Source organism: Podarcis tiliguerta, assembly GCF_965153285.1.
Source record: "Podarcis tiliguerta genome assembly, chromosome: 16".
In the NCBI taxonomy this organism is placed as follows: Eukaryota; Metazoa; Chordata; class Lepidosauria; order Squamata; family Lacertidae; genus Podarcis; species Podarcis tiliguerta.
In genome coordinates this window covers 13,726,668-14,011,424 of record NC_139549.1, presented here as the reverse complement: position 1 = coordinate 14,011,424, position 284,757 = coordinate 13,726,668, and the positions used below count along the sequence as shown (strand labels likewise).

Genomic DNA, 284,757 nt, shown 5'->3' with positions numbered 1-284,757 from the left:
ATAGATGAGAGATGAGCAAGCAAGCACACACACACAGAAACTAACCTTCTGCCCAAAGGTAAAATTGACATTTGTGGCTTTGTCCATTTTTTGCATCTGGTGCTGCCCCTGCCGCGCCCCCCCCCCCCCCGCCATGTAGTGCCTGAAAAGTTATCCAGAACGGATTGGAGCCATCGGGCTGAAGAAGGTTCCTCACCTCTGGGACAGACCCATGTAGAGAGAAGTAAGTAAGTGGACTCATGCAATAGGCTGAGAAAAACGTGCCACCTTGTCTCAGAACTCCCAAGGACAGCACAGTGAAAACTGGCTGGCGGCAGGTTCTGGATATTATCCAATGACAAAGTATGTCTGTATGAAAAGCGGAATTAACCTCCGCAACTCATTGCCCTGAGGCAGAAAACTTTGGAGAAAGAATTTTAGATTCATTCTTGGAAGAGGAAGAGGTCTTTTGATGGCTTTCAGATGTGAAGTGTACATGGACCCTCCATGTTTGGAGGTAAGAAGATGACAAATATCAGACACTGGGGGCGAACAACTGGGGAGTGCTTTTGCAGCCACGTCCCACTTGGGGACTTCCAGGACGCTTCCAGCTGATTTGGGGAGGTGCAGAATGCAACTGGTGTAGCTCAGACCTGGGCCTGCTTCCTTCGATCACTTCACTCCGATCTTGTGCCTTTCTCATCGGCAACCAGTTTGTGTCCAAGCCCAATTAGAAATGCTGTGTTTGGCCTTTGCAGTCTGATGGTGGGAACCTATGGCCCTCCAGACGTTGTAGACTACAACTCCCATGATCCCTGACAATTGGCAGTGCTGGCTGGGGCTGATGGGAGTTGGAGTACAGTTGGAAGGGACAGAGATTGCTCAGCTGTGCCTCAAAAGGTTTTTGGATGCAGGCTATCACCTCCCATGGAAAGCTACCTATGCACAGGTCCTCAGTGGTGGCCCTGTAGAATATCTCATCACCCTCTAAGCTGCAGCAACTTAGCACACAAGACTTTTTGGTGGTGGCACCCCGGCTTTGGAGCTTTTTGCCCATGGAGGTCCTTCTGGCCATCTCTCTGCCTTCAAGTGTTAGCTTCAAGTTCCCCTCATGAGCTTTTGACCTAGGATATGACTCTTAGCTCTACAGTAAGCTTTTGGTGGACCATTGTTGTGGTTGTTTCCATCTGCAGCTTAAAAAAATAAAATCCATTGTATTCTTGTTTCTTATTGGTTGTGTGTATTTTTATATTAAAAAACCCCATATTGCTAATGATTGCATACGATTGCTAACTGCTTTGGGGGTCCCATGTGCAAACATAAAAAGTTGGGAGAGAAGAAAAAAATATTTTGATAAATAAATGTTTAAAAGCTAGATCAGGTGAATTCCACCTCCAAGGTAATGAAAAAGAAGCTGAAGGAGGCCCTTAGCAACTGCTCTCAGGTGGGACAGGAAGGGGAGCTTGAATTGATTCTGTCTGGGATCTTGCTTAGCCTGCTTTTGCTGCTACGTCTTGTAACAAGGGCTGCCAACATGGCACTCATGGGTGCAGTGGTGCCCTTGAGGTCTTTCCCAGCTGCCTACACAGCTTCTGAACCCCTCCTGCTCACTGACAACCTTGGTCATGAAGTGATGAGGATGCTAGGGTTCCCCCCGCTTTGAAAAGTATGCTTTGTCTCTTTCTGTTTTGGGAGCTGATCTGGGAAAAATTGCAGAGAGCTGCAGCAGAGAGTTGGAAGAGTGGCGCTCTGCCCCACTTGCTATTTCGGCTCTATGCGCTTTTATTTGGAAAAGCACAACCTGCATGAATGTGCTTTCTCTTTTTCTGTCTCTCAAGGGTGTGCCAATCTGGGGAAGGGGGAGAGAAGTGAATGGAAGGGCATGCACTCAAAAATCCAAATGTGCCCACAATGTTAAAAAAAAGGGTGGCGACCTCTATACTCTGAGTTGCTTTCCAGGCTTTAAAATAAATAAACGGAGAGATATTATTTTATGCCACACTTTAAATAAATAATATTTTTTTAAAAAAGAAAATTCCTGGTAGATAGCAAACCAGGGTATCCACAATGAAAACTGCTAGAAGCAAACGCAAATGTGCCAAAACATAGCAGCTCTTAAAAAAATTAAGCCAGATGCTGTTGCCTGAATGGATTGTGCTAATCTGTGCACACTTTCTTATTCTGCATATTCAAAGTGTATCCTATAAATGCAATGGTGGGATCCTCAGAAGGCTGGATTCTGCACCAGACACCATTTTCTGCAACCACAGGGTCTTGACTGTTTGCCTCACAAAATCATCGGGTGGTATTCAATGCTAGTCCTACTCAGAGTAGACCCACTGAAGCTAATGGCCATGACTAACTTAGGCCTGTTCATTTCAGTGGTCTACTTTGAGTAGAACTTAGTTGAATGCAGCCTATAGAGTTGGGACAGTGGAGGTTGTGTAGACCAACCTTGTCCAGCTCAGTGCAGAATCTGCAGAGCAGGATGCAATGACAGCATCCCTGACAAATGGCTGCTTGGCCTGCTCTCACCACCTGAGGCAGCCTGGCCCACCATCGAGTTTTATTGTAATGTCCAGTTAAAATCTGTGCCCTGCAATTTCTACCCACTAGCTCAGGGGTGGGGAATCTTTTCTGGCCAGCGGGCCCAATCCTTACCTCCCCACCCCTGCAGAGATGCAGCTGACCTGCCAATCACTTAGCATTGCTATGACAGCAGATGTGCTTTGAAGCCCCGATTATCAGGACTTCAAAGCGCAGTGTGGAACTGTTTAAAAGCCCTTTTGCAAACAGCCCCACATTGCCCTTTAAAACTTCAGAAAACAGGTTTTCAAAGGTTCAAGGAGCAGCACTGGGTGGGAGAAGTGGTTTCAATGGGACCAGCACAGAAATGATCAAAAGCTCACTTTAAGCTCCCAATTGTTCCTCTGACATCAGGTGCAAAATGGGCGGATGTAACTTGCTGCAAATGGTGCGGGAGACCAAGTTTGGCTCGCGGGCTGGAAGTACCTTATCTCTGTTATTAGGTCCGGTCTCGCCCTCTGGGGCGACAGGAGAACATGTCTGCTCAAACTTTCTGCGCAACAGCTCCTTACCTTGCCTGCGTTTGCGGAGACGGGCAGCTCGCCTCTGGTTCATGATGCAAGCCGCCATTGTGCTGAAGATGACAGCCGTGCTGAGAAAGCAGACCCCGCCAATCACTCCTGCCAACACTGGCTGGGGCAGGAGCTCAGGGAGCTGGGTGCGGGAGGGATACACCTCCATGCCTGGTGGGAAGACGGGGAAGGTCACACTATCACAACGGCAAGGGTAGGAAGAAACCTCGACATGGAGGAAGAATCACTGTAGGAGCCCTGTTGCATCAGAACATAAGCACTTTTCTTTTTTAATTGCAAATTGACATGGAAATACTGGGAAAATGAGAAACCGAGAGATTCGCTCATCCCTTCTATTAATAAGAGTGACATTTTAAAGGAGCTTTGAACAGCTCCAGTGGCCTCCCGCAAAGTGAGCTAATCCTGAGGCTGCTGCAGGTTTTGCTGCCCCCTTTCTGGCCCTTACCTATTGTGGAGACATTGACCGTGTTGCTGGGGTCACTGATGTAGCTGCCAGCAAAGGCCACCAGGCGGAACTCATAGAAGGCGTCCTACAATGCGGCGGGGGGTGGGTAGGAGAGAAAGCAGGAGCACACTGTGAAAACCCTCTTATGGTCACTGTGGTCGTATTGTAAACCCTTCTCCCACTTAACAGCATCCGAAGGGGCATCATTTTGCTTAACTAGTTCCACTTTTTGACAGTCCCAAGGAAGGCAGGGAGCTATGCAGTGCCCTGAAGTCAATGGAAATCCTGCCCAACCTGATCCCAGCTTTTGGTATTTTGACACACTTTCAAGCAGCACACGTTCTACGCATGCAAAAACACCAGGCAGGCCCCACAAATAGCCCAGAGATGCATTTTAAACAAAAGGACACATTCTACTCATGTAAAAACATGCAGATTCCCGGACCGTCTGCGGGCCGGATTTAGTAGGCCATTGGGCTGGATCCGGCCCCCGAGCCTTAGTTTGCTTAAAGGTAAAGGGACCCCTGACCATTAGGTCCAGTCGCGGACGACTCTGGGGTTGTGGCGCTCATCTCGCTTTATTGGCAGAGGGAGCTTCCAAGTCATGTGGCCAGCATGACTAAGCCACTTCTGGCGAAACAGAGCAGCACATGGAAACACTGTTTGCCTTCTCGCCGGAGTGGTACCTATTTATCTACTTGCACTTTGACGTGCTTTTGAACTGCTAGGTTGGCAGGAGCAGGGACCGAGCAACGGGAGCTCACCCCATCGCGGGGATTCGAACCGCCGACCTTCTGATCGGCAAGTCCTAGGCTCTATGGTTTAACCCACAGTGCCACCCGCTGCACCCATGCACTAACCTTTCAAAACTGTATCTCTGACACCCTTCTGAACCCACCTTGATTAGCCCAGGCACCAGGAGCTGCGTCTCAGAGCTGGAAATGGATCCATCGAGAACCTCCCAGCCGCCCTGGTCTTGTCGCAGCTCCAGGGTGTAGCCTGTTAGAGCCACAGAGAATTGGAATGGGGGCTCCCACAGGAGGAGGACCCCCCGCGTGGTCTCGTTGGCCATCAGGGATTGAGGTGGGGATAGAAAAATCTGTGAGGTCGTAGATGAGGGGTTGGGCGGCATGGTGTTTGTTGGGAAACCTGAGAAGGAGGAGAAGAAAGAGAACGGGTGTTGAAACTGTGCATTGTTCCTTTAAGGGAATCGCTGATCAGAAGGAAAAGAGTCCTGTGCCTCTCACCTAGTGGCACGGTGGTGACGATCTCACTGAAGGGACCGCTACCCAGCTTGTTCTGGGCCAAAACGCTGAACTGGTAGCCGGTATCTGGCTGCAGATTCTCCACCAGGATGTGGGAGGCCCCAACAGGCACAGGCAGTGAAACCCAGTCATGGTGAGGGCGATTGAAGCGTTTCAACCTGTGTGGGGCACAGAAATGGAGGAGAGGCTGCAGTCATTGAGAAGAATCCAAACCAGAGACAGAAAAGCCCCTGTGGTTTCGAGCAGAAGGAACTTGTGAGCTCCTGAAAGAAGCATTCCAGCAATGTTTACATTTAATAAATCTATTCACCCAGTTTATCAGGCACCCGACAGATTACAAGAGTTGTCTGGGCAACGTATAAAAGCAAAAGCAACCCAGAAACCCATTGCAATAAAAGAAAATGGGAAAGCAGCAATTGAGACAACCATCACGGCATTGACAAAACTGATCTGTTGGAAGAGAGAGTAAATAAATGTTCCGTGGAGCTATAACAACTATATTAATTCCACATCATAAATGTAACTTAAAAGGCTTGTTTTTGTTTAAAAGTCTTTGGTACGCAAAAGACATTCAAACAGGGATCACTGCCCAATACTGTCAGCGTGCCTGGAATGACCTCCTATGGTAACCATGGAAGGTTTCAGTAAAAATTCCCTGAAAAACTACATAGTATATGAGAGGCAGTTTGCTGCTCCTGTTCCTGCACTGGCTTAGCCTCTCCTACGCTGGACACAAACAAACTAAACTTGCTCACATTTCTTTGGGTGCCAGGACAAGATGCCCTCCTTTCGGCTCTGAACAGAGGGGAGGTGGAAAGAGCATATATTTGTGAGGAAGTGTGTTTGATATAGGTGCCTTTCCCCCCACTGAGAAAGCAGCTGATGGAGAGGGGGCGTCCTTGCCCCCACCCTCTCTCCCCCCCCCAGCACTTTTGGGCACAGCAGCCATTTGGGGCCTAGCGCCCAAAGCCTCCATTCCAAAATCCTAACCGAGGACTCACAGCGGCGTATACCAGATGCTGAACCTCTGGAAGTAGCCCCCGTCAAAGCCTGGCTCCCAGGTGATGTTGACAGCCTGTTGCAGAGGCAGCACCGAGACGTTGGCCACTGTGTGGGGGCTGGTGCCTAGAGTTCACGAGAGGGAACGGAAAGCAGAACTGAATTAGCTTGACAGGATTAGGATGGGGCTCAACGGGGTTTTGTGGGTGGTAAAATTCACAGCAGCAACAGTTTTATCAACTAGCGCCCCCCCCCCACAGCCCCTCCAACATTTGTTTTGAGGATTAAACCAGGTGCACGGAAAGCTTCCTTATGGTATTCCATCCGTCAAGCCCGGTAGTGTCTGCTCCAGCAGGTGGAGAAGGGTTTTTTTCTATCACTTCTGACCCAATTCCTTTTTAACTCGAGATGTCCAGGATTGAATCTGGACTCTTCTACATGCTCTGCCATTAAGTTATAGTCCCTCCAGTGTAGGAAGCTGCCGATTACACTACATCTTGCCGAGTACTAGCTGCTCCGAGTGGCAGAAGCTCTCAAAGTTCTTGAGACATAGAATCATAGAATCATAGAGTTGGAAGAGACCACAAGGGCCATTGAGTCCAACCCCCTGCCAAGCAGGAAACACCATCAGAGCACTCCTGACATATGGTTGTCAAGCCTCTGCTTAAAGACCTCCAAAGAAGGAGACTCCACCACACTCCTTGGCAGCAAATTCCACTGTCGAACAGCTCTTACTGTCAGGAAGTTCTTCCTAATGTTTAGGTGGAATCTTCTTTCTTGAAGTTTGGATCCATTGTTCTGTGTCCGCTTCTCTGGAGCAGCAGAAAACAACCTTTCTCCCTCCTCTATGTGACATCCTTTTATATATTTGAACATGGCTATCATATCACCCCTTAACCTCCATCTTTACTCATTGCCTGCTACCCGATCTACCCGAGACACCACAGATTTAACCGAGGACCGGCTTGTGATCTATCACAGAGTTATGGCAGTTTTCCCACCCTGCTCCAGATGCTTGCCGAGCAAACCATAGTTAGAACAAGACAAGCTTTGTAAGGCAAGAACAAACTATGGGTTATGACCATTGTTTGTTGGAACAAACCACGGTTAAGCTGCTGGTCAAAGAAACCATGGTTAAGCCATACAAACCTTAGTGCCAGCAGGCAAACCAGGCCAATATGTGTATGCATACACACTGCCCTCCCATGAAAGTTGCAGCACACATCCCTTTTCGCTCAAAATAGTTCTTCAATGCATTTCTGTACAGTTTGCTTAATTCTGTTGTGCTCTGAATGAAGTACTCACCCAATACGTAGACAGTGGTGGCAGTGCTGATGCGGGCCACGCCGTTGTTGGCGGAGCATTCCCATAAGCCGTGCTGCTCCTTGGTCAGTGGGCGCAAGACCAAGCTGTTGTTCTTGTCTACCTGGGCATTGGCTAAGCCCTTGCTGCCCATCTGTGGGGGGGGGGGGGGGGGGGATACCAGAGAGATGTTGGTAAGCTCTTCAAGACCCCAGGGGAAATTGGGGCCCTGCTAACTATACTATGGCTGAAGCCAGTTTAAATTGAAATGTTGCCAGTTACTTTTAAATTTCCTTCAAGTTCTCAAATATATTGCAAATATATAGAAGATCCTTTGGGTCCCCTTACAACTCTATGATTCTACATACTAGGAGGTATAAACCAGGGGTCAGCAACCTTTTTCAGCAGGGGGCCGATCCACCATTCCCCAGACCATGTGGTGGGCCAAACTATTTTTTTTTTTTTGGGGGGGGGAGAAATGAACAAATTCCTATGCCCCACAAATAACCCAGAGATGCATTTTAAACAAAAGGACACATTCTAACTCATGTAAAGATTCCTGGACCGCCCACGGGCCGGATTGAGAAGGCGATTGGGCTGCACGTGGCCCCCAGGCCTTAGGTTGCCTACCCCTGGTATAAACTGAGAAGGAATTTGAGCCTAGCTAAAAGGTGGAGCTCTGAGTAAACCAGCCAGACTTAACAGGGAAGCCTCTCAGCCTGCCTGTCGGCTCCTTCAGTCTCAGTGTTACCTCAGCAGAGAGGAGGAGGGGGACAAAACTAGAATAAAGTTGTCTCCGCCTCTCACTGGCTCTGGCTCTGCCTCCTGTTGGCCTCCCACTTGGCCAGTCCCAATGGGCAGCAGCCACCACCTGCTGGACAGCCTATCTAGGATCTACCTCGTTTATGCAGAGAGCCGCCTCACCTTTGTCCAAGAGATGATGGGCAGGGGGTCACCTCTGGCAGCGCAGGGGATGAGCAGTTCCCGCCCCACCTCCTGAAAATACTCCTCCTTGGGGCGCAGGCTGAACATGGGAGGGTCCTAGGCCGTAAAACACAACACATATTTGACATCCGAAACAGGCAAGGGTCGGCCACAGTGAACACAGGACGCTTGACTTGATGACCCAGCAGTCAAATCTCTTCTTATGCTCTAACACACGCACACACGGCCGTCTCTGCTACTCACCTTCAGGAGAACGCGCGTAGGTGACGAGGAGCCAGCACTGCCGTAACTGTTGTATGGGGTGCAGGTGTAAACACCCACGGCATTGTCGTTGCTTGTGGCGATGACAATGGCACCATCAGGAGTTGTGGACCAACCTGGGAGCTAGGAGAGGGAGAGAGTTCTGTTCAGAAGAGAGTTATCCCCAAAGGCCTATGAGCCCCAAAAGGTGTGGTGGACGCTTCTGCCAAGTACCTTGCCTAACTCCAGCGGCTGCCCGTCTTTGGTCCAGTTGATGAAGAGCAGCGGAGGATTGGCCTTGTTGGGGCACCTGATGGTGCCTTGCATCCCTATTGGCAGGAGAGTCTCAGGGGGCATGTCGATGACTTGTGCTGGATCTGCAAAAGGCAGGGAGGACATGGCTTCAGACGGTGGGATGGCTAGTGGGGGAAAGCTAGAGGAGAGATGGGGCACAGCCAAGGCTGGGTTGCCTCTCCAATCAACTGCTGGGATGTCCCACTAGGACAGCAACCTGCACCTTGCACCAGCAGCCCTGCAAAATAACAGGATGTGGATAATGCTGCAAGACGATTCTTTCTATGGAGGCTGATCCGAGCCGAGGGGCAGGCGGAGCTGACAATTCTGGTTTCTTTCGGTTTCTCATTTTTCCGATCTTGTGATCGGTTCTCTACATTTCCATATCAGAGCATGATTATTGTTTTTTAAATTGTCAGAATTTTAGCACACATTCCCCCCCTAACATATGCACTTTTGCCTTTCACACACACTTTCACCAAAGCAATTTCCCCAAATATAATGCATGCTTGTATGTTGATTTCACTAATGTATGCATTTATGCACACTTAACATGCACTTCTGTACGAATTACTTAGCTGGAGAACCGCGCTGCAAAATTTGAGGGAGTGCAGATTTTGAAGGATGGCTGCATTTCAATCCACATATTGTTTCAGAAAGTGCAAGGTCAGTAGGTTTGCCTTTAAATGCCATCAGAATTCAATTTCTGCCCCATCCCTGTCTGAGCCCACCCAGCAGGTTGAACACCGAAGGTGCCTGTCTTCATACTGTCTTTTTCCACCACCCTTAGACTGTGTCTACCAGTTGGAGGTCTGGAATGATGGGCAGGTGCCATGCTTACACAGAACTGTGAGGAACGCTGAGGCAGAAGGTGATCTCCTTAGCCCATTGCTAGGAACACAGGTATATTGCCCCGAATCCTCTGGGACAGTTTTCTGTACCAAGAGGCTCCCGTCCACCAAGACGCGAATCCGGGACTGGAGATGGCTAAAGGAGGGGAAGGAAAGAGAACGTGAAGAGAGCAGGAACAAAAAAAGTGCAACAGAATTGTATTTAAGCACCTGCCTGGCTAACGTGGGCAACTGGGAGTTCTATGTATCTTATACATAGTTAAGGATATATCTATATCTATGAATGAGAGAGAATGGAGTCAAATACACACTATCTGAGAAGAAGACCAAGTCTAATCAAGTGTACAAACAAATGTAACTGCAGCAATTATTACATATTTTTCCAAACAAATTCACATTGAGAGAATATAAATGAGTCTGAAAATGTCGATTCACATGTAACGAAACTTTCCACCATGCTGCTGCCTAGTCTTCTGGGTTCTGCTTGTTCTTTTTAGGTGCATAAATGATGAGTGAGTTTCTCACAAATTGCCATAAATAATGCTTTTTTTGTACCAGTTCTCTGAAGTAACTGATGAAACATCCTTGTGAAATAACTAGGCGTACTGCCAACTGTCAAACAAATAATTAGGGATTTCCAAACAAAACCAGCATTTTATCCATCATATAACAAGCATAACTTGCAACGCAAGACCACTCTGTCTACCGGGGGGGCGTTCATCTCTACTTGCTCCCAAAGAAGACAAGCTTTAATTTAAGCCCTATGTTGTGCTCCCTTTCACTTTGCTGCCTGGAGCATCCTTGGGGAGGGAAATATTACATAAATAAAGGAAAGAATAGACCATCATTTGTGGAAGAGCCCAGTGAGCCATTCTGCTCCCCGCTCATGCAAAACACTCACATCTGGAGTTTCCTACCTGAGGTGAAAAACATTTGTGTCCCCCTGGAACCAGCTATACGTGAGGTTGGCAGGGTAGGCCTCGGCTTGGCAGGCCAAGAAGGCATCTTGGGTGATGTTGACAGTGACGTTCTGTGGGGGCACCACAATTACCGGAGGCCCTGGGAGGAAGAAAGTGCCCGGAATGAGTGGATAAGGCAGGGGCAAGGAACCTTTCCCATTTCCTTCTGCAAAACCTTGCTGGGGGGGTGGCGGGGGAGACACATGCCAGTTGTGGGTACCACCAGAGGTAAGCATGGAGAGGTAATCAAATTTACATTTTGCCTTTGTACAGTAGACTAGTTTCTACACCAAACACACACACAAAAAAACACACACCAGAGGTTCAAGGACACATCCCAAACATTCAAAAACATCCAAGGTTGGTGAGGGAATGTGGCTGGGGAAAGTGCCAAGGGCCAGAAAGAGAAGTCAAGGGAGCTACATTGAGCCCCTCTCCCCGAGTCTGAGTTTCCCCAAATCTAAGAACAGAAAGGCACTCCTCTCCCCCAAACCCTGCCAGTGATAAAATGTGGAACTATTGACTCCAAAGTTATGCCAAGATTCCCTTTGGAAATCAGAGACATGCTTGACTCCCATAGCTGTGCACTTGTATCCGCCAGAAAGTCTGGATGGTAAACTGGGGGAGTGATCGTAAAGCACATGCTTAGCACACAGAAAGTTTCTGGTTCAATCCCTGGCATATCCAGTTAAATGAAGGATCAGATAGCAGGGTTGTAGGAAAGGCTTCTGCCAGAATTTTGGAATGGGGAGGGGTGGGGAGACAGCAGTCCTGGGCTAGCGCAGCAAATTTTGGCAAGGCACAAACTTCCTGTGCTCCAGGGAGGGAGAACCCAGCTCATTGGCAGAGCGCAGGACTGTGCACATGCAGAGGTTCCAGGTTTCATCCCTGGCACCTCCAATTTAAAGGATACAGTTGAAGGGGATGCGAAAGGTTCTTTTTCTGCATGGCACGCTAGGGAGTTGCTGCCAGCGAGAGCAGGTCAGGCATACACCCCATCTCCATCCTGGCAAGCAAGTAGCATGCATACACTCCAGCCAGGTAAAGATCACTGGAGGAGGCTGCAGAGGAGGGCCAGCCAGGGGTGTGGCCTGGGAATGGGAGGAGCTTGGGAAGTGTCTCCGGAGGGCTGCATTTGGCTCCCAGGACTGAGGTTCCCCTCCCCACCCCACCCCACATGGGCTCTATGGACAGATAAGCTTGTACAGCAGCATCCTGTGTTAAAATGCTGCTTAACCCAGTTTGGGAAAGATGCTGCCCCTTCTCCTGTTTACCTTGCACCAACAGGCGGGTTGTGTGGGTGATGGAGCCCTCTTCGCTGGTGGCGTGGCAGGTGTAGGCCCCAGCGCTGGCCCGCTCCACACCAGCAAAGACAAGGCTTCCATTCTTCACCTGGTGGGAAGCACATCGTTTAGGAAAGGCTTGGAGCAAGCAAGAAAAAACCCCTCCAGCATCTCCTCACCAAGAAATTGTACGGCCAATGAGGTGGTCAAGAAGACCAGGAAAATCAATTCCTCAATGAGTTTCTGTCAATTCCATTAACAAGAGATGGGCAAATGTCTTCTCTCTGTTTTCCAGTCTTCGGTTCTCTAGATTTCCAGTATAGTTCATGATTTTTTAAAAAAGTCCTCATAAAAATTCATCACCATTTCAGCATGAATTTCTCTAAATATATCACCATCATTATTAATTTGACTTCCTACCCACAGCAGGTTACAGCAATTTAAACTTCCATACTGAAAACGGTTTAAAGCAAACTGCACTCACAGAAATAGGTATGCCCTGAAAATATATACCGTAGGTCTCAAAGGCCAAGATAAAGAGCAGTGTCTTTGGTATACGCATTCATATACACATTTTTACCTAATATACATGTTTTGCAAAGCTTATTTTCCCTAACATTTATATTTCCTCAACATAATGCAGTTTTGTATGTTATCTTCATGGATATATGAATTTCCACACATACTTTACTCAAGTCTATGCATTGTTTTTTTCACAATACTTGCCTGGAGAACTGGATTCAAAGGATGGCTGTGCTTCAGAAAGTGTGACTTAAGCAGGTATGTCTTTAAATGAGAACAAATCAAATTTCTCCCCATCCCTCTTATTACCGGTAACTTAAGAACAGCAACGACTAAGTATGTGAGCTTGTTCAGATCTCACCTGAGTTCACAGTGTGACTCTAGGAAAAAACACTGTCCTCTTGGCCTCAGCATTCTCACCTGAAATACGGGCTTTATACAGGGGTGCAAAGCTTTTTTGCATGAGGGTCCAATTCCCATTTGGCTAATCCTCCAAGGCTGCATGTCAGTGGGGGGCATGGGTCAGTCTAAGTGGGCTTTCCCATCCCCACCCCCCGAAAAAACACTGGGATATATTGGAAAAGGTCAGGGCTCGCTAGCACTCCAAACAGTAGCATACCACACTGCAAGGCTTTCTTGAAGAGAGCAAGTCAAATGCTTGTTTCCTTTGAGTGGCCAGCAGGGGTCAGCCAGACCTTAGGTATATTTGTTAGAGAAAGGTCCTAAAATGAGCTTGACAATTAATTCAGTGCCTATGCGCCCACTAGGAAATCCATCCCTTAGGGTTTCTGAAACTAATTATTGGTTTTTTATTTCTCTGGGTGGGGAAGGCATGAAATTCCTCTTCAGAATAAACAGCACTACAGGGAAGTCCTCAACCAGCCACAAAGGCTCACTAGTCGCCCCTAAACAAATCACATGAAACAGCTTCCCATTCCCAGGCGGTGAAACCTGGGGTGGGGTAGCTCAACCATTTTCAGGAGGGGAAAGATTAAAGGGGGTTGGCAAGCAGGTTTAACTGGCCTGCACTTCCTCAATGAGAAGGAACAAACAAAGGCAGGAGAATAAACTTGGGTGTTAATTACACCAGTGGTGGACCATAAACTAAGTAAGCAAAGAAGTATAATAGCAAAGGTGTCCCATGATGAAAAAGAACCTCTAGCACAAGGAAGCTTGCGCCCTCCGGGTGTTGCTGACCTACAGTTCCCATCAGTCCCAGCAGGCTGATGGCCAAGACCCAGGGATGATGGGAGTTGCAGTTCAAAGGTCCTTCACACCTGCTCTAGAGGCAGGCTCTGAAAGCTTCACCAGGCACCCCAATGTAAGGGAGATGCTGGGTTTCAGGAGGCACATGGGACTCACAGAGGAAGATGCTTCACGGATGGGCAGTAACACGAATACTACTACAGTGGTACCTTGGTTTGCAAACCATACGTTTTAGATTACAAACACGTCAATTTGCAAACTTTTTTGGGATTACAACCCGGGGGTGGGGGGGATTATGAACAAATTTTTTTTTGAGGCCCCATTGACGAAAACGCGTCTTGGGTTACAATCTGTTTTGGTTTACAAACGGACCTCCAGAACGGATTATGGTTGTAAACCAAGGTACCCCTGTAATTGTCATGGACTGGCTGGATGCAGAGGAATGGCGGGAGGTACCAGCTGGGGAACCCCCAAGGGAACCTCCAGGGTAAGAAGGCTCAGAGCCAGGGGGTGGTGGGACAATGCTGAGTGGTCAGAAGGAGCAGACTTGGAGGAGAAGGTGTCAGAAGCTGAAGAGGCAACAGGGTTTAGTGAGCAGGAAGAGGCTGCGGCAGAGGGCAGTCCTGATTCAGAGGCAGAAGCAGAGGGGAGGTCAAGAAGCAGAGTGGAGGCAGGCTGCTGAAGAAGCCAGGGAATCTCCCCCTCCTGCAGCCAGCTCCCCTTCTTGGTGGTCTCCCAGAAAGCACAGAAAAAGGAAGAGGGCGGGTCCTTGGAGAGCAGTGGGAAGGTGGGGGCCTTCAGTCCCTGAAACTCCCTCATTGGTGCAAGCACTGCTGGGAAGAGGTGCTGTGCTCACCAGGCCTGTGCTGGGTTTCTGGAATAAAGTGTTAACATCACTGACACCAGTGTTGTTGTTTTTAATTGTTGACCTACTCCTGACTCTGGCTCCTGACAATAATGTTCTCTTAAATACCTGGATTTGTTAAAACCCTAAGTTGTGAACCATAGAAACTGCTCATGTAGGGGAGAGAATCTGCCACCATTTTCAGCTCTCTGTAAGACCAGAAAACACTGGAGGTATTCTGAAAATGCATTTATTTAAACACCTTTTTAATTTTGTGCGTATGGAGCAGGGGGAAATCTCACCAAATCCAATAAATGTGAACACATTCATTTATTGCTGACATGTTATATCCTGCCCTTCAATGTCAATGGCATTTCCAGGGAGGCTAACTGAGAATGAATACACTATTAAACAACCATAAAACGAAAATGAAAACAGCATATTCTCATTTGAGATTTGTAATCTGCACATTTTGAGGAGGGTTTTAAAGCAGAGTATTGGCTAAAATGGCTTAGGATGATGGGAGTGGAAGCCCAACAACACCTGAAGAGCTAGGTGTGAAGGAAGGGAGAAGGCACTATGCAGGGCATCTAAAAGTATGTTCCAGGCAAACAGGGGAGGAAAGAGAGAATTGAAAGTCATTTAAAACAGGAGTCAAGAATGGGGCACTTCCAGAATATGCTTGATTACCATGAGGTCTAGAAACATACTCACGCCCCCTTTAAAAATAAAACAATCACACTATTTCCAGTTCAAAGGCCAGGTTCCCAGCTTGTAAGATGATTGTGTCTACACACATTTCTAGACCAGGAGTTGGAGACTTATGGTCCTCCAGATGTTGTTTGACGGTCACTCTCATTCTCCCTGACCACTGGGCCATGCCAGCTGGGACTCTTGCAGGCCAACAACTTTTGGGGGGACCACAGGCTCCCCACTCCTTTTCTTGACCAGAGTTCTTCAACTTCGGGTCTCCAGTTGTTGGCTTACAACTCACATCATCGCTAAACAATGGTTCAACCAGGCTGGGGGTTGTGGGAATTGTAGTCTAGACCAGGCATACCCAACCTGTGGCCCTCCAGATGGTTTGGCCTGTAACTCCCATGATCCCTAGCTAACGGGACCAGTGGTCAGGGATTATGGGAATTGTAGTCCAAAACATCTGGAGGGCCGAAGGTTGGGGATGCCTGGTCTAGACCCTTGGTTCCTGGGCTACATGCACACGCCTTACCTGAACCTTGTCTCCACTTTCTATGGCTTGGTTGTCCCTCTTCCAAGTGACTACTGGTTGGGGGTTTCCCGCTGCAGAGCAGGTCAGCGTGAGAGACTTTTGGTCTTGCACTTCTATGAAAGCTGGCGGGGTCTCCTGGAAGGTGGGGGGAACTGCAAGACAGACCTTATGAGAACAGCACCCGAATAATCAGAAATGTTATTCTAAGATCACCAGATGAGCCCTGGCTAGATCAGGCTGGAGGCCTATCTAGTCCAGCATACTGTTCTCACTGTAGCTGACCAAATGCCGATGGCAGTGGTTTTCAACCAGTGTGCTGTGGCACCCTGGGGTGCCCTGAATGATGGTCAGGGCAACACTGGCCCCCGTCCCTCTTTCCTTCCCTCCCTTCCCCTGATGCCCTCTCGCATCTCTGCCTCCCATAGGCTTGCACAGCTGTTTGTTGCAACAGTCCTGGCTACAAGTTCCCCAGGGGAATGGTACCTTTGGGGCTGGCCAGGGGGTGCTTCTCAGGCCCCTGTGGGGCAGTGGGAGGAGGCACCTCTCTTTGGGGCAGAGGGAGCAGTTCAGAGACCAGGGGCGGCAGCCCAGAAACTCCCAAGGAGAGAAGAGGAGGTTGAGGGAACACTCCACAAGGGAGGGTGTTTGAAATGGGGTGAGGGGCTGTTGGCTCTGCAGGCAAGGGGTGATGTAACTGGGCTCCTGAGCCCCACAGGGGTGCTGCAGAAGGAATGTAGTTGGTCAAGGGAGCCGTGGACCCAAAAAGGTTGAAAACCTCTGGCCTATCGGATCCCCACAAGCAGCACCTGAGTACAACAGCAACCTACTGTTGTGCGGATTAAATGAAAGAACCATGTACACCACTTTGACCTCTTTGGATGAAAGATCAAATGTCAAAATATGTTTAAAAGCTGCAGATTTTGGTATAAAAAAACACTTGCTACCACATTTAAAAAAGAAATATATATCCTCACTTAGGGATGGGCAAAACAAGTCAATTCTGGTTTCTCTCTGTTTCTTACTTTTCCAGTCGTAATTTCAGTTCTCCACATTTCCACAACAGTTTGAGATTTTTTTAAAGAGACATTTTATCAGCATTCTAGTGTGATTTTCTCCTAATATACACTTTTCTTTTTTACACAATTTTGCCTAACATACATGGGTTTTTTGCAAATAAATCTCACCTAATGTTGTATTTTGGTGCACATTGCTTGGTTGGAAACCTGCATTTTAGAATTTGGGTAAGTGTGAATTGGGGATAGCTCAGCTGGTACAGCATGAGGCTCTTAATTTCAGAGTTGTGGGTTTGAGCCCCCCATAGTGCAAAAGAATCCCGCATTGCAGGGGCCTGGACTAAATGACTCTTGTGATCTCCCTTCCAACTCTACGATTCTAAGGATGCCCTCCAGCCAAGGATTACAGGGCAGTTTATAGTATAAAAACACAAAAATATGTAACGTAATGACAAACAAAACAATACCTCTGCCAGCCCCAACAATTTAAAATGTGATAAATTGTTTAATTGGCTAAAGGCCTGGGACAAAAGGGATGTTTCATAAATCTTTGTGAAAATTAATCAGCATTTTCGTGCAAAACTCTCCCAATATATGCACTTTTGTGTGGAATTTTGCCTAACATACACATTCTTGCAAGCAATTTACCTGAATGTAATATATGTTTGAATTTTATTTTCACGATTATATGCATATTTATGCACTTTTTAATGCACTTTTGTACACGTTACTTGGCTGGCAAACCACCTTGGAAAATTGCACATTTCAAAATGCATTTCTGTTTGCATATTGGTTCTGGAAGTGCAAATTATATAGGTTTGCCTTTAAATGTCAGATGAATCAAATTCCTCCCCCATGCCTATCCTCCCCTGGTACCCCAGGTCTTATCCCCTTAACAAATGCCCACCCCCTCCCTTTTTAATGTCTCAGCTGCAAGTAGGGGCTGGTCATCTGTTCAAGGATAATAGCAATTGATTAGGCAGCAGAGCAGGGATGAGTAGCTGGGGAGACAGAAGCTGGGAGAGGGCAGGATTACAGACTGGGATGAGGGTCTAGAAGAAGAGCTAAGCAGATGGGAGACAAAAGGGGATCTGATGCTGAGACAACCAGCATGCGAAGGATAGGGGATGGGCCCAAACGAGGACATCTAGGTCACATCCACACCATGCATCCTGGGAACTGTAGTCTGTTAAGGCTGATTGGAAGGGTCTCCTAACAGCTCTCAGCACCCTTAACAAACTACAGTTCCCAGGATTCTTTGGAGGATGCCCTGACTGTTAAACCGGCATTAGAGTGCTTTAAATGCACGGTGTGCAACCCTCCTTATATCATTGTGCATACTGCTTTAAAAAAATACAAGTGGATAGGCTCCTGCACCAAGGGGTACCCAATTTCCATAATCCACACTGGCTGGGGCAGATGAGAGTCCAGCAATATCTGTTGTTCCACAGGGTTCCCCATTCCACACGTCAGTGCATTTCCAAACAATATGCAACAATTTCAAACATCCTTTGAAACTGGCAGTTTCCTGAGCTTGCAAAGCAGTTCTCCAGCCAAGAAATGTGTGGGGAAAAGCACATTCTGAGGTAAAGCCTGCATAAAAATGTGTATATTAGTGACAACAATATACAAAAATGCTTCATAGTATGGGAAATTCCTCTGCAAAAGTGTGCACATTAGGAGAAATCCACACTAGACACTGATTAATTTTCATTAAGACTTTTTCAAAAATAAATAAATAAATAAATTGCACACCGATGTGGAAATATGGAGTCCGGAGTTTAAGGTTGGAAAAATGATAAACAAAGAGAAACCGAAATTGCCAAAGTTGCCCAACCCTATGTCATCTCAATTGTTGTTATAAGCAAGGGGGGAAATATCGTTCTTTTCCTCCATCATGCACCGTTAATAACTGTATAAGCCTCTTTTATCCCAGCTTCCTGAATCCTTAAAAAAAAAAAAGTTTTTGCTCTATGGAAAGAGAAAAGATAGAAATTGAAATCACTCAATCAATCAATCAATCAATCAATCTAATGTGGAGCCCTTCAGATCTTGTTGAATCCAACACCCACCATTGCTGGGAGGGGGTTGGATTAGATGACCCTTTGGGTCCCTTCCAAGTCTGTTCTTTGATTCCTTGATTCTATGGCCACTGGCCAGGTAGGTTGGGGCTGATGGGAGTTGTAGTCCCAAACATGTAGAAGGAACGGCATTGAGCAACCCTGAAGTAAATTTAAAAAGCTGGAGACGTGGGAGCAAAAATGGGAACTTAGTACATATGTTGATTAACTGCCCAATGATAAGATCATTTTGGTGCGAGGTGAGGATATGTACAGCAAGAGAAATAAAACGAAATTGTTACTTAGGGGAACTGAATTTAATTCTAAATTATAGTCCGGAAACGTGGGAGATTTCAAGGGGTCAAAAAAATGGATGTACCGTGCTATATTAGAAGCAAAAAAACTTGTTTTGATGAATTGGAAGAGCCGCAAAAAGATTCCATTGAGCACATGGATTGATAATACGGACAGATTAGCTACATACAAACAAATTGCATGTCGACACAAAATAAGAATGGATAAATATGAAGAAATCTGGAATGAATGTTTAAGCGATAAGGCGGATAGTGATGGGAAGCAGGGGGAGAAGAGAGAGATGGGAAAATATTGTTTAAAAAGGTGTAGTCATAGGTATATCAGTGTATTCAAATCTGAATTGTCAAATTGTGTTGTTATTGTGGTTTTTGTTGTATGTGTCTTTCACGGTTGACGTTTGTATCGAAAAAATGATTAAACAACAACAACATAAATTAAAAAATAAACACCCAGAGCATACAATTGACAGTGAGGTGGATCCAGGTGCCGTTTTGGAACTCGTCGTCACTGTTGGGTCGGTCGAGAAAGAGCACCCGGCACTCGTACCAGCCCTGGTCCTCGGCACGCAGCTGCTCAATCCAGAGAGAGGCGCCCTCTTGGATCCGCACACGACCTGCATTGCAGACAAGAAACCACAGAAGAACATGCAGGGGGTTATGGAAGCAGCAACACCATCACAGGAAGCTGTGATTCCTGCATTGCAGGGGGTCAGACTGGGGGTACTTTCTAACCCTATGATTATATGATTATACGATTCTAACACCTCAACCCAGCCCACCAAATTTTCTTTCCCTGAAATGGAACCAGTACTCTTGTCTTTTGTCCTGCCCAAGTATCCTATTGATAAAGGGGGGAGGTGCAGTAAACTGAAATAAATAGTTGAGAACTCATTATCAGAGTATTGCATGGAGGCAAAAATGGCATTGTGCAAAAGCAAGAGGGAAGCATCAACAAGCATTCCCAAAAGGGGAGGTGGCAGGAGTATAAAAAATATTTGGGGGAACCTCCTAACCCCAAAGTACAGGCCACTGAGGATTGGGCATGCTCAGCAGGTGCAGAATGCTGAATGACTGTGGAGGGGGAATGGAGTGTCCTGGAAAAGGGCATGGCTCTCTGCCTTGAACTCTGAACAGGAGCATTTTATGCTGCAAAGGTTTTGTTAAAGGTCCTACTTGCATTTGGAAGTCCCAAGAACCGGTAAAGGAACAGAGCGCTTTACAAAAATTCAGAATAAGGACTCACCAAATACAAATAAAGCAGATGTGGCAGCATACCCACTGGCTGCAACAAGAGCAATTCAGAAGAATGTAAAAATATGGAAGGGTTTGTTTCTTTTTAAACCCACAACAACAACTTTGGGTTTGTTTTGCATTTAGAAGGTCCCAGGTTCAATCCCTGACATCTTTAGGCAGGGCTGGGAAAGACTCCTTGTATGAAACCATGGAGAGCCACTGCCAATCAGTATAGACAATATTGAACTAGATGGACCAATGGACTGTATAAGGCAACTTCCTAAGATAAAAGAGCTGCAGCTAAGAGCATCTGCTTTGCATGTAGAAGGTCCCAGGTTTGATTCTTGGCATCTCTAGGCAAGACAGAGTGAGACTCACTGTCTGAAAACCTGTAGAGGCTGCTACCAGTCAGTGTTGACAATACTGAACTTGATAGACCAATGACTCGACTCTGCTGCCTTGTATTGTTTCAGTACATACTGCCTTATGTTCCTACCTAAAGCAGTCCTTTATTTACAACCATGAGGACTGGAACCCTACTTTATTTTAGAAGAAGAACCATAGCTCAGTGGTTGAGCATTTGCCTCATGCATGGGTTCCCTGTTGTCCCCCAGGTAAGGCTGGGAAAAGCTGCCTGAAATCCCGCAGAGCTGCTGCCAGTCAGAGCAGGAGACACTGAGTTAGATGCACCAACGTTCTGAATCCGTTCCCTGCTTCTAAGTTACTTTAAATGTGCTTTGGACATCCACTCGCAGACACAAGTCAAAAGCAGCCATGGGGAATAGCCAGCGGTGACGCTAACCTCCTTTATCATGCTGTTTTCCTGAGGAAATCACCCCCCCCACCCAGTTACAGCTTCCAGGGAGGGAGTGCAGTGGGAATACCAGTTGCTGGGAATCACAAGTGCGGAGAATTGTATACTGGACTAGATGGGCCACATTGGGCTATTCTTATTTTCTAATAAAGGGTAAAGGGGACCCCTGACCATTAGGTCCAGTCGTGGACGATTCTGGGGTTGCGGCGCTCATCTCGCTTTATTGGCCGAGGGAGCCGGCGTACAGCTTCCGGGTCATGTGGCCAGCATGACGAAGCCGCTTCTGGCGAACCAGAGCAGTGCACGGAAATGCCGTTTACCTTCCCGCTGGAGCGGTACCTATTGATCTACTTGCACTTTGAGGTGCTTTCAAACTGCTAGGTTGGCAGGAGCAGGGACTGAGCAACAGGAGCTCACCCCGTTGCGGGGATTTGAACCATCGACCTTCTGAGTGGCAAGCTCTAGGCTCTGTGGTTTAACCCACAGTGCCACCCGCGTCCCCTTATTTTCTTGTAGGATTAGACAAATTCAGAAAGGTAAAAGTTGCTGGGCTGACAATGGCTATAAGCCACAGTGGCTATGTTCTCCCTCCACTGTTGGAAGTCTGTAGGCCCCTGAATACCACAGTTGGTAGGAATCGCAAGTGGGCTCTTGCACCCAGGTCCTGCTTGTGGGGCTTCCTATAGTCAGCTGGTTGGCCTCTCCGAAGACAGGATGCTGGACTATGATTAGGCCAATCCAGCAACCGGTCCAATCAGCTTCCGCATGTGGCCCTTCACATCCTTTGCCTCAGGCAGCAAAATGTCTTGGGCCAGCACGGGCTTGAGAGCCTACTTCCCGCTCTCTCAGGGAGTCCTGAGAAGACCACCCTTGCTGATGCCCCCTTCCCCTCTCTCTCTCCCTGCCCAGCTGGAACCATGACGCTGGGAAGGAACCGTTTGCTTTTGTGGGAACCGCCACGGAAAACAAAAGCTGGAGTCCAGGCCCGGGCAGCGACGCTGGGTCAGGGGTCAATTCAACAGACATTAAGTGTTACACAGTGTCTCCTCTCCCCCCCCCCCCCCACGGGCAGGAGGGATGGAGAGCTGGAAAAAGGAGGCCAGCGAGAGTGGCATGCTGAGGGGAGGGGGTTGGATATGTGCCCCACGGACTCCCCACCCCCTACACTTCAAAAGGGCTTTGTTCCTTAAGGAGAAACCAAGTGGGTCTCTTTTTTCCATGCCGTTGCCCCGTCTCCTCCAAACTGTGCTTCCCTCCTTTGAGCCTCAAAGAGGCAATGGTAGGCTGTATGCAACATCAGTCGTCCTCAGAACAGATCCATTGGAATTAAAGGACATAACTAATTTAGGCTTATTAATTTCATCCACCGTTAGTCCAAGTAGATCCATTGCAAAAGAATGGACATAGGCTCATTAATTTCAAAGAGTCAGCTCTGAGTAGCACGTAGTTGGATGCAACTGAATGTGTTGTCTGCTCAGAGGAAAACTTCCTGATGCTAGGAGATGCTAGGCATTGAAACAGATGAACTCCCCATTATTAGAAGTTTTCAGGAAGAAATTGGAGGGGCACAACGTTAGGGGTGCTGGAGCAGCAGATCACCTATGAGGCAGTGTGGTGGAGTGGTTAGAGAGTTGGACTAGGACCTGGGAGACTAGGGTTGAAATCTCCACTCGGCCATTAAGCTCTCAGTGTGACTTTGGGCTACCCAACAGCTCTCAGGCTAACCTACCCCACAGGGTTGTTGTGCAGATAATACAGGGGAGGGAGAACCATGCACTGTGCCTTGAGCTCCTTGGAGCAATGGTGGGAATGTCTATGTGGCCAGTTCAGTGCCCATTGCAGCCAAGACCAGCTGGAACCGGATGGTTCCAACCATACTGATTTACATTGAGACAGAGTAAGTTTTAAAGAGCTAATTTTGCCACTAGGAAACTGGCCTTCAATTAAGAAAAAAAATCAATTAACGTACTGAAATTGGGAGAGGGCAGAGAAGCCAATGCAAAGCAAAACATATCAAAGCCACTCACCCAGAGAGTCTGTTTTTGCAACAATGCGTTGCGACCAACTAAATTATGCTTAGATTAGAGCCACAGAAATTAATGGACCTAAATTAGGCATGTCCATTGTTTTCAATGGGTCTGCACTGTGTAGGACTAACAATGGATACAGCCAACGCCTTCCACTGCAGGGCTGGCCACAGGGAGGCCTGTGGAACAGCGAGGGGGATGCTGATCAGCAGAGAGTCAAGAGCCACTGGGCTTTTAGTTTGATGCTTGTTCTGAACCAATGATGCTAATTTTTAATTCTGCACACATACAAACCCTGATTGGAAGGAAAAGAAATCAGAGTGCAGCGTAGCAGCTAAAATGTGAGGGCATTTGCCCCCAAAAGTCCTTCCTTGAAAAGGTGATGGTGAATAACGAAATTTCCAGCCCCCCAATTCTCCCCCTCCCAACCTGTTCTTTATTTTTCCTGACCAAAGGTGGCATCTCAGCGGCTACGAACTTGTTCCTTTTACAACAACGCCCCCCCCCCCGAAGAAAAAAGGCTAAAAACAAACCCACCCCAGTGTTTTATTTTTAATATAATAAAACAAAAGCAGATATGAAGGTAAATATTGTCCTAGTGCTTGCTATTCCTAAACATATTGTAGCTGCTGATTAATTGCCTATCGATGCAATTAATCAGCAGCTACAATAAATTAGCTTAGATAATAATGCGATTACCATAATAATAATTTCATCACATCCATGGCACCTTATAGAATGGCATTAACAAAAGAGACGGGTCTCTGCCCCAAGGACTGTACTATTCAAGATACAAAGTGGGAAGAAAACTTAGGGAGATGCGCAAATTATTGGGGGGTGGGGAGGTTAGTTTTAGATTGCAGCTTTTAGAAGGTAAAGTTTATTACTTCACTAGCTTCAAATTGTGGTAAGCAATCCACTCTAATGCCTTTGGGGTCCCTTATTCTACTCAAAGGGGCGCCTACCCTGAGACACCCTGAAAAATGATCGCTGGAGCTGAGGGAGGAAAAAACACATAGTTTAGGTGGTTACTGTCAAGAACAGGATTAAGGGCTCTGGAGTCAAAGGCCAGAAAGAAAGAAAAAGCAGGCCTCAAGGAGGGATAAAAGGTAGGCCTTTAGAAAAGAGTGGCAGGCAAAGCCTTTGAGGGAACCGTCAACAATTTTTAAAACATGTTTTAAATCTTTGGCTTCTTATATTTTTCTGTCATGGCCTTCTGCAATTTGTGGTTTTATAAAGACCCCCCCCCCAACAGTAATATTTAATATACGTTGACTTATTTTCAGGATTAGGAAAAAGAAAAGCAGCTGCAGACTGTTGTTGTGCTTTGGATCATTGTAAGCCGCTTGGCCTGAAAAAGAGACAGAGATGCTTTCAAAGCTAAACTAATCAGAAACTTGCAGATATGAGTAATGAGGAGAAAATCACCCTGCTGTTACCCCAAATGGGTTTGACAGTAGTAGCTCATCAGGCCACCCTTGTATATCAGCAGTGGTTCTGGATGACAAACTTTGCAGGGGAAAGTTGGCTTAGGAGACAGTCCAAAGTAGATGATGGAACATGACTGGGCATTTGGGAACTTTGTAGGAATTGCAATTTGACCTCCCTATTCCACCAGTAAGTGGTACAGCCACAAGGGACAGGGCGAGAGGGGTTTCCTGGCTAAGAACCGGGCATAGCTTGTTTTGACGATGGAGCGGGGAGGATAAGAAACTTAAGGAAGCAGTGACCACAACCGGCCTAATCCTGCCCCAGGGCTATTATCAGACCTGTAATCGGCTCAGCAACCCTGCAGGCATTTGGCACAGACCCAACACACACAATGACAGTGCAGGCATCATGCACTATGCCCCTAGGAGCCCCCAAGAGTTGGCCAGCCTGACCCCCTGCCACAGACTTGATAACCTGGATGTAAAGGGTCTGCAATGGATGAACACCCAAATGCTGAAAGAAATCATTCCAAGGACATCATCCCATGTCCTCTTATTAAAGCATACCAGGCCAATCACAGCCCCCCTGATTTTGGACACCATTCCAATCCAGGGCATTGTGTATGTACATGCATGAACAGCAGTCCTAATTGGCAGCTGCCACCTTCTTTTCCCACAGTGCTCCAGACTTGCACGACATACAGGTAAAAGCAAAATGGCAGCCGTTATGACAATGGCTAGAGCCTAAGGTAAGGTTACTAGGTATTTTTCAATGAATCCGGGCACACTTTTCAACTTCAATGGATTTTGTATGGGGACTGATTTGTAAATCCGGGGACATCTGGTAACCTTAGCCTAAGGGCCCTTCCAGGCTGGTAGATTTTTCCATAGGTGAGTTCTGCAACATGTCATTGACACAACAGCAATGCATTCCTGGTGGATTTGTACTGGACATCATTCTGCCTTCTAAGTTGCTCTGTGGTGCTTCCCCAACAAGCCCAGAACATTTGCATTGCAGGATTTTAGCAGGAAGTTACAGGGCATGCAAATTGGAAACAAAGCCGTATGTCTGCCTCAGAGATTTTGCAGGCACAAACAACACTGAAAGTGGGATTGCATATACCACAATGAGCACAAATTGTTATGAATACACAATCTGGAGGAGCTCTAACTCTTCTACAGGAGACTGGAGGCAGGCATCAGAGCTAGGTGGGCACTTCTGGGGTACCAGGATCTGTCCAAGGGGACTGTGAGCAGATGCTGGGCCTGACTCTCTCCTAGAGTGAAGTGTGCCTCAATTCCAATTCCGGAAAAACAGGGCACCCTAGTGTTCAAAGTGTAAGGTAAAGGTAAAGGGACCCCTGACCATTAGGTCCAGTCGTGACCGACTCTGGGGTTGCAGCGCTCATCTCGCTTTATTGGCCGAGGGAGCCGGTGTACAGCTTCCGAGTCATATGGCCAGCATGACTAAGCTGCTTCTGGCGAACCAGAGCAGCGCACAGAAATGCTGTTTACCTTCCTTCCAGAGCGGTACCTATTTATCTACTTGCACTTTGACGTGCCTTCGAACTGCTAGGTTGGCAGGAGCTGGGACCGAGCAACGGGAGCTCACCCCGTCACGGGGATTCAACCCCCGACCTTCTGATCGGCAAGTCCTAGACTCTGTGGTTTACCCACAGCGCCACCCGCGTCCCTGTAGGAAACACCAAAATGGGTGGTGGTGGTGGTGGTGGTTGGGACAGAGACTGGCTGACTAACTGCTGATGGATCTCAGCTCTGATCCAGAATGGAAATCCTTATTTTTTAATTCCTTCCTGGAAGCAATACCACATGGTTGACTTTGCACAGGTTAAGGCATTAGTTAAAGGCAGCTGCTCCAAGCTTCCCAATGCCTGGGAATGGGGAGGACCCAGGTGGAAGGATGCCCGAGGAGGTGTCTTGCTTCCAGGCTTCCCATAGGTTTTTGGCTCTCCCCTGTGAGAATGGGATATTGGGCTAGATGGGCCCTTGGCCTGATCCAGCAGGACTTCCCTTAGGTTCTCACTGCTTGGATTCCCAGATCCAGATCCTACTCCACCCAAGGGAATGGCCTTCTCCCCTCTGAACAAAGATGCCTTTGGAACAATAGATTAAACCCAGTTGATGGAGTTTAATTAGGAGGACGCCATCCCAGCCCCCTCCGCCCCTCTCTCTGAAGCCAGCCAGCCAGGCTGCCTGCCTTGCCCAGCTCCCCTCCCTTCAATCACCAGAGGGTCTTTGGCAGTTAACGAAAACCCATCAAGTGGCCTTAGCAACCGGCAACCTCCCATTGCTTAGCAACGGCCCTTTCAAAAGGCATACAAAGGTAGAATGGCCTGCCCTCCACCCCACTATGCTTAGCCACTGCCGGGTTGCACAGGAGGTGTGGAAGGCGCTGGGAAGAAGGGTGGTGGGCAGAGAAATGAGTGGTTGGGGAAAGGCGGGGGGGGGGGGGGAGAAGTTTTGGGAAAGACTGCACCTGCAAGGTAACAGATGCTCTTCAGCAATGGTGAGGCCATGGTAGCATTTCTCCAATCAACTAATCACTGTGCCTAACTGAGCGGCTGGGGAAATATTTGGCATTTGCAGGTTGCACCCAAACTTGGGGGTGCAGGGGGCAGGAAACGCTTCCACTTTCACTGAATAGCGGAGTCTACGGGCCCATAGTTTTCACTGTAGCAAGTTAGAATCATAGAATTGTAGAGCTGGAAGAGTGCTCAGCTAAAAGCTCTCCTATTCCAGCAGTGGCTTCCGTGAGAGCTATCTATCTATCTATCTATCTATCTATCTATCTATCTATCTATCTATCATCTATTTATTTATTTTTAACACTATCATCATATTTCATTTATGAATCATTTCCCATGAGGCATCCTGAAACAATTTACAACAATATAATAAAAAACATGTATAAAACAATGGCATATATAAAAACAAAACAATTATATGCATGCCAAAACAGTTTAAAACGACAACAGCACATACATAAAATCAATTCAAATCCAGTTTAGATGCCCACCCAGTGACATGGCTCCTGCTTTTTGTACAGAAGGTCCCAGGGTTCAATCCCTGGCAGTATCCCTGGAAAGCTGACGCCTGTCAGTGCAGAGAGCACTGAGTCAGATGGAACAAGGGTCTGACTTGGTTTAAGGCAGCTTCCTATTTTCCTGACTCATAGGGCTATGCCCATTTCCATACGCAGTACAGGTAACTTGCATCTTACATGGAGGTTGGCCATTGTGTGCAGAAGCCAACTGCAGCTGTTTCTCCTCAAGGTCACACCTCACCTCTGGAATGAAGCAGTTGTAGAACCATTCCAGATATTATGAAGAAGTCACCCAGCAGATTCTTTTTGTTGCCTTTTAGGGCACGGGCGTATTGGGACCTGTACAACAAGCCAGGCTTTATTAAGTGTCCAGCCGCAATGCTACAGAGCAGCACAGTCACTTAAACCTTTGCACCGTTGAAGCCAAGGGCTTGGCTTTTCAGCTCTGGCAATGTAAGTCTGCTTGGACATTTTCTCCAGAAAAGCCTCACCTGCACTGAAGACTTGCTCTGGAAGCTATACTTTGTCGTCCAACAGCCGCTTTAGTGGTGCACTTTAACAGCCTCTTTGTTTGCAGATGCAGCCTCCCCTCCACATTCTTCAGGTGGAAGCGGATCTTAAAACTGTTAAGCCAACCTGGGCCAGCTTTAAATTCCTTGGCAGGCTGGTCCCCATCTGTGGTGAAAGGTCTGACGTGGTCATAGGGGTTCAGAGCCTTTTGGTGTAAGCTGCTGCCATCCATAGGAACACATTTCTGGTCCGTGACTTCCAGCCACAAGTTTAGTGCCTTCTCCATCTTCTCCAAAGCCTTACCCCACACCTGACTGGTCATCTTTGCAGTCAGTGGTACGCTTGCTGCCATAGCCCCGCGAATCTCCTTGTGCAACCTGATAGCACAGATGTTGGACTCGTTCTGGACGAATTTGTGCGCCACAGCACATGCAGACATGCCATCCCTCAAGCAGTCTAGAACGGCTAACCTCTTCCAGCATGGGAACCAAACTCCTCCTCTTCAGTTTCTCAGCAGCTGATGATGACGATGCCTTGCATTTTGGGGCTGTTATGAAAACTAAACCTCCTCCTCTGCATTCCAAAACCCTCCATTGTCTCCCCAAGCTTCTGTGGCCTCCTCCTCCTCCGACCACTCTCTCCAGCTGCCACTTCTGCTCACAAAGACTGCTGAGATTCCTAGCTGTTTCCCCCAGCGATCCTGCCCAATTTTCCTCCACACGCACCATTTTCTTGTCATTTCCTTCCACTGTGTGCACAATTTCATTTATTTATTTTTGGATTATTTTCTGGCAACATGTGTAAAGCTGTGAACACGTATGCTAAATAAGTGTACGATCAGAGTTACCTGTACCAGATGCTCCAACTATCCATGTTGACAGGGATGCTGCTGACTGTCACCTTGTAGGGAGGTATTGAAGGAGCACCTTTTAAACAGTTTTATAAACTGAGATAGAAAAGCTAGGAGCTAAATGACATCTTAAACCTGGGTTTCAGTCACTACAACTAAATGCCTAGGTGCCCCGCAGATCAGCTGATTTTTGCAGTGACACAGCATCAAAAGAGAAGCTTTCCCTGTTCAGAAAAGACAGGGGAGGAATCAGTTGATCCCAACAAAAAGTGCTTTGAACACAGGAGTCTCTAGGGTCAACATTGGCTCAAGGGGGACCCCCCCCCTCCAAGCAATGCACCCACTCCTTCATTTCGAACTTGGGACAGGAGAACAAACAAACAAATAATACCAATCAAACGAAGAAAAGAATCAGCTAAACTCCCTCAAAAGAAGAATGTGCAGCGCATTCCAGCAAGCTCCTTGGCTCAAACTAGTCAGATTCCCACAAGTGGCTGTTAAACAAGGGTGGCCAGACAGTCAGGCTGAGAAGCCTCTCTTAAAAGCCGGTGACCCGGAAAAAAGGAAGAAGAAAGAGGAGGAGGAAGAAAAGGGGAAAGAGACAGGCAGATATTTGTCACAGTAACCACCCCACAAGAGGTTCAGCTCAGGCCTCAGACTGCAAAGCAAGCGTCTCCCATCAGCTCCACATTCATACCACACAGCGTCGCTGAGCTCAGATCAGGACAGCTCTGACCCCATCACAGCCAAGTCCAGAGTTCAGGTGCCTCTAGACTGCCAGCATTTTGTGCAAAGGATTTGAGTGCACACTGAGAAATGTAGCTTTGTGCAATTAAAGTGGATCGAAGCCTTCTGTTGCCTTGGTGCAACAAATCCACTTCCAACAAAGAAACTGACTTTTTTATTTACTTGCATTTATGTAGATATCAAATATCACAATACAGTACAGAACAGAAAAGCACAGTAAAAACAATTAAGAGAACAACGCTGGTTGGCAAAGGATCTCAGGTTCTGCCTAAAAGCAAACAAGGTTCCTGCTGAACCACTACTGCCAAGGTTTTCCACAGGGGGCGGGGATGGGGGTCTACCACACTAATGGCCCGGCCCCTGGTAAATCACACCTGAAATTCAGGGGTGTGGGGGACCACAAAAAGTACCCCATCAAAAGACCTCGGCAACGGAGATGGTCAGTCCATAAGGAATCAGGGATTTTGGGGCCAAGTTGTTTTAAGGCTTTGAAAATTAACACAATAACCCTGAACTTCACCCAGCAGCAAACTGACAACCAGTGCTGACTTCCTGCAGTTTAGAAAGTGATGGGGAAATGCACTGAAAAGTGTAGGACGACTAACAACTAACAGGAAGACATATGGGTAAATGCAGGATAATGCTCATTGGCATATAACCTCCCTGCAAACACATCAGAGTGAATGCTCAATAAAGGCAGCATACAGCCTAACCACAGCATAAGCTTTGTGCAAGCAAACCAGGTTGTCTGGAGGAGCACCCATGTCCCAAGGCCTCATTCAACACCCTGAATCATCTCCAAAACACATGAATGTGATAAGAAGCTGCAAACCACTTTTTGGCTCAATAGCATCTTTACCTGTTCCACAACTGGCGTTCACAGGTCAGAAACTCCCCATTGCTGTGATGGGAAAGACATGTTGCTGCCAGAGACCCTGGAGAACTGCTGTCAGTCAAAGCAGACAGTAATGAGCTAGACGGACAAATATTCTGACCTTGGTATTAAGACAGTTGCCTAGGTTTTCTTACTTTTAAGGAGATTAAGTACTGCCCAATGAAGAAGTCAGTTCTGACAATGAATAAGTCAACCCCCAAGTTTATTTCAGTACCAGCTAGAAAGCATGTTGAACTGGTCTTGGGAATGATGATTTGAATGTGGTGGGTTTGGTACAGCATTGAGCACTCCCATCCCCTTTGAGGGAAGGCAATCAAGTTCAGGGGTGGAAGACATGCTCTGAATGCAGAAGGACCCAGACTGAAACTCCAGTTACTAAGCCGGGAGGTTGGGGAAGGTCCTTCTCTCCTTAAGAATTTGCAGAGCTGCTACCCTCTATGGATGAATGATTTGGCTCAGTGTAAAGGTGGCTTCAGGGACGCGGGTGGCGCTGTGGGTTAAAGCCTCAGCGCCTAGGGCTTGCCGATCGAAAGGTTGGCGGTTCGAATCCCCGCAGCGGGGTGCGCTCCCGCTGTTCGGTCCCAGCGCCTGCCAACCTAGCAGTTTGAAAGCACCCCTGGGTGCAAGTAGATAAATAGGGACCGCTTACTAGCGGGAAGGTAAACGGCGTTTCCGTGTGCGGCTCTGGCTCGCCAGAGCAGCGATGTCACGCTGGCCACGTGACCCGGAAGTGTCTTCGGACAGCGCTGGCCCTTGGCCTCTTTGAGTGAGATGGGCGCACAACCCTAGAGTCTGTCAAGACTGGCCCGTACGGGCAGGGGTACCTTTACCTTTAAAGGTGGCTTCATATCTCTGCATCTTTCCTTTTCTTTTAACAAGCATTATGCATGTTTATGAAAGGACTATCCAAGACATCTAGCTGCTGGAGATATAATAGGGGCAATGCAGCTTAAAAACATACAATGTTTTCTTACAATGTCCTATATGGGCAAATTTTTAGTAGAGGGATCAACACAACTGTATGGGGGGAAATCTTAAATTTGCAGAGAAAAATATCCTTCTGAATTATACACCGAACAAAGGAACAATATGAAGGGAATCTCCATGCCCTTAACTATAGCAAAAAGACTGGTATTGATGATCTGGAAGAATAAAAATGGGGCTCCTTTTAACGAATGGATAGAAGATATGTAGAATATGGCACCACATGAACAAGTTGTGTACAAACGTAGACTTGCCATGGACAAATTTAGTGATATTTGGATGGGCAAACCTGTCAATAGCAGGCCCTCTCTAGCTTTTATTTTTCGTCCTAAGTTCAGTTCTCACATTTACACACCAGTTTGTGATTTTTTTTAAGTCCTCATGAAAATCCAGCAGCATTTATAGTGTGGCTGTCTCCTCATATGCACAACTTTGTATACATTAATGTGCACATTTTTGCAAAGCTGCTTCCTCTTATATAATGCACCTTTGTATGCCATTTTCACTCACATATGCATTACCCTAACAGTTCACCCTAGCATATGCATTTTCCCACATGTCACTTGGCTGGAGAATTGCACTGCAAAGTTCAGAGAAGGGCAGATTTCAAAAGGATGGCTATGTTTTGGTTCACAATTGTTTTGGGAACTGCGAATTAGGTAAAGTTTGCCTTTCGATGAGAACTGAATCAAATTTTTCCATTGCCCCTACTGAGCAGCAGGGGCAGACTGAAGTTCTCAATAAAGCAGTCTGAGAAAAGGCAGAGAGAAGCTCAGATCTTTGCATGGCCAATGCTTTGCTGTCTCCAATGTCAGCAGCCAGGTGCGTCCACTGGGGGCCCCTTACCCAAAACCTGGAGCCTGCAGGGAAGAGGGTGGGGGATGGAGATCTCTAGCTTGCTTCACATGGCATAAACAAATAGGCCAGCCAGCCTCACTGCCATAAAGCCATGACTGTCAATATTACCATCCATAAAAAGAAGACCATGGACCCAACCCCACCCGTAATTACAACCTCCAACAGGAAGAAAGTAAACAGAGAGAAACTCTGGTTTTCAACAGCTCTCCATTTGCTCACTGAAAATAAACACAGTGTGAAAGAAATGCAGTAACCTTGACTGCGCTATCTGCATGTGTGTGCATGCGTCTATGTTAAACGGTGCTCCTAGGACTGTGGAAAAGGCCTGTATGAAGCTGGAAGATTCAGGACAGACAACAGGAGGTACTTCTTCACATGGCACTTAGTGAAACTTGCTCCCACAAGATGCATTGACAGTCACCAAGCTCAGGGAGGATGAGGCCTTTAGCCACAGTGGCTATGTTCTTCCACTGTTGGAGGCAGCTTGCCACTGCACTCAGGTCTTGCTTATGGGCTTCCCATAGACATCTAGTTTGGCTGCTTTGAAGAAAAGATGCTAGACAAGATGGGTCCTTGGCCTGATCCACAGGGCTCCTTTTCTTATGCTCTTGCATTTCAGTCAGGGTGAATTACACCCTGGATTGCAACAGCTTGGAGTCAAAGGCAGCAGAGTAGGCTGTAATGTTTCTCACTACAGGTATGCAATTGATGTTCACAAATATTCCCAAGATTCTAGCCCTGCCTGCTCCTTTTCTACCTGCAAGGACGTCTTTTAACCAGGGGAGTGAGCTTCCTCACACCTGTGGTTCAGAGTGAGGACAGACCATTCTACCACAGCGAGCGTCTGCCACTGGGGGGGGGGGGGATGGCTGTTCCAAACCAGGATGTGAGCTTGTGAACAGTTTGCTGTGTTCAGAATTGCAGCCCATCCCAACCAAAACTAATTTTCTGCCCTTCAAATGAACTTATTAAACGAGTTTTACAATCTAGGGTAGGGCCAATCCCAAGCAGTAGCAAACATATTCCTGGAATGGAAATCAGAGGGTGGAACTCAACGCTGAGCTAAGGAAACAAAGATTTCTGCTTGCCAGGCAGAATGATTTTCTCTCCCCTCAACCACCCTGTTCTGGGGGTTCTTCCACTACCCCCAGAGCCGATTTGGGGGATGGCACAAGAGGGTGAGAAGCCCTCATTGTGTTAGCTTGACTCATTCTGACTAGTCCCACTAGCACAGCTATTTACTTGAATCCAGCTCAGGGTATCCCCTAGGACAGACACGTCCAACTCCCAAGAGGTAAAAAAACTGGCAGCGATCTACCCATTGTCATTGGAGGGAGGAGGAGTGTGCATGGGGTGGGTGGGTGGAAGCGGGGGGAGATTGACCAGAGTTGTTGAACTTTTCTTGTAAAGGGTTGCCCAGAGTTGTTGAGCTTATTTGGGGGGGGGGCAGGGTTCTTAAGGTATTTTTTTTGGGCGGGGGGATGTCAAACATTGATCACCAGCCTGCCCTACGCTGCCCCTCGCATGAGTCACGCTTACTTGCAATTGCTGCCTCGCCAAGCTCCCCTTGCTGCTGCTGCTGCGGCAGTGGAGGGACCTGGCACCGGGGGACAGGGGGCAGTGACATTCCTTGCCCACTTTATTTCATCCCTTGATCGACCACAATCACCCACGATCTACCAGGATCACCCTGGGGATCTACCTGTCGATCGCGGTCGACCGGTTGGATATGTCTGCCCTAGGAGACTGAGAGTTTTGTAGAGTTGGAAGGGACCCAAGGGTCATCTAGTCCAACCCTCTGCAATGCAGGCATAGCAGCTCAAGAAACTTCTTTTTAAAAACCTCCAATGAAGGAGAGCCCACCACCATCTCCAACTCCTCCTGCCATCTGCCTAATCCACTTATAAAGCCATCTAAGCCAGCAGCCATCACCCCATCTTGTGGCCTAGAGTTCCGTAAGTTAAATTTATGGAACTCTCTCCCCCCCCCCCCCCCGGTTCTGCATTTGTTACCAATCAACTTTACTGTGGCCACTGCAAGTTCTAGTATTATGAGAGAGGGCAGAGGAAAAATTATCCACATTCTTCATCTCACTTCACCACTGTTTTAATGATTGCTTTCTTTCAACACTGCTGTACACCACATTGATATTTTATGAGGGCTCTTTCTCTCTGTGTATGTATGAGATACACACACACACACACACACACACACCACATGGACACTTATAAACAATAATAAACTTTTTTAAAAATGCGGCAGCCACTCATGTTCAATGCTGGCTCAAGGCCTCCTAGGGCCTCTCTTGCCAACAGACTCCTCAGGCTTTTGCAAAGGGCCACCTGGGAACCATGGCAACACAGTTTGAAATCCTTTCGGCTGACCTTGACAGTTCAAAAGGAAAAAGAAAACAGAGAGAGAGAGAGAGATAAAGGGGCTGCTGTTCCACTCAGCAGACCCACCCACCTCTTTCACTCTCGCAGGCCCCAGCCGTGGGCCTCTCCTTCACCTCCAAGCCCACCCACCCCAAACCACGAGGGAGTGCTGGAGACGGACAGCCCGCTGTCATGGGAACCGTCCAGAACACCATCCCGCCCCCTCAGCTTCCCACACCACAGGCCCTGCCAGCTTTTGGAAGAAGGGTGTTTGGGAGAGATTGAAGGATCGCCCCCACACTCCACACACAGGGTGAACCCTCCCTACTCCCACTGGCCACAGTGGGCATCGGTCAATGCTGGGAGTTGCAGGGCAACATCCGGAGGGCCACAGGTTGGCTACCCCGATCGCACGTGAGGTGCCAGGGCTTGGCTGGCCTCCCTGCTCTGGAGGATTAAAGCAGCATTTCTCAAGTTGGGTGCGGGCGTGTCTGCACGTCAACAGTTTTACGTGTCTTTTGACCAATAGAGCAGGGGTTTAGGAACCCCCTGGCATTGCAGAAAGGAAGGAATGGAGATTCCGACGGGTGCTATAGCTGTGCCAGGCCCACAAGGCCATCTTGAAATGGTGGAAAGATGTTAAGGGTGTGAAAGCAGCCCTGCTGCCTCAGGCCAGTGGCCCACCTAGTTCGGCATCCTGTTCTTACAGTGGCCAATAAAACGTCTCTGGGAAGCCCACAAATGGAACCTAAGCACAAACTCCTTTTTTTCGATTCCCAGCAACTGGCATTCAGGGACATACTGTCTCCAACACTGGAGCAGAACACAGCCCTTGTGGCAGTCTTATCCCCTATCAGTCTCCAGTCAGATGGGTGGGGTATAAGTAATAATTTTATGATGTTGATGATGTCTGCTTCTTATGCAGTTTCCTCATTTCCAGTCCTTCTCTACGTTCTTCTTTAAAAGCAAAGGACTTATCTGTTGAGATCGCATAAGCACCAGGAAAATGCACTGTGTAGAAAAGCTAACTACAGCAATTGTTGTAATTTGGAGGCATCTGTTAGGCAAATGTTTTAAACTTGGCCACTGGCTTGCAAACCAGGAGGAGGCCAGGCCTTTTCACCCTCAAGCCCCAGGGGTCAGCCCAGCCTTGGACTATATGTCATTAGTTTTGCAGCTGGCTTCTTTTGCCTAAAGTGTTTTTAATGAAGGTATTTTGTGGGGCAAGGATGACAGGAACACAAAAGAATTCTCCTCACTTCACTCCCCACCAGGAGGAGTCTTTACATATGCAATCCAAGGTGCTCACTTATTGGTGTTCAAAAGCGCTAAATCACATGTTAATCAGTGGAGATGGGTCCATTAGTTCCCATATGGGAATCTGCCCCACTGACCTCATTCTGCTCCTAGGCAGTCTCCACCTGCCTGCCTCTTCCTCCTTAGTCTCAGAGTTGCTACTACAGGACTCAGTAAGGGGGAAAACTAGGACCAGTTGGCTCTGCTTGCCATTGGCTCTGGCTCCAACTACTGTGGGGATCCAGCCCTGCCTGCCTCAGTAGGCACCAGCCACCACTTGTGTAAATAAATAAATAAATAAATAAATAAAAACAGCAGCAACAACAACATTGTTATTTATATGCCGCCCATCTGACTGGGTTGCCCCAGCCACTCTGGGCAGCTCGCAAGAAAGTGTTAAAAGCACAATAAAACATCAACAGTTAAAAACTTCTCTAAGCAGGGCTGCTTAATCGTTTATCTCCTCAACATCTGATGGGAGGTATTCCACAGGGCAGGCGCCAAGAAGGCCCTCTGCCTGGTTCCCTGTAGCTTCACATCTTGCAGTGAGGGAACCCCCAGAAGGCCTTTGGAGCTGGACCTCGATGTCCAGACTAGAAGATCTGCCACCTTCAGAAGTGCAGGGGATGGAGGGCCTGGAAAGCATAGAGGCTGGATAGCTCAGCTGGTTAGAAAGTGTGGTGCTGATAACACCAAGGTCGCAGGTTTGATCCCTCATAAGCGACAGCTGCATATTCCTCAATTGCATGGGGTTGGTCAAGATGATCCTCAGGATTCCTTCTATGATACTATGGGCTTCCTCTGTGGCAGCCCCTAAATTGCGGAACTCCCTCCTAACAGAAGAGCATCCAGCATCTATGCAGAAGACGCACCTCTTCACCCTGGCCTTTGACAGTTAAAGGGATTTTGTTTTTAGGGACCCACCTCTTCTGCTGAATTTACACCATTCTGTTCCATCTTACTTGTTTTTCTTGTATATTATTGTTGTCACCTACTGTGACACCTTACAGTGAAGGTGAGGTAAGAAACCTTATTGATATGTAATAATTATAACACCCTCCCAGCCAGCACGAGACATCGCTCCCTTCTTCTAATTAAAGAGCAGGAGATCCTGTGGCCCACGCAGCCACTTTTATTAAGGCTGACGGGCTTCCCAGGGGAATCTGCCAGTGGCCCACTTTAAATACCCAATAGGAGAACATCCCCCTCCTACGCCACGGCTGCTGCTGATGCAGCCCCATCTCCAAATCCCCAGTGCCGCCAATTAATAGCTAGGCTGAAAATCCCCTCCCAGAGAACAACCTTGGAATGACCCACCAGCACGGAGGCTGAACATTACAGCATGCAAAAGGCAGAACACACTTTTGCACACACAATTACAATTATCCAGGCCCTGTGCTCCAATGACCCTTTGGAACCTATCAACTAAAAAAACTATGCTTTGGGGGGGGGCGAGTTGCTAGCCCATAGCATACTGAGAAAATATGAGTTATTAAAAGTAAATTGAGGACTAGAAACTTAAAGCAATAGGTTTTTCCCCCAGTTTTGGAGTGAAGCAGGGTGACGCTTAGAGTCCCAAGAAGTAGCATTGTTCAAATAATACACAAACACAGTTCAGTAAATCCATAGTTGCTATTCCACACAGACACACACACACACACACACACACACAGAGAGAGAGAGAGAGAGAGAGAGAGAGAGAGAGAGAGAGAGACTAATATCAAAACTTCTTTTGGCTGGACAAATAATGAAGCCTGCAAGATACAGTGGGTTTATAATTCATTTTTAAAAGTATCTTGAGGACTAGCACCTTGCTCTTTTGAAAGCAGAGCTTTTCAGCGCCTCTGCAATGAAGCAGGTGGTGCACAAAAGCTGTTTCAGTATGAACATAGCAGCTGAGATCCGAAGAGCCACAGTGCTGTCTTAGAGCACATTGCTTTCCATGCAGAAGATCACAGGTTCAATCCCTGGAACCTTCACATCACATAGCAGGGTGGTGGGAAAGACATTCTCTCCAGAGATTGCACTTGGCACCTTCTGTGTGCAAATCACAGCGCACAGCTCACATTGTGCAGACGACACAGATCAGGGAAGGGCCACCAATCAGTGGTAGAGCTCATGCTTTGTGCATAAAAGATTCCGGGTTCAAGGTTGAGAGAGACCCTGGAGGGCTGCGGCCATGTCAGTGTAGACAAAACTGAGCGAGATGGACCAATAGTCTGGTTAACAAAAACCAGCCCTCGATTCAGATCCATAAGGACTGGAGTTGTTATTTTTAAAAGGAGAGCCACGCCATACAGGAAGTACCAGGTTCAATCCCTGACATCTCTAGGGACAAAAACTGTTGCCAGACCAAATTTGCTAAGATAGATTGTGAGACAGGACGACTGATTCCACCTAAAGCAGCTGCCTGAGTACTTTCTACGTTGCTTTGCGGTGCCACTTGCCACCTCACAGCACAGGCCAAACACACAAACCAAAGGCCTCCTTCCAAAAACCTCTTTGCATCCAACGTGAGGGCTCTGTGCGCCTTAACAGAAGACCTGTCTAGGTAGGAAAGCTCCCAAAACAACACTGGTGTGGTTGGGCAGAGATGCTTATGGGTACTCAGGATGCATCCACGTGTACAAACAAACACACCAACACACCTCCCCCTCTGGGCTTGCTTTCCATTCCCAGAGAGACCCCCAACCCCCTGCTCCATCTCTCACTCCACCCCAGCTTCCCCACCCAGCAGGAGCCGCCAAGCAGCCAAGGCTTCGAGGCAGGATTAGGAGATTAGAAAGAAACAAAGGGGCCTGCAAGCAGCATCCATCTGACCTTTGTGCCCCCACCAAGAAAAGGGCCTTTGTGCAGGCCCAGGCCCCAGCTCCTTCTCTTTCCCAGCCGGTCTCCTTGCTCGCATCCTCTTGCTCTGCAGCCCCTCGCGGGAGCATCGCAGGGCACCGGTTGCTCATATAATCGCCGTCTGTGGGGTTAGGGGGAGTTCGGAAGCTGCTTTGATAGGAGGTCAGGCTAGTCTTTTGTAAGTTGCCTTGGGAGGGCTTTGCCACAAATGGCAGGGTACAAGTACCTTAAATAAAACAAACAGTTGCGTCTGTTTGGCTAGTGCACGGAACCTGTGGTGATCCAGATGTTACTGAACTGCGACTCCCATCACCCTTGGCCATGGGCCATGCTTGCCGGGGCTGATGGGAGCTGCAGTTCAGCAAGATAGGGCATGAGACTCTTGATCTCAGGGTCGTGGGTTCGAGTCCCACATTGGGCAAAAGATTCCTGCACTGCAGAGGGTTGGACTAGATCTCCCTTCCAACTCTACAATTCTATGAGAAGATCTGAAGACCCAGAGGTTTCCTACACCTGTGTTAATGGCTTTCTGACAGAGGAAAGACTTTCTACCTCTTTTTTTAAGTGGAGAGGCCAAGGATTGAACCCGGGACCTTCTGAATGCAAAGCAGGTGTTCTGCCTCTGAGTTGTTGTGCCAGGCATGGTGGCAGTGGTCAGTAAGGTCAGGTTAGGCCCTGGACTGAGGACCTCAGGAACTGAAGAGGGTCCCTTACTGGCCCAGCTGCATCACTATTCCCAGTCTCTCCTGAGGGACAGACCAAATGTTTAATGTTTGTTTAGGGTGCTGGTATTTATAGTTCTGCAACAAGCTACAGTTCCCAGCATTCTTTGAGAGTGGCCATGACTCTTGAAAGAGGTATAAGAGTGCTTTAAACGGTGAACTAATCACCAGCCTTAATTCTTGGGCTGGTCTTTATATGTGAGAGAAAGTGACAGGTAACCTTTCCGAACCTGGTGCGCTCCAGAAGTTTTGGATTACAACAGGTCAGGGCTTATGGGAGTTGTAGCTCAAAAGGGCACCAGGTTGGGGAAAGCTGTGATAGATGAAATACAATTCCTTCTCATCTGGCCCCCTTCAGGATAGTCCAGGCTCCTTCCCTGAATATTCTGGTTTTCTATTAAAAAGTAAGCCTCTAGTCCTCTTACTTGCAGACACAATGAAAATATGTCCAGCGTTATTGTACAGTTAAGTAGTACAGCTCAGTAAGTTGTAATACAATTAAATGATTATAAACACATTAGGCTACCTGTAGTTACGTTATATCTGTTCTGCAAGACTCCATGGCCTGCTAGGCCCCTCACTCAAGGGTTGCCATATTTCAAACAAATTGTTGACTTTTTTTAGAAAATTCCCAAAGTTGTTGAGTTTTTGTTTTGTTTTTTTGCAAGGCATCCCAACTCCCATTAGCCCTAGCCAGTGGTCAGGAGAAGATGGGACTTGTAGTCCGGCAACTAACTTTCTTTCTTTCTTTCTCTCTTTCTTTCTTTCTTTCTTTCTTTCTTTCTTTCTTTCTTTCTCTCTCTCTCTCTCTCTCTCTCCCCCCCCCCCCCCCACATACACACAGGGGCAATTCTGTATCTATAAATGCCTCATCATGCCTAGTTTGTCCCTCAGCCAGTATATACTCCAGAACAAACACCTAATGTCCCCCGCAAAACCATTTGTCCAGGCCAATGCCTTACCCCAAAAGGCCCAAGCAAATGCACTGAAACAAATCACAGAAATTGCAAGCATTTTCAATACGAATAGCTCTTCCTAGTTTCTCTGTCTCTCTCTCGCACACAGGGATTGAAGCGGTGCCTGCTCCCGAGCCCAGGGGGTGCGAAGCGTGCCCAGCCCTTCATCTCCTCATCCCCCAACTCACCACCACCACCAGCAGCCCATCAATAAAGGGGTGGGTGGTGGGCAGACTGTGCTTGGGGCATATCCTGCCTTGCTTCAGCAGGCACCCATTGATGCATGCAAAGCCCCTTTCCCTTGGGGAGCCAGCATCCCCGCCCGCCCGACCCACTGCAGGCTCAGTAGCGTAGACCTCTCTGCAGCCCAGGGTGATGGGGGCTGGTTGGATCTGCATGCTGTCTCTGATCGAATCAGACAGTGTAGGGTGGGTAACTCGTGACAAGGGAACCCCACCTGTCACTCTGCGTGGCCAGCCAAGCGTCCCTCCCGAGTACCTTGCGTTAGACGCATACTAGCTCCACGCCACCGAATTATGCATGGTGCGGAAGAAGTTGATAGGAAAGAAAGGGTGAAAACTTTTCTCTAACACTGGAACTCAGGGAACATCCGATGAAGCTGAATGCTGCAAGATTCCAGGACAGACAAAAAACAGAACTTCTTCACGCAGCACAAAGTACGGTAAAACTACAGGTTTTTGCTTCCAGTGGAGGCTGTGACGGCCACCAACCTGGACGGCTTTAAAGCAGGATTACACAACAGCATGGGGGTGAGGAATGGCTACTGGCTGCAATGGCTTGTCCTCCATGGTCAGAGGCAACGTAGCTCTGAATTCCAGCTGCTGGAAACAACAGGTTGGGAGAGTGGCTGCTGTATTCAGCAGTTCCTGCTTTTGGTTTCCCCCAAGGCCTCTAAGCTGGCCATTGGGAGATCAGGATGCTGGATTAGATGGCCCCTGGCCAGCCTCTCCTCATGTCCTCATTTTCTTACAGGTAATTCCCACCTGGACCAATGGGAGTGTGAGCATTGCGGACAAACGCCGGCTCCCTCGGCCTGAAGCGAGATAAGCGCCGCACCCCATAGTCGCCTTTGACTGGACTTAACCGTCCAGGGGTCCTTTACCTTTTTATTAAGCATATGACAAAATCTTTTATTAGTTAATTAGTTAATTATTTTATTAGTTAATTAGTTTTATTAGTTAATTAGTAATCTTTTATTAGTTATTAGTTATGTATGGGTTGTTTTGTTTTAACATGATCACATTTCTTATTTGTTCAAGTTTGCAGCTCTGGCTGAGAGTGTGCGTCACAATTTGGTTTGACGTGCACAAAAACAAGATGAGAAACTCATCAAATGCCAAAAAACCAACAAGATTCTAGATTTGAGGTCCTGGTCCTCATCCCCCGACTGGTCCTGCCTCCTTCTGTTCCCTTTTGGCTCTTTCTATCAATCAAAATATAAAACCCTACTAAAGCTCTTCAGGACAAACTTGCTCTGTAAAATCACCTTGACGTACGTGAAAACAGTGTCATAAATTAATAAATAATAACGATTTTTAAAAAAAAAGTCCAGTACATTGTGAGTAGGGAGTTTGTGGCCCTGCAGATGTTGTTGGACTCCAACTCCCATCAGCCACAGCCAGCATGGCCAGAGATCAGGGATGATGGGAGCTGTAGTTCAGCAACATCTGGAGAACCAGAAGTTCTGCATCCCTACTTTATTCCTTTTTTGGAGAGGAGGGGGAGGAAACAGAACCTAGTTAGTTCTGCCATGGCCCGGTTATTATCAGATTGGATAATATGGAAGCAGGCTTTTAAACTGGTGGTACCAGTGCTGTGGAATGCCCACCCTACTGAAAGACAAGAGGCCCCATCAGTAGTACTGGCAGGCTGCCAACCCTTGGAGACCCCCCCTGTTTAGGCAAGCATTCCTCTGAACTTGAAGCTCCAGATGTAATCTTTTTTAACTATTTTAATTTTTACGCTTTTAACCTGGCTTTTTTATTGCATATTTTCATTGCAGGTGTTTTCAATGCTTTGTGGAAATTATTTTATTGTATATTAAAGAATACACAATGTTACATTCCATATGATTTCTTTTAGTATTTTAAACTTGTAAACCTATCTTGGGCACCTTGGCAGAAAATGCAATAAATAAATAAATTCATATTTCAATTAATGTATGGCTTGTATAATTGATTTTTTTCACCTGTAAACCCCTTAGAAGCCATTTTGTCATGTAAGTGGCGTATAAAGTTAATAATCAATAATAATAAAAGGAAGGGTAGGCAATGAAGCCGACTCACCTACGTACTCCGGATCCACACGTGGGGAATAGAGGCCGAATTTGATAAAGATGGGGAGGAGGAAGCCAAAACGCACCCACTCAATAACATAGAGGGGAGGAGTCGCTTCGTCTGGCTTCAGTAGGTCGCAGCCCAAAATGGCGCTCTCTCCCGTCCGGCCAATCACAGCACGGGGCTCTGCTTCACGGGTACCTGCTAGTGGTAAAGTCAGAAGCACATTTTATTTTATTTTTTCTATTTATTCCATGGAATTTATATACCACTTGATTGTAGGGGGGAGGGGAAACCCTCAAAGTGGTTTACCAAAAAGGCAAACAAAGGCTTTCCGTGCAGCCTTGAAAAAAGGCTTCCAAAAGTTTTAAAAATTCTAGTCCAGAGGCTGGCATGCCTTTGGGGGCCCGTAGGCACACCTGGATTTTTGAGTAACTGCTGTCACAAAATGGCTGCCAAAAGGGGTTTCGCACACACAAAATGGCTGCCACATCGAAAAGGGAAAAAGAGAGGCAATAGGGGAGAAATCACCTATATAAGCCAACACCACACTTGGTTAAAGAGGAACTCTTTGCACTTTTCCTCTGTTCGGATGGGGCCGGGAGTTCAATTCTAGTATTCAATTAAAAGTTTACATGTTCAGTGTAGGTGAGGCTGAAACAGTGTGAAAAAGAACTGAACAAGAACACCAAACAGCCTCTCACGCATTGTGTAGTTTTGAGAGAATATTGTCCCACCTAGCCCTGACCTGGTACCAGGCACCCCTGAATCCAATGCTGAAGATCCCCTTGAGGGGCTCTCTGGCTTGATACCTGGAACTGTCATGAGGAGGAGGAAGAGATGGGGCAGCCCCCCTCAGTCCTCAAGAGCAACAGGTTTGAGTCCAGGCCAAAGCGTGACAGCACACTGTGCACCCACAGACTGACAGTCATTGGTCTACTTGTGAGTAAGAGGCTTATCTGTGAGTAAGCAATCCCCACTACTCCACCACAGCTAGCAGCTGGGGTTAGAGTATGGTTTAGGAGGCAAGAATATGGAAACCAAGCCTTATGAGGAACGGTTGAAGGAGAGACTGAGAGAAGATATAACAGCTATCATCAAATATCTAAAGGGCTGTCGCATGGAAGATGGAGCACACTTGTTTTCTCCTGCTCTAAAGGGTAGGACTTGATCCAATGGATTCAAATGACAAGAAAAGAGATTCTGACAAAGCATAAGGAAGAACTTTCTGACAGGAAGAGCTGTTCACAACAGTGGAACCAACTCCCTTGGTAGGTTGTGGACTCTCCTTCCTTGGAAGTTTTTAAGCTGAGGTTGGATGGCCATCTGTCATGGATGCTTTAGTTGAGATTCTTGCACTGCAGGGGTTGGATTAGGTTCCTTCAAATTCTACAATTCTGTGGTTTAAGACCTCCCTCAAGACATCTAGTTGCTGTGAACAAGAAAAGTCTCTGGCTCTCAGCTCTGGATTCCAATTTTTTGTGCTATAATTTGCCTGAGACTAAGGTTGGGCTTCTGCCTGGTTTTGGCTCTGGCTCACGGTGGGACCAAGACTGATTCTCCACACTTGAACCTGGCTTGTTTGGACTGTGCTACACCTGCAACCCTGCCTTCATTGGTGACATCTTTGGTCAAGGCTTATATAACCTGTACCGGGGGTCACAGTCCCACTGATCAGGGATGTTGTGGTCTTTCTGGTCCCTTCAACTAGCAGGCAGAGCCGGATTTTCTGCATGATGGGCTCCATCTGCAGCCCCTAATGCTATGCTCTTTGCGCTTTCCCTCATTCATTTGGCTCTATTGCCAAAAAAGTGCAGCAAAGCTTCACCTGCTAAAAGCCAACCTATCACGGGGCTGGGAAGCAAGTTGGCCACACTAATTTGTGAATTACTGCCGCATGGAAAGGCATCTGGAAGCAAAAAGGCAGCTTCTTAATTGAGCAGAGGGAAATCAACAGGCGGAAAGTTAAGTTGCAGAAATCCCAGGGAAAACAGGAGTGCCACACACTTGGCTGGCTATGTAGACTTGAGTCTGCAAGAAAGTTACATTCGTAGACTCCTTCTACTGACAAATGCAGCCTGGTTGCCAATTCTTTTGGCTCCTAACGTTCCCATTATAAGCAAACAATGGATGATTCAAAGATGCCTGTGTGCAATGATTCCATGGCAGAATAAAACAAATAATGAAAACCAAGTTTCTAGTCCCTAAGCTTACAAAGACCAGTTCCATAGGGTTATATTAACTTGCACCTCACTTAATAAGAATGTGTTTTATATACCTTATACTGTTGTAAGTTGTGGTGCAAGTAAGGGAACATAGGTTTTCATAATGTATTTTTGGTGGTCTTCAAGGAAATAAACAAAAAATGAAAAACCCCAAAACAAAACAAACCCCCAAAAGATTTATTTAAGGAATGGGGAACCTTAGGCCTAGGGGATAAACGCAGCCTGGAGAGATTTCCAAGGGCCAGACAGAGAGATCTAGAGGGCCGTGGGCCAGAGGTGCTTCACCTCTGGGCAATACAGTCTTCAGTCACCAATTCCACCCACTTTGGGCTTTGGCTCCACCCACCACCAACTGCAGAGGGCCCCCCAAATGACATTTCCCCAGGGTCAGCGGCCCTTCATAGCCTATTGGAAAGACTAAGCGCACTGTCAGCATCGTCCTCCAAAAGAGAGACCAATGAAAAACTTTTGCCCACCTTCAGCGAAGCTGCTGCAGACCAGGGCAAGGCGGACAATCCATAAACGCCAATTCATAGCACAGCTGCCCCCACCAGACACCTCGCAGCACCGCCAAAACTGCCCACTTGCCGAAACACCGAGCCGGCAAGCTGACCAGCTGCACGCTTGAGGAAGGAGGTGGGAGAACAGAGGGTCAGGCTGCCCCTTGCAGCTCAGGAGACACCATCGGACGATCCCCAGGGAACCTGGTGATGGAGCCTTGCAGCCCGTACGCCGTTTCTCATCCCCACAATGCCCTTTGGAGCAGCACCGGTTTCTGCCACTCTAGCGAGGAAGTCTCAAGACTTCAGAGCTTTCTGTCGAAATCTGCACCTCAGCATAGACCAAACCCTGTGGGAGCAAAAGATCCAGAAAGGAGAAATTAATTCAGATTTATCTTTGTTTATCCGTACATAATAAAAGGCTATTTAGCTGAAGTATTCATGCAATACAGTACTGCGGCACACATCGATACATACAATAGCATACAAAATGCCACAAAGTGGTACAAAAAGTTATGACTGGCTGATAAAAAATAAAATAAAAGGGGTTTCATTTTATTCCATCAAATCCCCACTCGGCCGTGAAACTCACCTTGGGCCAGTCATGGTCTCTCAGCCTAACCTACCTCACAGGGTCGCTGTGGGGATTAAAATAAGGAGTGGAAGAAACATGAAAATAATAAATGTCTTCAAGAGATACCTGGAAATCAAAAAATGAGGGTCTCCCAACCACATCCGGAGGGCCATAGGCTCCTCAATCTTGTTCTTACTCGTTCTTGTGAATCTGCTCTTATGGACCAGACATTATGCCTAACCGAAATCTACTCTTCTGCAATTCCAGTTCATGGGCTCCAATACCAGCAACAGAGAACAAGCCTGTCTCTACTGCGGCCCGTGTTTTGTTAGCCCCAAAATGGAAAACAAGCAATGTCCCAACCAAAGAAGGATGGCAACTTAAGTTGACAGAATATGCACAACTTGCAGACTTAACGTATAGAATGTTAAAGGAGGCTGGAAAACACTTATTGAATATATGGTAAATAATTGTGTACAGCTGAAAACGCTGGCAGCATTAAGATAAATTTGACAGTGTAAATAGGTTTGGATGGATGCAATAATGGAATACTGACTGGTATAGTTTTTGCAAAATATGCAGGGATTTAAGATCTGTAAAATGAATCATGGAAAGAGAAGGGAAGGCATTGATATCTTAAGGATGCAATATGAGCATTTGAAATTGTAAAACAGAAAATTTAATAATAATAATTTTAAGAAATGAATGACTCTCGTTCCCCGAGCCCTTGAAATAGCTTAGATTGTAAAGGGGGATACAGAAGGGTGTGTCACTGTGTATAGAAACTAGCCTACTGTGTGCAAAGGTAAAATTCACAGGTAATTTCCCTGTTCACCAGTCACAGGGACTTTTGAAGGTTGCCCAGAAGGTAACATGGTCCTTGGGCATAGAAAGAGTTTCCTGTTCCCTTTTACAGAAGCAAGAAAGCTGATGGACTGACAGATTCAACTCTGCAAAAATCTCCTATTCTACCTCCGTCCCTTCCTCAGCCCTCATTACCTTTCCTCTCTCCATCTCCTTAGCCTCATCTCTCTCTCTTCTGCCTTTGGGGGGGAAAGTGAGGTCTAGAGGTAATTTGCCTTCCCCAACCTTGCTCATAAGGAACCTCTGCTTTCCACCTTCCCAATAGACAGAATTTTATAGATTCTGCCCAAAGCCCACCCATATCTATTTCTGCATTTAAAACACCCTGGGGAGGGGAGATAACGGGTGTGCCTTTCATTCCCCGCTCTCCCTAATATTCTCTCTCCTCCTCTTGTCGTTTCAAATCTTCGCAACTCTTCTAAATTAAAAACACACACGTCTTGGCCAGCAAGTAACTCCAGGCAGACTCCGACTCACACAGGCTCAAGAGTTGTTTGGCCCACTTCGCGCTTTCTGATACGATCTGTGCAAAACTCGCTGATGGATGGGCTCTGGGGAAGGCTGCGATTTGATTTTTATTTTAAAAAGCATTGGCTCGAAACTGAAGGCATGCAGGCCAATTCAGGTTAAATTGGGAGGATGGGGCCCTGGAAGTGTACAAATGCCAGCTCACAAAGGAGGCGGAATTCCCCCCCCCCCCAAAAAAAAGATATTTATTTTGCTGCACAAAGTGTCTTGGAGATCGGTTTATTTTTGTTGGTGGTTGGGCTTAAGAATGCCATGGCTGGGGCAGTTCCAGAAAACTAGGCCTCATTCACACCAACACGCTTAAAGTTCTATTGTACCACTTTAACAGCCATGGCTTCCCTCATGTTGTGGGGGCAAAACAGAGGTGCCTTTTCCTATATCAGGGTAGAGCAACCTCAAAAGCCAAATGTGGCCCTCCAGGCCTCTCTGCTCGGCCCTTGGGACCCCCAGGCCATACCCCTCACTGGCCATATGCCATGCCCTGTCCTTTTCGTGTGAACTGAATGTTTTCTTAAGCTGTGTTAATGGCTGCACACTGTGTTGGAAACTCAGATATATAAGCTAGGCACCAAATGGCTCCTTAAACCAGGTTTTATTCGCCAAAATGGAATGCCTAGTTGCCCGTTTTTTGGCCAGGTGGCTCAAAAGTCCTATTTTTCAATATGAATCTTTGGTTCCTGAAATTCATCCTGATTGCGCAAATAAAATATAACAGATAGAATTCTACAGGATGGGGCATTAGCGTGTGAAAACAGTCAAGATCCAAGGATCCCCAGGCATGCACTGCGAGATGGTGGAGACACCCGGTGCCATCCTGGCGCCTGGGCATCTTCACTTGGTCGCAAGTGGCTGATAGCCCGGTGCAAAATGCGCCTGGCAAATTTCAAACACTGGCTGAACACACATCATAGAGGAATTGAACTGGAAAAGTGGAATATAAACACATATTATTAATTACAGACAAACCAAAATTATGCTTTGGGATATCCGCTCTCTGCCCCGGCATTCAGCTGGTACACTGGCACCATGGTCCCTTGTTGCTACTGTGGACTACAGTTCCGCAGGCAGAACAGGTGCTGTAAAGCTCAGCTCCTCTTCCCTTTAACCATAGCTGTCAACCTTCCCTTTTTTGTGGGAAATTCCCTTATTCCAGTGCCGTTTCCCGCTGCTGTCCAGGTGAGGCTGCTGATCCCCTATTTTCAAATCTGAAAGTTGACAGCTATGCCTTTAACCCACACCTAACACTCAGCTTGCCAATCCTTGCTCAATATTAGTGGGTCAGGGTCTTTATCCTAGCATCCCAGAAAGGTTACAGTTCCTCATCAAGTGTGTCTATACTCACCTTTGGAAGAGTTTACAACATCCTGCAAATCTTAGTGCATCCCGCCCCACTCTCTTTAAAACGAAAGCAAGTTTCTAGTCCTCATGGGCTCAAAATTGGCTTCAAATTATGTGGGCAATACATTGTAAATTCTTAGGTAGGGGTAACGTGTCTCTTTCTACTCTGCCTAAAGCAGGGCACCAGGACACAAGCCTTTGTGGTCTTTAAAAGAGGCCATGTGAAACATACACACATAAAATTATCTAGGCATCAGTTTGTTTTGTTTCTCGCTTTCTAACCAGACGATCAATGACCAGGGTTGACACTTCTGTGCCTGTAGCTCACTGCCGTTCCCCATGATTACTGAAGCAGAAATGAATTTATGCGAACTAACAGGATGCATGCCAATTTTCATGATTTACACAGGTTGCAGAATTCCTCTTTTCTCCTGCACATTCCTTCTCACCACACTGATGAAGTTTAGACTGTAAGCGCCTCGAGGCAAGAGCCTGTACATGACTGCACTACAGCAGACATGCGAGGCTACTGTTTGTGCAATTTCACTTTCGAGTCTATCAATTTACTGAACCTGCACACACTTTTATACGAGAAAAATCCATCTTGGGTTGGGGGAGGCATACATTTTCTAAAAACAATGCGCACCTATGTTGCAGCAGGTCTTAAAAGAGGCATTTGGTATTCTTGCTCTCAAACAGGAAAGAATACGTCTTCTAAGATGGTTCCTGCTGTCTGCAGTTTTAGTAAGTATATTTCTTTTTAAAATATTTAACATTTCCTCCAATGAACATGAGAAGAGCCTGCTGGATCAGGCCAATGGCTCATCTAGTCCAGCATTTTGTTCTCATAGAGGTCACCTAGATGCCTGTGGGAAACCTTCAAGCAAGACTCAAGCAGCAGAGTTCAAGGCACCACACTTCATCTTCACAATACCCCTGTAGGGTAGGACAAGCTGGGACAAAGTGAATAGCCCAGGGTCACCACATAAGTTTCTTGGCCAATTGGAGAATCAGAACTTAGGTCTCCCTTAGAGACTCTTAACTACTTGACAGGCCAATGCCTCTCCAGACATTCAGGATAATATTAAAGATAGGCTTCACTGTGTGTGGTGAAGTTTCTGCAGCCTTTTGGCCAAAGTTGAGTACGATTTCTGCTATTCTCATCCTTGACTGTCACTCCAACCACACCAGCATGCAAAAATAATAATAATTGGCTGCCCAACTAACTGAGGGCATTATTACAGCTGATCAATTTTTTTAAAGCCAATTAATTAAGCAACCTAACCATACAGCCATAACAACCACTCCCACAAAGACTGGACGGGTTGGGGGTAGGAGTTCTACCCCTTATTCTCCACACCCTGATTTTGTTGTCGGTGCTGGTCTACAAATTTTTGGTTTCTCCTGGGCTGCCATACACCTGGATTTTCCCGGATGTATCTGGGCAGAAATCGGGCCAATGTCAGGGAAAATCCGAGCGTATGGCAGCCCATGTTGGCAGTGCCCTTTTTGCAGGTTTTTTCTTTCTTTCAAAAATGGCATATTTTCAGCGATCTAGCCCAACACCTTTGGCAAAAAAAGAAGAGCTCAACAACTTTTCTGTTTGAAATATGACAACCCTAGTTTCTCCCTTATCCTGATGTTCCTCCATCTTGTTTCTTGGTGACACTGCTTTGGTTACTATCCTGCCGCCCACCACAGAGTTCGCTATTAGAAAGAGCTGCAGTTCACCACCCTGGTGTGCTGAAAGCCGCTCGCCCGCTCCAGAGCTTTCGGCTGATTTTTTTTTGGAGTGCATTTTATATTGTTTCGTTAGCTACTTTGACTTTAAGGGAAGCTTGGGTACAAATGTTTTAAATGAACACAAAAAGGAACACAGTGCAATTTCCCCCTCCTCCAGCAAATAATCAGGACTGGACAGGGATGCATGGAAAGGCAATCTCAGAAAGCTTTTATGCATGGTGGCTGGATCAGGCCAAAAGGCCCATCTAGTTCAGGATTCTGTTCCGACAAATGGCCAACCTACATTTAAAAGCAGGGGAATTAGAGAGAGGAAGAAGCAATTTTCTGGAAAGAGGAGCCTGCTAATACACTTATGACAAAATTAGAGTTGCTCAGTTACTCTGTCTTCTAGGGAAAAGTTTCTGGCTCCTGTTATTTATGAGAATAGCAAACCAAGAGTAGCAAAACCTCCTACAGATTGCACCCCAATTCCAGGTGAGAAAATCCAACTCATCACACCTCCACTTTGGAAGACCCCTCTATACAAAATATCACCACCGTGCTCTGCTTCAACCAAACACACCGGCAGCCTTGCTGCTTCTAATGAATAGATTTCCACTTTTCAAAGTAAAATAAGAACTCCTCTCAGCTCCACAAGGAAAACAGCCAGGGAGAGGAAGGATACTGTGCTTTTGCGTGAGGTAAAGTGCTAAAATAGTTATTACTGATGATAATCGGTATTGATTGTGATATTATGTGGGCCAAGCTCCCATTTGCCAAATCCCCCTCTCTTGCTGAATTGTTCAAACAGCCTTCCTCCAGCCTGAGCCCCCAACTGCAAAGGGAGATCGGTTTCCATTTCCACCCCCAATAAATTTCTGGGGGAAGCGCTGGAACAAACAGCCAGTGCTGCATCTGGGATATATGCTCACGATGATCCAGTGTAAACGCAATAAAGCGCCTTGGGATATTTTGTATTAATTTGAATCCACAGCCAGGCGCCACCTTTCGGATTCACTTCCAAAGGTTCCAAAGCTTTCAAAGCACTCCAAAAACTGTCCACCAGGCTGGATGTTTTAAACAAAGGGGAGGGGGTGTTGTTGAAACGAACCGTCTTTATGTTGAAGCCTGGGACCTGCAGTCGGTCACAGTCTCATAAGTTAGAAAACCTCCATATTTGGCTTTACACACTTTGATCCCCCACCCCAGGAGTTTCCAGCTCAAAGACACAAGACTTCCACACTGCCTTGTTCCTGGGTGTGAAAAACCCAGGAGTCCTGCCTGCTCAGCCCCCACCTCTTCAAGCTGGGAGGGGAACCCAGGCACCCTGAGAATCCTTCCAGGCCACAGATGGTGAGTATCAAACCCAGGGGCCAAATATGTCCCTCCAGACCTGCCTGGCCCTTGAGACTCTCCCAGGCCAACATCGCATCCTGGTCCTGCTCTGTTTCCACCTGGGTGGAATTTGCCCCTGAACTCAAACCCTCTGCACAAAAGGAAACCGTGCCTTCACTGTTTCTGCCCACTTGGAGGCCGATCACATGCATGTGGCCCAGGAAAGAGTGTCTGGAAGGGAAGGTGGCCCTTGGGCTGAAACGGATTCTTCCCCCCTGCTCTAGAACAGACTCTCGGCTCTCCAAGACCACCCAGTTCTTCTCCCGGAGATGGAAGCGGAGGCTCTTACTTCCTAGCGACAAGCGTCTCCTCCGAGCAGATCCCCCGAGGCTGTTTCCAACTCTCCACCGCAAACCACTAGACTTCTCTTCCCTCTCGCTTCAAAGCTGGACATGGAAAACCGCGATTCTGTGGATGGGCAGACCTCTCCCCCTATGCGCGCGGCGGCGGCGGCGGCGGTGCAGGTCCCAACTGCTGTTCCAGACTCCCCTCCCTCTGGGGAGACAACCCAGTCCTGGCTCTCCTGGATCCGCCTCCCCAGCCCCCTACCCGGCCCCGCTGGAGTTGGGAGGGGGAAGCAAGAGGAGGATCGCCGACCCACCAAACCCCCAAACTCTCTTCAGAACAGTTGGGGGCTCATTCGCCACAAAAGCTTCGGCTCCTACCAATTCCGCAGCCTCTCGAGACTAGGGAAAAAGCGCACGCATTATTAGATCCGGGCTCAAGGCGAGGGACCCCAGCGCCCTCCTGTCTCCGACGCACAGAGGGTTTGTTTTTTTTTACCTGCGCACTGGCGCCGCTTGGCTGTGCCCCCTCCCAGGAAGGGCTTTTCCGTCCCGGCCAGCCTCTGAGCTCCGGCAGCCGGCTCCATCAACAAGTCCCCAGCCAGCAAGCCGCGGCGCTCCCAGGCAGCTCTCACCGCTTGGGCGCAAACATTGCGCGCAGGATCGGCGCTTGGAGAGGGGATGTGCGCGCGCCTCTTTAAATTTCGGAATACCCTCTTTTTCCCTGCGATCAAAATTTTAAGTATTTCCCCCTTTCAGTGTTCTCGCATCCCTCCACCCGCCTTGCAAGACGGATTCCCCTCAAGCGCAAAATAAGGGGTATAAGCGCTCCGATCTCAACTCACTTCTCTTTAACTCCCCCAGCCAAGCTTTCGGCAAGAAAAACTCGCAGCACAATGGAGGGGCGGGTCCGCAGCCCCCTCCCTTCCCCAAGCCGCTTTGTTGCCACAGGAACAGCCAATCCCGCGCCCAGAAACGCCTCTTGCGCCTTCCAAACTCACTAATCAGAAAAGCGGAAAGGCAGGACTTGAGAGGGGGCGGGCGAGGCTATGTGTGGATTTATAGCCATCAATGTCCGTTTCGTTTGCAAAGGCTTGTGGGAGATGTAGTTCACCCCTCCGTGGGCCAAGGGCTCCTCTATTGATGCGGAGTGCCTCCTAGTGGAATGGGCTGATGAGCCTGTTGCAATGGATGGTGATCTCTCTTCCCTCCCCATTTTACAAATGATTGCCCCCCACCCTCAGAGCCAAAGGGGCCCCACCTGTCTTTCTAAATCTGTTTTGATAATGCTGTTTTACTGGTTTTTATGTTGTCTCTCCATTCTGTTTTATAATATATTTATTGCATTTAGTGGTTGCTTTTTAACCAAGGTAACTCAACATGACACACAAACAAAGAAACACATACATTGAAAAGGAAAAAAACGAATAAAATCCTATTTTTCAAAGGCAGGATTAAAACATTCTATCCATGGGTAATTAAGATCCAAAGACCTTGTGAAAAAGAAATATTTTTGCCTGGCGTCAGATGATGATTACAGGGTCCGGGTCGTTTCATATAGGGAGAGGCACACCATGAGGTGTTACGGTCCTGAGCCATTTAAAGCTTTATAGGTCAAAACCAGCACTTTGAATTGGGCCTGAAAACAGCAACTTGGCCACCGAATTCTGCACCAAGTCACCTTTAAAGGCAGTCCCACACATAATGCATTGCAGTAATCTAACCTAGAAGCTACCTACCGGAGCATAGACAACAGAAGTTTGATTGTTTCGTTTTTTGTACACTACTTAAATATTTTTATTGAGCAGTGTATAAATGTTTTAAGATGAATGAACTCCCTGAACAGCTGGTTTGGCTATGCAAAGTCCAATCCCAAACCCTCCAGGTGTCCTTTTCATTCTGCATTCATGTGTATTCAGCAACCTGTCATTGAGACGATAATAGTGTACTGGTGGCGGATTTCTACTGCGCTGTCCCCTCGTCATTCCACGTTATTAGCTGCTCTGCAGTGCTTCTCTGTTATTGCTGTCCGGAGGGGCACAGCATAATAAAAACTTAAACCTGAATAGTTGTGCTATGAAATATTACAGGATTTCAGCAGGGAGTTGCAAGGCATGCACTGACTGGAAATGGCGCAGCATGCCCCCCATGAAACATTTGCAGGCGCAAATAGTGTAACTGCCCTGATAACGTCATGAGCACAAATAATCATCAATGCACAACAAAAAGGGCATTACGGAGAGTTCCAGGGAGCTCAGAAGAGCAGGAACCCCTCCAAGTAAATCCAAGACACATTCTACTTTCCTGATGCTTTTTGGACAGGCTCTGAGATGCACAGGTGCATGATCAAATGTGACTCAACACGCCGCAGTGGGGAGCCCAGTCTCTCGCTGCAGCTTCTAAATTGCCACTCAAACCCAAACTCCCCTTCCATTCTCCACTTCCCCCTGGGCACAAAGCACACACCACTGTGACTGCACACACATCAGAGCCAGGCAAGGCAGCAGGTGTGTGACGGAGGGATTATTTTCCTCTCTCTAATCACTACCTCAGAGGGGCTGAAACAAGAGATATTGTTTGAAGTTCCCTTTAATCTAATCCTGGTCTGGGCACAGGAGACATCTGATCTCGCGCTGCGGCGGCTGAGCTGGAAATACCTGTCTGGGCTCAAATCCATCCAAGCCGCCCCCCCTTTATTTTGTCAAAGTTTTAAAATATATTTCCCGGCCAAGGAATGCGTTGGGACAAGGCTCAAATTCCATTCACCCAGCCCCTCTAAGCCTTCACAAGTAGGAGCTGCTCTAGGAACCTGCATTTTACCAAATCAGACCCCAGGGTGCATCTCTCTCAATATCATCAAACACCAGAGGTTCCCAACCTTTATTTTTATTTTTACACACCTGTGGGGTCACTTGAAAGTTGCTGAGGATTTTGGTGGCTCACTCAGTTATTATTGTTTTTTGCTTTCTGTTTTACAACAGAAAGCAAAAATAATAATAAGTGAGTGAGCCACCAAAATCCTCAGCAAAGAATTGTAATGTGCTGTGCTGGGGCTTCTTTTATTTGTTATATACTGTATTTTATTGTATAGGATTCAAATTGCATAGGGATGGCTCAGTCGGCAGAAGCATGAGACTCTTAAGCTCAGGGTCGTGGGTTTGAGCCCCGCGTTGGACAAAAGGTTCCTGCGTTGCAGGGGGTTGGACTAGATGAGCCCCAGGATCCCTTCCAACTCTGCAGTTCTATGATTTTATGAATTCAAATTGTGATGCAATATAGGAAATGAAATAAGCAATAAGCATACAATTAAAATTCAACAGGAGGCACATGCCATCTCCTGCTTTCAGCCACAAACCCACAGACATGCCATGGACCAGCTCCATGAAACTCCCAAACTTCTGGTGGTCTGCAGGCTACGGTTTGGGAACCCCTGGTCTACACAGACCGGAAGTGGCTCTCCATGCTTTTCCAGTCCCATTGATAGATGCAGGGGATTAAACCAGTGACATTCTACATGCAATGCAGATGCTCTACCTCTCTTTTAACCATGAATATTGCTGTATATTCAGCCGCATTTTTGTACTATAGCTTCACTCTGCCTGTCCTCCAATGATTAGCGGCTTCGTCCTCGTGACAACAACAATGCTGCAAGGGAGGAGGGGCTGGCAGAAAGAGAGAGGAAGGCTGGATCCAGGCACGTCAAATAAGCGATTCAGTTAAACGCGTTGTAAACTCATACGGTACAGGGAAATCCGGTAGGGAAAGACAGGACTCCACAGTGCCATCTGGTGTCACAGTGTTGTATAGCATATAAAGGTAATGGGACCCCTGACCATTAGGTCCAGTCGTGGCCGAATCTGCGGTTGCGGCGCTCATCTCGCTTTATTGGCCGAGGTAGCCGGCGTACAGCTTCCGAGTCATGTGGCCAGCATGACTAAGCCGCTTCTGGCGAACCAGAGCAGCGCATGGAAACACCGTTTACCTTCCCGCCGGAGCGGTATCTATTTATCTACTTGCACTTTGAGGTGCTTTCGAACTGCTAGGTTGGCAGGAGCAGGGACCAAGCAACGGGAGCTCACCCCATTGCAGGGATTCGAACCGCCAACCTTCTGATCAGCAAGTCCTAGGCTCTGTGGTTTAACCCACTGTGCCACCTGCGTCCTGTATAGCACATACTACACATCTAAAATGCTTTTCCTTTGCCAATCTAGCTGAGTCCAGAGAGACAGAGAATGTTACTGGTTTATGGGAACCCAACGAGCTTCATGGCTGAACGGGGAAGCCATTCTGCCCAGGCGAGCTCTGCTGGGTGACTACCTAGTCCTAGGCCAGTGTCCTGTGTCCTCCCCTGTCCAACCAGATGCCTCTTGGGGAGCCCACAAGCAGGGCACAGGGACAACCCCACTGGGGTTCACCAGCAACTGGAATTCAAGTGGCACCCTGCCTCAGGTCATGAAGGTAAGACATAACTAATGGGACCAGTTGGATACAGAGGAATGGTAGGAGGAACCAACTGGGGAGCCACCAAGGGAAGAGGCTCAGAGCCTGGGGAGTGGTGGTGGGACAATGATTAGGGGTTATAGAGAGAAGAGGAAGAGGTGTCAGAAGCTGAAGTGGTAACAGAGCTTAGTGAGCAGGGTAGTTTCTGGAAGAAAGAAGACCAAAATCAGAGGCAGAAACAGAAGCCAGGGAGGAGGGAGGCCAAGAGGCAGAGATACGTCAGGAGGGTGTCTTTGCCTCCTGCTATAACAAGCACCCCTCCCTCCTGTCTTCCAGAACCAGAAGAGGGCTGAAAGGGGCAGAGCAGTGACAGGCCTCACACAGGCGCAGTCTCTGATTGCTTGGGAAGAGCCCTGGAGAAGAGGGGACTTTGATGGCTGTGGGGAGGCGGGGGCTCAGCACCTGATTTATGAGGCAAGACCTACCAGGGATGAACTGCTGTGCTCCTTAGGCATATAATGTCCCTGCTCCCTGATCTGCACTGCTTGCGATTTGCTACCAGGCCAAGTTCAAGGAGTTACTATTAGCATATAAAGCCTGTCACAGCCTGGGATCAGTTTACTTGCGGGATTGCTTTGCCCTGTATGTACCCACTTGACAGCTTCGATCGGCAGAACTGGCGCTGTTACAGAGGCCCCATAATACCCCTTCTGCGCTTGTAAGAAATCAATCAGCATCTACACTTTGGAACTCCTTGCCTAGTGACAGAAGGCAGGAACAATCACTGTACTCTTACCGGAGTACATTTTTGTTAAGGCAAGCCTGTTCAGAAACGTAGATGCAACCCAGTCAGATGGGCGGCATAGAAATATCAACACCATCATCTCTTTTTAGCTTCTGATGATTTTAATAATCTTTTAACTGTTTTTCAACACCTGTATTTAACTGCTTTTTATTGATAATTTTAACCTTTTGCATTTTTGTAAACCGCTTAGAGCTCCTCTTATGATCCACCGCTATATAGATTTTATCAGTGCTTTTTAAAAAAAAAGAAATGAAAGAAAAAAGGTGGTAGTACTCAATATGAAGTTGTTTCAGTTAGTGCCGCTTTTAACATTTTTGTGGGGTGGGGGGAAAGATGCCATACTGCGCACCTTTAAGTACTTCCAGAAAAACGCACTGGATTTTGTTAAATAAATAAAAATAAATACATTTAAATAACAAGAAAATCAGACCAAGGCTGCAGTGTTTCTTTGCTGTAGGTTCCCATTCAAATCAGTGGGTCTCAGCGTAAGCGCTGTGTTTTTATACCCTCAGGTTCATGACTGGACTGAGATCTAGGGGGCTTCCTTTTGGTCCATAAAGGCAGTGACCCTGTTTCAAGGCCAGGCTCTGGGCAGTGAGTGCCCCTCCAACTTTTGGCAGTGGGCGGAAAAGCCTACGTCACACAGCCTCTGCCAGACACCCTCTTAGCTGTGAGCTTGCTGAGGACACGGCTAAAGGTAAGAGGAGTTTAAGAGTAAATAATATTGCAGCTAAGCTGCTTTCATGTATCTCCCACAACAGCCTCAATCAATCCCTTGCAGTTTGGCAGAAGAATCTCGTGGTTCGGAGTGGAGCCGGCCTCTCTTCCTCTCCCCACAGCGGCCCCATTTGCAATAAGTCTCATCTCTTTCTCTCTCTCTCTGGGTCCTTCTGTGTGTTGCTCCCAGAGCTGGCGTTTTTACAAGCCTGAGCTGTCAAAATGGCAGGTAGCCGGTAATTAGCATCTGAAAACATAGCAAATCAGATGGCCACCGTCTGCCGGGTTCTGACAGGCTCTCCTCTGCCCATAAACCTGCTGGCTTTTTTGCCTTGGCTCTGCCCCCAAAATAGGGATGGGGAAGAAATTTGATCCAGTTCAAATTTAAAAGCATGTCCCGAAACAATAAGTGAACTGAAAAACAGCCATCCTTCGAAATTTGCAATTCTCCAGATTTTGCGACTCAGTTCTCCAGGCAAGTAATGTATACAGAAATGCATATACGGGACTAGGGGAAAGTGTGTGTGAATGTATATGCTAGTAAGAAAGAACAAAAATGCATTACAGTATGGAGCTTATGTGTGTGCATGTAAATATATGGCTTGTTTGTGACAGGACTCACTAGTGCAGAATACTGGCATCTCTCTCTCTCTCTTTTTTTTTGCTCCCCATGGCAGCCATTTTGTGCCGGCACCCATGGCAGTTTTAGCATTATACTATGCCTATACCATAAGCATAAATGTCTCCAGTAAACATTAACTTACTAGGTTGCCAAATAGACAAGTTGGTGTCAGTCCTTCTGCTGATTAGGGTTCCCAATTTACTAAAAAAATGTTTAAAAGTACAAGATTAATTTTAATCATGACACTGGAACCTCATTTTTTTTACCTTTATCTCTGCATGTATATAAACACTGTACACATCAATAAACCATGTTTTCCCAGATAAGTAGTTTGGGAGTGTGAGAGCTTCCAAAAATGCTTATGCTCCACCTATGGCCTACCTCATCCTCGTAGGCGGCTCTCATAACACATCAGGCTCCAATCCTGGCACAAACCCTGTTTCATCCTATTCCATTTTGGCTTTACCCCATAGTCATCAAGTTCCACTTCAACTCCACCTTCCTTCTGCCAAAATCTTTTTGGCTCCACCCCTCAGCCATCAAGCTCCACCCTCATCCCATACCTGCCCTGCTTCTCTCCTGAGTCTTAAGTTTCCATTCTGTCTCTGCCCTTGTCCTGTGAGATTGCATTCAGGCTTTGCCCAGTATGACTTCTATGGCCCCAGTACGATCCAGGAACCAGTAATGTAGAAATCATTGTTGGCAACCCTACCTAGCACTCAAAACGGGCCCCAGAGTTTTGCTCTGGTTCATATTTAACCTCTATGCATGCAAAGATTCCCTTTCCTCGAAGCCGCTTAAATGCACAACAACCCTGCAAGGAATTAGGCTGAGAGGTAATGATTTGCTTGTGGGGCATCAGGTGGGTTTAACAGCTGAACAGAACTTCACCTTAGCTCCCAAATCTGCAACTGTCGCCGTTATCTGTAGAGCGGGCAACCGTCTGGACCCCCAACAGTTATTTTTGTTGGCACAGAATTCACAAGGCCGCCTCCCGCTCCCACGGCTTCCGGAATCGGAACTCAGGTCTCAAAGTCACTTGCCTACTTTTGCAAAACTGGCCCCCAGGGCCTCGAGGCGAGGCAGGAGAGAAGGGAAAGGGAGGCAACGCAAAGCTTTCCAGTTCTGTGAAGGTTTCTTTAGTGGGCAAGAGTTACCTGTCTGTTTGCGTTTGCTCACTGAAAGCGAGAGGTGTACAGTGATGACAGCTGGTTGATCGCTTTGACAAGCCAGCTAGCCCAACGCCCGAGACCCTGGGGCAGCGCAGGTGGAGCAGCACTAAGGCCAAGCCACGCTGGGATACCATCTGTGGTTAGAGGAACCTGATTCCAGACTTGCTGGTATTCTCAGTTGCTGCTGAAACCATTTGTAAAGCCAGCCAGATCATTTGGAGAAACCCTCCCAAAAGTCCCACAGTTATCTTGTAAAGTTTCTTCTTTACTTGTTTAAGAAGTATTTTTTTAATTAAAAAGCTAGCAGCCTCATGCCAGTTCTGAAAGCAGTGGGTAAAATCAGGGCAGTTACGGAAGGCCCAGTCGATTCAAAATGGCGCCCAACTTTAGATAAAGCTTGTCTACTTTAGATAAACCTGCTCCTTCATCTCATGAGAATCTCGCTTGCGTCAAGAAGGTCCTCAAATGAATCCCCTGCATCTCTGGGTGGGGCTGGATAAGACTCCTGCCTGGTACCCTGAAAAGCCACTGCTGCCAGTCAGAGTAGGAAATACTGAGCTATATGGACCACTGGTCTGCCTTAGTATAAGGCAGTTTCCTGTGTTCTTGAAAGCGCCACAAATTGACTAGATATTTGAAACCAATCAACCCCGGTTTTCCCCTGAGATGTCTATAGCTGGAAATTGTTCATTGAGTGGGCCTATGGAGGCATGAGAAGCAAACAGATATAATAGGTACCTTAATAGGTTCAGGAATCATTTCCAGGTAAAGGCTTAGGTCTTGTCAGTTAGCTCTGTGCATTTGTCCTCAAAGGCTGGAATACCAGAAGATGGGGGCAAGTTAAATAATAATAATAATAATAATAATAATAATAATAATAATATGATGCCGCCCATCTGATTGGGTTGCCCAGCCACTCTGGGCAGCTTCCAACCAATTAAAACATCAAACACAGTAGAAGAAAAATCAAACTGTGCCGAGGTTTTTAACAATGAAGCGGTATATTTTATGAAATTAAAAAAATATGAAGTTAGTGAGCAACCTAATACAAACAGCCTGCACCCTTTTTGTTCTATTGCATTTTTTTAAAAAGGACTGGACACTTTTAAAAGCAAATAACTGAAATTTAATGAAAGAGGCAAGTTGGGATATTGGGGGGAGGGGGGACTGGACTCCACAAGCCTCAGAAACTCAGTCCTCCTTAGCTATCCTTTTGGCCCTTCTATGTTCCTCTGCATCGTCTCCTTCTCTTTATGCTCTCAGATCCCTCCCTATTGCTATTTCTTCTTTCTCCTCCCATGGTTATTCTCAAGTTGCTCGGTGCTATTTTTTTATAGAAAAAGAGGTGCCAGAACTCACTTATAATGGCAATGGTGGCCCATCTGAGAGCTGCCGGAACTCAAGTTTCGGCTGAAAAAAAGCCCTGAATTTGCTAATGCTCCCTGCATTAATTTTCCAGGCCCTTCTCTGTCACCACCCCTCTCTGGGAATAGAGCTGTGGGGCCAATAGCCTCCAGACACACTTAGGCCTGCTCTGTCCTTCTGTGACGTAAGAGGAGCTCAGCCAATCAGTGTCAGAGGCTCCAGCTTCACGGCCTCATTGGGCATATTACGGCCTCAACTGTTTGTGTCCTACTATCGTGCTGAGAACGAGCATGAAGCGCTCAGACGGCATGTCTTAAAAATTCCCACAGGATCACTTTCCCGTGCCCATGCGTCCCCCCCCCCCCCCCCGCGCAACCCAAGTTAAAAGCCAGCCTGGTGCACCTCTTATAAAACACGGGAGCAGTTGCGTAACCATCTCAGAGGGAGTTCTACAAACTTTTCTGCGAGAGAAGAGCTCCTTGCTTCACAGAGTGAGCTTTCTGGAATGGGGTCTGAAATTTCAGCCCAGCCTTCCCCCCCCCCTCCACTGTCTCTGTGGGTTTAAAAGGACAGAAAACCTGAGAGAGAATGTTCTGGAAGAAAGCAGCAGCAGCAGGAAGAGGAGAAATGGCCCAGAGCTATTCCTCCCCACAGGCTGCCTTCCCAAGTCATTGTGCCATTGATAGCTGCCTTCTCTGTGAATTTGCCTAAAGGTAAAGGTAAAGGGACCCCTAACCATTAGGTCCAGTTGTAACCTACTCTGGGGTTGCGGCGCTCATCTCCCTTTATTGGTCGAGGGAGCCGGCGTACAGCTTCCGGATCATGTGGCCAGCATGACTAAGCCACTTCTGGCGAACCAGAGCAGTGCACGGAAACGCCATTTACCCTCCCGCCAGAGCGGTATCTATTTATCTACTTGCACTTTGACGTGCTTTCGAACTGCTAGGTTGGCAGGAGCAGGGACCGAGGAACGGGAGCTCACCCCGTCGTGGGGATTCGAACTGCCGACTTTCTGATCGGCAGGCCCTAGGCTCTGTGGTTTAGACCACAGTGCCACCCGCGTCCCTCGTGAATTTGCCTAAGCCTCTTTTGAAGACATCCACATTGCTGACCATCCCTGCCTCCTGCAGGAGAGGGTTCCACAGTTTAACGATGCGCCATGCAAAGTACAATCTTTGTCCTGCATCACCCGACACGATCAATTCCAACGGATTTTGGAAGCCCGCAAGCAGGACCTGAGGGCAACTTTCCTCACTTGTGATTCCCAGCAAATGGAGGGAGAACATAGCCAGTGTGACTTGTAGGCCTTGATAGCCTGACCCGCCCCTTCAACCTTCCTCTCCAGTGTCCCCTCCTCCTATCCTCCACCCACCTGTGTAAGGAATGTGTGAAGCAGACGAGAAGAATAATCAGGGGTTATTAAAAATAATAATAAACAGGTTCCAATTAGGGACGATGTTTTGTCTAAAAAGGCAACACACAAGCTCCCCCTTCTGGTAGCTTCTGGCCAAAGCACTTCAGGGTGGAGTAACTTTGCTTGGTGTGCTATTTTCCCTTTAGAGATACAGGATGCTAAACAGTCATATGATTTTCCTTATTGTAAATGAAATGCAAAGGTGTGCCCTGGATGGAGGCATGCACGGCTATTGGTTTTCAGTATCCCTGAATTTTACAAACGCTAACTGGGTTCTATTCATTGCTATATAATAACAATAATAATACTCTTATTCAATCGATTATTATTTGTTTTAGAACTTTTTATAGATTAAAGGGATAACCCCCTCCTCCATTTAATCACCTCTCCACCCCTGCTGGCATGTGGTCCCCATAAGGTTTCCCAGAAAGTTATGTGGCCCTTGAGTTGGAAAAATGCTTCCCTAGCCCTGTGGTGAAATGGTCAGAGTGCTAGACTAGGACCTGGGAGACCAGGGTTCAAATTCCCACTCAGCCGTGAAGCTCACTAGGTGATGCTGGGCCAGTCGCTGTCTCTCAACCTGGCCTATCTCATAGGGTTGCTGTGGGGATAAAATGGAGAAGGGGGGAACCGTGTACAACTCCTCAGAGGAAGCAGTGGGGTGCGAATGTAAGAATAAATAATACAGAATAAAATGAACTGCAAGTGAGTATGTACAGTTGTCACCTTTGATCACCTTTATTTCTGGGCGGTGAAGTGTCAAGACAGGAGAATCTGCTGGCTTGTGACAGAAAAGAGCACCCCATGACACTCCTTAAATGCACAGACAGTTTGTAAAATGTCTCCTGACTGCCCATGCTGGCTGTTTCTTCCAGGGTGAAAGGGAAAACTCATTGCTTGCTGCCAACCCTTGCAATGGGGTTCTGTTCCCTGAGTATCTGAAACTCCCACACAAAAAATCAGTTTGTACCCCAACCAGAAACCCCCACTAAAGAACTCAAAGCATCCCTTTAAAGCATGTGCAGGGAGACACTGTCCCTCCAGATGTCACTGAACTACAACTCCCTTGGCAAGCAGGGCCAACAGCCTGGGTAATGGGAGTTGTAGTTCAGCAACTCTGGAGGGCCACAGACTGCCTACACCCGCTTCAAGCAAGAAAACCAGCCAGCCAACCAATCAACCAACTGGCGTCCCCATTTGGCAGCCAGATAATCCTCCCCCAGCAACAAGGGTTACAGTAAAGTTAAAATCCCCCGTGGAGTCAACTCAGCAGCCAAGCTGTTCCTATTGCCCCTCCTCATCTCTTCCTCTGGCTATTTGATACGGTGGTGGAACTGGACAACGGCCTTCTCCTGGTCATGGGTCTCGATGGAGCCTGGCCGCAGCTTGCGGATCTCGTGGATGGCGTCGACGCCAGTGATCTTCTGGGTCTTGGCGAGGTAACAGGCCAACATGGTTCCAGTTCTGCCAAATCCCAGCATGCAATGCACTGCCACAGCCTGGTGAAGAGAGGGAAAGCCGCAGCGTGAAAGGGCCCCTCCGGCCCGTGAAGAAATTAACATTTGTGAAATTAAAGAGGTCCTCGCACGTCTGCACTCTACTGTCGCACGCTACCCCGACCTCTGAGCGGTGCGAGATCCCAGGAGTTCCAGGCACTTACCCAAGGTTCGTGTTTTCTTCGGAATGAGGCACAGTGGGGACTGTGGTGTATTTATGATATATGGTTTATTTACATGTATATCCAACCTGAGCCTGCATTCACACCCCAAGAGGGCATTATTTCCTTCATAGCCACAGCCTTGGATTCAAAGAGAAATCAAGCATTACTCTGCCTCTCTCTTGATTCTAGATCACATCACTGTAGGCTCAACCCTCACCTCTCATCTTTCTAACTACCAGCCAATTGAGGGACGGTTTCCTGGGAATGGGGATTGATTGTTAAATCACTCTGGCAATTGTAGCTCTGTGAAGGGAATAGGAGTATCCTAAAAAACTCTCAGCATCCTTTAAAAAACTATAATTCCAAGGATGCTTAGCCATGATTGTTAAAGTGGTATAATAGTGATTTAAACTTCAGGTATGGATGGGGCCTTGCAAATCAGTGCCATTAATTTTAAGGCCTCTCTTGCACCAGTGCAATAAATCTGCTTGTAAAAAAAAGGTGGGGTGTTTTTTGTTGGTTTTTTGCAAATTAGGGAAGCATCAGGGAAATGCACTTGAACAGGAAGACATCAGAAGCGGTTTGCCAGGTGGGGTTTCCATCGGGTGGGTCATTGTTGCTTACCAGGAGGGGGAGGTGAGGTGCTGGATTGACTCTGCTGGTGCTTTTGCACCAGGCCGAACCTCTGCCAACTCCCCACCCTCCCATACCAACCCACTTGCAGTGAAGCTAGTGAAGCTACTGTGCTGCTTCTTGAACCTACCTATTCCACGCTTTCTGAAACAATGTGCAAGTGGGGGAAAACAGCCACCCATCAAAATCCGTACCTCTCCGAATTTTACAAGGTAGTTTTCCAGTCAAGCAATGTGTACAAATACACGGACACACAAACGAAAGTGTAAAAATGGCACATTACAGTACAGTGGTACCTCAGGTTACATACACTTCAGGTTACATACGCTTCAGGTTACATACTCCTCTAACTCAGAAATATTACCTCAGGTTAAGAGCTTTGCTTCAGGATAAGAACAGAAATTGTGCTCCAACAGTGCGGCAGCAGCAGGAGGCCCCATTAGCTAAAGTGGTGCTTCAGGTTAAGAACAGTTTCAGGTTAGGAACAGGCCTCCAGAACGAATTAAGTACTTAACCCGAGGTACCACTGTACACTAAAAATAACATACGCAAACACGTTGTATTTGACAAAATTGCTCATAAATTCACACTAAAATTTTCATGGGGGTTGTTTTTTAAAATCGCAAACTAATGTGGAAATGTGGAGACTTAAGGTTGAAAAAGAAACTCAAGGAGATAAGAATCCAGCCCACTGCTCAAAGTCCAGTTCTCCACCCCCGGCATAGACAACACTAGACCAGCTAGAGAAATTGCCTTGATACGGTGGCATAAAAACTGACCTCCCCCTTGGCGTTGGCATCGTCCACAATCTGCAGGAAGCGCTGGATTTGCTCAGGCGAAGGCGGGCAGAAGTCGGCGATACGCAGGCGGTGGAGCTGGATGCCGGGGCAGGTGTCGTGGTACGGCGGGCTGCGCTCCGTGAGTGACACCAGATGTCGGATGCCATGTTCGTGCATGTACCGGTAGTGTGCGGGCAGGCGGGGCATGGCCAGCCCCGCCAGCTGGCCTGGCGCTACCCAGGAGAAATTGGGTGGCTTGTCGGACGCCATAGACCCTGTGAGCGAGAGGGAGAGAAAAACCAAAGTGGAGGTAGTTCACCGAAAGGCAACTCCCTTCTCCCTGCCGTGTTCTCAAAAGGCTGCAAAAAACCTTAACCCCAGCGCCACCCTTTGCGGAAAACTTCGCCTCGGTGCGGTCTGGCTGGAGCTGCCCTGAATGCAGCCCCGGAGGATTCTGGGAACAGAGCCGCCACCGCCTATCCCTCAAAGCAGCCAAAGGTATTGGGTTGGGATTAAGCGTTCTTAGAACCAAAGCTGGTGTGTGTGTGGAAATCTGCTGCCCGATTTGGAAAAGAAAACAAAACACAGGATGATCACTGTGCTAACAGAAAAAGGGTGGGGAGGTGCCGGAAAGCTCTTCGGCTGTTGTCTTTGCAGGTATTAAAAGCGAACAACACAGGAAAGGGAACAAAAATGTATTAAGCAAACATTCGCATAGTGAGGCAGCCTTTCTCTGTGTACCAGCTGCTGTCTTCACATCCTCATTTTGGCAGGGCCACACTCCTGTCTGGGCAATCTTCTGAGGGCCACATGTCAGCAATGACCGGGAACAGATGCAGAATTTCCACCAAGGTCACTGCCTACCTCTGTCTAATGGTAGGACCGGCCATGGGCAAATTGCTGGGATGAACAAGTAATATTCTGTTATTTGCTCGTTTTGCACCTCACTTACCTCATGGGTTATTGTTGTGAGGAGGAGCCCCTTTTGCAGAGGAGGCAAAAGAAAACTGGAGCGCTGCAAGAGAAAGAAGTTTTAATTAAGTTTTTTTTAATTAAGATCCTCTCGGTGGTGCTGACGAATTTACTCCAGCAACCTATTGCAGAGGAAAAACAGCAGGGTCTTGTGGCACTGTGGAGACCCTGAGCTCTTCCTGCTGACCTGTTTATTGAGCATTCATCCAGATTTGCTGGTAGAAAGCTTGTGCGGAGGTTATACAATGTCCACGCTTTACTGAGCACTGGCCCTGATTTTTTCACAGGGAGGACAGACACCGTTTTGTCAATTGATGGTTAACTCAAGATTTTTGGTGCCTTCCTCCATCACTTTCTTTACTTTCCTTATTTTAAAAAATAAGTTGATATGTTGCACCAGAGGGAGGTTTAATTGCACCATCTTAAAGTTCTCAAATATGCTTGAATCCCTCCTGGGGAATACTGGAGGTGTCCTAACATAAAGACTAGCTGGCATAAGATTATACAGAGCAAAGTATTAGAGCAATTCATGATGGATAAAGCTCTCAATGGCTATTAGCCACCAGGACTTGGTTCTCCCTGCACTGTCAACTAAGCTACCAGAAAGAGATAATATTCACATCAGTTGTTCCACCTGCTTTTGCCTCTAGCCCCGCTGGCCATTGGCATGTGGCTCCCAGAAGGTTGCTCAGAAGGAAATGTGGCCCTCAAGCCCCCAAAACAACTCCACCCCTGCATAAAGGGTCAAAACAGCACTGTAGATTCTGTAGGTCGTATGAGTAATAAAAATGGCCGGAGTCACTAAACCTTCTCAGAGGAGTTAGCTTGTTCTTGTCAAAGGACAAGAAAGGAGATTCTTTTTTTTAAAAAAATAATCAATTAATTGCAGTTTATAGAGAAAAAGATAACGTAATATATTTCCCCTTTTTAAAAACCAAACCAAGACTTTTATCCAGATACAATAAAAAACAAAGCGGGGGGGGGGGGGGAGAGAGAAAGAAACACACACAGAGAGAGATATAAGAGAGGGTAGAAAAGAGGTTAAAAGAGAATGATAGAAAGTAAGATTCAGAAAGTAAAGGACTTCCAAGTTTTCATTTGCCCACTATGTTAATGTTTAATGCTGTATTGTGTTTTTAATATTCGGTTGGAAGCTGCCCAGAGTGGCTGGGGAAACCCAGCCAGATGGGCGGGGTATAAATAATAAATTATTATTGTTTAAATAATAAATTTGTTTTTGTTTTTGTTGTTATTATTATTGTTGTTATTATTATTATTATTACTATTATTACTATTAAAAAACAATATTCACTTAGTCCAATCAAATATAACAAGAAAGGAGATTGTGACCAAAAGTTAGGAAGACCTTTCTGAGGGGGAGAGCAGTTGAGACTCCCTCAGAAGGTGGACTCTCCTTCCATGGAGAGCAGAGATTGGCTTGGCCACCTGTCAGGGATTCTTGAGCTGAGATTCCTGCATTTTTTTGGGGGGGTTGGACTAGATGACCCTTGTGCCCTTCCCAACTCTACAGTTCTTGGATTCACCAAGGAGCTCCTGACAAGCTTCCAAGGCCCGTCAAGCACAGAGGCATGATGGGAATCTCTGGCGGCGGCCCACCCTTGGCGCTTAAGAGCGATGACTCAGCGCCTCTTCCCACAGATAACAAAAGCAGGGGGGATTATCTCCTCTGAGGTCACCGGAGTCAATGAGAAAACCTGCAGGGAGGCTCTCCGGGTGGGATCATGTAATCTCTCTGCCGGTGGAACTACCCAGACCTGAAGCTTTGCAAAGCAGAAGCCAATCGCCCAGGGTGCCGCCATCTTTGTTGGCCCTCAGCCCAAGCAGATATTCCCTGGGTAGCCTCCCAGGGGAAGGGGCCTTTGCAGACCCTCCAAATGTCCCTATTTTCCAGGGACAGTCCCGGATTTGCAGAAGCCGTCCCGGTTTCTCATTTGATGCCAGAATGTCCTGCTTTTCCTTAGAAACATTCCTATTTTCATCAAAGAAATGTTGGAGGGTATGGAGTTATGCAACCCCATAGCCCAGGAGATAAGTAACTATACAACCTTTAGAAGACATCTGAAGGCAGCCCTGCATAGGGAAGTTTTTTTTAATGTTTAATTATGTTTTTATATATGCTGGAAGCTGCTCAGAGTGGCTGGGGCAACCCACTCAGATGGGTTGAGTATAATAATAATAATAATAATAATAATAATAATAATAATAGAAAAGGACGTCCCTAGTTTCCCCGGAGAAATGTTGGCAGAAAATCTGCTTCAATCTGCTCAGTGGCAGAAAATCTGCTTCAATCCCTGGTGGCATCCGTTTCGGAGCTGTGCAGGGTCTGGTGGGGACTGCGCTAAGGAAGAAATAAGGATAAATATATTTAGGGCTGCAGATGTACAGGTTCACTGAGTTCAGTGGGGCTTACTCTCAGGTAAGCATGCCTAGGTTCGCAGATGCAGTTTATAATGCCCTCCAAAATGCAACCTTTGGTGTTACAGCAGCCTCTTGTGGCCATCATTGCTCTGTACAGGAGAAGCCAAAATCTTGCTTGTGAGCTTCTCAACTAGTTACCGTATTTTTTGCTCTATAAGACTCACTTTTTCCCTCCTAAAAAGTAAGGGGAGATGTGTGTGCGTCTTATGGAGCGAATGCAGGCTGTGCAGCTATCCCAGAAGCCAGAACAGCAAGAGAGATTGCTGCTTTCACTGCGCAGCGATCCCTCTTGCTGTTCTGGCTTCTGAGATTCAGAATATTTTTTTTCTTGTTTTCTTCCTCCAAAAATTAGGTGCGTCTTGTGGTCTGGTACGTCTTATAGAGCGAAAAATACGGTATCTGGTTGGCCGTTGTGAGGATAGGATGCTGGACTAGAGGGGCTCCCTCCAGCCTGATCCAACAGCATTGCACTTTTCTCTGCCCCCACCTCCTGCAGCCAAGGAAATATAAATTTCCCTAGTAGTTAAAGGGTTAGTGGTGAAGGCGAGTTTAGGTGCTCACTGGGCCAAGACGGTTTGAGCATAGTACACCGATCCTGGCCTGACTGCCAATTAGTTTCAATTCAAAGTGCTGGTTGTGACCTATAAAGCCTTAAGCAGTATCTCAAGGACCGCCTCTCTCCATATGAACCTATGCAGACTCTGCAATCATCCCTGGACTACTGCAATGCATTCTACGTGGGGCTACCTTTGAAGGTGACCCGGAAACTACAACTAATCCAGAATGCGGCAGCTAGACTGGTGACTGGGAGTGGCCGCCGAGACAACATAACACCGGTCTTGAAAGACCTACATTGGCTCCCAGTACATTTCCAAGCACAATTCAAAGTGTTGGTGCTGACCTTTAAAGCCCTAAACGGCCTCGGTCCTGTATACCTGAAGGAGCGTCTCCACCCCCATCGTTCAGCCCGGACACTGAGGTCCAGCGCTGAGGGCCTTCTGGCGGTTCCCTCACTGCGAGAAGCCAAGTTACAGGGAACCAGGCAGAGGGCCTTCTCGGTAGTGGGGTGGTTTCTTGGTTTGTTTTTGTTCTAGTCTGCATTCTCGCTTTCTTACTTTTTATGTTGTGAACTGCCCTGCAATCTTCAGATGACAGGTGGTATACAAATTTAATAAAGGAATAAAATACGTAAAACCTTGTCTGTCAACAAGCTTAGGATCTTGGGACTAGTCCACCGTCCTACAGTGCAGGAATCACAGCTGGGATCTTTGGGGAAGGGCAGGTAAGATACCCAAAGGCTCCTCCAAACAATACAGTTTTCTCATCACTCTTTTTAAATGTGCAGAAAACACTTTGAGGGCAGATTTAAAACCACGTACTTCATATACAAGCTGCCTGCTTGTCAGTCCTCGCCCCCCCCCCCCTTTGCTGGACAGCCTAAAAATAAGCCTTGGCAAAGAAATCTTGTCCCAGGACGACATTGAGGCTGCCCTCAAACGCCTCCCCCCCCCCCCATATAGTCCTATAGTGAGTCAAATCATTGGTCCATCTCGTTCAGTATTGTCGACACTGACTGGCAGCAGCTCCCAGGGATTTCAAGCGGGGACATTCTCAGCGCGACCGCAAGATGCCAAGCAGTGAACCTGAGACCTTCTACATGCCAAGCAGGTGTTCTATCACACAGCCGGTCCCACCAGTATCCTGTAAAGTCTTCAACTGGTGGGTCGGGGCAAGCGGACCTGATCTAAGGTGGGTCGCAGGAGGAACACTCTCACCCTGCAAATAGATGGGGGAAATTTAAGAAGTGGGTCTCCAAATGCATGTTTGGGTTAAAAGTGGTTCCTGGGTGGCTACCAGCTTTGGGGCATCTACAGCTCGGCATCCGTGCATGTGGATGGGCAGCGCGCCCTGGAATCAAGGCCCCCTGATCTGCTGCCGCTTCCCCCCTTTTTCTGACATTGTTTACCCGATTTCCAGTACCTGAAACGAAAAGCAGGGTTGCAAAACAGGAGAAAGGAGCCGGCTTGGAAGTCATACCGATGCCAAGGGGCGCACTTCCTGCCCGCACAGTGCAAGCGGAAAGGGAACCTCTGCAAAATGCCCGTCCTTTGGAGAGCAGAAGAGTGCAAGGGAGCCTCTCCAAATTCCCAACTCTTGCAGCAAGTACCAAGCCGGGCAGAAGGAGCTGTTCAGGGTGGGACTCCCAATCCGCGTCGGGAGGTCTCCACTCTTGCTTCCTGTGGACCCACGTGGTGATCGCACTGGGTCCGGATTAATTAACAATCCCCGGGGGCCGGAGAGTGCGCCCCGCCTGCTTTTACGCACGTGTTTGTTATGGTGCGCCCTGTTTGCCACTTATCTTTGCGTGTTTTGCTGCATCGCCGAACACCCACCCACCCGCGTGTTTTTTCCTCCTGAGAAGTTGCTGAGTCGCTGTGCGGAGCTGATTCCAGAAGCTGGCCCGTAGGGAGGAAAAGGGGAGGTGGACGATCTAGTGTCCCAGGGATCCCTCAAGGGAGATCCGCTGCTGCCCCCCCGCCGTGGCGAAGACCATCATCCCCTGGCCCCTCGGGGTGCTCAGTCTCTCGGGGGCCTTGGCGCAGACAAGTAGGGGGCGGCCGTGGGGGAACGAAGTGGCTCTGACTGCCAGCCCAAGGCTCAGGGGCAGAGCCGCTGCTTGGCTTGCAAAAGGTCCCGGGCTCTGGACTACGCAGAATTAGACAAGCTAACAGGAAGGATCCGAGACCGGCGGGACCAGAGGTTTACCAAAGACTGGACTAAATTTACTGAGTATCTGAAAAGTATTTGTGGTGATCAGATTACGTTTGTAGGACTACAAGAAGTTCTGTGAGGAGTAATTTAAGAAATACTGTAAAAATGGAAAGGGAGAAATGATTTGTTAGAAAATGTAAAGGCAATATTAAGTTAAGAACTGCAGGAGAAATAATCAAGACGGAAGGCTGTCAGAGATGCTGAAGGAAGTCCAAACAAGGACATATGTATAATAATTTGTGTGGTATGTCTTTAAAATTGTTGTATGCTAAAAATTAATAAAAAATATTATATATATATATAAAAAGAAAGTCCCGGGCTCAGTCCTCATAGTCGCCCAAGCAGGGTGGGGGAATAGTGGCTCAGTCAATACATTGGTTCATACTGCGACTTGCTGGGACCGGAGAGGAGCTCACAGCCCTGCCGAGCCAAGGGGAGGGTCTCCTTCATCTGTCGTCTGAACCTGGTCTCCGATGGCAGGAACCTTGGGGGGGGGAGGCAGGGAGTCAGCTGCCCCACCAGCAAGTAAATCAATACAAACACTTAACTAACTGAGGTTCTGCCTCTCCTAACATGAAGCCCCCCCCCAAAAAAAAATCCTGGCCATGCCCACATGGGGAACGGCCACTTTGCCTCACACAGCAGAACACCTACTTTGCATGCAGAAGGTCCTAGGTGGGAAAGACCCCCTTCCTGCAATCCTGGAGAGCTGCTGCCAATCAGTGTAGGAGGAAATGTTGGGTATATCCGAGCAGGTTTGGAGGGGTGGGGAAGCTGCAGGACAAACCGAAGTGTGGAAGGGTCCTTAATGTAATAATGTTTGTATTTTTAAATTTCTATACCGCTTTATATTTTTAATAAAAAAGTGGTTTACAGCATATTAAATCAATAAAACATTATCTGAGCAATCTTCCTCCGGCCTCATGAGGAGCTTCTTCAGTAGGGCTGGTGAATGTGGGCCCTGCCCCTAGGCCAGGTGGAAAGAGCCTTGCAGGGAGCGGCCTTCACATAATAATGAATGCATATAAAATGACCAGGATCAGAATGCCTAAGAGATGGTTGGGTCACGGAGCCTATTTGCTATTAAGCGGGGAGGTCTTTAACCCCTCCCCCAGTTTGTGCGCCCTTCTGGGGTCAGTGGGGGGCACGTGCCCCTGGGGGTCAAAGTCAGAGGTAGGTGTGGGCTGAGCAAAGAATGGCTTGCTGGGTACAAGCAAATAGATATTCTGTAGTTGAGATCAGATGTTTAGATGTTGTTGGACTCTCATCTTCCAACATCGCTTAAGGAAGGGGGCGTGAGAGGCTCCTCAGAGCATATCCTCCCTCTCCACAACTGTCTTGAAAGTGTTTGTAGAACCATGAGTTAGGAAGAAACCAAATAGACTCTCTGTCGCAGGTGAAAGGTCGGTTTTTTTTAAATTAAACATTTGGTGCCTAAAAGTGCAAGATCTGCAGATTTATTGATTATTTATTTATTACATTTACCGGTATATACCACCTTTATCTTCCAAGGATATCAAGGTGGTGTACATGGTCCTCCTCCCCATTTCATCCACACAACAACCCTGTGAGGTAGGTTAGGCAAAGATAATGGTGACTGCCCAAGGTTAGTGGCTGAGTGAGTACTGTATATCCCACCAATGCTTGTTGTTGTTTAGTCGTTTAGTGGTGTCCAACTCTTTGTGACCCCCTGGACCAGAGCACGCCAGGCATTTCTGTCTTCCACTGCCTCCCGCAGTTTGGTCAAACTCATGTTAGTAGCTTACTCTAAGCTTACTCTAAGCTAAATTGCAAGATGAGACTAAATGGGGAGAAAAAGAGATAAAGCAAAGTCTCTTGTCATCCTCCTGCCAAGGAGATCTCCACCTCAAAAGGACCACACACATAGTTTAAAGGAAGTCCGCAACAGAGATCTGATGCGAAAAAGTTCTCTTTAGGTGAGGTGTTCAGGCGTAAATGAATTTCCTAAGCTGGAAAAAGGCTTTTGGATATCAGAAAAAAAACTAAGAAACAAACCCTGAAGTCCACCAGGGAAGTTGCCTTGCCCCTGAGCTATGGCCCTTCCTGTCCCACAAAACCTGGCTAAGAAAACTGTCCAAAAAGGCTCTTGGAATCCAAGGATTGTGAGGAATGGTTTTGAGCTGGAAGGAGTTAAAAAGAGAATCCAGTGCTGGTTGAGGTGGTTTTGAAAGTGGGGGGAGAGGAACACTTTTGTCAATACATTGGGGAAATCCCTAGCAACAGCAACAGGAAACTCAGGCTACCCAGGTCAGTTCAGATATAAATGCCGAGAAAGTTTGCAAAATTTCACAATAGCAGATTGACTTTGCTGAGAACAGAAGTTCCCAACAGAAATCAAAAGCAGATTCTGGGGCCGCTTTGACCAGTTTGTTCTGTGTCCAGCCAGAATGGAGATCCTTCACTCTTCTCTCGTCATCCTGGCCTGCCTTTTAGGGTCTCTGGCAGAGGAAGGTGAGTGCCGTGTTGAGCTGTACAGTTGAAATGCCTGTAGCTCTGCACCAGAGCTAAACAGCTGGATCGTCTGCTGTGGAACCACCAGGGCAGGACTTGGGGGGGGGGGGATCCTGGAGGGCTCCAATCAGTTCTGCAGCAATAGAACTGCTAGCGCATTGGAGGGACATAGGGTTCTGGAACCTGGGAAGGGAGCCCACGTAGGACAAGGAAAACGCTGATTCTAAACCTCTACTGCCTTGTGGGATATCTTTGGGAGAAGAAAAGGCATATCCTCTTTCGAGGCTTTTAATGTTTAATAGATTATTGTATTTTAATATTTTGTTGGAAGCCACCCAGAGTGGCTGGGGAAACCTAGCCAGATGGGTGGCATATTAATAATAATAATAATAATAATAATAATAATATCCAGAGTGGAGTCCCTTAGGTGGTTGGATGGCACCTTGTATGCCTTCTTCCAGCCACTCCTGCTGCCAAGCTGGTGCCAAGTGTATTGCTCTGCTTTCCCTTGGACCATATCGGTGAGACCGAGAGGGGGGGGGGTCTTGTTTCTGGGCAGCCCAGGACCTCCATACAAACTCCCTAGGCTTGCCCCCCTCACTTCGGTGCAGCTAATGCAGCAGTTTGACTTCCCCCACTGGAGGCATACTCCATTGTCTCTCAAGACCAGGGGTCGGCAACCTACAGCCCATGGGCCACAAGCAGCCCATGGGGGTTGTTTAACTGGCCCACGGACCCCCGTCACCTGCTCGGTCGGTTCCCGTGCGCTGCACTAAACTGGCGCAGCGTGGAGCAGAGCAGGGACCGCCTTCTGCGATGCTGGCCGGCTTCCCGTTGGCTGTAGGAAGCTCCTGCAGCCAATGGGAAGCTGTACACGCCTCCTCCGCGCCGGAAGGAGCGCCGGAAATAGCATTTGTGCATGTGCGTGTGCGCATGCGGCGTCTGTGGGACTGTGGGACTGTGAACCAGCCCAAGCCACAAAAACTTTGCTGACCCCTACTCGAGACAGATGGACGCCAACAGCATTTGCAAAGCTAAGCGGGGTCCGTATTGGTTTCAAATTGGATGGGGAGTGTTGAGATTCCTGACCCTCAGAGTGCCTTCCAACTCTCCGGTTCTGTGATCCTATGAATGAGCACGAGTGGTCCAGGATGCAGCAGGGCTGATGGTTGAACACATTTGAAGGAAGTGGAATAACACACGTTGCCATCCAAAGAACTGCCCCTGACCATAAATCTAGAGGGAAAAGGTGTGGTTTTTTTTTTTAAGAGAGGAGACCATGAGGCCCCCAAGTCAAGACTCAAAAATAGCCACTGTACCGCTGTTTGTGACTCAGAGGCACTTGGAGGAAGGAGAAGATTTGGATGGGGAAGAGCTGGGGTTTCACAGGTGTGGTGAAAACAAACACAGCTGTGAGATTACTGTCTTGAATAGGCTGCGGGTTGTGAACTTGGATTGCCTTTGTTTAAAGAACAGGAGTGTCCGTTGACTCATTGCTAAGAACAATGCGAAGTGCTGATGCTCATTTTTAGGTAGTAATGAAACAAAGATTTAGTAAAGAAAAATAATAAAATCTAGTAAAGGAAAATTTTTTAAAAAAGTAGGGATTGGTTCTTCAGAGCAAATGAAGGTCTTGCACCTTGCACACATGTTCTTGTTCCTCTGGGCAAATTACTTGAGATTTTTTCAAACCCTTACTGCCCGCTGTGGTTCAAATATTTAACTATGCATGCTTGTATTTGTTTACTTGTTTGTTTGTTTGTTTGTTGTTGTTGCACTTTAGGTTCTTCTTGTGTGCTTCCCTTAGATACCTAGTTGGCCAATGTGAGGACAAGATACTTGAGGGCTCACTGGCCCGAAATAGCATCTTATGTGCTTATGCCATTTTGTCCTGCTGCTTTTTTTAAAAAAATATTGTCATTAAATTTATTGTATTTTAATGATTTTCTTCTGACTTTTGCCTGTGAATCAGGCTTCCTCAACCTCGGGCCTCCAGATGTTTTGAGACTACAATTCCCATCATCGCTGACCACTGGTTCTGCTAGCTAAGGCTCATGGGAGTTGTAGGCCAAAAACATCTGGAGGGCTGAGGTTGAGGAAGCCTGCCATGGATTATCTTAACAATGGCATATTGGTGGTTTATGAATGAAGTGATTCATTAACAATACCAGCACAAAACAACTTTGCATGTGATTCTGCCAGAGTCACAGTTCAGCCATTGGCTAAGATTGTTGGTTTTCTGAGCTCATAATTAAAAACGGTGGAGATCCCACCCAGCCCAGTGTTCAGCCTAGTGTGAGACGCGTCTTCTACAGAGGGCGTGATTTTCTATCCCCTTGTTGATAAAGGTGGAGAAGCAGGGCCGACCAAGGCATTTTGCCACCTGAGGTGAGCCGGAAAATGGTGCCCTCTGCCATGTCTCACTCCTACAGAGGGTTTTATGTCACACGCACCCTCACCAAAACTGCTTCTAAGCTGCAGGGCAGGGCATGAAACAGGTTCAGCTCAATACATTTTGCTGCCTGAGGCAAAGGACAAGATGGCACCCTCCCCCAAAGTCCATACACAAGCCAACTGGACTTAATCTTACTCCAATACTGGTGAAAGGACTGTATCTTCCACTGCACCTGTGGGCAGCCGGCTATCACAGGGGGGGTACAGGGCACTCATCCCTGCTAGGGATGCCATACGCCTGGAATTTCCTGGACATTGCTGGGATTTGTCCGTCAAAAATGGCGTCCGAGCGGAATTTTGGAAAGTAGCTTGAAATGTCCGGGGAAACCCAGGCGTATGGCAGCCCAAATTGGAAGTGTTGAAAAAAGCTTTAAAAAGCTCAACAACTTTGGTCAAGCCCCCCCCCCCCAAGTCTAGATTTTTACTTTCTGAAATATGGCAGCCGTACTCCCTGCCCCCTCACCATCTGCTGCCTGAGGCAGCTGCCTCATTGTGCCTCATCATACGGCCTGCCCTGTAAAACCACAAGTCCCATAGAAGCAAAGGCGTATTATCATATGACCTAGCCTTTTTGCTGGTACAGTCATACCTTGGTTCCCAAACGGCTCCCAAACGCCACAAACACGGAAGTAAGTGTTCCAGTTTGCAAACTTTTTTGGAAGCCAAACGTCCGACGTGGCTTTCGCTTGAGTGTGTCTTTATATGTTAGTTTATGTTGTGAATCAACCTGGTATAGAAATTTAATGAAGAATAGTAACAACATCATACCCTTCTCAACATTTCTCCAATGAAAACAGGGATGTTCTATTCCATAATAATAATAATTTTATTATTTATACCCTCCCATCTGAGTTGTTTGCCCCAGTCACTCTGGATGACTTCCATCATATATAAAAACACAATAGAACTTCAAACATTAAAAAAACCTCCCTATACAGGGCTACCTTCAGATGTCTTTTAAAGGTTGTTATAGTTACTTATCTCCTTGGCTCGGAGGTTGCATACCCTTCAACATTTCTCTAATAAAAATAGGGACATCAAAAGGAAAAGTGGGACATTCCAGGATCAATTCAGAAACCGGGATGGCTTCTGTAAATCCAGGACTGTTCTTGGAAAATAAGGAAGCTGAGAGGGTCTGAAACAACAACAACAACAGGTCTCTAGGGTTGGACTAAAAGTCAGTGGGCTACAGGATATTAAAGCAATCTCTCAGACAACGTTCAAGCAACACCTGCATGTAGTTATAGGTGTGAGGAAAAAAACCCTTACTCTCTTCTTTTCCTGCTTCCAGACCTTCAAACGAAGGTATTCGTATTCCCAGCGAGTTCAAACACAGCCGCTGTGGTTTTGAATGCCTCGTTCCAGGATCCTTTGACCAGCGTCACCGTCTGCCTGAGAAGCTACACATTACTGAACCGCGCCTACGGCCTCTTCTCTTACGCCTCACAAAAAAGCGACAATGAGCTCCTGATCTTCAAGGTCAAACCCAACCAATACGACTTTTATGTGGGTGGCACATCGGTCACCTTCAGTGTTCCGGAAAGAATGACCTCCGGACCGAAGTGGGAGCACATCTGTATGAGCTGGGAGTCTGCCACAGGGTTGGTGGAGTTCTGGTTGGATGGGCAGCCTCTCCCCCGAATGGGCATGATGAAGGGTTACTCTATAGTCACAAGGGGATCCCTTCTCCTGGGGCAAGATCAGGATTCTGTTGGAGGTGGCTTTGATATCAACCAGTCCTTTTTAGGAGAGCTCACAGATGTGTACATGTGGGACCGGGTGCTGACCCCAGATGAGGTGCTTCTCGTCCGCAATGGCGGCACCCTTTCCAAATATATTTTGAACTGGAGATCCCTGAGCTATCAAATTAAGGGGTATGTTGTAGTTAAGCCTCCCCTGATGTCCGTCTACTGAACTAGGGAGCTGTCTTAAATGAAGCCCTTGCCTAAAAAGAAAAAGGAGTTGTCTTAAAATTATCCAGATTTTCTTCAGGGTGTTTCAGTGGTGACGGTGTTGATCTCAACTCTTTCAACCTGTGAACAAGTTCCAGGAAATCATACATGCAACTTCTCCTATACCATTGCCCTTCTAATAAAAAAAGATTGCATTTTATTTCCTTTTCCTTTTTAAAAAAATGTTTGTGTAATGGTTCTAGGGGTTGCTCGTGCGTAAGTTGCCGTTACTCCTGGCTAGGTTGCCTGGTTGAACCCTTTCTGCCTGGACAGCCTCAAGTTCCGTGGCTGCCTCAGTCGCTGGCAGAATCCGTCAGTGGGCGTTTCTTAAACCTCTTCCAGCATAGAAGCTGTTTGACGCCCAGTCTCCTCCCCCTTTGCCTGTGCGGAAGTTTTCTGCGCAAAGTGGGTGTGGGCAACAGAGTACTCGTGCCCTCTCCGCTGGTCTCCTGCGAAGAGTCCTGGAGCCACCTCTCCGATTCCCCCATCTGCCCCCCTTCTCCACTGGTGTTACGCTGATTTCCTTCCCCAGCGGATGGGCTACCTCTCCCCCTACTGGGACCCTCTCCGCCATCCCTCTGGAGCCTCCTCTCCGCCTCCCGCTCCGATGGCAGTTCCCTGACAGTTTGTATTGCTGAGGAGAGAATGGCACAGATGTCCAACCAGATGTGGGAATGCTGTGGATACTAGGAGAGGGTATATTGATTTAATAGTTTCCTTCCTCACTCATGCTTGTGAGTCAGCAGCAGCAGAGTGCATTCCCCAATATATAGCAGGAATCTAGTTGGTAGATTCATTTGAATCCCTTTACTTAAGCAATCCAATCTGGCTTTGTTCCTGGGAAGTCTCCTTTTATCCCTCCTAAATAGAATAAAGACACAATAACCTTCTTTATAAGTTATAAGAAGTTTACTTGCATTCAGTTCACAGTTGGATCCCTGAAGTCAGGCTTTAGCATACAGTTACAGAAAAAAATGTGGGTTCGTTCCACATGAGGATTTGAGGTGTGAGAGCCAGCGGACAGCAAAATACAACAGTATCAGCAGAAGAACAGCAAAAGAGAAAGAATAACCAGCCCTTTTTATGGGGTCTCCCAGGGTCACGCCCATCTACCTGGTCCCACGCAGGGGGAAGAAGCTCCAGACCAGGTGTGACAGGAAGTCCTCCTGGCTGGAGTAACATCCCCCTGCGTGTCCACTCTGGGCAAACAGGAAGTGTTGTACTTTACTGCTTATGTTACATCCCACACCAGAATGGTCCAGGCAGGTTTTGGGAGGAAACTCTTTGTTTTGCTTCTCCCAAAATTTGGAGATGGGGAAGTAGAGTTGTGTGCAAAATGGCCTCTTGGCACCCCCCATCCTATTTCGGAAGCAGATCACTTTGGGGTTTTTTTGTGGGGGGATTTCACAAAATTTCTCCAAGGGTAGGAGAAATCTCCCAATGTTTTCTCAGGGGTGGCCTCACCTGCACCATTAGCAGCAGTACCAATGCAGCTACCTTCTGGAAAGGGAATAAAATACCATATTTTTTGCTGTATAAGACACACTTTTTCCCTCCTAAAAAGTAAGGAGAAATGTGTGTGCGTCTTATGGAGCGAATGCAGGCTGCACAGCTATCCTAGAAGCCAGAACAGCAAGAGGGATCATTGCTTTCGCTGCATAGCAATCCCTCTTGCTGTTCTGGCTTCTGGGATTCAGAATTTTTTCTTCTTGTTTTCCTCCTCCAAAAACTAGGTGCGTCTTATGGTCTGGTGCGTCTTATAGAGTAAAAAATATGGTAACTGAGGCATAAAATTGCTTTTACCTCGGTGGGGATATTTAGTAATTTATAGATCTGTATCAAATGGGAACTTCACAGCCAGAACATTTTGACAGTAAGAGCAGTTTAACAATGAAAACAATTAAGTGGAGCAGTGGTGGGGAACTTTTCTGGCTCCTCCCAGGCCAACATTGACAGTAGGTTAGTTTTTCTGTACACACTCACAAGCCGTTCTATCTTGCATCCAAGCAAGTAAAAGACATCATCACACTTCAAGGACTCATTTTGGCCAAGCAAAGACACTCAAGGGGGGTGCAGAGCGTATTGCAGATATTAATATTGAGCAGCTTGAAGCAGGATGGAGGACGACAATATCATTGCCGATGAACAGGCGGGTTTTCATCCTGGAAGATCTACCATAGACCAAATATTAACCTTGAATCACCTGGCGGAAAAGTATGCCAGCAAAGCCCCAAAGGTTCTTCATGTGGCTTTTATTGACCTTAAGCAGGCTTTTGATCGAATCTCTAGAAAGCAGCTATGGTCAAAACTGGCCGCTACAAAGATCGATCGTCGTCTCCTTCATCTGATTATCAGCCTCCATACAAACACCTTCCTGAGAATCAGGCTAGACAATAAAGGCCTAGTCTCCAACCCTGTTACCATCACTAGAGGGGTAAGACAGGGTTGTTTATTGGCCCCAGCATTGTTTAACTTTTACATTAATTCACTGGTGACTCACATGGCCAATGATGCATTCCACCCCCCCAAATTAGCAGGCCGATCTCTGAATGTTCTTCTGTATGCGGATGATGCCGCACTTCTTGCCAGATCACCTATTGGACTGAGGAGGATGTTGCAAGCGCTACATGAGTACTGTGATCAGCATGAGCTCCAACCCAACTATGCTAAGACCAAGATCATGGTCTTCTCTGCCCGACCGAGAATCCATCGATGGTCGATGAACGGGATCCCCCTAGAGCAGGTTAACTGCTTCAAATATCTGGGACAAGTAATACGGTCAAATAGGTCTTTTCTGGCCCATAGAGACTATATAACAACTAATGCATCTAAAGCAGCCATCCAGATTAGATCTCTATATGCTAAGAATCAGGCTCAATCCGTGAAGATAACTTTGAGACTCTTTCAAATGAAAGTCCTCCCCCTTCTTTTGGTGGGCATCTCTTTAGGCTCCCATAGGGATTTTTTGAAACTGGATTCTATTCAAACGCGATTCCTTAGAGTCATCCTCAGGATTCCCCCTTGGTAGTGGGTGCGGTTATGAGATTAGAGGTCGGCTGGCAAGCTCTATGGTACGTGGCCTTGAAGACGAAGCTCTGGCTATGGCTCAAGCTTTGTTTCAAACCAGTGGGTATTGCCCCCTTGATATTGAGGGACGATTTCCAATAATCGTGGGAAAGGGAGGTCATAAATGAGGTTCAATCCTGCGGATTGTCTCATCTTTACCTTGAGTCTATGACGTACAATCAAACTAGAGCTGTGATCTCCCGGAGACTGAGTGACATTGCCAGGCAAGAGGACATAGCCCAGGTAAAACCAGGGATGGTCCTAGGGGACCAGATTTACCGGACCATACCAGCCCCCTACCTTGCAGAAATCTACTATGTGGAATACCGCAGACTTTTTACAGCGGCTAGATTAAATGTCCTTGACTCTGCGATATTGTGGGGAAGGTACAGGGGAGTACCATACGCCCAGAGAACCTGTCATTGTGCCATGCGTGTTGTTGAGTCCACTGAACACATTCTCCTGACTTGCCCTTCTTATGCAGAGCTTAGACAAAATTTTACAGCCCCACTTCTATGTCAATTTAGCTTTCTACCCAGAGAAAACCAGGTTTTACAGTTGTTAAATAATGTCACTAGAGCTATACCTTCCTTGGTGGCCAAATTTCTTTTTTTAGCTTTTAAGCGTCGCAAGACTATAATTGACTGTATTGATATGGGGCTATCTGTTTAACCCATTTTAGTGTTGGTTAAGTTTTTTTAAAAATCCTTCTTGATGTTTTAACTGTGTACTGACAAATGCTCCTTTTCTGACTGACGGTCGAATAAAAGGTTGATGATGATGATGATGATGATGAAGCAGTAGGATGAATAAAAACTCTCGGAATAAAAATGGTCCAGACCCATCAATATAATTCGAAAGTTTTACTCGAACTTTCTTCAAACAGACATAAAACAATAAAGAGACATCCAAGTGGTTGCATAATTTAAATTCTTGTCCAAGCATAGGTTCAGCATCTTTAAAATACAATGCACCTCCAAACAGACCAGAAATCAACAGTCTTCCTCTCCACACAGACTCCATTAAAGTCTGGAGCTGTTTTCTCCCCAGGCGAGACCCAATTAGTACACATCTCTACTTGGCTGGTTTTTGGACCCACACAAAATGGTGATTTGCAACCCTCCCGTATATGTCTCTCGTTGCCAGAGAATTGAAAGGGATGGGGATTTTACAACAGACCACCAACCCTCAGAGTGCTTCACTCCCATTCCAGAATATTCCGCGTCTCATGCTAAGCCTACAGGTGATCTTTTTTTTTTGAAGTAGCAAAGAAGACAATGCACAGTGTGATAAGTCAAGCTCCCAGCTCAGGTGGTGGCCACTGGGGGAATTTCCAGACATCCAGCAGTGTTTCAGAGGGCTTTAAACAGAAGAAACACATCTTTGTTTCAGGTAACAGGCACCCTTTGTTTCCAATAAGAGATGTTGTTTTGGCCAAGGAGAGCTCTGACAGCGTGGAATCTTGTTCAGACCTCATGTTTCCCCATCGCCAAATCATGGCTCTGAGATCAGGAGAGGACTTGAACTCCCTCCTCTCTGCTTTTGTCCTTTAATGTAAGGTTACCCGATTTTTTTCAATGAATCCGGGGACACTTTTCAACTTCAATGGATTTTGTATGGGGACTGATTTGTAAATCCGGGGACTGTTCCCGGGAAACGGGGATGTATGGTAAACTTACATGGAGTTTTGTCTTCAACACAACTGAAGACCAAACAACCTACAACTGATAATTTAGTCTAGGAATGGTGGAAGAAATTTGATTGCATTCACCTTTAAAGGCAAAAGCAATGTATGCAGCACTTTCCAAAGCAATATGTGAACTGGAACACAGTTTCTGAATTTTGCAGTGCCATTCTACGGCCAAGTAATGTCTACAAGAATGCACATTCCTTGGATAGGAGTGGGCATAAACATGTGTATATTAGTAAATAACATACAAAAATGCATTATATTTGAAAAAAATGCTGTGCATAACATTGTATGTTACCCAAAATCTTATGTAAATGATGGGAAATGGAAATGGAAATGGACAGATTTGCCCCTCCCCAACACCTCCACACTGATAAGCAAGAGGCATCATCATAGATCAAGGATATATTCTAGTCAGGTGGGAGACCAGGATAAGCATGGTGAGAAGTTTAATTCACCGGAAAAAGTATCAAATGAAGCAGAACTGCAGTGTGCACACCGGCAAGTCACCAGATATCTGTTTCTCAAAGAATGACATATTTTTGCAACGAAATTCCCCCTAACATAATGCATTCCTGTATTTATTTATTTGTAACTAATGCATTTACCCGCAGACTTTACCCTAGAGCAGGTGTGGGGAAACTTTGGCCTTTCACTTGTTTCTGAACTACAATTTCCATTATCCCTAGCAAGTATGGCCAATGGCTAGGCATGATGGGAGCCGTAGTTCAGCAACATCTAGAGGGCCAAAGGTCCCCCCCCCCACCTTAGTACATGCCACACAGGATGTGACAGGATAACTGCATTGCAAAATTCAGAGTACAAATTTCAAAGGATGTCTGGGTTTGGGTTCACATATAGTTTTGGAAAGCGGAAGTTAATTATGTTTGTCTTTAAATGTGAACTGAATTAGATTTCTGTCCCTTCGCTAAGTTGGAGGGTGAATGTAAGGAGCTTCCCACAGTCTTGGAGGCTTCCTGCACATTTCAGATTTTCCAGAGAGGCAAAGCCACCTGGTTTGGTCAGAAGGAAGGTGTTAAACCAAGCAAAAGTCCGGTGAAGACTAAGAAACTTGACTGGGGAGAATCCAAGGGCCAGATAGAGATTCCTGGGGGCCCACATCTGGTTCTTGGGCCTGAGACTTCCCACCCCTGCCCTAGTATCCAAAGGGCAGAACATTACATAAAAGCACAGAAGTAAATGCTAGAGGTGCTCTTGTGGATTAAAGGTAAAGGTAAAGGGACCCCGACCATTAGGTCCAGTCGTGACCAACTCTGGGGTTGCGGCGCTCATCTCACTTTATTGGCCGAGGGAGCCGGCGTACAGCTTCCGGGTCATGTGGCCAGCATGACTAAACCGCTTCTGGCGAACCAGAGCAGCGCATGGAAACACCGTTTACCTTCCTGCCGGAGTGGTACCTATTTATTTACTTGCACTTTGGCGTGCTTTCAAACTGCTAGGTTGGCAGGAGCAGGGACCGAGCAACGGGAGCTCACCCTGTGGTGGGGATTTGAACCGCTGACCTTCTGATCGGCAAGTCCTAGCCTCTGTGGATTAAGGGGGCAGTAATCTTGATTGTTCTGTAAGATTATCCCTATGATAGGAAATACACTTTAATAAACTTGCCTCTAATCTTTTCAGCAGCCTTGGCAGGCATAAAAAGCCACCTGAGAAGCAACATTTACCAGAATGGGATAATAGGCAACCTACCTTCTGGACATGTGCTTCTTAAGAACAGGTGCCAGGTGGAAATCAGCAGCCAAGAAGATGGAGTCCCAAGGAGGTTGCCAACAAACACCCTGGAAGGACACATGAGAGACAAGTGGTGGTGGTCCTATTAAACATATCATTTGTGCTCATATTAAACATAGAAGATTTGCCAAAGCTCCCACCTAATTGTGTAACTATGGTGGGTTTGAATTAACATCTAAGAGGGAAGTATCATTCAATCTCCTGGGCATATGAAAAGCAGTGTTCCGTGGCTCACCAGCCAAGAATGATGGAAAAATTCTCCCTCCTTGCTCAGAGCACCTTGGGTAGGCGAAGCCAATATGTTCACCCAGACCCATTGACCAGGATTCACCAAGATGCACACGACAGGTCTGAAGGACACCCTAAGCTGAAGGCTGTAGAAGGTGGCAGGTTTAAGGCTCAAAACCTGTAAAAAGCTGGAGAAAACAAATTTCAACATCTTGTGTCAAATAGCTCACAACATATGGGAATAATATAACAATTCAACAAACAGATTCACAAACAATCACACCATATTGATAATAAAAAATGTATCCTTGTGTCCATTAAAAAGCCGAAAGTGCCCCCCCATTTTTTCAAGCAAAGAGCTGTATCACAAAATTCTGAGAGTTCAGATACATTATTTCATTCAGTGTGATTTCTCCAATAAGAAAGGCATTTTGAATTTTGCAGAAAACACATTTCTGCCTGTAAATTCTGTATCCCACAAGGTTGTCTGGAAAGCCTCCCGACGTTTGTGTGGGCTAAGAGGGATTGTTTTCATACTGGCAGGGTTTTGCTTTTTAAAAAACCCAGCTGACAACTGATACCACGTTTGGGATGGGAAAAATATTTCCATCTACAGTATTTCATGGATTATCCCCCTGCAAATCCCTTGTTGTGCACCTATAAATACCAGAGAGACTCTCCAGTAGCTCCAAATCGGTGACCAGCTTCAACCAGGAAGGAAGTCTCCAAGGCAGATCTGACCATTTCGGAGATCCATTTCATCCTCCCTCCAGGCCCCTCCCACCGTGCAGCCAGCAGCATGGAGATCTTCCATCCCTTTCTCCTCATCCTTGCTGTCCTGCTGGGATCTCTTGCCCAGGAAGGTGGGTGCTATGCTGAGCTGTAAAAGCAACCCAGGGGTGTGAGCTGGAAGGCTGGGGCACATTTGTGAAAGTGGCTTTAGAGGAGATAAGACAAATTCATGGAGGAGGATGGGTCTATCAAGGGCTATTAGGCATGACACCTGGAAACAAAATAATTCAGCAAGGAGTGCAGCTTTTCACAGTTCCAACTCCTTCTTTTGACCCTTTCCACCGTCTTTTTTAAAAAAAAGCTTTTCTGTTTTTGAGTTGTTCTGTGTTCTGTTCTGCTTCCATCTGTGATTCAGGTTGTGTTCCCCATAATCTTTTACTGGGAATATAAAAGCAACTATCACTCCCCCCCTCTTTTGACAGAAGCAGATGGAATTTGCAGGTAATCGTTCCAGGCAATACTTTCTACAATTTGAAATACAGTGGTACCTCGGGTTACATACGCTTCAGGTTACAGACTCCGCTAACCCAGAAATATTACCTCAGGTTAAGAACTTTGCTTCAGGATGAGAACAGAAATCGCGCAGAGGTGGTGCAGCGGCAGCGGGAGGCCCCATTAGCTAAAGTGGTGCTTCAGGTTAAGAACAGTTTCAGGTTATGAACGGACCTCCAGAACGAATTAAGTTCTTAACCCGAGGTACCACTGTATAGATGTTTTCAAAACTTGTGCTGTCTCTTAATTGGAATCAGTTTGTCTCTCTTTTCTATGATATTCTCTCGACTGGAGATATTCACACCAGAATAGAAAATCACCACCTACTAACTGTTTTATTTCTACTTATGACCAAAAAAGGTCATCATATACCTAATTAAACTATGGAGTTCGCTCCCACGAGAAGTAATGATAGCTTCCAGCAGCAGCAGCAGCAGCAGCTTTATTATTTATACCCCACCCCTCTGGCTGGGTTTCCAGGAGGGCTTTAAAAGAGAAGTATATGAACTCATGGAGAATGGCTATTGTCAGGAGCCGGCCTGAGGAGGAATGGTGGGAACCGAGAAGAGGAGGACAGTATAGATTTAGAACGGTGGTTTGCAGAAGGTCATAGTTCAGAGACTGCAGAGGAGAGGAGCTGGGAAATATTGGGAGAGACAGCTAACAGATTCAGTGTCTCTTGAAAGCATTCCCGACCCCCCCCCTCTCCCTGAACCAGGTGTGCCTTGAGGGTAGTAGAACAGAAAGCTCAGAGGCAGAAAGCCCAGATAAGCTGGCGCAGGAGTGACGTAGAATAGGAGGGACTGAGGGAGGGGGACTTTACTTGGAGCAACATCATTATCTAAGAGAGATCACATCCCTTCGTCTCTCTCTGTGAATGTTGAATAAACTACCCGGTAAGAACTCTTCTGGTTTTTCTGCTTCTTGGCATCCCACCGTGAGAGAGATAGGATTCCCTGAACCCTTGACAGCTATCAATGGTTACAAACCATGATGGCTTTGTCCTATCTCCACTGGATTACTGTATTTTAATATTTTGTTGGAAGCTGCCCAGAGTGGCTGGGGAAGCCCAGCCAGATGGGCAGGGTATAAATAAATAAATTAATAAATAATAGGAGGTAGTCTGCCTTTGAATGCCAGTTGCTGGGAATCACAAGTACGGAGAGTGTTGTTGAGCTCATGACATGCGTGTGAGCTTTTCATTGGTTGGCCACTGCAAGTACATGATGCTGAACTGGATAGACGATGTGGCCAACATCCAGACTTCCTTCAGATGAGGCACACGGAGAAACAGAGCCTAACATGAATAATGGCACCGTCTTGGTGCCATACTAATCCTTGGAAAAAAATGTCTGCTCCTTTTAAACTGTTCTCTTCCTCCACCCCCCACCCCCCAGATCTTGAAAGGAAGGTCTTCATATTCCCGGAATCATCGGACACCAGCCACGTGGTTTTGAAGGCCACCTCACAGCAGCCTTTGACCAGCTTCACCATCTGCCTGAGATCCTACACGGACATGACCCGGGCTCACACCCTATTCTCTTACGCAACCAAGACGAGTGACAACGAGATTGTGGTCTTCAAATCCAAAACCAACGAGTACAGCCTTTATGTGGGGACTGCAGATGTGATTTTCTTCTTCCCAGAAAAGCTGGTTTCAGAACCTAGCTGGGAGCAGATCTGTATGAGTTGGGAATCGGACACAGGATTAGTGGAGTTCTGGCTTGATGGGCAACCTTTCCCCCGAAACGGTATGATGAAAGGTCATGTTATAAGTCCAGAGGCATCGATTGTCCTGGGGCAAGATCAGGATTCCTTTGGGGGTGGCTTTGATATCAACCAGTCCTTTGTAGGGGAGCTCACAGATGTGTACATGTGGGACCGGGTGCTGTCTGGGGACGAAATGTGCCTTGTCTGGGACAACCATGTTCCCTCCAACCCAATAATTAACTGGAGATCGTTAAATTATGTCATGAGAGGCTACACTGTTCTTAAGCCCTACCTGTTTTCCAACTGTAGAGCTGAGTAGGCTTTGCAAACAGACAGAGAGTCTTTAAAAAAACAACACATTACAGGGGGGTGGACTAAATGATCCTTAGGGTCCCTTCCAACTTTATGCTTCTTTGATTGAAGCCTCCAACAGGGCTTAAAGTTAGGATTGTGGTGGTAGTCCTTAAAAGATCTATACTTTCGCATGGCAATAGACACTGTTAGTTGCACTGATTTCAGTTCTTTCTGCTGGAATGAGGAGTTCTGTGAAACCCACAAGCTGTCGTTTTCGTCTCTTCCTCCAATAAAAGATTAACACTTACATCTGTTGTATTCTTCAGCAGCGTCTTCCTTCAACAACAACCTTCAGTGGGGAGACTTGAGTTTGTTTCTTCCAAAGTCTGGGGTTGGGGTTGGGGGAGGGAATCGCTTTTAAAACTGATTCCACCTGATTCACACTTTCCAAAACAATGCCTGAACTGTCACACAGCCATCCTCCAAAATCCACACAGCTCTGAACCTTATAATGCCATGTCATGTGTACAGCCAACAAATGCAGATACTGGGGTGAAGTGTGCATACAAATGCGTATATTAGTGAAAACCAGCTTACAAAATGCATTATTTCTATTAGGGAAAATTCTTTTTGCAAAATTGTGCATATTAGGCAAAACTGCCTAGAAAATCGTGTCTATTAGGAGAAATTTGCACTAAAATGCTGATAAATGTGGATGATAAACTTTAATAATAATAATAATAATAATAATAATAATAATAAAGCAAATGAGTGTGTGAAGAACTGAAGTTAAGAATGGAAAAAGGAGAAAATATGAGAAATCAATACACTGGCAGATTTACCCGTCTCTAGAGACATGAGGCTGTAATGGTGGGGGTGCTGATTAAACTGGGGGCATTTCATTGCCCTTGTAGTTTGACTCGGGGAAGGGAAACAGCAACTCAATTCATCTTATTTGGCCCCAGCACAGAATGGCTACACACCTCTACCATAAACCACCTGCCATCATTGTATGTCTTCACAAATATTTGGACAGTAATCTAAAGACTGTAAAACTGGGCCTGCAGGGTTGTCGCCCCATCCTTCCCCCCCCCAAGAAAGGGGGAACCAGATGTTAAATCAACCACACCTTTTTCTTAAAGTGTCTTTTGTTGATTTTCAAGAAACACATTTCAGCTGCTCTTTCACCGCAAACAAAAACCAAGTGAAAAGGAGTACGGTCTCCTCGTTTGCATAAAGCAATTACAAGTATACATCATGGTATATATAACACACCTAAATTCTCTCTGTAGCGATTCATGTGTCATCAAAGGTTTTATTCAGGAAGCTGAACTTGCTGGCATAAATAAGAAACATAAACCACGTTGTCTCAAGTTTGAAATCAATGCCTTTCTGAAGATGTTCTTGCTTTTGAACTCCTTTGTGAAAAACTTCCCCCTTTGGACTCCTTTGTGAAAAATTGAAAGCAAGGAAATGCCAGTTGCCAGTTCTGAGGTAATCTTTCCCCAAGAGCGTTTCCCGAAACATTTCCCTTCATGCCCCTCAAGCGCATATTTGGGACAGAGTTTGAAGCTCTCAGTTGAGAACTGATCTCTTGAGGAGCCTGTTATCTTGACACCCTCTCGCCTCTCTCCGTTCTGCAGTCAGGCAAGATGGAGAAGGCCTTCCTCTCCCTGCTTGTCCTCGTGAGGGTCTTGGGGTCTTTTGGCCAGCAAGGTGGGTGACAACCTCAGCTGCATTGGGGTGTGTGTGTGTGTGTGTGTGTGTGTGTAGAAGTGGGTGGGTGACTTCTGTAGCACAGTCTTGCACATACAACCCCCCCCCCTTTTTAAATGATTTTAGATTTCTGACATCTTCATTCTTTGTTTATTTAAAGGGGTGGGTTGAATGAATGTAGAAGAGGATTTTATTTTTTTAAAAAAAGGAAGAAATCAGTGGCGGTTGATGCTTCCACTGCAAAATTCTGTTGCTTCAACTGTCTTGGGGCCAGGGGCAGAGGAAGCTGCTCAGGCGCCTGGGGGGCGCATCGGGGGGGGGGGAAGCCACCCATGGGGCAGGGCACACCGCGGGGCCTCTGGAGTCTGCCTGCCTCCTCTCCCACTCAGCTGCTCAGCTGGGGGGGGGGGAGGCAGCAGGGGGACCATTAGGGCATTGTGGAGCCTGTGTGAACCCAAGCCACTGCGTCTTTCCCAGGCCCCACAGTGAGTGCTGCCTGGCATTTTGTCACCCCCCTCAGTGGTGACACCGGTGGGGGGGGGGCTGCACCCACTGCACCCCCCTTTCTCTGCCCCTGCTTGGAGCTACCTTCCTCACCAAGCTGAAGACAAGGAAAGGAGATGAAGACTTCTGCAAAGGAGGCATGGCTGCTGCTGCTGGTGCTGGTGGTGATGACACTTGCAAGTTTTGGGGGGACTCTTAGGAAAGGCAGCCTCAAGGGCTTGAAGAACCTAGAACAGGTGAGATACAGAGAGAGACAAGTATCTCATGCTGCCTTTGATGCAAAGGAAGGCAAAAAGTTTTGATAAGAAAGTTGTCACATTTTCTCTCTTCCTCTGTTTGGGACTATTACAGATATTGATATTGCACAGCATGAAGCAATTGGTTGCATAAAAGCTGGCTCCTTTTGGAATAAAAATTGCCCAGGCTCATAATTAAGATTCAAAGCTTTACTAAGCAGAACTTCTTCAAAAACAGGCACAAAACTATCAACAACACATTCTAGAAAGCTGTATAAAGTACATGTCTACCCAAGCATAGGTTCTTCTTCTTAAATATATAACTTAATTATGATCAGAGCAGAAATCAGTGCTTTGCCTCTCCCATAGCCTGCAACCAGCCTAAGGCCATGCAGCTCCAGGGAAGACCTCTTATCACATCCTTCTTTCACTGTGCCAGGGAACAAAATGCAAAGGCAGCTTCCTTTCGAAATGGCAAATTTGCAATTGAACACTTTAATCTAAGGTTAAACACTCATGTGAAGGATAATGGTTTAATTTCCTGTAATGGAAATGTTTACTGTGGGTTACTGTGTCTTTTTAATATGGGGCTTTTAAATCTGGCAGAGGCTTTCATGTGATTGGCTGACTGTGAGTCACATGAAAGAGGCATTCCATTCTGTTGTGACTGTTATGCCTGTAACTGTCATTTTTAACCGTTTTTCTACTTCTCTCTCTCTCTGAGAGAGGCTACTCAGGATAATGCTGTGGGCAGTGTGTGTGCTGGTGTGATCTATCTGAAGTGAAACAGACAGAGGAAGATCCCTAAATGTTAATAAGGATAAACATGCGCAGGGGCTAGATTGTAAATATATTCTTCTCAGCTATATGTTTATGAAAGGAAAGTTCTTTTTGAATATGAAGAGTCTGGGCACTGTCTTTACAAAGAAGTTTTCAACTACTCAGAATAGCTATTTAGCTTCCTAGTTGTAAGCTACTTTGCATATTATCAAAATTTACACACACACACTCTCTCTCTCACACACACACTCAAGCTAGTAGAGAACATCAGTAGTTAATTATCAACAGGTTAGAACTCAGCGAGAGCTTCAATATAGTCGTACGTCAGTTCCCGAACACCTTGGGAGCTGAACGTTTCAACTCCCGAGTGATTGAAAACCAGAAGTAAGTGTTCTGGTTTTTGAACATTCTTTCAGAAGCTGAACGTCTGACGGGGCTTCCACGGCTTCCAATCAGAAGCTGCACTCTGGTTTTCAAACGTTTTGGAAGTTGAGCGGAGTTCCGGAACGGAATTCTGTTCGACTTCTGAGGTACGACTGTATGCTTCAAAGGAATTTTTCAACGTGAAACCCTTAGCAACATACATACATACAGGCATTCTCCATTTCAGTGTGCAATTAAACAATTATATTTAACATGTGGCACCCTTAATTCTCCTCCTCTCACCTCAGGTTCGGGCCTCGCTGGGAAGCAGCTCGTTTTTCCACAGGCATCAAACTCTGCCCACGTGGTTCTGAAGGCCGCCCCAAAGCGGCCCTTGACCAGCTTCACCCTCTGCCTGGCCCATTTCACAGACCTCAACCGCCCCCACACCTTCTTCTCTTACGCCACCCGGGGAAGTTTCAACGAGATCATCCTCCTCAAAGAAAAAAACAACTTGTACGGATTTGCAGTAGGGAATGAAGCGGTGACCTTCACGGATCCGGAAAAAAAATCGCTCGGCAGGGAGACCTTGTGCGCGACTTGGGATTCTGCCACCGGTTTAGCAGAGTTGTGGGTGGATTCGAAGCGCAGGCCCCGCAAGGGCCTGAGGAAAGGGTACTCCATAAGCGGGGAGCCGTCGATCGTGCTTGGTCAAGAGCAAGACACAATGGGGGGTGGCTTTGACATAAACGATTGTTTTGTGGGGGAGCTCCAGGATGTGAGAATGTGGGACCGGGTGCTCACCAGCCCGGAACTGGAGCTCGCTTTCCTCAACCAAGACGTTCCTGGCGACCACGTGTTTGACTGGAAAACAGTCGATTATGAAATCAAGGGTTATGTTATTGTTAACCCCGTGGCCTACTGAGGCAGGGGTTACCTGAAATCCAAGATGCTGGTCTAAGAAAAGGTGTGTGTGACTTTTCTTTACTTAGTGATTCCTGTGTTGATCTCTGAAGCTTACTGCATAATTTTTTTTGGGGGGGGGTGTTGCAAAATTCAATGAAATGTGAATTTCAAAGGATACCTGCATCTTGGTTCCTGAATTGTTCTGTGAAGTGCAGTTAGGGTAATACAAACCAAACTAAATTTCAAACTCAATTTGGGACAAGAAGGGTGTGGAAGGAGGTTTTGGGGAGGTCTTTTCCTGGGAAACATTGTGTAACAATTGGCAGCTGGGGGTGTTTCTAGAAGAAACTTGACCGAAACAGAAAAAGGTCGTAAAAATCAGATGTAATCTTTTATGGAGAAAGAAGAATTGACAAGAGGTTCACACTCTTTATATTACCACTTTTGTGGAGATTGTGGAGATTTCGCAGCCCCTGGACTTCTCCTGAGCATGCTGGATGCCTCATAAATAAGATGTAGGGGAAAGAATGTGAGATGCAATACATAAGTAGCAGTCAAGTACAACATTCCTTGTTTTCCTAGAGTGGACATGCGAGGGGATGTTTGGTCCAATTGGTTGAAAACTTCCTGTTTCCTCCTGACTGGGACATACTTCCTTTTGCGTGTGACTAGAGGTGGGCGTGACCTTACCTGCCCAGGTAAGAAAAGGGCAAGGCACGCAGGACACTCTCTTCTTCGCCTCTCTTCTCCATCTTGCTTTCGTCTTGTGAGCTGCAGTGACTGGCAGTCTGCAGTCACTGGGTTTCCTCCCCCCGCTCAATATGGGGTAGATCCACATGTATATACTTTGTATCTAAGTCTCCCTTCAGGGATCCAACTGTGAACTGATGGTGAGTAAACTTCTTTGACATACTTTACACAAGATTGTGGTGTGCTTATTCTTTTAAGAGGGATATAAGGGGGCTTACCAGGGACCTAATATTGAGAGGCTTAAACAAGCCTGCAACCAGCTATCTGCTGTGCGTTTAGAGGGGAATATAAACTCTGCTAAGTAAAGGAACTTGCTAGCGCAAGTTAGGAAGGATATTAATAAACAATATATCCTCTCCTGCCTCCCTGAACATTCCCACAAAGAAATTACAGCTGCCAATGCTCCATTATTTTTCTTGAAGGTGCCCTCAGCTCTGTAGACAGGCAGCAGGGCAGGTGTGAGGCGCACTTTGCCTTTGGTCTCTGAATATGGCCATCCCCCACAACAACTCTGTGAGGTATGCCAGGCTCTGAGTGGTTGGCCTGAGGTCACATGGTGAACTTCATGGCAGAATGGCAGTTTTAACCCTGTTCTCCATCCCACATTCTCAAAAATAAGGCAAGGAAGGGAATAACCTCTGGGAGGGAGATCATAGAATCATAGAGTTGGAAGAGACCACAAGGGCCATCAAGTCCAACCCCCTGCCAAGCAGGAAACACCATCAGAGCACTCCTGACATATGGTTGTCAAGCCTCTGCTTAAAGACCTCCAAAGAAGGAGACTCCACCACACTCCTTGGCAGCAAATTCCACTGTCAAACAGCTCTTACTGTCAGGAAGTTCTTCCTAATGTTTAGGTGGAATCTTCTTTCTTGTAGTTTGGATCCATTGCTCCGTGTCCGCTTCTCTGGAGCAGCAGAAAACAACCTTTCTCCCTCCTCTATGTGACATCCTTTTATATATTTGAACATGGCTATCATATCACCCCTTAACCTCCTCTTCTCCAGGCTAAACATGCCCAGCTCCCTTAGCCGTTCCTCATAAGGCATCATTTCTAGGCCTTTGACCATTTTGGTTGCCCTCCTCTGGACATGTTCCAGTTTGTCAGTGTCCTTCTTGAACTGTGGTGCCCAGAACTGGACACAGTACTCCAGGTGAGGTCTGACCAGAGCAGAATACAGTGGCACTATAAATATCACTAGATGATATTTATGGGATCCTTTGTCAAAGGTCTCGTGTATTGCGGTTATGAATGGCGCACATTTGGAAGCAAAATGGATGAATAAAACCAGACTCTTTTTGAAATTAAAAATTGTCCAGTCCAAAAATATGGTTCAAAGGCTTTACTTACATGCTTCAAAACAAAAACAAAAAACAAAAAATGCTACATTCAGACAATTGCATAATATCATGTGCTGATCTCATGACAGGTCTGATTATGTCACAACAGGTCATGCCATGTCACGACAAGACAAGGCATGACAAGACAAGAATGTTGAAGTGCAGTTTTCTAGCAAAGTAATGTGTGCAAAAATACATATGCTCAGCTGATGCCTGCATTGATTCATGAAAATACAGTATTTTTCCATGTATAACACGCCCCCATGTATATGACGGCCCCTAGTTTGGGGGACTCCAAATTGAGAAAAACGGATTGTATCCGTGTATAAAATGACCCACAATTCTGAACATAATTTTTTAATTAAAAAAACCTAGTCTTATACAGTGGTACCTCGGGTTAAGTACTTAATTCATTCCCGAGGTCCGTTCTTAACCTGAAACTGTTCTTAACCTGAAGCACCACTTTAGCTAATGGGGCCTCCCGCTGCTGCTGCTGCGCCGTCACCACGCGATTTCTGTTCTCATCCTGAAGCAAAGTTCTTAACGCGAGGTAATATTTCTGGGTGAGCGGAGTATGTAACCTGAAGCGTATGTAACCTGAAGCGTATGTAACCCGAGGTACCACTGTATACGGAAAGGTACAGTTACTTGCAAGAAGGCATTCCATTCGGGAAACCATTTTGCGGAAATGTGTATATCAGACAAAATCACGTATAAAGCACCTATATTCACCCTAAGATGCTGACAAACATTCACAAGTACTAAGAAAAAAATTGCAATTGCAAAACGCAGCAGAAGTGTAGAGAACAGAAGACTGTAAAAAATGGAGCTAGCAAGAGACTCTCAGAGCGCCACCCTCCTCCAGCAGCAGGGCACCGCTTGCAAAGGGCACTCGCAACCTGCTCGGCTAACTGGCAAGAGGGTGGGCGTGAGAAAGACGTTGCCCTTGATCTTGTAAGCCAAGGACCCCCAGTTGATCACGGAGTTGGCTGGGATGCGCTTGTCCCCCACGCGACACATTTCCTGGGGGCTCAAGACCCGTTCCCACATGTAGACGTCGGCGAGCTCCCCTACAAAGGACTGCATCAAGTCGAAGCCGCTTCCCATGGCATCCTGGTCTTGCCCCAGGATGATGGAGGCCTGGGGGGCGACGGCATAGCCCGGCTTCACCGCCTTCCGTGGCAGAGGGTTGCCATCCAGCCAAAACTGTACCACCCCGCTGGTGGAGTCCCAAGCCAGGCAGATGTGCTCCCACGCCGGCAGTGGGGCCGCCCTCTCTGCGATGTTCAGCTTTACCGCATCACCCCCGATGTACAGCCTGTACTGGGAGCGGCTCAGTCGGTCGACGGCGATGTCGTTGGGCTCGGCCTCGGTGGCGTAAGAGAACAGGGTCTGGGCCCGAGCGACGTCCGTGTAGAGCCTCATGCAAACCGTGAAGCTGCTCAAAGGCCGCTCCAGCCTGGCTTTCACAACCACGTGAGCAGTGTTGGTTGGCTGCGGGAAAAGGAAGACCTTCCTCTGGAGATCTGTGGAACCATAGAAGTGTAGAGGTGGAAAGGGAGTCCCCCAAGATTCATCTATACCTGAAGGAGCATCTCCACCCCCAACATTCAACCCAGACACAGGTCCAGCGCCGAGGGCCTTCTGGCGGTTCCCTCACTGCGAGAAGTGAGGTTACAGGGAATCAGGCAGAGGGCCTTCTTGGTAGTGGCACCTGCCCTGTGGAACCCTTCAGATGTCAAGGAAATAAACAACTATCTGACTTTTAGAAGACATCTGAAGGCTGTTTTGGGAAGTTTTAAATGTTTGCTGTTTGTCGTGTTTTTAATACAGTGGTACGTCGGGTTAAGAACTAAATTTGTTCCGGAGGTCCGTTCTTAACCTGAAGCACCACTAATGGGGTCTCCCGCTGCTGCCGCGCTGCCGGAGCCCGATTTCTGTTCTCATCCTGAAGCAAAGTTCTTAACCTGAGGTACTATTTCTGGGTTAGCAGAGTCTGTAACCTGAAGCGTCTGTAACATGAAGCGTCTGTAACCTGAGGTACCACTGTATTCTGTTGGGAGCCACCCAGAGTGGCTGGGGAAACTCAGCCAGATGGGTGGGGTATAAATTATTATTATTATTATTATTATTATTATTATTATTATTATTATTATTATTATTTCCAATCCCAGACAGGCAAAAGCACTCAAGGAGGATGTGAAGTAGGGCTACTGTGGCACATGGCCTGGGAAGAGTACTAAGGGCCAGAAATATACTGTATTTTTCGCCCTATAGGACGCACTTTCCCCCCTCCAAAAATGAAGGTGAAATGTGTGTGCGTCCTATGGGGCGAATGCAGGCTTTCGCTGAAGCCTGGAGAGCGAGAGGGGTCGGTGCGCACCGACCCCTCTCGCTCTCCAGGCTTCAGGAAGCTATCCGCAAGTCTTGCAAACCCGGCGGGAGGTCCCGCGGGCTACCAAGGCTTGTGGGCAGCAGCCTGCAGCCCAAAAGCTCGGGGGACAGCGGGGAGGCGCAGCGCCACCACCCCGCTATTCCTCGACCTGGTCTGGAGGCTGGCGGGGGGCGGGGGAGAGAGAAGCAAGCTTGCTTCTCCCCCCGCCAGCCCCACAACCTCAGGGGACAGCGGGGCAAGGCGCTGCCCCACGGAGGCTAGAGAGGCTGTCCCTGAAGGCAGAAGAGGGAGACGGAGTGCTCCGTTTCCCTCTTCTAGCTTGGGTATGGCTGCGCAAACCTGGGGGGGAAATAAAATTTTTTTCCTTGATCCCCCCCCCCCCAAAAAAACTAGGTGCGTCCTATGGGCCGGTGCGTCCTATAGGGTGAAAAATACGGTAAGCATGGAAGGCCGCATCTTGTTCCTAATGGATTCCCCACCCCGCCCTGCCCCCTTAGTCTTTGAAGAAGATGCTCTTACGGCTGTCTGAAAGACTGATCAGCGCTTCATTGGGTTTACTGGGGGAGGGGGCAAAACATCCTTGCCACTCTTCCACTTGCCCCATCCACTCACCTCAATCACTCAAGCCCCCCCCCACTATTTGCCAACTATCCTCTTCTCCCTTTTTCTAGATGACAGCTCTGTGCCATAAGACGGACCTGCAACGGTTCTTTGGTGCTCATTCGCCACCTGGCGGCCGATTCAGATAGTGCATGCATGTGTGATGATAGCAGATTCCATCCTAAAGGTAAAGGTAACGGGACCCCTGACCATTAGGTCCAGTCGTGGCCAACTCTGGGGTTGCGGCGCTCATCTCACTTTCTTGGCCAAGGGAGCCAACGTACAGATTCCGGGTCATGTGGCCAGCATGACGAAGCTGCTTCTGGCGAACCAGAGCAGCGCAGGGAAACAGTGCCACTCGCGTCCCAAGATTCCATCCTATTCACTTTAAAATATGACAGCTCAGCTTTAAGCGCACTGTATGCTGCACAAACATAAGGTCCCAGAGTGGAGACAATATTGGGCTGGCTGGAGAAACAAACTGATCTGCTCCGAGGCAGCTTTTTGCATATCGTTGATCCCTTTTATTCCTGTATTTAAGCCTGTGCTTACGTCTCTTGTTCAAATCAGTGGGGCTCCGCAGCGCTTAATTCTGGGTTGTGTGTTCAGCCACACAGGCTCTGTAAGTAATCAGGCATTACTGGCCAACGAGACTCTGTTGTTTAAGCCCCAGAGTGGGAGGGAATGGAAATTCTGACGTGCAATTTGAGAATTTGGGGTTGTTGGTTTTTTTTGCTGTCAATCTGACATTTGAGAGTTGTATTTGACATCACTCCTGCCTTTCCACGTTTCACATATCTGATATGCAGATCCGACCACAGGTCCAGCTAGCTCAGTACAGTGGTACCTCGGGTTACAGACGCTTCGGGTTACAAACTCCGCTAACCAGGAAGTGGTTGCTCCAGGTTAAGAACTTTGCCCCAGGATAAGAATGGAAATCGCGCGCCAGCGGCACAGCGGCAGCAGGAGGCCCCATTAGCTAAAATGGGGTCTCAGGTTAAGAACGTTTCAGGTTAAGAACGGACCTCTGGAATGAATTAAGTTCTTAACCCGAGGTACCACTGTACTGTCTCCTGACAGGAGCTCTGTAGCGTTACAGAGTCATAGAATTGTAGAGCAGGAAGGGACCCTAAGGGTCATCTAGTCCAACCCCCTGCAATGCAGGACCTTTCATGCAAGCGACCTTCCCAGTCCTACCTGGAGATGCTGGGAATTAAGCCTGGGAAACTGCTGTACACAAAGCACGTGGGCTCCTTTCCCTAAATATAAAGTAAGCTTCCAGTCCTCATTGTTCTTAATAAAGGGCTAATAATAATAATAATAATAATAATAATAATAATAATTTATTATTTATACCCCGCCCATCTGGCTGAGTTTCCCCAGCCACTCTGGGCAGCTCCCAATCAAGTGTTAAAAACAGTACAGCATCAAATATTAAAAACTTCCCTAAACAGGGCTATGTTTAGGAACAGTATTGTCCACACTGACTGGCAGCGGCTGTTTAGAGGTTTCAGACAGAGAGGTCCTTCCCAGAGCCACCTGGAGATGCCGGGATTTGAACCTGAGACTTCATGCAAAGCAGTTCCTCTACCCGCTCAGCCACAGCCCTTCCCTTTGGCTCTAATTCAAACCCAGCCAGAAACAGGGATACCTCCATGTCTGCGCTCACAATGCAGCCAGTCAGTCCATTCACACAGCAACACCCACACAACTCATTGCATCTGATCAGAGCACCCACCTTCCTGGGCAAGAGACCCCAACAGTCCGGCCAGGATGAGGAGGAAGATATGAAGGAACCCCATGCCGTCTGTCTTCAGAATAAACTTGGCAGGTGGTTGGAATGGATCCTGGACCTGCCTGGATCTGCTCAGCCTGTCCTGGAGGAAACCAAGCCCTGCCTGTGAAGTCCTCTCTGGATCTTATCCCTGGGCTGGAAGGGGCGGGCAGCTCCACTCTCAGGGCAGTTCCACAGGGCAGAGATTAAAAATCAACAAATGCTTTCCATTCGCCTCCCCTGGTCTTATCTGCCTGTTGGTTAAATTTCCGTTCCTTCCAGAACGAACCTGCCTCTTTCAAACTCTGATTGCCAAGAACCTCTCCAGATCATTTTGCTAGGCAAGGAACGCATAGACCCCCACATTTTATGGATCGTGATTGTTCCCAGTCTGATTTCCACACAAAGGATCCCTAGGGTTGCCATATTTCAAAAAGTGAATATCTGGACACAAAAGTTGTTGAACTTCTAATAATAATAATAATAATAATATTTTAATTTGTAAATCCAGGACTATCCCTGGAAAACAGGGACACTAGGAGGGTCTGGATCACTGCGAGGGCCTTCTCACCCATCCTGCCAACACACACATTTACGTATTACAAAGAGCTCTCCATTGCCGCAACAGAACACACCCAAAAAAGAAAGAAAGAAAGAAAGAAAGAAGGAAAGAAGGAAAGAAGGAAAGAAAGAAAGAAAGAAAGAAAGAAAGAAAGGCAGGCATTTGCAGTGGGGGGGGGCTGTTTAAGAGATTGGAAGGAGCTGCTTATTTTAAAAGCTGTCAGCAGCAACTTGACATTTCTTTTCTTTTCTTTACAGTTTTGAGTAATTACATTTTGCTGATGTTTTGTCTTGTGGTTGTGGAGCAATGAGCAGACTTCGCAGCTTCCATTGGGAGGGGTTCAACCCTTGCCTGTTATCTGCGAGGGTCAAGCCAAGATCAGAGTGACCTGTGCAGGGCTGAGATGACAGAACGTTCCCTGCCAGGGACAACGCAAGCATCCCAAAGGCCAGGAAAATGACGAATCTCACAGGCGCCAAGCTATTAGCTGAAGAAGGCTCACCTTTAGAAGCGGCAGAATTGCGGGGCTTATAATAGTGGGACCTTTGAGTTTGCTGGCTTGCCTTCATGAAAGAAGAATCTTTTGTAAGCCACTTAGAAGTCTTTTAAGTGGCATATCAATTTTGTTCAATAAATAAATAAAGGTGCACAGGAATTTTCCACCCTGCACTCATCTCTCACCTGTGGCTCCTAGAAGCGGTCAGCGTGCGACAGTGGTGACACCCCGTGAAATGGCCCAGACTGGCCAGCTAAACCAGGTGGAGACAAGGTGTGAGTTAGGGACTTTACCTGCATGTGAAGACAGGCTCTAGCACACGGGTGTCAAACACAAGGCCCGCGGGCCGAATCCGGCCCGCCAGACCTCATCATATGGCCCGTGGCATCAAGGGCGAGGAAGCGAGCTTCTCGTCCTTTTTACCGGTCCCGACCCAGATTTTAGGGTCCGCACTCCGGCGGAGGCTCTCTGCCTTTCTAAAAAGTGACCCACGCGAACAGCCTTCCCTGCCTGCTTGCAGACAGGGCTCCAGCCGACGCGCCCCGTCGGCGCTGCCTACCAGCTGGTCTCACAACTTTCACCTGCGTCGCCGGCCGGGCAAAGAGGCTTTCTGCCCCTCGGAGCCTCCCAGGCGCAGCTGCTCGAGGGGGCGGGTCGCGCGCGAGGCAACTTTTGGAGTCCCAGAGCCGTGGAGGCTGGCAGTGAGGGCAGGGAGCGAGAGCCACGCTTGGGACGCCGCTCACTCACTCGCTCGGGCCCCCAAAAAGAGGCCACTGCGGCGCTGCAGCTGGTGAGGAGATGGCCGGGGGCGCAGGCGGCGGGGGTTTGCCACACCGCAAAGCAGGGGCGCCTCCCACCTTGAAGAGGACCACGCCGTCATCTGGGCGGCTGGAGCAAAGTGGGAGCCTGCCAGCAACTTGGCTGCGGAAGCCTGGCTACGAAACACCACCCCCCTCCCCACGCCAACACATCGGCTTTCTCCAGGCCGGAGAACTTGGCGGATAGCCTCCTCCCCGGGAGCAACTGCAGCAGCTCGGGGCCCCAGCAGGATATCCTGGCCACCCGTGCCCGCAGTGCGGCTGGGGCTCCCTTGCAAGGAAGAAACTGCTGCTGTCCAAACTGCAGCTCCGTATCCTCCGGCTTCTGAGTGCGGCGGCAGGGCGGGGGGAGGCAACATTTGCTTCTGCTCTGCTCTGTTGGGACAGGCTCCTGTCTCCTCCCCGTTGGAGCTCCAGTCTGCCTGGAAGCCCATCTCGTCATCTTTTTAAAAAATCATTATTATTTCTTCTTCTATTCTTATTTAAAATCGTACTGGAATAGGTATATTAAATAGTGTATAGGTTCAAGACAACACACACCAGTGCCTAAGGAAAAATAACTTTGATAAAGTCCTACAGATACAACCGGCCCTTTGAGGGTGACCAAACTGCTGATGCGGCCCCCGATGAATTTGAGTTTGACACCCCTGCTCTAGCAGATTGAGCTGACGAGGCAGATAGTGGGTCCAACGGTTAAGAAGGCGGTTTCTGCATTTGCTGTAGAAGTATTATTATTATTATTATTGATATTGTTGTTGTTGTTTAGTCGTTTAGTCGTGTCCGACTCTTCATGACACCATGGACCAGAGCACGCCAGGCACTTCTGTCTTCCACTGCCTCCCACAGTTTGGTCAAACTCATGCTGGTAGCTTTGAGAACACTGTCCAACCATCTCGTCCTCTGTCATCCCCTTCTCCTTGTTCCCTCCATCTTTCCCAACATCAGGGTCTTTTCCATGCAGTTGTTGTTGTGGTTGTTGTGGTTGTTGTGGTGGTTGTGGTTGTGGTTGTGGTGGTGGTTGTTGTTGTTGTTGTTGTTGTTGTTGTTGTTGTTGTTGTTGTTATTTTATACCCTGTCCATCTGAGCGGGCTGCCCCAGCCACTCTGGGCAGCTTCCAACATATATAAAAGCATAATAAAACATTAAACATTAAAAAACTTCCCTATGCAGGGCTGCCTTCAGATGTCTTCTAAGTCAGATACATAGTTGTTTATTTCCTTGACATCTGATGGGAGGGCGTTCCACAGGGTGGGCGCCACTACCGAGAAAGCCCTCTTCCTGGTTCCTTATAACCTCACTTTTTGCAGTGAGGGAACTGCCAGAAGGCCCTCGGAGCTGAACCATCACCCCCCAGCTGAACAATAGGGATGGAGACGCTCCTTCATGTATACTGGGCCATTTAGGGCTTGAAAGGTCAGCACCAACATTTTGAATTGTGCTCGGAAAGTGAGGGGCAGATGGGGGAAGGTGGAAGGAGAAGGAAAACTGATCCTAAAATCGCTACTATCTCCACAATCAGGAGAAGAAAAGGCTTAGGAGCAAATCCTACACAACTCTGGAGTGGAGTCCCTAAGACGGTCAGATGGCACCTTCTACACCTCTTTTCGGCAACTCCCACAGCCAAGCTGGTGCCAAATGTATCGCTCTGCTTGCCTTTGGACGCACAAGTCTGGGATCAAAGGGCACGTGCTTGCCACATCCCCACACTGCCCTCTCCCCTAGCGGCCTGCAAGGCTCGGATCCGGGGAGGGCGGTGTAAGAAGAGCGCAACAACCACACACTGTGCCACCTGTGCAGGGGGAGCCTGGCCAGCTGATGCAGCACTCAGCAGGCACAAAGGAGGTGCCCTCATGCCATGCTGGAGGTGCTGGCATGGGGGCACCTGCTTTGCACACCCCCCCTCAGAAATCTGCACCTGGGGCCACGGCCTCTCTGGCAACCCCAAGCTGTGCCCTATATCAGGAATAACTTTCTGACAGTAAGAACTGTTTGACAGTGGAACGGTCTCCCTCGGGAGGTGCTGGACTCTCCTTCCCTGGAGGTTTCTAAGCAGAGGTTGGGTGGCCATCTGTCATGGATGCTTTAGTTGAGATTCCTGCATTGCAGGGGGTTGGACTAGATGACCCTCGGGAACATTTCCAACTCTACAATTCTATGATTCTACGATTCAAGGGTCAAATGACCCAGGACTGTCTTCTGCATACGCTACAAATGGGAACTAGAGTCCAGTTCCCAAAAGACGCACACTACCTCTGAATGTGCGTCAATGGCACATGAATGAAAGCAATGGCAAACCTAGACAGCATTTTAAAAAGTAGAGACATCACCTTGCCAACAAAGGTCTGTATAGTAAAAGCTATGGTTTTCCCAGTAGCGATGTATGGAAGTGAGAGCTGGACCATAAAGAAGGCTGATCGCCGAAGAATTGACGCTTTTGAATTATGGTGCTGGAGGAGACTCTTGAGAGTCCCATGGACTGCAAGAAGATCAAACCTCTCCATTCCGACGGAAATCAGCCTTGGGTGCTCACTGGAAGGACAGATCGTGAAGCTGAGGCTCCAATACTTTGGCCACCTCATGAGAAGAGAAGACTCCCTGGAAAAGACTCTGATGTTGGGAAAGATGGAGGGCACAAGGAGAAGGGGACGACAGAGGACGAGATGGTTAGACAGTGCTCTCAAAGCTACAAACATGAATCTGACCAAACTGCGGGTGGCAGTGGAAGACAGGAGTGCCTGGCGTGCTCTGGTCCATGGGGTCACGAAGAGTCGGACACGACTGAATGATTAAACAACAACAACACCTCTGAATGTGGAGACAAGAGCATACTGCCTCCTTTTTCCATGCTAGGCATAATTTTATAAACTTCTACATGATTCTATGTTCTGTGCCGTCTTTTGCTTGCCTTTTCTCTACACTAAGAAGCCCCAAACTTAGCCCAAAGACTGCTGACCAAACACATCGGAAAGGTTTGTGATATATTGAACGCCATGACCTTGTTTGCTTTCTGTGACCCAAACAAAGAGGACAATCACCTCTAAGGTTTTTTGGGGTCAACCAGCTGACACAACCATCTTGTCTGAGGGGAAATTTAACCACCCAGCAGCAGCCAACACAATTGTAGACCCATACGTTGTCTCGTACACACATCACAGAAAGTTAGGCAGCCTGTCCATATTAGACTGACGCTACCAAGTGGCCAAGGACCCCCTTTGTGCTAGATTTTGTGTGTGTGTGTGTGTGTGTGCAGGATTGGGTGGAGGGATTCCTCCCCCAATCTCTCCTGGCTCAGCTGGTTCATAAGTTTATTGTGCTAGCCAAAGGCCATGACAAACTTGTAGCTGTAGTATTTGTAAAATAATACAGAACATACATTCCTAATATAAGACAACAAGCTGCAGAAACTGAAGGTGGGTACATTACTCTGAAGGAGATAAGTAACTCTATAACCTTTAGAAGACATATGAAGGCAGCCTGGAGGCTTTTTAACATTTAATGTTTTATTATGTTTTTATATATGTTGGAAGCTGCCCAGAATGGCAAATAAATTATTATTGTTCTTGTTCTTATTCTTATTCTTACTATTATTACTACTACTATAACTGCCATGGCTGCTCCCTCAAAGTATCCCAGGAATGGTCACTGCCTATCTTAGAAAGCAGCAGAATCGTCTTGTTTTTCAGGCAAGTGAGAAATTCTCATGCAGAGGACAGACAACATCCCTTCTGAGCACTTTCTGCTAAGGGAATTTCTCTCTTCACACTCCCCTCCTTTGACCAGAGGATGGCAGTGGTGTGCTGCTAAATTAGAGTAAGCCAAAACTGAGAATTACAGTAGTACCTCAGGTACAGACGCTTCAGGTTACAGACTCTGCTAACCCAGAAATAGTACCTCGGGTTAAGAACTTTGCTTCAGGATGAGGACAGAAATCATGCTCTGGCGGCACAGTGGCAGTGGGAGGCCCCATTAACTAAAGTGGTACCTCAGGTTAAGATTAAGATTTCAGATTAAGAACAGACCTCTGGAATGAATTAAGTTCTTAACCTGAGGCACCACTGTATAGGTTCTCTCCTTCTTTCCCCCCATTTTAGGTTACATTCACTCCATTTCTGCATCAGCAATTAGCACGTGCGTTTTTGTAAGGAGTTTCTTCCAACATAGCACAAGTTTGTACATTATTTTCACTCAACAGACACATTTATGGCACACCATTTTTGTCTGGAGGATTTGCAACTTTGAAATTGATGGGGAAGTGTAAATCTTGAAGGAGAGTTCTGTTTCTGTTGGCATATTGGTTCACAAATTGCAAATTGGAAAGCTTTGTGTTCGAATCAAACTGAAATTATTTCTCCCATCAGGCTTACCTTTCATGTACCTCAGGTCCCATGAGCTGCTCTCAGTGCTAGTTTTTAGATTTGGGGGAATTAGTCTAGCTGTATCTGGCAAACACACATTTGGAATGTCCTTCTGCTTGAAATGGGGCACCTGTAGTCTTCCCAAATGTTGCTGGTCTACAACTCCCATCACCTCTGACCATTAGTCCTGCTGGCTGGGGCTGATGGGAGTTAAAGTCCAGCAAAACCTGGAGGGCCATAGGTCCCTAGCTCCCCAAACACATAATGACCAATCATTGCCGGCCTTTGAATTGACTCTAAGGTCTTATTGGTTTGCAAAGCCCTCCTCTTCAATTAGAATTTTCTTGTGGCACCGTCTATATAATGCTTCTGCCTTTTAGGATTCTTTTATTTAATTTTATGGCAATCCGCAAACATTTTAAATAAATAAACTTTCCTAGAACACTCCATGCCATATCAGGCAGGCACTTCAGCTGAACTGTTTTCGATGTCTGCTAAAAAAAATGTTTTCATTTGTTCAGGAGACCCTACCCAGACAAGGAATCTCATTTTATATTGGTTTATTAAACGAAAACGTCTCGGAAAGGAGGTGGGAGAGAACATTACATTGCAATTAGAACCACACCAAATCCATAGAACAGACCCAGGAAAGCAGCAGCAGAACACCTCAGCGGCAAAACATCATCCGGCAAATCATCATGTGGATGTCACCGATAGCAGATTTGTAAACACAGGCTTGCCTGGTCGCCTTTGGCGAGTGAGATGCGTTTCCAGGCGACCAGGAAGGGGGGGGAAGCTGCAATAAACCAAGTGGATGAGTGGAAGTTCACGGCTTGTTTTTTGTTTTTGTTTTCCAAAATGCTTTGTGTGCTACACAACAGCTCGGTGGCCAGGTGGGTTAGAATTTGGGACAGAAAAGGCTGATTACTCTGCTTGGGAGGTTGGATTTCCCTCGTTTCCTTTACCTCAGCCTGCCCTTCACCACCACGTCTCCCTTGATTTCATACTGCAGGTTCTTCCAGCCCAGAGCGCATCGGGGCAGCTGCAGATCCTGGTAGGCCGCCCGCATCTTGTGAGGAGACAGGAGGAAATCCCACATGTAGACGTCCGTCAGTTCTCCAGAGAAGGAGTTGTAGGAGTCGTAGGTGCCACCAAAGCGGTCTTGCTCTTGGCCCAACAGGATGAAGGCCCCGGAGCCAACCACGTAGCCTTTCTTCAAGCCTTTGCGTGGCCAAGGCTTGCCGTTCATCCAGAACTCAGCGATGCCGGTGGCCGATTCCCACCCGAAACAGACGTGCTCCCAGTCTAGGGTGTCCTCTGGGACTTTGAAGGACAGGTACTCTCCACCGATGTACACCCGGTATTCTCCCCGCTTGGGCTTGAAGATCAGGATTTCGTTGTCCTCAGACTCAGTGGCGTAGGAGAAGAGGCCATAGGGCCGAGTCAAGTCCGTGTAGGACCTCAGGCAGACAGTGAGGTTCTGCAATGGCTCCTTGGGCAGAGGCTTGAGGATGATGTAGGCCTCGCTAGGCTCCGTGCGGAAGACAAAGACTTTTCTGGTTAGGTCTGTGAGGAGACAAGGAAAGAGGGAGAAGAAAGGTTGGGACCATTTCCTCTTTGACAAGGCTCCTGAGCTTTCCCCAGCAGCATCATTGAAAGGGGTAGGTTCTAAAGCACGAAAGAAGTAAAATAATAATAATAAAAAATAATAACGCTGTCCATCTGACTGATTTGCCTCAGCCACTCTAGGCAGCTTCCCACAGAATATAAAAACACAGTAAAACATCAAACGTTTCCCCTAAACAGGGCTGCCTTCAGATGTCTTCTGAATGTTATATAGTTGTTTATCTCCTTGACATCCGATGGGAGGGTGTTCCACAGGGAGGGTGCCACTACCTAGAAGACCTCCGTAGATTTTACCAGGTTCTCCACACATGATTACAAATCCAATTGTGACTCCTGGTGAGCTGTGATTTAAGGTGAAGCGTGCAGGCCGATTGTGGCACAAACAAACATAGAATCATAGAATTGTAGAGTTGGAAGGAACCCCGAGGGTGATCTAGTCCAACATCCTACAATGCAGGAGCCACAGCTAAAGAACAGACATAATAAAGCTGTCATAATTATAATTATGATAATTAGTATCACAATATTATGCATGAAAACGGCTACAATTGTGATGGTTTCATTACTATTATCATCATCATACTCAAAATAAAGCCATTCATGACTAACTTTGGTCCATTAATTTCTTTTTTTTAAAATAAATTTTTATTAAGTTTTACACAAATATCTCCAATCAAACAATTTCCCAATTAACATATTTTCAACTTTTGGACTTCCCTCAACTCCTCTGACAATCACCTGTATTTAAGTTTTTGTCTACGCATTCCTCAAATTTAGTATCGCCTTTTTAAAAAAATACCTTTATAGCCTTATTTGCATTCTTGCAATATTCCTTATTTTTTCACAAAGCTTCTTTAAAACCCACTAGCGTTGTTTGCTCATCACATACACTCTTCAAATACTCCGAAAATTTTTGATCCATTAATTTTGGTCCATTAATTTCAGTGGGTCTACTCTGAGTAGGACTAATGTTGGCTACAAGCCCATCTTCATCATAATTTTAATTGTCAGAAGGAGATGTCATAAGATGACAAAGGATAAGCTGAATAAGCTACTAACCTTCCTGGGCAGCAGCCTCTGACAAACCTGCAAGGATGAGGAGACAGACCCAGCGGGAGTCCATCTTCAGGGCTATCCAAAAATGGGATTTTAGAAAAAGTGCAAGCAGAACCTGATCGCGGGAGGGAGAAGCTGCAGCCTCTGCAATCATCAGTGACCATCTGCAAATCACAGAAACTTTGAGGGCCATGTCTAAATTTATCCCTGCACTGAGACAGGCGGAAGAAAACAGCCTGCCAAAGGCTGACTCTGCGATTGAGCAACCCCTTCTCAGCTTCCAGAAGTTGCAGAAGGGAGGCGGGAGGCTGCTTGACTCCTTAAGAAGGTAAGAAAGAGCTCAGCTGCCGGACCAGGCCAAAGGGGACACATCTAGCATAACCCTCCAATGTTTCATAAAACCATTGAATTGTTGAGTTGGAAGGGATCCCGAGGATCATCTAGTCCAACCTCCTGCAATGCAGGCATATGCAACTGCCCCATACAGGGATCGAACCTGCAACCTTGGCATCATCAGCACCAAACTCTAACCAACTGGGATATCTAGGTTGCATTCCTCCGATGAAAATAGGGACGACCTATTCAACAACAACAACAACAATTTTATTATTTACACCCCACCCAATATTCGGGCCAATATGGTATATACATATACCCTCCAACATTATGAAAATAGGGATGGCCCCTTCTTCTTCTTCCACCACCACCCATCTGACTGAATTGCCCCAGTCACTCTGTGTGGCTTCCAACATATATAGAAACAAAATAAAGCTTTAAACATTTAAAAAAACAACCTTCCCCATACATGGCTGCCTTTAGATGTCTTCTAAAGGTTGTATAGTTGGCTCAGAGGTTGGATAACTCCATCCCCTCCAGCATTTCTCCAGTGAATATAGGGATGTCCTAAGGAAAAGCGGGACATTCCGGGCTCAAATAAGAAACCAGGACGGCTTCTGTAAATCCAGGACTGTCCCTGGAAAATAGGGGCACTTGGAGGGTCTGCCTTCCCACTCTATAGTTCTATGATAGTTTGAAAACACCCCATTCTATGATCTAGTGGGAGCGAAGTATCCCCTTAGCTATTGTAAACCTAGCCCACAGAAGCACACCAAGCTGTTTCTCTTTCCAGGCTTTTAGGAGGCTGGCGATATTAATTTTGCAAAGCTTTTGCAGGGGATGGCTAATTGCTGATGCTATCAACCTGTTCTCCCTGGCTTTGATTGGCTTTTGATTAGTGGTTTTAATTGGATGTTTTAATGGGGCTCCTTGATTGTAACTTGCTCCCTCCCAGCAATTGGCTTTGGGGAACCTTGTCAAGGTAAAGTAGAAAAGGGAGAAATTAAGTGAGGAATTAAGTTAATAAGGAAAAGGCAGCCACTTTATCCTCTGCACAGAGTTAGTTCCACAACCACCATGCTAGGGCCCTGAAAGGCCCAACTGAACTCGAGAGCTGAGGGCAGCAGCTACTGTTTCGGGGTCACAAAGGGCTGGGAGATGTTTTCCATCCCAGTGGACCCCTTCTTTTCTGGCCTCCCTTTCGGAATCTGCAAGTCTTTGATGGGTAAGGCAAAAGTGGACAGAGCAACAACTGCAAATTTCGTGGGTTTTTTTTATTTATTTTGTACAATAGGCTAAAGATTTCCCCTTCCAGGTCAGCAAGTGGCGTTCTAAGAGTTCAAGGACAAAGTCCAGCCAGGCAGAAACACCCAAGAGAGCCAGAGAGCGATGCTGTCATGGGCTGGCTAGACACAGAGAACCAGCGGGAGGCACCAGATAGGGAACACCCAAGGGGAGAAGGCTCAGAGCTGGGGAGCTGGTGGTGGGACAGAGATGTGTGGTCAGAGGGAGCAGACTACCCATTGACATTAGAGGGAGGAGGAGTCAGAGTGGTTGAGCTTTCTGGGGGGAGGACTGATCAGAGTTGTTGAACTTTTTTTGGGGAATGCCACAACTGACATCAACAAATGCCAAATGCATGAACACTTTACGGAGGAACAGAGAGAGGTGATTTTAACCCCATGAACGATAGAACCTGTGATTTTAACCCCATGAACGATAAGGGTCTATTGGCAAAACCTATTGGTGTTTCACCACTTCCTGACTAGTTGCAGGACCTTAGCCAGACCTAGCAGAGTAAATGCAGAGTTCACGAAAGCAATTGGCAACTTGGCTGCAGACAGGATGGACGAAGCAGGAACCAGGAACTTGTAGTTAGGTGTTTATTATATACAGTGGACTATTTACAGGAACAGAACACGGATCTTTGACTTGCTCTCTCTGACACGACTCACAACTCTCTCAACCTCCAGCTCCTACACTGACACACTGAACCACTGAACTAACAGTTAAAGGTACCCCTGCCCATACGGGCCAGTCGTGTCCGACTCTAGGGTTGTGTGCCCATCTCACTTAAGAGGCCGGGGGCCAGCGCTGTCCGGAGACACTTCCGGGTCACGTGGCCAGCGTGACAAGCTGCATCTGGCGAGCCAGCGCAGCACACGGAAACGCCGTTTACCTTCCCTCCAGTAAGCGGTCCCTATTTATCTACTTGCACCCAGAGGTGCTTTTGAACTGCTAGGTTGGCAGGCGCTGGGACCGAGCAATGGGAGCGCACCCCACCGCGGGGATTCGAACTGCCGACCTTTCGATCGGCAAGTCCTAGGCGCTGAGGCTTTTACCCACAGCGCCACCCACACATACGAACTAACAGTTAGTAGGCCATTAATTATCACTCCCTTGAGAGAGCTTGACCAATGATGGAGCTGTCTCCATGCCTCTGTATCACCAGGCAGACTTACTCCTTCACATGACCTTTTGGCTGTCTGCCAAACCTTAATTGACTCTGTGGGAGTAGCTGCACATATTCAGATTCCCAACAGGGTCCCGTGATTGACCGCGACCTACCAGGAGCACCCAGGGATCTACTGATTGATCATGGTCGACTGGTTGAATATGTCTGCCATAGAGGTATGAAGAAAGCGGAGCAAATATAGAGCAGGCGAAGAATTCTCAGGTTGCTTGAGAAGGACCTGGGGAAGGAGCAGCCTTAGAGAGCAGTGGGAAGGCAGAGACCTTCCACCCTCGCAACAGCCTCATTGGGGCAAGGCCTACGGGGAAGGGCTGCTGTGACCACTAGGCCTGCACTGTTTTGGCTTTATTGCTGACCAGCTCCTGACTCCCGGTCCTGACAGGGCTGTATTTAGCTCCTGTATCTGAGCTTCCCCATCCCTGGCCCAACAGAACAACAGAGCTGAGAGCATCATCAGGAAACAATGTTGTCCGTGGCAATGAGGTGGCTTTAGAAGATGATGGATTCAGGTTATCAATGGCCACTAGCCATGATAATGAAGCTCTAACTCCACTGTCAGAGGCAGAGATGTGCCTTTGAACACCAGTCTCTGCGAATCACAAGTGGGGAGAGTTTCTGTTTTATCCGGTCCTGTTTCTGGGCTTCCCAGGGTTCTGGCCATCAAGAAGGGCTGATCTGATGTTCTTGGATGTCTCCAGCTGTTCAAGGAAGCTATTTTTGCCCAGACACACACTTTTGTGTGTGTGTTGGGGGGGGGGGACACACACACCACAGAATTCAGCTCGCCTTCCTTCTTTCTTGCAAGAGTTGCAGGGTCACACACTCCACTGCTGTGCTGAGGCAGCCTGCCTGCTGTCTTGGGTGGTGGTGGTGGTGTGTGTGTGATTCACCCACATCACGGCCAAAAAAAGGAAGGGATGACCCAGAAAGCTGACCATCTCAGATTTCTCCACCTCCTCAAAGGGGATGAGATGGCTAAATGAATTTGCTCCAGCATTTCACAGATGGGAACAGAAACACTATCACCTTCTTGTGACCAGGGATGGAAGGGTGGGGGTGGGGGTGGGGGAGGAATTTGACCCAGTTCGCATTGAAAGGCAAACCCATCTCAAACTAGAGCAAGTTTGGGATGTTGCTTCTGTACCAGTTATCATGGGCTGAGCTTTAAATAAGGCTGCAGCTCAGCCTGGCACCCGTCTGCACTACAGCCGCACCTTGGTTCTCGAACAGAATGCATTCCGGGAGTCCATTCGACTTCTGGAACTGTTTGAAAACCAAGACATGGTTTCCAATTGGCTGCAGGAGCGTCCTGCAACCAATCAGAAGCTGTGGAAGCCACGCAGGATGTTCAGCTTCCGGAAATCGTTCGAAAACCGGAAAACTCACTTCTGGTTTTCGATCGTTCGGGAGCCGAAACATATGAGTTCCAAGGCGTTCAGCAACCAAGGTACGACTGTATATGTATATGATTGTTCCACTTTGAACAATCATGGCTTCCCTGAAAGAATCCTGGGACTTGTAGTTTGTTAAGGGTGCAAGGCAGAGGTGGCCCTGTTTTGAGGCAAAATGGGAAGTAGCTGATCTGCATAAGCGCTGCCTGCCCCTGCTCCCCATCCCCCCCCCCCCAATTTAAGCTTTGCTTACTGGGCTCACTTGGCTTCTGGTGCGATTGTGCAAGGCCTCTGCAGACCTCCACGTGATTTTGTGGGGCTCTTGTGTGAGACCTCACTGGAAGCTTCCACTTCTCCTTGCTTCTCTGGCGATGGGGTGTGTGCCCAGGGAGCACGCCTGTGGAAGCGGCCTTTGGATTCTGCCGCCTGAGGCAGCTGCCTCAGCCTGCCTCACGGATGCACTGGCCCTGGTGCAAAGAGGAGGCCCCTATTTCCCGCACAGAGCGACAATTGGCTGAGCCATGGCTGTTTAAAGTGTTCTGATACTGCTTTAAAAGTATAGTGCAGATGGGGCCTGGCCTACCTATGAGTTGGCCAGAGCTGGTGCACAGTTTCAACTCCCCTCATTACCCCTCTTTCCTTTTGCAGAGAACAACGGCACTTTTTGCTCTGTAGCAGGAAACCTCTCCCCCATCATTCAGTTTGTACAAACTTCACACACACTCACACACTACATACGCTACCCTTCTGTTATAAATTCATAGAAAATCAACCATACATCGGATTTGCACTGTTCCACTTTTACTTTACTCCATGAAGGAAGGACTACAAAATGGGGAAGGTTTGATACAGGGCGCCATAATCCCTTCACCATACCAGCACATCCACAGGAGCCCTGCCCAGTTGCTATGCCAACCCTGATGATCCCAGACAGAAGACAATCAAGATCACAAAGAACTTGCATATGGGAGTGGATTCAGCATGGACTGGAACAAAGGACAATGATCAGATCTTCCCTCAGGGGGCAGGAAACTGCGACTACCTTTTGTCTTCATGGGGAGGGGTAGAAGGGAACCAGCCAGGTGACAGGACACTCAGGTTACCACCACAACTCCTCCCTCAACCCCTCCTTTCTGTAATGTATGCATGATGTTTCTGGGGGTGAGCTTGACCTAGAGGATGGGAATTTCAAAAGTTTTTATAAAGTCTTGCACACCATTTTCTGTGTCTTTCCTCTCTCCTGCAAGTGAGGGGAACACCCTGCTGCAACAGTTCCATAAAGGCCAAACCTACAGGCTGCTGATTTGCTCCAATTTACTCTGGTTGGTGTCTTTACTTTTTGTCCAAGGGAGCCCTCGGATTTTTCCGGTAACAGCTCCAAGCCCCTCTGCATGCGTGTATCTTCCAGACGAGGCCTGGGATGCCATCCTCCTAATCGGAATAAATGAGGGCTGTTTAGAGCCCTCTGCTGCTTGATTTAAGGCTCTACATTTCCTCAGACGCCCCCCCCCCCCACTAATAGCCTGGGGAACGTCTCCAAAGTTATTAACTTTCCTCCCTAATTTGGAATCACGGGGGAGCGTATGGCTCCCATTGCCCATCAATGCTCCCTTGGGGAGCTTTAATCGCCTCGGTGACAGGAGGGGATGGATTGGAGAGCTGTAATGAGAGTCCCCTTGGCAAAGGGATGGGGCTCACTGGTAGAATGTGCTTGCATGAGGGGGGGGTTGGGTCTCCGCTGTGGGGAGAAATGCCCTTGGGTTGTGTGGCTGCGTTTTCCAAGTAGCTCACGAGCTTGTTAGCGAAGAGCAGGGCTTGCACCATCGAGACACCCTCTCTAGGAGATGAATTGCAAATTACGGGGCCATCATAAACACAGCAGAAAGATCAGCTGGGGAAGAATAGGCTGAGAAGTGTTCATTGCCACCCCATGGAAAATGGAGAAGGTTCATTTCCATTAGAGTGCAGGGGCAGAGAAACCTTTTCTCAGCCAGGATGGAGGAGGCATCCTCCTGCAAAGGCAACCAGTTGGGGGCCATGTGCTGGTGGTGGGTGTGGCCAGAGGTAAAAAGTGGGCGGAGGAACATACCTGGCTCTTGCTTTTGTACGCTGTGCTGCATCCAAGCTGCACATAATCCAGAGATACATACACACACACACACACACACACACACACTCTGCCCAGGCAAGTAAGAGAATGCCAGAAGGTGAGCATTCTGGATCAGATCATTATATTGTTTTAAGTTCAGGGGTGCGAGACTCCCCTAAAATGCTGGATCTCGTAAAGGTTTAGAATTTAATCAAGCCTCCTGAACCCCTGGATCCAGCAAGGATTAAGATATAAGTCAGACCAGCTTCCTTAGACGATCGCCTGGGAGATGGGCCATTAAAGGAGAACAAAGGGAAGGTCATTAACAAATGCAAGACTCAGGCAGCAGAGGTGTGGGGCGCCTCTCTGAGCTCTGAGATAGCAGAAACAAAGCAGAGTGGGGGTTTTAGGGCTGCAGTTGGGAATGATGTGGTCTCGGGGGGGGGGGGGGCGGAATGGTTGCAGGCTGCGAAAGTTAGCAAGCTGCAGAGAGTGGGTGTCATGGCTGGTGCCTGTTTGATTCCAGGGCTGTGGCTATGGCAGAAGCAAGAACCACTTGGGGGGCTGAGTGCTGTGAGCCCCTCCATCGTAGGCTCAGGTTATATATATGTGTAAAAACACCTTATATCCTAAATATACCACAACCTCATTTCCAAAGGAACCCTCAGCAAGTGCCTGGAAAGCCTAGAATCTCACACCGCTCAGAGATTGGGACAGCGTGCAGCAATATTAAGGAAGGCTGCTCTCAGAAAAATGTGTGTATGAGGAAAAATTTCATACAGAAATGTATGTATGTGGAGAAATTAGCACCAAAACGCTGGTGAATTTTGATAATGGATGCCTCCTGCTGCCGCTGCACCACCGGAGCACGATTTCTGTTCTCATCCTGAAGCAAAGTTCTTAACCCAAGGTAATATTTCTGGGTTAGCGGAGTCTGTAACCTGAAGTGTATGTAACCTGAAGCGTATGTAACCTGAAGCGTATGTAACCCTGAGGTACCACTGTATTGTTGGTGAAGCTGATGTGGAAATGTGGAGAACCGAGCTGAAGATTGGCAAAATGAGAAACCGGGGCCGCATTTACACCAGACATTTAAAGCAGCACTATAATTACAACACTCATGGCTTCCCCCAAAGGATTCTGGGAGCTATAGTTTGTCAGTGGTGCAGAGAGGAGACCCCTATTCCACCACCTCCCGAGTTACAATTCCAAGAGTTACCTTTGAAGAACAATCGGCTGTTAAACGACTCTGGGAATTGTAGTGCTGGGAGGGCAATAGTGGTCTTGTAACAGCTCTCAGCATCCTCAACAAACTACACTTCCCAGAATTCTTTTTTTTTGGGGGGGGGGAGCAATGGCGGTTTTTAAAGTGTCATCACAGTGCTTTAAATCTATTGTGGAAACATCGCTGGGGAGAAACCGGAATTGACTGATTTGTCTGTTCCTGGTGATTATGGGATGGCAACAATGAGGCGGATAGAGAAATAAATCCAGTGCAGCCAAATCTCTTCCCTGGCTTTGACAATTCTGTCCCTACCAGCCACCCACCAACCCGCCGATTCTCTGTTGCCGAAGTTTCCCCTCCTCTCCCTGCTCCCCGGTTTGATTGCTGGCACATCTCATAACCATTTGCTATTTCACGGCCGACAGGGCAGCTGACAAGTTATTAAAAGAGGAAGGCATGTCATCCACCAGTTCGGGCTTCCTCGTCGCCTGCCCTTTTCAGTTAACTGTCATTAAACGTCGCTTCAGTCCCCGGGAAGAGGAAGTGACACATGGGGGATATTGGCCATAATCCTCCGCCGGCTCAGCCTGTGACATGACGTTTATCTTCCCTCCTCAGCGAGAGAGTGAATCTTCTCTCCCCCTTCTCCTCTTTCTCTTCATTTGCTGAGATAAACGGCTGAGCGGTACTCACTCCCCGCTGCGGCCACCTCAATTTAAAGAATACGATTCCGAAGGTAATCTGGACCAGAGTTGGGCAAGGTTCATTTTGAAGGAGTTTTTTTTATTATTACTAAGGATAAAGAGCTATAACAAATATAGCAACATCATCAATGCAGGAGGAGGCCTTTTTCTTTTTTATTAACTTTATTGCAAAACAATAACAACACAAACAAAGACAATATCTCAATGACAACTAAACATTAACTAACAACACATCAGCTAACATCACACACACTTTTGACTTCTGATTCACCTCATTGTGCTTTCTACATTATTATTACATTATTATATATATAATCCCATAGCAGCCCCTTAATTACCTCGTATGGGTCAGAGAGATGTTATTGTCAGCCATCTTCCAACGCGCCACCTGGTGGCCCCCGCTTTCTACATATTTTTAACCATTACGCATTTCTTATTATATCTGTTACATATCCAGAAATTTTTCTACATTTTTAGTTTTCCTTAATATTCAAGATTCCATCTAGACCTGTCAGGAGATTCGCATTTTCACAATGTTGTTTTAGATATTCTTTAAATGTTATCTGTTCTTCACACACTTTCTGGTTTGAGTTTTCTCTCATCTTCACCTGCCAGTCAAGCTTTGAAGGGAGGAGGGCCCTTTTCAGCCGGAGGGCCGCATTTCCTACAGGGAAACGTTCCAGGGGCCACAAGTGGGTGGGGACAGAGGTGAAAGTGAATCATAGAAATGTACAGCTGGAGTATAGCTGAGGTAGTACAACCTGGAGGCATGGTTCAACAATATCTGGGACGCGACTATTTCAGAGCGACTAACTGGGCTTAGAAGGGTTACCAAAGGTGTTATCAAGAGAGACACACCTTTGATGAAACCCGCCCCCCCTTCTTTTAATATGTAAGATAGCAAATTTTCCCCACCAATTTCACAAACATGTCTGTGGAGAGCCTACATGGACCATTAATGTTTTGAGATTATGTAAAATGAGGCTATAAATTCAATGCTTTATTTATTTGTTTTGCAGAGACTGTATTAAATTTTCTTTAAAGAATAATTTTTTGGGGGGGAAATGAACTGTGGAGCTGGAAGGGTCCCCACAGGGTCATTTAGTTCAACCCTCTGCAATGCAGGTGTCACAGCTAATGAATGTAAATTTTGTACTGGTAAATTTCTCTCTCTCTCTCTCTCTCTCTCTCTCTCTCTCTCTCTCTCTCTGTGTGTGTGTGTGTGTCTGTCTGTCTCTCATGTCTTCCGTCCAGGCAAGCAAGAGGTATTCTCAGAGGACACATTCCAGCAACAACGCAGAGGGTGGCAGAAAAGGGGTGTGGCCTATGGAGGCGCCCAAGGGCCAGACAGAGAGGGCCGAGGGGCCGCCTTCAGATCCTGGGCTGAGTCTGCCCATCCTTTCTGGAGCATTTCACAGATGGAAATGGGGGTATGTTTCTGTCATGTCAGTCTTTCCTGCCACAGCGTGTTCCTTTGAGATACCCAACTTCTCTCGTCCGCCGCAGCGGAGAGGTCAGCCTTCTCTCTTGCCGAGCCTGAATATGCAAGCTGAGAGAGGCTTGCTGCCTAAGCAGGGGAGCTGGGCCATTCTGACAGCAGTTAACATGTTGACAGCCCCATCACTCAGCTTCCCAGAGATGTTAAGCTCACTTCCCTCAGGAACACAGTGTGCATATGAATGCAGACATTAGCAAAAAATAACATCCGCAAATGGCATTATTTTTGGAGAAACGGCTTTGCACAAATGTGTTTATTGGGCCAAATGGCATTCTGACATGTGTATATTGGGAGAGAGTCCTACTTAAATGCTGATGATTAAGGAACAAAAGATCTCCCTAGTTGCTGAGCTTGTCACCCACCAAGCCATAGATAGCCAACACATAGACAGGGAAGTTCAAACTGAGTCTTGTGACCAGCGCATAGCCCTGAGCTTGAGCCTTTATTGCAGGCAGTGGGTCACTAGGAGCTGTCCTTAGTGCTGCAGCTGCTGGCCCACCTTGCAGCATTCCTCCGCCATCTGCCTCACTGTCATACAATGGACGCACTGGAACATCGCATTATCAGCTTGTCATAATACCTCTCAGCTGTCGCAATATGGGAAGCGGGAGGCCATGCGCCGCACTGCACCTTGCTGTTCACGTGCGCACACGGATTAATGTGCATATGCTCATACGTGGCAGGTGCCCCCATTCCATACGTTTCCACGCTTTCACTTCTCGGAAGCCCAAATGCTGACACATTATGCCTGGGAGAAAGCTCTCCAAAACAGACTAGGCCTCAGTGCTAATTTCCTAAAAACTGAGGTGCCGGAACTCACCATGAATGCCTCCCTTGTTCTCTTATAACGGCAATGGCGCCCACCTGAGAGGTGCCGGAACTGAGTTCCAGTGAGTTCCAGCTGGGGGAAAAAAAAAGCCCTCACAGGTCTTATTTAGTTTTTATTATTACATTTTTATCCTCTAAGGAATATGGCTCCCTACAAAAATCCTGCAAGACAGGTTGGGCTGAGAGCTGGTGACTGACCCAAGATCACCCAGTGAGCTCCATGGCCAAATGTGTGTTTATTTTAATGTGTTATACATTTGATGTTAGCTGCTCTGAGCCTGGTTTTGGCTGGGGAGGGTGGGGTATAAATAAAAATAATAATTATTATTATTTATAAGATATGCCTTTTACAGTGGTACCTCGGGTTACAGACTCTTCAGGTTACAGACTCCACTAACCCATAAATAGTACCTCGGGTTAAGAACTTTACCTCAGGATGAGAACGGCAGCAGGAGGCCCCATTAGCTAAAGTGGTACCTCAGGTTAAGAACAGTTTCAGGTTAAGAACGGACCTGTAGAACGAATTAAGTTCTTAACCCGAGGTACCACTGTATGCTCTAAAAGCAGCAAACTAAATGTTAGTTTGATAAGAAGGTAAGTATTGCCTGTATTTCAATCTTTCCCAAAGGTTTCCAGTGTGTGTGTGTGTGTGTGTGTGTGTGAAGTAAATGGTGATAAACATCCCCCCTGGGCCATTTCTGAACATGTTACATCTCTAGAATTGATTCTCACAAACATGAAAACCACGCTGTTCTGCCTTGGTTAGACCCCGCCTGGAGTACTGTGCGCAGTTCTGAGCATAACAATTTAAGAAGCATATTGACAAGCTGGAATATATGCGGGGGTGTGTGTGTGTGTGACCAGGATGATCAAGGGTTTGGAAACCAAGCCTTGTGGGGAGCGCTTGAGGGAATTGGGTATGTTTAGCCAAGTAAAGAGGAGACGGAGAAGAGCAATATGAAAGCCACCTTCAAATATCTAAAGGGCTGTCACATGGAAGATGGAGCAAGATGGCTTTCTCCTGCTCCTGAAGCCAGGACCCAAGCCAATGGCTTCACGTTACGAGAAAGGAGATTATGACTAAGCATCAGGACGAAGGTTCTGGTGGCAAGAATTGTTCAGCTGTGGAATGGACTACCTCAGATGGTGGTGGACTCTCCTTCATTGCAGGCTTTAAAGCAGAGGTTGGAAGGCCATCTGCCATGGATGCTTCAACTGAGATTCTTGCATTGCAGGAGGTTGGGCTAGATGACCCTCAGGATTCCATTCCAACTCTATGATTCCATGTTTCTCAATGTTCCTGTGCTATGTTCCTCGGAATCTCAGGTGAACTGGACTGCTGAAGACCCTGTTTTTCACGAGGTTTCGGAGAGTCGCTTTGAGGAGTTGTCAGGGAGAACTCAGAGATGGAGAGTTACTCCATATTAGCCTTGGAATAAAAGAATCCACTGACCAGCAGCCAAGCAGAAGGTCCCGGGTTCAACCCCCAACATCTCTAGGTGTCAGGTGGCAGAGGAACCAACCCCCACGACAGGTTGCCAAGAATGGACAAGACAAGGAAAAGTCCTTACCATCTGCTTTTTATTCAATATTCACATAGGGAGGCTTGGGAATGCAGCCTGTTGGAATAATGGTGTTGTCCTGAGTGAGTGCCCACCCCCTCCATCTCTCCCACTCCCTCATGCATCATCGCTATAGGTGCCCCCTGCCTTTGAGCTCTTTGCTCTCCTACTTTCATTGCTCTCTGGGTTCTGGGGGAGGGGGGTCTGGAATGCTTTCTAAAGACACTGAGTGCATCATCTGTCACCCTCCTCCTCCTCCTCCTCTCCCATTATTTCCCAGCTTTCCCCCTCATCTGCCTCTGAGCTGTGACCTTCTGCTGTAATTCTGAACTGTCTTCTCCTCCTCCTCTGGAAGGGTCAGGCTGGGGAGGCGGTCTCCACCATTCCTCCTCTGCCCAGTCCCTGACACTAGGTAGGGCTGATAAAGACCTCTGCCTGAAACCCTGGACAGCCACTGTCATTCAGTGTGAATCAGGGGCGTGTACCCTTTTTTGCACCCATGTGCGCAGGTAGTTGGAGATGGCACAGGTGTTGAGTGTAGATGATGCCACACATAGGCAGACATAATTGGTTGGCCACTATGAGTAGAGGGGGCCTTTGGCCTGATCCAGCTGGATTCAGTTCCTTCCACTGTCCATTCTGGGTGGGGCTGATGGGAGTCTTCATTTTTACAGCCTCTTTTTTTTTTGGCCTTGTTGCTTCTAAGCCAGGCATGTCTAAAGGCTATTTCGGGGGCCCTGGGGCAGCTTATTTCCTGGGTTAAAATCCCCTCCAAAACTTCAATCCTAAAAAAAGCTCAACAACTCTGGTTGGCCCTTTGGTCGGCCCTCATGGCCCTTAGGATCACTTAATGCAGATTAGCTCTGCCTCCATTGCTCAGAGAGCCTTAGCATGGCCTTTCTCATTTTAGACACATCAGGGCATCCGGAATCCTAGCACATGGGTACCTCGGTTTACGAACTTAATCCGTTCCGGAAGTCCGTTCTTAAACCGAAACCATTCTTAATCTGAGGCGCGCTTTCCCTAATGAGGCCTCCTGCCGCCGGTGCCCTTCCACCGTTTGGGTTCCGTTCTTAGACCGAGGTAAATTTTGCAAACTGGGACACTATTTCCGGTTTTGCGGAGTTTGTAAACCGAATCATATTTAAACAGGACTGTTTTTAAACCGAGGTACCACTGTAAATAAATGCCCTCCCTGAAAGACTGGAGACGTCAGCCTATCTCCATCTCGGTGTATGTTCCGCAGCACTCATCCCAGCCAGCAGAGGGCAGTCTGAATCCAAGAATGCCGACATTTCCCTCTGTCCCCGATTTTGATAAGTGCATTTAATTTGATGTGTATTTAAGTCCCAATGAACAATAGTTAATGAAAGCATGTAAGGAGCAAAGGGTACAGGATGTTTTAGAGCTTGCATTCCGGTTAGAGAGCGTGCGGCGGGATTAATATGCAGCCTTGTAAAATGTTCTGTAGATGGGCAAATCAATCCTTGGTTTAGGAGGACAGCAGCTGTGTATGTGTGCGTGTTTAAAAGGTGATGTGCTGAGAGCTCTGATCAAATAATGGTTGACTAAGTGCACTGTTGTGCCAGGGGAGAAGCCACATGGGGCAAGAGGGTACTTGGGACCGGGAGGGGGGAGGGGGAGAGTGTTGGCCCTGAGGAAAGGATCCACTCCTCCTATTGCTTTCTGTACATTAGAACTGCGGCACAAGTTTGAAAATTTGAAAGGTTGGCCCGAAGACTGTGCCATGGGATGGTCGGCTGAGCGACTGGGTGTGTGGGATCAGGCTTGTGGTGGAAGCAAGAACCACCCCGGTGCACCACCCTCCTCGTGTAAATTGCACAAGAGTAAAATCATGAGTAAGGGACGCGGGTGGCGCTGTGGGTTAAACCACAGAGCCTAGGACTTGCTGATCAGAAGGTCGGCGGTTTGAATCCCCTCGACAGGGTGAGCTCCCGTTGCTCGGTCCCTGCTCCTGCCAACCTAGCAGTTTGAAAGCACGTCAAAGTGCAAGTAGATAAATAGGTACCACTCCAGCGGGAAGGTAAACGGCGTTTCTGTGTGCTGCTCTGGTTCGCCAGAAGCGACTTAGTCATGCTGGCCACATGACCCGGAAGCTGTACGCCTGCTCCCTCAGCCAATAAAGCGAGATGAGCGCCGCAACCCCAGAGTCGTTCACGACTGGACCCAATGGTCAGGGGGCCCTTTACCTTTACCTTTAAAATCATGAGTGTGTTGTCAGGTGATCAGAAGAGCCCAGTGGCTGGGTCAGGCCAGAGGCTCACCTAATAGAGCATCATGTTCCCAAAGTGAACAACTGGGATCCCAACTTGAATAAAATATGGCGGCGGGGACGAACGGACACAATTGATCACAAGACGTGGCACATGAACACCATTTGAATGGCAAAGCTCATCAACATTGGGGGAGGGGTTTCCCTCAAATATTTTAAGGGAGGGGGGAAGAGACCTTCGCCCCTGTGGTGGTCTGGTCAACCAGATGCCTCAGTGGGAAAACCACAAGCAGGAACTGGACACAACAGCAGCTCTTCCTCGATTGTGATTCCCAGCTAGCAGCCATCGATAGCCACATCCTCCATGGGTTTCGCCATGTCCTCTTTTAAAGCTATCCAAGCCAATAACCATCACTATGTCCTGTGGCAGCGAATTCTGCTTTCCTTTCGCCTGTGCAGAAACTTTGAGCATCCAATCCAGTTGGATGGCTCTGAGTTCTACTATTAAACACCACAGAAGCATCTCAGAATAAAACAGGACATCTCGTTTTCTCGAGTAGGAACTCGGCAGTCATTTTGGGTGCTGGGATCTGGCGTGATTCTGCGCCGAGATCTTGCCCCCAAAAGTGCTTCCCTGAAGAAAGCACTTTTTCGGGGCTGCAATGTCACACGCCCCCTCCCCAAAGCACTTATTTTGGGCTCCATGATCTCATGTAGGTCACACGACTCGCACACAGTACAGGCTGGAAGACATGGGCCCTGGTTTTGGGACTTGAGATGTTGGAGGGCAGAGCTTTTTTTCTGGGGTAACACAGGGGTATGCATACCCCTAAACATTTTGTGAATCTAACGGGAGAATAAACTATTTTTAAAATTTTATTTTAGTTTCTTCCCTAGCACGGTGAATCATCAGTTCCGTTGCTACCCCCAATGGCAGCCTCATTTCCTGTCACAGTGTTTCCTGAGTCTCAGGCGGAAGTGAGTGTTTAATGTGTGAAGTAGGAGTTGGAATCTAGCACAGTGATTGGTCAATTTCATTGTTACCGCCTCCGATGGCAGCTTTATTTCCATTCCCAGTGTTTCCTGAGTCTCAGACAGAAGCGAGTGTTTAATGTGTGAAGCAGTGTGGAATGTGGATGTGTGGTGTTTTACTGATGAAAATTTCGCCTCACTGAGGGGCAGTATTTTAATCTGAGTAGGAAAATTACTATTTTACATCATCATGAGGTAATGCTTGTTCTTTGTACTTTTGTCCATTTACTGTATTTATTTTTCCTGATTTGAACTATAAAATGGTGGTTTTCTTTAGTCAAAATGAGAGTAGCCCTAAACATTTTTTAAAGAAAGAAAGCACTGCTGGAGGGTATGGTATTATGAGAGGGGCAGAGAAAAACTTCCATAAATTGAGTTTGTTGTTGCTGTTGAGAGGCTGTAAATTGAACTGGGGACAAGTGCTCCAGTGCTGCGCTGATGTGTCCCCCCTCGACTCTGTGAGGCAGTTCCAGTCCAAGCATCACAACAAATTTGGGTGAGCATCTTCTGTCCCAAGGCCTGGGAGCAGGAAGAGAGTCTGCCTGCCTTGCAGTCCTACTGCCAGCCTTAATGGAGCGAGCAATTCTGCTACCCGCTAGTAAACAGAAATAGGCCCCAGGGTGCCCTCCTATCGTGCCTTGAGTCAAATGGCCCGTTGGCAGGTTGGGGGGGGGGAGTCACATTTCAGCCGGAATCTCTCCAGCAAAACATGCTGCATCTTCATGGGGGAGGCGGGAGGAGAAGGAGGGACGAAGGAACTGTTTTTTGCTGCTTCCATGCAGCCTCTCTCTGCCCATAGCGCTGGCACCGATCCCTGGAGATGGAAGAAGAATGATGGTCCCGAGAGGCATTCTGGGAGAGACGCCAGGAGAGAAGGAAGCCAGGCCTTTATTCTCCTGCGGAAGAAGAGGCAATCTGTGTCTTAAGATGAGATGGTCCAATGTGGTGTGAGGCAAATATATATTCTCAGGTAGAACGGTCACAGAGTTTCTCTCCAAGGTAGTGGGGGGGGGGGAGGAAACTGGGACCAGCAAGCAAAACTCTATCATAGGCCCTTCTGATGGGCTGGCTTGGAGGAGGCCAAAAGTCACGATGATCTTTCCCCTCCCTGAAACACAGCCACTTGCAGCCATTCTACCTGGCTGTCCAAGAGGGAGAAGCAAGAGAACTGGAAGATGGGATGCAGTGGCGTAGCGTGGGTTGTCAGCACCCGGGGCAAGGCAAGTAATTTGCACCCCCTAACCCGGGGCAAGGCAAGTAATTTGTGCCCCCCGCTGCACTGTCCCTCCCCCAGATAGCCCCTCGCTCTCTCTCCGCACCGCACGCCTGGCACCCTCCCCTCTACAGTGGGCGGCGACCCGGCGGCTCGGATCGGATTCGCACAGCCAGCACTGCAGTGAGAGAGAGTGAGTGAGCCAGGTAGGGGCAGAGAGCTGCAAGTGCGAGTGCCCCCCTCCCCGATGTTGCAGCCGGTGCGGCCGGCCCCCCCTGCACCCCCCACGCTACGCCACTGATGGGATGGATGAGCCTTTGGCACGATCACACAGCCGGGTTCTCCTTATCTTTTTACTTATGCCCACCCCTAACCAAGAAAGAGAGAGAGAGAGTCAACTTTGAAGACTCCTAGCACAAAGAACCATGGCTCTGTTTTCCTACAATATGGCCAAGGAGGATGGGAGCTGGGGGCCACCAGGTTGCAGAATGGCTGGATCCTGCGCAACTGATTGTATTGTTGCTGTAACTATATTTCTTCCATGGAACCTTCCTAACTTGGCATTGTGGAAAACTGCTACAGGGAACCAGGCAGAGGGCCTTCTCGGTAGTGGCGCCTGCCTTGTGGAATGTCCTCCCATCAGATGTCAAAGAGATAAACAACTACCTGACATTTAGAAAACATCTGAAGGCAGCCCTCTTTAGGGGAGTTTTTAATGTGTGACATTTTAATGTATTTTTAATCTTGATTGGAAGCCGCCCAAGGTGGCTGTGGAAACTCAGCTGGATGGGCGGGGTACAAATAATAAATTATTATTATTATTATTATTAGGCAAGTTTCTTACCCAAAGCCACTTCCCTCATCTCTCCCTCATTCGCCTATTATTTGGCAGGCTGAATTCACTCTAGAGCATCAGTCTTCAACTGATGGGCCGGCACTGGAGCTGAGCGATATATTGGCACATTGTCTGAAAACGGCATGGTGCTAGCCCAGAGATGAATGGAAGGAATGACCCCGGCTAAACAAGAATGGCAAACCAAGTTGATGGACTATGCCGAAATGCAAAATTAACTGGGAAGCTCAGAAATCAAGAAGACAAGAACTTAAAAAAAAGAATGGGAAAAGTTTAAGATTTATTTACGAGACCATTGTATTAGCAGGATTTTAATCACACTTGCAAAAGTACCGGAAAGTTTGGAAGGACAGAAATTTGGACAAGTATTGATATGCAGTTTGTAAATATTATTATTTGGACCCATGGAAGGGATGGGGTGGTGGAGTCAGGAGATTCAGAGCAATCTTGATGTTTGGGTTTTGATTTTTTTTTTTATAAAAAAGTACGTTTACGTATTTATTTTTTAAAAATCAAATAAATAAATAATTGAAAATAAATGAAAACAGTACGGTGCTCAGATCGTGATACTGGTTCCAGACAGTTTGAGCTGGCAATACATTGCGCCAGCTCAAATTTCCTGTGGATGGCAAAGGCACAGGCAGGCAGGCAAACAGAGAGAGTCGGAGAAAGGTTCTGGGTGAGGGCCTTCTGGGGCTCCATCTCCTTCCTTGTGTGCGTCTTTGAAGAAGCCCCTCCCCCTCTGGCTCACACAAGCTGGAATGGTATGGGGGCTCACTCAGCTGAGGGGCGGGAGGCTTCCTGTTGAGCAATTTGAATGAACTGGGATTCCTATGGGAGCTTGGGTTTGCTGATGTACAGTGGCGTAGCGTGGGGGGGGGCAGGGGGGGCCAGCCACACCGGGCACAACATCTGGGGGTTAGGGTTAGGGGGCGCAAATCCACAGGTTAGGGGGTGCAAATCCACGGGTTAGGGGGCGCAAATTACTTGCCTTGCCCCGGGTGCTGACAACCCACGCTACGCCACTGGTGATGTATCTCGGTTGCTCCTCCCTCCCCTAAGGTGGGGAGGAAGAAGCAGCCAAGATACATTCCAGATATTGTGATATATCAGCATAGCGTGGTATTTAGCTGCAGATATATCATGATGTTGAAAACCAGACATCGTCCAGGACACAGCCTGATCCAAGGTGGGTCCACGTGGCTTGAAAAGGTTGGGTCTGCTAGACCCAATTTGAGTCGCACAACTTGAAAACTACATGGCATAGGACATGTGAGATAGCCCAGTACAGCAATTTAAATCAAAATCTGAGGTTTAGTAGTAATTTTTTTTTAACAATAACAGTGGTTACCCAGACCTTGTTGCTGGTTGCAAAGTGGTCCTCATAACATTTAAAGTTTCAGGGCGCCCAAAATGTAGGTCTGTCACTGGCTGAAAGGGTGTCTGAATAAAATTCCCACACTTGTGGTACATGGCATGTGCTTCATTACCCCTGCACAATGTGGCCTCGCTTCAATTTCCAGAGGCGGAATAGCCCATTTTTGCAGAATTCACATCTCAGAATCCATCATTTCTGGAAGCAGAATTGGGATTGCCTGACTGCAGAACTTTATTTATTCAGCAAGCTTGGCTACTAGGAAATTCAAAGGAAGTCCGCCACCCTCTAGGCTTTGTTGTAGAGGCAGAAGCAGATGCAAAATGATCTGTAGATTAAAGCTCTGTTGATTGTAGCTGGACACCCCCCCCCCCATGAATTTATTGCCTGCCTCATTGGGCAGCCCTTCGGTGACGGATGACCATCCCTAGAACTAAGAAGGGGCACAGAATGCCGTGCAGAACCCCCAGCCCCTCGGATAGCCCCAGGAAGTAGGTGAGATGTTCTTGCAAGCTGCAAGTATGGGTGAGCAAGTTCATCTGCAGTAGCCTGTCCAGGATCAGGGCCACTCCATACGGCGCCCAGAGAAGGTAGAAGAGCCAAGCGATGACCGCGGGCGGGTGCCACCCAGCCCTCTCCCACTTCAGCGCCACCTTGGCCAGAGCGACCCCCGCTGGGAGGATGTAGAAAACAGCTATCCAGAAGATGAGGTGAGTGAGAGACCACCAGAGCAGCTCAGGTGCCTGTCTCAGGGCACATATTGCTTCCCCGTCTTTCCCCGTGCCATGGATCACGGCTACGGGGATTGCAAGCAGGAAGCCTGTGACCCAGAGAACGAGAGGCAAGAGGCAGCCAGGAAGGGCGGCCTTGGGCGTTGGACACACAGAAGCAGCCACCAAGAGCCCTTGGGCAAACAGGCACCCATACTTCATGGCCTGTGCCGCCTGGCAGAGCCCGTCCCCAAAGGTCCAGCCCCAGCTGATCCCGGCCGCGAAAAACGGCAAGATGGTGGCAAAGAGGGCAGTTGACAGCGTTATGAGAATGAGCCCGGTTTGCTCCCAGAGCCGGAAGCACATGACCAAGGCAATGGCCAGGGCGAGACTGCCGAGGATGCCCAAAGTGCTGGCTACCACCAGGAACGTCGGGATGATGCCGCCGACCGAGGAACAAAATGTGCTGTAACAGGGCGCAGGGAGAGCGCTGTCAGCGAGCGTGGTGTCTTCGTAGGGATAATACTCGGTCCAGGTGGCCAGCAGGTCTGCAAAGTCTGCAGATTCCAGGACATGGCTTGGGCTCCTTTCCTGAAAAAAGGGCGAGACACAACACAGAGGTTTAGAGAGCACCCTTAAAAAAATAAAATAAGCAGAACTATTTTCAACCAAACGCAAATGCATGGATGATGTCACCAGAAGCAGTTGGACGGGGAAGGTCTGTAGCTGGCTCAGGGGTGGAGCATCTGCTTTGCATGTGGAGGGGCCCAAGCTTAATCCTTAAGGGTGTCTCTAGGCGGGGGGAGATGCCTACCAGAAGCCCCAGAAAGCTGCTGCCAGTTAGGGTTGGCAATACTGTACCTGGACCAGCAGCGGCTTGACTCAGTCTAAGACAGCATCCTATGTTCCTTTGCTGACTCTCCTGAGAGCCAACAAACGACACAAGCAACACGAAGACCAGCATACCAGATAGCACTGCAATTCTTATTGCATAATATACAACAAAAACAAATTGTGTACACTTGTAAATTCTCTAATATATTTGAAATCAAATGAGCACACGTCTGTCAATCTTTGAAAGTCCGTAGAAGTATACTGAGTCTATAGTTGAAACACTGTCTACCTGGTTTCTGGTTGTTCCGCAGAGACCTCTGGTGTCACATTTTAATAATGCATTATGACTGTTAAACATAATGCATTGCGAACGTTAAAAACCATGAGTGTAGATCTGCCTCCAGTGTGGTGTGGTGGTTAGAGTGTTGGACTAGGGCCTAGAAGACATGGGTTCAAACCGCTACTGGGCCATGAAGCTCCCTGGGTGACCTTGGGCCAGCCACTGCCTTTCTGCCACACCTACCTCACAGGGCTATTTTATTTGATTCTATTCTATTTGTATACCACCTTTCATCTATAGATCTCTGGGCAGTTCACAACATAAAAATACAAGATATAAAACCACAAAATACACAATAAAATTAAGGACAACAACAAACCAATAACCTCCTCCCATCCCACAAGGGCTTGACATGTCAATCAGCCAAAGGCCTGTTTGAAGAGGAACGTTTTTGCCTGGTGCCTAAAGGTGTATAATGAAGGCGCCTGGTGAACCTCCCTGGGGAGAGAATTCCACAACTGAGGAGCCACTGCAGAAAAGGCCCTGTTCTCGTGTTGCCACCCTCCAGACCTCTTGCGAAGAGAAGGGCCTCAGAGGATGATTGCAGAGTCTGGGTTGGTTCATATGAAGAGAGGTAGAGATTAAATGAGATGGGGGGGACGGGACACACCATGTATGCCACCTTGAGCTTCTTGCAGAAATAAGATGGGATCGAATTGCAACCAACCAACCAACCAAATCTTAGTGGCAGCTGGTGTCCATTGGCAGGGGGGGAGGCAGGGTGTCAAAAATTAGGTGGAGGCAGAGCAGAGCCAATGGCAGGCAGAGCCATTCCAATTCCATTCCCTTCTTCCTCCATCTTCCTGCTGTGTTCTAGAAAGGCATCATTGAGTCTAAGGAGGAGGAAGCTGGCCAGAAGAGCCTGGTTGGGGAAAAAAGGAAGCAGGCAGGTGGCGGCTGACCAAGGGAAAACCATGGCTGGTCCCATTTGAACCAGCCTCCACTGCCTGATCTGCTGCCTGAGCCAAGTGGCTTCCCTTGGCTTTTGGAAAGGATGGCTTTGGGAGCCGCCTTGCTGAAGCAAAGCAGTTCTGGACCTGGTCCCTGCTGGCCTTGGGGAACAACTCAGGGATGCCCTCTTGAGGTCCGCCAAATGAAGTTTGTTTCCTCCTGCAGACCCGTACTTCGAACGCTTCCCTGTTTCTCCAGACTTAAAGATAATATAAACATTCGAGGTCAATTTCTGTCTGGAGGATCAGGGAGGGAGAGTCATAAACCACCCTGAGCTGGATTTATTGGCTGTTGATGGGAAGCTTGGCATCCATTTTTTGCTTGTCATATTCACCCAAAGTAATTGCATTTGGGAAGGGATGCCTGCTACCTGGGCTTGAAAGGCAGGGCCACAATTTTCTCTGCTCGTAGCTTTTGACTTAACTTCTCTTTGTTTCCATTCCGAGAAAGATGGGCTTTGCAGCTGAGACCACCTCTTATATCTGTCGGGCCCTGGCTAATTGTAGGCTTGTGCAGTGATGTATGGTGCCCCATTGGGACCAGTGGGGCAGAAGGCAGGGAGCCCAACAGGAAGGGGAGCCAGAGCATAGCTGTCAACTTTCAGATTTGAAAATAAGGGATCAGCAGCCTCGAAAATAAGGGATCAGCAGCCTCACCTGTCCCGGGAACAGTCTATGGGATATCTAACAATCCGGAATAGTAGTGGGAAGCAGCAGGAAACGGCGCTGGCATAAGGGAATTTCATGCAAAAAAGGGAATGTGGAGCCAGAACCAATGGCAGGAGAGGCAAATAATTCTAGTTATTCTCCCCGTCTTCCTCCTCCCTGCTGAGTTCTGCAAAGGTGTACCCTCCAATACTTTGGAGCCTAAATCTGGGACTCCATCATCATGAGAGCATGGCAGCCATTTTGGTTGCTGTGACCTGGTGTGATTTTCTGCCATGCCCCCTACCCAAAGCACCTTTCAGGCACGGAACCCAAAAACACGTGCTTTGGGGCGCCACACAAAGTTGCAGCCCTGAAAAAGATGCTTTTTTGCGGGGTGGGGTGGGGTTAGCGCAGTAAAATCACATGAGATCACAACAACCAAAATGGCTGCCGTTCTCTGGCGATAGAAAATGGGATGTCCCCTTTTCGCCTCAGTACACTTGCAGGTTATGCAAAAGGCAATACTGAGACTAAGGAGGGGGAGGGCATTGGCAGGCTGGAGTGCTCCTTCTTCTGGTGTCAAATAAAGGTCTGGGACCTTCAAGTATAGGGCGGTAATAATAATAATAATAATAATAATAATAATAATAATAATAATAATAGAGTTAGCTGTTTGCATCCCTTACACAAATTAAGCCTTTGAAAGACTGATCAGGCATTCTTGGATGTAGGGAAGCGTTTTGTGGGGAAAGGTGTAGGAAAATGTGTGTGTGTGTGCGTGTGCGCGCATGTGTGTGCATGCGAACGCACACGTGCGCGCGCGTGCACACACACACACACACACACACACACGTGGCTTGAAGATCTCAAGGAGCAGTAGATCTATTTGGTCCAAAAAGTCATCACTGAAGGACACACTCAGCTAGCATGTAAATGAGCCTCCCTCCTTCATATTTGCTTTGATAACTTTATGCCTCTCCTGTCAGACTGCGGCTCTGAATTAATGGAAATTTATTTCCCACCTTAGCCTTTTCTTAAACAAGCAAATTGCCTGGGAGTTCTGTTTGTTGCATACTAGGTGGCCTGGGGAAAGAGGGGAGCAAAGTTTTGGAGACTGGTTCAACTTGCAGAAGGTGGAGGGGGGATCAGAGGACCAGGAGGAACAAAGATGGGGGAGCCACATTTCCACACCAGTTTGCAGGTTTTGTTTTAGGTCCCCGTGGAAATCATCAGCATCTTAGTGCAAACTTCTCTGGATGTGCACATTTCTGTATGCAATCTTGCCTAACATACATGTTTGCAAAGCAATCCTCCTTAATGCAATGCATTATTTTCACCAATAGGCTGCCTATTGAGCACTATGCAGTTTCTTTCCCCCTTTTTTGGCCGGCGAACTACATTGCAAAATTCAGGCAAGCACAAATTTCAAGGGATGGCTGTGTTTCAGTTCTCAGATTGTTTTGGAAACTCCAGATTAGGAGAAGCCTGCCTTTTGGAGGCAAACTGAATCCATTTTCATCTCTAGCAAGTAGCAGGAAATATAAAGTGTGGGCAAAGCAGTCTGTCAGTTGGCTAACCTTTGACAAAATGGATGCTTTAGTTGAGATGACCCTCAGGATTCCTTCCAACTCTACCATTCTATGAAAATGGAAACTTGAGTTTTGGCAATGATGTCAGTGCAACAGGTCTGATAGATAGCCTGAAAGCTTCTGTCAGGCCTGTGACTTTGCATCAGACTCTAAAAGCCTCTGCACAATCTCAGTACAGCCATGCCCTCCCTGGGCCTCAAATGGACCCATTTCTTTTTTTTATGATAATTTTTATTAATTTACAACAAAAACAAATCATACAATCATTTCATATCCAATTTTTCACAAAATCTTTCTTTTCTGAACTTCCTTCAGCTTTTCCGTAAATCTTTCGTAGTCATTATTAATTTACGCATTTCTTAGGTTTGTATTGTCATTAATTAAACCTTTATTTTTCTATTCCCTTTTAACAATACTTCTCGCGTTTCACAGTGCTTTTTAAAATCCTTCTAGCGTTATTTGACCATCACTTATACTCTCCAGATATTCCACAAATTTTCCCCAGTCTTCTGTGAACTTTTGGTCTCTTAAGTATCTAATTTTCCCAGTCATTTTATCCAACTCAGCATAGTCTAGCAGCTTCCCAAATGGACCCATTTCACTACACCAAGGAGCTTTCCTAAAGGGTCCCAGTGTAACTTAGGTCCACCTACGTAAATCACCAAGAAAGAGAAAACACCAGTTGGTGGCTGGTTTCCTTTAGGACTGATAGAACAGAAAGCAGGAAGCCCAACAGGAGGTGGAACCAGGGTAAATGGCAGGCAAATCTAGGGATGGCCTGTCCCATTTCGCTGCCTGAGGTGAGGTGGAGAGAGACTGCGCCCTTCGCCAAGGCCTTGCTCAGCGGCTGGCGGTGAGATCTGACCTGAAGCTGTAGCATGGGATTCCACCACCCAAGATGGCGGCTTCAGTCCACCTCATGGGCTGCCCAGCCCTCAGCAGAACCAACTCATTTCTGTTTGGTCCCCATTCTTCTCCCTGCTCAAAGGCAAGACTGAGCCCAAGGAAGGGGAGGAAGCTGACAGGATTGGGTTGGGTATTCCCTGGGTTGGTCTAGAGCTGGTATTTTCCAGTTCCTAAAAAACCCCCCCCCCGCGGCTAAGCTAAAATTGCCGCCCCCCATCTTCTGGAAAGTGAATTCCTTCTGTTATGCGTTTGGACGGCGACAAGACACACAGCTTCAGGAGGAAAGGCCTCCTCTAATCACAGAATCCACACCAGACTCTCCAGGAACAAAACAAATTATTTCTGTTTTGACGGTAATTAACAGTTGAGAACAATGGCCTGGCAGGACCAGTCTCCCCTGTGACTCCACAGTGCAAACAAACTCAGAGATTGTCCTAGGAAGGCTGCCAATTTTGCCCTGTCTGGACTTGCGTTCTCATGAAAACACTTTCCATTGGGGGGTGGGGGAGAAAAATATTCAGCACATGCCAGTTGCATTAATGCAGGAACTGGGTTCATCGTTTCAGAGGCTGTTGCCACCTTTATCTTCTTTTAAGCATTTAGACTCGTTCTTTTGACCATACGAACACCCTTTGCGCAACCCAAGGGCAGTTTACAACAGGCAAATAGAGGGGGGAAATAAATAAAAGCAGCAGAATCCTTTAAAACAGGCATCTCCAATCTGCGGCCCTCTAGGTTTTTTGGCCTACAACTCCCATGATCCCTAGCTAACAGGACAAGTGGTAAGGGATGATGGGAATTGTAGTCCAAAACATACGGAGGGCTGAAGGTTGGGGTGCCTGCTTTAAAACATACATAGCAACAAGTCAGCAAACAACGGTGGTGTTGTAAATAAAAATATGCCCTTTTCCCTTATACCACAGTGGTTATTACTGCTACTAGAGGCAGCGGTTGGGTCTCTTTTCCTCAAAACACCCTGCTGGAAAAGGTTTGTCCTAACAGGCCAGCTGAAAGTATAAAGAGATGAAGCCAGAGAGGGCTAGTATGAGGAGCCACCACTGAGAAGGCCCTTTCCTGGGCCTCTGTGCCACACTCCTCAAACTGAGGAAGGACCATCAGGCCCACCCATCTTCTGGCTTTAGAGCATAGGCAGCTCAACTCAGTGTGGAATAACATTTCCTTCTTGGGCTTAAAATGTCTAAGAAAGCACCTTGAATTGGGCCCAGAAAACAACCAGCAACCAGTTTAGTTGCTTTAAGAGATTTAGCAACACAGGGCAGGACAATTATCGTACCTTGAGCTATTGCCGGGGCGGGATTGCAGAGAATAAGAGGCAGGAAGATGTTTCACCAGCTCAAGTGCGAGGAAAAGAGTCAGGGGATGTATTTCAGGGTCTGGTAGTGCTCAGGGGCTCTATGCAATTAGGGGAGGGAAGTTTTGGCAGAGCGGATGGAGACAGCGATCAGCTATTTAAAAGCGTGTCCAAGAGGAGAGGAATAGTTCTGTTGATGTGTGAAGTGAAATGTAGTTATCTTTGGATAATGGAAAGGTATTTCTCTCCGTGTTCCCAAGTTCAGGGTCTGGCAGTTCTGTTATCATCCCTGGATGAAAGCACACCTTTTTTTGCATTTCATAACAACTGGAATATAAACATGTGTTTCTTGCTTGCAAAGCACTGTGTATGAAACTTCTGTTTTAAAAACTGATCCACGTATCCATTTTTATTTTTAGAACGTTGCTTAAAAACAACAACGGAAGCAGAAGACGACAGTAGGTCAGTAATATTTGCACATCGCAAATACAATACAATACAATACAATACAATACAATACAATACAGTAATGGGCATTTGAATTTAGGAATTCCAAATTTTGTGAATTCTGACGTGGCCTGGCCTGATTTGCATCTCTTGGACAAATGTGTGGATCAGAATGAAATTACTTTTTGGATTTAATACTTGTCTGGATTTTGTGATGCGGTTCTTTGTTCACCCAAACATAACAGAATGCAGTACTGGGGCTGGAGAACAAGGCAAATTCGAATACGCAGAATTGGCAAGAATGACAAACAAAATCAGACACCAAAAAGAAACAAAGTTTAATGAAGAGTGGAGTAAATTTGTGACCTATATTGAGAGTAATTGTGGTAAATTAAAAACTACAACAGGCTTAACATAATCCTTGTTATGCGTAAATTTTTGACATAGAAACTGCAGGAGAAGAAAAAATGTAAGAAAACCGCAGCAGGAGGGGAGGGAGGTCACAATGCGTGTTAACGCAGTGCAAATAAGTGAATGACACTAAACACTGATAGATAAGAGTGTTCATTGTCTATTCTTATATGCCTTTTTTTTTCTTCTGTTGTATGTTTTCTGTTTTTTTGTGAAAATCTCAAAAAAAGAAAAAGAAAAAAAAGAAGAGCTCAACAACTCTGGGCAATCTCCCTCCATTTTCTTAATTTGGAGTCCCCCCAAATAGGGGCCATCTTATACATGGGGGCATGTTATACACAGAAAAATACGGTAATCCCTTTTTAACCTCATCTATTTCAAGGCTCCTGAACCTATTTGCCTGCTATTTGGCAGGTGCAATCCACTGAGGAGTGGAGCTCCTGTGCCTGCAAATTTCATCTGCTTATACCAAAAGAAGGAAAGCATAGATAGTTTTAGATCTGCCATAAGAACGAGTGAGGAACATAGAACTTATATTATATTATTATATTCTATATTATATAGAGAGTGATTCGGAACTTAAATCACAGATCAAGGAGAAAACAGAGTGCTTCAGAAATAGATTGGGTTTTATTATTATTTAAAAACACAGATTCAAGGCAAATCTTAGGCCCTTGCACACCCCTAGTAAATACATATTTTTAAATCTCATTTTCATGCATTTTTTATAAAAAATCTAACAAATGCAGAAATGCAGACTTAATTTATAAGACATCGACATGGAGCACATGGTAGGCTGCTGTTATTTTCCTCATATGACAGATGTGGTGAGGGGGAGAAACTGAGGTTTGACCAAGGCTACCTATTGGGTGCTTGGCAGAGACAAGATTCAAACTAAAACACTCCTAGATTGGGGATTCCCAAATAAACCAACAAGAGATTCATTCACACAGGGGACTCCACTACACAGGTCAATTATAACGTTATAAATGTGTTATAAAAATGTGACACCAGATGGCGCTGTAGAGCAGCGATCCAAAGTCAATGGTAAATTGCACTGGGAGCTATATTTTTCCATAGTGTTTTTTTCATAGCAGTTTTTTAAAAAAATATCTGTATAGATCCAGCCTCAGTCTGTGAATTTGCGGTAGTAGATGGGAGATAGCACACCTATCAGTTTAATATTTATATTGATTTTTAATTACATTTTCATTGCTTCTTCCATTTCTTGTATTTATTGTGTTACAGTTTGAATCCACACTGAAATGCAAAACAAAAAATAGTTATAGTTAACTAAACCTTTACTTGGAGTAGACCCATTGGAAATTAATAGATCTATATTAGCCATACTTATTAATTTCAGTGCGTCTACTCTGAGTAAACATTAGTTGACTATAGCCTAAAAGGAGCAATAAAATACTATTATAAATCACGCAGCACAGTCCATTACAATTGCTACAATGGGCAGATAAACCATTAAGTGGTCCGCTAAGACCCTCGGTAATTTTCAAGTGGTTGCGGGGAGGGGGCAAGTTTGGAAACCCTTGCGCTAGATCATTCTCTTACAGTGCAAATTACACATGTCTTTTGAGATTAGTGGCTACAGGCTCGCAGCCTTAGCCTTTGTGCTTCTTTCTTTTTTTAAATAGTATGCTTTAGAAAGTGCTCAACCCTATTAAGTCAGAGCTGAACAAAGCAGAATGCATTTTTTTCCTCATTGCTAATACACAGTTTTCCTCTCTAAAGAGACTCTGGTGATCAGAGACTGGAGGTTTCCAGGCAAACTGAAGGCCTGTTATTTCTAATTTGTAGAAATTAAGCGCTGATTTAGGTCTGCATACTGGTTGCTGAATGAAAATGGTTTCATTTATATTCCCCCCCAATCGCCTCAGCGTGTGAAGAGTGGCTATTTTATAAATATAATAATCTTCCTTCCTGCACCCTTGGGATCTCCTTCCTAGTGTGAACGAAGATGGAACAATTTTTCACTAGGTCTCCTGAGATTCAGATAAGATTGCAGGGTTGAATTGGAATGAGATGCCTAGCTGGTCTCATCCAACTTTTCCTCAACCAGACTTTGGTTAAAGCTAGCCTAAGTCTGTCTCTCTCTCTCTCTCTCTCTCTCTCTCTTACCCTCCCTCCCTCCCTCCCTCCTTCCTTCCTTCCTTCCTTCCTTCCCTCCCTCCCTCTGTCCTTTCCTTCCTCCCTCCCTCCCTCCTTCCCCTCCCTCCCTCCCTCCCTCTGTTCTTCCTTCCTTCCTTTCTCTCTCTCTCTCTCTCTCTCTCTCTCTCTCTCTCTCTCTCTACATACAAATGCAAGATTTTCTTCCCCCACCAGATGCAGATGAGAAGCCCTGAGTGCAACATCAGCTCTCCCCACTGCTGATTGTCAGAAAGTGGCATTCAGAGACATATTGCCTTCGACAGAGGACAGAGCACATGGCCATCATGACGAGTTGATAGCTGAATACTCCATGGGTTTAATCTAACGCTCAGCCACCCAAGTTCATGGCTATTGCCGCCTCTTATGGGAGCAGATTTCATACTTGAACTAGTCACTGTGTGAAGTAGTATTTTCTTTGGTCTGTCTTGGATAGCTCAGTTGGTTAGAACGTGGTGCTGATAACACCAAGGTTGCAGGTTTGAGCCCCTTATGGGATAGCTGCATGTTCCGGCATTGCAGGGGGTTGGACTAGATGGTCGAATGTCTATGATTCTATGTAATGTCTACCATTCTAGGAAGCTTCCAGCTTCCGAGGATATTCCTGAATTCTCGTGTTGCGGAAAAGGAAGAAAACATCTTGTCTGTGCTCTCTTCCCACACCTCTTGTGTTCTCCCCTCCAGCTTGGCTTTTCTTCTATGCTAAAAAGCCCAATATGTTGTAACTTGCCTTCATCCAACCCCTTGATTATTTATCTTGCTCTTTTCTGAACCTTGCCCCCATCTCCACAGCATACTTTTCGACCTGTACAGAGTATTCCATGTGTGGCGTCACCATAGATTTGTACAAAGGCATTGTGATATTGGCAGCTTAATTTTCAATTTCTTTCCTAATGATCCCTTGCATGGAATTTGCCTTTTCCCCCCACAGCTGCTGCACAGCCAACACCTTCATCAAGTACTGCGTCCAGTTCTGGACACCGCAGTTTAAGAAAATATTGACAAGCTGGAGCGTGTGCAGAGGAGGGCGGAAGGGTCTGGAAGCCAAGCCTTATGAGGAATGGTTGAGGGAGTCAGGTATATTTAGCCTGGAGAAGGTGGTACAATTGTTGTTGTTGTTGTTTAGTCGTTTAGTCGTGTCCGACTCTTCGTGACCCCATGGACCAGAGCACACCAGGCACTTCTGTCTTCCACTGCCTTCCGCAGTTTGGTCAGACTCATGCTGGTAGCTTTGAAAACACTGTCCAACCATCTCGTCCTCTGTCGTTCCCTTCTCCTTGTGCCCTCCATCTTTCCCAACATCAGGGTCTTTTCCAGGGAGTCTTCTCTTCTCATGAGGTGGCCAAAGTATTGGAGCCTCAGCTTCAGGATCTGTCCTTCCAGTGAGCACTCAGGGCTGATTTCCACAAGAATGAAGAGGTTTGATCTTCTTGCAGTCCATGGGACTCTCAAGAGTCTCCTCCAGCACCATAATTCAAAAGCATCAATTCTTCGGCGATCAGCATTCTTTATGGTCCAGCTCTTACTTCCATACATCACTACTGGGAAAACAATAGCTTTTACTATACGGACCTTTGTTGGCAATAGCCACCTTCAAATAGCTGAAAGGCTGTCACATGGAAGATGGGTGCAAGCTTGTTTTCTGCTGCTCCAGAGGGTAGGATCTGAATCAACGGATTCAAATTCCAAGAAAGTAGATTCTGACTAAACATTGGGAAGAACTTTCTGAGGGTAAGAGCTGTTCAACAGTGAAATGGAGTCCCTCAGATGGTTGGGGTTTTTAAAGAAGAAGTTGGTTGGCCATCTGCAAGGGCCCAGCTCTGAAGGCCTTCTGGCGGTTCCCTCACTGCGAGAAGTGAGGTTACAGGGAGCCAGGTAGAGGGCCTTCTCGGTAGTGGCACCCGCCCTGTGGAACGCCCTTCCATCGGATGTCAAGGAAATAAACAACTATTTGACTTTTAGAAGACATCTGAAGGCAGCCCTGTTTAGGGAAGTTTTAAATGTTTGATGTCTTATCATGTTTTAATATTCTGTTGGGAGTTGCCCAGAGTGGCTGGGGAAACCCAGCCAGATGGGCGGGTTATAAATAATAAATTATTTAATAATAATAATAATAATAATAATAATAATAATAATAATAATAATAATAATTTTTATTTAGCTGTGGTTCTTGCATTGCAGGAAGTTGAACTAGATGACCCTTGTGAATTCTATGATTGTGAGCTGTCCAGTATGACCTCCAAGGTCTTGTTCCTGGTCAATCACTGCCAGTTCAGACCCCATGAGTGCATATGTAAAACTAGGGAGTGATTGACGGATCAACTGCTCAGCTGAAAGCAGCACATTTTCTTATGGGTGCTGAGAGTTGTTAGGAGCCCCTTGGATCCCCTCACAGAGTGAAAATTCGAGGAGTGGTGCCAGTGGCGTAGCGTGGGTTGTCAGCACCCGGGGAAAGGCAAGTAATTTGCGTCCCCTAACCAGGTAGGGGCAGAGAGCTGCGAGTGCGAGTGCCCCCCCCCAGATGTTGCGCCCGGTGCGGCCGGCCCCCCCTGCACCCCCACGCTACGCCACTGAGTGGTGCAACAATTGCTCCCTCTCCCCAGGGAACTCTGCATGCTGTAGTCCTGTGAGGGGAATGTGGGTGGGATCTCTTCAGGACCCTCAGCACCCTTTACGAACTACAGTTCCCATGATTCTTTCTTCTTTAAATAGTATAACCGTGCTTACACTGTATACAGTGGTACCTTGGGTTAAGAACTTAATTCGTTTTGGAGGTCTGTTCTTAACCTGAGGTACCACTTTAGCTAATGGAGCCTCCCGCTGCCTCTGCCACACGATTTCTGTTCTCATCCTGAAGCAAAGTTCTTAACCTGAGGTAGTATTTCTGGGTTAGTGGAGTCTGTAACCTGAAGCGTATGTAACCTGAAGCGTCTGTAACCCAAGATACCACTGTAATAGAGGTGAGGCTTCTGTCACATACTGGCAGATTCAGGTTGCCAAAGTTAAAGTGGATTTGGCTCTGAACAAATCCATTTTCCCCAAAGACCAGACTCCTTGCAATAAGGAAATTCACTGGGAAGGTGTGGCATAGTGATTGTGTGATGATACGACGTTGCATAACTTCCCCAAAGGCAAATGCTCCGACGTCATCTAATCTCCCGGGCAAATAAATCAGGATGAGTGCTCAATAAACAGATCCCCTGGAAGCGCTCTTCCTCTTTCTTCTTTTGCACCCCCAATTCCTACTCCTTCCTTCCTTCATTCCCTCTGATTTTATTCATTCGAAACATTGCAAACTCCCATCTTTTCATTTTTGAAAAGATCTCAAGCTGGCTTCCAAAGGATTTGAAAGGGCGGGATCGTTAAAAGACAGTACAATGGCTAAATTGCAAACTCAATAAAATCAGTAAAATACAGAGGACAGCATAAAGAAAGGAGCCACGTTGTAATAAAGACTCAGAAGCAGCCCTGGAGCAATTAGACCAGCAAGCGAGCCTGGCTCGTTCTAGACCAAAGAGCAACAATATTCCTGTGTGCTGTTTTGCACAGCGACCAGTCAGGTGCACCCCCCCCCAGGGAAGCCCACGAGCAACAGGCCTCCCCTGCCGGTAATTGGAGGTAAACTTCCTCTGAAGATGGAGGAAGAGAGAGGAAGGCCATCGCTCAGTGGCAGAGCAGCTGCTGTGCATGCAGAAGATCTCTGTTCAGTCCCCAGTGGCATCTCTAGGTAGGGCTGGGAGACGCTCTCTGTCTGAAACCCTGGACAGCTGCTGCCAGTCAGTGCAGGCAGTACTGAGGTAAAGGTAAAGGGACCCCTGGCCATTAGGTCCAGTCGTGGCCGACTCTGGGGTTGCGGTGCTCATCTCGCTTTATTGGCCGAGGGAGCTGGCGTACAGCTTCCAGGTCATGTGGCCAGCATGACTAAGCCGCTTCTGGTCAACCAGAGCAGCACACGGAAATGCCGTTTACCTTCCTGCCGGAGTGGTACCTATTTATCTACTTGCTCTTTGACGTGCTTTTGAACTGCTAGGTTGGCAGGAGCAGGGACCGAGCAACGGGAGCTCACCCCGTCGCGGGGATTCGAACCACCAACCTTCTGATCGGCAAGTCCTAGGCTCTGTGGTTTAACCCACAGCGCCACCCACGTCCCTAGTACTGAGGTAGCTGGACCAATAGTCTGACTCCATGTAAGGCATCTCCCTATGTTCCTATCTTGTACTTAGAAAACATTGATAGACTTATTCTCTGAGAATTTGTCTAGCAAACCTCCTTTTCCCCTATAGGCTGATGACTGCTATAGCTCCGTTGGTTAGACTAAGCCTGGTGCTGATAACAACAAGGTCACAGGTTCAATTCCCATAAGGGACAGCTAGATATTCCTGCATCACAGGGGGTTAGACTAGATGACCCTCAGATTCCCTTCCAACTCTTATGATTCTATGGTTCTATGAGTCTATGAATAGCATACCTTATAACAACAAATTTGGCAAGCGGATTATGCAGTGTGTCAAAGGCTTTCCAGGGGGTTGGGCTAGATGACCCTTGGGCTCCCTCCCAATGCTACAGTTCTGCGATCTTTGAGACAAAAACCCGAACCCTGCCAGAGCAACCCAGCCATTGTACCCAAAGTGGCTTTACTTGCAAATTTAGCTGCAGAAATTAAGGAGGGTGTCGTCAAGAGCGATGCAGTTTGCTGCCTTGAACGATGTCGTATAACAGGGTCATTTTCTATATTGATATTTCAGTGTTTATGGATTGATTGCTCAGCCTCTTTCTCTGGCTTTCTTGTTAGTTTATATAAATATTGTTATTTCCAGAGCGGGGGGTGGGGGCTCAGCAAGACGTTTTCCCTCCTTCCATCTTTCTCTCTCATGGCACGTAAAAGATCCTCTTAAAACCCAATTTAAAAGCACTAAATCACCCAATATACTACAATCTTGAACAAATATATCTGCTTTATACTGAGTCTGCTTTGCACTGAAGGTGGCTTCTGCTGTGGAGAAGGAAGTGAGGGGCAGACGGGGCTTGTCAACCTGTCAATCAAGGAGAAGGAAAACTCCGTAGCTAAACCTCTGCTGCCTTGTGGCTACGTTCATTCGTGAGAGTAAACCGTGAATAAAAATCTGTACCTGCTGCCTTGTGGGTCATCTTTGGGGGAAGAATAGGCTAAGGAGCAAGCCCTACACAAACATGGAGTATGCCTCCTTCTGGCAACTCCTGCAGCCAAGCTGGTGTCAAGCATATTGCTCTGCTTTTCTTTGGACCACATCAGCAAGGAAAGAGGGGGGGTCGTCTTGTCATTTGGGCAGCCCAGGACGTTCATGCACACCGCCCAGACTTGCACCCCTGAGAGGTTACATCAGTGCTGCTAACGCAGCAAAAACAACACAGGAGGCAGCTGTTACGAGTTACCGGTCTCTACAGCCACAGCAGGTGCTGTGATTCTCCTGCAGTTTGACTTTGCACCCGGAGGCGAACTCCATTGTACATTTCCGAACACAATTCAAAGTGTTGGTGCTGACCTTTAAAGCCCTAAACGGCCTCGGTCCAGTATACCTAAGGGAGTGTCTCCACCCCCATCGTTCTGCCAGGAAACTGAGGTCCAGCTCCGAGGGCCTTCTGGCGGTTCCCTTGCTGTGAGAAGCCAAGTTACAGGGAACCTGGCAGAGGGCCTTCTTGGTAGTGGCACCCGCCCTGTGGAACGCCCCCCCACCAGATGTCAAAGAGAAGAACAAATACCAGACTTTCAGAAAACATCTGAAGGCAGCCCTGTTTAGGAAAGCTTTTAATGTTTAACACACCACTGTATTTTAATACTTTGTTGGAAGCCACTCAGAGTGGGTGGGGGGACCCAGCCAGATGGGCGGGGTATAAATAATAAATTATTATTATTATTGTCCCCTGGCCTCACTCTCTCCAGCGTGGTGCTGCCTGTTCTGATTGGCAGAGGCAGCTAACTGGGGCCTGATTTCATTGGATCCTTTATCTGTCAGTTGAACGTGTCCTTAACTCTGAGGACACCTCTCGCTTTCCCTCTACACAGGATAGAGAAGGTTGTGGAGGTGCATGTTGAACCTAACCTACTTTACCAAGGTGGAAATTACCATTTTCCCTGCCGTCTTTTGCTTCTATGTCCACCGGGAAGGTTGCCCAGAAAGACCCACAAGTTGGGGGAAAAGTTCCCCGCCCTGTCCCAGAATAACATTGCCCCCTGCCACAAATAGGAAGGCTATTTCAGCCTCTCTTTTGCTCATCCACCCCAAATTCAAGCCTAAAACTTTTCTTTATTTCTTTAAAACCTTTCAGCTCAGCATTAGTAGGAAGACCCTGAAATGGTACTGTCAGTGTAGGGCTTAAGGTTGGACGTCTAGGACCCCAGACACAGCAGAACAGAGGGCCACATTTTTGATGTGACTGAAATCAGACTCGGTCCCATTTAATGGTCTTATTAGTGGACCCCCTATTTAAAGGGGAATGGTTCTAGAGTCTAGACTTCCATAAGAGCGACAACAGGCCTGGCCTGTGAGAGCTCCAATTGGAGAACAGCCCTTACCAAAGGTGTCATTGACTTTGAAGATGCTCAGGATGAAAGGGAGAAATGTGCTAAGAGAAATGGATCCAGAATTGGCCTCCACAGTCACTTATGGACTCACTCTTAAAACCGTGGTTATGGAAGACAATCGGCTACGAGTGATCACAGAGGAAGAAGAAGAAGAAGAAGAAGAAGAAGAAGAAGAAGAAGAAGAAGGGCAGCACTGAGACGCAGGACTCACCATATTCACACAATTGCCCATGGTTGTGATGCAGAGCCAGGCTGTGTCTTGCGAGGGCGATGCTGTTGTTGACCCGACTGCCTGCGAGAGGCGAGCGAATGTTCTTATAAGATAAGGAAGGTGGAAAGAAAAACAAGAAATGTGTGCTCATCTTCTCCTTTCCTCAGCAGGAGAGAGGAAGCAAAGGACTTTTCATGCCAGCGACTTGCCGGGAACTTTGAAAGCCGGAGACAGTTGCCAGGGTGTAAATAATGGGGAAGTGATGGTGGGAAATGAGGATGTGGACATCCTGACATGAGCCCTATGGGGCAGTCAGGGCTGGCGACCTTTGGAACTGGCAGGGCGGAAGAAAGGAAGGCTGGTGAGAGAGGTGGAGCCAGAATCAGTGACAGGCAGAGGCAACCAAGTCTAGGTTTGTCCCCCATCCTTCTCTTCCTCCCTTCTGAGTTCTGCAAGGGGCAACACTGAGGAGGCGGCAGGTTGACCGGCAGGACCACCCCCTGGGGTTATTGCAAGTAAGAAGATAGGCAGGTGGGGGGCGGTCGGTGACTGACCCATTCACTGTAATGGACCACCCTAGAGTGATCTGGTGTCACTGAAACACTTTTGCATGAATTTGGCAGCGTTTCGAATGAAGGCCTTTTGTGGAATATTTTTTTAAAAAGATACTACAGTCAAATGAAACTGTGGGCAGGATTCGAGATAAGAGCAACAGAAGGAAAATGATAGAATAACTGTAATAGAGAAGCTTTCGGTAATAGATACAAATATAAAAGTTTAAGTAGGAGTGAGGGGGGGTGGGAAGTCAATTTATGAAACAATGTCACTATCTGAGGTGAGGATTATTGTGAAAACGGTTGAATAATTTAATAAAAAAATTATACTACAAAAAAAGAAAGAATTTGCCGGCATCTTGATTTCCTCCTTGCCTTGTATCGCTTGGAAGGTTTTATGCATAGCTGAGGAAACCTTCGCCACTCCTTCTGGTGAAAGAACGATGGTGCGATCATAGCAGGTCTGCCAGGCTTGGGCCAGCCACGCTCCTGAATGGGGTTGGGAGCAGGAACAGTTTACACCAGCGTAATTTACCGCCCCCCTCCTCCCCGGTGTAAATTATGCCGGGATAGTTCTGCCTGTATTTAATTTAGACAGTGCCTAGGACAATATTAGGAATCATTAGTTTAAGATAAATAGATGAAAGCTTTTTTTAAAAAATCAGATTGGAGATGTCTGAAAATCCCCAGGTCACGGTGGGTTTAAATCATGCGCGCGGTTCAGAGGTAATTGGCTGTGCTGCAAATCCCTCCTAGACTCAGCCTCCGAAGGGGCACCTTTCTGCTGGCGAATTCCTCCGCCGTTTAGTAATTACTGAGGATCTGAATTATTCAGCAATAATTTTGTATAACAAACGAAGTTTCACACGCTTTAATTACAGCGGGGAAGCGCCTGTGCCGGCGCGCGTGTGTTTGGGTGTGCGTGTGTGCGCGCTAAATTATTCACCACTTATCATCTCCACGAGCGACTATTAAGACGGATTACTCCTGGGACAAACCAACCTGTTTGGAATGTGTTGAATTATTGATCCAGACCGATTTACCTCTATTGGAGGAATGACAACATATATCTGCCCATCTTGTTTCCCCACCTCCCTTTCCTTTCCCCGCCCCCCCCTCTTTTCAGTAAGAAGAAACCCGCTTAAGAAGACCCTCTGCAAATAAGCAAGCATAATATGTGACCTCTTTTGCCTGATGCGTGGAGACCAAACAAAACCGCACCCCATCAAAAATTAAGCCTTGCAGGGAAAGTGTTAGGTATGCAAAGCACTGTCGCTGGAAGTTAAGGAAAAAGAAGGGGAACAACAATTTCTGTGTCGCTCCTAGAGATAGCAGTTTTCAGCATGATCCATTCCAGGGCGCAGAAGCAGAACATCTTTTCAGGGCAAGACTTGCTGGATCTCTGTGTGGCTGCAAATCCCTGAAATGCCAGGGGCAGACTTTTCAGCCTCCGGGTCCTGGACTGACTCCACCCACCTCGACTGGACCTAGGATCAAAGAATCGTAGAGTTGGAAGGGACCCCCGAGGCCCTGAGAAAATATTATAGCCAAATGAAATGGCAGGCAGGTCTTAAAATGTAAGTTAAGGTACGAGAATGATAAAGCAGTGGCGTAGCGTGGGGGGTGCAGGGGGGGCGGCCGCACCGGGCGCAACATCTGGGGGGGGGCGCGCTTGCACTCGCAGCTCTCTGCCCCTACCTGGCTCACTCACTCTCTCTCACTGCAGTGCTGGCTGTGCGAATCCGATCCGAGCCGCCGGGTCGCCGCCCACTGTGGAGGGGAGGGTGCCAGGCGTGCGGTGCAGTGCGGAGAGAGAGCGAGGGACTATCTGGGGGAGGAACAGTGCAGTGGGGGGGGGGCGCAAATTACTTGCCTTGGCCCGGGTGCTGACAACCCATGCTACGCCACTGTGATAAAGGAATCCAATGTAGGGTATATGTTTTAGAGAAATATTCCATTTATGACAGGAGATAAATGATTTGAATTAGAAGCATCATGGAAATAAGGATGGGACTTCAGATACTGGGTTGAAATGGAATGGAATTGGTTAAATTGTTTGAAAACGAACAAAAAATTATGGGGGGTGAAAAAGACACGTGTTGAAACTATCCTTCTGCACGAGGGCAAAAATTCCATTCATTGCTCCACCCACTTTTGCTTCCGGCTTCACCAGGCCCTGGCATGTGGCCCTCGGAAAGTTGCCCCGAAGACAAAGCGGCCCTCGAGCAGGAAAGGTTCTCTCCACACCCCCCCCAACTGCTGTTGTACGAAATGGATCCTTCTCCCAGTTACAAGACTATTCTTAGGTACTGAGTCCAAGCCAGGTGTGAGAGCTAATTGCTCAACTTCCTTTCATTGTGCATGCAAAAGATATTTGGATTTCTTCATTAAAAAAGAAAGAAAGGAAAGTGTTAAAGCCAATACTGGCTTCGAAACTCTCCGGGGTTAAAGCGTGCGCATCTTTCTGCTAACACAGCCACTATTGCATGCGTGCAACCTCCTCCTATTTCAGGTGTGTTTGGGGCAAAAGCTTCTGCACATCTGGAAAAGAAGCCTTAAGGGAGGCTCTGCCAAAACAGCTGGCCCTCTGCCCAGCTCTGAGTTAGGGCCTGGGCTGTCGTGTACATCGGACACTAGGTGGCAGAATGGAGCCGCCGTTACGCAGAGACACTCCCTGTATGTATATAATTCGCCGTCCGTGTAGTTAATGCCTTGGAAATTTGGGTCAGCTCTCTTTGTCTTTCGTTCTCTACTTAACGCAAGAAAACAAAGCAGCAACCATCTACATACCGGCACCTGCGCATCCCTGACATCTTAGCCCCCAGTTTCTAGCACCTGATCTTAGAGTCCCAGGATCTAGAGATTCTTCCTTTCCTGTTTCGTTCAGGTGGCCTTGAAGCCTGGACTTATTTAATTACCAACCCCCACCCCCGTCTACTAATAACAGAAGCCGTCATAATTAGGAGGTATAAATATTCTGTGTGGGCTGTTCTGTTCTGCAGCCGCATTATGAAAACCCTGTACGGTTCTGATTGCCCAATCTCCCCCCAAAATTAAAAAATAAGGGCCGTAACATGAAGCTGAAAGGGATGCAGAAGAGAACGGTTTCAGGCAGCCCAAGGGATGGAGAAACACCTTCCCCAGAAGGAACGGCTGGAATGTTTTGGGCTTCTTGTGATCAAAGGCAAAGGTTTATGGGCACCTTCCTGTTGGGGAAGGAGAAAAAGGAGAATGGAATAGATAGGGCGCCCTGTGGGCCAAACAGCAACATTTTGTTGCAGTTTTTTTTTTAGAATAAAATAAAATAAAAGCTAGAATTCAGAAAAAGCTAGACTTATTTGATATGCCAAGGAAAGAGAGCATATCTCTATGTTGCTTTATAAAAGTATTTATAACCATCCTCTCATAAAATGTCAGGGCTGTGCAGAGCAATATAAAAAAATATTTTAGCAAAAAAAGAAATCAAGCATTAAAAGCAGTACAGAACAGTCCTCCCAGTGACTGGCTGCTCAAGGGGGGGGGGGGAATCAACAACTGCATAGGTCTGTAATCGTATAAGAAAAGCTGCCAAGAGACTTCTAGTTGAAGCCAGTTGGGTCTTTGTAACATGGGGAACAACTAGCAGTGTTCCTCTGAATCAGCGATTCTCAACATGTGGGTCCCCAGATGTTGTTGGACTACAACACCCATCATCCCTGACCACTGATCATGCTGGCTAGGAATGATGGGAGTTGTAGTCCAACAACATCTGGGCACCCACAGGTTGAGAAACACTGGAATGATCTCAGTGACCAGGCTGGGATGTAAGGACCCTCAAGTGGTCTTTAGGGTATCCAAGATGTTGACCTGGTAGCATTTGGGCAGCAGGTGTCGATGTTTTAGCATGAGTGTCACATGTTGTCATCCAGTCTAGCCGCTGCATTCTGACCCAGCTGGAGCTTTCAGACCTGGTTGGAAGGTGTGGTGAATTTATGGAACTCACTGCCACAAGCTGTGATGGAAGAAGAAGAAGGAAAGAGCCTGTCAGATCCATGGAGGAGGATGCCAGGTCTATCACGGGCTCCTGTATATCTGAGCTGAACAGGAACCTACATGTGGCCATTCAGCTTCTGCTTCAAATCCTCTGGCAAAGGAGATTTTCACCAGCAGCTGGGACAGTCTGTTTCACTGACAAGCTGCTCATACTGCCAGGAACATCCTCTTAAGGTTGAGCAAAAACCCCCTTTCCTGCAATTGGGATTCATTGGTCTGGGTCCGACCCTAAAGGGCAGCAGAAAACAATGTCACTCCATCATCTTTGTGACAGCCCTTCAAATATTTAATGGTGGTTATTATGTCATCTCTCAGGATAAACCAACCCAACTCCCTTAGATTTTCTTTCAAGGCAGCCTTCAACCTTTGTTCAGAAAACCGTGGGTTGGCAGGCAATCAGATTTTTAAGATAATAATAATTAGGGCTGTTCCAAGGCATTTTGATACCTGAGGCAAACCACAACATGGCGTCTCTCTCTCTCTCCCCCCCCCCACTTCCAGGGAAGAAGGGGTGAGTGAAGATCTAGATTGGGGTGGGGGTGGGAATAAAGATCTACAATAGGAACAAAGGGCTTTGTGAAGATCTACATAGGGAACTTGGGGACAGGGGAATCAAATCATCCTTACGTGACAGCTGAACTGGGAATCAGAGACTGTTGTGGGAGAAAAGGGTCTGTTCTGAATCATGTCAGGTGGATACAGAGCCCAGGACACGACATAGGGCAGCCTCCCATTTCCTCCCTAGAGGTGAGAGGAGACCAGCAGTGCTTCACATTTGCCAAGAGGCCACTGTAGAGGTGGCAGTGCCAAAGAGGCATGCTGCCAAGGAGGCAGTGCCAAGAAATGTACAGCAACCATCGCAGCTGCGGTGGCAGTGGGAGCAGGCGATGCAATTTTGGGAGGCCACATTTGTTGCCCCTGTGGATCCTGCCGCCCGAGGTTGTTGCCTGGCTTTGCATCATGGGTGGGCTAGCCTTGACAACAACAACAACAACAGTCTGGCTGCCCCCTCTCTGGAAAACTTTATGTGTTATATCATTTGATCTGCTTCTCAAAACTGCAAATCAACTCAGGTGCTTTGGCAGAAAGGTTGCAATGAATTAATGGATGTCGCTCCTGGCCCTCCAGACCCTGTTTGCCCTGATCCAGCATGGTTCTTCTTATGTTCCTTTTCACCCAGGTATCTGATGGAATTTAAGAAGCTTTCAGGCAGCTTGCAACCCTGTGTAGAGACTTCCTTGTGCTGGGCAACTAATACATTAAATCCATCCATCAGGAATGCTGCTGACATGCCCCTGTCCCATAAGAGCAAACGAGCTGCTGTGTTTGGTCAAGATCATGGGTAGGCAAACTAAGGCCCGGGGGCCAGATCAGGCCCAATTGCCTTCTAAATCCGGCCCACGGACGGTCCGGAAATCAGTGTGTTTTTACATGAGTAGAATGTGCCTTTTTATTTAAAATGCATCTCTGGGTTATTTGTGGGGCATAGGAATTTGCCCCCCCCCAATATAGTCCGCCCCCTCCACAAGGTCTGAGGGACAGTGGAACGGCCCCCTGCTGAAAATGTTTGCTGACCCCTAGTCAAGATCAAAGGTCCACCTACCCCAGTGTCCTGTTTCCAACTGCGGCTAGGCTGATGTTTCTGGAAAACCCCACAACCAAGTCTACATATGCTCCTCACCCATGGCCTATTCTCCAGCACAGTGGCATAGCACCGAAGGGGGGCGCAGGGGCAGTCGCCCCAGGCGCAAAATTGTTAGGGGCACAAAATGTCAATACAGCTGCACCCGTCCGTTGCTGGGCTCTGTTGAAAACATCTTCGCCATGCGAAGCACGAAGTGACCTCTCCAGACAATGAAGTGACTCTTCTTTTCCTATCTCTGTGGCTATGATCTGGGTGAGGAGGACTCCATTAGGCAGCTGAACGCGCATGCATATTCTGTCTGCTTCCCTCCCTCTGTGTGGCCCCGGGGACTGGCAACCCTTGCTACGCCCCTGCTCCCGTATCTGGTATTTAGCTATCGTGTTGACTGCCCTTGAACATGGAAGCTCTATCTAGTTGTTGCGGCCATCATCGCAGCTGCTGTGTCTCTCTCCTCAGCCCCTCCTGCAACCTGCGTTGGTACGATCCGGCATTCTGCCCCCTCCTTCCGTATCAGGTGGAGGCTGGTCCTTCCCAAGTCAAGGTGAGGGGGATGTGTGTGTGGTACATGCAAACTGTGTGAATATCTCTGCATTTCTATAGCAACTGAGCCTTCGCGCTCTTTGAAGAGGCAACTTAAAGTTGTGTTTCTCCACCCTCCTGTCGGGTTGATGGCCACAATTGGGAATATATCACTGCGATCATGGACGGTAATTAGCCCATTTGTCTTTGCGGCCAGCTTCCTCCCTGCTCCCCCCAGCAGCAGGCGTGCTGCGATATTATCCATACTATGGATCGGCTTCCTGGTTAAGAGGACGATGCTCAGCGATTATAAGGGTAAGGACTTTATCCTCCTCGTGTCTTTTAGAGCCATCCATCTACAGGCTTTTCACACTGCAATGAGAGCAGCCAATTGCCCTTGCCGCCTCCCGTCCTGATCTTGCCTTCTTCTCCGCTTGTGTGACACCAGGAAGAAGTGCAGTAGCTCCGTGGAGGAGCATCTGGGCCCCGGGTTCAAATCCCGCAATCCCAAGATAGAGCTGGGAGAGACCGCCACCCACATCTGAAAGCCAGTGTGGTATAGTGGTTAGAGTGTCGGACTAAGCCCTGGGAGACCAGGGTTTGAATACCCACTCAGCCATGAAGCTCAATGGGTGTCAGGAGGCAGAGTCAGGCAATAAAACAGGAGCAATAAAACATGAGGCGTCCATGAAGTTAACTCTTTTTTCAAAGAGACCAACACAGCGCCAGTGGCGTGGCGTGGGTTGTCAGCACCCGGGGCAAGGCAAGTAATTTGCGCCCCCCCCCGCTGCACTGTCCCTCCCCCAGATAGTCCCTCGCTCTCTCTCCGCACCGCACCGCACCACACCGCACGCCTGGCACCCTCCCCTCCACAGTGGGCGGCGACCCGGCGGCTCGGATCGGATTCGCACAGCCAGCACTGCAGTGAGAGAGAGTGAGTGAGCCAGGTAGGGGCAGAGAGCTGCGAGTGCGAGCGCACCCCCCCCGATGTTGCGCCCGGTGCGGCCAGCCCCCCCTGCTCCCCCCACGCTACGCCACTGCACAGCGCAGACCTTGCGATCACAGGAACTCTTCCCAGTAGGTCTTGCCCCAATGAGGCAGTTGCAAGGACTTCCCACAGCTCTCTAAGTCTCCTCCTTCTCTGGGTCCTTCCCAAACAATTTCAGGCTCTTTTGTCTACTCCCTCTGCCCTCTTCATTCCTCTCTGTGTATGTGCCTTATTTTGATGTGCCTGTGCATAACCATTCTTCCCCGTTGTGTTGCTGCCTCAGCCCTTCGCTAGACGAGCCCAGCAAATCGGGAATCGCATCAGCGAATCTGATGGTAACACTGGGAATACGTAGCCAGTCAGATCCAGCGATGCAGTGGCATTGCAGAGAGCAAGCAAAGACAACTCGGAGTGATGGCGCGGCCGCCTGGGTCCATGCTGCCCTCACTCTGAATGGGGAAATGCTTTGGGGTCCACTTTGGAGCTGAGCGGGGTTGCTTTTCCAGGGCCGCTGCAAATATTCCCACCCCCCTTTCAGCACCTTCCCCTTTGGCAATTCCAGGGCAAATGCTCCAGCCTCCCGTCCACCTTGGCTAGGCCTTGGTTGCACCTCCTCCGTTTTTGTTTACTTGCCTCCGACTCCACTGGCATCCTCCGCCGTTTTTATAGCCAGGAATAAAAGTTATAGCATCTTTACGGAGTGATCCGCTGCTATTTATTCCTTTATTAAACCTCCATTCCTGTTTTATTATGGAGAATGACAGATGGGCCCCCCTGCAGGTCAGGGAAACGGTAAGCATTTCAAGCCCGGTGACTGATGGGTAGCTGCACACAGCGTCCAGGGGGAGCAAAGTGGAAGGGGGGGGGGTCATCAATCAACAAGGTAACGGAAAATCTCCAGTGGGGATGAGGCTCTTTATGGCTTTACTTTATTATGATGATTATTTTTTAACAGGAAAACATGGATTTTGTTCTCCTTCCCCAGGAAGTCACCTAGGGAGGAATTAAAGCTGTAGTGAGGAGCCAGGCAGGCTGATCTGCTTTCAAAATGGCATCCAGCTACAGAGTCGGCTGGCTAGAGTGACGACTCCTTCTCTTAGGAGGAAAAAGGAAGAGGAGCGGGTGGGAAAACTCAGGACTGGGCGACAAAGGAGGTCCTCCAGGCCTCTGTCTAGGCCACACCCCTTCATAGGCCACACCTACTTCCCCAAGCCACACCTTCGCAGAGCACCTTTACCTGGCTGGAATGTGCCCTTGGGCTGTGATCATGCCTCTTGCTGACCTGCAAGGAGGATGAAGTAGTTGTGTATGAAAAACCACTAACTTGTGTGTGAGTGGAAATTCGGGAATTAAGCCAACCACGAGCTGAGAGGCCATTGTGCTGTTACAGCTGCTCTTAAAATGTATGCATTTTAAAATGTATTGTATCAGACAATACAATAGTGTCCCTATTTTCCAAGGACAGTCTCAGATTTACAGAAGCTGTCCCGGTTTCTGATTTGATCCTGCAATGTCCTCTTTTCCTTAGGACATTCCTCTTTTCACCAGAGAAATGTTGGAGGGTATGGACAGCTGAAGGCAGCCCTGTATAAGAATTTTTAAAATGTTTAATGATTTATTATGTTTGTATATATTTGGAAGCTGCCCAGAGTGGCTGAGGCAACCCAGTCAAATGAGCAGGGTATAAATGATATTATTATTATTATTATTATTATTATTATTATTATTATTATTTAGGACTTTCCTATTTTCATCGGAGAAACGTTGGAGAGTATGTTGACTGGAATTTCCGAAAGGCAGTGCTTTGTCCTGGAGTCAATTGAAAAATCGCATTTCTTGGCATTTTTGTAAAAAAAGGAAAGAGAAAAGGGAAAAAAAGAAAAGCTCAGCAACTTTGGGGTTTGTCTAGAAAAACTCAACCATTTGGGGGGTCTTCCTAAAACAAAGCTGAACAACTTTTGGGGTGTCCTGGCTTTTTGAAATATGGCAACCCTAAGTATGTTGTATGTCTATTTCTCTCTGTGTTTGTGTATTTGCACACACACTTTGGTTGCAAACTGGGACTTTAATGGGAAGCGATGTATAAGTTTAATCCACCTAAACCTGAGACAAAGGAGTTGTTGGTGAATAGATCACCTGAGCTGCCTGTTGGGAAGAGGACTGTGCTGCCGCCCCCCCCCCCCAGCTTTTCAACCTCCACAACTTGACGGAGGCAAGCAAATCTTCTGCGTTGGCACCTGCAAATCCAAATGAGAAATGTCCTCTCTCTGACCTTCCTTCAGCTGAAAGTCAAAAGAGCAGAGCTGCTCATAGAAGGGAGGGATGGGGGAGTTTGAAATGTGAGCCGTGATTAATGCACCAGTTTGTGCCTGTGCGCTGCTTAAAAGTTCAGCCCTGCCCCCAGGAGATGGCAAGCAGGAGAAATGGTTCTGAAATACTGCTGGTCCTGCTACTCAGAATCAAGGGGAGGGGAAACCCTTTGCAGGGTAAGGGCCACACGCCCTTCTGCACAACCTCATGAGGGCCTTTGTACAGTAGGTAATAACAATAACAACAATAATAATAATAATAATAACTCACACAGTCGGAGGGATCCAAGGGTCACCTAGTCCAACCCCCTGCAATGCAGGAATCCTGCCCATAGCCATCCCTGGGTGGTGGACTCGAACCACCAAACTTCTGGTTAACAGCCAGACACGCTGAGTCACTGTATTATTATTATTATTAATAATAATAATAATAATAAATTTTATTTATATCCCGCCCTCCCCAGCCGAAGCCAGGCTCAGGGCGGCTAACAACAATAAAACAGTACAAAAGTACAGCACAAACAACACTCTAAAATCATTCATTATAAAATTAATTAATTCAAGCCACTGGCAACCATTGGGCCAGAGCTCTGCAAAGATAACCGAGGGAGGGAGTCAGGCTGCGCCCTGGCCAAAGGCCTGGTGGAACAGTTCTGTCTTGCAGGCCCTGCGGAAAGATGTCAAGTCCCGCAGGGCCCTGGTCTCTTGTGACAGAGTGTTCCACCAGATCGGAGCCACGGCCGAAAAGGCCCTGGCTCTAGTTGAGGCCAGCCTAACTTCTCTGTGGCCTGGGACCTTCAAGATGTTTTTATTTGAAGACCGTAAGTTTCTCTGTGGGGCATACCAGGAGAGGCGGTCCCGTAGGTACGAGGGTCCTAGGCCGTATAGGGCTTTAAAGGTTAAAACCAGCACCTTAAACCTGATCCTGTACTCCACCGGGAGCCAGTGCAGCTGGTATAGCACTGGGTGAATGTGATCTCGCAGCAAAGACCCCGTAAGGAGTCTCGCTGCAGCATTCTGCACCCGCTGGAGTTTCTGGGTCAGTCTCAAGGGCAGCCCCACGTAGAGCGAGTTACAATAATCCAGTCTGGAGGTGACCGTCGCGTGAATCACTGTGGCTAGGTCAGGGCGAGAGAGGTTAGGAGCCAACTGCTTAGCTTGGCGGAGATGGAAAAATGCCGCCTTTGTTGTAGCTGCAATCTGCGCCTCCATGGAAAGGGAGGTGTCGAAGATTACACCCAAACTCTTAACGGATGATGCTGGCACTAATTGCGCCCCCGTAAGAGATGGGAGTTGCCCCCCCAATCCCATATCGTCCCGTCCCAGCCACAGGACCTCTGTCTTCGAAGGATTTAGCTTCAACCGGCTCCCACGTAACCATCCAGCCACAGCTTCCAAACATCTGGCCAGTGTGTCTGGGGCCGAGTCAGGATGGCCATCCATCAACAGATAGAGTTGGGTGTCATCAGCATACTGATGGCAACCCAGCCCAAAACTCCGGACAAGCTGGGCGAGGGGGCGCATAAAGATGTTGAAAAGCATCGGGGAGAGTATCGCACCCTGAGGTACTCCACACACCAAGGAGTGGCGCGATGACAATTCCCCCCCAAGCGCCACCCTCTGTCCCCGACCAGAGAGAAACGAGCGCAGCCATTGAAGGACTGTGCCCTGGATCCCCACGTCGGCAAGGCGGTGGTCCAGAAGTTCGTGATCGACCATGTCGAAAGCTGCTGACAGATCTAGAAGAATCAGCAGCCCCGACCCACCTCGATCCAGCTGTCTACGAAGATAATCTGTTAGGGCAACCAGAGCCGTCTCGGTCCCATGACCAGCGCGGAAGCCGGACTGGAATGGATCGAGAGCTGATGTTTCATCCAGAAACCCACCAAGCTGTTCAGCAACCGCTCTCTCAATCACCTTACCCAGGAACGGAAGATTCGAAACCGGGCGGTAATTGGATAGATCTAAAGGATCTAATGATGTTTTCTTTAAGAGCGGGCGCACCACTGCCTCCTTCAATTCCCCTGGGAATGTCCCAGGGGACATTATTATTATTATTATTATTATGCCTATCTTATTGGGTTGCCCCAGCCACTCTGGGTGGCTTCCAAGTAATTATAACACAGTAAGACCTCAAACATTAAAAACCTTAAACATTAAAAAATACAGGGTTGCCTTCAGATGTCTTCTAAAAGTCAGGTAGTTGTTTATTTCCTTGACATCTGATGGGAGGGTGTTCCACAGGGTGGGTGCCACTACCGAGAAAGCCCTCTGCCTGGTTCCCTGTAACATCGCTTCTCACAGTGAGGGAATCGCCAGAAGGCCCTTGGAGCTGGACCTCAGTGTCCGGGTTGAATGTTAGGGGAGGAGACGCTAGTTTCTAGACACCCTCACACACCCTTCTCTATCCTCCAGGCAAGCATGATCAGAGAATTCAAGGACATATTCCAGCCAGGCAAAAACACTCCCGGTGTGTAGCAGGTTCTGTAAGGTTATGTAGAGAGCCTGAAGGGCTGCATTTATGCCCTGGGCCTGAAGTTCTCCACCCTGCTCTGAAAAGTTCGTTTGTGTGTTTATGGAGTTGCCAAGATGATAAAAACCTGTTGGGTTTTTGTGGTGGAGGAGGTATGTTGGGGGGAAAGTAGAGAATTGTAGAGTGGTTGAGTTGGAAGAGACTACAAGGGTCATCTGGTACAAGCCAATGCAATGCAGGAAACCTTGGCCAACATGGGGCTCAAACCCACAAAAAACTACATATAGTGGTACCTGAGGTTAAGTACTTAATTTGTTCCGGAGGTCCGTACTTAACCTAAAACTGTTCTTAACCTGAAACACCACTTTAGCTAATGGGGCCTCCTGCTGCTACCGTGCCGCCGGAGCATGATTTTTGTTCTTATCCTGAAGCAAAGTGCTTAACATTGGAAAGCAGCTTGATCCATTTATTCCGTTCTCAGTTCAATGTGATAAAAATGATGCTAAGTTCTTTCCCATTCACTGTAATGGGGAATCTAAGCATGTTTATAATGTTTTTCCCTTTTCACAGAAGTGGATGGACTTTGCAGGCAGGTCAACCCCTCCAGGGTGGATTAAGCTTGCCAAATTGTAGAGGCAAGTAGCCAGGGTTTCATGCAGTTCTTAAGGATCAGGTTTAAATTTTGTTGGCTTGCTTTTTTTAAAAGGTTTTTTTTTTCATTTTCTGCCCAAACTGAATGGAATTTGCAGACATAGTCACCATTCTGAGGTGACAAAACCGGTTGCCAAATTTCAGAATGATAGCTGCAAGTGGTTCTCCCACAAGGGCAGACTTTATTATTTTGGGGTTGGTTCAATAGGAATCATTGGGGGCTGGGAAGCATGAATCCCCAGGAAATATAGGGGGGGGATGTCATGAGGGGCCAGTGAAGTCAATGGAAAGTGAGAGCATGGGGGTGTAGTTAGCCGAGGACCTAAATGGTGGCATCGTTTATGGTCTCTAATCGCCTCAGGGTTACTTTGGTGCTGAGTGGACTCTAAATGCATACAATTTTAAGGCTTCATCCCTGCTCTGGCAGAGTAATGCTACATTGACTCCGGGGTCCATAAAGCAAGACCCAACCTTCAAGAAGAAATTGACGGAGCTTTCTCTGAGGACTCCGCAGATGCAGAGATGGCCGAGGGAGGAATGAAAGCAATGGAGGAAGACAGAGAATCGGATGACTACGTAAACAAGACAAGGGAAGCTCTAGCTTCATATTAGACAGGGACCTTGGACCCTTTTGAACAGAAGTTTGGAACGTGAGGGGATGCGGGTGGCGTTGTGGCCTAAACCACAGAGCCTAGGGCTTGCCGATCAGAAGGTCAGCGGTTCGAATCCCCGCAATGGGGTGAGCTCCTGCCAACCTAGCAGTTTGAAAGCATGTCAAAGTGAAAGTAGATAAATAGGTACCGCTCCGGCGGGAAGGTAAATGGCGTTTCCATGTGCCGCTCTGGTTTGCCAGAAGTGGCTTGGTCATGCTGGCCACATGACCCGGAAGCTGTCTGCAGACAAACACCGGCTCCCTTGGCCAGTAAAGCGAGATGAGCGCTGCAACCCCAGAGTTGTTCGCGACTGGACTTAACTGTCAGGGGTCCCTTTACCTTTTGGAACGTGAGAGGATGCGAGGGCAGTGCAACCAGGGCAGCTAAGATGATGCTCTCCATTGATGGTGGTCAGGGATGATGGGTGATGGAGTCCAACAGCATCTGCATGGCATTGGCTACCCCGAAATACGTGGGATATTTAAAAAGCAGTCAAACCAACATGCGGGTTTTGCTAGAGAGGCACATGACAGGAGCTGAAGCTGAAGCTCACAGACTATTTCCTGTAAGTTTGCTAGAGAGGACTCTGTGAGAGACACTTCCACAGTACCCCAACAGGGCGAGGGAATAGCTACCGGTATATATTCTCCTACCTGCCTCTCTTACTTCTTTCCCCATCTCCTTCCATCCCCTCAGCAATGTGAGAACGTCTGCCTGTCTGAGCTCCTATCTCAGACTGCATTTTAAGCTAGGCCTAAGTATTTCACTGTAGCTGAATTACCATTTTAAGTCTGCCTGAACAAAGCTGCTGCATCTGTTACTCTTCAACAAGTATTTTGAGTGAGGAAATGTTATTTTTACTTTTTCCAAGACGGGTTGCGTGATTATTTATTCCCGCCAAGTGGGAGGGGTATAAATAAGAAAATTGTTGTTTTTTTAAGGGGGAGAAAAGGGGGAAATATTAGGAAAATCCAGTCTGCCTTAAGACAACCTGGATTGCTTAAAGTAAAAGGCTAAAACTAAGTTTCCCTTTTAATACACAAAGGGATGCACTCTGCTGAGCTCACAAACACGAGGAAGGAAATATAATATCTAATAAATATATCCTCTCCTAGCATTCCAACAAAATAGACATTTTGGGGAGGGGTGGGGAAAATTGGGAGAAAAAGGGAGGGAAGTTTTTGAAGCTGCTAGAAACTATTGCAATTTGTGTGTTTGGTCCTAGACCGGGCTCTGTGAGAAGCCTTTTGTGTGGCTCCCCTGCCATTCCAGTCGTCTCCCTTCTCCAGACCAGCGAGGGATGCAGCCAACCCGCCATGCACGCACCACGGGTGGCGTTTTCTCTCTGTTTGCAGTCACAACGTGCAGCCGGAGCCCCCGTGGCTGATTTATAATCCCAGAGTGTTATTGCGGCTCGCTCTCCTCCCCCGAATACTAACGGCCTCGGTGGCAGCTGTTTGAATGGAACTTAATTAAAAAACAATCGCGGCCCATTTGGAGGCGAGTGCTAATTCGGAGAGATCAAAGAGCCGCTATCGGGGAGCGGCGGCTGCTCCTGGCGGGCTCCAGGCTCATTCGGAACCTCGTCACACAGAGAGCCGGGACGTGGCTGTCGCCTCGGCGTGGAGCCCGTGGCGGAGCGCGTGTGACGAGGGGAGGAGATGACACGCGGGAGTGGAGGAGGGCAGCCGGGAAGGAGCGCTGCCCAACCCAGTATCCTGTCTCTGTCAAGGGAGGCATTAAACAGCCCTCTTAACTCAGTATATCGCCTCTTTCATGGGAGGACTGAATCACTCTCCTCTAAACCCAGTAGGCTGCCTCTGTCAGTTAGGGATTAAATAGAGCCCTCTGAACCAGACAGTATATATCAGCTCTGTCAAGGGAAGGTTGAATTGCTCTCTTCCAACCCAGTATACTGCCTCTGTCAAGGGAGGAACAGCCCTTTAACTCAGTATCAAAGGAGGATGGAGGGATTAAATAGCCCTCCTAACCCAGTACACTTCATCTGCTGAAAATGACTGCAGCCAGTGGCATAGCATGGGTTGCCAGCACCCAGGGCCTAACGGTGTCCGTGTCATCCAGGAGACTGCAGCTGCAGAGATAAGAAAAGAAGAGTCGTTCTGTTGTCTGGAAAGGTAACTTCCTGGTTCACATGAAAAAGCCATTTTCAACAAAGCCCAGTGACGGAAGCGTGCAGCTGTATTGAGGTTGAGGCAGTATGGAACCTGCGGGCGCCCAAGCCACCACGTCACTCCCAGGAGAGACGCATGGCTCAGGCACACTGCAGGCCCCTTGGTGAGTGCCAGCCCCTACGGTGTGGCTCCCAGTGCCAGCTGCGTTTTGTTACGTTTGTTGACTGAACTAAAAAGTTTCGTGAGCCCAATTTTTTAAAAAATCCTTTTTTAAACTCATATTTTTGTCATTTTGTCACCGCCCCCTCAGCGATGACAACCGGGACGGCCTGCACACCCCGCACCTACCTTCCTCTGCCACTGCACCAAGCACCTCCTGCTCCTGAACTGTGCTGGCTGGTCATTACAGGAACAATTGTTTAGAAACTGGTGCCTGAGTTTTTGGTTTTCCTCTTCCCGCCCTGTCCCTTTCCCCTTGTAAGTTGTGTCTTTTTTAGATTGTAAGCCTGTAGGCAGGGACTGTCTTGTTTTAACTGATCATACGCAAGCCGTTCTGGGAGCCTTGTTGGCTGGTGAGAGGTGCTACAAATTCTCTACATAAATAACATTTGCATAGCTTTCACTGCATGATAGTGTGTTGATTTTCCTGGTTTATGAGTCCTCTTCTTCTTCTTTATTAAATTTGTATACCGCCCTATACCCGCAGGTGTCAGGTCAGTTCACAGGATAAAATAACCATATAAAAACACAAAATACATAATAAAAACCAGAACAACCCAATAACGCTCCCTGCAAAAAACCACATTTTTAAAGGGCATTGAATGTAAGTCAACCAAAGGCTTGGTTAAAGAGGAATGTTTTTGCCTGGTGCCTAAAGGTGTATCATGAAGGTCAAAGGTGGCATATACACCTTAGGTTGAAAGGACAGTTAAAGTGCATGGCTCCTCCCCCCAAATAAAAAGAATATTGGGAACTGTAGTTTGTTAAGGGTCCTGAGAATTGTAGATTTGTGAGGGGTAAACTGCATTCCCCAGAATTCTTTGCAGGAAGACATGTGCTTCAATGTTCTTTAAACACACAGTGTGTGTGCAGTCATAGGAGACTCTCCCCCTGCTTGCCTGGAAATCTTCTCAAAACATCTCTCTGGCGCATGACGTTTCAACACTTGTCGCCTTCCTGCACCCTTTCAACAACATGGCGGCACCTATAAGAACTTTTAAAAAGCTGACGTTCTCTGTACCTAGTGTGAAGTTTGGGCTGCATGGTGGCTGGTGCCCAGTGGCAGGGCAGAAGGCGAGGAGGAGGTAAAACCACCAGATCCAATAATAGGTAGCATTAACCCCTGATCGTTCGATTGATTGGCAGGTAGTTAGGTAAGAAGGTAAGTGAGGCTGCGGTTGGTGGGGCAGTGCCACAATGGATCAGCCTCCGGTTGCACAACTCAGTGGTGCATCATCTTGGCCAGTGGTGGCTTCTCTCTGTTTGCAACCACACTCAGGAGAATCACAACTTCGAAGCCTGCCAATCAGCTGCCTGCTACCAGATACAAATCTCCCGGAAAGGCAGAGCAGATCAATGTGTGTGTGCATGGATTAATTGGGCTTCTCAAGCACTTTCACAGTCCCTTTCTCACCCCCCCTTTCCCCGTGTTTTAAAGACTACTCCAGCTTTGCAAATAATTTCCCAAGGCCCGTCTGCCTGCACCCTCAACTTCACTCCATCTGCTTCCACTTTCACGCTCTTTCTTTTCCCCTTCCCTAAATTCCATCTATCCATCTGCTTAAGGGAGGTGGAGGGAGGAAGCTGCAGGAGGGATGTCACGAATGAATGGATATTATATGTAGGGAAGGGCCGCTGCTCAGTTGTACAGCATCTCCTTTGCATGCAGAAGGTCGCAATTCCCAGCATCTCCCGGAAGGGATCAGAAAGTCCCCTGCCTGAATCTCTGAAGAACGGCTGCCAGTCAGTGTAAACCAGGGATGGAGGACCTCTGGCCCACAGGCTGATTTTGGGGTGCCAGGGGAGTCCAACCTAGCCTGTGAGGCCATTTCCCCCAAACCACACCCACCCACTGACTGACATCACTTGTGATGTCATTGGACGGGCAGATGGGCAAGGTTAAATTCTGATGCCTTGGCTGCCCATAGCTATTTCCCAGCAGGGGAACAGGGGCTGGATTTAACCCCCAATCGTCAGCTGACGAGTGGGGGTGAAATCCTGCTTAGTTCAGCCAGATTCCGTACAAATCCTGATTCAGAAGGCAGTTGGCAAGGGAAACCCTTTTAACACATATTGCCAGGTCAGATATTATGAAAACAATAACACAATATGGACTTCAAACCGGTTCTGGACGATGTATCAGTATATTGCCTAGCCCTAGGAGGCATCTATCACAAATCACGATGGATGTGTGTGTGCCATGCAGAAATCACAATGTGAGAAAAACCTTGCAGCCAGCCGATGCTTCTCTTGACTCCTGCAGCCCCTCTTAACTCTGCTGGCGCAGCTCTCTCCTGCCTCACGCAGGGGGGCAGCGAATCACAAGATCAGGTGCCGGCAAAAAACACCATGCAGGACAAACAGTGAAGTCAGCCAATGCCTCTACGTAGCTCCATCCTTATTTCAGACATCTGTATATCATGATGTTTAGCTGGTGGTATATATCATATCATGGTGTTGAAAATCAGATATCGCCCAGCCCTAAACCCGCCCCTCCCATTTTAGCAGAGGATTGCCCTGAGTTTGTGTGCACCCGACTCCTATAATCCCTGGATCCAGCAAGTGTTAGAATTTAATTTAAGGCTTGGGGTGCTAAACTGTGCACCAGACACTTCTAATCCCAGGATCCAGCAAGTGTCAAAAGCAAATTAAGCCAGGCTAGTTTCCTGTGTTGAGGTGATTGCCTGGCCATGAAGAGGACAAAGGATCAGGAGGGTTGTGCCAGATGGCAAATGGGTGTGGCCCTCCTCCCTCAAGAGAAAAAGCAAGGGTTTATAGTAGTGAGGTTATGGCTGTGATGTGAAATAGAAGCAAAGGCTGCTGGCTGGAAAGACTCAGAGAGAGAGAGAGAGAGAGAGAGAGAGTCTCTTGATTTCTGCAGGGATCCAAGGCTGTGGCTATGGGAGAAGCAATACCTTCTTAAGATGTTAATGCTGGGAGTCCCTCCATCGCAGGCTCAGGTTGTATATACAGTGGTACCTCGGGTTAAGTACTGTACTTCATTCATTCCAGAGGTCCATTCTTAACCTGAAACTGTTCTTAACCTGAAGCACCACTTTAGCTAATGGGGCCTCCTCCTGCCGCCGCGCCACCAGAGCACAATTTCTGTTCTCATCCTGAAGCAAAGTTCTTAACCCGAGGTACTATTTCTGGGTTAGCGGAGTCTGTAACCTGAAGCGTCTGTAACCTGAAGCGTCTGTAACCTGAGATACCACTGTAGATGTAAATAAACCATATATCCTAAAGATAGCAGAGTCTCCCCTGTCCCTCATTCCAAAGTGTAAATTCCTGGAACCCCTTGAATCTCACACCACTCAGAGATTGGGGTGGCGTACAACAGTATATAGTACCCCCAAGATGTGGTGGTATTAAGTATTAGGCTGGGACCTGGGAGACCAGAGTTCGAATCCCTGCCCGGCTGTGAAGCTTACTGGGTGCCCTTGGGCCAGCCACTGCCTCTCGGCCTAACCTACCTCACAGGGTTGTTGTGGGAATTAAATGTGTGCCACCTCCTTGAGCTCCTTGGAGGAAAAAGGTGGGATAGAAATGCAATAAATAAATAAAAATTTAAAAGCCACCACATTGTCATGGGTAAATGCCCCAGACAGGCAGCAAGTTTCTGGTTATTATCACCAGGAATGGCAGAAGGGAAGACGGGAGGGTTGAACTGGGCAATGTTGGGTCGGATCCACAGCCCCAGATTTCCCACCCTATTCTTTGTGGTTGAAGAAGAAGAAGAGTTTGGATTTGATGTCCCGCTTTATCACTACCTGAAGGAGTCTCAAAGTGGCTAACATACTCCTTTCCCTTCCTCCCTCAAAACAAACATCCTGTGAGGTGAGTGGGGCTGAGAGACTTCAGAGAAGTGTGACTGGCCCAAGGTCACCCAGCAGCTGCATGTGGAGGAGCGGAGATGTGAACCCAGTTCACCAGATTACGACTCCACTGCTCTTAACCACTACACCACACTGGCTCTCAAAGAAGCATTATGGGGCATTTCACAAAACATTCTCCCCAGCAGTCCAGGAGAGCCTGACAAGGAAAACCCTTAGATGATTTCTCAGGCAGGGAAGCGAGGCATTTTGACCGAGAGCAGGTGGACGTCTGTGCCAAACAGCTAAAAGGGCAGGTTTGTGTGTGCTTGTGATTTTCTCAGAGCAGGTGGTGGGCAACTTGCAGCCCAAAGGCCATGTGCAGCCCCTCAGCCTCATTATGCAAAGCTGTCAGTTCAGACTTCAGGGAAAGGGGAACGTTTCCCTTTCCTGGCAGCCCGCTGGGTGGAGAAGGGGAGAGAGCGAGGGCAAGGGGGAAGAGCGAAGAAAGAGAGGCAGCAAGAAAGGGGAGGCAGAGAGAGCATGCAAGCGAGGAAGGAGGTGGAGGAAGGAGTGAGAAGGGAGGAAGGAAAGAGGATGTGGAAGAAACAGGGAGAAAGAGACAGGGTGGCAGAAAATGCTAGAGAGAGTGGAGTGGCAGGAAAGGTGAGGAAGGGTGTGGCAGAAAATGGGGGGGGGGGAGAGTATAGAATCATAGATGACCCACAAGGATCATCCAGTCCAAACCACTGCAATGCAGGAATCATTAGGAAATGTCTCAAGAAAGGGGTACTGATTTTCATTCCTCTTCCTTGATACAGGAGACATAGAGTTTACCCAAAAAAGGTTAGAGTATTTTCATCGCCGAAGAATCGATGCTTTTGAATTACAGTGCTGGAGGAGACTCTTGAGAGTCCCATGGACTGCAAGGAGATCAAACCTATCCATTCTTAAGGAAGTCATCCCTGAGTGCTCACTGGAAGGACAGATCCTGAAGCTGAGGCTCCAATACTTTGGCCACCTCATGAGAAGAGAAGACTTCCTGGAAAAGACCCTGATGTTGGGAAAGATGGAGGGCACAAGGAGAAGGGGACAGCAGAGGAAGAGATGGTTGGATAGTGTTCTCGAAGCTACCAGCATGAGTTTGACCAAACTGCGGGAGGCAGTGGAAGACAGGAGTGCCTGGTGTGCTCTGGTCCATGGGGTCACGAAGCGTTGGGCACGACTAAACGACTAAACAACAACAAATTTCACACTAGCTAGGAGCCCTCATGATAGCTTCACAATAGTAGCCGATTGCTGCAATCAAATGCCCATGTATTGAACTTTTGCACCCGTAAAAAAAGAAAGGAAAAATGGGTACCTTTGACCACTCTTGGGTCTGTGCCTCCGTCTTGCTGCTGAATAGTTGCCCACACCTGCCCTAGAGCAGTGGAGGTGTGGTTCCCCCATGCCCGAGTGATCGTAGTGGTACCTTTAGCTCCTCTGCTCTGCCATCCCCCAACCCCCTCGGGCCTTGGCCTGGGCCTTCCCTGAGCCAGCGTTTTATTATGGGCACTATTGAAATTCATGTTGAGCAGCGGAGCGCAGCCGAGAGTGCAGCCGGAGCACGCCAGACGCTAATGCTGCGCAGCCGAGATTGATAGAGGTCTGGAGTTTAATAGAGCACCCTCGCTTTTCTTTTGTCAGCCGCGAATGGGTTCCTCAAGGTCCAGGCGGGAAATTGCTTTTGCAAAGGGAAGGAGAAGAAGAAGAAGAAGAAAATGCACGCACGCACACACACACACATGGGCGCAGCCAGAAATTCAAAACACCAAAAGCGCAGAGATAAAGAGCTACTCCAAGGCTGTCGGTTCCTCCTCACCCCCAAGGAGGGGAAGAGATTAAGGAGGGAGTGGCAGGCAAGTGAGCTGAAAATGGGCGCCCCCGTCCATCTCTGCAGAATACTGTGCAAGGTTGATGCTTGTCGTGCAGAGGCCGGTGCGGAGGCTGTCCTTGGATGCCTCTTTGATCACAAAATCAAACAGGGGAGGGGGCTCAGCTGAGCGGCAAAACACCTGCTTTGTATGCAGAAAGTCCCTGGTTCAATCCAAGTCATCTCCAGGTAGGACAGGGACCGTCCCCTTGTCTGACACCCTGGAGAGTCCCTGCCAGTTACCAAACTAGGTAGACCAATAGTCTAACTCACTGTACATTCTTAATATTTGCTGATGAGCTCTTTTTGGGAGCGCTGGACCCCGGCCGATAGATATTTGGCCTTCGTTCCTGCCTGGCTCTTGGTTCTGAATATCCCCAGTTGCCAGATTAAGCGAAGAGAAGTTTTGCTTATTGCTTCAATATCTTGCCCGTCGTAAATGCCTGGATCAATTAGATTTCTTTATAAGGAAACAGGAGCGGTTCTCTAATAGCACATCAGCATTTTGCAGACATTGTGCGTTCCGATTTTGAATGGGAAAGGGGTCTCGCTGTCACCATCCCAATTTGAAATTCTAGAATTCAGGTTTGCCTGCGTTCCAGTGTTTCTATGAACAAATAGGACTGGATCTTATTTGAACGAAATCTCAACTTCTTAGGATGTGGTGTTTATTCTGTACTAGAAAAGTTGTGCTGGAGAGACTTCTGGATCAGACCAAAGACTCATGAGGTCTAGCATCCTGTTCTCACAGTGGCCACCCAAGTACCACAAGCAAACCCTGAGCAGAACAGCAATTTCCCCACTTGTGAGTTTCAGCAGCTGACATGAAAGTGGAAATCACAGCCATTGTGCCTGGAGATTGTTCATAGCCTTCCCTTGCTTCCTGAATCTGTCTAATCCTCTTCCAAAGCCCTCCATGTTGTTGGCCACATCTAGTGGGAGTGAGTTCCATAGTTTAACTAAGCCCTGCTTGAATAAATCCTTCCTTTGGTCTCTTCTGAATTTCGCAACTTTCAGCTTCGCTGGATGATCTCAGAATCTAGTATCACGAAAGAAGAAAAACCTAGCTCTATTCACTTTCACTACAGCATGCAAGATTTTAAGGCACCTCTTTCTCGCCTTTTTTCTAAAGAGCCCCAATGTTGTAACTTTTCCTCACCCTTTAAAAATTTTCTTGCCCTTTTCTGAATGTTTTCCAGCTCTACAATACCCAGAGGTGGCCAGAACCGTGCACAATATTCCATAGATTGGTATAAAGACTTGATGAAACCAGCAGTTTGGTTTTTTGGTCCCATTTCTAATGACCCCCAACATGGAATGGACCTTGTTCACAGCTGCTGCATTGTGGGCTGACATTTTTAGCAAGCTTGACCCCTTGACCCCAAGGTCTCAGTCCTCATCGGTCACCTCCAGTTCAGACTTGACTAATGGATATATGATGTTACGCCCCATTGTACCTCACTATATGCTCAGGCTGAATTGTATTCACCATTTTACTGCCCATTCTGCCGGAGAGATCTTTTTGGAGCCTTTCACAATCCCATCTTGTTTCAATGTTCCTGAACAAAACTGGTATCGGCAGCAAACTTGGGGGCCGCACTGCTCACTCCTAACTCCAGACCATTTGTGAGCAAGTTAAAAAGCACACATCCCACCAGTGGCCTAGCTGGGGGGGAGGGGCTGGGGGTGCAACCAGGTGCCCCCATGGCAGGGGAAGCTGGGTCTGGCCTTCAGGGCAGGGGCAGCGATGACAGCAGCTCCTTCTCCTAAGGTTCAATCTGTTTGTGATTGATTGGTGGATAGAAAAGTCCCCGTGAGAATTTGCCAGCAATATTTTAGCATGAATGTATTGTGGTAGACCCACTTTTGGAGGCAATGTTATCTAAGATGCACAGTTTTGGAAAGCAATTTCCCCTAATATAATGCATCTTGTCATAGTTTAATGAATGTGTATGCATTTTTATGCCCGCATTACCTGCGCACGTGCATTTTTGCACACATATCTTGACTGGAGAGCTGCATTGCAAAATTCAGAGATGTGCAGATTTCGAAGGATGGCTGCAGTTCAGATCATTTTTGTTTTGCAAAGTGCAAATCGGGCAGGCTTCCCTTTGCATGCAAACTGAATGGGATTTATTTCCCTTTGCCCCTTTTAAAGGTAAAGGTACCCCTGCCCGTACGGGCCAGTCTTGACAGACTCTAGGGTTGTGCGCCCATCTCACTTAAGAGGCCGGGGGCCAGCGCTGTCCGGAGACACTTCCGGGTCACGTGGCCAGTGTGACATCGCTGCTCTGGCGAGCCAGAGCCGCACACGGAAATGCCGTTTACCTTCCCGCTAGTAAGCGGTCCCTATTTATCTACTTGCACCCGGAGGTGCTTTCGAACTGCTAGGTTGGCAGGTGCTGGGACCGAACAATGGGAGCGCACCCCGCCGCGGGGATTCAAACCGCCAACCTTTCGATCGGCAAGCCCTAGGCGCTGAGGCTTTTACCCACAGCGCCACCCGCATCCCTTTGCCCCTTTTAGCTTGGCCCAAATGTTCGTACGGGGATCCCTGTGGGGTCGTGGTCTCTTCCAACTCCACGATTCTATAAACTCCCAGCCAGATGCAGTTGGTTCCCTTCTTCCTTACCAATTTGATTTATTCTTTTGCTCTGGAGAGGGGGAACTATTTCTCAGCCTTAATCCTAACTTAGCCTGAGGCTCTCCTGGCTGCTTGGAATTGGGCCTTCCTTTTTAGTCCTTTTTCCCACCGTTGGCTCCCTTCACTGCACTAAGCCAGATTTGCTTCTCTTAATCTTTCCCCCCAGAACCAAGTCCCTCCAGAGCCCTTATTATTTCGGTAGGTCTCCCCACACTCCCTTCCCCCTGCTGCAGTCTCTCTCTCTCCCTCTCTCTCTTTGAACTGCCTCCATCCTGTCAGCCGTTGCCAATAATGAGATGCCCAGAACACACTATGCACAGTGCGTGTGATGCTCTCTCTCTCTCTCTCTCTCTCTCTCTCTCTCTCTCACACACACACACACACACACATCCCAGTCTCTCTCCCAGGTGTGGTTCAGCTGCAGAGAGCTGCGGTCTCTCTGCCTCTGTGCTCTGGAACGTGATGGTTCAGCACGTGCCGTTTCCCCGGCTGCTTTGACAGGTCGGCAGCTTCGTCCCCTCCCAACCAGCCTTCCCTCTTTGCAACGCAATGTCTTTTCCTCCCTCCCTTGCACCCTTCCCTCAGCACCCACAACCTTCTTAGCAAGCGAGCTTAGAAGGCTGGATAAATTGGCACAGGGGTGGGGAGCTCCTAGCATCACCCCAAGCCTCTCTACCTGGCCCTCGGGACTCGCCACACCCCTCCCTAGTCCTGCACCACACCCTCTTTGAATGTTTTGGCCTAGCTGAGGGGCCGGCCTGTCCATAAGCAGAGGGAGGCAGCTGCCTCAGGCGGCAGAATCCAAGGAGAGCTTCCAGAAGTTTGACAGGGTGAAATCTGCCACTACCAGAGGTGGCATTTTTATTACAGTCGTGCCTTGGAAGTTGAACGGAATCCATTCTGGAAGTCCATTCAGGTTCCAAAATGTTCGTAAACTGAAGCGCAGCTTCTGATTGTCTGCAGGAAGCTCCTGCAGCCAATCAGAAGCTGCAGAAGCTCCATCGGATGTTTGGCTTCCAAAAATAGTTCGCAAACCGGAACAGTCACTTCTGGGTTTGTGGCATTCAGGAGCCAAAACATTCGAGAACTAAGCTGTTCGAAAACCAAGGTACGACTGTATTATTATTATTATTATTATTATTATTATTATTATTATTATTATTATTATTATATTTGGCCCACGCTTCCCCATCAGGTCCCAGTGAGGGTCAAAACAATTTTACTTACCTTTATGTTGCATTTATACACCGCCTTTTCCTCCAAGGTTCTCTCCCTTCTCATTTAATCCCCACAACCACCCTGTGAGGTAGTTTAGGCTGAGTGCTAGTGACTGACCGTGCAGTGAGTCTCATGGTGAAGTGGGGGTTCGAACCCTGATCTCCGAGGTCCTAGCCCAACTCTCTAATCCCTGCACCACATTAGTTCAGCAATGAAATAACTGACTCCAGTTCACAGGAACTTGGGGCAGAGCTTTCAATGTGGCTGCCCCTTTCTGTGGAACAGCGTCACAGTCAAGATGTGATATGAGTGGCCACTAGTTGTACTTTTTGGGGGGCGGGGCTGGCAGAATGAAGACATTTATGTTTCAACACACTTTCCTAGGAGAGAGAAAAAGAAAAAGGTGTTTGTGTTTAGTGCTTTAAAAGCTATATTCTTTAAACTGTTTATAAAGCTACCAGTATTTTTAGGGTTGTTGTATTTATGGCAAAAGACCTTGAGAGTCATGGGGAAGGAAACCAATTTGTAAATTAACATGATGATGATGATTTAGCAGCATCTGCCTTTGGTTTAACAATCCCTGAACTTATTTTAACTTCTGATTGACTTACACAGTCAAGGGGTGAATCTGAGGTTGCAAAGAGTTATAGGTACAGCTGCGACGCTTAATCGATTTAGATGAATTGATCAGAAACATCTCGATCAGCTAAAAAGCTGCCCCCAATTAGTTTTGCTTGTTTGCTTGCTTTTGAACCTTATTAACGACATGAGTCCTTACAAAAAGGGCAGAGGGCAAACGTCAACGAGCAGCAGAGGCGTCCCTAGGGGTTTGCGAAACCAACCCTTGATAGGGGCACAAAAACCACCTATCAGACTGTGGCGTGTGTGACGTTTACGTGTGTGATGGAGCGCTGCCACCATCGTGGCAAGATCAAATGTAGGAGAAGCTTCCCATTCTTCCCATACTGTGCCACAAAGGCTTGCAGCAAAGTTTTGGGGGTGGGTGAGGGTGCCGACACAGCTCCTAGCAAGGGACCCTAGACATGCCACCTCTCACACAGGTACATTTGCAGAGCCTCCTGCGACTACCATAAAGCCAATGCGCAGTTCACCAGGTTGCTTTTTGCTTCAGGATTCTCGCCTCCAATCAGATTCAAACCTAATTGATTATTTAACTTAGTCCATCCTCATCAACTGATGGCACAAACTGCAGCATTTCTGCTTAGAAGTCCTGCTTGGGACTGGCTGGCTGGCTGGCTAGCTGGTCCTCTGCTGGGGGTGGGGACACACTGAGATCAGAGGCGGAGCTACCGGCACCCAGAGTGGTGCAGGGGCGGGGCTAGCTGGCCCACAGGGGCGGGGCTGGCCATCCACACAACGAGCGCCCCTAGCCGCCTGCTGCCTGCACAGTGCGTGTCGGGGGCACCGCTAGCTGCCCACGGCAGCATCGTCCCTAGTGGCCCGCCGCCTGCACAGGGAGCCGGGTGGGGTGGGGGTGGCACAGCAATGTCGCCCGCCCTCGCGGCTGACACCCGGTGCGCACCGCACCCCCGCACCCGCCTTCCTTCACCAGTGACTGAGATGCTTCCCAACTTTAAAATTCTATGCTTTAAGGACTCCTATTGGACAGTAGAAGAGGCTGCCTCAGGAGGTGTGTGTGTATGTGTGGGGATCTTCTCCTTTGCTTAACAGACTTTTAGAAAATGTCTGAACGCACCCCTATATAGGGAAGTTTTTAAGGCTTGTTGGAAGTCTCCCACTGTGGCAACCCTGTCAGATGGGCGGCATATAAACAATGATGATGATGGTTGTTGTTGTTATTGGTAGGATGAAACAATCGCTGTCCTTGAAGCAAGTCCTCTGTCCAGCGACAGGTGGAAAGAGATTAAACAGCTCTGTCAAGAGGGTCTGTTTGAAAGAATTTCAAAAGTAACTGCTAAGCTATACCCTCCTTGGGCATAAACAAATGAAGTTCCTTTTAAAAGTGCCTCGTCTTTACTTAGACCCTCTGGGCGAGGGGCGAGGAGTCACAGGCTCCCCTTCTCCTGTTTGTAACATCCCACTAGTAGTAAACAACCACACTACCATGAACAGTTAATACAAAACCTCTGCTGGGACTTAGCCAATAACACACCCTAGCGCCCATTCCTAAGTGAGGGATCTTGTTACATCAGTGTGACCATTTCCCTTAACAGACCAGCATCTACCGGTTTGGGCATGTTTTTGGAGCCAAGAGATGCCTTGTAAATTGCCTTCCAATCCACACCTTGGTCCGGGAGGAGCAGATCAGGTCAGTTTGCATTGGAATTCACAGGAAGCAAAGCCCTTGAGCATCTCTGGTGTAAAGTACCTTGAATGCCTGGTCTCTGTATCAGATGGTGTGTTCAGCCCCAGCCTCAGGAGGATAGCAATGTCTTTGCTGCACAAATAGGCACTTAGATGATGCAACTGAGAAGTGTTGACCTTGTTTTGCTTTGGCACGGTCAGCAAAGACATCCGTGTTCACGAGTTGGAAAATTCAGCCCTTCCCGCTAGCAAACATGGAGCACAATCTGCAGACGCCCCATTGAGCTGAATGGGTGGGGGGAATAACTGGCCTCTTGCACAGCTACCATTTAGTGGTTTGCACAGGGGTGCCCAATCCAGTTCAGGACCTGATCCAGAGTAACTCCACTTTGACATACCCACCCTGAACTGGATCTGAGCCATGAACTGAGTTTGATCAGTGTTGATTAGATATGTGGTCGGGGAAAGTAGCTTGTGTGTGTCTCCTTCTCTCCTCCTTCCTTGCAGCTTAAATCCACCCCCTGTCCAGTCACTTTGCAGCCCTGGATCACTCTGGGTAGATCTGAGGTGAGCCAGAGTGATCTGGGGCTTCCTTATCCTGATGTGGCCAGATCTCAGGTGCCAAGCGTGCCTTCCTCTTAGCACGTTTCTCCCTTGCGTCCTGAGTTCGAGTGTCTTCAAAGCCCATGACACCTTTGGTAAAGGCTGTTCTCCAACTGGAGCACTCGCAGGCCAGTGTTTCCCAGTTGTCAGTGTTTATACTACATTTTTTTTAGATTTGCCTTGAGACAGTCTTTGAACCTCTTTTGTTGACCACCACCATTACGCTTTCCATTTTTAAGTTTGGAATAGAGTAGTTGCTTTGGAAGACGATCATCAGGCATCCGCACAACATAACCAGTCCAACGAAGTTGATGTTGAAGAATCACTCGAACTCAGGATGCAAGGGAGAAACGTGCTAAGAGGAAGGCAAATCCACATGCTTGGCAAATCCACACCGTGATCAACTCCCGCCTGGAAACCAGTGTCCCCACTGCGGAAGGACGTGTGGATCCAGAATTGCCCTCCCAGTCACTTACGGACTCATTGTTAAAACCGTGTTTATGGAAGACAATCTTAGTCAGCTACGAGTGATCGCCAAAGAAGAAGAGAAGACCACGTTGGCCTGATTTGGTTCAGGATATGGGATTTGGCCAGATCTGATGCACAGCCCTACTACCATTCTTGAACACTGTGAACTCTTTTTCATTGGAGGTTTTAAACAGATGTTGGATAGTCACATGTCAGGGATCCTTTAGTTGTGATTCCTGCATTGCAGGCGGTTAGACTAGATGACCCTTGGGGGTCCCTTTCAACTTCATAGTTCTATGATTCTGTGATTTCACCTTGGATCTGTGCAGGATAACTTTCCAGTGCAATGCAATTTTTTGTGTGCTGAGGACGGCCTGGAGCTGGAGCTGACCCACAATTTCCCAAGAGACATTTGTTTTTGCAAAAAAATTCAGACCACATTCAACCATACATTTTGCCAGACGTAATACAGTCATCACTTAACTCAAGTCAACTTAATATTGCTCTTTTTACCCGCTCAGTCACAGATTTTATTCCGCCTCCCTTTTTATTTTTGTAGGGATGTCAGAGAATTCCGCTGGAAAAGGAATTGCTGGGGTTTCGCATCTTTGTGGTCAGCTGTGGAAATACAGCCCTGCCGATATGATCAGTATTGGTTCAGGTGGTTTTTAAGTCCACGGATGATACATAATTAATGACTTTCTTTACATTGTTTCAATGTTTCCTTTGCATTGAAATGAATGCAAGCTTATTGTAAATACTTACGTAATAGTGGGCAGTGGGAAGAATAACATAGTATCTGACCAAAGCTGAACTGCAGCAGTATGGAAACGGCGCCGATTGTGCCAAATACAGGATGGAATGGAAATTGCAGCCTTCTTGCATATTGTGTGAGAGATAAAGAAATAGCCATTTTGCTTATGATCAATTCTTGCACATTCGTTATAATCAGTAAAAATCTTGAAGCAGGGGGATAAATCAATGGACTTGAGTTGTGGCTATTGAATAGGACTTACTTGGATGTCACCCTCTGCCCCAGTTCCACGGCCAGAGTGACCACCTACCCCTTATTCCTTGGTGAGACCATCTCTACCTCAGAGGCAGAAGAAGAGTAGGGATAAACCTGCTGGATCATGTCAGTGGCCCACCTAGTTCAGCATCCTGTTCTCACAGTGGCCAACCAAACACTTGTGGGAAACCCACAAGCAGGATTTCGGCACAAGAGCCCTCTCATCTCCTGTGGTTTTCACCAACTGGAATTCAGAAGTGTTGCTGTCTCCAGCTGTGGAGATAGAGCTTAGAAGAAGAAGAAGAGTTTGGATTTGATACCCCGCCTTTCACTCCCTTTAAGGAGTCTCAAAGCGGCTCACATTCTCCTTTCCCTTCCTCCCCCACAACAAACACTCTGTGAGGTGAGTGGGGCTGAGAGACTTCGAAGTAGTGTGACTGGCCCAAGATCACCCAGCAGCAGCATGTGGAGAAGCGGGGAAGCGAACCCGGTTCCCCAGATTACAAGTCTATCGCTCTTAACCACTACACCACACTGGCTCTTAGCCATCACGGGGGCAGTTGTAATAGTCATCTCCTCCATGAATTTGTCTATTCCTCTTTTAAAGCCATCCAGGTTGGTGGCTCTCACTGGGAGCGAGTTCCATAGTTCAACTATGTGCTGTGTGAAGAAGTAATAATAATAATAATTTATTACTTATACCCCGCCCATCTGGCTGAGTTTCCCCAGCCATTCTGGGTGGCTTCCAACAGAATATTAAAAACACGATAAAACATCAAACATTAAAAACTTCCCTAAACATGGCTGCCTTCAGATGTCTTCTAGACAGAGCCAGTGTGGTGTAGTGGTTAAGAGCGGTAGTCTCATAATCTGGGGAACCGGGTTCGTGTCTCCGCTCCTCCACATGCAGCTGCTGGGTGACCTTGGGCCAGTCACGCTTCTTTGAAGTCTCTCAGCCCCACTCACCTCACAGAGTGTTTGTTGTGGGGGAGGAAGGGAAAGGAGAATGTTAGCCGCTTTGAGACTCCTTAAAGGGAGTGAAAGGCGGGATATCAAATCCAAACTCTTCTTCTTCTTCTTCTTCTTCTTCTTCTTCTAAAAGTCTGGTAGTTGTTGTTCTCTTTGACATCTGATGGGAGGGCGTTCCACAGGGCGGGTGCCCCTACTGAGAAGGCCCTCTGCCTGGTTCCCTGTAACCTCACTTCTCGTAGTGAGGGAACCGCCAGAAGGCCCTTGGAGCTGGACCTCAGGGTCTGGGCTGAACGATGGGGGTGGAGACGCTCCTTCAAGTATACTGGGCCGAGGCCATTTCTGTTACCTGTTCTGACACTTCCAACGTTCAGCTTCATGGGATGGGCACGAGTTCTAGTGTTACGAGAGAGGAAGAAAAACTTGTAAGGAAACCAGTTGTCCCGTCACAACTCACTCTGCCGTTTGAGGCAGGGAAAGCAGTCAAAGAAGACGGCAGGGTAACATGTATAATCCAGATATATTTATAGGTTTTATCTTCTGAGATTAGCACAGGATATTTAGAAAGGTTATAAAGTAACATTGACATTTGTTGTAATTCATTTGTTCTCCTCCCCACACCCCTGAAAGTTTTATGTACATACAAGATCACAACACAACAATCCAAGACCGCCATCCTCTCTTGTCCCCACTGCCCACCCAGAAGAAGAGTTTGTGTGTCGGTGTGTTTTCTTTTTTGTTTTAGCTCAGTACAAATATGGCTTTTGTGTAAATATTGGGAGAGTCTAACTCCAACTAGGAAGCATAGAGAACCTGTTCCAGTAGGGGGCGCCAGTTGCCACGGGTAGAGGACAAGACGATATTTTAACTAGTCCTGTTTCTCATTTCCACCCTCCACCCTGCCTCTGCTTCTCTGGGAGAAAAGGGAAGACCTAGATGTGAAGCATAAGTAAGTTATTAGGCTCTTCCTCTAGCCCATCTTGCCTCTCATCAGCCCTAAGAAAAATTATTCTAGGGTGTGCATGTTTTTCTTTTAGCAATTATAGCACTGCAGCCATACAGATGTCAGCCCTGCCTTTGGACACAACCTGGTGTGAATAAGAAACAGAAACTGAAAAGAGATTTATGCAAAACAGCAGGCCCGATTCTCATCAGCAAAGTCCTCGGGCTGGTAGTCTGTCTGCTCCCCACAGCAAACATAACCAAATGGTGTCTTTTTATTCCCCTCTTCCCGGAAAAAAAATAAAAATGGCCTGCTATTTTTTTGGCCGACGCTAGAAAACAAATGAGGTGGAGATTGTGGAACTTCTGGCGTTGACTGACAGATCTCATGGCAAAGCAGGAGGGGTGCAATGCATCTCTGAGCATAGGTGTGGTGCATACATTGCCTCCCCACAACCCCCCCAGGAGTCCTTGAAACATGCAAAGATCCTTTCCATGTTTGCCACACAGAGATGAGCATTCCAGGGTTGGCGCTAGTGCTTGACATTATTGGGTATCCGCTGAGGCCCCAGCCAAAGCAAGGGGTGCCCACTGCCACCTCCATCGCAGAACCTCCCAACCCTGCCACTGCCACTTCCTGTCCACTCTCCAAGAAAGAGGAAGGAGAAAATGTGGTGTTTCCTTTTGCCTTGCTCCTGACCTCTGGCCAGAGAGGTGGGCTGGCCTCAGAGTTAAGGATTGCCTCCTGGTGGCATCTTGCCCAACATCCCCCCTCCAGAAAACAAGCAAACATAGGAGAATGTTTACTGGTCAATAATAAGACATGGTGTGTCTTCCCTTTGCTTTGGGATAGCACACCCTGAAAAATCTCTGGTCGATGCACCTCAGGAATGGGGAGCTTTGTGCTGTTGTTGGACTCCCAACTCCCATCAGCCTGGCCAGTGGTCAGGGATGATCACAGGAGCTGTAGTCCAGCAACATCTGGAGGACCACAGACTCCCCATCTCCGAGGTACTTGCTCAATGGGTGAATCAAAGACTGCAAAGCATCCTAAGGTGGCCAAGCAAGCTTAGCTTTGGTGCTAAGTCAGGGTGAGAAAAATACCTAGTGTAAAATGAGGTGCAGACCTTCAGTCTGAAGAACAAACACATCCATGGGCATTGCTCACCGGTTCCAAGAATGAGTCCCTGCTTGTATGTTTCAAAAAGCAGAGTGGACCCCCAAAGTAATGTACCCCTGCTCCCATCACACCTGGCAATGTTCATCATATGTACCTGCCTACATGCACAACTGAGGGCAAAATGTTCATGAAAAAGCTCCAATATCCAAACTTGCAAATATTGCAGGATTCAAGTGAAGGGGATCTTAGCAGGGAGGCACAACCTTGGAATCAGACCAACTTTTTTGGGTGGTGGGGACTTATGGAAGCTACATGATTGGAACAGGGGGCGAGGACTGCTTACCAGGACACCATGGATCTGGAACAAACATCACAATGGATGTTCACTACCGTCCCCTTTGTGTCCTACTTGCAAATTTCTCTGGTTGATGTATGTTGAATAAAAATGGAGCTGCTCCCCCTCCCTCAACAGGTACCCTCTAACATCCACCAGCCCCGGCTTGCATGGCCGAGGGTCAGGGGTTGTGGGAGTTGCAGCGCAAAACCTTTGAAAGACACCAAATTGGGAAAAGCTGAACCAGGTGCAGCTTCAGAAGAGTCTTGTTGCTGGATCAAGCCAAAGGGGGCTCCAGTGTCCTCTTCTCAGTGGCCAACCAGGTAATTCTAGAAAACGTGCAAGCAGTACATGAACACACTGCCCAACTTGTGATCCACAGCAGCTGGCATTCAGAAGTATACTGCCTCTGACAGTGGAGGGAGAACATAGCCATCATGGCTAGTGGTCATTGATAGCCTTCTCCTCCATGAATTTGTCTAACCCCTTTTGAAAGCCATCCAGGTTGATGGCCATAATCACCTTTTCTGGGAGCAGATCACATCGCTGAACCATGTACTGTGTGCCTGTCCTGACTCTCCCAACAAGGTATCCCCAAGTTCTGCGACGATGCGAAAGAGAGAGAAAGGCCTCCCCACCCACTTAATGGTCTTCTGCATCCATTGCAATAATCGCCACCCTGTTGCTTAAATAAAACCACAACCACCACCCACTGAGCAGAAGAAAATAGAACGCATACCCCGATTCACAACTTCAGGTAATATGCACTGTCAGCCCTACTCAGAGTAGACCCATTGAAATTCATGGACCAAAGTTAGTCCTGCCCATTCATTTTGATGGGTCTACTCTGAGAAGGACTGCTGATGCATGTAGCTTATCTGGCTCAACATCGCTGGGACCGGCTTTCTATTCAATCAAAGTTGGGTTCTTGCCATTTGCCTTCGAGTCACCGAGCCTATGTAGACTTTCTAAAGCTCTTCTAGTTATCCAGCCAGGCTGGGAGGTTTACAGGGAAAAACAACACCCTCAACAATGGGCTTTGAGCAAACAGTGACAAGAGAACCGATGGAAAAAAACAACAAGCACGGTATGGCCGCCAGCCTTCGTTTTCCCCAACCTAAGCATTTCCTTTCTCCTGCTGTCACACGGCGGGTTCCATCTTCCTTGATGATGGGGCCTGTTATCCGTGAAACAGAAGCCTCGCTCCATTGGAGTGTCACTGGCTCCAATTCCCCCTCAGCTGCCCGCCTCCCCTAGTTTTATAACCAAAGTCTGGAATCTCCACTCCTAGCTTGCAAATCTCCCCAGCTGAGAAACTGCAGTGGATATTTTTTTCTCTCTGTGTGTGTGTTGCAGAAATACATACAAACAACAGGCATGCTTGATATAAAATCAATGCGCCACAGGCTGGGCCAAAGCAGACTCGACACAAATGAGTTCATAGCCTCTGGCAGGTTGTGGATGAAGAAAGAAACACGGTTGTGTCCCCAAAACAGCCTGATTCTCACATCAAAGCCCTTGGCTGCAGGCCTTTGCGCATGCCCATGCGCACACACATCAACAGCTTGCCCTGTATGGCTGGTGCCCTTTGAGACTGGTAGGGCAGAAGGCAGGGAGTACAACAGTAGGGGGCGCCAGAGTGAAGGTCAGGCAGAGCCAATTCATTCCAAGTCTTGCCCCCAGCTCCTCTCTGCTGAGTTTTGCAAAGGCAACATTGAGACTATGAGGAGGAGAAAGGAGACAAGCAGCCCCCCCCCCACCCGTACTGGTTATAAGGAAGAAGGCAGGCAGCTCAGGTCTGGCCAAGGGCAGACTGAGGTTGGTGAGGCAATGCTCCATTAGCTGCAGTGGACCAGCCTCCACTGTGGGCTTCTGGAGTGCTAGTAAAGTGGTTGGAATAGCTCTCCAGTTTGCAAATGTTTACTGGAAGCTTGAAATCCTACGACACAACTACTTAGAACTGCAAATACATTCACATGCACATCCACCACCTGAATATGGGGAGAGGGCATGAGGTGTCTTGTGTTCATGGGTGTGCAATGATGTGTATCTTGCACTAGCGTTGAGGCAGATTACAGAGATTTCAACTTGGAAGGAAGATCCATCATGACACATATCCAAATGAACATGATTTTTTGTTGGGAGGGTTTTGATCTGTACGAGGGCTTCCCAAACTTAGGTCGTCCACTGTTTTGGGACTACAACTCCCATCATCCTTAGCTAGCAGGACCAGTGGTCAGGGATGATGGGAACTGTAGTCCAAAAACAGGGGAAGACCCAAGTTAGGGAAGCAATGATCTGCATGAAGCAACCCTTCTTTCTCCTCCTACTTCCCCAAAAGAGACACCATTAGAAAAGAGAGGTCAACTGTGTACCAAGAATTCCCCCAAAAGATGAGAAGAGAGTAGGAAATGCATTGCCCCTCCCCAAAAAACGGACAAAAGAGGACACCAATTTGCATATGTTAATTTATGTGTACTTATGCAAATTTAGAAAGAATCACTATAATTCAAACAGAAAGAAAATACATCTTAACTTAGTGGGGAACAAGAATTGGACCAGGTAGCCTCTGTGACAGCTCAGTTTGCAGTCTAGGTGTTCAGTGTTGAGGCACAACTACAAGACCTCCCCCTTCTTAAATTGCTTTGGGTTGTCGCCAATGTTATCCCTACTCAGAGTAGACCCACTGGCATCAATAGAGACGGCTAACTTAGGTGTCTTAATTCTGATGGCTCTACTCTGAGCAGAACTTCGTTGGACATCACCTTTTATCTACAAGCTGGACTTAAGACCAGACAGCTGCTCTGCCAGATGACTCCTTCAAAGAGAGGACCACCCTCTGTAAAGTAGGACACATGACCACCTTGTAGTAAAGAGGTCAATGCGAAGAGCCCTGTTCAAGTGACGCCCCCAAGGAATTCGAGTCATAAGCCAAGGGTGGGCTTCTAGCCTGACGGCTGCCTATCCTTCCAGGCAGTGAGGACCAAATGCCAGTGGTGGGCATAGCCAGAGGCAAAAGTGGCCAGAGCAACAACATGCAGCGTGCATTTTACAGTAGGCAAGATTCTGCACACGCACAACTCACACACCCCGCCTCTCTATCCTCCTTCCAGGCAAGCAAGAAGCATCATCAGAGTCCAAAGACACATCCCAGCCAGGCAAAAACACACAGGGGCAAAGCTGGGCCAAAGGGGTGTGGCCCAGAGAAAGGGGACGTGGCCTGGGATAAGTTCTGGGGGGCTGCATTTGGCCCCTGGGCCTGAGGTTCCCCACCCCTCTGTTAGATGTACGGCATGGACATTGACCATTAAGGAACAAGGGCAGACAGATCTCCCTGTTGTGATCCAGAGAGTTGTGTGTCTAGGCCAGCTCCTGTTCACCCATCACTGTGGCTTTGACCATCTGCTCCTAAGCTACTGTCAAAAGTGAAGGCTACTGGAGGGCTCCAGTTGGGGCACAAAACAGCCAAGTGTGAAGCTAATTGAATTTTGGGGGACCCCTGGGCAAAAGGTCTTCCGTGGGTTCCCTTCTGGAGTGGCCCAACTCTTCCTCTTTGCAGTCACCACCTCCAGGTCACCTGCCTTTTTCTTTTAAGCCCACATTCACATCATGTATTTAAAGAACTATGATACCACTTTAAAGAGTCAGGACTTCAACCCCCACAGAATTCTGGGAGCTGTAGTTTGTTAACGGTGCTCAGAATTGTTTGGAAACTCCCTAGAGCTACGATTCTCAGAGTGGTTTAACAGTCAGTCCCTCTTCCCAGGGAACTCTGCAAATTGTAGCTCCGTGAGGGGAATAGGGGTCTCCAAACAATTCTTAGCACTTTCAACAAACTACAGCTCCCAGAATTCTTTGTGGGTGGAAGCCATGGCTGTTGAAAGAGGTAGTGTAGGGCTTGAAATGTTTGGTGTGAATGTGGCCTGAGTCCAATCAATTCAGCTCTGTAGACCAGGGATAGGGAACCTGTGGTCCTCCAGCTACTGATGTACTCCAACTCCCATCAGCCCCAGCTGGGACGACCAGTAGTAAGAGGTTAATTCTGGTTCAGCAACACCTGGAGGGCTGCAGGTTCCTCACACCTGCCCTAGATGGAGAGGTGAATGGAGGTCCTCCTCACTCCAGATACTGCTTGCTACTTGACAGTGTGGTGTAGCACTTAGGATGTTGGACCAGGACCTGGAAGTCCAGAGTTCCAATCTCCACTTGGCCATGTAACTTGCTGAGTGCCAATGAGCCTCTCAGCCTGACCCACTTCACAGGGTTGTGTGAGGATGAACTTGGTAGGGAGAGAACCTTGAGCCGTTTGGAGGAGATGTGGAATAGGGATGCCATAATGAGAATGAAGTAGAATAAAGAAAGCGGGTGACTAGGTAACAACAGCAGATTTTAAGAACATGTGGGGAGATGTCTAGTTGTTAGTGGGCCCTGTGCTGCAAAGGGGGCCTTGGAAGGTGCCCAACTGTGCCAATCTGTGATGCCAGCCCTGGGGCCATTGGGATAACTTGGGTGGGTAGTTCTACACGTTCCTAGACTTCTAAAAAGTGCCAAAAGCAGATCGGCTCCAGAAAGTGTGATATACAATGATCATGAGAGCCAATGGTGGTGTTGGACTAGGACCTGGGAAATCAGGGTCCAAATCCTCACCCAGCCATGAACCTCGCTGTGTGATCTTAAGGGGCCAGTCAGAATCTCTCAGCTTAAGGATAAAATGGGGAAGAGGGGGAACCTTGTTTGCCACCTTGAGCTTCTTGGAAGAAAGGTAAACTATAAATATAATACTGCTGCTACCACTACTACTAATTATGAATACTTTTTAAAAAAGTAACATATATATTCAAGAAAGGGAAATGTTATTCCGATGACTAGAAAAATAGTACTGTTTTCATAGAACCATAGACTTGTAGGGTTGGAAGGCACCCAAGAGTCATCTGGTCTAACCCCCTGAAATGCAGGAACCACCGTTTTGTGGACTTTGCAGATCCATCATATAGAAATGGCAGGATCCTTCCCCATATGTTGTCTTTTTGTCATGTGAATGTTATCGACCAGTGATTTTCTTCCTCTGAACATTAAAAACAATGGGCTGTGTTCAACTAACGTTTACTCAGAGAGGACGCATTGCAATTAATAAGTCTAAGTTAGCCATGGCCATTAATTTCAACAGGTCTACTCTGAGTAGGCCTGGCAACCCAATATTTAAAAGAGATGAGGTAGGAGAAAACTCCAGGCTGCCTTAAGGCTATTCATTGATTGTGGGATGCAATCCAGAGAGCCGTGCCTCATATTCTTGAAGGCTTGTGCATGACTAGTGAATCATTGTGCTCATTCCCATGAGTGACAGATTCCCAGGCTGTAGGACTACCTGATGTTGAGGTCCAAAATTGTGGACTAGCTTGTAGCACAGGGATTTGACAACCACCAGGTAAAAGAGCCACCTGGTGGCTGAGGATGGAGTTTGTCCCATGGTCCTACAGATGGAGACTGTAGGAAGTAAGTCATTGCACTTTGTTCTTCACTAGCCATTCTTGTTTGGAGGTATCTTTCCAGCTGTTTGAAGGGTTGCAGTTCAGTGTTAGAGCATCTGCTTCCTATGCGAAGGTCCCAGGTTCAATCCCTGACTGGGGAAGATTTCTTGTCTGAAATCACAGAAAGCTGCTATCTGTCAGTGTGGACAATACTGAGCTAGACAGACCAGTTGCTTCTCTGGGAACCTCCAAATGTTGCACCACTCTTTAAAGAAGGACATATAGAAAAAGTGGTTGACAGGAGGGCCACAAAGAGGGCTCAGCAGGATGGAGAAAATAAGCTGTATGAGGAAAAAGAGAAGAAGCTGGGCATGCTTTTCACACAGAGAAGAGAAGATTGAGGGGAGACAGCACTCTTCAATAACCAGAAGGGCTGTTATGCAGAAGTAGGCAAAGATTTGTTCTCTATTGCTCCAAAGGGCAGAACATGGGCTAATGGGTTTAAGATGCAAGGAGGTAGGTTTCAGATGAACATTTAAGAGAGATTTATTGATGATAAGAGCAGTTCCACCATGGAACCAATGACCAACGAGCCTCTTGAGAAGTTCTACCATCGGAGTTCCTGCTTAGAACAGGAAGTTGGGCTACTAGATAGCCCGCCAGGCCCTTTTCATCTCTATGGCGGTATTCTACAGTCAAGGCAGAAGGACACTCTGTCACTGTTGCTTTATGGTTAATCTATGCTCCACAAGTGCAGGAAGGGGCAAAATCTTCAGTGGTTCATCAGTGGGGAATCCTTTGGTCTGTTTGCTGACTCTGTCTAGCAACGAAACCCAGCCCCATTCAAAATCCAGCAACATCTCCCACTTCTGTCGCACAAGTGTGGAATCTGCCATTTTCAAGATTTGACACTGGGATTTTAATTTTCGACGGGGATGTGCTTAACCTCAAAATAGTTCAAGAGGGAGTTTAGTGGCTTCCTGGAATCTCCCGGGTGTTTCGGTTTGATATAAAATCTCATAAGCCGTCAGCTGCCAAGGTCTAAATGCCAACGTGTGTCAGCTATCAAATACTGCCAGATGTCAAATACTAGCAAAATGCTCTGTCATGGATGATGGGTGGAGAATATGAGAATGTTGCAGAGATCCCAGAAGAGAGTTGTACAAACGTATTTCAACATATAACGAATTGCCTCCCATTACAAACTGAATCACCCACAGCCAGGGTTTGCCCTCCCTGAAGTCTTGGGCCTGCTACTATTAACATCAGGAGTCGGGGAACTTTTTCAGTCTAAGGGTCGGGTCCACAACTGGCCCAGTTTGGTAGTGCCACTGACCTGTCAATCATCTTATGTCCTCTGATGCCAGGTTGTTCAAATTTCAAGTCAAGCACAGGCATAGATTTATCTCCGATCTCACCACCCATCTAGAAATAAACCAGGCAGAGGGCCTTCTCGGTAGTGGCGCCTGCCCTGTGGAACACCCTCCCATCAGATGTCAAGGAAATAAACAACTATTTGACTTTTAGAAGACATCTGAAGGCAGCCATTCAGAAAAAGAAATACTGTCAAAGAGCAGGTAGATCCTAGTGCTCTGTTGCTTAGTGCTAAGATCAGAGATAACAGATCTTTGTGCCTGGCATCATAAGATGACAGATATCTGACAGGTAGGGATGGGTGAATCTGTCAATTCTGGTTTTTCTCAGACCTCATCCACACTTCTGCTTATCCCCTACCTAGAAAGCATGGAGTCTGAGCAGTTTTCCCCTTGCTCTGCTCCTCTCCCAGGGAAAACCCACTCTTCATCTCTAAATCGGAGCAGACATCAATTAGGAGAAAACCCAAATTGCCATTTGCTCTGATTGAGTGCTAAAGAGTGGTATTCCCCGGGGGAAGCAGAGCACAAGAGGAAGTGTGGGTAAGCCCTCCGTTTCTCATTTTCCTGATCTTAAGTTCAGTTTTCCACATTTCCACATTGCTTTAATAATAATAATAATAATTTTTATTTATACCCCGCCCTCCCCAGCCAAGGCCGGGCTCAGGGTGGCTAACAAGCAATAATAAAAACAAGTTGAATGAATACAACTTAAAAACAAGATTAAAATACAACATTAAAATATTGAAACATTAAAATATTAAAATGCAGCCTCATCACAGGAGGAGAAAGGAAAAAGAAAGGGGGGGGGGAATCAAACTGATTCTGAGCCAAAGGCCAGGTGGAACAACTCTGTCTTACAGTGAATTACAGTAATCAAGCCTGGAGGTGACCATCGCATGGATCACTGTGGCCAGGTCGGGGTGGGAAAGGTAAGGAACCAACTGCTTGATGCGGCGAAGGTGGGGAAATGTCGCCATTTATTTTTTTTAATTGAAAAGGTCCTCCTGAAAATTTAACAGCATTTTAATGCAAGTTTCCCCTAATATACATGTCTGTACGAAATTTTAAACAATAGACACATTTTTGTAAAGCAAAATTCCGTAATACTATGCATTTTGGTATATTATTTTCACTAATATATGTGCACACTTTACTTGAGAAAATGCATTTTTGTACACACTACTTGGCCAGAAAACTGCACTGCAAAAATTCAGAGAAGTGTGAATGTCAAAGGATGGCTATTTTTTCAGAGTTTTCATTATGTGAATGTATTATGTGAATTAGGTAGGTTTCCCTTAAATGCTAATTGAACCAAATTTATCCTATCCCTACTGACAGCTGGCAGGAGCGAACTCTGGTCTGTTAAATTTCAGCCGTGACCTGTGTGATGCCATCCTTGTGATGCCCTGTGACACCCCCCCCAAGCCTGGTGCCCAGTGTGGTAGAACTGGTCACACTGCCCTAAATCAGCCGCTGCAGCTGGATTTGGATTTTCCCAAATGGGATTGCTAATCGGGCCAACAGGACTGAATTTCCCCATCCCTGATCTACATAATAGCTCCACTTTTTAATCTGTACCCAGGCTCCATTTCTTGGCCACACCCAACATATAACAAAGGGAAAGGATTGAGGATCTGGATGATAAAGAAAATGATTTTATACACTCCGGAAGCAAGGGTGGAGCTGAAGAAAAAGTTCAGGGGCTAAGCATAAGTGAGCTCTGATCCCGTTTTCTTTTTTTGGAAATGAGAAAGCAGATAGAGAAGTGTGATGAAAGGAAAAAGGGGACACAAAAAGAAACTTCCGCCATATGTAAAATGCCTGCCCAGTTTCTCCAAAGCAAACCAGATACAGATGTACAGTTAGCCTGTAGATGGAAACCACTGAATGCCACACCCCTGATCTGAATAGCCCCACCTCTCAGATGGCTTAGCCCCGCCCTCAAATCTGCATAGCTCCACCCACATTCTGTTTCTAGGTGTGATCCCAGCATGTGGTGGAATCCTGGGCTTTAAGGGTGTGTCAGAGTGCATGCTGGGAACTGGAGAAGATAGGTTAGGTAGATCAGGAATGAGGAACCTTTGGTCCTCCAGATGCTGTTGAGCTCTAGCTCTCATCAGCTCCACCCAGCATGGTCTATGGTCAGGGATGGTGAGAGTTGTAGACCAGCAACATCTGGGAGGCCACAGGTCCCCTAGCCTTGGGAGAGAGCAGGAGAGACCCCTCAAATCTTGTCAGGTGTCAAGGCCGGTATTTGGTGAATATTCAGAGAATATCCAGTGAATATTTGACACAAGATTATTTGAAGGTGGGCAAATCCATTTCAGCTCCTGGAGAATGAATCGTGTAACTCCAAAAATGACACCAACATAATTTTTTTAAAGTTATTGGACAACAGGCCGGGAAACACCATTGAGCTGAATCTTTCCACGCTCAGCTAATAAAATGGTCAATAAATCTTTGTAGGTTTGCAATTTAACGGCTTGTCTCTAAGGAACGATCTCGTCTCTGTGTTTGAATGATATGTCAAAACAGAGACAATATTGGCATGTCTTTCTGTATATATATATATATATATATATATATATATATATATATTCTCCTGTGAATGACATAGTAAGGCCTATCACACCTCACAGAGTTCTTGTGAGGAAATAAATTTGGGGGAATAAAAATGCGATAAATCACAATAATAAAAAAAGTAAGGTTAGTCATAGCCAGGGACACTTTAAAGTTGTTGCTGCACCCTTGGCGAGATCAACCAAACTTAATTTCTATGCCCTCCTTTTCACCAATAAATATTTCTGTACAGTGATTTGAGGAAGGGCCTGGTTCAATCTCTGGCATCTCAAGGTAAGGCTAGGAATGCCTCTAGGCTACCTGAGAAAGGTGGACCAATGGTCTGACTCTGTATAAGGCAGCTTCCTAAGTGTTTAAAATGTCTGAAGAACAAGCATTACCCCACAGCCCACATCAAGGGAAATAATAGGACAACTTTGTTGTTCTGCATTGGCCAGACCCCTTCCGGAGTATTAAGTCCAGTCCTGCTCAGCACAGTTTAAGAAGGATATTGACAAGCTGGAATGTGCGCAGAGGAGGGAGGCCAAGATAATCAAGGGTTTGGAAACCAAGCTTTTAAAGAACGGTTGAGGGAGTTGGGCAATGTTTAGCCTGGAGAAGACTGAAAGGTGATACGATATCTGAAGGGCTGTCTAATGGAAGATGGAGCAAGCTTGTTTTCTCCTCTTCCAGAGGGCATTAGGACCAAAACCAATGGATTCAAATGGCAAGAAAGGAGATTCCAACGAAACATCAGGAAGATATTTCTGAAGGTAAGAGCTGTTTGACAGTGGAAGAGACTCCCTCAGAAGGTGGCAGACTATCTTTCAATGGAGGTTTATAAACAGAGGTTGGCTGTCAGGGGCTCTTTAGCTGCGATTCCTTCATTGCACAGGGTTGCTCCCTTCCAACTCTACAATTATATGACTCTGTGCTATGATCACAGTTCAGTTTTACATTTCAGTTCACTCCTGTAGCTGCTGCATGAATTAGAACCTTTGACTCTGTTTCTTGGAGGGCAGGACACATGAATTCCACAGTATCACAGTTCCCCACAAGCTATATCTTTACAAATCTGAAATAACCTTGGTACTAGTTCATATGAGCGCAGTTATAGAAAAGTTTATACAACAGGAGTTACCTGCCTGGTTTCTTTTCATTGGCTCATTCCAATGTTTTCTATGTGAAAGAAACACAAGGCACCTGTGTGTTTTAAAAGTTTAGACGGCACACTTTTGATTTGAACGCTCCTAACAAAAAGATTTCAGTTCATTTTCGATCTGTTACAAAGACCTGCCTGAGACAACCTCCCTGGGCAGGTCTGTCTTATCAAAACAAGGTTTGCCAAGCTGGTGCCCTCCAGATATTTTCGATTATAACTCCCATCAGCCCCAGTTCAAAACATCTGCAGGGCACCAGCTTGACAAATGCTGTTGCATTAAAGCAGCAGCAACAGCAGGGTGCCTCCAATCCTACTCAGAGTAGACCCATGGAAACTAACAGACATGGTTCACTTAGGCTTGTTCGTTTTAATGGGCCTGCTCTGAGCAGGACTTTGTTGGACACAACCCTGTGTCCATGCATCCCATTTTAAACGGTGCACGAGGGGCAGTTAAGTCGCCAAGGCGTTGTTGAAATAATATTCCAGTTTGCCTGGCAGGAGGACAGAAATCGAGGCGGCTTAGTCACCCAGGGGAATTGGGAGGGGAGAGAAAAGAACACTGGAGGGTTAAACGTGAAGGCATGACTCCGTTGTCAGTTCAAAGGAGGTGACTGCTTGCCAAGTGCCAGGTTAAAAGGGAAAAAAATGCTAAAGGTTTTGTCAACATGCATGTTGGCAGGCAAAGCTTCAAACGACAAGTAATTGTTTCGTGCTGGAAGAGACAACAAGGGCTTTAAAACTGTTGTTAACCCTGCTGAGCTGAAGATATCACCTTTAATTAGTGCAACGTAAGAGCCCCATCTCTCTCTCTCTCTTACACACACAGAGATAAAATTCCTTCTCTCTCGCTTTCTCTCCATCACGGCTCATTGATACAGCACAGGCTGCCTTGCCCCAGGTTCAAACACCCACAGCATCTCCCGGTGGGGCTCAGAATATCCCCTCTGAAACCCTGCCAGTCTGTGTAGGCAATACTGAGCTTGATGAAGACAGTATAAGGCAGCTTCTCTTGTTCCTATTTAATACAGTCCTTTCTCTGGAAACATGAGGACTAGAATCTTATTTAGAAAATGGCCGCAGCTCAGGGGCAGAGAATTTGCTTTGCATTCAGAATGTCCCCAGTTCAATCCCCAGCATCTCCAGGTAGGGCTGGCAGAGACACACCTGCCTTAAATGCCAGAGAGTTACCTGCTGCTGCTGCTGGTCAGTGTAGACAGCACTGAGTTAGATGCATCAATGGGCTGACTTGGTCAGGTTACTCTGCTTTCCTTCTCACGTGCACAAGGCAAATTTCCCCCAGCCAGACAAATCTTCTCACATGGATCAGCCACATGGTAACCCAACCTAATACATGATCTATGGGGTGGTATCCAACTAAATATTGTCTAGAATAGACCCGTTGACATTAATGGACTTAAGTTAGCCATGTCCATTAATTTCCATGGGTCTCCTCTGAGTAGGACAAACATCGGCTGCAACCCCAAATAAGTAAATAGATCCCACCCTGTGCTGAAAACTCAAGATGCCCAGCAGTTATAGAATGGCAGACCTTGTGTTAGAACCTCCATGTCCAGGGGCAGTCTAGCTCTAAAGAGCAGATATGGGGAGGGGAGGGAAGAATAGAGGGGAGTCTACTGTCTTGTAGGCTCCCTGAAGGCCACTGACATTGATACAGCCTTGAATCCATCTGCAGAGGTGCTGATAATCTGTTCAGTCACCAGGCGAAAGAAGAGAGCAGGGGAGATCCCACAGCGCACTATGGCTCTGTGGATGTTGTTGGACTCTTGCTCCCATCATCCCCTGCTGGCTGGGGCTGATGGGAACTGGGGGTCCAACAACATCTACAGGGATCCATCCATGGCTGGGGTCCGACGGAGCAGAGGTTTTGGTGGTGGTGGGGAGGTATCAGTCATTGGCTTGATCAAATCGAAGAGCCAACACTTCCATCAAATTTCCAATCAGTTCAGAGGCTGGCAGAGGCAGGAGCAAGATTCCCACCACTTCAAAGTAATGCACTTGCAGGAGGTTGGGCTAGGTGACCCTTCCAACTCTACAAGCTTGTGATTTTATGATTCACTGCAGGAACCCTGGGAAGTTCCCACCTGATGTCAGCTTTTGAGCAGGTGAAGGTGGACGTGGTCCATAAAAGGCGGGGGAAGGTTGTGCTGTGGACTGTGCTTTGAAGTCCCAACAATCAGCTGATTGTTGGTGCTTCAAAGCACCCATCAGTGCTTGCAGAGCAATGTGTGGTTTTCTTTAAGCCCCCAACAATCAGCTGATAAAGTTTGCCTAGCCTTGCATCCTCCTGCCTTCCTTCTCCCTGAGCCCCACTTTCCATAGGCACTTAAAAAGGTCCTCTTACACCAGGAGTAGGAAACTGGATCCAGCTCTTTACCTATCTTCCCTGCCACAGGCCAAGTTAGCCACACCTGACATCACAGGTGAGACCCATTTCTGCCTGCAGGGTTTTGAAATCAAACCATACAAGTGCAAATGCAACCAGCTGATCGTTGGCGACTTCAGAGGATTGCACGCAGCTCTTGCTGCAAGCACTGATGACCAGGGTGCTTTGAAGCCCCGGCGATCAGCTGGTTGCCAGGATTTTCAAAACACAGCTCATAGCACAAATTCCCTGCCTCCTTCTTGGACTAGGCCCATCTTTACCTGTCCAAAACCTGACATTGGGTGTAGGATAGGTGGGCTTAGTCTGGTCAGAACAGCCTTGCAGGCCAAATGAGAAATGCTTGCAAACTCAAATAGGCCCATGGGGCCAAAGGATCCCATCGCTGCCCAAGACCAAACTGCCTGAGACGCTAGTTCTGACCTTCAAGGGACCCTCAGCCAGAGCAGGATCTGGGCCAACCTGCTGACCTCTTAACACCTGACAACACCGATGTAACAAACTTGAGAAGTCTCCTCGAACTGACCACCATCAGCTCCAGCATCCTCTAGTTTCTGTTTCCTGTTTGCCGCAGTGGCCAATCAGGTGCCTCAGTCTGAAAAGTCCACCATCAACCACCAGGGCTTGAAGGCAGTAACCCTCATTTGCCACAGATCCCCAGCAACTGGATATTTAGAGGTAGCCCTGCATCTGAAGATGAAGGAACCATTCCTAACCTCTGTGGCCGGTAAGAACAAAAGAGGAGTCCTCTTGAGTCAGGCCAGATGTGCATCTAGTCCATAAATCTGTTCCTACAGTGGCCAACCAGGTGTTTTAGGAAGGCCACAAGTAGGTCATGAGGTCAACAGCTCTCTCTTGCTGCTGCTCCCAACCAACCCTGACTCCGATCCTAAGAGTAGCATATAGTCATCAGGACTGGTACCTGTTGGTTATTTTATCCTCCATGAATTTTGTCTAATCCCCTCTTTCACAGCCATCATCGCTACACCATGCCAGAAGTTCTGTTGCACTTGCTTTGTCCTGAGTATGTTGCCAATCAATATTGCCAAGCTATCAAGAGGAGAATACATATGCTCACTCCACTGGAAGAGTTGCAGTTCCCAGGAATGTCTGCAACGACTCTGACAACAGAAAGTTCTCTGCACATGCTCAGAAGCCCTTTTCTCCAGCCAGCCCAGTTACCAAGGACAATCACCAGCTACTTAGCCTATCTTAGGTGAAACCTGGACCAACAGTATCTTCAAGACACGACATCGCAAGCTGGAAAGTGGTGTTTGGCTCTGTGTTTGAGATGAAATGTGTGAACGTCACAGAACTACAAAAAAGCAGCAAAAGATGCCATCGCTGGGACATGCTCTCTGCATGCATGTTCATTGCACTAAATACTTTGAAAAATAGACAGATGTGAACTCACAGAGCTAAGGCGAAATATTTCACCTATCCATGCCAATTGTTGTGTTAAGTGTTCAGCCGCTACACTATTTCCAAGAAAACAAAAGAAAAGAAAAAAGCAGGCACCTTAAAACTCGAAAGGCCTACCATTTTCATGGCGAGAACAACTGCCCTCCCCTCAAAGTCTGCTTTTGTTTCATTTTACAATCCATCAAGTTTCTGGCCCTCCCTGAGGTTTTTGAGGAAATCTCAAAAAACCATGGCAGTAGTTGTGTGCGACAATTGTGTCTGTGTGTGAGTTGGGAGGGAGGAGAGGCTATTGTGACAGAAAGCAAAGTGGAAGGAAGAACCAGAGGCGGTTGTTCTTTTGGAGATCACAAAGCAAGATTTCATGATTTGGGGAATGGGGGGGGACGACAGTGGTGGACCCCCACCCTCAAGTTTTTATTGACAGTGGAAAGGCATTAGTTTATCCCTCTGTGGCGGTGGTGAACAGGGCATCTGAATCATTCGCAACGAGTGCAACCTTCAGATGTATGCCTGTGAGGAAGAAACACTGTTTCTGATTGCAGTGTTGGATCCAGGCTTGAATTAATTTGGCAGGGCGTGTATTTGTGTGCATGTTGAAATAACCGCAGCTGACGCTCCCCTCCCCCTCTGTGGTCTAATCAGTAGCAAACACTGGAGATTGGGGAACTGTAATTGCATCACTCAACAAATCTTGCTCATTCAACTCTCCCCACCAATGGGCTGATGGCACCAGAAGCTGCCCTTGAGCTATGGGGCACCCCCCTGGAATGCCTTGCTTCCTCTCTAACCCAAGGAAGACACAGGAGGGTAGCGGGTACCCTTTTGCACTGAGAAACCGGGGCTCCAAACCAAGAGGAAACCCCAGCGATGGGAGTCCTCTCTCTTTGAGCGGCCCCCTTAGAAGCACTTGGCTCTCGAATCCCCCCCCCCCTCGTGACTGGGAAGCATAAAGGACACCAGGGAAGCCTCAAAGCAAACTCCCCCTTTCTTCTTCTTCTTTTTGCCATGGGTTTGGGTCGGGACTGCAACCGGCTAGCTGGCATCCCTTGGTACACGGACCACACAACGACATTCTCCTCTCCAAACAAAGAGACGCAACCGGAGGAACGAAATCTCGTCGAAGGATAAAATCGGCAGAGCTTTCCATAGCAAACCTGCCCCCCAAATCTGAGCCTTTCCTTCATCAGCCTGGCTCCCAAAACCTTCCCAAATGAAGACCATCACAGAGGAAGGCCTGAGGAAGTTGGAGGCAGCATGGAGGAAAGTTCCCTTTGCTGTGTCCACCTCCTCTTCCAGTAGGAAAGGGGGGGCTTTCCAGGCCCTAGAGCCGGGGCCCCGATTTTGATAAACCCAGCAATCCCTTGCTCAGAGTTCAGCCCACCTTGCTTGACCCCTAGGATTAAGGGGTCTCCTCCCAACGTCCGTTCTCCCCACCCCAAACACAAGCGGATTTGATCCTTCGACATCAAAACAGAAAAAGCAGAACAACTCTAAAGGAAAGCAAGAGATACACCATCCGAACCCCCCCCAACAAACCCCTACAGTGCCCCCACTTCAAGACATTCCAAACATAAGGGAACGAGAACAGAGGTTTTTCTCTTTTTTTGTAAAAAGAAAAGAAAAAAAGAGTCAAAAACAAGAGTACGCCATCGAAAAAGAAGATAAAACAGCCTCAAAAGGAGCCGGAAGGAAGGAAGGAGGGAGGGAAAGAAGGAAGGAAGGAAGAAGGGAGGGAAGGCAGGAAGGAAGAAAGAAAGGTATCATCACTCACTCTCCAGGTCTGTGTTTAGTGCGATTTTGGCAGCCGCAGATATGTAGGTACAAGCAAGCAGGAACAAGGGGTTTTGAGGGGTTCTCAATGTTCGGGTGCGTGTCCCCCCCATTTAGTAACAATGTTTTATACAAGTTCAAAGAAGCATTGTGAGCCAAGCTGATCTTCTTTCTCTCTCTCGTTCCTCCTCTGTCCCATCGCCGATCTCGGTCCCCCACCATCATCCCTCTGTCTGTCCGTCCATTCCTTCCTGGGCGCGAGAGAAATTCCTTTGACATATTGGTTGGGTGGGTTCTGTTGTCATTCAGTCGAGGTTGGGTTCCGATCCGCCACTTCCTCCTCCTCCTCCTCCCCCCTGCTGCCCGGCCGCCAGGCCCCACCCTCCCCACTCAGATGAAATACTCCTTCTTGTCATCCCCACCAGTTTGACCGCCCTCGGCGTTGATAATGGCTGTGTCTGCGTCTGGGGCGTCGTCCGAGCCTTTGGCCTCGTGGGTCAGGTAGGTACCTGCATAGGGACACAGAAAAAGAGGGGAAGCTACCAAATTGGGTCATTTGGCTTAGAGCAACAGTGGAGCTTATTTAGGACGGCTAAGAAAAGTGGGAAGGGTCTGTACCACCGCAAGGGAACATGGGACTTGCATGGTTCACCCAACCACACCTCCAAAAGACATGGCTTACATGCAGAAGATCAGAGGTTCAGCACCATGGGCATAGTCAGGGGCAGCAACTGTCCCCCTAAATCAAGTAAGTAAATAAAAAATACTTAACCAAAAGTATTTGGTTAAGTACTTGGGGTGCAGGTGGCGCTGTGGGTTAAACCACAGAGCCTAGGACTTGCCAATCAGAAGGTCGCCGGTTTGAATCCCTGTGATGGGGTGAGCTCCCGTTGCTCGGTCCCTGCTCCTGCCAACCTAGCAGTTCGAAAGCATATCAAAGTGCAAGTAGATAAATAGGTACCGCTCCGGCGGGAAGGTACACTGCTCTGGTTCGCCAGAAGCAGCTTAGTCATGCTGGCCACATGACCTGGAAGCTGTACGCCAGCTCCCTCGGCCAATAAAACGAGATGAGCGCCGCAACCCCAGAGTCGGCCATGACTGGACCTAATGGTCAGGGGTCCCTTTACCTTTACCTAACCAAAATTAGAAATGATCACAATATTTGAAATGGAAATGTTCGCCAATGTCACTGTGATGATGTTGTGGCACATTCTAGTGACCTGACAGAGCGATAGGCGTGGCTTCCACAAACTGACCAATTGCGTCACAGGTAGCTCGGTACTGGAACAGGACAGGTGGGTGTCTTGCTGCCCCAACACAAATCCTGGCTACGCCCACATTCAACACCCCCTTTTCCAATAACTCCAGCTAGAGCTGGAGCCCAAGGGCCACATTTCCTTCTGGAGAACTCTTTGAGGGCCATATGCAACTGGTGGGTGGGGCCAGAGGCCAAAGCAGGCAGAGCAACGAATGCAATTTTCAAAATCTTTGCACTGTAGGTTAGTTTCCGCACAAACAAACACACCTCTCTATCGCCTATCCAGGCCAACATTTCAGACATTTCCAAAAGCCTTCAAGGAAGGTGTGAAGCAGGGCTGGCGAGGGGAGCAGCCTGAGCAGAGTGTGGATGCAGCTGGAGAAGGGTATGTGGAGTCCCAAGGGCCAGATAAGAGATGCCTGGAGGGCCGCAGTCAACCCTTGCGGTCTACGCAGCCCCGGTTTGCAAGACGCAGAAAACATTTGTGCAGGTTTGAGTTGAAGCCTACCTTTGTGCCGGATCAGGTAGTGACCCAGAACAATGAGGAGGATAAGGAGCAGGAAGACAATGACAGCCACTATTCCCCCAATGATGGCGTGGTACGTGCTCCCACTGTGGGTCATGGGGCTTGCATCTATCCAGAGGGAAAGGAGAAAAGCGAAAGGAGAAAAAGTTGGCTGAGAAAAAAGTTAGCTGAGAAGCAGCCAAGAAAATCCACATATCTCACTGAGTGGCTTTTCCTTCCAAGCACCCAAACCAGAGCAGTCGAGGCAGAAGCGGGTGAGGAGTGAGGCCCGGAGGAAGAAAGAAAGCAGAATATACAGAAGGGAAGATGAAATACTCCCCATGCTGGCCACAGTGAAACTCCCTGTCCTCCATACCTTCATTACAGTGGTACCTCGGGTTAAGAACTTAATTCGTTCTGAAGGTCTGTTCTTAACCTGAAACTGTTCTTAATCTGAAGCACCACTTTAGCTAATGGGGCCTCCTGCTGCCGCCGCGCTGCCGGAGCACGATTTCTGTTCTCATCCTGAAGCAAAGTTCTTAACCTGAGGTACTATTTCTGGGTTAGCGGAGTCTGTAACCTGAAGCGTATGTAACCCGAGGTACCACTGTACATAGTTTCTGTCTGATGCTGAAGACACACTTCTTTACTCTAACACAGGGGTCAGCAACCTTTTTCAGCTGTGGGCCGGTCCACCATCCCTCAGACCATGTGGAAGGGCTGGACGATATTTTTTTGGGGGGAAATGAACGAATTCCTATGCTCCACAAATAACCCAGAGATGCATTTTAAATAAAATGACACATTCTACTCATGTAAAAACATGCTGATTCCCAGACCGTCCGTGGGCCAGATTGAGAAGGCGATTGGGCCGCATCTGGCCCACGGGCCTTAGGTTGCCTACCCCTGCACCACAGATACAGGATTGCATCCAGTAACTTTTGTGGGGGTTAAAAAATAAGACACCAATGCAATGTAGTAAGTATCAGTGTGGTGTAGTGGTTTAGAGCAGAAGACTAGGACTTCGGAGAGAAGGGTTCGATTCTCCCTCAGCCATGAACGTCACGTATAACCTTGAAGCTTTTGAATGGTTTTGTTCTGACGTTCCTAATGTTTTCTCTCTTACTTATCATTACCATGTTGAAGGGCAACTGAAAGCTGTAGCTGAATAATAGGCCCCACATAGCAATAGGTCTCTGTTTTCTCCCAAGTACAGTGGTGCCCTGCAAGACGAATGCCTCGCAAGACGGAAAACCCGCTAGACAAAAGGGTTTTCCGTTTTGGAGATGCTTCGCAGGACGAATTTGCTATGGGCTTGCTTCACAAGACGAAAAGGTATTGCGATTCCTGGGGGTTTTTTTCCGCTCCCCACCCCCTTTTTCTAAGGCACTAAGCTGCTAATAGCCTTTTAGCAGCTAATCCGCTAATCCCTTAAGCCTTTAATAGCCGCTAATTGCCGCTAAACCGCTAATAGCGCTAATCCGCTAATGGGCTTGCTTCGCAAGACGAAAAAACCGCTAGACGAAGAGACTCACTGAATGGATTCTTTTCGTCTTGCGAGGCACCACTGTACATGAAAACAGGAGGCTCTGCCATAATGCCTTGTTTGTGGTGGACTTGTACTTAAAGAACGTGAGGCCTGGAGCGTGGCAACACGAGAAGGGGCCTTTTCTGTAGTGGCTCCCCATTTGTGGAATTCTCTCCTCTGAGAGGCTCACCGGGCACCTCCATTATATATTTTTAGGCGCCAGGTGAAAATATTCCTCTTCAACAAGGCCTTTGGCTGATTAATATCCCACAGCCTTTTAAATGTGTCTATGGGAGCAGGGGAGTATTGTTTTTGCTTTAATTCTTTATCTTGTATTTTATTCTGTGAAGTGCCCTGAGATCTTGTGACAAAGGGTCGTATGCAAATTTAATAATATATATACAAATATATAACCAACAATAGTTTGTGATATTTCTATAGCAAGCAGCATATAAATTCCCTAAAATAATTGTGATAAAAAACAATGACTTGTGATATTTCTGTAGTAGCCAGTAGTATATAAATTGCCTAATTAAAGTAGTAGTATTAACAATGATAAGTAAGTAAATAACTATGACTATTTCTGCAGCAACCAAGCATCCTGCAGGAGAGAGCAATAAAGTGACCCAAGTGTTAGCAAAGCCATTCTTATTCCTGAATCTGGAAAACCAGCCATGCAAGATATGGATGCAAGATAGGCCAGGCCATGGACCCAAATATAAGACGGCTAAATCCTTGGCTGAGATGCCTCAGCAGGTGGCTCCCTGGTGGCTCCCCCCCCCCCGGCTCCTATCAATCAAGTGCCCATCCAGAACCCATGGGGGGATTATTTGGGAATGAAGATGCTCACTCAACACAGCAGCCTGAGTGAAGGGGTTAAGTGGTTGCTATGGCGACATAATCGGTGGACCTTTAAAGGTGGAGGACTAGCTGTGGGGTGAGCAGACGAGGTGCCGGCAAGGCAGAGAAAGTACATTTGGCTCCAGCATGTGGGGGCCAGCACGCTATGGTGCTTCCATGTGCTCAAAGCACTTTGCATGTGCTATCCCAGAATCATAGAGTTGGAAGGGACCCTGAGCATCATCTAGCCCAACTTCCTGCAACGTGGAAATCATGCCATCTTCCTTACAACAAGGTGGGTTGACATTGTGATCCCCACCCATAACGCAGATGGGGAGACTGAGTCCGAATGGCTGCAGCTTGCCTTAAGCTACCACAGCAGGATTTGAACCAGGGACTTCCTGATTCTTAGCGCAGCCATCTAGCCAGCATGCTACACCAGGGCTGGGGCTGCTAAGAAGTCTGCAATCAGTTCAGAGTCTGATAGTGCAGGAATCGTTTAGGGAGAAAAATCACACACACACACACACACACACACACACACACACACACTTCAGAGAGCACTTGATTGATGCGTCCTCAGAGCACAACCGCCTTTGGCCTCCTTCCTGATGCCACACTCTCAAGCGGTTACTGTCGCATGCAGCGAAATTGGTCGAGGCACTAAACACACATGCCAGATGCGCAAATCCCTTTGCTCCAAAAAAGAAAAAGTCTTGTCTCACATTCCCCCCATCAATACTGCATTTCAAGAGACTTTTTATGTATCCCACCTTCCTCCGAGGAATCAGGCTTTCCTGCCTTTTAAGCAAACTGACAAACAGAGTCAACTGTTGCGGTTTTGTTATTTTATTAGGTACTTTTGCATTGTTCCAGATTAATTTTTAATGGCCGTTGCATTGTTTCCGATGAATTTTTAATGAAGCTTATTTCGAGATTATATAATGTCAAATCATATGTGTATGTGTGTACACACACACATACACACACACACGAGATGCAACACACCCATGCTTTATTTTTATCTTATCATGGTATGCTCTATTCATATGGTGTGCACAAGATAAGACAGCAAGGGAATTGAGATTAACATTTTCGTGTGATTCCCTTCGAATTGAACATGTTGGCAATTACTGTGGTATTTTCTTTTCAAAATATGTAGAAGTAGTTGTTAGACCTCAAGAATATTCATGCTTCATGCTTGCATTAATGTTGCATAATACTTCTCCCCACCCCCAGTATCCCCCTCTCTCTAATTTTGCCTTCTGTAAATGTTTCATTTTCCTATAGTTTTAAAAGTTCAGTAAAAAATATATGGACTCCCTGACACATAGGCAGTGTTATAAACTCAGATATATAAGCTAGGCTCACTTGGTAGAGCATGAGGCTCTTAATCAGTGGCGTAGCGTGGGTTGTCAGCACCCGGGGCAAGGCAAGTAATTTGCGCCCCCTAACCCGTGGATTTGTGCCCCCTAACCCGTGGATTTGCGCCCCCTTACCCTAACCCCCAGATGTTGCGCCCGGTGCGGCCGGCCCCCCCTGCACCCCCCACGCTACGCCACTGCTCTTAATCTCAAGGTTGTGGGTTCAAGCCCCATGTTGCGCAAAAGGTTCCTGCATTGCAGGGGGTTGGAGTAGATGATCCTCATGGTCGCAACCCTACAATTCTATGATTTAACGCTGTTTCCCATTCTAGGCTGAGAAGAAAAGAGTATTATTACAAAAATATAAGAAGAGCCTCCTGAGACCATGAGACCTGTTCCCACCTTGGCCAGCAATCCTGGGAAACACAAAGAATGTAGTCCTCCGACCAGCAGAGGGTGCCGTGAAACAGTGCTTACCATGAACATTCAGGTTGTATATTGCCGTGGAGATGCCCATAATGCTTGAGGCATAGCAGATGTAGGTCCCGCTGTCGCTTTTGTTCAAACTGTCGAAGACGAGGATGTTGTCTTGGGCCTCGGCTAGGGGCGCCTGAGCTCCCTGCTTCTCCCACTTGTATTCCTGAGGGCTGTGAGGGAGGGAAGAGAGTTGGTGAGAGTCAGCAGAGCTTGAGATCAGAGGGATTGCACATCGCCCTTCAATGATCTGGAGGCCCCCGTCTATTGGGGGATACAAAGCTGTTCTAGGCACACGGTGAAACAGCAAGGCCTCGTCTTCTTGCCTTGGTCTGGCTGGGACCAACTGGTGCCCAGCAGTGGAGGCGGGTCCATTCGGGCAGAGGGGACACTGCCCCACCAACCACAGTTTGCTCTCCACCTGTCTGCTTTCCTGCTTCCAACAAATCAGGAGATGGCGCAGCCTGCCAGGTTCCTCCCCCTCAGTTTCCAGGTTGCTCTTGAAAAACTCAGCAGGGAAGAAGAGGATGGAGACAAAACAGTCTAGTTGGTGCTGCCTGCCATTGGCTCTGGCTCTACCAATCCCAATGGGCTCCAGAAAAGGACCTTTTTTGGAAATAGCTCCCCCAGTGTGGGATGCCCATTTGAAACAGTCTCACTCGGTAGCCTCATTTTGTTCTTCTCAGTGCCACCTTAGGCGTCTTGAGATAATTTAAACATTGCTGGTGTTTTCAGCTCTCCCTGGTGGCTTCCGTTCAGTTATCTAGTTTTGTGCTGGAGTCGTTTTTCATGATTTTATTTTAGAGCTTCTCGTTTGCTTTTTAGTAATTTTTCGAATCATTAAAAAGATCAAAAGGGCATTGTTAATGGGGTGGTATACACAGGATAAGACAATTTAGAGAGCAAATGTGGTGCAAAAGCTGGAGTGGCCCTGTGAGACCAGGGTTCGAATCCCCTACTCAGGCATGGAGCTCACTGGGTGAGCCCGGGCCAGTTACTGCCTCTTGGCCTAACCTACCTCACAAGGTTGTTGTGGGGATTAAAAAAAGGAGAGAGAGAGAACCATTGACGCCCCTTTGAGCTGCTCAGACAAAAAGGTGGGACATAAAATTCCATAAATAAATAAATTTAACTGATTGTTTAATGACCAGTAAGCAGAGCACATTTGACCCTGATGTAAACCACCTAGGAGGTGGGCCGGAATAACGTGATCAAGTGAAGAGCGGTGGCTAGGATTCATTGGGACTGGTATGACCAACAGTAGGCGGAGCCAGAGCCAAGGAGAGGCGGAGCCAACTCACCTTGGTTTTGCCCCTATAATCCTTTTCCCTTGCTGAGTCATATCCTCCAACATTTCTCTGATGAAAATAGGGATGTCCTATTCAACAATAATTATACCCCACCCACCTGACTGGGTTGCCCCAGCCACTCTGGGCGGCTTCCAACATATAGGAAAACATAATAAGACATTAAACAAACCTCCCTATACAGGGTTGCCTTCAAATGTCTTCTGAAGGTTGTATAGTTATCTCCTTGGCTCGGGGGTCGCATACCTGCCAACCTTTCTCTGATGAAAATAGGGACATCCTAAGGAGAAGTGGGACATTCCGGGATCAAATCAGAAGCTTCTGTAAATCTGGGACTGTCCCTGGAAAATAGGGACACTTGGAGGGTCTGCGGAGTTCTATAAAAGCATACTAAGGAGGAGAAAGCTGGCTGCCAAAGCCACCCCCTGGACTGGATGTGAGTAAACAGGCAGGCAGGTGGGGGCTGGCTCAGAGCAGACTGAGGTTGGTGGGGCATTGGCACACAGGCCCTGATGGACCAACCTTCACTGCACACGAGGTTCTCTGCCCTTTACACATCAGAGGAGAGAAGGAGACTAACATTGGGTTGCCTCGTCCATCGCAGCGCAGCCTCAGATTTTGTCCTTCTCGTGGGCTGTCGGGATACGATTTGATTTCAGCTGTTGGCTTGTCTGGGGAGAGAGACAGAGGAAGAAAGAAGGGAAACCGCTGTCATTGTCACAACCAGATCCACCTTTGACCTTTGATTCGGTGGTGGAGCATCTGCTTTGCATGCAGAAGGTCCCAGGTTCAATCCCCAGGTAGGGCTCTTGTCTGAAATCCTGGAGAACTGCTACCAGTCATTGTAGATCAGGGATGGGGAACCTGTGGCCCTCCAGATGTTATGGGATCCCCCCAGAAACCATCATAGAATCACAGAGTTGTAGAGTTGGAAGGGATATTTCCTATCTCTGGCAGTGCTTTTTTTCTGGGGGTATTCAAGAGTATGGGCACCTTTTCCCACCAGCGTGGCGCTTAACTGTAACTACTTCCTGGTGAGTAACCACACCTTTTTTTTCTAAAAGAAAAAGCACTGAATTCTCTGGTATAGAAGGCAGAAGAGGACTCCAGTTCCAATCTGCCTCACCAGCAGGGCCAGTGGGCCAGCAATGTATAAAGGGCTCCAGGCTTCCTACAGTTGCAGCAGGAGAAGCCAGGGCTGGGGGACCTTTGGGCTCTCCAGATCTTGCTGGACTCCAGCTCCCATCAGTCCCAGCCAGCAAGGTGAGGATTGATGGTGAAGAATGATGGAAGCTGGAGTCCGACAACTTCCGAAGGACACCAGGTTCTCCATCCCAGATTGTTGTTCTTTAGTTATCTATTAATACCTTTACACCCCAACTTTTCTCCAAGCGGTGCACACATTCCTCCCCCTCTCCATCAACAACCCTGTGAAGTAGGTTAGGCTGAAAGGCAGTGACTGCCCCCCCCCCAAGATCACCCAGAGAGCTTCACCAGCAAGTGGGGATTCGAACCCTGGTCTCCCAGGTCTTAGCTCAGCACTCTAACCACTCTAATATTATCCCAACACTCTAACCGCTGCCCAACACTGTTGAGGTACCAGGGATTGAACCCGGGACATGCTGCTCGCAAAGCAGATCCTCTCCCACTGAGCTATGTCCCCCACTCCTGGGTTCTAGCATCAACCAGGTTGGGCCACCTTCATTTCCTTTGACCCCCACCCGCCCACTCCATTGCCCACAGCTCACGTACAGAAGACTGCTAGCTTCTGGGAGGTGGACTTATCGGAGTTCTGCAGGGACTCATGGTCAACTGTGCAGGTGACCTCCACGCCATTGTCTTCTTTCCCGACGGTGAATTCTACGCGGCTGGTGACCGTGAACGTCTTCCCGTTAGCATCTTCTTCCACTTCCGAAGGTTCAGCTGTTTGGGGGAAGATGGAGTAAGAAGGGCTGAGTGGCCACAGGGAACTGTGGCAAAGAGAACAGTTTGGATTCTTGAACAAATGAAAGAATCGTTCCTTGGTTCATCCAGGCTAAGTCGCCTGGAAGCAGTTTTCGACTCACCACAGGTGATTAACTACCTGCCTTTCAAGTGATTGATTCAGGGGGCAGGGGACCCCGAATTGCCAGAAGGGCAGAGCTGTCCCGTGGCCTCATACCTGAGAGCAGCTTGTCCCCCTTATGCCACCGGAGCTCAGCAGCCGGCTTGCTGCCGGAAGAGAAGCACGTCAGCTGGGCCACGTCTCCTTCTTTAAGAGGATCGGAGTAGCCAGAGATCTGGGGTTTTTGCGGGATTCCTGCAAGAAGGGAAAGAAACCTGGGACGCTGAGGACTAGCGACTTGGTTGGAGAATCCTCAGCTACGTAGCAACCCTCCAAGACGCTGGAGATGGAGGGCAGTAACACACAGGCTTAGTGTCTAGTTAAAAAAAAACATAAGCAACCATCAGCCGAAATTCTCTGCAGGAGTGGAGCGGGACCACTCTATCCTTTCGCATTTCTATAGTGAAACCTCTCTGTAGTTCCCAGAGGCAGACTGTGCTTTTGGCTTCTACCTCCCAGCAGCCCTCCCAGCCAAGGACCCTTGAGGTTGCACATCAGTTCTAGCCACCCTCCTCTCTCTGCTCTCTTTTCACTGTCCCTTAGTAGCTCCATGATTATTTTTTTTTGGGGGGGGTGTTCCCTAGACTTAGCACCCACTCCAGGAGGCCTCCTAACCTGGAAGATACAGGACATGCAAGCTAAGAATTCCCTTAGGCTGCCACTGAAATTCCTGGATGCTCTTGGAGAAATGGAAACAGGAGTGTGGCTAGGGCAGGAGGCCCTCTGCTAGCCTTGGGCATGCTGGCCCCTGCCTGCCTTCACTACCCTCTGGCACTGACTGGCCTTGCCACCCCCTCCCTGCTCCCCTGGCCTCACCCAGCACAGTGACGATGGCCTTGGCAGTCCTCACAGGCATGGTGAAAATGGAACAGGTGTACTCGCCCTCGTCTGCCAGGGTCGCATTGTCGATACTGATGGTCAGCTCGTTGGGCGTAGACCTCTCCAGCTGGATGCGGAGATCTCTCAGCGCTAGGGGAGCAGAGAAAAAGGAGCGTTGCAAAGTGGGTGAGTGAGGTTGCTTTAAGAAAAGCTAAAATAGCACATGGTAATGGTTTCTAATACTGAAATTGAGGATGCCCTGTTGGAGAAACTCACCTTTCTTTTTTCTGCTTTTTGTGGGACATGAAACACAAGAGCAGTCAAGTACAACATTCCTAGAGTGAACATGTTTACACATGGAGAGGAATGTTTGTTCATCCAGCAGGTAAACTTCCTGTTTCCTTCTGGGCTGGGACAGACTTCCTCTGCATGTGACTAGAGGTGGGCGTGGCCTCACCTGTGCAGGTAACGACAAAAGCACAGGGCAGGGCAGCCACCTTTCTCTTTTTTTGACTACATGGATCAAAGAAGCAACATCTGCTTAGCCAAAGATGCTCTCTTGGCCAGCCAAGAGAGGACAGGGACTGTCTCCTTATGAGATAGTTTCCAGGTGTATGTTACTTTTGTAAGCTAAGTCTGCCTTCTGGGATCCGATTGTGAACAGAACGTGAGTAAATTCTTTTTATACTTTTATAGAAGACTGTGTTGTGTCTTATCTTTTATAAGGGAATAAGGGGAAAATACCAGGACAGTTATTATAAAGGCTTTAGCGAGCCTGAGCAAACGCATCTGCTGTAAGTTTAAAAGGGGAATGTTACTCTGCTAAATTGTGAAACTTGTTAACACAAGTTGGAAAGACTATAATCAAATAATATATCCTCTCCCGCATCCCTGAACATTCCTACACTTTTAAAGCCTGATATATTATTATTATTAGTTATTTAATGCCCCAAATAGGCTTCTATGAAATCCAGGGAAAAAAAGCTATAAAGGTGGTTTCTCAGTAACTTCCTCTCTTGGAAATGTTGTAGTCATAATTGCCTATGGTAGTCTCTAAGTTACTCACCACAGAATTCATAGCTACCACAATAACATGAGATAACTGAGAATGGTTATCATTAGAGGCAATGGGCTGCATTAATTTCAGTAGGTCTACTCCAACTTAGTTGGAAGAGGGAAGAAAGTGCCGCTTTGGAACATGCAGAAAATATATATATATTTTTAAAGAAAGGAACCACAGAAAGAGGGGGAAGGAAGTCAAGTTTTGAAATGTTAAAATGACTGCAAAATTATTGAAATGCATAAAACTGAAAATCATAAATATTTTTTCCCTGCAGCTTTTTGGAAACAGTGCATTCTGATGGTGTGTGCAGTGATAAAGTGAAATGGTAAGAGATGAAAGAGTTCTAACCATTACACAATACTGCTGTTCAATGACAATAATGTGATAGGGAACCTGTGGCCATCAAATATGGTTGGACTTCAACTTCCATCAATCAGTGATCACAGGGATGATGGGAGTTGTAGTCCAACGGCATGTGAAGGTTCACTGGTTCCCAATCAGGGAGGTACAGAATCCTTACTCTTTGCCCTTTTTAAAAAGCAAGTCAAAAGGTTTCTTTCTTCCAGACATCCTGTTGATCTCCACATTTTACTCCCTTCTGTTTTTATGGTCCTGACCAGTGGCTTTAAAATTCCATTTTAACATTGTGAGTTATAAACAGTGTTTTAAAATTACTACTAAAACACTATTAACAGCGTGTTCATGCATGTGTGCTTGCCTGCCCTGCAATTTACAGAATTAAAATCAATATACTTCCCCCTCAGATATGTAGGACTGGGCTTTTAATCAATAAATCATATTTCAGATGACAGCATCTCTAAAATTCACCAGATTAGCTCCATTGTCCTCAGCTCTGGGGCATCCACAGCAAATCCGACTACTTGATCTGTTGCAAATTTATCTTACTTAGACATTAAATATATAATTTTAGCTTGCTCATCACGAGAATCAGATATATGGACCTAGTGAGTTTCCTCCTGGCACTCACATTATCATCTTTTAGGTGTTAAGCAAATGCATTTTCATTTTCTCAGTCTTAAAAAAATTGCTTTTTTAAAAAAACTTTTATTGCAAATGCCGTAGTCTCATGGGAAACAAGTTGGGCCTTTTGTGTTTATTTAACATTCCGAATATTGTATTTTTGCTTTATCTGAATTGGTTAGCACAAAATGACTGCTGAAGTTGCAGGGTATAAATTATGGAAAACAATAAGCAGCAAACAAGCAAACAAATTGCGTTGCGCTTGTGACACATTGACAGCTCAGAAAGGGGGGGGGGAAAGGCTGATATGTTAAATCTCCTCTTGCTCTTCTTGACTGTTTGTGCTGCTCTTTCGGCTGAGAAATACCCAAATTTTTACCGGAAAAAATTATATTCAGTAGTGGCAGGGAGGACCAACTCCCTTCCAGCTGAAAAAAAAAATGTCTCTGTGTTGGTCATTTGGAGGCAATTCTGAATCGCTGCAGGTGAGCAGGAGACTGAAAATACGCATGCCTGTTTTATGGATTCTCCCCAGACTTTGAGGGCTTTAGAGGAACACTGTTCTCTGCGCTGTATCATTTACCTGGGTTCACTGAGGTTCCAAGGACATAAGCTAAAATCTTCTCTGCTTATCAAGGACAGTCCTTATTTTCTGCCTCCTGTTTCTGGTAATTCACCAGCTCTGTTTTCGCCTTCAGGGGATGCCTTGCTAAGAGGTTATGAATACAATTTCTGCCTTGCCTGACTACCGAGGCCTCATGCTTGCAAATCTCAGCCTTAAGTGGAAATGACATTTCCAAGCTTGCCTGCTGCTGTGGGAGGGGGAAAGGTTTGCAAGGAAGGCATTAGGACCTTGCCAGGTTCCTTATGGCGGCAGCAGAGTCCAAACTCAGAACTGGGCTGATGATGCGGAGTGTAAGGTAAAGGTAAAGGGACCCCTGACCATCAGGTCCAGGCGTGCCTGACTCTGAGGTTGTGGAGCTCATCTCGCTTTATTGGCTGAGAGAGCCGGCGTACAGCTTCTGGGTCATGTGGCCAGCATGACTAAGCCACTTCTGGCGAACCAGAACAGCGCACGGAAACGCCGTTTACCTTCCCGCCGGAGCGGTACCTATTTATCTACTTGCACTTTGACGTGCTTTCGAACTGCTAGGTTGGCAGGAGCAGGGACCGAGCAACAGGAGCTCATCCCGTCGCAGGGATTCGAACCGCCAACCTTCTGATCGGCAAGTCCTAGGCTCTGTGGTTTAACCCACAGCGCCACCAGCGTCCCTTCTGATGCGGAGAGTATATGCCTATATATATATATATATATATATATATATATATATATATATAAAAACATTTTATTTGCATAGTCTAATTTCAAACCGAGCCAGTGAGGCATTTGCTCATTACTAATTGTGGTCTCTCAAATTTATTTATTTGAAAGATTTATTACTCGCCCTCCGCCACAAGCTCCCAGGGTAGGTTCCAGCACGTCGGAAATACAATTTCAAGGCAGATAAAATAAGTGTAATTGTAAAACCCATAAAACCGCTCCAAAATGGAACAGAGTGACGTGAATTCAGCAAAGCAGGTGGGCACAAAACCCAAAATGTGCATGTTAAAAACTGTACATCTCTGTGGGGAAGTGCAAGAAAAGCCTTGTTCTAGGATCAGGCCAATGGTCCTACTAGGGCATCACCCTGTTCTCCTAGTAGTCACCCAGATGCTCATGGCGAGAACATAAGAACCCAAACACAATAACACTCCACCCAGCCATGGGTATTCAAAATGGCCACCCATGTTGGTGGGCATCACTGCTTATTGTGGGAATTAATTTCCGGAACCCCGTTTCCTGCGCTTCTGAGGGTGATGGAACAGCCAAGTGGGACCTAAATTGTTATCCATTAGGTAGCCTGTTTTAATACTGTGCAACACCTTGGTGAGGGGATGATGAGGATTTCTAATGGGAAGGGGACTGAGAAAGAGCACAAATCAAGAACAATGAATAAATTCAGCACCCATCGCCAAAGACAGCTCCAGGCACCTTCTGCCCAGCTCAAGACCCTGATGGAATGCAGATTCTCTACCTCGTTTCTCCCCGAAGTAGAGCGTCTGTTGAGCAGGATTGGACCACTGTAGGGAGGAGTCATCAGGGTCTTCCACTTCACACTGGAGGAGCACCTTGGAGCCTGCAACCACGATTTCATTCGTCGTCGTCGGCTGGCTCCCTGCAGGAAATCAAGAGGGGTGTTGAACATAAGGAGAGAGAGAAGGGTGGGGTGGGGTGGGGAGAGACGCTGAACAACCTACCAACATAAACATATGCAAGACCCTAGTTCTCATTGGGGTGTGTCTGGGGCTCTAACACTTTGGGCTACAGCAGAAAGTTCACATCACAGAATGTCTCCCGCATACAAATTAAGTCCCCTGCACAAGTGAAAACTGTCATGTTAGTGAAAAGCTAAGCTTAAAAAATCCATCTCCCTTCACATGCAAATTCTATCAACACCCAGCAAATGTGGAGGTAATTATATATATAACTTTACACACACACACACACACACACACACACACGAAAAGGATGTTGAAATACTGTATGGAGACCCTACAAGCAAAACTGGGAGAAATGCGGGAGGAATGTTCATTGCCCTTATAACTGCTCTGCGAAGAAATCAGAACAAATGCTCACTAACACAGCAACCATCCTCCCAGCCCCTCACCACACCTGCAAGCTTTGTGTCGGCAAGTCAGGATGAATGCTCAGTAAACAGGTCATTTGGAAGATCCCAAAGGTGCCAAACAGTCAAGAAACACGATGAAGAAGGAGAACAACAGCCGGTTTTAGAGGCTTTAGGCCTCTGGGCTAGTTGCCAGAATAGTGTGCAACAAAGCCAGATTATTCCTTCTCCGCCTTTTCTTCTCCTCCTCCTCCTCCTCCTCACACAATCATAGGATTGTAGAGTTGGATGGGACTCCAAGGATCGTCTAGTCGAACCCCCTGAAGTGCAGGGAACCACAACTCAAAAATCCCAGACAGATGGCAAAAATTGTGCTTGAGCTTGCTTTCCCACCATTCCTTCTTCCTTGTGCGCTGTGTCTCTTTTAGATTTGCGAGCCTGATGGCCGGGAACTCTTTTAGTGCCAATTTTTGTAAGCTGCTCTGGGCCAATGGTGTGTAAGTGCTGCAAATAAATAAATAGTGGCCCCTTCCCAATGGAAAGAAACCCCGCTTAGTTCCCAAGATTTCACCAGGCATCAGCCGACCACTCAAAAGCCTTGCCTGACCATCTTAAGGACTAGAAACCTGAAGCGATGTCTGCCTTCCAGGTCTAGGTTCTGGCAGTTGCACCATGGCACAACCTGTCTCGAACTGCGCATTCCCCAGTGAAGAACAGCTAAGCAGCCTACTGTTGGGATCGCTCCATCAGTGGAGCACGAGACTTTTAATCTCAGGGTCATGGGCTTCAGCCCCACACAGGGCAAAAGATTCCTGCATTGCAAGGGGTTGGACTAGATGACTCGTGTGTCCCCTTCCAATTCTACAATTCTATGATTCTTTGAGGACCTATCACTGCTGAGTCCTCCCTGGGGGGAAAAAAGGACATTGAGCAATTTGCTGGAAGTTTCCTTGCTAAGCCATCAGCAGCGCGAGTAAAATAAACATATTTTAAGAATGTGCTTTTGCTGCCAGCTCCCCTTCTCAAGTTGTTGCCTCTGTTGCCTCTGGGCTCTGTGGGCGTCTCCGCTAAGCACATTCCATCCCGCCTTGTTGGCCGGGGTCACGGCCCCAAGTTCCTCCCCTCCTCTGCTCTGCCCAAAGAACCCAGGCAAGAAACGGCTGGAGAATGAAATCGCCCCTAGCGCACAGCCTCAGCTGCCTGGCAAAACAGCAGCCCCTTGTCCTGTGTCCACTTCTCCCACACAGCCAAAGTATGCACAGCAGTGGCATTTCAGCACATGGCTGTGGCACAATCGACCGCAGCATCAAAATCACTTCGGTCAGGGCTGGATTAAGACTTTTCGGGGCCCATAGCACTTAAAAGATTTTGGAGCCCCCATATACGGTATATCTAATTCAAAACATAAACAACAATAAATTGTAAAGTAAAATTCTATTTGTCAAAATGAAACGGAACTTACAGTCAGGTGGGAAACAATGTTTGTTTTTGTAGACTTCCACTTTATTTATATTTGATTCCCCCCCCCCCCATTGCATAGTCTTTGATCAGATCCTCAAAACTAATCTTATGCAATGCATCTGCTTCTATACTTAGTTGTGATAAGGCAGCCAGCCCACCTTGTTGCCTAGTTGCTCTGCTGGGATTTTAAAAATATACTTCAATTGAGAAAATGAATGCTCAGCTGAGCCACTGGCGACCATTAATGCTAAAAATCTGGCAATGGGAAATTTCTGTGGTGCCCCTGCTTATTTTGCTTAATGGTTAATCCAGCCCTGGGAACAATTCAGGAATGTACCTGAGCAGGTATCCTGATTTGTAAGGATGCATCAAGAGCCCTGCTGAACTATGCCAAAAAGCCCATGGAGCCCACAGAAAGCTGCCTTACCCCAAGCCGGGCTATTGGTTTGTCCAGCTCAGTGTTGTTGACACTGGCTGGCAGCAGCTCTCTGGGGTTTCAGGCAGGGAACATTCCCGGCCTTACTTGGAGATTTCGGCGATTGAAACCGGCACCCTTCTGCAGGCAAAGCAGATGGCCTACTGAGTTACAGACCTTTCCCAACAGGGGAAGGTGCCTTATTGATCCATTTAGCTTAGTCTTGGCAGCACTGACTGGCAGCAGCTCTCCAGGAGTTTAGACGGGGGTCTTTCCCCAGCCCTGACAAGTGATGCCACAGATTGAGTCCTGGACCTTCTGCATGCAAAACAGGTTCTTCTCACCAGTAAAGCATTTCCCCACCAAACTGCTTCCCTCAGAAGTTGGCATGGCACACTCCAACAGCCAGCCAGATGCCTCTTTGGAGGCTGGCAAGCAGGACATGAATTCTGCAGCCCTCTCCACACAGTCATCTCCTTCTGCACACATTCCAGCTTGTCAATAGCCTCTTTAAACTGTGGTGCCCAGACCTGGATACAGCATGTCTGGGGTTTCTGAAAACCTGGAGGCCAGCCTGCCAGTGTGGACTTCACTGGCTCATGGGCAAGCAACCAGCCAGCATGGCAATGGCCCCAGCAGCAAAACCTCATCAGAGACACAGTGGAGTTCCTGTCAATTCCATATAACACTAGCCGTAAAGGGTCTACACTGACTCCTGGTATGTTTCCAAGCACAATTCAAAGTGTTGGTGCTGACCTTTAAAGCCCCTAAATGGTTTCGGCTCAAACATTAAGGTCCAGCTCCGAGGGCCTTAGTGAGAAGTGAGGTTACAGGGAGGCCTTCTCAGTAGTGGCGCCTGCCCTGTGGAACACCCTCCCATCAGATGTCAAGGAAATAAACAACTATCTGGCTTTTAGAAGACATCTGATGGCAGATCTGTATCGGGACGTTTTTTAATGTTTGACGTTTGATGTTTTTATGTGTTGGAAGCCTCCCAGAGTGGCTGGTGCACCCAGCCAGATGGGCAGGGTATAAATAATAAAATAATTGTTGTTTTCTGCTCAAATCAGGAGGGTTGAGGAGTATGTGGAAGGAGGCTGGAAGTTTGTGTGTGTGTGTGTAGAAACATCTGGCTTTTGCACGGCTGGAATGTCACTTTCTGTACAAAGGTAAGAATCAGATTGATGCCTCTGGCCCCGCCCACCATGGGCAGGTGGCCCCTGGAAGGCTGTCCACTAGGGAAGGTGGCCCTCAACCCCAACAAAAGTTCTCTACCCCTGCTGAACCATACTCTTGGCAGCCTGGTTCATAAACCATGTGTAAATTATTGGCGACGGGGAGGAGGAACTGCAGCGAGACAGAGACCTAAATCCTTGAAAACAGCCTGTACTAGAAACCATAAACTCATCTCCCAGTAGGGAAAGGAGAGACAATCAATTCTGTTCACATTTAAAGGCAACGCTACCTAATCCCCACTTCCCAAAACAGTACACAAACTGAAACGCATCCCCTCTTTGAAATTCACACTTGTCTGAATTTTGCAATTCACTTCTCCAGCTCAGCACTGCATACCTGGGCCCATCACAATGCACACAGGATGATGACTTATGTTTACTCTTCCTCCAAGGAGCTCTGTGTGGTTTTTGCACAGTTCTCCTCTCCATTTTATCCTCACAACAACCATGGGAGGTAGAGGAGGCTGAGAGCAAGTGACTAGCCGAAGACCATGGCTAGGGTTGCCAGTTCAAACACTACAGTATTTGAAATACAGCAACTCTATTCATGGCCGAGTGGGGATTCGAACTCTGGTCACCCAGGTCCTAGACCGACAAACTAACCACTACGCCATGCTCGCTCTCTAGTAAGAAGTATGCACCCAAATGCTTTGTACCAGTGGAACTTCCTTTGCAAAAATGTGTAGCTAGGCAAAGTTGGGTACAGTGATGGAGAAATTTGCATGAAAACGTTGATGGATTTCCACAACGACTTTTTAAAAAACCACAAACTGATGCAGAGAACTAAACTTAGGACTGTAGAAATGAGGAACAGAGAGAAACTGAAATGGACAGATTTCCCTTCCTCCCTGCTGAGTGAATCTTTGCTGCCCAATGTTTAATCCTCCTTGCCCAAATGCAACCAGGCTCCAGTCTATTTTCTGCTGTCAAATCTCATCCCCTTTTCTCTGCTCTTCGGTTGCCATGGAAAAGAATTGATCTTTATATCATCTTCCGAAGAAAAACAGTGCCTCTCCACCCCCTTTGGAAGACGCCACCAATGCCCCATGGCTGTCAATCTTCTTGACTTGCGTCTAAAAGGGACAAGGGGGACCCGGGGAGCGTGTTCTGTATGAAACTGGGTCAAGGGGGAGCAAATGAACCAAACCCCAGGTGCATTGTGGGGGGGAAACCTGCGCCATTTGTTTTCAGAGAGAGAGAGCAAAGGAGCAGAGCTCATTCAGGTGCTCTGCCCCAGGACCTGTTTTTATTATTTACGACCAAAAAAAGTGCCTGTGCTTTGGATGGAGAATATCTATATATTGCGGGGAGCCCATTATACCTCCTCCAGTGAGCAGCCTGCCTGAGGGGACCTGGGCTGCTCAGCAATGGGGGCAGCGAGCAGATGGTCTGTTCCAGCATGTTGAATAATGCTGGGCTTTATTTCCCCCAATAGGACAGAATGGATGGCCCCCTTGGTGGTTTTGGCTGTTCGCCGCTGCATCTTAGGTGGCAAAGGGAAAAGCTAAGTGACAGAGCATTTGCTTTCCCAGATTCCATCTCCAGGGAGCACATAAGCTATGGAACTCTCTCTCACAGAAGGAAGTGATGGCCACCAAGCAACCGAGATGGCTTTAAAAGAGGATTAGACAAACTCACAGAGGAGAGGGCTACCGAAGGCTACCAAGCCATGAGGACTATGCTCTGCCTCCACAGTTGCTTCTGAATACCAGAAAGCACAAGAGGGGAGAGGGCTCCTGTGCTCAGATCATGCTTGTGAGTTCCCCACAAGCATCTGGTTGGCCACGGTGAGAACAGGATGCTGGACTAGATGGGCCATTGGCCTGATCCAGTAGGCTCTTCTCATGTTCTTAGCTGCTGCCAGTCATTGGGTAGACAACTCTGAGCTAGACTGACCAAGGATCTGACTCCATATACAGTCATAGCTCTTGTTACGTTTGCTTCATGATACGTTTTTTCAGGTTGCGTCCTGCGGCAACCTGGAAGTGCTGGAAAGGGTTACTTCCGGGTTTCGCCACTCGCGCATGTGCAGACGTGCAAAATGACATCACATGCATGTGCAGAAGCAGCAAATCGCGACCCGTGCGTGCGCAGATGTGGGTTGCGTTCCTTTCAGGTTGCAAACGGGGCTCCAGAACGGATCCCATTCGCAACCAGAGGTACCACTGTAAAGCAGATTCTGAGGTTACCCATTGACTCTAGTTCCATAGAATTCATTGGGAGTCACTTCAGTTGGATATCTCAGTGGGTTGGAGCGTAGTGCTGATGATGCCAAGGTTGCAGGTTCAATGCCTGGATGGGACAGGTGCATATCCCTGCATTGTTGAGCATTGGGCAAGATTTATCCTCATGGTCCTTCCGGCTCTATGATTCTAATACAGTCATACCTTGGTTCTCGAACGGAATCTGTTCCAGAAGTCAATTCGACTCCCGAAAATGTTCAAAAACTAAGGCACGGCTTCCGATTGGCTGCAGGAGCTTTCTGCACTCAATCGGAAGCCACGGAAGTCAGATATTCGGTTTCCCAAAAAACATTTGCAAACTGGAACACTCACTTTCGGGTTTGCGGATTTCGGGAGCCAAAATGTTCGAGTCACAAGGCGTTCCAGAACCAAGGAACAACTGTAATTGTTTTTAATGATTTCCCCCTCATCTTTTTAGCTGTTGTTATTTTTATCTGTATTTTTTATTTTTATCTGTAAGCTGCCTTGAGTCCTTGTAGGGAGAAAAGGCAGGTTAAGAACAGCAACATCATAAATTATTTCCAACAATATTATTTCCAACATGTGGATCTATCCAGGGAAGGAGTGCTCAGTGTAACTTCCCCAAAGCAGGATAGCTTGGAGGGGGAGCCAATATATATATTATATTGGTGCAGATATATATTAATTATACCTACCTTCAGTCCTTGGGACTGGAGAGGATAAGGCTGCTATCAATGGGTACCAGCCAATATGGCTGTTGAAGGCAGTATGTGCCTCTGAAGACCAGTTGCTGGGAATCACTGTTGACATTTCCATTCCACCTTAAGGAACAGGCGTGTGGAACTGTTGCATGCCACATGTCTGTTTACATTCCAGCACAGTATGCTGGGAACTTCCGTTGTGTGTTTAGCTTTTGCTTTTAGCTGTTCTCTCTGAGACGACATGAGAGAGAGAGACAACATGTTTCTTTGTCCTGATTTATGATTAATAAATCTGTAGTTGTAGTATGCTTCCACAAGCCTCATGCCTATTCTGTGTGCGCAGTTCGATCTGCTGATAGTGTGCCCTGGCTTTGAAGCCCGGGTCACTGATTTACATCGGAGCAGAAGTGATGGTCTTCGCAGCGGGACGGCTGGAAGGAGATGGCCCAGCCGGGGCAAACCAGCTGGCCTCCCTGCCCTCTGTATGCCGACAGTTACAAGTGGAGAGAGTTGCTCTTGTGCTCACAATCTGCTTGGGGGCTTCCCATATAGGCCCCTGGCTGGCCCCTGTGAGAACAGGAAACTGGATGAGATGGGGCCCCTTTGCCCCGATCCAGCAGGGCTTGTCTTACATTCTTAAGCTCAAGATGTGAAATAAATAGATGGTGGACTATGGAATGGCTGGGTAGAGTGGGAGAGAGAGAAGGAGCTTATTTAAGGAAGCCATTTGAAAACAACAATAACCAGCAACTTTAAATGGTTTCTTTAAATAAGCTGATTCTTTCTTCCAAAACACACTCCAAGTTTCACCCTCTATTTATTTCACATCCTGAGCTTAAGAACATAAGAACCTAGTGGGTGTTTTAAATGAGGGTCAAGCATGGAAACAGCCTTTTCCCCTTGGAATAAACTTGACCAACTGGAGGTTGGATCAAAAATGTGTCTCATGCACAACGGGGAGAGAGATTTTTTAATGATGCCGGGAAGCAGCAAAAGACCAGCACGGATACGGAAGGGCAGAATGTGAAAGAGAAGGAGAGAAGGAGGGGTGGAGGAGTCATAATCGATGTGGAGGAGGGAGGGGCCAAATCAATACAACCGGGGGCTGGTGGGGCGGGTGGGTTGGGAAAATACCTCCAGAGGAAGAAAAGGAGGCAGCAAATGAGAGGAACAATGCAGCAAATAGCAAAGGAGGAGGAACAATAGCAACTGTGATTTAATTTATTTTTTTTCCCAGGCAGCCAAGAAAATCCCAGGGGTTGATGGTCTGAAACCACGACAAAACACTATTTGTATCGCTGTTATTCTTTGCTATAGCGACATAAAGCAACCAAGCGTGGACAGATAAAACAAAACAAAAGGCAGGATGCCCCAAAGGGAGGTGAAACTGTCACAGGCAAACAAAGACACATGCGGCAGCCGAGGGCGTAGCCGAGTGGCCTGGGCTCAAGGATACGCGTGTGTGTCCTGCTCACAGACTCCTCATCGTGGCATCTGGTTGGCCACTGGGAGAACAGGATCTGCATTATGATGGTGCCCCTTTGGCCTGATCCAGCACTCAGGCCCTATTGACCTTCTTCTTCAGAAAGTCTCCCATGTTAGCTGGTTTCATCTTCTTGCCCTTTCTGCAACCAAAATGGCCCTGTCGGCAGGCTTCTTGTGGCCATCTGGTTGTCTATCCTGGCCACTGTTAAGATACCATGGATACGGGATGTGGTCGAAACCACTGAGCCTCTTGGGTTTGCCAGTTGGAAGGTCGGCAGTTTGAATCCCTGAGACAGACTGAGCTCCTGTTGCTCTGTCCCAGCTCCTGCCAACCTAGCAGTTCGAAAGCACACCAGTGCAAGTAGATAAATAGGTACCACTGTGGTGGGAAGGTAAACTGCGTTTCTGTGCGCTCTGGTTTCCGTCACGGTGTCCCGTTGCACCAGAAGTGGTTTAGTCATGCTGACCACATCTCCCAGAAAGTGGTCTGAGGACAAACGCCGGCTTCCTTAGCCTGAAAGCGAGATGAGCGCCGCAACCCCATAGTTGCCTTTGACTGGACTTAACCATCCAGGGATCCTTTAGCGACCTTTTTACCATGGATAGCTCAGTTGGTAGAGCATGAGACTCTTAATCTCAGGGTTGTGGGTTTGAGCACAGGATGCAACCCATGGTCTCCGAGCCTAAAATACCTCACAGGGTGGTTGTGAGGATAAAATGAAGACGTGATCAGGAGCATCATTTATGCCACCTTGAACTCCTTAGAGGCAGGATATGAATGTGATAAATAGTAGATGGAAGGATAAGAGCATGAGACTCATAATCTCAGGGTTGTGGGTTTGCTTATATTAATTTATAGGTTTTAGTCAGGAATAGAATATTTTTACTGAACAAATGTTTTCACTGTTAGTGTCATCTGATAATGTTTCTCTCCCTCCCCACCCAATATTATATCTTCAGAAAATAAAATAAAACAAACCCTGCCAGATTACATTTCTCCCAGTCATGAGATTCCGACTGGGGACCTGTGGAAACTGCATGCTTGCCTGGCACTGGAGGCATTGGCGGGGGGGGGGGGGAGAGAGCATACAAAAAAATGCCAAGGGAATGGAGCAATGGATCACAAAGCATTTGGCTTAAGATGCCGGCAAGGCCCGGAACGGAGTCCTGCCCGAGGCGACGGCTGCCAGGACCTGCTTGCATGTGATAACAGCTGCCCCTGACAAGGAATGCAAGCAGAGAGCTTTGGAGCCAGTCCAACTGCTGTTCCCTGGGGATTGCAAGGCAACTGTGGACACCCTGCAGGCGGCGAGATGCTATGGATTCGCTCCGCTCCAAGGGCAGTGGAGCAGACGCCTGCTCATGAGACAAAGGAGCAGGAGGGAAGGAGGGGGAGACTGGAAAACAGGCCGCGTGTCCTACTTAAGAACATAGGTAGCTGCGTTATACATACCTTCCAACATTTCTGCAATGAAAATTAGGGATGCCCTATTATTATTATTATTATTATATTTATACCATGCCCATCTGACAGGGTTGCCCTAGACACTCTGGTAGCTTTCAGCATATATACATGCTGTGTGTATGTGTGTGTGTGTGTGTGTGTGTAGCATGGGTTGCTAGTGTCTAGAGCCACACGAACGGCAGGGTGGGTGGTTAGGGAAACAGATGGAGTATGCATGCACATTCAACTGCCTAATGGCATCTATGTCACCTGGAAGATCACAACCACAGAGACAACATAAGAAGAGTTGTTCTGTTGTTCGGAGAGGTCACTTATTGGTTCGCATGGAGAAGCTGTTTTCAATGGAGCCCAGCGACGGAAGCATGCAGCTGTATTGAGGTAGCACTGGATGTTGAAATTTTGTGCTCCTAACCATTTTGTTACGCGGGTGGCGCTGTGGGTTAAACCACAGAGCCTAGGACTTGCTGATCAGAAGGTCGGCGGTTCGAATCCCCACGATGGGGTGAGCTCCCGTTACTTGGTCCCAGCTCCTGCCAACCTAGCAGTTCAAAAGCACGTCAAAGTGCAAGTAGATAAATAGGTACCACTCTGGCGGGAAGGTAAACGGCATTTCTGTGCGCTGCTCTGGTTTTTTGCCAGAAGCGGCTTAGGCATGCTGGCCACATGACCCGGAAAAACTGTCTGCGGACAAATGCCGGCTCCCTTGGCCAGTAGATGAGCACTGTAACCCCAGAGTCGTTCACGACACTGGACTTAACTGTCAGGGGTCCTTTACCTTTTTAACCATTTTGTGCCCCGGGCAACCACCCCTGTGGTCCTCCTATGCTACGCCACTGTTGTGCACCATGGTGTGTCCTCAGACTCCCAACTATTGACACCCACGAAAAGGAATGCTGTGGAATTCCTCCAATCACAAATTGGCTAAAGGAAGAACACGAGCAGGAGAAGGGAAATATGCCAGTCTAAAATCATGGAATTTGCTTCCAGTGAGTTTAGTACATTAGGAGGGCCACATAACCTTCTGTGCAACCTTCCGAGGGCCACATTCCAGCTGTGGACACGGCCAGAGGGGAAGGTGGGAGGAGCAACACAGGTGTTTACTTCTGTACCAGTATGTTAGAGTTTCTTTCTCTAGCCTCCATTCAGGCAGGCAAGAAGCATTACAGTGGTACCTCAGGTTAAATACGCTTCAGGTTACAGACAGTGCTAACCCAGAAATAGTACTTCAGGTTAAGAACTTTGTTTCAGGATGAGAACAGAAATCGTGCTCCAGCGGCGCAGTGGCAGCAGGAGGCCCCATTAGCTAAAGTGGTGCTTCAGGTTAAGAACAGTTTCAGGTTAAGTACGGACCTCCGGAATGAATTAAGTACTTAATCTGAGGTACCACTGTATCAGAGTTCAAGGACACAATCCAGCCAGACAATACTCTCAGGGTACAGCCAGCAGAAAGTGCTGAGGACCAGCCAGAGAGACCTGGAGGGTTGCATTCGGATCCTGGGCCTGAGGGTCCACAACGCTGGTGCTGATAGCACTGAGTTAGAATGACTAATGGTCTGATAAGGCAGCTTTTTGTATTCCTTTTAAAATCAGCCCCTCATTCAAAACAATGAGGACCGGGACCTTCATTTAATTTTAGTGGAAAGGTCAAGCCTTGTAGTACAGCATATGCTTTGCATGTAAAATGTCATGGGTTAAATCCTGGGCATCTCCAGTTTCCTGTCTGAAAACTTGTAGAGCTGCTGCCAGTCTGTGTAGACAATATGAGGCTAGATGGACCAATATCTTCCTTTGCTGCTGCTTTGTATGGGCTGAAAGAGGCAGGATAAATGGGGAATGAGCAGAGGGGGGGAGCTGACAGGATCAGCCGAGAGGCTTCCCTGGGTGAGTGACACAGTTCAGGCAGAAGAAGAGCATTTTGTCGATTTTCTTCATCAATGTTTCCCTCCACGTACAGAAGAATTTCCCTTTCTGGAACAAAGTTTCCCTCCAGACTCATGTTAGAGTTGTTAGGTGACATTTTATGCCATAAAGACACAAAATAAGTTGGGAGGGGGAATACATAAATTTTTTTTAAAAAAAATCATTGCAACTCATAACACAGGTTAAGAACATTAGGGACTTGATCCATTTTCGCTTAGAGGTTATTGCTTAGCTATATCAGGTCAAGCTTTTTGTCTACTGAGTCCAGTATTGCCAACTCTGACTGGCAGCTGCTGTAACTGGAGATGCTGGGGGTTGAACTGTGAGTCATTTTGGACTCACAGCTGTCCATGGAGGAGCAGGTCAATTCTGTGTCCAGGGCAGCTGTCTACCAGCTCCACCTGGTACGCAGGCTGAGACCCTACCTGCCTGCGGACTGTCTCGCCAGAGTGGTGCATGCTCTGGTTATCTCCCGCTTGGACTACTGCAATGCACTCTATGTGGGGCTACCTTTGAAGGTGACCCGGAAACTACAACTAATCCAGAATGCGGCAGCTAGACTGGTGACTGGGAGCGGCTGCTGAAACCATATAACACCGGTCTTGAAAGACCTACATTGGTTCCCAGTACGTTTCCGAGCACAATGCTGACCTTTAAAGCCCTAAATGGACTCAGTCCAGTATATCTGAAGGAGCGTCTCCACCCCCATCGTTCTACTCGGACACTGAGGTCCAGCACCGAGCGCCTTCTGGCGGTTCCCGCACTGCGAGAGGCCAAGTTACAGGGAACCAGGTAGAGGGTCTTCTCGGTAGTGGCGCCCTCCCTGTGGAACGCCCTCCCACCAGATGTCAAAGAGAACAACAACTACCAGACTTTTAGAAGACATCTGAAGGCAGCCCTGTTTAGGGAAGCTTTTAATATCTGAAGGACTATTGTATTTTAATATTTTGTTGGAAGCCGCCCAGAGTGGCTGGGGAAGCCCAGCCAGATGGGTGGGGTATAAATAATAAATAATAATAATAATAATAATAATAATAATAATAATAATAATTTGTTTGTTTTCTATACTGGCCTTCATCAGATGATCACACGGCCGTTTACAACATAAAAACACAAAAATACATACTTTAATTAAAAACAAAAACAATAACGCCCCTTACACACAGTTTAAAAGTTTAAAAGGCCACAGATTATTTAATTAACCAAAAGCCTGGGAGAAGATAAATGTTTTTGCCTGGAGCCTAAAGATATGTAATGAAGGCGCCAGGCGAGTCTCCCTGGGGAGAATTAAAGGAACCAAAGAGGGTGAAAAGCAGGGCTGGTGAAGGGTGTGGCCCAAGGAGAATCTCAAGGGCCAGATAGAGAAGCCTGGAGGGCCACATCTGGACATCTGTCCTAAGATTCCCCACCTATGCTTTATGGCAGGGATGAGGAATCTGCAACAACTCCCATCACTCCTGGCTATTAGCCACACTGGCAGGACCTGCTGGGAGCTGGAGTCCAGTAATATCTGGAGAACCAAAAGTTCTCCAGCTCCCTGGTTTATGGTGTTAAGCACATGTTGGGACAAAACTCCAAGAACTTCCCACAATAAAAATGTGTGGCAATTGGTGGTGCAAACACACACCAGTGCTCTAAATATCTGGGTAGGTAAAGGGACCCATGACCATTAAGTCCAGTTGTGGCAGACTCTGGGGTTGCGGCGCTCATCTCGCTTTCTTGGCCAAAGGAGCTGGCATACAGCTTGCGGGTCATGTCGCCAGCATGACTAAGCCGCTTCTGGCGAAGCAGAGCAGTGCATGGAAATGCCGTTTACCTTCCCGCTGGAGCGGTACCTATTTATCTACTTGCACTTTGACGTGCTTTTGAACTGCTAGGCTGGCAGGAGCAGGGACCGAGCAACGGGAGCTCATCCCGTCGTGGGGATTCGAACCGCCGACCTTCTGATCGTCAAGTCCTAGGCTCTGTGGTTTAACCCACAGTGCCACCCGCATCCCAAATATCTGGGTAGGTTTGTCTAAGTCAGCCTTTCTCAAACTTGGGTCCCCGTATATGGTTGGACTACAACTCCCATCATCCCTAGCTAGCAGGACCAGCGGCCAGGGATCATAGGGGTTGTAGTCCAACAACATCTGGGTAGTCCAGGTTTGAGAAAGGTTGGTCTAAACGAAAATGTTTTTAGCTGGCTATGAAATGAAGGCACCTGCCTGGTATCAATAGGCAGGGAGTTCCGAAGTGGAACACGAAAAGACTGTTTTCTTACAAATGTGGAATGGGTATTACGTGGCACCTGCAATGGTGCCAGTTCCTCAAATTGAAGTGACTGGGTGGGCTAAGGAGATCTCACAGCTACAGTGGTACCTCGGGTTAAGTACTTAATTCATTCCGGAGATCCGTTCTTAACCTGAAACTGTTCTTAACCACCACTAAAGCACCACTTTAGCTAATGGGGCCTCCTGCTGCTGCTGTGCCACCGGAGCACGATTTCCGTTCTCATCCTGAAGCAAAGTTCTTAACCTGAAGCACTATTTCTGGGTTAGTGGAGTCTGTGACCTGAAGCGTATGTAACCCGAGGTACCACTGTATACTGGTTCCAGGTTGTTAAAAGGCTTTCTACATAACACCTTGAACTTGGCCCAGTAGCAAATTGGCAACCAGCGCAGACCTCCAAGCACAGGTGTCATCAATCGTGCCGCAGCATTCTGCACTACCTGTAGCTTCCAGATCAGGAGCAAGGGTCGCCCCTCTCAGAATGCACCACTGTCGTAATACAAATATTATCACTTTTCCCTCCTAGTCCTTCAAAGAGGCTTACAAGTGTTCCATAAAAGCCACATCAAAAAATAAAAGGGGGAGGCACATCAATTAACAGCCTTGAAAACATCATTCCAAAGTCAAAAGCTCCTAAGGCTGCAAAAAACTTAATTGTGGATTTTATTTTATTTTTAAAAAATACATTATAAAGGTCTTCAAATGACTTGATTTCCATAAACTGCCTAGACGGCTGCTCTAGCATAACTCAGACATGCCCATTTGTCCATCTTACCCTGACTGCAGCTTTCAAAACAAGCCCATTCAATAAATCACAAGTCATCACAGTGGTACGGAATTCATCCAAAACTCTTGTGCTTTGTCGGAAATGCTGCACGAGAGCCTTCATTCTGGCTGTCAATCAGCGGCAGGATCCCCTCTTCCCCCACATCCATTAACCGTCTCTGTTTTAGCAAATTAATTAATTAACTAATTACTATAAATATTACAGTCTCTCGCTATAGGTGATGGTATCTAAGATGACAGTTTTCCTTGACTAATTAATACAGACAAATCATTTAGTCTTGGGAGGGAGGGGAGTCTTAAATCAAGATGCTGCTATCGGCTCCACGCAGCCTCTCAGAGGGGTCAGCTCCCAATCACTTCCAAGGAATAATCCATGTTTTTAAAAACTGTGATTAAATCAGCAGCTCGGTTGTTCCCACTTAACAGCTTCCGATGAACGCCTTAATTACAATCCAGCTGAATCCTCTGTGTTTCAGCAGTAACATTTTGCACATATATAGTGCTTGAGCAGGGTTGGTGGGACCTGCTAGACTCCAACTCCCATCTGCCACAGCCAGCATAGGGTGTCGGATTAGGACCTGGGAAAGACCAGGGTTTGAAACCCCATTTGACCATGTAGCTCACTGGGTGACCATGGCTCCTGAGAGTGGTGCAGCACTAAAAACTGCTAGCGCATTTGCAAAGCTAAGCAGGGTCCAGTATGGTTAACAAATTGGATGGGAGACCCCTTGTTGAGATGCCTGCATTGTGGAGGGTTGGATTCTCAGCCTAACCTTCCGTGCAGGGGTTTCTGTGGATTAAATGAGGAGGGGGAGAACCATCTACGCCACCTTGAGCTCCTTGGAGGGAAAAGTGTGATATAAATTCAGTAAATAATTACAAGCGGTCAGGGACAATGAATGCTGTGCTCCAGAAACATGTGGAGGGCCACAGGCTCCTCTCCCACCTCTGCTTTCGGATGTTCAAAGCACTTCCCATACATCTGCACAACAACCCTATGAAGTAGGTCATAAGGCTGGATGAAATCACTGCCCCTGGGCAATTTGTTATGGCATTTAGAACACTGAACAAATCAGATTGAGGGCAGAATTAGGAGCCAATGCCAATTCAGCCCAGCACTCTCTAATCATAGTGGATGACCAGATGTTTACAGGCAGGGCTGGCACAAGCCCTACTCTGTGGCTCATAAGAAGGTGTATATTAGTCAAAGCTGCTTACAGAAAAAATGGGCTTATTAGCAGAAATAGGCATTAAAATGCTGGCAAGTTTTCACATTTTTTAAAATGTGAGGAATGGAATTTAAGACAAGGGAAAAAAGAGAAATGGGGAAAAGCTGAAATGGACCGATTGCTCCATCTATTGCGGAAGCTGATATAAATAGCTTACTTAGGCCACCTAGGGTGTTCATGGTAGAGAAGAAAGATTTGAACCCCGGACTTTCTGGTCATAGCTCAGGTTGCAAACCTAGGTGCGTTTGCTGGGAAGTAAGGCTATACCTTAAGGGTATAAGGTATAAGGGGACGCGGGTGGCGCTGTGGTTAAAAGCCTCAGCGCCTAGGGCTTGCCGTTCGAAAGGTCGGCGGTTTGAATCCCCGCAGCGGGGTGCACTCCCGTTGTTCGGTCCCAGCGCCTGCCAACCTAGCGGTTCGAAAGCACTCCTGGGTGCAAGTAGATAAATAGGGACCACTTACTAGCGGGAAGGTAAACGGCGTTTCCGTGTGCGGCTCTGGCTCGCCAGAGCAGCGATGTCACGCTGGCCACGTGACCCGGAAGTGTCTTCGGACAGCACTGGCCCTTGGCCTCTTTGAGTGAGATGGGCACACAACCCCAGAGTCTGTCAAGACTGGCCCGTACGGGCAGGGGTACCTTTACCTTTAAGGCTATACCACCTATGCATTCTCACATGGGAGTCAACCCTATTGGACTCAGTGTGAATTATACCTGTGTGTAAACATGCATAGAATTACACATTACACTACAACGCTATCCCAGCTCTTAAGCAGTCACAAAAATATTGGATTCTAACATACCTTGATGAATATTCAAATGTTCTACACACACACCCCAAAGCAAGCAAATATGCAAATCACATCCACTCACAAACGATTGCTTCTGACCATAGAAATTAATATCTTTTAATTCTAATAAATCAAATCCAGCACCTCTGGATATTTGGAACAGATGATTCTGGGAATGGATGAGAGTGCAAATGTAAGTCAAGGTAATTAACCCATTTCTTTAGTTTATTTTTCTTCCCAGCCCTAGATATAAATCATGACCACCACTGGACACAGTATTCCAAATGCAGGTGCAACATAGATTTGTACAATAACATTAGGATATCAGCAAAATTTATTTCCAATTCTTTTCCTAATGATTCCTTGCATGGAATTCTCCCTTTTCACCACTGAAGCCCACTGGGCCAACATATTCCCTGACCTAACTACTATGACCCCAAGATCTTGTTCTTGGTCAGTCTCTGCCAGTTCAGACCCCATGCTTGTATATATGAAATTAAGATTTTATTTTTCCTTGACGTGCATCATGCTACACTTACACTGAAATGCATTTGCCATTTTACTGCCCATTCATTCAGTTTGGAGAAGTCACTTTTGAGCTGTTCACAATCCACTTTTCGTTCCAAGGACCCTGGACAACTTAGTACCATCAGCAAACCTGGCCACCTCATTGCTCACTCCAAATTCTAGATCAGGCATCCCCAAACTCAGCCTTCCAGCTGTTTTGGGACTACAACTCCCATCATCCCTAGCTAACAGGACCAGTGGTCAGGGATGATGGGAATTGTAGTCCCAAAACAGCTGGAGGGCCAAGTTTGGGGATACCTGCTCTAGATTGTTTATGAACAAGTTTAAAAGCATGGGTCCCAATATTCTTGATTCTTGGAGGACTCCACGTTCTCAATCTCTCCATTCAGAGAACTGTCCATTTAGTCCTACTCTCTGCTTCCTGCTACTTAAGCAATTCCTGGTCCAAGGTGTCTCCCCTGCCGCCGCACTAGGACCATGGACTATGCTTTTCAGTATAGAGCAATTCAGACTCTTGTCAAGCTGATAGGGTTGTCAGAGAATTCCATCAAAATGGGAAGCAGTCCCGGAAATTGCATCAGCTTGCGTGTCTGTCTGCAAACAGGAACGGAAATCAGGTAAGGAGATGTGATCGGTATCTGCTCTTGTCATTTCCTCCCCCCCCCCCCCCCAAATCCTCTATTCACTGTCGTTATTTATTTCGGTACATCATTGATGCCTTTCTCCCCTTCACATAAAGAGTGGTGTGGAATCACATAGCAATCACATAATTCATTATGTTATTAAATTTGGTCACAGTGAACGGTGAGCCGAATAGCATTGCTTTTGCAGAATCCAAATTGAAGAGGAACGGAAATGCTGCTGCGTGCGGAACAGATGGGGTGCAACGGAAAGCAATGCCTTTTTACATCCTTGCAAGCTGGTGGCTGAAAAAATTGAGACACCAGCTTGTTCAGTGGCTTGGTGAAGGTAACCATCCTACCAGACTGGTCTAACTTTCCCCTTACCTGCAGCCTATAGCACAGTAAAGGTAAAGGGGCCCCTGACCATTAGGTCCAGTCGTGAGCAACTCTGGGGTTGCAGCGCTCATCTCGCTTTACTGGCTGAGGGAGCCGGTGTACAGCTTCCGGGTCATGTGGCCAGCATGACTAAGCCGCTTCTGGCAAACCAGAGCAGCACACGGAAACGCCGTTTACCTTCCCGCCAGAGCGGTACCTATTTATCTACTTGCACTTTTGTGCTTTTGAACTACTAGGTTGACAGGAACAGGGACCGAGCAATGGGAGCTCACCCCGTCGCAGGGATTTGAACCACCGACCTGATCGGCAAGCCCTAGGCTCTGTGGTTTAACCCACAGCGCCACCCACATCCCTTCTATAGCACAGTAAAGCACATTTATTCAGTGGACCAATGGAGAATGAGAATGTAAGAAGATAAGGGGAGCCTGCCCCACTGAATCATCTGCCTGGGGCATCTGGTTGGCCACTGTGAGAACAGGATGCGGGACTAGATGGGCCATGGGCATGATCCAGCAAGCTCTTCTTATGTCCTTACATTCCTCCCAGAGCTAATTCTAAAAGTGGAAAGGAAGGCATGCCATTCTGAGCCCTCCTCAGTCAGCGAAATGACAGCACTGCCTTTTGGATCCCAGCATTATATTCAGAATAGCAACTGTGTGAATAAGCCGAGTGGGAAAAATGCAAATTGCATTCCTCGAATCTGAAATAATAATGAAAAGAAGAAGAAAAAACACACTGGAAAATGCTGTTTGTTTCAGCACTGCTCAGAAAGCCGTTATTGAAATGGTAAATAATATGATTGTCTGGGTGTTTCTCCAGACACTTAATCTACCCTGCTGCCATTCCCCGAACTCACCCCAATTTGTCAATTAGCTGCTGCTGCTGCTTTTTTAGATGCCATGACGGGCGCAAAGCATGGTGCAGCCTTAGATAAGGGCAATCTGCCGATTTACATAATGGCATTGTAATATTTCCTCCACTGTTCTCCGTCACCCACCCTCCCTCCCTTATGCATCTTAATGTTCCGTTCGCTTTCCTTTCGAAACCATAACCTTCTTCTCAGTTAAATTCTCCATTTTGGCTTGGGGTTCTTGAGGCAGAAGAAAGACCTTCCAGGGAGGAACAGAATTGGGGGTGGGTGGGTAATGCAGCCCCCAGAATCTTTCTTACTTGATGCCTTGCGGAGCCTCCGATTCAAAGGTCTCCAAGCAGGACCATCTTCTAGGGTTGGCACTGTCGGGCAATCACCAAGGCCTGTCGGGCCTCTGCCAAATTCCTGGCAGCCCCTAGCCCCGTTTCATGGAATCACAGAATTTTAAAGCTGGAAGGGACCACAAGGCTCATCTAGTCCAACCCATCCCCCTTGCAATGTAGGAATCTTTTGCCCAACATGGGGCTCAAACCCACGATCCTGAGATTAAGAGTCTCCTGCTCTTACTGACTGAGCTATCCTTCCATCTACTATTATCACATTTATATCCCACCGTTCCTCCAAGGAGCTCAAGTTGGCACATATGGTTCTCCTGCTCACCTCTCCATTTTATCTTCACAATCCTGTGGGTTGAAATTAATGGACCTAAGTCATCTTTATTAAAAAAAAATTTGGGGGGGTCTGCTCTGAGATAGGACAGGCACCCCACCCATTATGTGCACTTTCCAGAAACAACGGAAAACCTTTTTATTTCCACAAGCTTTTCCATTGGGATAAAAAGGTCCCTGCCATGGGTGCCTATTTTGCATTGGTTTTAAATTTATCTGCATTTATTTTCTGTGTTGCTTTGAATTGTTTTTAAGATGCTTTTATTGAATTTTGTACATTGCCTTGAGACATGTGTGTGGAAGATGATGATGATGATGATGATAATATGCATCCAGATGGACCCACCATCTGATTTAGCAGAAGGCTGTTTCTTATGACTCAGAGGACTGTCCCACCGAAGTGAAGGTGGGGGTTTGCTTATAAAGGATTGCCCAGATTAAGTGAAAGAAAACACAGAGCCAAACACACACACACACACACACACACACACACACACACAGCACGAAGCCCTGACCTTAATCTGTCCTCTTAATTCCCCAGGCTCCATCCATTTGCACATTTAGGTCAATCTATTCTCAGCATCTCTCTGGGAATCCCCATTCTCAGCCCAGATGTTGCTACAAGAACACAAATGGAACAGTCTCCTTTGCCGGGAGGTTCTGTTGAAACCTTGTGGGGTGTAGGAGAGTGCTGGGGCTCAGAATTTGGGAGCTGCCCCTTGGAACTGCTGGGGAAGATGTGGGGTGTGAGGGACCAAAAACAGAGATTCATCCAGCCACACCAGGGTGCCAGAGCCTAATGGAAAGCACCATATTGGCTACCCTCGCTCTAGATCAGTGTTTCCCAGGCTTGGGTCTCCAGCTGTTTTTTGGATCACAACTCCCATCATCCCTAGCTAGCAAGACCAGTGGTCAGGGATGATGAGAGTTGTAGTCCAAAAACAGCTGGAGGGCCAAGCTTTGGAAACACTGATCTAGATCAATGACTCCCCCAAGATACCTTTGACATCCCTAAAAACCTTCTGATGTTCATGCTGCCCATTATATCCTGGACACTCCTGGAATCTGACTGTGGGGCATTGCAGCTGGACCCTGCACACTTTATAGGTGGCCACGAGTCTGGCCTTTACATTAGGGAAGGATCAAACAGCTCCCCCTATTGGTTGGAGGACCTTTCTTCCTTTGCAGCAAATGAAAGAGTCACTTCTACTTGGAGGGAAGATAGAGACTAAATACACAGAAATCTAGGGCTCCTGGTTAGAGCTGTTTGCATGATATTTTCACTGTGTGGGCTTTTCTGGAGCCTCCTCCCTCTCAATATATTCTCTCCTCTCCCCCAAACACATTTTTCTTTGTTTATTTTTATTTTTGGCTTAGATTACAGGTGTCTTCTTTTCCTTGCAGTATTATGAACTGACATGCTTTGCTGCTGTGGTTTTCTTTTTCCTATATTGTTCATGTTTGCTCTTTGCAACATAAACAAACAAACTATATTATTATTATTATTATTATTATTATTATTATTATTATTAAAAAGCACCTCCATTGGCTTGTTAGCTTTTAAGTCAATAGAGAGGACAGGCTTCTGCAGCTGGTAAATGGAGAATGACATAGCAATGTGAGAATAAGAGTCTTCAGCGATGTGGAATAATTGAGAGGGAGGGGCCTTGACTCTTGGCATCAGCACCGGGGTTGGTGGGTTATCAGCCCATCTCAATTTCCATGAGTGAAAGGTTCACAGGCTCCTCCTACTGGTGGCCCTGACATCCTCCACCAACCATCTGGCCCAGGTACTATTTCGGTGATCAGCGTAATGAGGGTTTTCTCGCCCATCCATCCTGCCTCCCACCTCCAGTTATGCGGTCCTGGTTTGTCAGTGAGAAATGCACCATCAAAAGAGCTCTGGTGCCGACTCCCACAGTCTTGACTATAGACATCTTCCATTCCTGCCAACCCACCCACCCACCCACAAGGAGGCTGGCGTTCTCTCCCCATCCCCTCTTTCTTTTGTTTGTTGTTGATAGCCCTGCAGCTAGTCTGGTGCCGATATGACAGCTCCCACATCCCAGCCAATTTGAATTAATTATAAGCACTGGGCATCTGACAGGTGCCATAGCGAATGCGGCGCACAGAATCCCAGCGAGCCCCACATCTATCTCTCTTCCTTTCATCTTCCTTTGGGCTTGTCAACAAAGAGGCAGCATTGTTATCATCCCAAGGAAGAGTTCTGGGGAAGAAGAAAAAAAACCACATACCCTTTCATGCTTATTGGCTTCTTAAGAGTCCTGATGAGATGCAATTTGGCTGGGAAAGGTTGGTCGGGGACTTTGGAGAGGTGGGGTTAGCTCCAAGCCCAGATTATGGGTTGCATCCAGTGCTAGTCATCCAATCATTGAATTGTAGAATTGGAGGGGTTCCCAAGCATCGTCTAGTCCAACCCCGTACAATGCAGGAATCACAACTAAAGAATCCCTGGCAGATGACCACCCAACCTCTGCTTAGAAACCATCAATGAAAGAGAGGCTACCATCTTCCAAGTTTTTCCATTCCACTGCTGAACAGCTCTTACTATCCGGTAAGTTCTTTCTGATGTTAGAATTTCCTTTCTTGTGATTTAAATCTGTTGGTTGGGGATCCTCCCCTCTGGAGCAGCAGAAAACAAGCTTTCTCCTTCTTCCATGTAAGAGAACTTCAGATATTTAAAGATGGCTATCATATCACCTCTCAGTCTCCTCTTGCCCAGGTTAGACATAATCAGGCATTCTTCCCCAGCCAGAACTCAGTTATGGCACCTCTTTGTCTAGCAAAATAGTACTGAACATACCCAGCTCCCTAGTCCTGGTCAGAGAAGACCCACTGAAGTTAATAAATAGGCCGAACTTAGGTTCATCCATTTCAGTGAGTCTTCTCTGAGCAAAACTTTGTTGGATACTTTATACCTTAAAAGAACTGTAGAGTTGGAAGGGCCCCAAGAGTCATCCAGTCCCACTCCTTGCAACGCCAGAGTATCACAGCTACAGTATCCCTGACACAGGGACACCCAGTGAAGGAAGGTCCACCACCTTCAAGGAAGTCATCGAATCTCACTGGGAGCTCAGGGAGAAAAGAAGAAGCAAGTAGCCATCCCTTGATATCTTGGGAGTGGGTAGAGATGGGGGTATAGACCTGTATACAAAGCAGGCGTGGGGAGCCCTCTTCAACCTGAGGGCCATGGTCCTTTCTGGGGTCACTTGCCAGTGGTGAGCAGAGCTAGTGGCAAAAGTGGGAGGTGCAGTCAAATGTCAGCTTTAACTTCATACAGAAGTCTCTCCCCAGAGAGGCTCACCTGGCACCCTCTCTGCCTGGTTTTGGGTTCAGGGCCATTTTTGCCCCAAGCTTTTGGCCTTGTTTGAAGGGTTTCTAAGTATCTGTGGCTTCTTTTGGTGGGGGCAAGATCAGCTGGGCCAGTCTTGTATTTGCTTTAAAGTGATTGTTAGTGATTGTGCTTAGTGCATATTGGTTTTAATACAGCTACTTTCTACACACACACACACACACACACACTCATTCTGACAAACAAGCATCCTGTGTGAGCTTCACCATCTGAGCAGGGGTTTGAAAAGCTGCTGATGGACTTTGTGAGACCCCATTTAGCCCAGCGTCCTGCCCTCGTAGAGGCCACAAGGATGCCCATGGGAGGGCCTGAGAGCAAGAGTAACTCTCCCCACCTGTGACTCCCAGCAACTGCCTTTCAGAAACATATACAGCCTCCAGCAGCAGATGGAGAATTTAGCCATCCTGGCTAGTAGCCACTGATCACCTCACCCTCCATGCATTTGTCTAACCCTCGTTTCCGAGCACAATTCAAAGTGTTGGTGTTGACCTTTAAAGCCCTAAACGGCCTTGGCCCAGTATACCTGAAGGAGCATTTCCACCCCCATCGTTCTCCCGGACACTGAGGTCCAGCGCCGAGGGCCTTCTGGCGGTTCCCTCGCTGCGAGAACCAGAGCTACAGGGAACCAGGCAGAGGGCCTTCTCGGTAGTGGCACTCGCCCTGTGGAACGCCCTCCCATTAGATGTCAAAGAGATAAACAACTACCTGACATTTAGAAGACATCTGAAGGCTGCCCTGTTCAGGGAAGTTTTTAATGTGTGACATTTTAATGTATTTTTTATCTTTGTTGGAAGCTGCCCAGAGTGGGTTGGGGTACAAATAATAAATTACCTCTTGCAGTAATTCCATAGCTGCCTGAAGAAGAACTTCCTTTCCATAGAATTGTAGAGTTGGAAGGGACCCAAAGGGTCATCTCTAGCCCAACACCCTGCAACCCAAGAACTGCATCTCAAGAATCCCCGACAGGTGGCCACCTCACCTCTGCTTAAAAACCTCCCAGGAAGGAGAGTTCATTGCCTTTTGTCAGTCCTGATGCAGCTCCTCTGCTCTCCGGAGACTCTAATGCAACCCTAGCTATATGTAAATATATATGTATATATTAAAAATTAGTCCAGTAGCACCTTAGAGACCAACTAAGTTTGTTCTAGGTATAAGCTTTCATGTGCATGCACACTTCTTCAGATACACTGAAACAGAAGTCACCAGACCCTGATATATCGTGGGAGGGTGGGGTCAGTGGCGTAGCGTGGGTTGTCAGCACCCGGGGCAAGGCAAGTAATTTGCACCCCCTAACCCGTGGATTTGCGCCCCCTAACCTGTGGATTTGCGCCCCCTAACCTGTGGATTTGCGCCCCCTAACCCTAACCCCAGATGTTGCACCCGGTGCGGTCGGCCCCCCTGCACCCCCCACGCTACGCCACTGGGTGGGGTGGGGTTTTTTTTGAAGGGTAGTAGGAAATGGGTGATTGGCTCAATGGGTATGATAAACCTGTCGACGACTGTTAAGGACTGCAGCTAGCCCTACAGGAAAAAGCAAGGGATAGTATTGCAGGTGAACAAAAATAGCTTTAGCGTGTGCAGCTATGTGTGTTTTGCATTCACCAGCTCTCTGCTAGAATGGCTTCCTGCCCGCCTTGCAGGGCCTTTTTTTTTTGTTTTGGCAGGTTCGGGAACTTGGCAAACCTCCCCTGCCCCCCCCAGCCCTTCCCGAGAGGACTCGGCCTCCCTGAATAAAGGACTCTGAGCTAATTGCCATGAGATCACCGCTTTCTGACCTGAGGTCTCCTCCGCCCCTTCGGTTATGATCCTACCCACTGCCTCCCACTCCGCTGAGTCACACACACTCCTTTCGCAGTCCTCCCAGCCACTCCGAAGCGGTTCACACGTCGAGATCAAACGAGCCCAGTGGAGACAATCCATTCAGGCACCAGCGGGAGGGTGGCGGAAGTGCCGCCGCCGCAGCCGCGCCATCCACAATGGCAAAGCTTTTCACAGCGCCCAGGCAGTGTTAGAGGACCAGAGATGCCTCCAGTTCGAGCACACGGCTTAATCGTCACAGCCGCCAGAGGTGCTGAAGTTAACACTACGAGGTGCAAAGCGACGAGGTGGGAGGTGTTTGCTGGAGAGCTGCTTAACTCTCATAGAATCATAGAACTGCCGAGCTGGAAGGGACACTAAGGGTCATCTAGTCTAGCACAACGCCCTGCAATGCAGGAATCGCAGCTACCTGACAGGTGGCCATCCCACCTGTGCTTTAAAAAAAACTCCCAGGGAAGGAGAGTCCATCACCTTCCAAGGGAGTCTCTTCCACTGTCAAAACAGCTCTCACTGCCAGAAAGTGCTTCCTAATGTGTCATCGGAATCTCCTTTCTCGCAACTTGAATCCATTGGCTTGAGTCCTACCCTCCCGGAGCAGCAGAAAACAAGCTTGCTCTATCTTCCATGTGAGATATTTGAAGATGGCTATCATATCACCTCTCAGTCTCCTCTTCTCCAGGCTAAACATATGCAATTCCCTCAACCGCACCTCATTAGGCTTGCTTTCCATACCCTTCCTCATGTCTTGGTAGCTCAGTCAGTAAAGCATAAGGCTCTTAATTTCAGAGTGGTGGGTCTGAGCCCCACGATGGGTGAAAGTTTCCTGCCTTTCAGGGGGTTGAATTAGATGGTGCTTGTGGTCCCTCCCAAGTCTATGATTCTATCTGGGTCACTTTCCTCTGAACACGTTCCAGCTTGTCAATATCCTTCTTAACCTGAGGTGCCCAGCACTGTGATGCAGTGCTCTAGGTTGGTTCTAACTGTTGTAAACAACAAATCTGCCCCTTTCCCCTTATGGGGTATCCAAGAGCCCATATAGAGTCCTTACGTAGGTTCCCTAGTGGTAGGAGAAAATAACAGAGGCCAACCAGAGAATATTGAGAAGCAAAGCAGCTAGTAAGCCTGATCTTTATTGATCTGTTGCAATAGGGTGCTCCCCTCACAGGCAGAAAAGGAGGAGGAACCCAGAACAAAGGTGTGCCTGCCCTTATATAGACATTTTAAATTCCCTGCCCTGGAGCTCCACGTAACCAAGGCAGAATAGGGAGATACAATTACTTCCCTTGAGGTGGAAGCTATACTCTGCCCCAGTCCGCTTCCTGGGTTCCCCCTTGGCAATCCCTTCCCTATAGCTGGATCATACCAAGGCCAGGCATGATGGAGGTGTGTAAAATGATGTATGGTTTGGAGGAAGTGGATAAAGAAAAGTATTCTCTCTCTCTCTCACTCAGCACTAGAACACAAGGGCTTCCAACGAAGCTGAATGGTGGAAGATTCAGGACAGACATGCAGCTCATATGAAATTCGCCAACACAAAAGATGGAACGACAGACACAAATTTGGATGGCCTTGCAGGAGGTTTAGACACATTGATGGAGGAGAAAGCTGTGTTCCCTCTCCACTGTCAGAGGCAGGAATGCTTCTGAATATCAGTTGCTGGAAACCACAGAAGCAAGGAGGGCTCTTGTGCTAACATCCTGCTTGCAGGCTTTCCATAGGCATCTAGTTGGCCATGGAGCAAACAGGATGCTGGTCTAGAGGGGCCACTGACCTGGTCCAGCAGGTGCTTCTTTTATCTTCTTATGGGTCCACCTGTCCCAGCGTTGTCTATTCCAAGGCTAGCTCACTTGTGGCCCTCCAAATGTTCTTGGAACTCCAGCTCCTACCAGCTCCAGCTGGGTGACCTTGGGCCAGTCACGGCCTCTCAGCCTTAACCTACTCCTAGGGTGGTTGTGAGGAGAAAATGGGGAGCGTGGGGGAGCAATGCCTTGAGCCCCTTGGAGGAAAAGGTGGTGTTTCAAAAAGGCGATAAACAAAAACTCTGCATGAGTAGAAAAGAATTCTGGCCCTGTTCAGAAATGCTGGTGGGTGCCTCTTCTTCCCTAAGCACAAGCCCACCCTTTAATAGGGTATTCCCGTTTGAAGGAGAAGGCATTGGGGACTTACAATGTCACTGTAATAAATGAGTGAGTTGTTTACCAATGTATTGTTTGAGCAGCCATTAAAACGGGTGCAGAGGCAAGCACGCATCACGGCGCTGACATATTGATTTATTTTGAATATTTCTACCCTCTTCATCTTGGCAATTCCCGAGGCAGCTAACAAAATATAGCATCACAATGAAAGCTTAACAATAACAAATCAAGTGATCAATACGTGCAGTTCAGAAACAGCAGCTCCAGCATATCCCATGAAAAGCAGGAGAAGCTGCGCCATCCTTAGATTCACATACCCCCCCTTGCCGAAGAAGAAGATGATTAGCAGGCTTTATGAATCATGGCATTGTACAGTCGGAAGGGACCACAAGGATCATCTAGTCCAACCCCCTGCAATGCAGGAATCTTCAAAAGGTTTCATTCATTCTTGCCCTCAGCTCACTTTAGAAGGTGGGGGAAAGTGCTGAGGAAGAGCTTGGACCAAGCTCTTAGGAGGTTGAGGAGGGTTCATGTGGGATCAGATGGTCCTTCATGAACCCTCAGGGCAGAGTTTTCCAAACTTTTCATGTTGGTGACACACTTTTTAGTCATGTATCATTTTGCAACACCGTAATTCAGTTTTACTAGCAACCCAGAGGTTAAACGAACCCCTTTTCCAGCCCTGGGAAGAGTACAGGGAGCGTCACACACTGCAGCCGGCGTGCTAACGTGTCTTGACACACAGTTTGGAAAGCTATCACATGTCACCCTGCAGAAGCCTCCTTTACGTGGACTGTGTGGCGGCACCCACAAAATGGCAGCAAGGACAGCAGATTTCTCTTCCAACAAGCATTTGGCTGATTAACATCCTGTGGCCTTTTAAATGTGCCTTTGGGAAGGGGGGTTATTGGCTTGTTTTGTTCTTGTTTTCTTATGTATTTTGTGTTTTCCTTTTGTATTTTTATGTTTCTGAACTGCCCTGTGGTCTTCGGATGAGGGTGGTATACAAATTTAATAAATAATGTAATAATAATAAATATATTTTCTGGAGGGAATCCCTGGGCTGGGGGAAGAAGTCCTTACTTCTATAAATTTTCATGTCTTTTTGAAACTATTTGCATCCAGCATCTCTCATTTGCCACACGCCCTTGCCTGTCATTTCACTCTCCTCTATTTCATCCCTTGTCAAATGATCCCAGTCAACCAGGGACAACAGACTGGATATGATGGAGTTCCCACAGTTACAGACATGTAGCCAGAAATATTTGCGGTGTGCTGATGTTAAAGACATGTCCTCCTACCCAAGAAAAGAGGAATTGGGGCCTGCTTTGGGAGAGGAAGGGATTCCACCCCCACCCCCCACTTTTTAATGAGCTGGCTTAGCGGACTAAGTGGCTGAGCACCCCGTTTTTTGTAGTGTAAAAAAAAAAAAAAAGCTACATATCGTAGTGTTGTTCCCATGGCACTCTGGGCCCAGGAAACATAGCTTGGAGGCTGCCTCACAAATCCTACAGCGAACACCTGGATGATTTCAAAGCACAAAACAAAATACACCCTATTGGCCATTTGGGCCTGCTTTAAAACCAAGGTGAAGCAAAACACAAAGACCCCCCACAAAACTTCAGGGAAATTCAATTTCTCTCCACCACGGAGTGCATTGATGAAATAAGCTGGGAAAATTAAGCCCAGCAGAGGAAAGACAGAGCTTCCTGCTTGGCGATCGTAGCTACAGAGAATTGAGCAATTCCTCAAACAGTTTGCAATGCTATTTCCACCCCCCAGCCCCCAAAAATATCATCGGAAGGGGCACAAGCCCTTTGTATTCTGATGAAACTGTTGCAAAGCTGGCTCCTCTCCACATGTCAGTGTTGGCACAGAACTGATAAAACCGGAGCGCATTGGATGCAACGAGAAGAAACCACTGCAGGGCATTTTGAAGCAGCAAATACATTTCAGCTAGAGTGCAGGGATCCTGCCCCCTTGCCCCCTATTTTGTGCAGGGAGATTCTGAGGTTTCCACACACTGATGCGGGGTGGGGGGTGGGGAGAGGCTGCCTCTGCTCACAACCTCCCTCCACACTCTCCTCGTCTTCACTGAGCGCGCCCAACTGCCTGCCACCTTCAGGCGTGACCCAAATCCGCTGTTCGGCCTCGAGCAGCTCGCAAGGCTGACAGCTTTAACTAACAGATGGGAGCGCTGAAGCTCCCTTCCCCACTTGCCAGCTAGATTTAATTAAAAGAGCTCCCCGGCTGTAACCCACTGGCCCTTGACAGAATGGGGTCACGGCAGCGACAGGGATGTAAGCTCGTCTCCTAATGCAATGTGGGCCTCAGCCACGCTGGGATTCCAGTGCTGAAGGAGCAGAAGGGGCACAGAGAAGGTGGGGAAACGCAGACCCAAGACTCTCAGCAACAAAGTGAGACCTGCTGCTGGAGCCAAAGTTCCCCCTTTATATATTTGTAGAAATATTCCTACGCTGCCGTGTCAAATAAATATTGGGGTGATGTACAAAGTTAAAATAGGGACATGGGTGGCGCTGTGGGTTAAACCACAGAGCCTAGGGCCTGCCGATCAGAAGGTCGGCGGTTCGAATCCCCGCGACGGGGTGAGCTCCCATTGCTCGGTCCCAGCTCCTGCCAACCTAGCAGTTCAAAAGCCCATCAAAGTGCAAGTAGATAAATAGGTACTGCTCTGGCGGGAAGGTAAATGGCATTTCCGTGCGCTGCTATGGTTCACCAGAAGTGGCTCAGTCATGCTGGCCACATGACCCAGAAGCTGTATGCCGCCTCCCTCGGCCAGTAAAGTGAGATGAGGTCCGCAAGCCCAGAGTCGTCCGTGACTGGACCTAATGATCAGAGGTCCCTTTACCCTTTACCTTTACAAAGTTAAAACATAAAATACAATTAAAGAAAAACAAAAAAAGTCCAGAGAATCATTAAGGTGACTTGCCAGTGAAAAATAAAAAATGAACAGCTGCCAAGGTCTGTTGGCATTTTTTAAAAAGTCCCCAGGCGATGTCTTCTCTTTCAAAGGCATTGTGATGCTGAGTACCAGTTACTGGGAATCATAGAATGCACTTGAGCTCATGTTCTGCTTGCAGGCTTCCCACAGGTATGTGTTTGGCCACTGTAAGAATATGATGCTAGACTAGATGAGCCATTGACTTGATTAAACAGAGCTCTTCTCAGGGTACCTGCCAAATCTCTGCACAGGCCAAGGGCAAGATGACACCCTTTCCGCTCCAAATGTCTGCAAACATGAAGGCTGGCAAAATCAACCCTGGAAATATCAACCCTGCCATGTGGGAATCCCTTGCAGATGACCAAAGTGCCTGGAGACAGGCCGTCAAGTTGTGTATCCACAGTGTGATCAGAGGCGGAATGGCCGCTGGGAGGAGTGCAGAGAGAAGACTTGCCCGGGTGCATCTGCAGCAGCACAACCGGTTGCCTTCATCTGCCCCAGCTGCAACAAAACATGTCTCTCCTGGATCAGTCTCTACAACCACAGCATCCAAAAGCTTGACCTTGGTGTACTCCTCCATTGTCTCCTGAGACAGACAGATGCCAACAACATCAAAAGCCATCCAGACTGGCCACTGAATCACACTTCAACTCTAGCAATTGGATGGCATCTCTGTCCCATCAGGGGCAGGGCAGGCTGCATGAGACCCACAGTTCCATCTGTTCTGCAGCCCATAGCACCTGTCCCACAAGGCAGCCCCCTTCACTGCCTGCAATGGTAGGGCCCGTCCTTCTTAACCCACCTACGATTTGTAGCAACTCAACCCCTGTTGAAAGCAGTGGGATTTCAGCCAGTAATGACTAATTCCAGTCTAGCAAACGCTTTTTGGAAATCAACAGCACGTCTGTGAATCTTGATCCTCATCACAAACACACAAACAGGTCACACCTGGAACCAGAACTCAGGAGGTGTGGGTCAGTGTTCAGAACAACGCTAATCAATAATAAAAGAGCAGAATGGGGGCAACTGACATAGCCCTTCCCCCAGTTCCCATGAGGCACAGGGTGTGGGTGGGTGGAAATCAGATTGTGACGTAACCTCTGGAAGCTCTAGAGATGCGCTGAAAAAAATAAGTCAGGGAAACAACCACCACTGTTTTGCCAGCAACTGTTGCCAGGGATGAGCTGCTGGCACCTGCCTGCCATCTCCTGGGGATGGGAAAACACCTGCCAGACTGCGTTGTGTACCAACCAAACCATGGATTGTTCAGCTGGAGGGCAGCCCTCCTTGCCAAGCAGCTAATGTGTCAGTGGTGGGCAAGACCAGAGGCTAAAGTGGATGGAACAAGTAGTGTAACTGTTACTTGTTGCACAGTCTATACACACACACACACACACACACACACACACACACCTCTCCTCCATCCAGGCAAAGAAGAAGCTCAAGGGCACATCCCAGCCAAACAAAATCACCCAGGATGTGAAGCAAGTCCAGTAGGGTGTGGCCCAGGGAGACGGCCAGACGGAAAAGATGGAGGGGCCACATCCAGCCTCCAGGTCTGAGGTTCCCTATCCCAGCCTATATCAAGGTCAGAAGAGCAGCCTAAGACTGGGCCAAATATCAATCAAGTTTATTACGGCCATGGGCCCATACAGAAAAAACATAAATAACAGCTTGTGGACGTGGGGAAAGAAAAGAGAAAAAAAAAAAAAAAGAATAGAAATAAACAGCCGCTAAAACGCCCCTATAACAATAAAATACTGTAAGATGGAATGGCATCCTACACCTTAATTAGCTTGTAGTGCTCCTTGGCGTCGCTTTTGGGTAAGGACCGCGGCCAGGAACCTAGCCACTTTCAGGGTCGTATGGGTATCCTTATCCTGCAAGATTTGGGCAAGGTGGAATGTTGGAGGGGTACCCACTAGTTTCTGAATGATTGATCCCAGCAAATTTGCCCGTAGCACATTAAACAAGGGGCAAGAGAACATAATGTGCTGGAGCGACTCCGGCGTCACCTTATCACATTCGCACATGGCGGGGACTTGGCCCTTTGAGAATCTATGTCTCAGGACATTGGAGGGAAAAACGTTAAACCTCGCTTTGGTGAAGGCCAGTCTATGGGCAACAGTCGAAAGGGAGGAAAGGTATGATGGGACGCAGTAAGTTAAAGTGATACCAATGCTCTGGGGCGAACAAACACCTCCCCCCAGCATATAATTTCGCTGTAAGTCGATGTCGTCCAGTCTTTGGCGGATCAGTCTTTGAGCTGTGATTTGATCTAATTTTAGGGAATCTGAGGGAGAGATTCCATAGCTCAAGAGTTTGGCATGAATTCTACTAGACCAAAGGCTAGAGAATTCATCTCGCCATAGGCATTGGACAAGGTAATGGTTTGGTAATCTGTGCCACAATGATAACCAGTAATTGAAGGCTTGCTTCCACAGGCAAGTTTCTAAGGATGTGATCTTCAATTCTAGTCGCATGGCTGTGTTGCTAACGCACATAGGGAGCATTAGGAGCCGACGTAGGAATTGGTTTTGCAGAGTCTCAAGGGGGGCAAGATCTGTCAACACGGCCCAGAGCGGGGCAGCATAAGCGAGCACAGCCACCACTTTTGCCTTGAACACCTTTAGGGCCGAGGGAACATGCAAAGCTCCATCCGAAAAGAAAAATCGGAGGAGCGCATATGACAGAGTTTTGGCCTTATTAAGTAGGTGTTGGATTTGAGCTTTCCACCCCAGATTGTATTGGAAAATAACTCCTAGGTATTGAAATTTTAAGACTTGCTCTATTTTTGCTCCACCAAGCTTCCATTTATATAATCTCCGACTTCTGGAGAAAATCAGAATCTTGGATTTGGCATAGTTGATGGTTAATTGGTTGAGTTGACAATACGTGGCAAAGATCTTCAGAGCTCTGGTTAGTCCAACACGTGTAAAAGATAGAATTACTGCGTCGTCCGCATATAAAAGGAGTGGGCAACGATAATCCGCTAGTCTAGGCGCGTGTGTACTTGGAGATGAGTTAACTAGGGGTGCTCGCATGTCACTGATGAATAGGTTGAATAGGCAGGGAGCCAATATACAACCTTGGCGCACTCCCTTGTTTATTGGTATCGGGTTTGTGAGGTCGCCCGCAGGAGTGAGTCTTACTCTGGCAAGGGTACCTTCGTGGAGTTGACTTATAAGCCATAAGAGTCTTCTATCAATGCCCTGTTTCGCGAGTTTCTCCCAAAGAATGTTTCTAGGCACGCTGTCGAAGGCTGCCTTTAGATCTAAAAAGGCCGCACAGAGGTAGCCCCGAGGAGGGGAGGAGTACTTCCGTGCCAGATGATAAAGCACTATCGCATGATCGGTTGTAGAACGTTTAGTTCTGAACCCTGCTTGTTCGTGGCCAATCTGGTTAGTCTCATCTACCCATCGCAATAGTTTAGTCAGCAAAAAGCTGGCATAAATTTTCCCTATAATCGAAAGGAGGCTGATGTTACGGTAATTTTCCGGCTCCATTGGAGAACCTTTTTTGTGAATTGGTACTATGATGGCCTCCTTCCATATTTTGGGGATGAGACCAGAGGCGTTGATTGCGTCGAAGGTTTTGGCCAGGATGCCAGCCCACCATTTTGGGTGTAGTTTAATGGCTTCGGCAGGGATCAGATCGGGCCCAGGGGCTTTGCCCGGTTTCAGCTGAGCTATTAGCTTGACTATTTCGTCCGGATCGGTGGGAGGCCAAATGGGTAGGTGGGTAAACAGGTGCATCAGAAGGTCGGAGGGAGCATCTGCTTGTGAAAAACATTTCTTCAGGAATAGTTCCCATGTCGGTGCAGAGATGACTGCCCTTGGGTATTTCCTCACCCTTCTGTTAATCAGAGACCAGAATTCCCTGGATCTGTGTGGTTTTGAAGCGGTAATCAAGGCCTGCCAACGATTATGTTGCCACTCACGTTTGGCAATTTTTTGCATGCGTTTATAAACTTGCTTGGCTTGTGCGTAGCTAGCTGGCAGAGTAGATGCATCGGAGGTCTTATATACATTATATATAGCACGAAGGCGCTGTCTTGCTTGTTTGCACTGAGAATTGTACCAGGGGGCACCGTGAGTATACTCGTTTCGAATTGAATTTTTGGGTGGTAACCTGAAGAAGGACGTAAGAACAGTCGTATGGTGGTGGAAGCGATTCAACACTATGCTATGCTCATCTGAGGCAGAGCCTATGTTGGGATGAGGCCCAAGGATTTCTTTATGAAAGAATTCCTGATACCTTTGAGCCTGGGTCTCCGACCATTTGATTCCTCTTATTTGGAAAGATTCGTTGGTTACCATCTGGGTCGCATGTCTATCCGACTCTGGCTGCCAGTTCAGGGAAAGCTTGGCTACCAGGGGGAGATGATCACTGGATTGTACATTCTCAATCTTAAAGGTGGAAATACACTTAAGTAGATCCCTGGAGACCAACAGGTAATCGAGGACGCTGTTTGACTTAACGCTCAGGTGAGTGAACTCCCCTGGGATATCAGGGAGACATGCGCCATTTAAGGGGGCCAGATTTAAACGGATGGCCATTTGATATAGGAGTACACCAGCCTCATTTACTCTGTGGTCTTTAGAGGATCTCCTCATCATGTGTTCCAGATCATAATTATCAAGGTTTGGGGTAACCCACCATTTGGCTTTGGTCAGCGAGTCCCAGTTTGCTGCTGTGCGGGCATTAAAATCGCCACCTATTATGGCCGGGGTGTTGGGAAACTTAACATAACATGAGAGCAAGTGATCTTCTAGCGAGCCCCATTTAGAGCCCAGTTCAAGAGAGGAACCCCCAGGAGGCAAATAAACATTTGTGACTAGGAGTGAGATCTTTTCCCCCACTATCAGCCCGGTGAGGGCGTAAGGGGGTAAGGCCTGTACTAGGGAAAATTTAGAATGAAGGTTGAGAGAAATGCCTATTATTAGGCCCCCTTTAGGGCGGCCTCCTTTCAGGGAGGGACAGGCGGGGAGTTCTAGAAGCTCAAAGCCATCTAGGACAATTTTCTCTACTTCCCACGATTCTTGGAACAAGATGATGTGAAATGGGTTAATAAACTCCAGGAATTCTGGGTCAAGTTTTTTTCCCCTCCAGCCCGCAATATTCCAGCTCAGGACTGATAGGGGGGAATTCCTGTTGAGTCCGATTCGCTGTCATTTCAGGGAGGGATGTGAGTCCTTTGGGGGCAGGGCGGGCCCCACGAAGAAGTCAGTTATTTTACTTTGCATAGCAGGCACCTGCTGAAGGGACCTGGTCTCGAAGTTGGTATTGAGATATTCTGACTGGGGTGACAGAACGGTTCTCCCGCTAACTAACCCAAGGGCGGACACTTCAGTGGGAGACACCACTGGATTAGCTGAGGCTGCCCCACCGCGAGGTCTAAAGGTCGCCGATGAAACCATTTGGTTTATATGTCCAGCCGGATCTTCAGTCAAAACCGGGCCATTTTTTGATGTAGGTGGAACACTCCCCTGACCAGCTGCCAGCAAAGGTGCTGGGGATGCTCGGCGTGCAGGTACCGTTTGTATGACGGGTCTATGCCGCTCAGGGGAATATGAGGACTCCAGTTCCGGCATAGATGGATTAGATGGTAAGGAATTGTTTTGGAGGGAGGAACTCTGAGTTACACTCTTCGGCGGGGGACTCTTGGAGGGCGAGTCAAAATTTATCAAGAGTTGGGATGAGAGGCCGACTTGTGTGGCAAGACCTGGTTCTACCAGGCGTCGGTGGGATTTATCCACAAGTGGGGGAGGCATGGTTTTAGGAGCTGGACTGAGGTGTGGGAGACTTCCTATTTCCTTAAAACACGACTCCGAAAAGCTGGCAAGGTTGTCCTGAACAGTGGACAGGACTTTTCCATTCTTCTGGACGTGTATGAGCTGATGATTTAGTACTTCTAGTCTATCAATTATTTCTTGTTGTTCCCTCGGTGGAAGGTCGCCAAAGGTGGCTAAAAGCTCTCTTTCCTCCGGTGGGGTCAGGGAATTACTTGTGCCAGTGGGATCCTTTAAGGCTCGTGGGGACGTGGGATAAGTCCAGTTTCGAAATGGATGGATATCCTCCAGAGAAGGAGGCTCGATGTCCCGAGGTGCTCCCGGCCTCTCCGACAGGGTCCGCTCCGAGTCGTAACCGGCAAGTAGGAGGGGATGAATCATGCTATCCATAAAAACTCTTGTTGGGATGATATCGTATCTAGCCAAGAGTGATTTCTGCCTGATGATAGCTGAAGGGATCCTTGGAGAGTAGAACGCAAGCATCACTTTCTGTTGCCTGAAATGCTGGTTCAAAGGTAATACTGCAATGAGATCGCATTGTGTGATTTCTATGTTTAGGAGATTGCTTATATGCTTTTTGACCCCATCGAGAGTGAGCCACCTTGCTGACCCTACCCCGATATTTAGGCAGATTTTCTTAGGTTGCAGAGACAATGCTTGATGTTTCAGTGCGGGATTTGGTTTGTATTTAGGGATCCCACTTCCTTTTTTAATTGAGGGTAAGGTTCTCTGGCACTTCATTTCCCCCGTAACTACAGTTGGTTCAGACTTTGGCCAGAGGTTATCAATTTTCTGTTCAAGGTTACATAGCTGGGAGGATAGCACATCAATCTTCTTGAATATGCAATTTAGGGTTCTGACCACAAGGTGGAGATGTTCATGTTGTTCTTGTCTTGCTCCGGCATCCTGCACCACCCCCAGTGAGGCACTCCCTCCTCCTCCGAGTCTGCCATCCACAGCTTTAATCTGGGATGAAAGTAAAGGTAATTCCTCTGGTGTTGACGTTGTTTCTGGTGACATTAGGGGGTGAAAACGGTTCTGAGTTTTCACCCTATAGTGGTGATCAGTGGGGACACTCCATTTGCCAGACACAGGGGGGTCGGTTTTTAGTTGTTTGGCTCTTGGGGAGGACAGAGCCTCGTCACAGTCCCTTAGGCGTTTGCCTTGGCCCATCATTGTGAGTCTTTTAAAATAACGGTGCTAAAAGGTAATAAAAGTAATAAAAATAGAAATATAACCTAATATGAGCTGGCGAAAAAACCAGTGTGTCGAAGGCTGCTGAAGGATACAGTTATCTGCTCGTTAAAGCTGATTTGCGATGCAGGCTTTGCAGATTATCGGCAATGTGAACTCCTGGCGTGGGCTCCAACACCCTGGAGCAACCTTCAGCAAGAACTTGAAAGGCTGGGAGCCACAACACAAATTTTAGGGAGGGTTCGAAATGAACTCCAGCAGATGCGTCTTACCTTGTCGCCATTTCTACAGCAACATCCCCCGTTCAATCCAAAGCAATCCTCCTTCGTCAGACTTAATTAAAATCTGGCATCACATCAGTGGAAAGTCCAGTAATTACTTGACTGGCAGAATGCAAAATTAAAGTAAATAGCTTACTCCAGTGGTTGTAAGATCCAAATTGGGAGAAGAGGTCGGAGAGAACTGGAAGGAGGAACCTTACACGGAAGCCATCTTGGAAGCAGTCCACCGATCTCACTCGTCTTGAAAATATCCTTGAACAGGGGATTTTCTCTTCGTGCAGCTTAAAGATTTTTCTCCAGCATCTCCGACAAACTTAAAACTTGTGGGGGGGGAGAGCTCATAGCGGCCGCCAGCAGGAGGGATGTTTCGTTGCAGTAGGCAACCTCCAACAGCCAAATGCCAATAAATCAGTAAGGGGTTGCTGCTCCCACGACAAGTTGGGGAGTAAAACAATAAAACAATAAACTAAAAGCAAAGTGAAGCGAGGAGGTAATAAAACAGCCGATAAGACGTTAAAACTGAGTTTAAAACCAAGAGGTGGCTAAAAACTACGTAAAAACTACTTAAAAACTACTTAAAAGCTTAACTAAAAGCGGAGGAGTCTGACTAGGCTGCTGTCTCCGTCGCCATCTTTGCATTAATTCGACTGGGCCAAAATCTCACCCATAAGAACAGAAGAACCTGCTACATCAGGGCTGGTGGCCAATTCTGGTGGCTGGTTGGCCAGTTCTTATGGTGGCCAACCAGATGCCTGTTGGAAGCCCGTGAGCAGAACTCAAGCCCAAGAGCCCTCTCCCCACTCCTGTGGTTTCCAGGAACTGAGGTTTCCGCCAACCCTCCCAGTTCCCCCAAAATATTCTCCCCTCTGCAAAACAAGGAGTATTTTTTTTCAGGAGGGGAAATGCAGTAGGCGGGGAGCTGTGGGGAGAGTTTTACATCACTTTACACACTTCTCTTTCCCCCCTAAAGCAACCTAACCCTCCTCCCCTCAAAGTTGTAACCTTTCTTCATAGGGAAATTGCTCCAGCCCCTTAAAACATGTTAGTTGCCCTTTAAATCTGTGATCTGAAAACCTGAAATTTTATCCTGCTGGTTGGGCGGAAATTGTAATAATGCATTTGTGTGTGTGTGTCTGCATCGTATTTATTAACTAATAGCAAAACAACTTAATTAAAACTCACACTACTAATCAAGTCATTTCTTTAACTCTGAGTGGCATTCCAAGATGCAGAACATTTACATGTTTTTAGAGGCTCTTAATATTTTTAGTTGCTTTGAATTGTTTTAAAGGTCTTAAATATGTTTTTGTTTTATTTTTAATGGCATTGTTTAACCACTTTGGCATTTGTCTCCCTGGGCTCCGTTGGGAGGAAGGTCGGGTTAGAAATTTAATACAAATGCTAAAAACAACAACAACTTTAAAAAAATAAAAATAAAGTGCTGGTACTCATATATTGAAAAAAGTGTCATGGGTGCCACAAATAATGGCTGCCATAGGTGGCAAAAAACATGGATGGTACACTGTACTGGTGAGCACCATCACCAAAGCACTGATATTATATTGTTATTATATAATAAGAATAGTTCCTATCATTGCCTTAGTACTCTCTGGTTTAAATCCATCCAGTTGTCTGAATGATGTCCTATGTCCTGGTTCTCAACCCATTACACTGTTCTGCTGGTGAATTTCACTAGGGTACCCAGCACACCTTTGCTGAAGGGTGGAACACACTGCTAAGATGGACCATGGCTTTGACCCAACATGGCAGCTCTTATGTTCTTCACCATCAGGTGTCCAACAGAGGGAGAAGGTCATGGACCGACAGAGGTTACAAATCAGAGCTGTCAATGGAGATGACAAAGAAGTGGAGGGAGAAGAACCTGAAAAATGGCTTCATTAGTTCTCCAATGAGCGGCCTCTAACAGCATTGCAGAGAAATGGGACACGCCGGGTTGCGAGCATCAGCCGAGTGATGAAAAGATTGGAACAAAAAAAGAAAAGGAAAGATGGAGGGAGAGAAGCAGCAAGGTTGGCGGGGCAGCTGCTTGAGGTGGCTGAGACTGTCAGAACCATGGACAGCTCCTTTCATCTGGGAGCTCCCAAATGCAAAGACCTAACACAGAGCTGGAGGAACCTGTGGCCACTCAGATGCTGTTGGGACTCCAAACCCCCAGCCAGCATGCCCAATGATCAGGGAGAATTGAAGCTGAAATCCAACAACATCTGGCAGGCCTCTGGTTTCCATAAGTGGTATGCACCCTAAAAGGTGGGCTAGAAGTGCTGGCAGTGAAAAAGACGACCCACCACTCCCTTTGATATATTCCACATATAATTGCATAATTCTAACTGCTTGTTGTTGTTGTTGTTGTTGTTGTTGTTGGCATTTATATACCGTCCTATACCCAGAGGTCTCAGTATGGTTCACAGTTATTTTTGTAACTCAAAATAACTCACTGTTACCAGTCCTAGCAGACCAGACATTTATTCAGCAAATGCATGTGTGGCATTGGCTGCATATATAGAGCTCCACCCTCCCACCATGACCTCTTCAGTGTTGCTGGTGATGTTGCCACCACTGCAAGCCTAGGCCAGAGGGAAGGGAGCAGTAGGACAGGAACATGGTCTCACCAGTGTGTGTGTGTGTGTGTGTGTGTGTGTGAGAGAGAGAGAGAGAGAGAGAGAGAGAGCAAACAAGCATTCTGATCCCACCAGGCTCTTGACAATGTTGTTGCGAGCACAGCAGAATCCAAATATTTGGAACGGGGCTTGCGAGAGGAAGGGGGTGAAATGAGCTGTTGTCTCATTTTGTTTTCAAAACAGGCTCAAATTTGCCAAGTCCAATTCGAAAGTGAGCCAAAGAGAGCTCACACAAGCCTAATCTTTGTTTTAAAAAGCTGTGTTTCTGTACTCGGATTAGTCATTCTAGCCAATAAGGGAGCATGTTGCGAAGAGGATAGCATCACACTGCCATGTAACCAATCAAATTTAGCTATGTGATGACATCGCAGAAAGCATTCAATTGAGACCAAGGGTAATGACTCCTAGATCAGGAGCCAAATACTTTTGACTGAGGTGTGGGGCACTGCAGAAAACGCACATGCATACATCCCAGTCTTGGTTCAACTTCATTTTTGACATGTTACGGCTCTGTTTTGAGTCATGGTGGGGCAGGGGTTTCAGGTTTCAGTAAGCAGGGCAAGAGGCAAGGCTTTGCATGCACCTTGGATAGCTCCATGCAGGGCTCCAGCTTGAGACTTCATAAGAGCTGAGCTAAAATGTTGTTTCAGCACTAGCAATCCCTAGAGTGAGCCTTAAAATGGGAGATGAGGTTCTACTGAGCAGCTAACGCTGTTTTCCATGTTCAAAGACTCTTCATTTAAAAGGGGCTCGGCCTGCTTTAGCAGTCAGTATCTGATGCGGCAGAGGAAACCTCAGTTCCACTAGGGCTTCTGAGCTGGGAGTGAGACATGACCTCCCTGGACTAGAGAGGTACTGGCACAATGGGCTACTCTGCTGCAAGTGCTTCAGTCTTAGAACGGACATCTGGCGCTGGACCCAAGGGCAGTTCTGTAGATTCACAGAACTGGAAGGAACCCAAAGGGCTATCTAGTCCAACCCCCTACGATGCATCTCCCACTCCAAATCCAAAGCTCATTCCCCAAAGAGGGGAGTTCAGTGCCAGGATCACGACAGTTACAACAGACTTCTTCCGCCTCTCAACATTAACTTGGAAGTCAGTCCATACTAGTAAGAGATACAGAACCCACATGACAGGTTATTCCATATCATTAAATTTCATGTAAGTATTGTTTGGGAATTTGAGAAATAAGGTTCAAAACTTCTGCTGGAATCTTAGGGTGATATTCAACTTAGTTTTACCCCAGAGCACACCCACTGATATTGAATGAAAACGACTAAGTTAGGTTTGTTAACTTCAGTAGGAATTGTCTACTGCTGCTAGCAACAACACGGTGATCTGCTCAATTTCCCACCAAAAGAGGACAGTTTAACAAGGTGTGGAATGCTGCAAAGATGGAGAAATTTATGCAGTTAGTGGAATTAAGAGATGCAAGACAGAAATAAAAAAGCAATTTGAAGATACACGGTTCCCCTTTGTCAGTTACTGGAAGCAAATGTTTAAACTGGAATTATTTGACACCGAGATAATATAATTTTACATCAATAATTTGTTATTTGATATAGATCTTATCAAAGGCTTTAACAATTTATTCATCCATTTAAAGTCACTTTTTTACAGATTTAATAGAAATGTATATAGATGGGACAAAAGGAACATAATTGTATAGATAAAAATAAAGTATAAATAAAAATTACATTATTTTAATGGAGATTTTATCAAAGGCTTTATCCATTTAAAATGATTTATTACAGATTTAATATCAATTTATGTGCTTACAACTGAAAGAACATTTTCTTTCTCTGTATGTGGTTGTTCCAATTAATAACTACCCAAAGCAGACCCATTGAAATGAACAATGTTGGGGTCTTTTGGGCTGGTTTTTAATTGAAATATGGCAACCCTATCCCAGAGAGCTGTGTAGACTGTCCTCAGATAGATGGAGCCCGATTATTTGACCCTGTATAAGGCAGCTTCCTATGTTCCAGTGACCACCAGAGCTGGCATCATTCCAGAGCATCATGATGGTGGTTGTCGTGGAGGAAATGGTGGCCACGAGGAGGGGGAATGGAGAAAATTCTGCAAAGTGATCTTCTGCTACTCTGTATGTGTGTGAGAGAAAATACACCTGGAAGGGTTTCTCAGAAAAATGCTCCCCGAGAAAATTCAGCTGTGCTGTGGAAAATACCCGGAGGGAAGTGTGTGAGAGAAGGCAGGCAGAGATAAGGAAGTTCAAAACAAATCTCTTTATGGTGGCCCCATTCTGGAAGGCTTCATCTCGTCGCCATCCCCACTGCCCCAATGCTCCTGGTCTCCGCAGTCATGCTCAAGAGACAATGCATCAGTGTCTCAGTCTGAAGCGAGGTGAGCATCACCACACTGCCTGCTTCCCTCATGAATATTCAGATGGTGGGCGAGTGATGCAAAGGAGCGCCAGGGGTTTAATTAAGAAAACATTGATTCTTTTTTTTCTTCTTTTAATTTTTGCAAAGCACAAAGGAGGGTGAGGGAGAGGCTGCTTTAATTGGACAGTGCTGGGTGACCTCTGAAACGGACACACTGCTTCCCTGTAGTGTGAGGCCCAGAAAACTGATGTAGGAAGAAGGCTGGATAGATACTCAGGCTAGAAGCAAGGCCTTGGGCGGGCAGTGAGAGGACTCTGTCTTGCCACCCAGCAGTGGAGGAAGTCGCTTGGGCACCTGGGGCAGGGGGAGCTGCCCATAGGGGTGGGGCGAGTTGCCCATAGTGGCGGGGTGCACCGCAGGGCCTCTTCCTCTGACACATCCTGTGCCCCTTCCCCTCTCTCTGACTGCTTGGGCTCCTCCCCTTCCTCCTGCCTTGCGGGTGGCACAAAACACCATAAATCGCTGGCCCCCTCAACTCTTCCACGCACTTGCCAGAGCCCTGACAGAGCTATATGCTCAAACTGCCTTGCCCTAGTGATGGGACAGCCTCCTATGCCCCAACATTATCAGCCAACAACATCCCATTCTATTCCAGGGTCCTTGCACTACCAGATTATCACTGGACTCCAACTCCCATCATCTCCAGCCAGCCTAGCCAATGGTCAGGGGCGATGGGAGCTCTCAATCCACCAACATCTGGAAACCAAGGTTGGAAGAGATGCTGTTCCACCCCTTTATTTTGGCCCAGCCATGTCTACAAGCAACTTCCAGGCTCTCAGAGTGCTCTAAAGCCCCATGGCATCTCTGTCTCGTTTTTACAAAGTGCAATCCCCTCTGGGGAAGATGCCAACGGCAATGTGGAAAAAAACAGGTATCACCTTCTGAAAAACACACACACACACCTTGTCCAGTGGGAGAAACCTTCCCCTGTAACATCAGCGAGCCCTTGCTTGGAGCCACTTTGGCATGACACAACAGCTCAGCAGGCTCACAGCGCCAGGACAGAAGTGGGCTACGTAATGCCAGGGAGCTGGGAGATCTGAAAAGCATGGTCACATGCACATATTTCACCACAGGATTAGTCTTTGGCCTTCCCCTTCCTCCCGGATCCTCCAGCGTGACTCACCAGCTGCTTCTCCAGCAAGAGCTGACAGGGTGTCCTTCCAGCCACATCAGCGCCTGATGATTCAAAGTGGCTTGGCAGCGGCAGCCCTGGGCAGTGGCCCATGTGGCAGCTGGAGCAGAGCATCGCCCAAATGAAACAGATCTCCAGGCACCTTCATGCCCAAACTGGCCCAGATGTTGATATTTGGTCATTTTCAGTGCTTAAGAAGCTTTATGTATGTCAGGCGTGGTGACACTTGCTTTTTTTCTGCTCTAGGGCCACTTTTCCTCAGGGTGTGATCTGCCTGGGGCCGTACAACTCCACTGCCGGAGGCAGTCTTCTTCTGAGTACCAGCTGCTAGAAACCACAGGAGGGGAGACTTGCTGTTGTGCCCAGGCCCTGCTTACAGGTTGCCCATTAGGGATGCTGGACTAGATGGGCTACTGGCCTGGTCCAGCAGGCTGTTTAAATTCTTAACAGTGGTGGGTCAAGTTAGAGCCCAAGGGAGGAGGAGAAAAAGAAGAGTTTGGATTTGATATCCTGCTTTATCACTACCCGAAGGAGTCTCAAAGCGGCTAACATTCTCCTTTCCCTTCCTCCCCCACAACAAACACTCTGTGAGGTGAGTGGGGCTGAGAGAAGTGTGACTAGCCCAAGGTCACCCAGCAGCTGCATGTGGAGGAGCGGGGAAGCGAACCCGGTTCACCAGATTACGAGTCCACCACTCTTAACCACTACACCACACTGGCTCTCACCTGTCTGTCTCTTTTGGACACCCTCCCCCCCCCAATTTATTTATTTGTGGGATTTCTAATCCTTGTCCTTTATATCCTGCCTCCCCCCCCCCCCCGAGGAGCTCAAGACAGCATACATGGTTTACGTCTCTCCATTTTAACCTCACAACAACCTCGTGAGGTAGTTTAGGCTGAGAGACAGAGACTGGCTTAAGGTCACTCCGTGATCTTCATGGCTGAGGGGGGATTTGAACCTGTTTCCTACAGTGACACCGCCAGATGCATCTGGAAAACCCACAGAGCCTGAAAGGTGGGGAGGGAAATCTGTGACCCTCAGTGGCCAGAATTCAGAGGCAGACTGCCCCTGAACCTAGAACTTCTATAAAGGCTTTGAGGCTACAGCCTGATAGACCTCTCCTCCTCCATCAATTTATCTAAAGCCCTGCTTAAAATATTCTAAAGTAGGAGCCACTTCGTCACTTGAGTCCCAAGCACTGGAGTTCTATAGACCTAGCAAGCTTACAGAAGTGGAGGTAGAGAGATATGGAGCAGGACTTCGGGAGATTACCTAAGTAACAGGTGGAAAATGTCAGGTCCTACAGGCCCTTCGGACTATCCACAGGCCACACCCTCTTATTGGACCTGCTTCAAAGCATAGTTGTCAATGTTTCCCCTTTTTTAAGAGAAATTCCCTTATTCTGAATAGGATTCCTCACAAGAAAAGGGAAAAGTTGACAGCTATGCCTCAAATCCTCCTTTCACCTGCTTGGAACATGAATTCTGAGAATGGCTCTTGCTTGCCTGGACGGGAACAGAAAGGAGTGCAGTGTCTGTAGAACCTATAATACTGTACAAAGGCCCAATCCGCATTAATTGCTCCACCCACTTGTGCCTCTGGCCCTGCCCACTATGGGCAGGTGGCCCTTGGAAGCCTGCCCAGAAGGGAACTTGGCCCTTGGGCTGGAAAAGCTATGATCAAGCATTCCCAAGAGAAAGCCCAGCAGCTATGGCTATGGTGAAGAGGCAGAGCAAAGTGAATCATGCCGGTGTCCCTGGCAACAGGGACAAGAGCAAGGAGAGACATGGGAATTCAGGGCAGAGAAAGGAGGCGTGTGTGACTTTGAGAGCTGCATCTAAGGACAAGGGGAAATGAAATGAGGAGGAATCCCCTGAGGTCCCGCTACGAATGGAGAGGAGGAGCCAGAAGTAAAAGAGAAGCAGGCTTGCTTTGGAGCCTTCTCCCCAACAGCTGAGGCCTACATGGTTGGTCAGGGAGGTCAACAGGGCCCTTGTCAAAAAGCCCCTGGACCTATTTGTCTGCAGTTTGACAGGCTTAATTCACTCCGGAGGGATTCCTCTGTCTGCAAATTTTAATTCACTTCTGCTGTTTTTAGAGTCCCCATAAGCGTGCTTCTTTTTCCATAGAGCAGCTCAGAATCTGAATTACAGAGTGGCTCAGAAATGGATAAGATAAAGGGGGGGGGGGAGAGATATAAGGCAAATCTCAGGGCTTGTGCATACATGCCTACTACCTGATGCACCCTGGGCTCCTTTAGAATGAAAAGTGGGATATTAATTTAATGAATAAATCGTATGCAAAGTGAACTCCAGCTCTCCTTTGAAATTCACGTTTCTCCTAATCTTGTGACCCAGTACTTAAAACCCCCAAATGCATACATTAGAGGTAAGTGTGTGCAAAAAAACGTATTAGTGGAAATAACATGCAAAATTGTGTGCACTGGGAAAAACTGCATTCAAAAATACATTAGGGAAAATGGGCATGCAATTGCATACAAAATTTCACGTGGGCTTAAAAATGAATAAATTACAAACTGATGCAAAAATGAGAAACTGAAAGAAATCAAAATTGAAAGGTTTGCCCACACGCACTCCAGCCTCCCGCTGTTGCCTATAGAGCCCCCAATAGAAAACCTTCAAGAAAGGAGAGTTAATCACCTTCCAAATTAGCCTGCATCTGCTTTCTAAGGCAATGGGTAAGGAACCACAGGCCTGTGGGCCAAATGTGGCCCCTCTAGGCACCTCAGAACTCTCTCCAAGCCACATCCCTTAAAAGAAGAGAACATGGGCTTTGGGGTAAAAAAATGTTCCCTTACCAACATCTTGCCACAGCTTCCTGTCCCTTCCCCCAAAATGCCACCTGAGACGGCTGCCTCACTCCACCCAATGACCAACCCGGCACCGAGTCTCAGTGTTGTAGGCCTCACTTCCACCCTCCACGCATCCCTTGACATTTCAGTTTCTCTGTAAATGCTACTCCCATTTTAAATGATTTTTTAAAAGAGCCTTTTGTACACCCATCCCCTATTTGTAGCTATGTATGCACAGCAAAGAGATGAACAAATTACTGGGGAAGCCTGGCATGAGGCCCTCAAAAAGCTTGCCTGGAAGGAAATGTAGCCTTCGAGCTCAAAAAGGTTCTTGTAAGCTGCCCCTCCTGGTTCAGTTTCATTTGCAGATTTGAGGCGCATCGCCTCTACTCCACCATCCAGGTCGTTAATAGAGAGCTCCTAATTGCAGCGCCTTAAAATTACAGCTTTGGCCACCTCCTGCAAGTTCATGAAAAGGTTCACTGCCAAGGCTTGTGCGTGATGACCAAGGCAGAGGAGAGGAGCCAAGCTGCTCTCTCCGGAACACTGCAGTATCAGCTGATTTTGTGGTTCAGCGATATTCAAATTGCTCGCTGCCATCCGCTCTCTGGTTTTTTTGCTGGCGGGCCCTTCATCAGATGATCTCCAGAGACAGCATCAGATGCTGCGGGGAGAGGAGAGCAACTGGGAGCTTGTGCGAGGGGAGAGCTGGAGGATTTGTAAGGTTTCCTGCAAAAAGGGGCAAGTCTCCTCCAGACCTAATTGAATGGGTTCCAATTACGAGAAAGGTGGATTTCTTGACTGCACATACGAAAGAACTTCTTGACACAACAAGCTAGGGCTTTTCAAGCCCTCCTCCCTCCAATACATTTTGGGGGCTAATTGGGCACCTCAGATGGGGCGCATCAGTTCTTTGAAAAGAGCAAAGCTTATCTCCTTTACATCTACAAGAATGTTGTCTTCTCAAACTCCAGTTAAACATGCAGCCAGCAGTTCCCCCTCCTCCTGAATGCATAGAATCACAAAATTGTATTGGCAGTGACCATGAGGATCATCTAGTCCAGTGATCTCCAAACTTGGCCCTCCAGCTGTTTTGGGACTACAACTCCCATCATCCCTAGCCAACAGGACCAGTGGCCAGGGATGATGGGAATTGTAGTCCCAAAACAGCTGGAGGGCCAAGTTTGGCCATCACTGATCTAGTCCACCCACCTTGCAGCGCAGGAATATTTCACCCAACATGAGACTCGAACCCACAACCCTGAGATTATGAGTTTCATGCTCTACCAACTAAGATATATCTGAACCCTTTCAAACAGGGTTTTAAACCTTGATTCAACGTGTGGTTGATAGCTGGGATGGGTGGGCAAAGGATTGGCGAGTCTCTTCCTCATCTCTCCCCCTCCTCACCACGGACCGCATGTTTAATTTCAGCTGCTCTCTCCTCCAAGTGTGCACTTCAAATAAAAAAATAAAACCATCTGTGGTCTTAAGGACTAGAAACATGACTCTTTTCAAAGAACTGAAATTGGGTGAGCCTTTTTTTGTGGGGGCATGTTTAAATAGAAAGCACTGAGCCAATTCATGGATGAATCACTTCAGCCAGGGATCACCTGCTGTGACTTCAGAATGAAAGACTGGAGTAAGTGGGGCCTTAAAAAAAATTTTTTTAGAAAGCACAGCAAGGGGGGTCTTCAAAGGCAGTTTTTTCCCCCAAAAAATAAAAAGAAGTTTCCCTCAGAGACATGCTTATTTGATTGTCCCTGCACATACAGAAAGAAAACACGCCCCCGATCCACAATATAAAAGACAGGCAAGAGCTGTAAGATTCAAGACGGGGGCTAAATCTTTGCACATCCGGTGAGTTAAGAGGGGAGCCCAGGCGGACCGCGGGGCGGGAGGGGACATGTTCCAGGAGAGCAGTCAAGCTGGCAGATCCGTGCCACGCCTAACAAGAACTAAACGATTGGAAAATGGCTAGTAATTAGCAATCGATAGGCAATTAACAGGAGCGGAGAGATAGCAGGTGTTGGAAGGAGAAAGCGGAGGGGAGTGGGAAGAGGCCCCAGCACCACTCCGCAGTCCTTCCCTTGTTGATTCAGCCCCAAAGCTCTGCTTCGTTCAGGAAACGGGAAAGAGAAAAACCCTCCTCGTGCAACTTGGCTGTTAATTCATGGAATTGACTGCAGCAGTACAAGGGAATTGACGGCCACCGGCTTACAAGGCTATTAAAGAGGATTTGGCAAATACGCAACTATGCTACCAGCAGCCGGGCTTGCTTTTAGTATTTAGAGCCTTAAACAACTTGGGACTAGTTTATCTAAAGCAGGCACGTCCAACAGGTAGATTGTGATCGACCGGTAGATCACTGGGCGTCTGTGGTAGATCACTGGTAGGTCACTGGCTCTCCCCAAAGAAGCCCTGCACTCCCAAAACGGGGCTTCCCCCTCCCTAAAAAAAGACCTGAACCCCCCAAAACAGGGTTTATTTCCTGAAAAAAGCTCAACAACTTTGATCTGAACCCAAAAAAGGGGGTAGATCACTGCCAGTTTTCAACTCTGAGTAGATCGCAGTCTCTTGGGAATTGGCCACCCCTGATCAAAGGACCACCTCATCCCATATATCCCTGCCCACCAACTGCGCTCCTGAGATGGGTCATGGCTGAGAGCACCACGTGATCCTGAGGCGTACTTCACTTTGTACTAAACGGGGGGCTTTTAGTGTTACAGCTCCAGCCCTCTGGAATCCGCTGAAATTAAACAGGTGCCCAGAATCTTGATGTTTAAGCAACTACTGAAGTGTGTGTGTGTTTAAGGCTTCCCCTGAAGTGTGACCCAGTCATTTTCAGAAATAAAGAACAGCCCAGTTGTAGAAATTGGTTTTAAAAAGATCCTGTCTCTCAGGTATTTTACCGCATTTTATTTTATTGCAACCCCCCTTTGATAGCTGCTGGCTCTGAAGTGGTTTCTAAATCTATAAAATAAATAGATGCCTGGAGGTGGTGAGGTCCATTGATGGGTATTAACTATAATAGCTACAAGAAACCTTCAGTTTTATAGGTGGTCTACCATTGAATATCACTTGAGGGTGGGGGCATTAAAAAGCGTGAGAAATGTTCCCTTTGCGCAACACTTATGGGTTTTGAAGGAACAGGGGCTGGCCTCTGTTGGAAATCAGAGGTGAGGCTATTATTTCCATTTGTTCCAGAATGGCTCTTCTTGTGTTTAATTTATTCCTTTTTAGAAGGAAGGAAGGACAGAAAGAAAAGTTATTTTTCACAAGTTGCTTTCATCTTTACTCTCATCCAAAGAAGAAAGAGAGCTATCCAGGGTTCTGAAGTCTCCAGTCCATCACAGGAAATGTTCTGCCACCTCTGATTTGCACAGTAATATGGGGGAGAAACTTGAGGGTCTGATATGTGAGTGTGGTGGGGGGGGGGGGGAGAGAGACACCTGTAGAGCAGGGTGGGCAATCTTTTCCATCCTGAGGGCTGCATTCCTCTTTGGGCATAACTGTAAAATTCTGTGTTGTAGCTATAAGCATTGCATGCTGAACTCTTAGAATCCAGAAAGCCAGTTAAAGATTTCCAGTACTTGAGAGTGGGGCCTTGGTGCAAAATCATCAGAAGCAGTTAAACAGTAATATATATTTTAAAAAATCAGAATAAATTAAACACACACACTGCTCAAATTGCTGGAGCATGGGTTGTTAGGGTGCCAAATTTAAATTAAAAACAACAACAAATTGATACAAATAATATTCTTAAGAATGCCATGCTAAATAGGGGAAGGGTCCAGAGCTCAGTGGGAAAGAACTGGAGTTCTAGTTTGTGTCTTAAAAAGAAAAGAATCAGATAGAACAGGGTACCCAACACTCCCAATGTTGTTGGGCTCCAATTCCCAACAGCCCCAACCAGTGCAGCCATTGGGCAGGGATGGGAGTTGCTCTCCAGCAAATCTGGAAGGCCATGGGTGTGCCACTCTTCTCATAGATGCATGTCCCAGCCAATTAGGTTTCACATATTACATGTAAAGCAGCGAAAGCAAAGCCTATGGCTGGTCCTGTGTTGCTGGACTTCAACTCCCATCAGCCCCAGCAAGCATGACCAATAGAGAGGGATGATGGGAGTTATGGTCCAACATCATCTGGAGGCGACTGCATGGGCTACCCCTGAGACAGAAGGTGGCAGAAAAGGCTGGTTTTTTTGCCCAAGACCCTGGAGAACCACTGTAGTAACAGTGCTGGAATAGATGGGCATCTGGCCTCACTTAGTGGAAGACAAACTCCTGGGTTCCAAATGAGAGACAGTAGCTCAGTGGTAGAGCATCTGCTTTGCATGCAGAAGGTCCCAGGTTCAAGCCCCACCAGCGTCTCCATAAAAAAGGGCTCACAAGTAGCAGGTAATGCAGGGTTTCCCAAACTTGGATTCTTCAAGCTGTTTTTGGACTACAGTTCCCATCATCCCCAACCACTGGTCTTGCTAGCTAGGGATAACAGGAGCTGTGGTCCAAAAACAGCTGGCATGAACAAGCTTTCTCTTCCTGAGAACACAGAGAGTTGCTGCCAGTCAGAGTAGACAATGCCGAGCTAGAGGGACAAATGATCTGTCTCATCTCTACAACAACTTCCTAGAAGATCTCCAGCTTGCCTCTTTCTGGATTTTGAGAGAGCGTGTTAAAAGCAGAAGGAGAAACCTGATCTGCTTCCCTCGTCACCAGCAACACTTCCCTGCCAGTGGCTTGGCAGATAGACATCCTGGCGGAGAGTCCCTATTGTGTTTACACTTCTTTTTACACCAATTAGCTGAACAAAACACAGCGGCGTTGCAAGCTGATCCAAGGGAAGGAGCCAGCCATGGCGGCAGTGGTGCTGGTGTGTGTGGGGGGGGAGGGGGAGAGAGTTGGCATGGCATCCACCTGGAAGCCAGCACCACCTGCGGCAAACGCACTCAGGCCAAGGTCAGGGCTTGGACTGGCTAGTGGGAAGCTCTGTCTGCAACCTGGCACCATCCACTTTGTCTCGGTGTTGTCCTCGTGTATCTCATTGGGGAGGTGGATGGGGACCAAAGAAGCATGTGTGGTCACTGCCTGTCATTGACTCTGACTCAACTTACTGCTGGGGCTCCCAGCTTGATGCCCCACTAGTCCCAATGGGCACCAGCCACCACTGGATGATGGGAGATGGAGTCCAGAAATATCTGGAGGCTCATAAGTTCCCCATTCCCTGCTGCATTCCCTCGTTAGCTTCAGAAAGTAGCAAGCCAATCCTCTGACCCTGCTCAGCACGGACGTGTGGCCCCCAGAAGCTTCCCCTGCATGGAATGTGGCCCTCAGGCTGAAAAAGGTTCTCTACCTCTGTTTTTCCTGCCCACCTAGCAGTTCGAAAGCATGTCAAGTGCAAGTAGATAAATAGGTACCGCTCTGGCGGGAAGGTAAACGGTGTTTCCGTGTGCTGCTCTGGTTCGCCAGAAGCGGCTTAGTCATGCTGGCCACATGACCCAGAAGCTGTACGCTGGCTCCCTCGGCCAATAAAGCGAGATGAGCACCGCAACTCCAGAGTCGTCTGTGACTGGACCTCGGTCAGGGGTACCAGTACCTATACCTCTGTTTTATTGAATTTGTAGGCAATGCCTATACTTTGGACAGCTGAATCTCTCTCTCTCTCTCTCTCTCTCTCTCTGTGTGTGTGTGTGTGTGTGTGTGTTTGCTGGTATATTTGGATAGTGATGATGGGTACCTCAAAGCACAATTCTCAAGCAGCACTGAGGGTTAACAAAATCAGAGCGACTGTGCAGAAGAACTTCCTTCCATGCATCATTATAATCTGATTTTGCTGACACTCCCCCAGATAAGTGCTGGATTGTGAGTCTCATTACCGCAAACCAGACGCAGCACCGCCATCCATCTCGGATGGCTGAAATTGACTGGAGATTGGGAAACCTGTTTCAGCTCATGCACCTTTCTGCTGGCAAACCAAGACGAGATGGGTGCCTATCTGAATCCAAATGGAAGCATTCACTCCCCCCCCCCCCCAGAGTGAGTTAGAAAGGGTGGGGGGAGAGAAGGATAATTTCCTCTCTTTTGTTGTTTAAAAGCTTAGAGTACAAGCTTAGGAATGTCTATTCAGAAGCAAGTCCCACCGAGTTCATAGGAACACAGAAGGCTACCTAATAGAGTGTCAAATCATTAGTCCATCTAAATCAGCATTGTCCACACTGAAGTGTCATGATATTGCTTTCAGCAGCCATGGATTCCCCCAAAGAATTCTGAGAACTGTAGTTTGTCAAGAGTGCTCAGGAGTTGAGCACCTTAGAGGTGCCGGAGCTGAGCTCTGGTGAGCTCCGGCTGAAAAAGGAAGAAGTCCCGGTTCAAAGTGATATGATACCGCTATTGATGTACAGTGCAGACGGGGCCTGAATGGAAGTGGCTCCATTGGGTATCAGAAGGTGGATACCGGGGATTGAACCTAGAACCTCCTGCCTACAGAGCAGATACTCTATCACTGAGCCACAGCCCTTAAAGGTGCTTCCTACCAGATAAATGTGCATAGGAAGCGTTGGGAATCTCTGACCTGTGGGCCAAATGTGACCCTCTGAGCTGGCCTATGGGAACCCACCCCTGCCCCTAGCTCTGTAGGCCAGAGATTTCCCACACATAATGAGGAGTTGCTCAACACCCAAGATTGGAATGCTGGTGAGGTCATTGTATGATATACCCCTTCACACAAAAAATGCAGGGAGGGGTGTTTGTTGTGTTATGAGAGGGATAGGGAGAGAGAAATAGGAACCATTATCTGTTAACTTATTATTTATTGCATTTAAATCCCATCTTTTTCTTCAAGGTGGCATACATTAGTTCTCCCCCCTCCTCATTTAATCCTCACAACAAAGCTTTACATTTAGAGGACTATTTCTAACACAGCGAAATAAAAGATGGCAGCAGCTGCAAGTTATTTCCAACACCTTATTAAGGCATAAGATTTTTTAATTTTTTACAATACATATTTATAAGCTTAGGTAGGTCAGGCTGACAAGAGATGCGGGTGGCGCTGTGGGTTAAACCACAGAGCCTAGGACTTACTGATCAGAAGGTCGGCGGTTTGAATCCCTGCGATGGGGTGAGCTCCCATTGCTCGGTCCTTGCTCCTGCCAACCTAGCAGTTCAAAAGCACGTCAAAGTGCAAGTAGATAAATAGGTACCACTCCGGCGGGAAGGTAAACTGTGTTTCCGTGCGCTGCTCTGGTTCGCCAGAAGCGGCTTAGTCATGCTGGCCGCATGACCCGGAAGCTGTACGCCGGCTCCCTCGGCCAATAAAGCGAGATGAGCGCCGCAACCCCAGAGCCGGCTACGACTGGACCTAACTGTCAGGGGTCCCTTTACCTTTACCCAGGTCAGGCTGAGAGGCAGCAACTAGCCTACAGTCACCCAATGAGCTTCATGGCCAAATAGAGATTTGAACCCTAGTCTCCCAGGTCCTAGTCCAGTACTCTAACCACTACACCATACTGGCTCTTGCTATGCAGCAGCCATCATTGCCTACACCACAATATTCAGGCTTCTTTCCCACTAAACTGCAATGCCCCACATTATTTTTTTAAAAATTATGTGGCATATTTATACCATGCCTGCCAACTGAATTTCTCGGGGCAGCTGGGTTGCATCCCATGCTGTCCTACTCAGAGGAGACCCACTCCCCACCCATCACTCCCAATGGATTGACTAAGAGCAAGCCTTGGCTGGAGTCAGCCCAACACATTTTACACATCATAAAATAGACAAGAGGGATTAAGGCACATGTTTCCTCCCCACACTTTCCAATGTCGCAAAAGCTGAATCTGCAGCTGAATCCCCTGGCCTGGAACTGGCCATTGAAGTAGCTCAAACATTAGGTCCTCGGAGGTCAGAGCTTACTCACTGGGTTGCTACCACTTCTGTCTCTCACAGCTCAGAAGCTCTGGTAAGTAGCACATGCAAGAGGCACTGGAGCAGCAAATGTATTAGTCAGAAGGCCCTGCCCCACCCCGTCCTCAGATTTTACACACACACTCCGACACCATCAATTTGGGCCATAACCTCACCATACATTTAAAGCACTGTGATACCACATTTAAAGCACTATGATACCAATTTAAACAGTCATGGCTTCCCCCAAATAATTCTGGGAACTGTCATTTATTAAGGGTACTGGGAGTTATTAAGGAGACCTTTATTCACCTCACAGAGCTACATTTCCCAGAGTTCCCTGTGAATAGGGATTCACTCTGGAAATTGTAGCTCTGGCAGAGGAACAGGGGTCTCCTCACAATGCTCAGCACCTTTAACAGCTCCCAGGATCCTTTGGGGGGAAACCACAACTGTTTAAAGTGGCACAATTGTGCTTTAAACGTACAGTGTAATGGCGGCTTAGTTCCCGCTTTTCCTGGCTCTACAATATTCTGGAGGCGACGTCTGAAATCTTTGAGTAGAGACCAAGAATGGTGCAATAAATCCATTGTTAGTGTCAGTCTGCGGACTCTTTGTTTTGTTTTCTCCTGCTACCCTCACTGGTCAAATAACTGTTTTTGTAAAGTTTTTTTTTATAAAAAAAGAAACCTTCACATATATATATTTTGACCACAGGCGATAAATATGTGTGCGTAGTCCACCGACGACAACAGCTCTATCATAGCACCTGCCATGCCTCTGGAAAAAAGCAATCCAGCACCCAGCCTCTCTGCCTGTGGTGGCGCTTGATCCCTGAAGTTCAGGGGAGTGGATTGTAGATCAGTGGGAGAGCATTTGGTTTGCAGGCAGAAGATCCCAAGTTTAATCCCTTGCATCTCCTGGTAGGACCCCCCCAACCCTGCCTCCAGGGTTGGAGAGCTGCCATCAGTCAGCATAGGCCACACTGAACCATTTGGACCAATGATGTGACTCAGTAGAAGGTCTACATTCTGTCAGGCACAGGCTGGACAATGAGAATCCCCTAGGGAAGCCTCAGCACAGGAAGGCTCTGAGCCAGGGAGAGGGTGGTGGGACATGGGAGACAGGTCAGGGAATGAAGGGGAAGCAAAATAGTGGGATGCTGAAGAAGCAACAGGCTTGGGTGAGAGAGAGGAAGGAGGGGCAGAAAGCACTGCGGACACAGGACAGGCTGCTGAGGAGGAGGTGGGGACCGAGGCTGCGACAGATTCACAGGAGTCTGCTGGTCCTAAGGCATTCAGCTCCCCACCACCACCTTGTCTCCAAAGCCTCAGACTTTTGCAGGTAGCAGAACAATAAGCCCAGAGATCTCAGGGGGCCCCACCTGGTGGAGTTTACAACTACAGGGAAAACAGCTGGGTGGGGAGGAGGCTTAGAGGAAAGTGGGAGGCCTAGACCATATGTTCTGGCAACTTCTTCATTGGGGCCAGTCTCACCTTGAGTTTCTCTGTTTGTATTCCATTTCCCTGAATAAAGAATAAACTTTGCTGCTCATTTCTGAGTCTCCGTGCTGACTTGCAACTGAACCAGCCCTGACACATTCCTATTCGATACAGTCCTTTATTCAGAACCATGAGGGCCAGAAACTTATCTGGGGAATGGTCTTAGCTGGGTGGAAGAGCCTCTGCCTTCCATGTAGAAGGTCCCAGGATCAAATTCAACCCCTGGCATCTCCAGGTAGAGCTGGGAATGGCCTCTCCCGCAAACCTTGGAGAGCTGCTGCCAGTCAGTGTAGACCATACCGCGCCAAATGGACCAATGGACCAACTCTGTATAAGGCAGCTTCCTATGTTACTACACCACCATGCATTTGCAAATGGAGTCCAAAAGTTAAGTCACAACGGTTGTGTGATTTGTCTCAGAAAAAGACTGGAAAATATATTTCGGTGCAATCACTCATGGAGGGATTTCAATTTTTTTGTGGGGGGAGACAGGCTGGAAATAAAAGCAGCTGCTTCATCCACCCGCCTATCCATCCAGGGAATGTGAACGTCAGCAGAGCTATGAATGGCAGAGCGTGTAGGTTCTGCCGCTACAAAACTCAATCTCTTCAGCAAACAAGTTCTGCTGGGAAACTGATGACTCCAGGGAAAGGGCGGGGGGAGATCTCAGCGGACTGTCATTACTCCAAGCTAGGATAGGGAAGCAATGCCTGGAGCCAGCAAAATTGCACTTCCACTTGGAATGAGCCATGTCTGAGCCAAGCAGGCTCTGCCCCCAGGTTTAGAGCCCAGGTGTGTTTAGACACAGGCCAAACATCCGAAAGCATGTATGTTTTCACTCACACACAAACAAAAATCCCTACAAATTTGCCTTGGATTTTGCTTTTAGCTGCGTTGGTTCATCTCAGGCTGGGCTGAGAAGGAAAGGCTGTGACTAGCCGAAGGTCACCCATTGCAACAAATGAACGAGTGGAAATTGAAACCCTGGCCTCCAAGATCCTAATCGAAGCATTCTAACCACTTTGCCACACATTGGGTCTTCCCCCCCTGCCAAGTCGGTTGTTGGGTTTTTGCATAGTGGAAACAGCAACTGTGTTGGCTGAGGACTGGCTGCCATTTTGCATCCCCCACAATGCTCTGGGCCTGGCAGCATTCCAAGGCACTGTAGGGGATGGGGGGATCCAGTCCCCACAAAGTATGATGGAGAACATTCAGAGAAAAATTGGCAAAGAAAATTGCAGAAATTGTTTCAATAATTTTTTGGCTCTAGTAGGAATCCTCTATTGTCTTCCATTGCCTCGTTTATTTAACTTCTGGATTTTGTGCAGAGAGTTTTCAGGTGTAGCCTGCTACAGCATTTGGTTCTGGCATGTCTTGCTGCACACACACACAAGGGCTGATTTCAAAAGAAAACCAGCCTTGGTGTGATGGCCCGCATGCCTGCATCCAGATTCTTTTTGTGCGTGTGTGTGGTGTGCAGGAAGTGAATGAACTGGGAGCCAAGGCCAACTGCACATGCTCAGTTTCTGGAATTACATGGCTGAAACTCTCCTCGTTAAAATGGGCATTCCACAAAGGAGTGGCACACATGGCACAGCGTACCGGAGAAACATTAAAATAAACGGGGTGGAAGTAATCCGCTTGTCCCTAGTGCGCCGTAAACCACAGGCAAAACAACCCAGTCACCTGAGACACAATGATATCAATACTCTTGTGTGCTGCTCAGCATCAAGCAAATCCACAAACGCTTGTACGCTAGCTCTCTCAACCCCACCCTGTCTCTCCTCCCGGACGCACCACACTATGAGCCGGAGAACCTTGCCTTTCATTACCACCCAAAATATCTCAGCGCTTCCCAAAGACCCCAAATCCAGAGTGATGCCTAGACTCTGGCACAAGAAGGCAGACATACCCTGTGAACATGGTTGGGGAGAGATTGTTTTCCTTTCTGGAACATGGTGATTTCCCGTTGATGCTAATGAGACTTATCAAGATAGCTGACTGGTCACTTTCAGCTAGCCTGGGCCTGCTATTTAGCAATAAATAAATAAAAATGCTTCTTGCTGGCCTCCCGCACGTCGTTCTCAAGCTCTGCATCTAGGAATGCCATTCTAAGCTTGCTGTGGAGCCCAGAGGTCCTGGGAACTGTTCTCCAAGGCCTTAGCCAGTTCTGCAGTGTTCCCACAAGGAACGAAGGACCCCTTTCCTGTGTATTTTATGCCCTACTCAACTACAGAATGTTGGACAGAGTGGTGGGCGACAAGGAAGGCAGTGTTTGCTGTGAAAACACCCCTGTCAAAGACTGTGGATGGTGACTCATAATGATGATGTCACGGGGATGGTGACAAGGCCATTGCAAGGTCTACAGACCCAACCCAGAGTTTGGATCAATTTTCTAAACAGGCAAAGTAAACTGATCCAGTTTACTTCAGCTTAAAACTGCAGTGGATTTGGATGAATTCACCCTTCTACTACGAATAAGATGATTAAGAAGAGCCTGGCTGCAGGATCAGGCCAAAGGCTCAGCTAGTCCAGCATCCTGTTTTCAGAGTGGCCAAGAAGATGCCTCTTTGAAGTCCGCAATAGGAAGACCTGAGCACAGCAGAAAATCTCCCCACTTTGATTCCCAGTGTCTGCTATTCAGAGGCATAATGTCTACGACAGTGGAGGTAGTACATAGGCATTGTGGCTAGTAGCCACGGATAGTCCGACCCTCCAAGGTTTTGTCTAATCCTTTTTTGAAGCCATCAAAGTTTACAGCCATCTCTGCCTTTTGTGGGAGCAGATTCCACCCTTTAACTCTGCCCAGGCTGAAACAGCAAAGTACTGTAACACGCTCTGCAGTTTAATTGCAGCAAGAATACCAACAGCTTGTGAGTAGCTTTATACAATAATCTTTTCACTGACAGATCGGCAGGTTTAGCAGGTACGGGGGAAGGCACAGAAACCAGCCCACAGGCAGCACAAAATTCACCATCACCATTCGCCTAACCACTAAATTGAGTCTACCATTTTCCTTTTTTTGAGCAAGAGAACGTAATGTATGAATTTGTGGGCTGCGGGTGTGGGAGCTTCTATCACAGCAGGCCCACCCAAGCACAAGGAGAGAGCAAAACATACACCACATAGGCCTCTCATTCCAGAAAACCATTTCTTAGAAATGTCTACAGGGATGCTCTCCATCCTTGCTCCAGAGATCTACCGCGCTGCTGTGTTGTTGATGGAATAACAGCTCTTTTGCAAAAGCCTCAATATGAGCAGCTAACTGCATGTCAGGCTCCCCACAGTGGCTGCCAGCCAGCCACATAGAGATTTGCTGCTACTGAAAAAGAGGGTGGGGGGGGGGGAGGAGAGAATAGACAGAAGATTGGCCATAATCTGCTGAGCCAAAATTGGAGAAGCTCAGGTTTTTTGCCCTGTGTAAAGGTGAAAAGAAAAAAGTTAATGTCCTTCCCAGAAGCCATGAAGAATATGCTGTTTAGTGCAAAATGCTTGGTGCTGAATTATTTTCCTTAGCCTTATTTTTTAAGCTTCTAGATCTCATGACTCTAGGGAGGCTTGCATAGTATCAAGAACACTGCAGGACACTATCCTGCAAGCATTTTCTCCCCCCTGCAAGCATGTGGGTGCGAGTGGAAGAGGAAGTGATGCAACAGAACAGCTGGTAAGGACCCAGGAATCTGCCTTATGCAGAGTCAGAGCATTGCTCCATCTAGCTCAGTACTGTCTACACAGACTGGCAGCAGCTCTCCAGGCATGAGTCCTTTTCCAGCTCTACCTGGAGATGGCAGGGATCGAACCCGGAACCTTCCGCATAAGCAGTTGCTCTGCCCCTGAGCTACGGTGCGATGCAGCGGCCAAAGCGTTTAGTTTGCCTGCGAGAAACTCAAGTTTAAATGTTCCCCCTAGCCATAAAGCTGATGGGAGATAGCATTAAACAGCTGCTTTGTGAGGCTTGCCAGATAACTGCTGCATAAGTACCTTAAAATAAAATAGATATATAGTGTAGAATGCTGCAGCGTGATTGCTGACAGAAGGGAGACCGTGGCAGCATATTCCACTTGCGCTCAGAGATCTGCGCTGGCTGCCAATTTATTCCCTAGCCATGTTCGAAGTGTCACTATTAAATATACAAAACCCACAACAGCTTAGGGCCAGTTTACTTGAACAATCATCTTTCCCTACGTGCACCCACTGGGACCGCTTCACTCTGTGGAACTGGCACTTTCACAAGCGCCATATAATGTTCATTTTGCATTAACAATAAATCAATATTTTAGCATGGCAAGCAGCAGCTACGGACTCTCACTGGAACTCCTTGCCTATTGACTTAGGCAGGCGCCTTCACTTGGCTGCTTCCAAGGTCTACTGAAAACTTGTTGTTTAGGTAAGCCTACTCAGACATGTCGCCTTGTGACATTTATCTGTTTTTAAAATCCATTGATTTTATCTACATGTTGATCATGTTAGTCTGCTCGCTGCTTTTTAAAGGTTTCCTTCGATTTGCTACTTCTATTGAATAACATACACCATTTTAGAGATTTTAGTTTTTGATTTAGCACTCTACGGATTTTCCTAAATAAAAATAATTAATCGCACGCGAACAGAAGGTCTCTGAACCTGATCCAACTCCATTCAGAGACGCAACAAGCTGCCGGACGGAACCACTGGTTTCCAATTAACCTACCTCACAAGGTTGTTTTGAGGCTTAAAACCCACTCTGTTCTTCTTAGAGGAAGGGAACATTATAAATGTAACTCATTCCATACAAAGATAAAAATCAACATTTGGGCAATGAAAATCCCATACCCTCCAACATTTCTCCAATGAAAATAGGGACAACCTATTCAATAACAATAATAACAATAATGTTATTATCTATACCCTGTTCATCTGACTGGGTTTCCTTAGCCACTCTGGGCGGCTTCCAACATATATAAAAACCTAATAAAAAATTTAAAATTATGGCTTGGGGGTCGGATAACTCCACACCTTCCAACATTTCTCCAATGAAAATAGGCATGTCCTAAGGAAAAGCGGAACATTATGGGATCAGATCAGAAACCACGACGGCTGCTGTAAATCCGGGACTGTCCCTAGATAATAGGGGCACTTGGAGGGTCTGAAATCCTTCCCACAAAATGGAAGATCTGGAAGGTAGAAGAACCTAACAGCACTGCCAAAGTCCCATCTAATCCAGCCCACTGCTCTTGCAGAAGTCAGCCAGATGCCCATGGGAAGCCCATAAGGGTAGCCTGAGTGCAAAACCACTCTCCTCACTTAAAATTCCCAGATACTGGTGTTTATTTTTATTTTTTAAATTAATATATTTAATTAATATAGTTTTATTAAAGATTTCTTAGTTTACAGAAACATGTGCATTGTCTCCTTTTTCATGGTGTGCTTTCTACAGATCAGTTTCATTTGTTGTGGGACATCAGTGTTACACACACTGTTAGGTTAGGAAGAAAATGGGGAAAGGGAATGGTGAGTGGGATTAGGAGGCAATTCTTCTATTCTTCTACTTAGTGTATGTGTGGGGTTTTGTGTCAGCGTCATTTGTGTGGGTTCTCTTACTATTCACTGGTTGTATTTCTTGGGTGGCGAGAGAGGCTGGAGGTAGCCTAGGGTGTGGTTGGTTGTCTTTGATTGGCTGTAGTGAAAATTGTTTTTGAGAGCTCACAACCCACCTACTCTCAGCAGCCAGAAGCATCATAGCCAGACACTGGAGAGACCTGTCAGGAGTAAGAATGGACCAAAGGTATCAAATAGTATGGGAAACAGCCTTAATAGAAAAAACTAACCAATAAACTGAAACTGACCTGGGGACAAATAGAAGAAGATGCCTTCACCCCAGTATGGTTCCCCTTTATCACATACACAGCCCAACAAGACAACAACAAAAATCCGCCAACAACATACGAATCAATCTGGCTAACCAGATACTGGTACAGTGGTACCTTGGGGTACAGACGCTTCAGGTTACAGACGCTTCAGGTTACAGACTCCACTAACCCAGAAATAGTACCTCAGGTTAAGAACTTCGCTTCAGGATGAGAACAGAAATTGCGTGGCGGCAGCGGGAGGCCCCATTAGCTAAAGTGTTACCTCAGGTTAAGAACAGTTTCAGGTTAAGAACAGACCTCCAGAACGAATTAAGTTCTTAACCCGAGGTACCACTGTACTTCCTCCAACAGCTCAAATAAAATGTAGCCATCCTGTGGCTAGTAGCCATTGACAGCCCAGACCTCCATCAAATTGGCACAGCCCCCTTTTAAAGCCATCAGTACACATCGTGGGAACGAACTGTGCAGCTTATTCTTTGCAACGTGTGAAGAAAATTCTCCTCCCTCAGTCCTGAATCTTCAAACGTTCAGCTTCGTTGGATGGCCTCAAGTTCTAGCATGAAGAAAGAAAGCAGGAGAAACTTCCCCCTGTTTGTTTTCCTCCATGCCATTTTACACAGCTCAACTAGGTCCCCTCTGACCTGCCTTCTCCCTAAACTGAAAAACCCGCAGAGATCCAGCCATACAGCTCACAGGCTGCTCTCTCTCTCTCTCCTTCGCTTGCCTGATGCCCCTGGAGGAACGTGGGTATAGGGGCCGGCGAGGGAGCTGCCTGTCCCCCTCACCTCATCTCCTTTGCCCATTCCACTTTGCAAAACTGACAGCTTAAATCTCATCAAGAGCAGAAAATACATTAGCCAGCAGGGGGTCGTGATGGGGAGAGGAGGGGTGTACCTGGGAATTCAAAGTCTTGATTTAATCCACTGCCCTCTCTCGCCTTATGGTAATGAAGTCTAAGTCACAGGTCTGCATTTAAAGGGGAATTGGGCAGTGTTCTCCTCTCTCAGAGGACTGTGCCCCCTTCACACAGCACCGCTGTTAAGAGATCGGTGTTTAGAGAGCTGCTGGGCAGTGGAACAGACTCCCTCAAAAGGTGCTGGACTCTCCTTCAATGGAGGTTTATAAGCAGAGGTTGGGTGGCCATCTATCAGGGTCTGTAAGAATGTAAGGAGGGCCTGGCTGATGGATCAGTCTGAAGGCCTATCTGGTCCAGCATCCTGCTCTCGCAGTGGCCAAGTAGAGGCCCCAATGGGAAGCCCACAAGCAGGGCCAAAGCCCAGCAGTAACTCTCCCCATAATTCCCAGCAAGAGATATTCAGAGCCATGCTGCCTCTGACAGTGAAGGTAGAGCCTCATGGCCTCATTCTCCATGAATTGGTTGAATCCTCCAAATGAGCAGCCATCAGCACACCTTGTGGGACCACATTCCATAGTTCAACTGTGTGAAGAAGGACTTTCTTTAGTTTGTCCTAATGCTTCTGCACACATCACAATGGCTATGCCCGGCCTCCGTGGTTGAAGGCAGCAGGCCTCTGAACAGATCCTCCAAGTGCCCCTATTTTCCAGGACAGTCCCAGATTTACAGCAGCCCTCCCAGTTTGATCCTGGAATATCTGGCTTTTCCTTAGGATGTCCCTGTTTTAATCAGAGAAATAAAAGTTGGAGGGTATGGGGTTATGTGACTCCTGAGCCAAGGAGATGAGTTACTTCTAAACAACCTTTAGAAGACATCTGAAGGCAGCCCTGTATAGGGAAGGGATTTGTTTAAAATAATAATAATGTGTAATTATGTTTTTATATATGTGGGAAGCCACCCAGAGTGGCTGGGGCAACCCAGTCAGGTGAACGGGGCATAAATAATAAAATTACTACTACTATCACTACTACTGCTACTACTATTATTGTTATTATGGAATAGGGCGTTCCTGTTTTCATTGGAGAAATGTTGGAGGGTATGCTCTGGCATGCACTTCCTGGAAACTGCAGGAGGGGAGAGTTGCTGTTGCACCCTTGTCCCGCTTGTGGGCTTCTCAAATAGGCATCTGGTTGAATCATAGAATCATAGAGTTGGAAGAGACCACAAGGGCCATTGAGTCCAACCCCCTGCCAAGCAGGAAACACCATCAGAGCACTCCTGACATATGGTTGTCAAGCCTCTGCTTAAAGACCTCCAAAGAAGGAGACTCCACCACACTCCTTGGCAGCAAATTCCACTGTCGAACAGCTCTTACTGTCAGGAAGTTCTTCCTAATGTTTAGGTGGAATCTTCTTTTTTGTAGTTTGGATCCATTGCTCTGTGTCCGCTTCTCTGGAGCAGCAGAAAACAGAAAACAACCTTTCTCCCTCCTCTATATGACATCCTTTTATATATTTGAACATGCCTATCATATCACCCCTTAGCCTCCTCTTCTTCAGGCTAAACATGCCCAGCTCCCTTAGCCGTTCCTCATAAGGCATCATTTCCAGGCCTTTGACCATTTTGGTTGCCCTCCTCTGGACACGTTCCAGTTTGTCAGTGTCCTTCTTGAACTGTGGTGCCCAGGTTGGCCACTGTGAGAACAGGATGCTGGACTAGATGGGCCCCTTTGGCCTGATCCCGCAGGGATTCTCTTCCTATTTTCTCACTTGGAATTTGGAGGTAATTTTTAAAAAGAGAGCAAGACTATCTGAATAATAATAATAATAATAATAATAATAATAATAATAATAATAATAATAATTTATACCCCGCCCATCTGGCTGGGCTTCCCCAGCCACTCTGGGCAGCTTCCAACAAAATATTAAAATACAGCAATGCATCAAAGATTAAAAGCTTCCCTAAACAGGGCTGCCTTCAGATGTCTTCTAAAAGTCTGGTAGTTGTTGTTCTCTTTGACATCTGGTGGGAGGGCGTTCCACAGGGCAGGTGCCACTGCCGAGAAGACCTCTGCCTGGTTCCCTGTAACTTAGCTTCTCACAGTGAGGGAACCACCAGAAGGCCCTCGGCGCTGGACCTCAGTGTCCGGGTAGACATTCAGAAATGTCACCACTCCCAGACGTTCAGAACTGGCAGGCTCCAAGCCAGACTGTCACTGCCAAACAGCAACTTTGCTTTGCAATGGTTTGTGGAAAGGCAGGGGATGAGGGGATGGAAAGCCTGGTAGAAGAGAGGGCTGTCGTTGCAGATTCCTTGATCCCAGTGATATTTGCTCTGCATCATTTCATTAAAGGTTGGCTTGTTGTGTGGTGTGCGGCTTGACATTGTCATACAATTGCTGAAAAACACTCTTCTGTCTGGAGGGTTAAGTGGTTAACAGAGAAGCCGACCATTTTCAAACCCACCTGCTAAACCACGCTGAATACTGAAGTGCCGGAAGGGTGGAGTTCATAAGCAATTTGGCCACTGCAAGATGCACAAATTCCAGCTACATTTGCAGCAGGAAGAAAGGGGCATGTTTGCTCAGGCCCATCAGCAGGGATAGGGCATTGCAAGGAGTGGGGGGCTTCAGATACCCATTTTTGGACAATCAATAGAGCAAAATGCCTTTTGGGAGTGGGGGATTTAAAGATTTTACCTGATGGCTGATAGATACTGCCTGCAGCTCCCTTGAAATTTGGAACTGCAAGGATATGTGATTGGTTTTACATGTTTTGGGATGTGCTGCGATTCCTGCATTGCAGGGGGTTAGACTAGATGACTCTTGAGGTCCTCTTCCAGCTCCTATGATTCTGTGTTCTAAATCAGCTACGGGGAATCTTCAGCCCGCCAGGCATTGCTGAACTACAACTCCCAGCAAGTATGGCGGACTTCTCAAAGTTGACCCCTGAAAGGGGAAGGAGGAGGGGTCTGCTTTCTGAAGCACTTAAAGGTCTGGAAACTGGAAGGAAGGAAGCTAAATACTGTACTGGGAAGGGGCCAGGAGCAGCCCGGGATTGGAGCCCTAGCGGCACAGGCGTTGGCAAAAGGAAAACTTGGCTGCTCCTTCCTCTGGGCTCCCTTTACAGCCTTCTGCTGCTCCTCTTGCAACTTGGGTAGCTTGTCTTAATTGAGGCACTCTCTGTACTGACTTAATGGGAAAGGCAGATGGATCAAGAGAAGGAGCAAAGAGAGAGAGACAAATGGAGCGATATGGGTTGGGAGGCAAATAAGGAGTCATCAGAAGCCCGATAAGCAAGCCTGACAGAGAGTAAAAGAGATGTCCTGAAAGCACCTCTTCGCTGCTAAGTCCACAGCCTTTATCCATACCTGACAGTGGAGATGAGACAAGAGCTGGGCTACATATGCCATGAAAAGTAACCCCCGTTCAGCAATTTTTCAAGGGGTGCTGTGGAAAGGAGTAAGCGCTGGCCCATTCAGAGTAAGGGCAGTGTTAACCCAGGAAGAAGCACTTCCTTTCTCTCTCAACTGGCTATGTTACTTCATCACATAGCCAAAGTCAACTGGTAGTCCCACATCATTTTATTTTATTTTGAATATTTGCAGATAGCTTGATCCACTTGGTCTCGAAGCGGTGTGTGAAATATACTGAATGTTAGTCCTGCTCCAAGTGCACTCATTGTCTTTCACAAAGTTGGCCAACTTCAACCCACCATTTTCAATCAATCTACTCTGAGCTTAATTAGATACAACCTACCGTGGCTGGAAACAAACCCCCACAAACCAATTAAAATTAACTCTGCATAAAAACCACCATCATTAAGTACAGCAGCAGCATCAATAAAAACTTTGAAACAAATCAAGGCAGCTAAATTGTGTGTCCTCTGGACAGGCTTGTTGAAAATGCTGCCTCCTGAAAACTTTTCTAAAACATTTTTTTGGGGGGGCTGCCTGGTGTCAGTAAGCAGGGCATTGCAGAGCACAAGTGCTGCCCATGTGGCCCCTAATTGGCTGAGATCACACTGCGATCCCTGATTGGCTGGAACCACACTGCCTGGAAGATGAACACGCGCCTCAAAATAAAATGGTCAGAAGCAGCAGTTGGTGTGGCCCCTGATTGGCTGAAATCACACTGCAATCCTTGATTGGCTGGAATCACAAACCCCGGAAGATGTACACACCCGTCCAAGTAAAATGTTATGGAAGCAGCAGTCTGCATGGCTCCCGATTGGCTGGAATCACACTGTGATCCCTGATTGGCTGGAATCACACTGCCTGGAAGATGCACACACCCCTCCAAATTAAAAATGGTGCAGAAGCAGCAGTCATCAACTAAACAGGAAAGGCGTTGGGACACCCCCCCCCCAATAAATTAGCATTCACTGCAGACTGATTTAAAAAGTATGGCCCCAGCACATAGATATAGAGGTGGAAGAGACAGCCCTCTTTTGGAGGACAGAGCTATCCTAGGCCTGTCTCATCCACAATTGCCCTCGACCTCAGGACCGAGCCAAGAAACAAGCCCATGTCGCCGCTATTCTCTCCCTCGTTTCAGATCCTTCCCCTAGAATCAATACAGACTGAATGTGACCTTGTTCTTTCTCCCACAGAAAGGACAAGAGCTCTTCAGAATCCCATTGGCTCCAGTGCTTTGTTTTCTGCCTCTGTGGTTTAGATGTTTTGTTCTAGGGTTTTGGGGGTTTTTTCCCCCTGAAGGCTTTTGGAGACGTGCCAAGAGGAACTTGCTGGAACATTCCACAGTACAGAACGGCTACAGAGGGTGGGGAGAGACACTGCTTGACAGAAGTCTAGACCCTTCCATCTAGCCTGGAAAAGCTATGTGGAACAGGAGAGGCAATCTGATGGCCTCAAAGTGTGGTTGGACTCCAGTTACCATGATGCCTGGCCATGCTGACCAGGAATGATGATGGGACTTGCAGTCCAACCACTCCTGGAGAGCACTAGGCTCTTCCACCCCAAATAGCAACGAGGGGAAATTCAATTCCATTGGCAGTTGAAGTCAATCCTGCCTCATTTTTCACTTCCCAAAAGGATAATGAGGACCAAAACCCAAGCACCCTCTGAAATTTGTGCTTCTGCAAATATTGCAGTGTTGTTCTACGGCTAAGTGCAAAAGCAATGTGTGCATTACAGTGCATATATTAATGAAGACAATGACAAGGAAATGTTTTATATTAGGGGAAAGCATGCTTTGCAAAAACTGTATATATTAGACAAAATTGCATACCTACAAATAAATAAATAACTTTGTATCTTAGGAGAAATTCACACCAAAATGCTAAATTTTCACAACTAACTTTTTTAAAGAAAAAAATAAAATCACAACCCGATGTGGAAATGACTGAGCTGCAGCAAAATAAAAAACCAAAATTGATGGATTCGCCCAGCTCTATCTGCTGTGTTACAGAAAGGGAGGCAGGTTGCTATTGTATCTTCCCTGGGGGGTTGCCAGAGGCATCTGGCTGGCCACGGGGGATAAACAGGAGACTCGGCTAGAAAGATCTTTGGTCCAACCCAGCAGTCCGCCTTCGTCTGTGCTTAAGACCAGAGCTAAGCCCAGTGGCCTTGATGCAAGATGGATTCCAGAGCTCTAAGACATTTAAGTTCACCTTTCCACCAAGGTGCTCAGGTTGGTTCACGTGGTCCTCCCCAACAACCCTGTGAGGTAGGTTAGACTGAAAAGGCAGAAACAACTTTCCTATGTGTAGAAATTAAACAAGTGATGTTGCCATGTTGTCTTCCAGCCTCAAGCTCCCTCAGCTTAGATGACGGGAAACAATAACTGCACAACAGACAGAAAATCAACAGGTGACATTCTGTTACAGTCCCACACGACAGAAAGACAGGTCTGTTCTATGACTGCTAAGAGCAACATGCTGGGAAGGAATGACAAAGGGGGATCTGTTTTGAATAACCAGTAACATTTGTGCGGTTGGACTAGATCCCTTCCACCTCTACAGTTCTATGATTTTATATAAATGCATTTCATGCACCGGTAGCGTTTAACCAAACCAATCAGGGAAGGAATGTCCCTGAGCCCACTTCCTAGTATTCCCACTAATGAGGAAAAAGAAACTGGGGTAATTGACACATACTTGGGCAAATATTTCATTCTCCTTTAGTCAACTGCTTTAAATATGTTAAAGCTATAAAACGATACCCACTTGGTTTGGGAGTTAAGTCCCACTGGGCCCAGCATGGCTTACTTGTGAGTAGGCATGTATAGATCATATTGAAGGTAGTCTTAAAATTATTGGGTCAACCTACATTTTGTGCATTGCACTTTCATGCCCCTTGCCCTGCAGTGGATTAAGTGGTACTCCTACTCAGAGTAGACCTATTGGAAATGATTAATGTGGCTCCACTCATTTCAGGGGGTCTACTCTGTTCAAATGCATGTACAACCCTCAGACTTCCACATACATATGCAACACAAAATTCCCAATGGCCACGGTGTACATTCTGCATGTTCCAAAAACAGTGAGGATTAAAGGACTGATACCATCACTGTATATTTTTGAATGCAATAGCGACATGTGCCCAGATAACTACCTGTGATCATAATATTATTATTATTTTCTACCCATCCTTTCCTCTGTATCAGAGGCAGGGAACCTGTCGCCCTTCATGTGTGGACTCCAGCTCCCATGGATGATGGGAGTTGGAGTCTAACCACATTGGGAGGGCAACCCTTGCCATAAAGCACCATGAGTCAATCGTGTCAGGTGACAGATTCTAACACTGGCATTAGATCCCCCACCTCCACTTGCAACCTCTGTGTGTGACGTGAGAGCAAGTCTTGAGGGCTGCAGCTCAGTAGGAGGGCATGTGCCTTGCACACAGAAGGTCCTGAGTTCAATCCATGCCATTCTGCAGGTAGGGCTCTTGGGAGAGTCCCCTAGTCTGAAATCCTGGAGAGCAGTAGCCTGTCGGTGTGGGCCAAACTTGGGTCTCCAGGTGTTTTTGGACTACAGTTCCCATCATCCCTGACCACTGGTCCTGCTAGTTAGGGATGGTGGGATTTGTGGTCCAAAAACAGCTGGAGATCCACAATATGGAGCTACCAAGTCAGTGACTTGACTCTGTAAGGCAGCTTCCTATACTCCCATGTCCTATGCATAAAAAGGAACCCACCCATGACAAATGGAGTCCACCAGCGACACATTGATTCTTGCCAGATGTTCCTCTCTCACACACACCCTTTCCTTGTCCTAGGCTAGCTTCCCAGAACAGTTTTATTGAGCTACTGGTGGGCCACCCCTGTGTTCTGTGTTGGGTCAGTTCCCTGTTGCGCAAACCTAATTGAGCAAAGTGGACTCAGCTGCACTCACAGCAGTCTGTCCTGACAATCTTAAACAAGATCGGCCAGTGGTCTGATTCATTAGCTTCCTGGATAGCTCAATCAGTAGAGCACGAGACTCTTATTCTTAGGGTTGTGGGTTTGAGCCCCATGTTGAGCAAACGATACCTGCATTGCAGGGGGTTGGACTAGATGACTCTAAGGGTTCCTTCCAACACTGCAATTCTATGATTCTATAAAGCAGCTTCCTATGCTGGCAGACCAAGAATGCTTAAAGATGGACCAGTTTGGGCTAGCAGGCAGGCACCTAGTTATGATCAACTATGGAGACTTCTGCAACAAGATGTGGCAACGGCCACAACAGGCCTGGGTGGCTTTAAGAGAGGATTAGATGCATGCATGGAGGATAAAGCTCCCAGTGGCTACTAGCCATGGTGGGGCAGTGTCCTGTCTCCAGGACCAGAGGCAGCGTTGCCTCTGAAGATCAGTCCCTGAAGAAGAACAGCAGGAGAAGGTTGGTGGTAGGCATCTCAGAGGGATCTGATAGGCTACTGTGGGTCAATAGTTTGCAGGACTAGATAGGCCTTGGGTCCAATCCAGCAGGGCTCTTATTAGGTACTTGGGAGGAGGGTGAGGGAAGCAAAAACAAGGAACAGTTCTAAGAGCCCCGCACTGCCAGGAAATCTTGGACTGCATCCCAAAGAGGACATTGTAGGCTTGCTAGCTGCCCCATCAAACACGACACCCCTCCCTTAAAAAATGGATTTTTGAAGGCCATCAGCATTTCTAGCATACTGCTGGGCAGATGATGGATGGCAATCCATCCCAACCAGCTGGAGAGAGAAGGGGACGGTTGGCATCGAACGGGCACTCTGCATCACCTAAATCAGTCAACGGCAGAAGCAGGCTGTTCTCTTCTGCAGTCCCAGAGTGCAGGCTGGCCAGATGCTCCCGCTTTTAGCAACCTAACGCCCCCCACCGACCCCCCACAGTCCAATCCAGTAGGGAGCTATTAAGGATGTACTCAGAGGTGGGGGGGGAGGCCCTCCCTCTCTGACCTACATAACCACAACACCCTCCGTTCAGCGCAGCAGCATCACAAATGAAGCGCCTTCTCCCCTCTCATTTCTGGGGTGTGGGTGTGCAGCTGGCAGCCCCTCCTAAAGACCACCCCCTGGAACACTTCATCCCCCGCCACCTGAGCCACACAGCCAGCAAAGAACCTGCAGAAATAGCTCTTCATCTCTGTGCAGGCAGCTTTTCCAAGTTGGTCAAGCTCAGAATCCAACAGGGGAAGCTCAGGTCTCTCGTCCTCTCCAGCTGCCTAGTTGTTGCAATGTGGAATATTTTTTTTCCCCTCCAACCTTCCGTACTGTTCTGCCTCGGCCTTCACTGCCAGTGTGTTTGTTTGTGTGTGTGTGGTTGGTTGTTTTTTTTTAAAAAAAAATGCTTGTAATGTTACAAAACAACAAACCGCCCAACTGAAGCCATAAGCACCTTTGCAAGGAGACTCCTACGTCCCACTGTTATGGTCATTACTGCCTGCTCCTACTTTTGCAACATGCCATCGCTGCCTTTGCCCAGAACGGCAACAAGACAATAGATAGACGCCCTTGTTAGCGCCCGGCGCCCCCGCCCAGTCAAGGCCGACTGCCTTTCCGGGAGCTTCCAAAGGCAACGGCTCTACTTTGCCAGATGCACGGATGATGCGAAGCAGCGGCTGGCGCGATCGATGCCTGGGTGGGATGGAAGCCATGTGCTCTTATTTATTATTGCCTGGCCCCTCCCAGGCCGGTCCCCCCGCCCTAGTGTCCCCTGTCACTGCAACATCCGAGCTTCCAACTCCTAGGACGCCACTGCGGCCAGAATTCAAGGAGGGGGCAGAGTAGTTGTTGTGATTTAAAAATAAATAAATGGAGAAATTGGCCCAGCCACCTCCTTGTACAAGAATCTGCTGCTCGCCCACCCAAACAAAGCCAGCGACGCGACCTGCAGGCGGCCCTGGCGGGTGCCAAGCCCACGCCGCCTTGGCAAGAGGCGGCTAGCGGAGCCGGTGCCATCGCCCTCTGCCCCTCGCCTTGCCAGCCTTGCGTCTGTTGCTGCGGCAGCGTCCCTAGCCAGCCAGGCAGCCAGCCCCACTCGGCTTGTTGATGTTGCTGGCAAGGCGAAGTACCCACCCACCCAGCATCGCCTCCTTTCTTCCGCCACCCACCTGCCCCTCCCCGCTCTTAAGCGCCCGCTCACTCCCAATGTGGGTGTGTTTGCATACATTAGATCTGGCAGCGTTCCTGCAGCTTTGCCACCCCACCCCAGACACATCAACACAGCAGTCTGGGCGGCTGCCATCCCCTCTTATTCCCCACCCAGCTCCCAGCCACCCTTCTCTCTTTCTCCCCCACCCACGAAAAACAGAGTAGGGACCCCTTTGGCTTCCAGGGTGTCCAGGCCAACCGCCTTGCCCCGTTATTGGACAGGGATGGGGACATCCCTTCCAACGCCCTTTTAAAACAGGTGGGCCGCCTATTAAACGGGCCATCCGTTCATCCCAGGAGATTGGCTTTTATGGTGCGAGAATATCCCTTTTACAGAGGGAGGGAGGAAATCAGGCAGGTTGCATTCGATGTGGGGGGGGGGGCACCCCTTCTCACGAAAGAGCCAGGCGATTGGCACATTTTGGCACACTGGAGTCGGGAGACTGGCACATTTTATCGCACGCTCCCAGAAAAGGATGAGGGACCGTCTTTTGTGGGATAGCGAAAACCTCGATTGTCTTAAACGCGGAAACCCACCGTGACAAAAAAAATAAACATCCCGCAGCCCCACAAGCCACAACGGACGGTGCGGCGCTTTCGCGATAAATAAATAAAAATATCCCGCACATATGATGCGCATCTATAGGTTCCCACCGCAGCCCCGAGCCACGGAACGCGATCCCCAAAGACCCTCTTGGCTGTTTAACTCTTGCCACCCCGGACCTTCCTTTGTTTCTCTCCCCGCGCCTTAAATATATATATATATATCCAACACAATAATACACATCGATGCCTTATCGCCCACCACCACATCCTCAATCCGCTCTCCCCCCCCCCTTTAAAATAAAAAGGATGCCTCTTGCTAGGCAGAAACTCACGATCGTGAGACAGGTTCCCTTGGCTGGCGGCGATCAGGAAAGACCCCAGGAGGATTAAGACGTTGCAAGCCGGAGAGAGCATCTTGGGGAGGGTGCGGGGTCCCGGTGGTTGCCTTCGGGGGGAGGGAGGGGGAGGAAGAGGGAAGAGGAAGGCAGGAAGGCGAAGGGGGAGAGGAGGGGAAATCGTCCTCTTCCTGGGTTTCTAGCAAACTTAAAGTCCTTCCCCCTCCCCACTGGGGGAAAAAGGGGGGGAAATCAACGCTGGCGCGCTGCCTCTTTAATTCTCCCTGGTGGATCCCTCTGTCTCGCTCTCTCTCTGGATCCAAACCGCAGTGGCACAAACCCCAGGCGCGGAGAGAGGCGGGCGGGCGAGCGAGGGGCCAGGCAAAATAGATGCTGCTGTATTGACTAAAGAGGGAGAGAAGGGATGCGGCAGTAGCTGGGATTAAATAGAGCACCAGGGCGAGACCATTCGGCCTCGGAGGAGGGGGGAGGACGAGGAAAGACGGGAGGGAGAGAGAGGAGAGGAGAGGTAGGAAAGAGGAGAGGGGAGGGGAGACGCCAGCCTCCCCTCCCTTACCCCACCCCCTATACCAGTACAAATTTAGGAGGGTTGGGGGGGAGGGCTTGGAATGGAACTGGAGAGAGGGGTCAGGAGCTTGCAATGTTTTGCACCGGTTCCACCCCTCCCAGTTTCAGAGCTTCCTCCCTGCAGGCAGGTCTAGCTGGGTACCCACATTCTCTCTTGTTGTCCTCCCCACTCCCACTCCCCCCTTTTAGAGCAGAGTTGGTGCAGTCCAGATGGCTCCGTTCCCCCGAGGGAGTGGAATGCTGTTGCTGATATCGGGGCTGCTGCTGCTGCTGATCCTCTCCAGGGTTGGATATTGGAAGAGCTGCCCTCCCCGTCGTCCAAAAAAAGGGGGGAGCCCGAGGGGAGCTCTTGTCCTGACCGCTGGGCGGCTGGCCACCTTGATGGCAAAGGACAAACAAAGCCACTTAGATCTGACTATAGGAGCCGAGGGGTCTTCGCCCCCCCCAATAAAATATGTGAGGGGGCCCGGCCCCCCAAAGTTGATAGTGTGAGTGCGTGCACCGTGCCATGTAATCGATTATGCTGGGTGGGGTTTATCTCTCCCCCCCCCCAATTTTTTTATTCAGGTTGGCACCCTGGATCCGTCCCTCTCCAAGCTGGAAGGTGCGACTTGTGGCCAGATTGAACCCACTAAATTGAAGCCAAGCTGAGAAAGGGTGTATGTGTGTTGGACTACAATTCCCATCATCCCTGACCATTGGCCATGCTGGCTGGGGCTGCTGGGAGTTGGAGTTTAGCAGGATCTGACTGACCACAGGTTCCCCATTCCCGGGTGCAGAATACATTGCCTTCAGGAGCAGGGCCGGGCTTGCCTTAGGGCAAGGAGGTTATTTGTCCCAGGTGTCAAAAAAAAGAGTCCAGTGGGGCTTGTTGCCAGATTAGCTGCAGCTGGACTCACCTAGGCTCAGTCTGAACTGGGTTGAGAGGCCTGGATTCAGCCCTTGAACACCGACAGCCTGACCCTGAGTGTGTTTGCTGGAAAGTAAGCTCCCACTGTGTGGGTCCATGGCATACAGTACATCAGAGGTAGTAGGGCTGGAGGGGAAAGACATCAGTCTGAAACTCTGAACAGCTGCTGCTCATCAATGTAGACAATGTTGAACTCAATTGGACTGGTGGTTTGGCTCAGTATAAGGCAGCTTGCAGTTTTCCTAAGTGTGTTCCAGTTCCGTCCTTCTCCTATGTTACCGGAAAAATCCGAGGGCTCCCTTGGACAAAAAGTAAAGACACCAACCAGAGTAAATTGGAGCAAACCAGCAGCCTGTAGGCTTGGCCTTTATTGAACTGTTGCAACAGGGTGTTCCCCTCACTTGCAGGAGAGAGGCAAGACACAGAAAATGGTGTGCAAGACCTTATAAAAACTTTTGAAATTCCCATCCTCTAGGTCAAGCCCACCCCCAGAAACATCATGCATACATTACAGAAAGGAGGGGTTGAGGGAGGAGTTGTGGTGGTAACCTGGGTGTCCTGTCACCTGGCTGGTTCCCTTCTACCCCTCCCCATGAGTCATTTTCTGAAGACAAAAGGTAGTCGCAGTTTCCTGCCCCCTGAGGGAAGATCTGACCATGCTGAATCCACTCCCATATGCAAGTTCTTTGTGATCTTGATTGTCTTCTGTCTGGGATCATCAGGGTTGGCATAGCAACTGGGCAGGGCTCCAGTAGATGTGCTGGTATGGTGAAGGGATTATGGCGCCCTGTATCAAACCTTCCTCATTTTGTAGTCTCTCCTTCATGGAGTAAAATAAAAGCGGAACAGTGCAAATCCGATGTATGGTTGATTTTCTATGAATTTATAACAGAAGTGTAGCGTATGTAGTGTGTGAGTGTGTGTGAAGTTTGTACAAACTGAATGATGGGGGGGGTTGTTTCCTGCTACACCTACACTGGAGATGCAGGCCAAGAAATAGCAACCAGGGCAGGGCTATGCAAAAATCAGGAAGGAGGTGCCTCTACTATATGCAGACCTTAAGAGTTTAGGGGGCTTCCACTGAGCTGTAAAATAATTCTACTACTACTACTTTGACTAAATATTTATTTATTTGTTTGTTTGTTTGCCACCCATCTAACTAGGTGGCATCAGCCACTCTGGGCGGCTTCCAGCAAATTAAAACATCAAACACAGTAAAACATCCAACATTAAAAACTTCCCTATACAGGGCTGAATACAGGGCTTGTGGAAGAAGATAGATGTGGTTCAGTTCAGGCATCCATTAAGAGGACTACCCTCCCCGCAACCTGGTCCTAAAAAGTCAGGCCAAAAGATAAACAAGGATGAATACTAACAACAACCAGCTCAGAATGCATAGCAGATATTATTCACCACCATCTTTGCCAGGGCTAATCCCCGGATGGATGAAGGGAGTATTCTGAGCATGTGCAAAGTGCT

General features: G+C 47.6%; 9 protein-coding genes and 1 long non-coding RNA gene across 23 annotated transcripts in view; 4 read left to right on the top strand and 6 right to left on the bottom strand.

Annotated features, from left to right (window-relative positions):
* IGSF9 (immunoglobulin superfamily member 9) overlaps window positions 1–59,800 on the bottom strand; it is a 68,498-nt gene extending 8,698 nt beyond the window's left edge. For 2 of the 6 annotated variants that reach the window (XM_083418725.1, XM_083418727.1), the window contains exons 1-17: window positions 52,703–53,013; window positions 45,475–45,847; window positions 42,783–42,974; window positions 19,330–19,482; window positions 15,482–15,633; window positions 11,673–11,790; window positions 10,357–10,498; window positions 9,430–9,575; window positions 8,529–8,671; window positions 8,298–8,438; window positions 8,034–8,150; window positions 7,113–7,263; window positions 5,810–5,933; window positions 4,791–4,966; window positions 4,442–4,692; window positions 3,544–3,628; window positions 3,078–3,248 (exon numbers count right to left, since the gene is read on the bottom strand). In XM_083418725.1, coding sequence (XP_083274851.1) covers window positions 3,078–3,248; window positions 3,544–3,628; window positions 4,442–4,692; window positions 4,791–4,966; window positions 5,810–5,933; window positions 7,113–7,263; window positions 8,034–8,150; window positions 8,298–8,438; window positions 8,529–8,671; window positions 9,430–9,575; window positions 10,357–10,498; window positions 11,673–11,790; window positions 15,482–15,633; window positions 19,330–19,482; window positions 42,783–42,974; window positions 45,475–45,532 — 2,320 coding nt within the window. In that variant the 5' untranslated portion in view covers window positions 45,533–45,847; window positions 52,703–53,013. Of the gene's footprint in view, window positions 1–3,077; window positions 3,249–3,543; window positions 3,629–4,441; window positions 4,693–4,790; window positions 4,967–5,809; window positions 5,934–7,112; window positions 7,264–8,033; window positions 8,151–8,297; window positions 8,439–8,528; window positions 8,672–9,429; window positions 9,576–10,356; window positions 10,499–11,672; window positions 11,791–15,481; window positions 15,634–19,329; window positions 19,483–42,782; window positions 42,978–45,474; window positions 45,848–52,208; window positions 53,202–59,168 lie in introns of those variants that run through there. The other 4 variants (XM_083418724.1, XM_083418723.1, XM_083418722.1 and 1 more) reach the window with 4 other exon arrangements.
* LOC310667113 lies at window positions 23,587–42,637 on the top strand. The gene is made up of 4 exons (XR_014506179.1): window positions 23,587–24,051; window positions 25,052–25,121; window positions 41,470–41,641; window positions 41,705–42,637. It is a non-coding gene; the product is annotated as an uncharacterized lncRNA (long non-coding RNA).
* A 3,652-nt stretch (window positions 59,801–63,452) lies between the features above and the next one.
* Window positions 63,453–85,409, bottom strand: DUSP23 (dual specificity phosphatase 23). 5 transcript variants are annotated; one of them, XM_083418835.1, is made up of 4 exons: window positions 85,338–85,409; window positions 66,763–66,825; window positions 65,811–66,085; window positions 63,453–64,237 (listed from the first exon to the last, which is right to left on the bottom strand). In XM_083418835.1, exons 3-4 carry the CDS (start codon window positions 66,078–66,080, stop codon window positions 64,052–64,054), a joined length of 456 nt encoding a protein of 151 aa, XP_083274961.1. In that variant the 5' UTR covers window positions 66,081–66,085; window positions 66,763–66,825; window positions 85,338–85,409; the 3' UTR covers window positions 63,453–64,051. The 5 variants fall into 5 exon arrangements, with proteins under 5 accessions (XP_083274961.1, XP_083274959.1, XP_083274962.1 ...); XM_083418833.1 differs by lacking the exon at window positions 85,338–85,409 and adding an exon at window positions 71,202–72,097; XM_083418836.1 differs by lacking the exon at window positions 85,338–85,409 and adding an exon at window positions 71,259–71,282.
* Window positions 74,258–88,976, top strand: LOC310667132 (uncharacterized protein). Its single transcript, XM_083418862.1, has 4 exons — window positions 74,258–74,465; window positions 78,211–78,824; window positions 86,308–86,470; window positions 88,289–88,976. Exons 1-4 carry the CDS (start codon window positions 74,402–74,404, stop codon window positions 88,918–88,920), a joined length of 1,473 nt encoding a protein of 490 aa, XP_083274988.1. The 5' UTR covers window positions 74,258–74,401; the 3' UTR covers window positions 88,921–88,976.
* Window positions 88,977–90,290: 1,314 nt separating this feature from the next.
* Window positions 90,291–94,316, top strand: LOC310667100 (C-reactive protein-like). Its single transcript, XM_083418828.1, has 2 exons — window positions 90,291–90,611; window positions 92,803–94,316. The coding sequence occupies exons 1-2, from the start codon at window positions 90,548–90,550 to the stop codon at window positions 93,417–93,419; spliced, it is 681 nt and encodes a 226-aa protein (XP_083274954.1). The 5' UTR covers window positions 90,291–90,547; the 3' UTR covers window positions 93,420–94,316.
* Window positions 94,317–96,323: 2,007 nt separating this feature from the next.
* LOC310667098 (C-reactive protein-like) lies at window positions 96,324–100,758 on the bottom strand. The gene is made up of 2 exons (XM_083418826.1): window positions 100,225–100,758; window positions 96,324–97,017 (listed from the first exon to the last, which is right to left on the bottom strand). Exons 1-2 carry the CDS (start codon window positions 100,286–100,288, stop codon window positions 96,335–96,337), a joined length of 747 nt encoding a protein of 248 aa, XP_083274952.1. The 5' UTR covers window positions 100,289–100,758; the 3' UTR covers window positions 96,324–96,334.
* A 6,276-nt stretch (window positions 100,759–107,034) lies between these two features.
* Window positions 107,035–109,461, bottom strand: LOC310667097 (mucosal pentraxin-like). Its single transcript, XM_083418825.1, has 2 exons — window positions 109,177–109,461; window positions 107,035–108,057 (listed from the first exon to the last, which is right to left on the bottom strand). Exons 1-2 carry the CDS (start codon window positions 109,364–109,366, stop codon window positions 107,453–107,455), a joined length of 795 nt encoding a protein of 264 aa, XP_083274951.1. The 5' UTR covers window positions 109,367–109,461; the 3' UTR covers window positions 107,035–107,452.
* A 17,412-nt stretch (window positions 109,462–126,873) lies between these two features.
* ACKR1 (atypical chemokine receptor 1 (Duffy blood group)) lies at window positions 126,874–146,663 on the bottom strand. The gene is made up of 4 exons (XM_083418823.1): window positions 146,622–146,663; window positions 145,066–145,146; window positions 127,637–129,286; window positions 126,874–127,460 (listed from the first exon to the last, which is right to left on the bottom strand). Exons 2-3 carry the CDS (start codon window positions 145,084–145,086, stop codon window positions 128,378–128,380), a joined length of 930 nt encoding a protein of 309 aa, XP_083274949.1. The 5' UTR covers window positions 145,087–145,146; window positions 146,622–146,663; the 3' UTR covers window positions 126,874–127,460; window positions 127,637–128,377.
* Window positions 146,664–147,871: 1,208 nt separating this feature from the next.
* LOC310667103 (uncharacterized protein) lies at window positions 147,872–153,725 on the top strand. Its single transcript, XM_083418837.1, has 5 exons — window positions 147,872–147,925; window positions 150,832–150,993; window positions 151,753–151,837; window positions 152,033–152,543; window positions 152,866–153,725. Exons 1-4 carry the CDS (start codon window positions 147,891–147,893, stop codon window positions 152,102–152,104), a joined length of 354 nt encoding a protein of 117 aa, XP_083274963.1. The 5' UTR covers window positions 147,872–147,890; the 3' UTR covers window positions 152,105–152,543; window positions 152,866–153,725.
* Window positions 153,726–176,672: 22,947 nt separating this feature from the next.
* On the bottom strand, window positions 176,673–282,242 carry CADM3 (cell adhesion molecule 3). Of its 5 annotated transcripts, none has more exons than XM_083418801.1 (9): window positions 281,778–282,242; window positions 209,037–209,177; window positions 204,915–205,067; window positions 204,156–204,293; window positions 203,747–203,917; window positions 202,575–202,665; window positions 200,691–200,860; window positions 196,485–196,610; window positions 176,673–195,257 (listed from the first exon to the last, which is right to left on the bottom strand). In XM_083418801.1, the coding sequence occupies exons 1-9, from the start codon at window positions 281,857–281,859 to the stop codon at window positions 195,109–195,111; spliced, it is 1,221 nt and encodes a 406-aa protein (XP_083274927.1). In that variant the 5' UTR covers window positions 281,860–282,242; the 3' UTR covers window positions 176,673–195,108. The 5 variants fall into 5 exon arrangements, 4 of the variants coding, with proteins under 4 accessions (XP_083274927.1, XP_083274928.1, XP_083274929.1 ...); XM_083418802.1 differs by having other exon boundaries at window positions 176,673–195,227; XM_083418803.1 differs by lacking the exon at window positions 196,485–196,610.
* Between the last annotated feature and the right edge of the window lie 2,515 nt (window positions 282,243–284,757).

What these genes read in the sequence shown, in the direction of transcription:
- DUSP23 (XM_083418832.1), bottom strand. Translation starts at nt 71,256, where the DNA reads ATGACTTCCAAGCCGGCTCCTTTCTCCTGTTTTGCAACCCTGCTTTTC. An exon ending in AACCCTGCTTTTCGTTTCAG is followed by an intron (nt 66,086 to 71,201) that starts GTACTGGAAATC and finishes TCTCGCTCACAG; the next exon opens with GGTCTATGGCGTCCGACAAG. An exon ending in ATGCCAACGCCAAGGGGGAG is followed by an intron (nt 64,238 to 65,810) that starts GTCAGTTTTTAT and finishes TCTCTTCACCAG; the next exon opens with GCTGTGGCAGTGCATTGCAT.
- LOC310667132 (XM_083418862.1), top strand. Translation starts at nt 74,402, where the DNA reads ATGGAGATCCTTCACTCTTCTCTCGTCATCCTGGCCTGCCTTTTAGGG. An exon ending in AGGGTCTCTGGCAGAGGAAG is followed by an intron (nt 74,466 to 78,210) that starts GTGAGTGCCGTG and finishes TCCTGCTTCCAG; the next exon opens with ACCTTCAAACGAAGGTATTC. An exon ending in TTAAGCCTCCCCTGATGTCC is followed by an intron (nt 78,825 to 86,307) that starts GTCTACTGAACT and finishes CCAAATCGGTGA; the next exon opens with CCAGCTTCAACCAGGAAGGA.
- LOC310667100 (XM_083418828.1), top strand. Translation starts at nt 90,548, where the DNA reads ATGGAGAAGGCCTTCCTCTCCCTGCTTGTCCTCGTGAGGGTCTTGGGG. An exon ending in GGGGTCTTTTGGCCAGCAAG is followed by an intron (nt 90,612 to 92,802) that starts GTGGGTGACAAC and finishes CTCTCACCTCAG; the next exon opens with GTTCGGGCCTCGCTGGGAAG.
- LOC310667098 (XM_083418826.1), bottom strand. Translation starts at nt 100,288, where the DNA reads ATGGGGTTCCTTCATATCTTCCTCCTCATCCTGGCCGGACTGTTGGGG. An exon ending in GGGGTCTCTTGCCCAGGAAG is followed by an intron (nt 97,018 to 100,224) that starts GTGGGTGCTCTG and finishes ATGGTTCCACAG; the next exon opens with ATCTCCAGAGGAAGGTCTTC.
- LOC310667097 (XM_083418825.1), bottom strand. Translation starts at nt 109,366, where the DNA reads ATGGCCCTCAAAGTTTCTGTGATTTGCAGATGGTCACTGATGATTGCA. An exon ending in AGAGGCTGCTGCCCAGGAAG is followed by an intron (nt 108,058 to 109,176) that starts GTTAGTAGCTTA and finishes GTCTCCTCACAG; the next exon opens with ACCTAACCAGAAAAGTCTTT.
- ACKR1 (XM_083418823.1), bottom strand. Translation starts at nt 145,086, where the DNA reads ATGGGCAATTGTGTGAATATG. An exon ending in TGGGCAATTGTGTGAATATG is followed by an intron (nt 129,287 to 145,065) that starts GTGAGTCCTGCG and finishes CCCTTTTTTCAG; the next exon opens with GAAAGGAGCCCAAGCCATGT.
- LOC310667103 (XM_083418837.1), top strand. Translation starts at nt 147,891, where the DNA reads ATGGATCCTTCTCCCAGTTACAAGACTATTCTTAG. An exon ending in AGTTACAAGACTATTCTTAG is followed by an intron (nt 147,926 to 150,831) that starts GTACTGAGTCCA and finishes CTTTTCACCCAG; the next exon opens with GTATCTGATGGAATTTAAGA. An exon ending in GTGTTTGGTCAAGATCATGG is followed by an intron (nt 150,994 to 151,752) that starts GTAGGCAAACTA and finishes CTCTCTCCTCAG; the next exon opens with CCCCTCCTGCAACCTGCGTT.
- CADM3 (XM_083418801.1), bottom strand. Translation starts at nt 281,859, where the DNA reads ATGCTCTCTCCGGCTTGCAACGTCTTAATCCTCCTGGGGTCTTTCCTG. An exon ending in AGGGAACCTGTCTCACGATC is followed by an intron (nt 209,178 to 281,777) that starts GTGAGTTTCTGC and finishes GATTTCCTGCAG; the next exon opens with GGAGCCAGCCGACGACGACG. An exon ending in ATACAACCTGAATGTTCATG is followed by an intron (nt 196,611 to 200,690) that starts GTAAGCACTGTT and finishes CCCTCTGGATAG; the next exon opens with ATGCAAGCCCCATGACCCAC.